A 288,358-nucleotide genomic window follows, 5' to 3' on the forward strand; every position below is an offset into this window, starting at 1 on the left:
CAATCTTTGATCTTAGCTCTGAATTAAAGTGCAATTGAAAAATATATACAAAAAATATATCATAGTGGCTTCACAACATCTAGTTTTAAAGTTTCATTATCACTGTAGACAGAACAACCTGGTTAGATAAACTGTTTTTCTTCTCTTTTTAGATTTCTAAGGTATTTCTGATGCTGAAGAAAAAATATTTTTCTCTGAAAATAAAATAGCCAGCTGTCAAGACTGCTTCTCTGAAGTCCACTGCGTGAACTCTACTAACTCCCTTCTTAATATTAACTAACCTACAATTTAATTGGATATCCTAGATCTTTAGAACTCAGGCTTGAGTTATCCCTAAAAGTGAGAAAAGGAAACATAAAAATTATAGAGACATTAAGTGAAATACTTTTCTAATTAATAAGATATCCAAGAAATGTTTCCAGTACTGTAAGTCAGTTTTATTTAAAAAATAGAGTCCAAACATTGTTTTTTATAAGGTGCAACAGATACACTGTTTTCTACAATTAAAAAAAACAAAACAAGAAACAGAACCAAAGCAAAACTATAGTCATAAATATAGTGTCGTTGAAACACGGAATCAGTGAGTCTTCTGTAATCCTTAAACATTCTTTTTCTGCTTCTTCAAAGCATAAGAATTAATAATTAGTGTCACTGGGACAGCCAAAGGGTCTTTCTAACATCATCCATTTCTGTACTTTATTATTAAACTTTCCAGTACAGATTGTTTCAAGTTCACAAGCTGAATGTAACTTAACACAGTTCATGCAAAACAAAGGTACAATACTGAATCTCCATTATTCAAAGATTTTTATTCCCCTATTTGGTTTAGTTGGGCATTTTTGAAGGCCAACTGATTGAAGGACTGAACTGAGGTTGCATAAAGTCAGCAGTATCTACTAAAATACTCACGTAACTCAGATTGATAACGCTACGTGACTATCTTGAGCTCTACAAATTCAAATAAATAGTTAGGGCTGAGATCTATGCCTCTTGAAGTCTATTCAGTACCTTCTGAAACAAATTTTGGAATACAGATGGAAAGCCTGACAACGGGCTTATTATGGGGAAATAAATAATTACATCATAGCTGCATTTTTTGAGATAAGCATGTTATTAATTTATATTAAGGGTGCTACCTTTCAGACACCAGTGTGAAGAGCAATAAAGGCTGTAGCATGGAGGAAGTTTCCTAATTAGCAAAGTCTGTCCTGTTTCAAAGACCTCCATGTCATTCTAGCATCAGCCTGAGCCTTGATGATAACACCAAGCAAATGAAATTAGCCATGAATGTGCCATTCCTGGAGAGCCAAATAGCAGCCCCTGCTCTGGTTTAACATCTTTTGAACAGACACTGGAACAAGGAGCAGCAGTACATGGTTACATGTCCAAAGGTTTTTAGGTTTTTCCCTTGACCCCTTAGGTATTTAAAGCTTTCCATCTAGAAAGGAATGTGTTTGATAGAAGAGAACTGTACACCCATTTACCTGCCTTTTACTTGGGTGATAGTTCAGGATCAAACTGCATTCAAAATAACCACATAAATCTCAATTCTTCTGCTGGTGCTTGCTACAAACTACCATGTTTGTTTTTTGGATCTTGTTTTTAAGCCCTGAGGACTCCTCCTAAGTAGTCTAATAAGGCAAGTCAACAAGCTATCACAAGGGTGACTTGGTTTCAGTAAATCAGGCCTCTGGGTATTAATGGGAATTAACCACACAACTCCATGCCTATGCATAACCACAGATTGATTTTAACCTGATAAAACAAGTCAATACATATGTGAATTTGTATTCATAGCCAGATTAACATCAGTTAGTCAAGTCCACATCTTTTTCTTATAAAATTATGTTTTTCAGTATTGATACACTATATTGGTTGCTGTTAGCAAGAAAGTAGAACATGGTCATACAGTTTTAATCCAAGAAGGAGATTGCTCTCAAAAGTCAGCCTTTTTGGTTTAGTCTACATCCCTTAGATTCTAGAAGTTATGGGTAGAGACTGACAATTGTATAAAGCTCCATTTGGATTCAGTTGTGGGAATGAACTGATTTTATGATGGCATCTCTGTTCAAATGAGGAAATCTAGTGTTTATGAGCATTGTTGTTGACTTGGTTTTTTATGAGTTTGGCTGTTGACAGCTTCACGGAAAAATGTAAAAAATAATCACATTATGTTCTATTTCCTATTTTCAGAAGAAAGGGGTTGCTCAGTCCTATAGTTTACATAGTGTTAATAATATCCCTTTAATAATACATTGTACTGCAGCTGTTCAGTTAACAAAAAGTATACACTGAAATATTTATGGGCTTTGGCCAGAGCTACATGTATTTATGTCAGTCTGTTGCAAACACCATTGTTAAGTGGAGTACTTAACAGATTAAAATTGTCCCTCTACTTCCGTTTCTTTTACTTCAGCAATTCGGGCCATACTCCGTGCAAATGCAGTGGGACACATGCCAGAAGGAAGCAGGGTCACTGGAGATAAAAGGAGGAATTTGTGACATAGAACTTCGGCATCTAACTCAGGGTGCACCTGAGCAGCTCACTCAGTTCAGGGACACAATAATCATGGACGTTGCCTACACGTTAGATCAACAGTCTGGGTTTGGGCTGGAGTAAGCAACAGGCTGTTCTGGCATGGGAGGTCATCTCTGTCCATGAGGACCATTCAAGCACCACCGGTTATCTGGGTGAATTTGAGCAAAAATACCAGAGGTCTTAGATGCCTAAATGAAAGGACCAGGAGGTCTGAAGAGGATTCAGAGCACAACCTTTCTCCAGTCTTTAAGTTTGCATCTATAAAGCAAGGGCAGTGTGAATTACGTGTTACGGAGAGTACAATTTAGTATTCTGTTACTGATAGCAGTATTGACTAAAGGGTTGACCCTCTTCATCTCACACAGGACCAGAACAAGGGTTTAGGAAAATTTAACATTTTTACCTGAGTGACTTAGAGGTCTCTACCAGGGTCTGGTAAATCATGTGTTCTTGGTGCAAACAGATAAATACTTAAAGCTTTCCTATGATCATTTGCATTCTCAGTCCTTCTGGTCTTAATCCAGCCACAGTGCTGTGGAGAGGAATTCCACAGTCCTATGACTGACGAGTGCATAAAAAGTAGATCTCTTACAGAATAATATGACTGTTAAATTAATTTCAGCAATCTCTTGGCAAGTACATAGAAATGCCAAGAAAGAGCAATGACAAAAAGGACCTAAGTGGACAATCAAGAATAATTGCAGAATGTCATTCATTTGTGAAAAATTGTGATGTACATAAGGGAAGACAGTGAGGGATTCAATCTCTTGTCACTAACACTGATGAGAGACAGATACCACTGTCCTTTTAGTGCTTTTGAAAACCATTTTATGGGCTTCTATGTTTTCTCCAGTTACCACAGCAAACCACAAAATACTAAATTTTACAGTACTTGTATGCAAAATTGCATAGAGAGTTAATAAATTCTTACAAATAAATCCCATTTCAACATTTATAAGGGAAAGCTGTTTGACAGAAATGCTAAGCAGTATAAAATTCAAAAGACTAAAGCAGGGAGCAAGGGACACTGCATTTTAAAGTGATTTGAGGCATAATCTTACTCTTTTCTTAAGACTTAACTCCAGTCTTGATTCATTAAACATTTACAAAATAAACAAAGATGACAAAGTCTTTCATTTAAAAATATGCCAATTTTTGTCTGTCATGAAATTGGTATAACTCAGTAGCAAACAAATAGCCATGATTCCATTACATAACAAAAGTAACTGACATTATCATCTACACCCTCTGGCTTGGAACACAAACCTTTCTATCTCTTAGCAGCTTGTACATAAACAGTGTCTGCTACTCTTCACACCTGCCTCAAGAGTTCCTGTGACCCTGATGCCTCCCACTGGTGCTCGTGGCTCTTTGTCTCCAAGCGCCACAACACTTACACCCACCAGCGCTCCAATTGAGCTGTCGGGAATCTCATTAAGGAACACATGCTTGATGTCTGCAGCTGCTCAGAGCTTCTAAACTGCCTTCCTCATTAAATAAGTGCTGTCCTGCATCCATTCCCTCTGTCAGAGGCATATCAGGCCATTCCTCATATATGTTACCTTTTTCTCTTTAAGCAAGATGAAACACCAAACACAGCCTTCATGTTAATCTAGAAGGGATTCCTGTGGGGTTACTTTCTTCTTCTTTACCAGTCTAGTTAAACATGATAGATTCAGGGTCCTGGTTTGCCATTTGAGCCATATGTCTTAATACATCCTTTTTAGTTATGATACCCAGCAGCCTCCTATAGGAGAAAAGGAAGTGAAAGGTCAACAATCTCATATATCATCCAGATTTTTTCCCTGTTCAGCTGCAGGGACATTTTGTGAGTGTTTCCATACAGTACTGTCCATCTCATGTATTCCCCAATTATATTTTTATAAAAGTATTCTCACCTCATGTATTTCTACTACCCCAGCCACGACAATTAAGTGAAATACTTTGGCTTATTACCTCTTGTTGTTGGGAACATGACTGAGTGAGGAGCTACAACAACTAATACTTCATACAACAAAATAATAAGTTTCTTTAGGCTCAGGCTGTGAGGACCAGCAATCAAACCCAAGGTATAAGTGCTTGGTAATACACAAAGTAAGCTAAAGCACAGGGTTTCTGAAACTCTCACTGCCTGACAGCAAAATTCCTTCAAATTTAAATGATAATTTCTCATTTATATGAACCTAAATGAATTATATCTGTCAAGAAAGATGAGGACTATGGGATGTCTGGCCCCAAGAGTCAAAAAATTTCATAACCTTCAGTATTCAAGGGCTTTTTACTTCCAGTCCTTGAAGACCATTAGGCACTGAATATTGAAACTATGTAATTGTTAATAATTTTTCCACCTTTCATTTCATGTAACTTCTAAAAGTCTAGATATAAATTTCTGAATCCAGGCACCAAAAATCAGAACCTTCATCTGTGTCCCAATCATGGTTCTTATTTTCTTAATGCTGAGGCTACTGCATTGACAGTAACGACTGATATTCAATATTCAATATTTTTGAATAACAAAAAGACTCTTAAACAGAAAAATAAATTTTAATCTTCCACATTTGGAAGTGATAGCTGTGGTTTGGCTATCCTGCTATCACTAGATCCTGGGATAAGCCATAATGCCCAATTATTTCAAATTCCATTGGAACTGTGGGATGTTATGTCTAGTCCACATGGTACAGCTTTTTATTCCCCTAATTTAATGTTTACTCACCTTCTTCAGCTGTTATTTGAGGGCCTTTGGTTTATACACCTTTCTATTATCCAATAAAGAAAGTTGAACAGAGTAATTTTCCTCCAGTGACACCTTTATCACAATTTTCACAAACATCTAATCTAGCTGGATGTCTCAAAACAGGATATTCTTTGCAAACAATACTGCTTGCCAGATCTGCCTCTGCTGAAAACTGAATGACAGTGGAAGTCAGAACAGTTTATTTTGTATTTATTTTTGCCTTATCTAAATGAGAATACACTATGTGTTTGGAAGAGCAGAATGAAATATAACACCCTGCAAGCACCATTTTGATTCTGAGTCTGACTTCTTTTGCTGCCCTGGAGAGACATGGGTGAGGTTCCCTTATTAATCCATTCACAAAATAAGACAAAATAAAAATATTCACTTGACTGTCAACCACTCACCCACTGCGAGTCACCAGACACTGCCGGAGTCCAAGTTTTCGGAAAATATCTACCACAGTTTCCATCGGTGTGTGGTCGGTGACGGTGAAGGGGCTCAGGTTGAGAATACGCCGCAGTTTCAGTGGATGGGGACTGTTGGGTGGCAGTTCTGGGGGGTCTTCGGTGAAGTACACGATGGAGTTGCTCACCACCCCATCCTGACGCTGTCTCGCATTCTCTGTACAACACAAAAATTGGTGTAGATAGTGAATTAAGTTTGATAATAAAAAAGAATTCCTCCTTTGGAAAGCAAGTTTTGGTTTTGTCTTTAGTGTACTGAAGTCCCAGAAATTTGGGTCACTGAGTATCCTTGAATTTCCTTGAGACATTGCTCCCTAAAAGCAAATGTGATATTTTTATAGGAGCTTATTTTTCCTTGGTTGGGATAATGCTTTTCTGAATAAACATGCAGCTCAATGCATTTCACAAACTTCACTAATCCAATTTCTGTCAAATTCAAATCACCGTATGTAATTTCCTCCATTGTGAGAATCACAACAGAAACTTTATTACATGCCTGAAGGAGTGGAGTCAACACCTCTGTAAGATCCCAGCTGGCTTGGCGAAAAACTTTTCAGTGGATTTGGGAAAATGTGGACACGGTGAAGAGATTTATGAACACAAAGCCAGGGAAAGACAAAGTCACATTCCAGGGATCCAGAGGCGGTGTGGCTGTTTTTCTACATCAACACACCTCACTGGCATGCAGGGTAAATTTTGTGGGTTTACACTTAGAGCCTTAAATAGTTTGCATATCTAGATTTTAAAAAGGAAAAATAAATTAACTTTCTACATAAAGGAAAATAGTAGAGGGAGGAAAAATGTAGTGGTAAACAGCACACGTGTGACCATTTTCAGAAGTTCAAAAGCTATCATCAATACTTGGATCAAACTACGAAGTGAACATCACACTACATCTGGAGATTGCATGATCAGTATAAGCCTTTTACTTAAAGCATGCCCCAAGACTTACCGTCAGAGGACTTTATTTTCTTTGTAGTGTTTACCTCATCTCTACTCAACACTACAGGGTATAAACATTATATGAGACAGATTTCCAAATGACAGACAACTTTTTACTCCCCAGAATAAGCATATCATGTGTTTGGCTCAGACGGTTTAACTTTTTTTTTTTTTTAATGAATTCTTGGAAATAGTTAAATTATTGCTTTTAATTAACATAGGTTGCTTCTGCCCTTGAACTCATAGTCCAAGCATATGTAAATATTCTTGGAACTCTCTGCCATCAATCAGAGTGAGAAACCTGCTCCTGTGACTTGTAATGTAGACGGTGATGGTTTCTAACATGTTTCAGCTGCAATTTTTTTTTTTTTTTTTTTGCATTTAACGATCATTCTCTTGTAATATTTCTGGAACTGGAGCAGTGCTGGCTCAAACCTAACATCAGTACAGTATATGATTCTCAACCTTCTCACCCCACAAGCCCTATTGCAATTTACAGGAATGATGTTAGTTTTGTCTCAGCTTGTTTCAATTCATACATCCAATTTCAAGTGTGAATATGCCTGCATAGTTCTTTGATACATGACCTGTGCTAAGAGGTAGCATTAATCAAACTGAAGGTAACTCCCACCCTTTGATAAAAACCTTTGACAGCTAGGTATTTCCTTCCCAATGCTGCACCCTAAGAAATAGGGCCAAGCATTTTGGTTACCACATTGCTGTTCCCAAGGCAGCAGTGACCCTGAACAACAGTGATTAGCCAAAGCCATGATTTCACTCTTCCATGTCAAACACCTCTCTAGAGAAATTTTAAGGATGTAGTGCTATGGAGTAAACTCAGTGGCATCAGAAAAATGGTGGATTTTGTATGCAGTCTGACTGGATGGGGGAGTGGGAGTAAAGGTAAAACAGAAGAGCAGATCATTTTAGCAGTCAGTGGGTAAGAAAAACAGATACAGATTAACAGAAAGAGCAAAGCAAATAGATGACAATGTCTGGTTTTACAGAACAGTCTATGCAGGCTCTTGTCATAGCTAGAGAGTGAATTAATTCTCCCAAATGTGAAACAGTCTCTCATATTCAGGGGTTCACATTTCACAGCCTATATCAACTATGTTGATGTCTCAACTCCACACTGGGAAAAGCATATTATACAGGCCACCTGGCTATTGTCCAAGGCCCTGCCTTTTGCATGGTAGAGCTGGAGCTGGCAAATTTAAGAAAAGCTTTACAGTGTCAAAAACTCCCCTCTGTAAGACTGTAAAGTAGGTGTCATCTGAAATGTAGACACCTCTTCCCAGAGGGTGACTGCCACCTCACCTGCCTACCTACTCAACAAGGAGCAATGGAAGGACACAATCCTCCTAAGGATGCTGCTGAGCAATTGGAAATGGCATTGCCATTCAGTTTGCAGGTATGTGATGCATTTATAGAGCATGCTCCACTTAGTAGGAAAGAAATTTTGTAGGGGTAAATCATGAGGCAGATAGGTTTGTGCAAATGGATATTTAATGCAAGACTCAGCAGTTATTGCCTTCATCCAAGAAGGCAGATGTGTGAGGGAATTGGAGTACTTCCCCAGAGTATTCCCTGGACCACCATACTACTGATGCACAATTAATTTGGTCTGAGAAAGAAGCTGAAATTCTTGATTGAAACCATGTCTCTGTGAAGTGCCAAGTGTTCTTATGTAGAGGTACAAGAGCTAGTTCAAACTGAGGAGGCATTCTGCAGGGCACAATGCCATGAAAAAAGAGATACTGGTGAAAGAAGAGATACTGGAGTGGGCCTGACTCTGCTTTTGGTAAGACCTCATTCCCTGGCTGAAGTGCTGCATGGATGGGGCTTATGCTTTTCTGAGATGCAACTCCAGTATGTCTGTCAGGCTGAGTAGGTGAACCTGAACAGGTGAATAAGAGATGCTTCACCATGTGTGATATTTCTCTCTTGGTAAGGAATTTTATGGCTCAAGGAGAATTGGTGTGATGGCTCCATGATCACAACCATGAAGCAAGCTGAGGTGGAAGTTCAGAACACATTAGCTACCCTTGTGGTAGTGATCAACAATACCAACTCTGAAATTCAGGCAGAGCAACTGCAGAGAAAGAGGATTAGCATTCAAAAGGTTGCTAGCCTGCTTTTCCCTGCTCTGTACTGGAACCATATACCGTGTCTTTTGAAACTAAATCCAGATTTTAAGTCACAAGAACACAAACCATACTGGAAAGATTAACCATTTATCATAGTGTCAGCACAGAATGACAGCACTCACACTCAGCCCAAGGTGAAAAGGGTTACCAAAGATCACTGGTGGCTGAGGATTTTATAAAAAACTTATCTATGCATGTAATATTTTAATTTTAAATCTAAGTTCTGTCTCATTTCCTATAAAATATGCTCTTAATTAGAACTGATCAGGAGACAGTACCTTTTCCTCTGAAAAATGCAGATGTCAAACAGTTTTTGAACAGGAAAGCATTTTGATCTAAATGTTTACTGAGTTTAATTTTAACTGATTTCTTTGTTCATAGCCTGACATTTTCTCACATCTTCTGTCAAGACCATTCAGCCACACTGCCATTTATGACCTGAAACAAAAGACTCAGTTCCTCAAAGTTATTTGACTCACTTCAAGCAGCCTCTGATCTTTCTGATTTTAAAGTGAGGGCTCTGCATCTTCAGTCCATGCAATTTTCCCACTGACATACCTTCCTGAAAAGGAGGTGCAAAAGACTATTAAATTAGGAAGGCACCAAGTGTTAAAGCCATGACATGGCATGGGCAGTATAAAAGACAGAGCCAGGGTAGGCTAAATACATCTAAAACATGTGCTTTAAAGACTTAATTTTTTTATTTTAGGTTTGTGGGAACTGAGCTGGAAAGCGACCTTCAAAAATAACCCAAATTTTCCATTTATTAATTTTCTTGTCTGAAAAATATGTTAATTTCCATCAGAGATAACAGCTTTTTTAAGGTGCCTGAACAACAGGGATGAAACAAAACCATGTGGAGAATAATTCCAAGTCAAGAAGGTTTGGATATACCAGATGTTTCACTCCCTTGCAAAGTACAAGGCAACCATGCCCAGATGGCATCTTGCCTGCCTGCTCAGCTGGCTCTCAACACCACAGCACTGCCAGAAATGGGAGCAGACAGTGGGCCAGCCTTGCAGACCTCTGCAGTTGTGAATGCCCTGGGTCCAGAAAAGGTGGGAAAACTTGTTTTCATCCAATACACTTGTTCTTCAATCCCCACTTATTCATCAGATCAACCAGGAAAGGACCTGACAGTCAAAATCTTTAATGACCTGGATTCGGGCTCTCAGGCAACCAGCCAGGTATCCACTGCATGCCAGACAAAATTCACCCATCTTTACCAAAAAATATTGTGCACTGAAAACTTTCCACCTGTAGCACTAAAAGCCTGCATGTGAGGAAAAACTGAGACAGAGCACCAGAAAGGAGCACAAGCTATTTTATCACTGAGTGACCAAAGTTCATGAATGCCCCAGCTGCTTCTGGAAGCCTATGGAGAGGGAAAGAAACATCACTACACTGGCTTTTGGTCTGGTTCTGACAAAAATTCTGGCATATGAGTTTACTTTCTCTCTGTTGTCTCTAGAAGAATTTTATTTGTTATTTGTCACTCTTTTGCATGACAGCAAAATTAAGCCCACAAGGGTGAAGCCCACAAAATTCTATCAGGTGGTATGATGCAATAGAAAAGCTTCCATGTCCTACTAACCAGTAAAAGTCAGATTTGAAGCAAAAGTTAGATTTGATGCTTGTTTATCCATTCTTCACGGTGAATAACACTGTTAACCTCCTATCTTGTCTAAACTCCTTTCAAAATCAATCTTTTGGACATTGATACTCTACTTACTTATTGCAAGGATCAGCTCTCGTCTCTGTGCAAATCCAATAAGTCTCTCTGAGTCTTTAGAAACCACCACTGGAAAGCCATTGTAATCGGTCTCTTTGATAAGTGTCTCAACATCCTCCACCGTCATGCTGTCCTGTGTCAGCACAGAGAGAGGAGCTTCGCCACGCCTCGGTCTCATCACGTCAGTTGCCAGGGTGCGGTGGGTGAACTCATCCTTCACATCCAGGAAGGGGTAGCCATTCAAATGAATGTGAGCTTCATAGATCCCTTCTTTCCCAAAGGCATCTGCCACCCACTTGCTTGTGACAGCTGCAGCCATAAGAGGTACAATGTACTCCAGGCCTCCAGTTAGCTCAAACATAATCACCACCAGAGAGACTGTCATTCGAGTAACACCACCTGCCAACAAGGAAAAGACTCAAGTTTCTCTCAGTGCTGGTATACATACTAAGCAACTCACTTATATTTTTGAGCCTTACACTCAAAAATGCATGCAATTATTTATTCTGAGTACTTTGCCCTTATATTCTTAGGCTTGCTTCTCTGAAGAAAGGTATTTTTCATCTACTGCAATTTTCATCATAAAGGTTGAGGGAACTTGCTCATGCCAAAGTTGCTAGCATTGAAAAGCAAAGGATGAATACTAAAAGACAGAACTTCAAAACCAGAAAGAATGCCAAAAAAATCAGCTTTAATGGATACTTGAGAAAGTAAAATTGAACCCTGCCATTAGCCCTCTAAATGACTCCAAGAACCAGTTAAGGTCCATGGCTGAGGCAGGTAGGAATGTGGAAAGGTGGCCTTCACACCAGCCTGTCTATTGCAGTCATACTGAAGAAAGAGCTGAGCATTATCTTTGGGCACAACATGGTTACAAAATCCTACCTTGGAACAGCTTAGGGCCACTGCAAGAGCTATGTTATTATAGCTTAAACCCTTGATTTGGATATCACTATAGTAATTCAGTTTGAACTGAGTACAACTTGGTTTGAGGCCATCCAGGCATGCAGCCATAGGCAGGGTTGTAGCTGTATTTTTCAATCGAGTCTTTCCATATTAATTTCATAAGTAAGCTCCTTGCTCCTTCAGTTTACATTAAAGGATAAAAATAATCACATAACTGAGGACAAGTGTGTATGTATCCCTGAATTATTAGGTAACATTTCTTTGCCTCTGTTCAAAAGGTAAATGTAATAAATCTGCTATTTTTAGGACTCAAAACACAGCCCCATTTTAGATGAGAAAAATCAGAAACAGGTCATTAAAAGATCTTTTTATCTAGCAGCATACAGAAATATTCGATTGATGATTACTTAACACTATGATCCAGATATGAATTTCATCTGAGGAATGCCTTAAACTTCTGACTGTGAAAAGCTGAGAGCAAATACCAGAGTAAGGATCATTTAATACTTACTCCATTTCTCTTACTTTAGGCAAGATAGTCTTTGGTACAGAACAGCTTACATACAAGCTGTGACATTCCACTGTATGTCTCACCATACTATTAAAAACCACTGCACCTTAATTTGAACCTTTTAAGAGAGGAAGAAATTGCAGCCTCACCTTGAGTCCTGTGTGTAGTTTTGGGCATCACAATATAAAAAAAGACATTAAGCTATTAGAAACCATCCAAAGGAGAGCCACAAGGATGATGAAGTGTCTGAAGGGGAAGCCTTTTGTGGAGTGGCTGAGGTTACTTTGTTCAACCTGGAGAGCACTAAGGGGAGACCTCATTCTGGTCTACAACATTCTCACAAGAGGAAGCAGAGGGGCAGACACTGATGTCTCTCTCTGGTGACCAGTGACAGGACCTGAGGGAATGGAATGAAGTTGTACTGGGGAGGTTTAGGTTGGCTATAAGGAAAAGATTCTTCACCCAGAGGGTGGTTGGGCACTGGAACAGGCTCCCCAGGGAAGGTGGTCAAAGCACCAAGCCTGACAGAGTTCAAGAGGTATTTGGACAATTCTCTCAGGCTCATGGTGTGATTTTTGGGGTGTTCTGTGCATGAGGAGGATTTGGGCTTGATGATCCTGATTGGTCCCTTCCAACTCAGCATATTCTATGCTTCTATAATCCTATGCTGACTAGCAGATCATCTGCAACATCAGAGCCAAATTTTTGTGCGTTATTTATTTAATGAATATTAAGATCATTTATCATAAAGAGGAAGTGCTTTACTTGTTTGGACAGTAAGATTCATCCCAGCTTTTTAAAATATGTCCACACTGCTGTGGGTGTTCACATCCAAAAGGATGATCCAGATTGCCTTTATGACCTCTAGATAAAAGCAAACCCTTTTGAGGCCAAATTCATCTGTTCATTTGCCTGGTTTTAGATGTGTATTGCCAGACAAGACTGATCTTTCACATAGTTCATTTTTCTGTTTTGACTGTGAGGGGTATCAAGACAGTTAAGCTCAGGAGTTGATATCTACATTACAGATATTAAATTTTCAAGCAAATCCCACCCTTCCTTCCTCTATATTGATCACACAAATGATCCCGCTTTTCCAATATGAGCATCCAAATCTGAAATTTTTCTAGCTCTTCCTTGAGTACATTTTTAATTTCAAACCTACCCAGTCACATTACTCATGTGTTATGCCTCTCCACTATTTTTTCATACGGTGATGATGATATCAATAACAGCAACAAAAGGAGACAGAATATGCAAGTACACAAGGGGAAAGATATGGTCAGGTAAAAACATGCTCAGATGGTATGCTTGTAACATTCTTGTTGCATCTATGGCTAGCAACTTGATACGTGAGATATTTTTCAATAGTCTTGCTATAATAGTTAACAGATCACTGCTGTTATAACCAATAAATCCTATTGATTGAGTGTAATCCAGTATTGGCTTATGATCAAAATGTAAACCAAAATACAGCTCAGTTGACCATAGCATGACACATAACCAATAAGACCCAGAATTCTTGCCTCTGTGTAGCTTAAAATTTAGCAAAAACTGGGATGTTTTCTTCCTGCACTGAGGGAGAGCACCGTCTAAACAAGCAAGTAGCTTTAGTCCAGTTAAAGTGAATTTCATTACATCAAATGGAAAAAATGCAAACAAAAGCACTCCTGCTTGGAAACCTGCAGCCTAACTTCAATTTGTTCTTTCCTTTTCTCTGCTTTTTGGCAGACTGGAAGGAGTAGATATTGATGACTGCAAGCCTTTCTGTTGCTGACTATCTGGCCAATCACTCGAGCAACCAGTAGAGGAAGCTGCCATATTTCAGCACATTGCGTCTTGATTTCAGCTTCTGTTGCACCCAGAAATGCCAACACAAACAGCTAACACCAACACAGGGCCCACCAGAGCATGTCCCCAGACATCAGGGCTGGTCACACACAAACCAATGACCAGCAGAGACCGTACCCAAGCAAGCTGCTGCTCCCACCATGGCATAAAGTCCTGGTGTGACACAGTCTGCCCCAGGTCTGCACCAGTTCCTGAAGATGATCCAGTCATGATGATGATATGCCAGCTGCTCCACTCCAATCCCAACCATCCTGCCAGCCATGGCTCCAACAGCCATGCTAGGAATAAAAAGGCCTGAAGGGATCTGGAATGAAATATAGACACATGAGCACCTTGACAAAAACCACCAGTATCAAACAATTTTAATTAACAGTAAGGGATCCAAGTTTCCACAGCCTCATGGCAGCCTACAGGGCTGATTCCCATGGTCTGACACAGTTTTCTGCAGTGACTGAGTTTATGTGGCTACATGTATATTAATAGCTTTATAAAATGTTAGTGCATTTTTTAAAGAAATTTTGAATCCTATCTGCTGCATCCCACTGAATTAGGGAGATAAATGCTGTTTCTGAATAATAGTTTGCTTTTGAAGTCAAGATGTTCCTGGCTTTGCCTTTATTGTTTTCACATTAGGAAGTCAGGAGCTGCTGATGGTTCTGTCATAGGCTTGAGAATAAGCTTAACTGAAAATAACATCTTGATTTCACCCTCTATCAGATGGAACACTTTATGGTTTTATTACTACATTTTCAAGCTAAATCAGACCAGATTTTAAATTAAATGTCAAATGAAGAATAAAAATTTAGAGAAAGGGTGCTGACTGTTCAGAGGCAACTAATTCTCCATCTCAGTTTACAATATATTTTCCAGGAAGCTCTGTGAATCATTACTTTGTTGTCTGCTATACAGACAAGTCACAAATCATTAAAAACAGTATTTAAATGAGAATGGAGGGGGAAAAAGGAGAATGAAAATGTACTTTGCCTTGGATAAGTGCATTTCCTCTTAGATGTCAAGTGTACCAGCAAGTTAGAGATGCGTTTCCTGCTGGAGAAGACAATTCAGGTCTGTGAAAAGGGCTTGCATGTGGCTTTTGCTGTTTTCAGAGAGGAAAGCCTAGTATATCTTTTTAAGTCCGAAAATACACCTTGAGCTTCCTAGAGAAATTAACTAATCACCTCATCAGCACAGCCCAGAGACATCTAGAGTTGGTAACAGCAGATACTACAGCCCCCACCACATTGTGTTAACTTTGCTAATGCAGTTCAATTGAGTCTTCTAGATTTAGTGGGTAAAATTATTTGGTCTGTTCTTTTACAGACTGGTTGAAACTGTCAATTGCTTCTAACAATTTTTATATAAATTTATAATTATATAATTTAAAATATATAATATATAATTTAAATATATAATATATAATTTAAATATATAATATATAATTATATAATTTTTAAATATATAGAATAACTAAAGAATCACATTTTGAATAAATTTAATGAACAAGCATAACAATGGGCTATCAGCCATAAATCAGCTTCTAGAGTGAAAGGCTACAAATGGATCCTCAGTTCAAGTGCAGTGTTTAAGAGAAAGATGAGATACTTTAGTTTTGAGCGCGGTATAAAATATAGTGTATAACTAAGAAAATCTTCTCATTGTCTGCAGCCATCAGATCCAGAAATAAATGCCCACATAATGGGAGCTGTAGACAGACAGAACCTGTTTTTTATGTGCTCTATTAATCAGATATATAGAGCTCACCACAAACAGTTTGGTATATATTGAAAGCTTGGATAAATTGTTCTTGGACCTTTCATCACTCTTTTATGGGGAGAAGGAGTTGCTGAAGGAAAAAGCTGCAAATCCAGAATATTCAAATGACACATCAGTTAGTCTTCTCATTCATTCCCCTTTTTATCCAAGCTACAGTGCTTAAAAAGATTAAAAAATAGACCTTTTCAGCCACTTTTATATTTCTGTGATGCTCTAAATGTGTAAAACGGTAAATTTAAAATTATGACTTCCTTGAGTATAGCTACCTTGAGGCACATTAAGACATTAATCCCACCAGACAAACAACAATGTAAATAGCCCATATCCATGAGAGAACTAAAAAACAGCTGCAGTGGGAATCATCTTGAAATTGCTTATTGGCAACAACGGGTTTAAATTTCCACATAGATTTCTTTTTCACTTAACAGAACCGCAGATGACTGGAAGGTGGAAAAGCAGGGCTCATCCCTGTGCTGCCACAGGGGCCCACAGGGCAAGGTGCTGGCAGACAGGTGAGCCAGCAGCATCTCAGTGACTGCCCCGTGGCCAGGGCAGGTCAGAGCCAGAGAGAGCACAGCTGCCCACGGCAGCCCATCTGTGCCCTGTGCTCCTGCGCCCACGCCCGATTTACCTTCATGCCGAAAGTGAATATCGTGATGACAATTTTGAACACCAAAGCCAAGGCGAGCTGCCACATGGCAGAGTAGACTCCAGGGCCAGCGGGCCTGTCGGGAATGTCATCCACAGGCCGGGTCATGTTTGGGTCATTGATGTAGTCGCAGAGCTGCGAGGACTCCAGGGCACCGCAGTCGTTGAAGAGCTCGGAGATCAGCTCGCTGGTGCTCCTGCGGGTGTAGGGGTTGGGGTAGGCGATGATGGCAGTGATAGCTGTTATCACGATGACCTCCAGCACCGGGTATTTCCCAAGTCTGGTGGTTTTCCGCCTCCTGCACCAGGCGATGTTGCATCGGATAAAGAGGGTCCCCCAGAGGCCCCCAAAGACGCCGAGCAGGATGAAGGGGAAGAGCTCGGCCATGTACCAGGGGGTGTGGTACTCCACGTAGAACAGCACCAGCCGGCTGTTTCCAAAAGGATTGATGGACCTCAGTGTGAAGGCAGCCACAAGAGCAGCAAAAAATGACCTCCAGAGGGTTTTCAGAGGAAAGTAGTAGCTGACCTAAAATCAAGCAAAGATCATAAATATTTCACTGAGTGTCACAGAGGGTACTTCCTTTAACTACCACCACCATCTGTTTCATTTGATTTTACCGCAAGCATTAGACCTTACTGCAGCCAGAATGTGTTCACAAAGGTATCAGAAAAGGCATTTTCAGATTTTATAAAAGGAGTAGCAACTAGTTTAAAATTGATAAATTTAAATCCAGAGTTGCTGTCTGGAAAGTATAAGAAATGCTTGACAGGTTGGTCCATGCATTAGCTAGCTGAAGGCTGGAGAAGCCTCAGCAGAGGGATATATTTCCATACTGAGTCATCTAATTTGTTTCCAGAAAGCCAGTGCCATTCTGCTACTCAAATTATGCTAAAATATCTGGTTATTTCTTATTACTGGAAATCATAGATTATTTTTGTTATAGGGGAAAAAATAAGCATATAAATATTTGAAAAATAATGAGTAATCTTGGAGAAAGGTATTAAATTAAAATATATTTATTGAAGCAAGTGAACTGCCAGGTCTCACCTCTTCCAGACTAAAAAGCACACCTCCAATTGGAGCCCCAAAAGCAACTGAAACTCCTGCAGCAGCTGCAGCTGAAAGTACCTATAAAGCAAATGTTTACATACAAGGCATGAGTTGTTTGAAACCCCGAGTATCCAGACAGGGAAATTAAAGATTTATGAGCCAACCTCACCTCTCTTCTCTTTCCTTCATTCTTGCTGTACTTAGAGAAAAGGCTGCTAAAGAAGTTTCCGCAGCAACAGGCCACATGGACTAATGGGCCCTCTTTCCCAAGGCTGAGGCCTGAAGACACCACCAGAACCAAGGTGACTGTTTTGATTAGAAGTGTCCATTTTCCCAGGTAGCCCCTAATAATGAACCCACTCAAGATGGTTTTTATCTGGAAAGCAGGAAGAACATGTTGAAAAGATGAAGAATTCTTTTCTACTCTGAACTTTAAATGGAGTTAAAACTCCTGCAGAGTTAAAAAAGTTGCAGACTGCTTGAAAAGAGACAGTGATGGAGAGAAAGAAACTATAGGTAGGGCAGCTTTCCCACAGCAATATCTGAGCAGGGATTAAGCAGACCACACTTTTAGTGCTGTTACGGGTGGTCCCCATAACAGGCAGTAAGAACTCTCACAGAGATCAATAGAAATATGAAACTCTTACATATCTCCTTGGTTTACAAGATCAGAGTTAAGCTGGATTTGAGTTTAACAAAGCAGAAAAAAACCAAATAAACAACAACAGACTTTTTCCAGATAAAACGCACAAAAAAAGTTCTACATATCTGGAATCACTGTGCCATAAAAGCATGCACATATTATGAAATGAGAAAGTCCAAAAGAACATATTTCTACACATTTTGTGTTAATTTTGCTGGTGAATGGCTCCAAAAGCACAATGCATGTGCATGACACAAAGGCTGCAGGGTGGGATTTGGGTTTGGACTCTAGGCCTGCAATTGGGCTGGAGCTGAGCCTCACCTCACAAGAGGGATTTACCACTTGGAAACTGGCTTTATAGTTAACTGTGAGAACTTTTTAAAACCACAAATATATCAAACACATAACAAAGACACACACGACTACTTTGAAACATGTAAATTATTCAAATATTCTAAATTATTTGTGGTGAATTTTTTTGAAACATTTGGATGCTTCTCTTAGAGATCAAAAACAAAAGTATGCCAAGATTTCTAAGCTTTGGGCTGTTAATTCTGTCTGCCAGATTCCTAAATAATAATTCCAGTAGTTCTATAGCACTTCTAACAAGAGACTGCCCTGATTTCAAAGACTTTTAATAACTCTGCTGGTTGAATTACAAAGTTCTTCATTTAACAGCTTAAATATGGACTGAGGCTCAATATGTAAAATATTGAAAACCAAGTAGATATTTTAGCTGTTATAATGTTGTCATGCTGGCACAATGTACATTACTCTGTCTTTAGGAAAACAATTTGCAAAAGACGTGCACCAGACACTTTTCAGGCATCCCAAATGATGGGCATCTTCAGCAGTTTAGGAAACCTTAGCTTTGTAGCCTACCCACTTCTTTTTATTTCACTTTTATTTAGAGTGTAGCCTAGAATATAACTGGTTTTGTAACTGGCCCAAGTAATTTCATCCTAGGAGAATTCTCTATAATCTTCTAGTGAGTATGTCTCTTAGAGATGTTGATTTTTAATTCACACTCTGGCAACGAACAAGTACATGCATTAACCTGTCACAGTGACATATGAACAATTTTACTATGAAAAATGTAGATGATCACCATAAAAGCATAAAAAAAGGAATGAAGGCAGATGAGATGGAAAGACAATTTTCTTTGTTGCTATGCTATCTCATAGTACAGTTCTGGAATGGGAAAAGGCAGTCATTTTTTTGTTGTGGTGGTTTGGGGTTTTTTTGGATATTCATGCACAAAGGGAAACTCACCTCTGGGATTCCAGAGCCACAGGCATAAGGAGCAAACACTCTGACCAGGGAGACTGCCAGGAAAGCAAAACATAGAGCCCACATAATGTACAGAAAATAGTTTAGAATGTAAGCACTTGCACCCTAGAAAAATAACAGTAACAGACATTGTTAGACAAATGCAGACTGGCAAATCTCACACTTCTACTACCGATCATGATGGAGCCTGATTTTTCCTTTACATGGTAAGTGCTGCTTTTCCTCAGGAAGGACAAATAACTTTAAATACTCCAGCAATTTTATTACTCATGGAAAGAAGCAGCATACTAATAAATACCTAACCCAGTATATACAGTCTGTTTGCAAGGGACCCAAATACCTTAAACTGAGCATCTTTCAAGCACTAAAAAATCTAACTAACCCGTATAAATTCCAAAACATCAAACAAATACGTCGTAAGGGCAAAAGCAACAGGTAATGAAAAGGCACCTAATGAAGGAATCTGCTGTTTTCATCCCATGGTGGGGGACAAGGAATGAGACCCTGATATGTATTTTTCTGAGGGCTGGTATTCAAAGGTCAGTTTTCCATGCAGATGCTGATTTTTCAAACAACATCCCTGTGTATATCAATAGCCACTTCAGTTCACAAACAGGAAGGGTAAAACCATACAAAAATAATTTCTTTCTTTATAGTGCTGTCCAGGATAGGGTTGAAAATAATTTGAAAACACCATAGCTTGGCAGAACCCACTCACACATCTCAGGCTTACTTCTGACTGGAACGATTTTAAAATATTAGGGCAAAAATTACTATCTTCAAACTTAATAGCTTTACTTTTCAAACAGAATGGGAATGCTAATGATCATTAGCAATGGTTGACTGAGCAGTGCCATAGTGAAAACACAGTCAATAGTAACTGTCAAGTTTCTTCCTTTTTCCAATGTCCAAGTCAAAATCTTTGTTAAAATCTGCCTTGGAATACCTCTGCCTCTTCACATGCGTACTTTTTTAGATTAATTTCAAAAACCCACCTACATGGACAAAAGAGAATCTACTCAGCAGCATCAAATTGATACAGGGAGCTTAAGCCTTCAAATAATATCCTGTAGCAACATGACACTACAGAATAAAAAACTGAGATGAATCTCAGTGCATGAATTGGTATGAATCCTTCACCTCTAAGTGAACTCTTCCTACCGGATGCAATCCCAGCTGCTCAAGAACATCAGGGCCCCTGCCTCTGCTCTGCAGGACAGCAGCCTGGATATCAACATTATGATAAATCAAGTAGGAAAACAGGCATTAATCAATTGTATCAGTTAACAGGCTGGCCAAGCCTCGTTCCCAGTCATAAAAAACTTAGAGATGAGAAGTCTCCCTGTTTTCAAATCTGCAAGGAATCAACTTTTAACAGCATGGATGTTTGCTGGCTTCATTTTCCAGGTCTGTCCAAATGAAAATGCAGTAAGGATAACCCTTATCTGGTTAGATCTGGAAGAAGGGCAGTTTATTAAGCTGGTGCTTGCTGAAGTGAGCAGCTGGCTTTGCTGACGATAGCAGAATGCTGAAGCAATACAGTGTTATCCCCCAATGCCCTGAGACTGAGCAGTCATGGATCCCACCCTTGCAGTGATTGACATCCGGCTGTAGTAACCAAGGGTCTTTGTTGCTACAGCTGAAGACAGTCTCATGAATGTCTTCTCCTAGTGCTTTCAATTACAAACAGCTATGACAATATTTACCCCTCCTCTAGAGAAAACTCTGGATATCTTGCCTCAGGGCAAAATCCTCTTGTCAGTGTGAACCTGGAATACCTCCAAAGAAGGCCAACACCGTTAAAAAATTTGGCCCTATTCGGTTGAGCAGAAGCTGTAGTTTTGCTTCTAAATTCACCGGAGGAAAATTAACTTTGTTTCTTTTCACGTCTTCTTCTTTTGTATCTCAGAAGTCATAAGAAAACTCTATCAGCTCATTACTGCAGTCACACATACACCTACAGTGCTGTGGCAGGACCCCACAAGAGTCCGTATGGCCAGTTCAATCTTATCCCTGGGGACATCTTTCATTGTTACATTTTCCAGATATCTGGCATTCTGCAGGTTCAACTGCAACAGCTTCTAGTGATTAATAATATGAAAACCTTTGGGAAGTGAAGTAGCAGTAACTCAGTATAGCAAATGGTTCATTTTGCATCCATTACATGCCATGGCTAAGGCTCTGAATCAGTGAAAGTCTTGAGCATGTACCCTGGAGTCAGAGACTGAAGCAGATCACCAGCAGAGCCGATCCTGCTATGACCTTTCCCATGATAGCTCAATGAAGCAAGAAGGAAAACTGAACAAAATTTTGTATTTTAGTTTGCAAGACCAAGCAATATTTCAGATCTGGTGCCAGTCCAGTTTAGATACAAATGGAACACAATTGAAAACAAGCCTCACAAACTCAGAACACTGAAATAAACCACATCCCTCTGGATGCCCTCCAATGTATGGTTACTCCAGAGGCCCAGAGCTCTACTCTGGCTCGACAGAGATCTCAGAGTTTGCAGACTCTCTCCTATGGATGTTACAGCAGTGTGTGTCCTCAAGACTGACAGGTTCAAGGCTCAAAATTGAGAAATGGATTCCAGCCCTTCTTTGTCCTGCAGGTCTCAACTTCATGACAGGAGATCCAGAAGCCCTAAGACAGGAATTCAGTCCATTGCTGGATCCAGCGTCATGATCCATGGAAGACATGAGGTCCTTTCCTCTACCCTGGACATGTGCAAAACATCAAAAATGGGGTCCTTGGCTCCAGTGAAGCTGGGGTTGGGACCAAACTGAATCTGCGGAACAGGGAAAGTCCAGATCACCAGTGACATCTGATGACCTTTTGATCTGCCAATGAATTTGAGGTTTTGAAATTTTCTCACACCAAAAAACTTTCTTCACCTCCTCTTTGGAAGTAGTTCAAGACCAGAAGGGTGAAGGATAATTGGCCTACAAAACAGTGATTAGGGAAGAAAACATAGCTTGGTAGGTGTCTAATGGGCTATTATGTTTTCCATAATAATTTATATCAAGCCTCTGCTTTGGGCTCATTTTATAGGAGCACTAGAATGGAAACATTTTTCAAGAGATGCCATAGAAAAAGTCACAATTCTCCATGCAAACTTATGTATAGGGTTTATCACAGCCATAAATTGGAAAAACCATAAGGAAGAACTGATCTAAATCTCAGTCCTCAAAATGTCAAATCTAGTTGGCTATGACGAGAAAGAATCACAGTCATACATAAAAAAAGAAGGCATGTCAGACCAGAGTACCTTTAGGGAAACTGCTCCAAGTACTTTTAGCCTAAATTGTGCTCTAATGCGCACTGTTGTTTTATAGGGCTCTTCTGTAAATGTCAGGCACAAAGTGAAACAGAAAAAAAACCAGCAAAATTATTTTGAAACTCAGACATGTTTACTGTATTTTGATACCTACTAAAATCCTCTACCTCTATAGGAACCATACAGCACAAAACTTGTCCTTGTCATAAGCCTTTTGAACAGAAGCTTTTTGAACAAAACTGAATTTTTCCTTTCCAAATTCACATTTTTATTGGGCTTTTCCTGGGATTTCATTGTAACAGTAACAGACAGATATATTACTAATATTTACAGCCTCCAGCAGACCCTCAGGAACCCACAGATCTTAGTGGCACTTTTGTTTTAGGAAAGTAACTAAAACTAAGCCAAGATGAACCTTTTCTTCTTTGTCCTACTGTGACAGTACACCAGGGCTGAGAAGCTCAATTTGAACACAAAGTGAGTGAAGTTTCACCGTGCTCACCTGGCTGATAACTTTTCTAAAGGCCACAGCCCACAACAGTCATGACTGCTGGTTTTGAGAAGCAAAAGAAAGGAATAAATTTTCTCAAGGATATGCATCTTTCCCATATTCCAGCCAAAGTAACAGAATGACAAACACATGCATGGGATTTCCAAATCCCCTAATAATTTTAACAGTTTCCTCTTTTTTCCCTTCCCATGTTTTGTTTGTTTGTTTGTTTTTTTTTGTTTTGTTTAGTTTTTGTTTTGTTTGTTTGTTTGGGGGTTTTGCTTTTGTTTTGGAGGTTTTTTTTCATTCTCTTACGTTACATCAGCCCCATCCTGTAGCTTTATATCAGGGTAATATTTCTTCATGTTCACAAAGACAGAGCCACCCCAAACATCTGTTAATGAACACCAGGGTGAACCTAGCAATCCTCTGGCAAAGGGAATCTTGACACTGTGACTGGCAACCTTGCTGAGAGATTTTTGTCTCTGATGTGCTGAGAATATGCAGGGACAGTGAGCATCCCAGTACTTCCACTAGGGTGAATTAGAACTATAGAAAATTGAGTTATACGTATGCACAGACATTCCCACCTAGAACTTCTTGTCCTGTAAACCTAAAGCAGCACTGAAGGGAGCATGAATGACACACTTGCCTGGCAATGAAGGTGTCCTCACATACTGTCTGCAGGACCAGACAACCTCCACACTGGGGGAAGATCTGACACAACCTCTCCAAATCACCCACCCACACATCATATTTAGTTTTTGTCAAATTCAAGTCAGACATAAGGAGGAAGGGGGGATTTGAGACAATAATTCTGCCAAATATTTGAGTTGTGAAGGGATCAATATTATTCAATACATTAAAGAACTTAAGTTGAAAATTAAATGTGGTTTTTGTAATTTTTTACAGGTATTACCTGCCAAATGGTGTACAGAAAGGCTTCTTTATATTGTTTTCAAAATGAAACTTTCACCTGCTTTGCTTTGAAATAGCATTCTTTGTATTTAAAATTACTACAATTATGAAAAAAGTGTAAGGGGAAAAAAAATCTAAAAATATAAGTTTCATGTCTGTCCAGATCAGCTTTTTCCCTTCCTGTCCAACACCCCTGCAAATTCTTCACTCTGGAGACCTCCAGGGAGCCCACTCTTATCCCAGTTTTTGGTGCTAGCTATATCTCTTGATGTGTCACAGAGAGACTGATTGAAAGGGATAAACAAGCAGTTCTTATGCAGCTCCCTGTATCAGAATACATAAAACCCCATCTGCAATCCCAAAAATATCCTCATAAATGTATTTGCCAGTGCTCATCTTTTTTCTGTCCCATAAAATTATGTTTAAAAGGAAAAAAAGAAAATGCAGCTCAGGTCCCCTGGTGATTATGCTATGGATGTTATAGAACACTTTTAGTTTAATACTGATAAAAAGAGAGTGCAATCTCACAGTTTTCCAGTTTCCATTGCACTGAAACCACAGGACTTCCTTCAAGTTAAGCAGATACTGCTTGTGGAAATGTCTTTTTATGCAGTGTGCTCAGTTCATTACTTTCTCCTTCAGAGAAACTCTCTGGAGGGAACAGCAGCAAGTATGAAAAAGGGCATTGCCTGGCCTGCTGTGACCCCAGGCTAATCAGGCCTCCCGTACCTCAGACTGGCTTACAAGCAGTTCAGACCATTTCTGCCACTGGGGACATTTGTCCCTGTCATCGAATGTCGTTTCATTAGACGTCCAGCAGCACTGCTCATGGCTGTACCAGAAGGCAGACAGGCAGACACCCTCTTTCAGGTCTGTCATCCAATCCACAGCTAAATCTATCACTCCGGCTAATGTACCTGGGAAAAGAAACACAGAAAAAGAAATGTTGGCATTAAAAACAATCAAGTTGCAAAGACAATCTATCTAATTTTAATAACACAATAAAAGCCGTGATTTGGGTAAGCAGGCACAAGGTAAGGCTGTGTTCTCAGCCTGGAGAAGAGAAGCAGCCTCCCAGCACCTGAAGGGGGCTTATAAGAAAGATGGGGACAGACTTTCTATCAGGGCCTGTTGCAGTAGGGCAAGGGCTAACAATTTTAAACTAAGAGAGGTTGATTTAGGCTAAGTATAAAGAAAAAAGATTTTCACAATGAGGGTGAAACACTGGAACAGGTTGCTCAGAGAGGTGGATGCCCCATCCTTGGGAACATTCAAGGTCGGGAAGGACAGGATGGCCTTTAAAGGCCCATTCCAACCCAATCTATTCTCTACATCAATAAATACAAACATGCCAAAGAACTGGGGACAATAACAAGTTTTTTTCTGACCTTCAATGCTCTCTCATAAGCTTTTATTTTAAACATTATCATTTTCATACTGGCTGATGGCCGAATAGGGCAGACATAACCAACGTCAGGCCTGCAGCCCGTGCCAGGCAGGTTCCCCGTCTGGCTGAGACGAGGAGGAGGACGTCATGCAGGGTCTCTGTACACACACTTGGCCATGGGTCTCAACCCTCACTGTGTATGTCAGGGGTAATGGAGGAGAAGGACATCTGTGTTTGTGTACAGCTTTGCTGGTCCCAGTACAGCAACCTTTTGGAAGAATTATTTCATTACAGATACAATGTAATGCCAAATTCTCACTAATGAACTTAACAGACTGGGGCTTTTGCTATGTGTGTACATTGATTAGCAATCCGGACGTGCAGAATAAAATTATTCTTCAAATCCTCCGTGCCCCACGACGCTCGTTTCAGTTTCTCCCCGGTAATTACACAGAGCTACAGTGACACCCGCTGGCCAGCAGACACAGACACAGGTAAACTTGCTGTGGCCAGACACAAAACCAGAAAATTTCTGTTTCTCTAGGTCATTTGCTCATCAGCAATAACAACCTGCCCCAGCAGCAGCACCCTCCGAGCAGGTGGATCCCCAGGAATGCAAGAGCAGCAGGAATGGGAGGCTGGGAGCAGCCAGAACACAGAGAGGCAGAGCTGCGTTCTCTCCCTAGATCCATACTTTCTGGAAAGAATTAAACCAACTAATAGCAGAGTCATTTAGCATTTTCCAGATCCCTCTCATATACAATGGAAAGAAGAAGTCATCATTACTTTTACAAATACTCGTTAATAAAATTCCAGGAGACTGCTAATTGATTTGAACAGAATTTATCGATGCTCATCAATGTACTGGGGAAAAATACTTTGTAAAATGCAAACTGGTTTGGTTTGGTTTTATGTTTCCAAAACTTATAGATTTGTGGCTCCTACTGAGAATGCAATTACGTGAAGCAGGGGTGGGGCCTGCTCCCTTTCCCCCAGCAGCTGGGGCACATAAGTGGGTCCAAGAGCTGGTTTATTTCCTCTGAAACTAAAGTTTTCTGATTTTCATTTCTGTAAAAGAGACAGGGGGAAAAACATATTTCAAATAATTCAAGAACCTTTTTTTTTTACTCTGAAGACCAGAAAAAACCCACGGGTTCTTCTCCCACCCTTAAAGAGGATACTTGCCCCCACACTGACAAGCAGTGGTGCTCAGGGTGGCAGTGAAGAATTTTCTGTTGTATTAAAATAATCTGAAGCACTATACAGATATACTAGACAAGATGACACATACACACAAAAAGAAAAGGCTGCAGAAGGGAGTGATGATGTCTTTAACAATTATTTTCTTTCATTAAGATCTTGCCTTAATTTGGTTATTCTTTTCCATTTTCCCCAAGTTTCTATGGAAACAATGACCCATATTGCTAGATGATGATGAATCATTGCATTGCTGGCAATATCAGCATGCACTGATTCCTGCTTTGCAGTGAGCTCTAAATTCTCCTCCAACTTTCTGAAAGTTTCAGAAACAAGGAATTTTCATCTCTTGGATTTGAGCACCAAATGCTCTGCCTCTTGCACCTCTTCATGGATCTTTAACATTCTCTGTAACCTTCAAAGTTTGCATTCCACTTAACCATATTAAGCTGCATATTAATGCTACCTAGCAAAAGGTGCAAAGGAAGACAGACTTTGAATGTTTCCCCAATAAAGTTAATAACCATACTGAAGAACAAACATTCAGTTCTCTAATATAATAGGCTCACAGGCACCTCAGCACCAGTAAGACAATGTGCTTAATTATGCAGCTGATCTAATCCCTTTTTCCAAATTCTTGGGATTAACACAAGGAGGAAAATGCTTTTTACTACATGCAATTTATTACACCAGCCTTCAAGAGAAGAAAATCATAAGGAGGCCCAGGATAATAATGCAATAGTGAATGCTTCACCACCTATGTGACCAGAGCTAGAAGTTTTTCAAGTTCTGCATTTTTGCAACTTTAAGTGAAATTAATGCAAATGCTAGACAGTTCAGTATCTCAAGGTCAAGCTTTTAAATTCTTGTGCTTATTTTGGCTGCCAAGACTGTAATAGAGCATAAATTTATCTCCCTGCTTCTCCCATCAAAGGAGCCGAGTTTTTTTCCCCTTTCATGTAACCTCCTGCCTGGAAGGAAAAATAATGAAGTACTCCAAAACCAGACAATGCTAAACTTCATTTTAGATATTAGCTTTTTACCTCTCTCCTTTTCCTTTTGTTGATGATGGCAAAATTCTTCCTTTACAGTGCCCTAATGAGAATGCTAAACATTTGCTTTGAAAAGACAGTTTTCTTCATGCACCTGTGTCAGAAAACAGCATCACTCAAGTGGTGCAGCACAGAATTACAAAGGGAATTCTTGCACATCCAGCCTCAGCATCAGAGCATTTCAGCATTGTTATGATGGCATTTTTTGTTACATAGCTTTAGAAAACACAGACACTCGCTGATCGATAAAGAGCATATGCTTTCAGTTGGCCAGTAGTAAGGGTTAGACTGAGGAACATCCACTGGTCTGCAGGTAGGATGGGCCCAGCAAAAATTCAGACTTCCTTAAAAACAAATGCCTAAAATTTTGGCATCCATGTGTAAATGTTTAGGCTCACTCTACATGCATCACTTTATAGGAGGAAAGCATGGAAACTCTGAGTGAGACAGGCCCAGGTAGTGTTCAGTATCTTTTTCTAGATAATTGTGTGAACAGTCTTCATTTGATCTCCTCACCAAATGACATTTTTGGGTTTTACTCTTCCTTCCCTTTTCTCTGCAATTAGCAGGCTTTGGCTATCAAAGCCTCCTCATTTCCGGGAGCTCCTTAGTGCCCCTCCTGCCATTTGACTGTGTCATACACCATGATCTCTCTCCAGCCTGATGTTCAAGGTCCTGTGGGTACTTGCCACAGACTGGAGGCAGTGAGGGGCTCTGCTCAGGCTAATTTATGTGTGCACCCTCACACAGGAAACTATGGCATGATCCCAATGGCTGCTGTTACATTCTCAATATACATTGGATCTGTAACCCTGAAGCTGGCTCTGCCATGAGCAGGAAGCCAGAGCAGAACCCCCTACAGACATCCCTTTCCCACCTACACTTTTCTGGGACTAACAAAGGACGCAGGTTCGATGACACTCCAAAAATGACAAGAGATAGATATGTATGACATGTTTATGACATGATACATGTCATATACATATACTGCCAAAAGGGATGGTCCTCTCCTTCCTGCCTCCATCAGCTATATTTTGTTTGCTTATGGCTCTGTGGTGACTAGCACTGCTGAGCCCACAAATCAACTGAAAATTAATCTGGCCAAATTCCATTTTTTCTAGCAAGTCAGAACCAATATTCACTTGTCCAGTGCAGCTACACATGCACAGAGCAACAGGGTCCAGTGGCAGATGCACTGGAGAACAAGGATTGCTCTTTTGGCCTTCTTGGCTCATGTTGGCAGTAAAGGTGCAGCCTTTGAGGCTTTCCAAAATCTGAAAGATAAAGTTTACCAAATCAATGGGATTTAGGCTTCTAGATCAGTTAAGCTCCATTTCAACTCCTGGGCCTGGTTAAATGACCCAAGTGCTTTTGGAAACTTGTGGAAGCCCCTGACAGCCTCATCCTAAGAGTCCCATCTTGCTATCCTCCATGCCCAGCACAGGGACAGCAGGGGCAAAAGGTTCCATGGCACCCTGATGTCCTGAGTACCGCTGCTGCCACTTTTCTCTTTCTCTCCCACTCCCTGCCATACTTTCTGCTTGCCTCCGGTAATGCCTGGACCCAGCTGCTCAAGGGTTCACCCAATGTCCATCCACTGAGCCAGGCTGCTCCCCTTGGAGCAGCAATAGCTTTTGCCTGTTCAGCAGAGGAGGGGCCATGGAGGAGCCAGGCTGGCCCATGCAATCCCATCCGATCATACAGATGCCTTTGCAGCACGCTTTCTTCTCTGAGCAGGCAATATTTTACAAAGAGAGGAAAACAACACAGAGTGCCTCTTGACTGCACCACCATCTCCTCCCTCCCCAAACCTGGTAAAGATACCTGGCTAATTTGGTTTGGCTCTCTGAGGTAAAACATGTTGGTCTACATCCTTGTCATTGAAAAGGTTGCAAAACCTATCAGATCTCAGCTGTAGCTTACCCTCAACCCCCACTCCCAAGCTGGGCATCAGTATTAGTGCTTAACAGAGGACAGTGACTCTGGCTTTTAACAGCCTTGAGGATTTCAGCAAGAGGGTTCATTGCAAATTAGAACTGAATAAAACCTTCTGGGTTGTTTTTACTACAAGAGGAATGTGTGCATGTTTACCACATTCTTTGTATGAGGAGAGGATTACTGAGGTCAACAGAGCCTTCAAAGGCTTGCCCTAACTTTATTTGTAGGCAGAATTCTTCATCCCAGATGAGACCAACCCTGGCCTTCAGGCAGGACTCAGCAGCCCTGGTAGTACACAGTCTATGAGACTCTCTTCCTGTCTCACCATCCCAACAAAGCTTTTGTGGAAACAATTACAAGTCTATGAAATTACATAATTTGCCAAACACGTCACTTCAGAAGTGTTTTCTCAAGAACTTTACCAGTACTTCTGAAGTTCCTAACAACTGTAATAAACATATTAACTTGACAGATGCTGAGCAGGAAATTCCCATCACCCCTTGGAAACTGGGAAACTTCACATGGTGCTTTCACCAAGCAGCATGACACAGGAAGCACCCTGACATCACTGAAAAGGCATAAAAAAATGGCAGCTATCTGAGCTGGCTCAGAGAAGTGCAGTTTTCTAAGCAGGAAGGTTAGCTAAACTGAGGAGAAGACAGGAACAACTGAGGAAATTAATGAATTTGCCATGTGAGTTTGAGCAGGCTGTTAAATATGTAATGTCTGTCTGGTCTGGAAGCAGATCTGAAACCAAGTCTGAAACTGTATTTTGTGTTCATGCATACATAAAGAAGATAACCCAGAGGAAACAGCAGTTTATAAAGCCCCCCTTTGAGTGTCCTCAACTATTATTTTCCCCACATCGTATTTTTTACTTGGAGAATTAAAGTGATGACAAGAAAACAATCCTAAAAATAAAATTGACTTCTGCAAAGCAAAGATTCAGAAAGTCAAAGCAGCCCATCGAGTATGAAGCACTCAAATGCAGATTTCCCAAAGCAATAGAAAAATCCCTCTACTGGTGAAAACATTTTTTCTAGGTCAGATCTCAAAAGGAGACTTCACAAGCAGGTATTTTTATTTAGAATCATAACTGCATGAATGCAAAGTTGTCTTTTCAGCTTAAAAACAAAAAACATCAATGGAGAGACAATGAAGCACAAAGAGAAGCAGATGGTACTGCAGCAGCTTGAGTGAGATGCTTCAGGCACAGCTGTAGCACTAACACATACGTACCTGCCAGTAGTCCTATAAGAAGCATTACAACCCATCCTGACCAGGCATCCAGCAAACTCTTGATGAACTCCCATATGGATTCTTTACTTTTACTTGTAATCTGAAATTAAACACACAGAGAGATGTGTTGCTGATTCAAGTTGACAGTTTAAGAGTACAAAGTTTAAAATAATTAAACTCCTCGATGGTGCATACGATTTCTCTATTCTCTACTTCCTTCAGTCCTAATAATTTATTCAGAGATGCTCAGCTGATTAAGTTGCAGCAGCCTTTCACACTAACAAACTCAGGACATCTCGTGTCCATATATTTAAAAGTTCTCCTCAAGTCATGCAAGAAGGTAGGACGCAATAACTTTGGAAAACCGCTTGTTTTTGTCACTGCCAGGATGGCTGTGGCCCAGGGATGTGACACATCAAAGCCTGACACCGTTACCTTGCGATGGCGGTCAGTGTCACGCGATTTCTCCCGCAGCCAGTCGATGGTATGGAAATCTTCATAAGTTCCAACATCAGGAAAAGGCTCATCCAGAAAATCCATCAGGTTGCCTGAACCATTCATGTCTCCTGCATTGACCATATTAGGATCTGTATGTAGAGGAAAAACAGGTTTGTCAATAAATTCAAGCAGCTTTGTCTTTGAGGCATTTCAGAACCAAGTTTTCTGAAATACCTCTGCAAGCCAGGAAGTCAAGACAGCATGAACAGTAATCCTGGAGGGCACACACAAACTCTTCATATTTCCTTTTAGGTAAGTAGGGGGAGAAATATCCACTACATATCCTACTAAGGCACAAGAGGAAATAAAAGATACCTGTCCCCAAACTAAAATAAGCAGTTAGTAGAGGCCTTTGATGGGAACTTGGATGGGGGCACTTCGGAGCATGGGAACGTCTATTCCAGCAAGATGGTCTGTTCAGGGACTTTGGAACAAGATGGGCAATGGAAGAGAAACCAGAATCAAAATATACAAGAGCACAAACCTGACAGAGCAAACATGAAGAACACGAGCAGAAACAAACCTCATCACTCACACTAATCGGAGAGCTACTGTGTGTGTGCCTCTTGGATACAGGCTCAGCTACTGGTTCAATCTGCACAAGAGAAAGCGGCAGCCGGGTCCAGGAGGGCTCCAGCAGCTGGGCAGAAGTCCTGGGCTGGGACTGGAGGAGGCAGCTGTGCAGTTCTACATCACTAAACAGTGTTGTTCTAAAGATCATTAATCCCATCCATCCTAAAAGAGATGCCTGGGAAATGGGGTTTTCCAGAGAATACCTAGGGTTTGTAATCTGAAATGATATGTCTAAAAAAATCTGTTATCATGGAGTTACAAGGAAAAAACATGAAAACACATAAGAATGGGGACATATACAGACTTTAGGGGCTGTACAGAACAGATCCTGCAGAGCCTGTAGCTCCTTGACTGCCACAAAGTAACTTTTGCTGGTCACTGATGCACAGCATCAATCACTGCCACCCACTTTGTTCCAGGTATAGAAATGGGAATTTCAAAATTGAGTCTTTGAAACTGTGAGGAAATTTCCCAACTCTGTAATTGGAACAGGCAAATATGTAGCAGATAAGCTTTTAGTGGAATGTCCATAAACCTTGATACTCTACTCAGCCCTCTTTACTTAGTGTCTTTTTCTTCCCCTCTCCGCATTTTCAACTGTTTTACTTGAGACCTCAACATGTAATGTTTGCCTTAGTGGGGACTTCAGCAATGTAATAAGTATGAATACTCAGCTTTGTCAGTCTCTGCTCTCCGCTGCGTAGGGTTTTTGGGTGACATAGACAATGTGCTGAGCACCAGCAGCTGAGAAAAGCATTATCTTACAGGCAACCAGCAGGTCACCATTATACCATTAAGAGAAGCCCTTTCAAATGAGGAAATCAAATAATCTCCAAGCACCACAGGCATGTTTGTCTGAAAGAGAATCAAGCAAGTGAATCACAGCCTGGGGAAGGAAACTCAATGCAGAGCAGGTGTCCCATGCAGCGCTGTAAAGCACAAATAAGCTGCCACAAAATTGGGGTGATTTAAAAAGCAGAAGTTAAGAAGAGCAAAAATTGAGAGCAGCGATGCTTCGCCAAGCAGGTGAGAGCACGCTCCCACGTTCGCTGAGTGAAATGGGAATCTGAAGGTGGGATTACGTGGCTGACTACACGAGCTGAAGCTGCAAGGGGACGCTGAGTTCAGTGTCTCCTATGAGGACTGGAAAGAGAAGCTGGAATGAGGTGAAAGGATTAGACCATGCTATTACTTTGTAACATTGTGATAATTTGCAGATCATTTGCTTCACCCAATTCTTCCCATACAGTAAAGCAGGACCTGTAAGGAATGTGCAGCTCAGACTGTCTGCCTGCACAAGGCAGCACCCTCTGCTAAATAAACAAACTTGTGGAAACTAAAAGTATTGGCAAGTTTTCCTTAATACCGCAAGAAAATTACCCAACATGCTAGTTATATCATGTAAAAAATAGCTTTTTAAGTATGTTGTCAATGCCCAGCACATGACAGTATTGTGATGGATAATACTAGGCCAGACCACAAGTATGTAGGATAATTACAATCTCAATCTGAATCAATCCCATAGATACGTGCTACACAACATATCCAAGGAGAGAAAAAATGTGCTAGAGACCACAGAGCCATGGAAGACTAAGAAAACAAACAAACTTTGAACTCAAGGTACTGTACAAGTACCTGGGAATTGCGGTGAAGTGGATGATTGCCAGCCTTAAAGTTCACTTCAGGTACTACGCTTTTGGAAGCAGAGATGTGATATCAGATTAAGCAAAACACAATTTTAGTCAATAAAACCTAGCTACAGCACTTTTGAACTGAGTACTACAGAGTTTCCATCTTATACCCTATCACCAAGAACTATAAGCATCCCTTTCTTTCTCTTTATTTTGCATTTATTTCTCTCACTTTGGCATCTGTAAAAATTTACAAGGTTTATTTCAGGATGAGCTAACTTGCCCTTCGAGTGAAGCTTGCAGAGATGCTTTCAGTTCTGCCAGCAGAACTGGAGCTTACACCAATCAATCAGTTACAGGTATTTTAATACACATAAATTAAGGGCAAATTAACCTCATCCAAACATGAATTATAGCCAGGTGTACTGCAGCAATACACCCCAATGATGGCAAAAGCATGAACAGCCATGGGGCTAGTTGTCTGATCTAGCGTGAGAAATCTGCACTATACCCAGGACACTAAAACCTAGACTCCTTTCACAGGTGATGACAGGAAACAAACTATTTACATTAGAATGAAAGAGATTACTTCCCAGAAGGGATAATTTCTGTTTATTGATCAGAAAGAGATGTCAGAGGTAGACATCTTCATCTGGTCTAATGAGTGCAATACTACCACTTCAAAAGAAAACATTGCAATACCATGACATGCAGAATTAGTTACAAATGCAGCTCCTCAGACCTGAGCATCTAAGAGACTTGGATGCTCTGACAGAGCTTATTGCATACAACGAAAGGTGTTGAGTCTTTCTGAGGAATTGTCTAACATTTGTATTTTGTCCATTTTTTGTTCCATGTCCTAGACGTCCTTGCTGTCCTTTCCACAACATTTGCAGATGCTGATGCAACATAATTTGTGCAAGGGCTGTTTCCTGCTTAGTCCCCATATTCTTTTCCTAATAATTTCTGGCACTCCACCAGCTTTTCCTAGGGCAGACATCCAACACTAGGCAGTCTGCTGTGACTCCTTGAGAGACAGTGGCCAGTTTGGAGCCCATCATTCTGTAATCTCTTAGGGACATTTTCCCTTTTATCCACTTTGAATTCCATCAGCCATTTTATTACCTACAATACAGTAGAGAGCTTTAACAGTGAGCACTCATTTTTACTAACGAGCTTACTGTATCTACAACTGAACACATGTCCATAGTCTGCTTTAATAATTGCAAACAGGTTCTTTCTAGAACTGAACAGGGTTCTGATTAGCAGACTTCCCTGGATTTAGACCCATGCCAGACTACTGTGATCCTGTAGACATAGCAGTCCTGGCAGGGACTGAGTCACAAATCAAAAAAAGGCCACAGTGCTGGACTGACAATTGTGCCTCCTGATGGAGACTTTCCTGGCTGCCACATAACCCTAAACATCTTCCAGAAATCTTGGGCCAGATCAATCAGATGGTCAGTCCCTGATCTCCCAGCCAGCCATACTTGGTGCACAGTATTCTGAAGCCAGAATGAGTTAGTTACCCTACAAATATCAGAGGAGCTGCATGAGAGCAAGTTGAAAGTAAGGGTCCAAATATCAGCCTGTGAAGCTTTATGACTGTAGGAAACCAGATAATTTTTAAACACATAGGGAAAGCAAAGAAGATATTCACACAAACAAACTAGAAAACCCAGGATGCAAACACAGGGAGCTGCTGATGGCCAGAACACACCAACAAGCACAGCTGGTACTACATAAACACAAGATCTCATTACATTTACTCACATTTTATTATTTTCTAAGGAGCCAAAAGGTAGTAGTATTATCATATTTAGAGTCACATTTTTTTCTGCAAGTCTCATAGTGAGTAAACTCATCACTTGACTTCAATCAGTTTGGAGCTAAGTTTTAGAGAAGAGCGATAAATCACATTTACAGTGAAAATGCTGACAAACTCAGCTTTACAGCACTGTTACAGCACATGGAAATGTAAAGCCACAGCTAGAAGAGCTCTATCAGTGAACTGACATTCTAGGTAGTATGCTGACTGACTGATTGGATATGAAATGTATCTGACATGGCAAGCACAGACCAAAACATCCCATGGTTCAAAGGGGCTGAAAAGTATACTGAAGGAAAACAACGAGTTGAACAGTCATCAAAGGAAAAGTCTTGGCCCTGGCCTATTGCTCCTAGACATGCTAGTTCCATACTACGGTCTCCTCATCCTGTTTTCTGTTTTAATTGGATGCATTGCACTGAGGCAGGCAGTAAGATTTTTAATGCAATTCCAACAAGTTTCGAGTTACTTTCAACAGATCACACTTACTGAATTACTTCAACACTTCAAATGTTTCTAGCAGACAAATGTTCACCTACATGCTTTGCTCTTTTCCTTGAAGTGGGGGGTTGCTATGTGATACATGACAGGATGCAGGCAGCAAAGGATACCTCTTTTCTGCTGTGGCATAAGGTATAAGTGAACCTTGCAAGAGGCTAGGAGAAGAAAGCAAAAGCCTGAATGCCAATTTCAAGTTTCTCAATTCACATTTGGAGTGCCTTTTTCAGGGTGTCCAAAGCATCACCTGTTCCATCTCTTAACAAATGTATCATGTGTTAGCCAACATGCCAAAGGAGATCACAGTGTGTCTCAGGACTTTTCTGTGCTCTAGTACCAACACATTCACTGTAATAAGACAGAGGAGATCCTACTCCAGACTTCAAAGCTTTTGAATCATGACTCCATCAGAGCTGAGCCCACCACTCACCTGAATTGTTGGTCAGATGAGCTGTGTTCATGTGGCGTGACATGACAGCAGTTACTGCAAAAATGAAGGAGCGTGGGGGCTGTGAAAATCCCTGGGATTGATTTTCTGTCGTGGTCAGTGATGAACAATGCAGTTTCATGGGCAATCCTCACACTGGCAATCCCTTTGCACACGCAGATGTTTTGCCACTCTGTGCCCCTAATACTTGTACTGACTGTTCCAAGGACCAAGAATAGTGACCCGCCTCACGGCCTTTATCTGCTCAAGGGGATCTGTCAAGCAAAGGCATCTTCTCCTAAAAGCTGGGTGCTCTGCCAGCATCCATCCATCCATCCCCACTCCCAAGGAATTCAGACCCAGTCACGGGGATGGACACAGAGCACTCTCCTCACAGGGCCTGAATCAAACAGGTCAGTGCTGCCAGCAGAGTAAGCTGAATCACAGAATCGTGGAATGGTTCGGGTTGGAAGGGTCAGCGCTCAGAAAGAGCCCTAAGAGGGTAAGGCTGAGGGAGAAAGTTCCTAGAGCCCAGCACAGTTACACCACAGGTCTTCAGCACCACCTGGCCAGAGAAAATGGGCCTGACAACTGAGGAGGCAGCGAGCAAGATTATTAACAGGGTCACCATGAAAGCCATAAATGAAAAGGACAGGGAGATGATTATGTCTTTTGTGGAGGGGTCAGAGACTGAGGTCTGCTTAGCCTAGAAGAGACCAAGGAAGGCCAAGGTGCTGTGGATGTAATTCCCCTTCCACCACCTGCCATGTAGAAGATGATTTAGAAATGGCAATGTGGGATATAGGAGACAGGTAAGCAGTTATTAAACATTCTTCTCAATAAGAAGATGCTGTTGGGAGGTGATTTTACAAGGAAGAAGTCTTCAGCAAAAGCAAGCAGGCTGAATCCCCAGCAAGTAAAATGGGTGATTTTCTACAGGTTGAAAAATATTTACAGGCAATTTAAGATTATTCAATTTAGAAGCTTCAGACTGAACAAGCCAAACAAGTTATTGACCTTCTGTCTTAATGATGAAGTTTATAAAAAGGTGTTAAAATGGTCTTAAACCGGAGTAATCAATTTCTGACTCCTGGAAAAAGCAGAAAATACTGAACACACTTACAGCCCCTTTTTTTTTTTAACATAATAGGGGAAAAAATTTCCCTATAAATTGAGAAAATACAGATGAAAGACAAGATATTAATATTGGCAAATGCCTTTTCTACATTCAAGGATTAACCACACAGCCTCCAAATACAAGTAAGTAGCTCTGCAAACGATCAGTTTCTCACCACACTAGCACAGGCAGGCTGCAGTATCAGAAACAGTACTGTAAATTATTGCAGCATTTTATTGTATGGCCCCACCACCACATATTATGGAGTTTCCAGCTATGATAGTGTGGTCAAGTTAAATACAGTCACATCTTTGATGTGCAGCTTTACCCTGAATAACCTCTATGGAAAAAATTACGAAGCCACAACAGAGCTCAAAAAACACAGGGCACCAGATCACAGGGGAGAGGGCCCTGGAAACAAGGGAAAGGCAGGAGGGAACATTTGGGATAAATGGCAGAAAACTGAGGCACTCCTCTGATCAAACCACAGCCTTCAGCTGTCCCCCCCAGCCACCACACATGCTCATGGGGTGAGCACAGAGAACAGAGCTGGCCAGGAGCACAGGCAAAGGGAGGCCCGGGTGACAGGGACGGGAGCTGACACCCAACCAACAGGGCTTCCCACCCTTCCATCACAGCCAGACTCCCTCTTCTCCTCCATTCTCTTCCTCTGAGGGGTAAACCACACCCCAACATCCCACTCCCTGCTCCTTCCCACAATGACTGTCCCTTTAGAAAACAATTTCTTTTGGTATGAAATATCATGTGCCTGCTCCCCCTTCAAGTTTTCTTGGAAAGTCTGAGCAAAATTAGTTCAGCTGCTCAGTTATGTTAGAAAAGGGAAAAAAAAATCCCAGCTCTTTCCCTGCAAGCTCTAAATGGAATTTTTGCCAAAATTGGCTCTATATAAAAAAAATGTTAAACTCACATCTCTGTTTCCAGTGAGTCTTAAAGGTCCCTCCAATAAATTTCCTTGTTAGTGCAGATGTTGAGGCTGTGGAAAAAGCAGGAGGGAAGCATCACTGCCTCTGGAATATTCATCTGCAGTTTTGAAACTGAGCTGAAACATCTCTATTAAAAGACGCTTCTCTGCTAACAGCCCAGAAGTTTGGGCAGATAAGCCTCATGACCTGTATCAACCTCACACCCCCTTACTTCTTGAAGAAAACAACATTTGATTAGGTAAAACACTGGAAGCCTTCAACTTCTGGGTAAGAAACTACATTTCAGGAGACAGGACACCCTGGAAACCAGCCCTAACTGTATAGGAGCATGCATGGTTTCTATTCTTGGTTTCCCTCAAGTCCTCTTCTTCACAAAATAGAGGGGGAATTTCCCTTCTGAACCCATGGTTTTTACTGCCACAGAGCTCTAATCCACATCTGAAGAGTCAGGGGTGATACAGGGTTTTCCTCCTCATGTCAGACACAGATGAGCTTTGCAGCATCAGATTTCCAGTGCTGCTCTTTGCCTCTTCGTCCAGAAAATTTTCAGATTAAGGGGGAAAACCAGGTTTGGAACTGCAAAAATAAAAAGTGAATGAGTTCAGAGAGAGCAGAGTTGCACTGTCAGAAGGGAAGTGCCCTGGTACACAGTTACTCCTAAAAAGCTCTTTCCTGAAATGGGATGTTCAACGGCATTCAATTCATCTCTCACTGAAAACCTTTTTGAGCTTGAAATAAAACTGATAAATCCACATTGGAAAAGCCATTAATCTGTTCTACCATGTAACTTCTCATGATTTGAGTGAGGCTGTGAGTCATTTTCACACAGGAGTGATGTTTTCCTGTCCACAGGGCACTGGCTTTCACTGCTGCCTTTGATGCCGATGGGCTGCACAACTACAGACAAGTTATTTCATTCCCCTGAGAGGAAGCTTCTGCAAGATGGGGAGACCCTTTCCCTGGGATGATGCTTAAGAGCAAAATGTTAAAAGTGCTTTAGGAACAGCAGCCTAGTAACTCTGCCAAGAGTCTCTCTTTTGACATTAATAATCATGTGAATTTTTAGTTCTGCCAGGCTAGAGATGAAGAAAGCTGAAAAAAATCCAACACCTGGTGTGCATGTATGCACACACAAAAAATGAATTACGACACTTTCTCTACAACCTCTCACTAAGAGGAAAAATTAACACACACACCCCCACACCCCTGTTGGAGACCCTGAAATCTGCAGCGTAATGACAAAAGCAACCAGGAAAAGGACTGGTACCTCTGAGCAGCACACCACTTTTGAGGGTTGAGCACCATGTTGAGCTAGGAGCTGTTCAGGCCTGAGAGAGGCTGAACATGACACAACACCAACCTCCAACACAATCAAGATGCCTCTGGACTGTGGAGGAGCCTGGGGGTTGGGAGCATCCCCTTTTCCCCTGCTATAGCACCTGGCTACAGTCACAATCCTGCTCATTTGCCCTCCAGGTCAGCAAACAGCTTCATGATGAAGCAGTTTCCAGCCCCAGGAGGTTACAGCACTCCAGAGGAGCCTGTTCTGTTCAGGCAGATAGGGAGTTCTCTAACACAGGGCTAACACTCTCCATCTCCTCCTCTGGTCCCTGTTTAAAAGCTACCAGCCACTACCCTTGAAAAGGTACAATGTGTCCCTATGGGCACAGGGGCTGAGCACTCTTGCGGCCATGTGCTGGAGCCCTGACATGGCATCCCAGTGCTGCCAGGGAGAGCCCCTTCCAGCTGGGGATGACCCTGGGATCCCCCTTTTATGCTAAGTAACTCTTAGGGCACTTAAGTCCTTAATTTCCAAGGGCCTCCAGCATACATAAGAGGCAGGTGCCCTGTCTTCCTGCACAGAAGATATCTGATTCAAATTGAGAGACCAGGAGAGCCCCTGCCTGGCACATATTTCCATAGGGCACTTCCATATGATCCAGAGGAGGGGGGGAACCCCTCACACCTGTAAAACCCAAGCATGGCAGCCCTGCTGTGCTCCTTGCACGGGCAAAGAGCCAAGTCTTGGTGAGCTTGGTGAGCAAGAGCACAGCTCGTCTCACAGCCAGTGCTGGAGAGAACTGAGCCAGCCTTGACTCCAGAGGGAACCAAGGAGAAGAAGCCCAGCATTGGCATTGACAGGATGCAATTTCCCCCCTGCCTCCATCACCTCATGCAGCAACAGGTTTGTATTTCTATCACTATAGAGGCTCAGTCTTGAAAAAACAGCAGAGGTTCTGTTGGAGAAAAGTAAAATTGAAATTTATTTTTCTTTTCAGTTTAGAACAACCATTGTCTTTTTGTACTTCAAAAATTCATTATCTATTTTCCCCACCCCGGCACACCTTATTTTCTGATCCTGACACAACTGCATATCTAATCACTGGAAACCAGAATTTACCCATCCCTACTTCAGCACTGGAGATCCAAAATATTCCCCCTTAATGTATGGGTGAGCACACAGAGATTCTAGGCATGCCAATTTTTCACATTTTTCCAAGAATGGCAAAAAATTATTTGAACAAAGAACAGGATTTGGAAGAATAAAAAAATACTTCCTGTAAACCAGGAGTAAAAAGTCACCTGACTCTCTGCCTGATGAAGCTGCAGCTTAGTCATCCTCTGTTCTCTGGCAAAGGCACAGAATTATTTATCACAAATGTTAAAAAAATATATAATTTTTTTTCTGACTAGTATAAGCTCAAAATTAATTTAGTTTCTCATACTATAATATTTGCATTAAAATTTGAAAAAAATGAAGAAATTTAAACCACTAAAATATATTTTAAAAGCTATACAGAAAAAAGCTCCACAGGAGAGTCACCATTTTTTTCCTTTACAGATATATATATTCATGTATTTGTACAGAGCACATAATTAAACATCCACACCAGGAAAACAGACTCTGGACTTTGCTTCCACAAACATTAAGTCCAAAAGCATGATTTGCCATGGATTTTTCAGCCTTTTGGTGATCAGCATTTTCCAAGGGAGCAAAAATCTGCTTGTTGTCACCTACGTTCCTTTTGGAAAAGGATTTTTCAAATTTATATAGGACAAGGAAAAACTGACCTTTTACTACAGCAAATTATGCAGGAAACCTGTCGGACTAGGTGCTTTGAAACCACATCAGCAAAAATTAACAATAAAGGAAAAGCCTCTTTCCCCAAATACACCTCTCAACCCCTCAGGCAAGTTAATCCTCATTCCTTTATAAGCTTAGTCACAACAGCAACTTCCTTTAAACATCCAGGGAAAAAAAAGGCAGGGGATGCAAGCAAAACACTATTGCTGCTCTCCGCACGACTGAATGATGATGGCTGCTCACGTAAAGGCAGAATTCCGCAGACACCCGAAGGAGCCATTGGAAAGTACAAGGAACAAAGGGCCTTCTTTAGCTGTAAAGCTCCATCTGGCAGCATTTCTACTGGAGATGCCAGCCGGGAGATCAGCACAGAGCCAGCAGGCAGCCTCTGCACCTGCAAACGCTCTGCTTGCAGAGAAAATGTGCCGCTTTATTTTCCAGCCTTATTTTCCAGAAACTCTGCCCGACGGAGCTGGAGCTCTACGACTGCAGCACAAGAGCAACTGGCAAATTATTTTTTTCAAAGAATTATGTTGCTTACCTGCAATGCAACATCATTTAGCCCAATCCCAATGATTTTAATAGCATCCTTCCTTGGGTGGTATGGCTGCACCAGCAGTGATGTCATGGGGAGGAAGCAGTAACAATCATGTGACTGCATCCTCTGTCTATAGGATATCTGACCGGGGGAGACGCACCAGCCTGCAATCCTGCGGGATTAAACTGCAAGCCTCTTTACCCTGCCTGTTCTGTCACCATTGGAACACACGCTGCTTTTTTCCCTCCCTAACCTGAGCTAATCAGTCGTTCTGTGCATTTTTTATGCAACAGAAAAACATTCACATTTTTCATGAGGAAAAAGCATAGGAAGCATGCTGTGTATTCCTGGTGGCTCCGCAGGCCAGGTTGCTGCTCTGTGAAACATGCAATCACGGCAGCTTGGAAATGAGACAAACTGCAATTTCACCATCCCTTGCATTTTTCTGGCACTGCATTTCAAGCTTATCCAAATTGACTTCCCTCCATGTTCTGTGTCATATTCATGGTCTGCAAGCCTCCCTCAAAGGTTTCATCCTTGTTATCTGTAAAGATAATTCTTCATTCTCCCCACCACCCATCCATCCATCTTCTGCCTTTTCTTCAATGCAACTGTCACTGCTTGAAAGATCCTCTACTATAAGCCAGGCTACTTTTCCTTTCCAAAACATCTGCTTAAGTTTTCCCAAATATTGAAAACCTAGAACTTCCTAAAATACTTTTTTGAAAAGGCAACAAAGCCTGACTTTCACATTTTGGTTAACTGTGTATAGTATCTCAATTGATCTTGGGGGTTTTTTAGTTGTTGTTTTGGGGGGGGGGGGGTTGTGTTTTGAGGGGCAAGGCGAGTGTTTAAGAATTTTATCCTACTCAGCCATGTATTTGATTTGTACAAGAAGGTAAGAATTGCCAAAGTTTTGACTTCACACATTTTGTACAAGCCACTAGGGCTGTATTCTGCAAGGCAGAGGTTGTAACTGTTTTTTCTGAAGACCCTGTACGTGTCTGTACGTGTGCAGTGTGTTGTATTTCAGGACATTCCCCTTACTGCTCACCTTTCTGTAGTTGAATATTGTGCAGACTGGTTTTACCCCTACAGGTAACCAGGCAGGGGCTTTGTATTTCCAAGCAGATACAACAGCTGAGTAAAGGTCGGTCTTGCACAAGCACCCATGAAAATACCCACAGGTGACTGAAGGCACATAAGAGACTTCCACTCCAAAGTCAAAGGAATTCAGTTCTGGAAGACCTTTTTGTCCCAGTGTGCTTGAGCAGTAATTTATGGATGTGCCATGTATTTCTGATAGGAACTCCCCATGCAAAGCCACACACTGGATTTTACTGAGAAATTTGAACACTTAGCTTGCTTCACCTGAAGTTCCCACACCTTTCTGGAGCAAGAATCATGCCTTTAGAGAAGAGGTTTGATTATGCCCTTCACACACAGCACTGCAGATCATAATCCTCTACCACTTATAGATCAGTAACAGCCCCAGGCCTTCATAACCACGTCAGTGAAATGTGGAAAATGTGGAAAATGATACAAGTGCCAGCTTCCTGCCAACGTCTATTCTTTGTGTCCATTAAAATCAGTATTAATAGGGCAATTGAATTTGTGAAGGAAGCTAAACACTGAGCACTTGATTTATTTTCTTGATAATACAATTGCAATTTCCTTCAATCAGTTTATGAGAGGAAAATAAGGAAAACAGGAAGTAGCATTTACTTGGTGAAACATCTACACCTGGGAACTTCTATGGCATAGATACACACTTGAACACAAACACTGTGCCCTAGACACAAAATAGTAATTTTGTGTGCTTAACAAGTGAATTTTAGGGTCTCAATCCTACATTTTTTTCCTGAACAGACTTTCCTAAATTAATTTCCTGGTTTTATCTTGTCTATTACCAGCTGATCTCATTAAATCTCCTAATGCATGTACATTTTTAGTTGGATGGTCAAACTGCAGACAAACTAAAGGGACAGAATATGTAATTCTCTACTGAAAATACAATAGATATCTATGCTCAAATATAAGAGATTTTCAGAAATTGTAAGCAATCAGAACCAGCTCCTAAGAAGCTTTGAAATCTAAGAATATGGAGATTTTCCAAGTACAAGCAAATTATTTAACTGACATTTACAGATTCCAAAACCAAATCAACTTTCTCCTTGGTATTTTCTTCTAATGCTGCTACTCAGTCAACTGAGTCATCTCAAAGAAAAAAATACATTCTTCACATGATGTTTTAGACAAGGCTCTTCTTGCTTTTGTTAGCCTGCAGTTTCTCAAGTCTCTCTGAAAATGCTTATTCTTCTCAAAGATGTACAACACTATAGTCATAAAGGAAGTTGGAGTCAAAACAAGCTGTGACAGACCCTCTTCCCCAAAAATTCAAACTTCAGTTTTACATCCACTGAAAGCCAAAGACATAGTTCATCTAACCCATTAAAAATAAATTATTATTTTTATACTGCACTTACCTTTAGGTCCTGCAAAGTGCTTAGAAGAACTGCAGTAAGAAATACAAATAAGACTTCATTCTTACAAGAGAAAACCCAACCCGACGTACCCATTATAGCTTCTGTTGTTGCTCCTGACGGCAGCGAGATGGACGGTTGCCGTTCCAAATGCCTATTTCGAGCAGACTGTTTAAAAATAACCTAAACTCTGTCATACCCTTGATGCCTTGCAAATACTGGAGAGACAGGAGTCACATGTCCTTGCTATGATTTTGCCTGTGCTCCTGCAGCTTGCAGGGTTGCAGAGGGAAACTGAGAAATGGCTGTTCTGTAATTATAAAGATTTAATATTTCCTTTGTGAAAGCAGCAGTTAGCACCAGCCTTAAAAAAAAAAAAAGTCAACCAGTATTCTTTGGAGTGGTTTCCACCTTGGAATTAGTCATAAGTAAGATATTACAGAACTAATGATGTCAACTTGCTTTCCATAGTAGTTTAGAAAGTGCAAATGTTTGTTATGAAAAAAAGGCAGTTCAACATGCTTTAAGTGGAGCTACCCAAGAATTCTGGGAATATTAAACTATGAACTTCTGATACAGCTGTCAACTTATCATGAGTGATAAGCACATAAAAGAACATATCTGCCATTCCTTACACTCTGCATCTCTTTCAGGTCTTAAGATCTCTAGATCTTTGGTTTCCCAGATTTTCTCTCCTACCTTTATTTGAAAACTCATAACATTAACCTAAATTACAGTGTTATTAAAAATACTATTTTTTTTTCATTAAATCATCAGGAATGTGGCAAATATAGAAGATTCAATAAATATCTTTGACATACAAGGAAATCCTTTTTCTGTTTATGGCAAATTATTTTATTTTATAGAAGAAATACTTTCAAATAATACAAAAATGACACAATCATACAGAACTGTGACAAAAACAAGAGAGATGAATACTGAATATGATAACTCATTACCACATCAAGACAGAACTCATTATAGCAGTCAGAATCACAGACCCACAAGATACACCGACAACATCTCACAGCGGTCACAATTTAAAACCCCCTGACAGAGAGACCACTGGACACTGCCCCTTGGTTATAGTCACAGAACAATTTAGGGTGGAAACAAGATCCCTACCCCAATCCCTGCTCAAAGCAGGCCTAATGTGACCAGGATGCTCTGGGTTATATCCAGTTACATCCTCATCTACACTATGGACAGAGTGCTCCACCTCTCTGGGCAACCCCTCCCAGTACCTGACCAGCCTCACAGGAACATGGTGGTGTCTGTTCTTAATACACAGCAAGCACTTCTGGTGTCACTGCATGGTAACTTTGGATAAACACTACTGTGTGACAGCCTCCCCTGGAAATGAGAAACAAAATTCTGACTAACTGGTCTTTTAAAGTAATGAGCACTGAAAAGCTTGCTGGCCCTAGACTTTTACCCAGACACTACAAATTTCTCACATGATTTGTTTTTATCTGCATAGTTTCTGAGTAAGTCTAGTTGTGCCCAAGGAACTCAATATACACCCATCAAAACTTACAGGCAAAACAGGCTTCAGGATGAAGAGCACAATAAATGCTAAATATACTTCAATTTCATATAAATTGCTATATGATCGCAACACTTGATGCCTGTAATGACTATAGGCCATATTAGGAAACAGGAAATACTACTTTAAATGTTTGTGTTTATTAACATTTATGCTTACAATCTTTTTTCCCTGTTACTTTTTGCCTCAGCGTGGATAAATAAAAGTAATTCAATTTCTTTTCCAGGTTTTCCTGACCTTTGACAAGGTAACAGAGTCTAAGTTCTTGAAATTCACGAAGAAAACTTACTTACAGAATATTTGAAAATATTCTGATAGGTCTGTTTGTTTTTTGGCCCTTGTTCTGATTTCCTGACATAGAAAAATCTGGAACAAATTTTATCTTTAATTAAAAGACAACATGATCTTCCTTTGGGGATATTCCAGTAATTTGCAAAGTCAGTCTTGTGTTGGGCACCTCTCTTTGCGGGTAATGTATAATTAGGAAAATATGAGAAACTCTATTATAGTAGCTTAGTAAAGAAGTATTTTTACATACTTGCAGGATGCAAGGACACAAAACTGGCATTCTCGGGAATTTAGGGTGACAGTCTTTCATTAAAATGGATGGTTACAAATAAAATTATTTCTTACCAGATTTTAGCTGGTCCAACTAGCAATCAAGTGAGCTGTACCTTCCAGAATTATACACCTTCCTCCTGGAAAGTGTCACTGCTCAACAGAACTGGCTTGCAGTAACTACAAAGGACATCCCTTAGGATGAACATGTGTTTAAGCACCCTTGCTTAAAGCAGCTGCTTTCTGAAATCAGAACATGTGTGCTTTCCTGAATCAGATGAGAATCTGTAGAACTGTAGAAATTACTGTAATAGTCCATTAGCAGGCTTTCCACACAGCTAGCTCAAACTGCTCCTTAAGTTCCCTTTTCATTAAACAGTAAAACAAAGACCTGTCACCCTTTTCCTTCCCCCGTTTAAACTGAGGATCTAGTTAAGAGTATAAAGATACTTTAGACACAACAGAAATGAAAACAATCTATTAGTGCACAGTAAGAACATGCAAATGAATTCTGCAATGTTTAGCATCACTTCTAATTAGTGTTAAACACATTGCAGGTGATAATATTTTGCTATAACACAGACAGTGCTAAAGAATACAATGTACATAATAAGCTACAGATAATAAAGCTGAAAAAGTGACAATTTTAGAACATAGTATTTTCATTTCAGGTATCAGAAACAAAACCAGCTCAATGGTTCCATTCTACTGCATGACAAATACTGAGGAACAAAATTTCAGTCTTAAAATACATCTTAAAGTAGGTATTTTCCTTCAAGGAAAAAAGGCACTATAAATAAATTACACTACAGTGAATTTGCCTGAACTCACTTTGTTTCTGTCTTCCAGCCTTTAAGTCAAATAAAACAGCATAAAAACTGTACACGCTCTTAACAGGATAGTCGATCTTTTATAAAATAAGTTGTCTTCAGAGATGTCAGTTTCACAACAAGGAAAAACCAAGCCTTGTTGCAGTCGCTATTATAAAATATATGTATATATATTTATATATATGTTTTTGTTTATGTTTACTTTTTTTAACTTTTTTTATTTTTTACAAAACGTGTATATTAGCTTTTGCACAATTTTTTTTAAAGAAACTTGTCTAATCTAAGAACTTCATTAAAATAAAAGCGATAAATACTTCATGTTTACAATGCAACATGTCATACATCATCAGCTGGCAGAGGAGGTATGTTAATCCTTGGTCTTGTAAAAAAAGCTATCTTCTCTCTGTGATCAAAACAAGAGAAAAAAGAAGTAAATAAAATTATGCCTACGTTCCCCCTTCTCCCCACAAGAACATGGTTTCTTTACTCTTCTTAATGGTTAGTATTTGTTATTTATGTACTGAACTGGCCTTTTATTTGAGTACAACAAACTTTCAAAAGCTAATAAACCTCACTATATACTTCTGGCAACATTCCACTGAAGACTATTACTATTTTTGAAAACCTGGGCGGAAGCCTTCTACAACTCACTGAACTTCAGTCATAGTTATTCATAAAAAGGTTTCATGGGACAAGTTTTGCAATGCGAAGTTCACCCTTGTATGTTTTGCAAATAATGTCTACAAAAAAGAAGGGGGGAAAAAAGATGGCAAGTCTCTAGGAAAAGGCTTATTGAAAGAAAATTCCAGTATTATTGAGTGATTTTTAGGGAGAGTGTTATTAGCAATTTATATGTATTACATTAAACAGATTATTTATGCCCACAGGCTTGTATTGAAGAACTGGACTTCATAGCAACTAGGCTAAGTTGGAAGAATCACTTAAGCTATGTTTATATTTGAAGCTTTTTTTTTTCTTAATGTCATGTATACTAGAATTGTAACACTGCAATTTTACCTTAGCTTTGGCTCTTTGCAGAACAAAGCATTCAGAATGATCTCGTGTCCAAATCCAGATACAGCTTTAAATTATTGGTTAATTACTTCTGATTAAAATCAAAAGAGACACAAATTTTAAGCTAAATGTTTCAGAAAGCTTTAACCTGACTAATGAACTGTTGCTACGCTATTTCAGTATGCATTACCGCTTACCTAAAAGTCTGCACCTGAATAGGTTCTTTCTGATTTTGCCCACGCAACTGGTATATTTCTTTTGATGCTTTCTTTAGCATCTTTTCAGCTGCTTGCTCTTGGTGATGTTCAAATTTGGTCTGTCTGGTCTGAAAACAAGAACATAATGCTTAAAATGGGCATGTGAATAAATAAAACACAAGAATATTCACAGTAAAAGAATGGATTTTTTTTCTCCACCTGCCACAGTGAAACCACGCTAGTACACTGTCTGAAATAGCTGATCGTCTAAGAACTATAAATGCAAAAGACTGAGTTGTTTCATTTATTAATGCTCTTCAGAAAGACATGTAATAAATTAACAAAATTTACTGCATAAGTCAAACAAGATCTTACTATAAATTTGGGTTCAGTTTTTGTCTCTGATAATCCAATGTAAATTTTGTCTGTTGAGCAGTTTTGCCACCTTTTTCTACAACTTCTTTCTCCAAAAACAGGGAAAAAAAACTACATACTTAGGGAACATTCCAAACACTTGTAAAAGAATAAATATCAAATCAGTAAAATTTCTTTTAAATACCAGAAGAAAGAAAATTATTAAAGTTACAATAAGAAATACCTAAACAAAAACAAGTGAGCAACAAATAAACAAATAATTTTTATTGTGCTAGCTTCAAGAATATAAAAGAAACATTCACTGTTTGAGATTCTGTACTAACAGTTCTTTAGACATCTTATCAAAATGAAGACATTTTGAAACAAGAAGTTTCTGAGCAAATTGAGTTCTTGTGTCATTTTACCATACCTGCCTTTCTGCTTCCTTCAACAAGTTTCGGAATCTCTCATCCCGAAGGACCCAGTGGGGTAAATCTGTCTGCCCTCGGAGCTGGGCATCTTCCAGACGCTGTCTCAACTCTCTTAAAACACATATCTCCTCATTCAGCTGTCTCTGTCGAGTTCTGGATGCCTGGAGATCCAGCTCCAGGTCTAAGGATGTCCTTGCCATAACTTCAGCCAAAGATGATCTGCAGGACTGTTGAGTTATTAGGATTCAAATAAAATGCACAATATATTACTCTCAACATATTTTACTGGTCTGTATTTAGCTCTATAGACCATACAGCTGCTGTACTTACTCCACACTCAAAGTCTTTTCCACATGAACTTTTGGAGATTATTTACATCCCCCAGAAAAGACTAGATAATATATGGTACAGAAAACCCCTACAGCTAAATTTTTCTATTAATACTTTCTACTACTTCCTTTTACAGTTTCCTTTCAACTTACACATGAACCTAATGAAGTTTATGGACTAAAATTCCAAGTTAGGATGATGATAATAAAAGAGAGGCAATAAGAAAATCTCAATGACATCATGACATCAGAAAAATACTGTACTGAACAAGACTCCTCTTAAAGGGCTTCATTCAGTATTGGCTTTAAGATACATTCTGAATCAAAATGGGAGGCATGGCTGTCTACCTGCCCACACCAGCAAAGCATTAACTTCTGCTGACCAGACTACATTTTATGTCATTTATACACACAACATTATTGCCTCATCTGCCCTTCTCTTCCCACTTGTTTGACAGCATGAGGAATGGCATGGGGGCAAAAAGAGAGCTTAACCTATTCATTCCTGAATACTTGGGTCTGAAATACTATATTTTATATATATTTTATTAGGCTTTATGGGAGGGGAGAGGTATGTCTTAATGCCACATTCACATACACATTTTTGAACCTGCACCCTGCATCATAAACTAGATTTGAAAGATTTTGAAACAAAGTTTACATCTAAATCAATCAATATAAATAATAATATAACATATATAATTTATATTATATTATATTATATTATATTATATTATATTATATTATATTATATTATATTATATTATATATTCTGTCCCCATTAAACTAATTTTTGTCTGCCACATTTTTCCCTCCTTTAAAATTGATCACAACTTTAACTTCTTTATGTCTACCTTTTAGCTTAGAAAGTCCAAACCAAACCCAAAACATGCACCCTGCCCCAATTACATTGCAGAAGTTTTGTACATTTCCTAAAAGTATCAGAATGTACCTGCAGACATCTAAAGCTCTGAAGTATAACAGTACCATTGTTTTAGAAACTTAATGAAAGCTAAAGATCATTTTCCTAGGCATACCTGCTTATAACGCAGAGTCCTCCTCTCCAAGGTGTTCCGGACAAAAGGGGACTTCCTTGGCAGGGTTGAACTGTCACTGTCACTGCGATACAGCTGATTAGAAACGACAATGAAAATAAAGGTTGCTTGCAAGATCATCTTCATTAAGAAATTTGGGTTGGTTTTTTTTTTCTGCCTTTTTTCTTTTTTAAATACACTGAGATTTCTTTTTTAAAATACACTGAAACTATCTTGTTTTAAGCAACCATTTTTTTCAGTTATTTATAAACATTTATATATAATAATGCTCATATGTTACAATAATTCAAGAAAACTTACAAACCATCAATGTTTTACAGGTAAGTTTCACCAACCATTCTACTAAATATCCGAGACAATCTAACCTAAAAAGAAGAGGGAGGGAGGACTCAAAAGCAATAATATTTCATCCTAAAACATTTACTGTCATGGGTACAAACAATACAGTCTCCCACTTTTTCCCTGCATCTGATTTTAAGTAACTGCAGATTAAGTGAGCACAGAATTTAAAAATAATTTCCTGAATTTTCAAACTCGAGGTCTTAGAAGCTTATGAAAGAGTACAATCAAAGCTATGATAATATTGCAAAACCAATACCCATGTATCAATCTTCAATCTGCAATACCATGAACCAACTGCTTATAAGTCTTCTGCCACTGAACGCAGCAAACAATAAATGTGACATTGAAAACTGCTGTGCTGGTCCTCAATTACTTGCACCAGTGCACCCAGGAATCCTATGTCCCACAATAACAGGCACCTTATGACTGATATTCATGACAGCAATCAGAGTCATACGAATATTTATGCAATGACCCTAAGATTAAGCATTCAGTGCCCTTTTTCAAACTTTTATGTATGTGAAAATTAAACACGGCTTCTAAGCTAACTGCTTATACACCTCATTAGATAGCATTGTAAAATCAACCACCCACAGCTAACATCTAAGGTTGCCAGGATAAACAGCTTAATGCCTAATTTATCATATATTCTTAAATTTCAAATTAAACCCATCCAAGTAAAAACTCTTAAAAAGAGTCAGGGAAGCTCTTCCCCACTGCACTGTTTAAGTTCAATTAAAGATTACTCCTTATTAAAAAGTTATTCCGTATTAAACAGTAATATATGTTTCTTATAAATGCAATGGAATCTTATAGTGAAATCATCAAAAATGTATAATATACTTGTGTGTGGAAACCCCTTCCCCCTCTTCCTTTTCAAGCTTTACTCACTCTGCAAACATATTGACTTCGTGCTCCAGGCGAAAAGGTCTGGGAACGAACAATTGTGCTACTGCGAACAAAAGCAGAACCCCGTGGCCTGCGGCTGGTTCTCTCTTTTGGAAGAATAGCAACTTCTTCAGGAAACAGATCCTCAGTGTTAGTTTCCTTATCCACCTAAAATTTCAACAAAGGACATTTTTTTTATTTCTTTCTTATTTTCTCTCTCCTAGCAAAGACAATCAGACATTTCAACAATATCAAAAGTAAACAACTTGACCTGCTAGCTAGATTCAAATTTTAATGAGCACTGAGAGGATGTATCACCTCACTTTTGTAAAAGTTTTAAAACTGGATCATTCAAAATTGTGAGATTGCCTTTCAGAAGCCTTTGCTGAAGCAGTAACAATTATGAGATGCAGTTATATCACAGCTGCAGAGCACAAGGACTGCATTCAGGATGGGCAATTGGGCATTACCCAAACTATCACCTGATATCCAGCCTCAACAGAAGAAAACTGAGTCACCTTTTAGTAAGCATAGTGACTCTGAAGCAACCACCTTAAAACTAGAGAAACTTAAATGAAGACAAGGAAGAAAAAAGGAACAGAAAGACTGTTCAAACAATTATGCAAGAACACTAAAATATTCAGAAAGACAGAAAACATAGGCTACTCTAACAAAGCTTCCAAACTTTCAGAAAACTCACTCCTCCATAAGAGGTGTGATCTTCTCTAAAGGCAACACAAACAGATAATGTTCCTCTACTTCAATGGAAGTCTGTTGATTTCAGCTTGTGAAGGATTATTTCCAGTGTCTCATATCTTGACTACAAAAGATTATAAATACATCAGTTTCAGCACAATTATTCCATGTTATTGTAAAACTGATATAGTAATGCAAGCCCTAAAATTTATTTCTTTACAATTCCTTTAAAAATTCTTATGGAAATAAGAGCACTGGAATTTGATCATGATCTTTTCTGCTAAAATTTCAGGTAAATGCAGAAATTGATACAAGTGCCTATTTATATATTAGATAAAGGCCAGAGTAAAACTAATTTGCCTTTTGATATAAGAACCAAATTCTGTTCAGAAGTAAGTAGTAAGAAAACAAAAAATCCCCAGCCCTAAAGAGTGAACTTCTACCAACTCAGTAGTCCAACAGCTGTCACAAAGTCAGTGCTCATACAGAGTTGCCAATGCCATTGCTGACTCTTTTCTCTCCTGCCCAACTCAGACTCAAACTGCAGGCACAGCAGTAGCTCACTGTGCCAGGCATGGTGGCAGTTTTCATGCTGCAGTATCTTCTCTCATTACCTTTAGTGGTGGAGGCTGCATTTTTCCAGAACCATACTGGCCTGCTGGAGCTGCAAACATGTGTCCAGCTAATGGATCCCCGCAAAACGGCTCTGGATAAGGAGGACTAGTCTGGGTGCAGTTACTGCAGCCACTGTCAACAGATTCTGCTTGCCAACTCCTAAAGTCAGAACATCACAGTAATTTTGCAGGTGTTAAAAAACCCCATGCAATTATGCACTACATTTATGTATTACATTATCTAAGCCAGTTGATAATTTTAGAGTATTATTTCTCCAATAAAAATACAGTCTTTTCAACAGGAGAACATAGCACACTTGCATTTCTGTAAATGCAAATAAGGAAATATATTTCATGGAAAAAAATTCATGTTGCCGAATTTTCTTAAGGCAGTGTTCTGGTCTTTATAACAATACTAAGAAAGCAATAACAAAAAGAACAAGAAAAGTCATGTAACAAACCAGGAGTATCATTAGGAATGAAATTGCAACCCTAACTCTAACAATGTCTCGCGTCACCACTAAATTTTATTTACTTTTTCTTAATACAGGGCTGTTACAAACTCAGTACAGTTGCCTCCCCAGCAAAGTTTATGTTTGATATAATGTTTTCCCACTCCCCAAATTCCCTAAATTCAACCAGCTATTCAAATAAGGTTGCCACCTCTTTGTGGATCATGACATAACAGAATTTTATACTTGTAGCACAAACAGGGAGCAAATCTCAGAATTTTTCCTACTTTATTTCAGACTATACCCATAGTGTAAATATCTTAGAGGAAGTATTAGTTATTATCTGTTTGATGAGGTATTTAAACAGTTTTTACCTTTCTGATATGGCTTCTGCCTGATCTTCCTTTCTTTCCATCTCCAAGATTTCCTCCTCTGTATACTCCAGTTTCACCCTCTCTTCTGCCAGCTCTCTCTCAACAGCTTCCAGCTGGGCAGTGGTCCTAGCTAATAGGGCTGTCACTGCATCCTGAAAGGTAAATTAGACTTTAATTAAATTTGTTTAACAAACCAATGTATTTAATGTGAATTATGCAAAGAAAAAAATTAAAACAAAGCCATCATACGTTCCTTAAAAAACAAAACAAAAAAACAAACGACAACTAAAAAAATCTGTCTTGAATCTTAACAATCAAAAGTATGTGGTGTTCAACTTGTCACAGAAACTGGGCAGAATTTACTTGACTGTGGAGCATCATCCACCAAGTTAGGTCAAAAGAGAACTCTGGAGGTCACCTAATCTGATATGTCTGCCCAAAGCAAGCAAGGCATCATGGCCAAGTCAGGCTGTCCAGAGCCCAGTCAAGGGCTGAAAACATCTTCAAGGATGAAAATTGCACAACTTTTCTTGGCAACCTCTTCCAGTGCAGTGGCAGAAATTTTTTATGTGTTTTAGCTGGACTGGAAACATGCATACAAGGTACTATTTCAAGCACCTGCCCAGACATGATCTAGTTTTCAATTAGTCTTCTAAAATCTAACTCTTGCCTCATGAGTTAAATTAAGTTATTACTTCCTGTGATAAATCAAAAACCTACACCCAAGGCAAGATCACAATCACCCTGCTGATCAAACAAAGTAAGCAAATCACTTTATTAGAGCCATACTGTTTTAACTGTAGTTACATTTCCAGAAGACTGAGGAATACTCTCTTCACATTGGTTTTTGGTCTTTGCTCTCTGGGGCTCTGAACCAGTGAAAATCTGAACAGGGTACCAGTGAAGCTGCATCTCACCAGAACTCTCTGCATCAGTCAGGTTTATCTGAGCAATGCCCTAGAAAAAAAAACAAAAAGCATTGACCACAATAAGATACCCTGCAGGATACACCTTCTCACTTAAAGAGTATGTTACTTACAGTGTAAAACTCCCACTTCACCAAATACTACTGTCTCTTGAAAAGAGACAGTTTTGTTCTGTTGTGTTATGATGTTTGAGATTCTGAATTTGTTGCCTCTTCTTTACTACTAGGAAGAATTGGAGTAGATAGTAATTTTTTTAACTTGAAAAATAAAATTTGTATGACTGATGTTGATATAACTGACATCTGATAGCTATTAATATTTTATTTTTAAAACCTTCCCAACTACAAATCTGATTTCTACATTTTCTTAAATTAACATCACTTTAATAATAATAATCACTTTTGAGGGGCTTTTGAGATAACTGTATTCTGATACCCTTCCATTCTCTGGCCCTCAGAGGTATCTTTCAAATGGAAATAAAAACGTTGTGTAAACCAATTTTTTCCCTGCCTATTTACGTCATAAGGTAGTCAAATGGTCTATAATGCTATTTTTCTACTTTCCAGGCCATCCTTGCATCTCTCAGATTCAGGCAAAAATAGTTTTAATGGAAGCTTCTCACTAAAAGTATTTCAAACTTTGAAGTAGCCCTACTCCATCAGAGAGAGCTCATGTAAGAAATTTCTCAGTGGTGTTCACCTAAATGAAAAACAGCTATGAACAAATCCATGCTGCCTATTTTATTTATTTGGTTTTTTTTAATCAGTTCACTAGCTGGACCCACCAATGGTTTTAAATCAGTCAGCCTTTAAGTACTGTTTTTTGTTTCCCTGGCTATCTCTGCAGCAATAGCATAAGCTATTTCCATGCTCATGAGCCACATGCTAAAAATGTCTTCTTTTGTATCACTGGAAAAGTCCTGTAAAAATGGCTTTCATCTCTCACAAATCAAGACACTGTATACAATGATTCTAACAACAAAGGCAGTAGGAAATGTAGACAGAATGTGCATTCAAGTTTTAGCAGCTAAAGAAACAGTTAAGTAGAAAACAATAATAAAAAAAAATAATTGAATTGTTTTTCCAAGACAACTGTTCCCTGGGGCTCTGTTTAAACAGGTGCATAGAGGACAATAGCCTAACAAAATAATGTGACATGGGGATATTGCATGTTACTGAGAAAGTAATTTCATGTCAATATATCACAGGCTACAGAGATACCTTTTCTTTTTTCTGTATGACATAGATGTCTTCTAATTATCTACTTGCTCTGATGCAGTGGAAGATATAAATATGTATCAAATACTCACACTTTTGCATCAGAGTTGGAAGATGTTTAAGACACACTGAGTTTAGTTTAGGAGGTAGAAAGTAAAGCTGTTTTCCTGCCAGCAATATTGGAAGAAACATAGGCTAACTCTTAAGACACCTGACACTGCCCTATACACTGCATTTATTAGGCAGCTAAACGAGTCTGCCAAAGAAGCTGCCTCTACAAAGGGAGTCAGTAATTCCTGACTGATTGAATGCTCGTAAGTAGTAAATCATCATCAAACTCAATTAAGAATTACTAGTACTGAAAGGACTAATTAATATTTCATGTCCACCTCAAGATTTGGAACTTATTCAAAAGGATGAAGAAACCAAGGCGGGTCTGCTAGAGCTGTATCGCATGCCTGTTCTGATGAATTTGTTAACAACTTGGATGGCAGAACAGTAAAAGTATTTATGAATATCTCTGTAATGTCTGACAGACATGTCTCTTTATGAGAAAACAATCAGGATTTAAAAATCGTGCTAAAAATTGGATAGATGTTCCAAAATTAAAACAAAAAATGCAAAACGCTGAAGAAGAAACCAAATAAATTAAGATACAGGGAATAATTGGTCAGGGCTGTAAAAGATGAGAAACTGGGAGTGAAGTAGCAATGCCAGGTGATTGCAAGAAAGGCATTCATACTTCTTTTATGTTTTAACATGAACTATATATGCTAATCATGAAAAATAACAATTCCCTTATCTCAACATTGACAAGGTCACCAGGGAAGAAATAAGCCAATTTAAGACAGAAAAGGATCTTTCAGCCACAGAAAGTATAAGAGAAAAAGGCTAAGGAAATGGAAAGACAATCCCAACAAGTGTAGTACATTTATTTCTTTATAACTGAACTATTTCCCAGAATTTTTTTCCCCTGTTAGGTACAAGTATTTATATATTAGGATAAACTCCAGTCTGGCTTTTGCACTTTGGAAAATATTATACTGGCATAACCTAACTGAAAAGAAAGCAATCATTAAGTATTTGAGAAATATATGCATTATTAAATAGATGGGAAAAACTGTAATCTCAGTGGGAGACATTTTGAAAGACAGAGGCCTTGTTGACAGACACCATCACAGCAGTTCCAAAGAGAGGTAGCAGGTAGCATATTATGTCTTGATGTGAGAAAATGCTCATTCTCAAATTACAGCTGAAGAGAACAAAGATCATAATGTTCAAATACTTCAATGCATCTATCTGAAGAAACTGGCATTGTTTCTCTATTTTTGAGTAGTATTGTTAAATTACCTTAAACTATGTCAGCAATTACATGGGTAACAATTGTATGTACCAATTTGTATGTAGCAATTACGTATACATAATATATAATATACATAACAACAAAGATACTTCTGACATAACCAATTTAAGACCATGAAAGATAAAAAAATCCCTACCTAGACAACCTGAAGATCTATTTTGTTTTGGCAACTCAATAACAGCAGTTAGTAAAAGCACCCTAAACTTAGATGCATTTGTTTCCACAGAAAGATACTTTACATTTAAATAGCTATTTAGCTTCCCAGAGGAACAGGATATACCAGTATAAAGCATTTTACACCAATATATCCAGCCTGCTCTTGAGATGCTTTCTCTTTAATTACATTGTAGACAAAACTTCCTACTGCAGACAAGATCTTGGGTCCATTTCTATCAACATTAAGACCTCTGTTTATATGAGATGCTACTTAGATTTAAAGGTGGATTAACAAACACACATTCTCGACCAGATTTGCTCAAATAAATACCTCTTATCCACAGCCCAGCATGACAGTGAGATGCCTATAGCTCTTCACGTCTTTGATAGGCTTAAAAGTTTTTTTTCACTAACCCATAAGCCCCCCACTGCAAAGACAGCCCACTCACTTCAAAATAGCCAGGACATCAGCCCCAAGGCAGATTTAGTTATGCATATCTGTATTTGACAATAGCTAAATGAAGCTAACATTTAACACACCTGAAGTTAGCACATGATATCTCAATGAGTTTAAAGTAAAAGGCTGAGGTAATAGAACAGAACTGTTCCAAGGCCACTATTATCCTGCAACAAAGTTAAGACTGATGTAATAGTAGTCCTCTTCACCCACTGTTATATAATAACAAGGTGTCTGTATTTGTTATTTTTTTACATGGAACCTGTTTGAATAGTACAGATTCTGAACACAGGCATAATAGTATCATGCAGAAACCTAAGTCTTGAGGAAACTGTAGTCTAAAAGCTGTCAGATTAAGTCTTTTTTAAAATCTCGCCTTTTTATTTCCAGAACTATACTTATATCTGCGAACAAATGGACACATTAACATGTAACTCTATCAGAACTTCTTATGGAAAAATTAGGTTCTCTTTTTAATCTTAAAAAATAATTCTCAGGTAACTTTAGTTTCTCCTATCAGATGGCTTTTAAGAAACAGAAGCACTTACCAATAGTTCTTCTTGTTGCTGATGATCAACTGAACAGATATACAGCTGCAGTGATTTTAATTTCAAAACACTTGAGTGCATGGGGATTTGGAACACTTCATTAAATATTAACGGAGTTTGGAATTCCAAAGCTCTCGAGCAGTAAGTGGTTGGTGTGCCTGACTCAAGTGGTGGCAAATAAACTCTCACATGACTGGGAACAGCAAAATAGACAAATAGCACAATTCAGACAAAGAAAGCCATTTTGCATTTCTCAAAATCAAACTAAGCAAAAACATCAGTGGAACTTCTACATTAAGAATCTGCCTTGAGATCTCCTCATCACCAGAATTTACTTTGCATTCTAACACAGAAGATCTGCAAAGCTGATCTCAAAATGCTGTACTTTTTAACAAACACTTTTTTTTTTAACTTGTTGCTTGAGCAGAGGCACCAAGTGGCACTTGAACTGCCCTGAGGTATCCAAGGCATCTAAAATGAGTTAGCAATTAGAAGAGGATCTATGGAAGAGCTACACAGAGCCTCCCTCTGAGCAGCAGCAGCTGGAGGCCAGGTGCTATGCTATGCTATTTCAAATGGAAACACATGCCTATGTTTAGGCAATTGAATTGTTCCGTAAGTGTCACCAAGCCATTTCTTCCTTCCACCCACTAAGCAACATTTTTCCCTCCTTAAGAAATTAAGAAATTCAGATGGCAAAAGAAATCTGCAGTCACTGCATCTATCTACAGTCTCAAAAGACAAATTTAAATATGCGGTACCATATCATTTAAGACTCCAAGCCAAAAACAAAACCAATAACCATTTTCATCTGACAGAATAAGCAGCAGAGCTACTTAGAGAATTGTTTCCATGTCCTCCCTGTCCTGACTGCTTTCCAAGCCCCTACAATATCTTATTCCTTTCCTCATGCCAGCAAACAGTTTCATGCAACTGTGTTGTGACCCAGATTAGAAAATTTATCTGGGTTAAAAAACTAACCTGGCTAAAAACCCACAAAGCCTTCAGGATTAAAAAAAACCCACTCCAGCTCAAAGGTTCACTCAAGTTGTCTACATGGCTGCAGGAACTGTTATGCCACCACCAAAGAGGGGCTGACACTGGCAGGCAAATAAATGGTTAGAGGACAACTGGAAGAGCTCCTTATGGTGTAACTGCAATGCACTGGACTGTGGAGCATCAGTTAAACAAATTCTTGTCCTGTGAAAAGGCAGAGATCCAGCTTCTCTGCTCCCTGGCTGCCACAGGCAAACTTCCCCCGGCTGCCACAGCACCTGATTCAATCAATGTACAGTTGCACAGAGGAGTTTGATAAAAGCTTCTTCTGCTTTTTGGTAATAGAAGCTTTCTTTTTGACTAGACTAATCAATTCAACCTGCAGCAATGCAACTTCTGGATTCCAGCAAAGGTAGGGTTGAGAAGGATGAAGAACAGAACTGCATTTTGAGTCATTTAGATGCCTTGACAACGATGTCCAACAAACCCTCTGGACTAATTTTTTTCTTTGGAGACTCTACTACCTTCTTCAGATGACACTTACTTATTTTTCTGACAACAAGGCATCATGGCTGAGTAATACACAATACTCATATTTTTTCCTATCATGTGCCCTTGCACTCACACCAAAACTGAGCAAAAACCCAACACTAATGTACTAACGTACAAGAAAAATTTCCACTGCAGTTTTGCAGAGATAGCATGGTGAAGTTCTCAACGAAGAACAATTCATTCAGGGAGATGTATTTCAATCTAACACCTCCCATCAAATGACTTATTTTACAATACAATAATGTTATCATACCTCCATTTTCCTGCTTTCAAACAACCTCTCCCAGAGATAAAGATCAACAATTTGTACATGCTGAATTTCTTTAAAATATGCTAAGATACATATCTCCAGATAAAACCATGCTTTCTGACAACACTGATTATTTAAGAAACATTTATTAGAATAAACTAAGCTATGTTCTATATGTGATACAAAATTTGAAAAAGTAGCACAAGCTGTCAGAGGTTAAAAAATTCAATCTTTTGTACTGATTCTCAGCTAGTAATTGTCTTCTCAGGAGGTCTTTCATGGATACTCAAGGAGAGCTGTACAGGCCACAAAAGCCTGCAGATCCTTTGTTGTTGTTAGCACGTTTTCTGGTGTGGTTTTCTTTCTTAAAGATAAAAGGCAATGTATACCGCTTAGTGATTAATATAGATGTTGCCACAGGTATTGAGAAAAATACACTAACCTTACTCTGGAATATCACAGATATTTTTGAACAAACTTTCCTCTGCATAATAAACATGAAAGAACACAGAGACTACACTTGTTACCTGAATATTGTGACATAAGCTGTATAAAAGGGATACTTTGTGGCCATAAAATTAACCCTTTCTGCACAGAAATTAAGACATACCATCTTCTCCAGAAATGGCTTATTTTGAATGAAGCCAAATAAATCTATGGTATTTATAACGGCAGCATAAAACAAGCAATGATCACTCTGGGTGAAATTTAAGCTTACATTTTGCAGTTTTCTTTAACAACTAGACTAGTAAAGTTCTTCAGCTGTAATACATGGACTAGCAGACATTCACTTCCACTGTCATGCCTGGAAAATAAATTTTCAGTGTTAGTCATCAATCACTGATACTTTGCTTAAGAAAAAAAGATGAAGACAAAACAGATTTAAAGAATGTAAAAGCAGATTTTGTTAAACAAATTTCTTGCACAAATCAGTTTCAATCAAGAGCATTAGCTACAGTAACAAAGTTAATAGAACTAAGTGAATTAAACATTATTCAGCTTGAAAATAACAAGTGGCCTTCCTATGCCTCTTGACAGCAAACAAGATTTATCAAATACATTCCTTACTTTAAACTGCTACACCATGTGCATTTGTCTGTGTCCATGTGTAACAACATATCAGTTACATTAGCCAAATCCATCTGCTTTATTTTCGTGGGCTATTGAAAACAAATTTTTAAAATTCTGCTCTTTCATATCAGCACAAATTTTGAAATGCCACTAACAAACTTGGTTGATATTTTAAAAACTTCCAATCTTAGGAATTAGCTTCCAAGGGGCAGAGAGGATTCTGCAGGGCTAAGATAAGATATCCTGTCTTGTATGACAATGATTTGCCCTTCCCCAGGCTATTCCCACTACCAACAACAGCATGCCATAGGCACAGGATTTCAAAGATGTATTGTACAGCTGGTACTGTACGGTAGTTGTGTCTCTTCACCTTTGATTTTCCTAAGGTAATCCTCCTTTATCTGGCATAAGAAGATCTCGCTTACAGAGACATATTCCTATACCCATACCCACATTAATGGCCCAGACAAAGAAAATAAATGCTACTGAAAGAAGTAATGAAGGCCCTTTTATCAGTCAGCATTGAAAGGACACTGAATGAACTTTGGTTAAGCCATATCCCCAACACAAAGTGGCACGTAACTGACTAAACTGTACATCCACTGAACTTTGGCTGTCAGTTCAGAAACTTCTTAAAAATCCCCACCATGATTTAGTTTATTAAAAAGGTAAAAATCATAAGCAAGAAAAGTAGTGAGCAATTCCTGTAGAGTTGATAGGGAGAAAGAGAAGTAATTACTCACAGAAATCCAACATGTATTTGTGGTTCTTCATTACTGGCAGCATCACCATAAACAGACTCTTCCAGATCTTCATTCCTGCAGGAAGAGAAAGTACTGTAAACTACATAGTGACCTAAGCTGCTAAATTATGAACTAACATTTATTCTGTGATTTGTGGATATAAGCAATTATTTGGCAATACAGAAGGGACTGGTAATGTAGAAGGATTTGAGACCTCTATATAACAACATATAGTAGTAGTAATTCACAATTGTAAAAATTGAGGTTTTAGAATTATTCTTTCAAGATATTTAGGTTATTTTAGTATTTCTTTTTTCTTCCATTTCTATTTAGCATCCTCCAAACCTTATCTTCTTCCCAGTCACTGCTTCCTGTGTTAAAACAGTTGTACTAAGTAACATGTCTTTCTACATCCTTCAATCACTCGGTCAACCTACATATTTTTAGGCTTTTGGCAGTTCGTATATTTTTTCCTTGAAGTTGTACTTTTATCACATGATACTCAGAATTGTAAGTCACACTCCGTATAATTTTATTTTGTTACAGATGGTTAAACTAAAATTATTGATTTATGACTAACAGGATGAGAAAACTATCTTTCAAGGGAGATACAATATTAAAATGTCAGAGAGAAAAAAGCAAAAGGGACCTGGCACTTGAAGATGACAGTGGACTGCATGTAAAAAGCTTCTTTCCTTTAAAACATGCAATCTAATAGTTTTATGTTACTAATAAGTAGCAATTTTGAAAGCTTACACATAAATTCACAACTAATTCTTTTGGGCCGTGTGGCAGAACAGGAATATTTCCAGCTTACTATGCATTTATACACCTGACCTTTTGCTTAAAGCTTCAAACACGCCACTGTCACTAGCCAGTGAATGATCTGAGAGACATGCTGAAACTCGCCTGGCTCTCCTCTCCGATCTTCTACCACTGTCTCCTCGCAGAGTTACAGCTGCCATGGAGAAAAAAAAAGTGAGAACAACATCACTCAAGGCAACTTCTTCAAAATTAAGCAAGAAACATGTATTGTATCAAAGCTAGCAGCAAAACAGCACAAACGCAGTTCACTGATTTTTCTTCTAACTTAAAAGCAGAGAATAGGATTGACCGGAGATTTTCTGTGGGAGAATTAAGGAAGGAAGTTTGTGGCTAATTGCTCTGTGACAAGACAAAGTATAAACCAATTGCATTGTTACTAAATGTTTTTCTGGTAGAGTAATTCCTTCCTAAAGGAAGACTTACATTAATTCACATATGTACACATGATATCCTAAGATTTTCAGATTTACCTACTGAATATACAATAGGTCGAAAACAAACACAGAGACTAATTCTTTTTTAAAGTTATCTGATAACACAATGTGAGGTTTTGTTCTCATTTGTTTCTTAATACAAAGTCTCAAAGCATACTGTTTATACCATCACATAATAGCAGCTTTTATTTACAGTCTGAGAGGCATTATCAAAAAGAACCAGTGTTTTCCAGCTCACTCAGACCACTGTTTTTTTTCAAATTCTTGGTGAATTACTTTGAAAACTGACTGGGGGAAGGAGGAAGCAATGTTCAACCTTCTCTGCCACCCTTCCCTGAATCACCAGCCACACAATAAATAGCAACTCAGCAATCACTTTCATGTTGTAAGTATACCAATAAAATTATGTTATGCACTGGGTTTTGCACAGGCAAGTAGGTATAGCAGCTACCAATCCTTTAATGTACGTGCACAAGCAGTAACGAAGAACTGCATAGAAAAGGCTTCAACACTTTAACAATACCTCCTAACTTGAGGTTGTTTTCCTTTGAGCCCTAGATAAAACCACTAAACAGACTTGTGAAGTGCAGTTTCTTCACTGTGCAGAGAAGAACTTTTACCCTCTTTTGCTTAAGGTTCAATGACTGTCCTCAAAGCAGGAAAGCAATGATAAAGAGATGGCACTTCAAAAGTGGGGAAAGCATTTTCTTTTCTTCTGCTCATGCTTACAAACTTAAAACAGCATGGAAGCATTGACAGTTTCAGCAGAGTAACAGTAGCCCAATGCATGGGAGACAAGCACCAGCTGACATTTACAGCTTACAGCCCCAACAAGGGATGAAGCATGTCTTACTCAAAGTAACAACTTGTTAAGTACCTCTGTTGCACATTATCATGAGCCACCCCCCTGCAGAGTACCCACCTCGCCTCCCACCCAAGCACCACCAGGACAGGACATCAAGACAGGAGAACTCGAAAAAAGTCTTCCAGATCAACACAACCACGCTGGTGCTATCAACAGAAGGCTCTGGCTAAGGTCAGCTTTAACCCACTGTGGAACTGGCAGAGAAGGTGAACCAAGCCCAGCAGGTTCTGGGCCAGCACAAAACATATTCCTGTTACCAGGCCACTAACAGCACAATGTTACTGAAAGTGTTACAAAAATCACCCAGTCCTGTTTGGAGCAAAAATTCCTAGATAGCAGCAGAGCCAGTTCTCTGTCCTCTGGATTCGGATGTAGCCCTATGGACCTCTCCTCCAAATTCAATGAAAGATTTAGTCAGCTTTAGGTATGCAGGATATTTATTTGCTGACTAGGAACAGCCCAACCTGCACTTGTCTCTGCACCCATTCCTGTCCATCTCCAGTTACAGCATCCCACCCTTCTTGTACATCATACATTGTGCAGCACTATTCATGACATCCTCACAACAAATGAGAGCCAAGTTCAAGTGAGCACACAGAAAGCAAAAAAACTGTATTTGAACCATGCTCTCCTCTGTATAACTTCTACAAAAGTGGTGGTTTTGTGGGTTGTTTTGATTGGGGTTTTTTGTTTGCTTGGTTGGTTTGGTTTTTTCCTTTTTTTTTTTTTTTTTTTTCCAAGGACTTTTCATTTGGTAATCCTACCTTACTGTCTGGTATGTTTGAGGAATATTCTGTCACTGGTATTTATGAAGAATCATAAGAATCATGAAGAACTAGCAATCTGTAGAGACATTTACATACTAAAGTTTCTCCAAAATTTTACATCACTGAAAAGAGGTTGAGCTTCACAAAAGTGTTTAATTTTTTAAGAAGTCCTTCTATAATTTCTGTACTAATTTCAACAAGTTACACTAGAACAACTTCTTTTTGCAAATAAACTCTTGGCTCACGCCCTACGTGAACACTACGTATTAACGTAGCAGAGGGAAGATCTTGTGGAATCTGTCCTTGGAAGGCTCATGTTCCCAGTTTGGCTGGAAGGAAAAGCTGGCTTCAAGCACCAATATAATCAAATGAAAAGCTGACACATTACAACAATGTTGTAACTTGACGATGATTTGCTCACTGTCTGCAGGCCAAGATCAAAGACACACCAAGTTTTCGTTTAAGAAAAAAGTTTAGCACAGGTTACAGACTTAGCAATGCTGGAAGCTAAGGAACTGTTTAAAAATTTGGTTTCTAAGGCAGATCATTACCTTCCATTTTCTTATTTAAATAAAAAATCAGTAAACAATATATATGATTTTCCAGAACTACTGGGTGCCAAAGCTTGATAAATATAAGACAGCCCTCAATGAAAGAACATTCTTGTTGTCATTAATTGAAAAATTGAACTTCAAAGGAAATTTTGCTGTCGAAACTTTCATTTGCTAAGAAATCACATAAATAAATCTAAAGCATGTTTCACAAGCTTAGGTGACTACAAATACTGCATGTCAGCTAAAAATGCACTAATGAAAGAGCAGAACACTCTCATAAAAACTGATCAGAGACAAAAACAGACCTTACTACCAGAAGGCTGTCAGGCATTACTATTATACAATAAAGCTGAAGGTCAAAGAACGCTTTCCCCAGGAATTTAACTACAGCTGTGAATGTGTTGTTTAGTTGACATAGCAAAAAAATTAAGTATGCCATAATGATTAAACAGGTACAGCAAAATATCAAACAAAACCAAATGTAGCAGAATCTCCTGTTCCTTCTCATGCAACTCCAAAAAAAAAACAACCAAAACAAAACAACCCACCCCAAAACAAAACAACCAACACATCACACAGAAAAACACACAATAAGAAATTTCAGGTTCACTTACAGTGAATTTTTCTGTTGTGCCGCATGAGAAACGAGACAAAAAGCATACAGTGATAAATCACCCTTTAGATCTCTGACAATATTTTATAAACAAGAGATTATTTAGGCATTAAAAGAAATTTAGCATTTGAAAGATTTGGTATATAAAAGAGATAGCAAAGATATTCAAGCCAAATATTTTATTAACATGTTTCCTCCCATTTTCAGCTTTATAAATATGACGGATTTAACTTTTCAAGCATATTCCCTCCATTCACACATGAAAACTTATTTCAAAATGTGACCCTGTGACAGATGCAGAACAATAAAACAGCAGATCAGCAACTGAACATCAAAATTGCAGTTCCTGAAGACCCCCTTGAACTTGCTCAAGTGCTGCATCAGTGCAAAGTTCATGCAGTTTATTCAGAGTTAACCCTCCCAGCCCCCATTATTTGCAAATTACCAAGATTACCTCATGCTTTGCCTAATGAAGGACCAGGCAAAGGTTTGTGGGAACCAGGACCTCCTGTTTTTGCAGTACAGCATTCTGCTGCCAGGCCATCGGGTGGCAGCAGCAGGGTACCTCGGAAAAACCCAAAACCCCAGCATCTGAGAGCTCCCAGCCCTGGCATACAAGCTGGATGCTCCATCCAATTCTTCCAGGAAAAGAGTACAAAACCAAAATACTTTCAAAACTTCCAAATGCTACTTGCAAACAACTGCATTACAATTCCAAACCACCAGCTAGTGTGTGGAACTCAAAGCAGGCAAAATCAGAAAGGTTAAATGTTTTTAAGCAACTGTTTCCAAATGCAAATATCAAAAATAATAAAGTCTCAAAAGAAGGCAGCCTGGCTACATTTTAATCATACATTCTTCTTCAAAAAACAACACAAAATACTCTGTTGTACATAGAGAAAAGCTGTAACCTCTAGACCAGGAGCTGGATATCGCAGCATTGACAGCAGGTTAAGCACAGATTTTTTCAGATAAATGTGAAATGTGTAGAAACACAGCAGAGAAGTGAGAAAAGGCAAATCAAAGCAGGAAGCTGCCCTCCATCCTGTATTGCTGCCTAGGCCCTCACACTAGGCCTTCACTTCTAGGAAACACATACAAGTTATAAATGAACTACTTAGATACTTTCACTTCCCACAATGAGTGAAGACATGCTGTGGTCTGATTTGAGGTTTAAAGAAAGCCTCAGGAAGCCTCTTCACAGCACTAATTCAAGCACAAGTTTTCATGCTGGTCTCTGGAATTCTGTTTATTTTGGTCTGAAAGCTACAATATGGGCACTAGAAATGTTTACAGCGAGTAAAATTAAATTCTGCTGCAGCATCTTCTGGCAGTGCTAGCTGCATTAAGGAAAGTAGGTAAATCTAGACTCAAATGCTTTTGAACAATACAGGCATTTTAGCACTGTGGCAATGTTTTCTTTTTTAAAATGAAAACCTGAAAGGTTTTCTGTAAATACCATCAATGTTCCTTTGTATTACCACTTGCCAAGTAAAATTTTGGTAGGATAATATGGTCCATGCTCTGGTTATAGTTCACATTATTCCTGACATCATGAGTCCCGAATGCAACATTCTACATAATGCTAACACAAAATTCTGGATATAGGAATGGGATGGGATTCACAAAATTTAATATTAAACTAAACTCTAAAAGCCTTTCTCTACTTGTATGGTTTTATTAAAAAAACAAGCAAGTCAACACACAAAAAAGTTATCATTATTATCTTTTTCATATTAAGAACAGTTCTTCATTTGGTTGGTCTAAACAGGAAAATAAATTTGTCATGTTCCTGTATGCTCAGGCTTTTAACTTTGTTTCATTTTTTCAAAAGTTTTCTGTTTCCTCTTTTGATTTCTCTAATTTAAGTTTCTCAACTGTAGTGTTTTCAGAAGCTTCTGCCAAGGCAAGCTAAAGTCCCTCAATTTGACAGTCCAGCAGGAAAGGAAAACTCAACAGCGCATGTGCTGTGCTAGCTGCACCCGTCACCCCTCTGCAAACAGAGCATACACAGGTGCTCAGAAGCAACCAGCCAAGCAGATGCACAACATCTCACACATCCCCTACAAAAGATGCTCCTTTGCTGATGAAGCACCTACTCATGAGTGCACTGTGCACTCATTGCAGCCATGCCACTGTGGCTTCTGCTCCATCACAGAACTTGGACAAGGGAACCTGGGCTGGAGTATGTACAAGTTCAGCATTCAGTCAGCCAGCCCTCAAGAGCAGTCAGAAGCATCACCTCATATTTTGTGTTTGGGTATTTTTGTAGGGTTGGTTATTTCCTATCTCTCCTGGGTTTGTGTTGCTTTCCATTATCAGAATAAAGGCAACATCAACACAACTGAGGGCCTCAGAAGTAACTAGCCCATACTTTTTCTTACTAATACTTTACTCATTCTTGCTAGGTCCTTGGTAGGCTACACTCCAATGAAAGTGTATATTCCATTCCCTTTCTTCCAGTCAATTCACCACTGTTTTAAGATCTATTGACAAGGATTTCTCTATTCTTGCACCTCTTAGCCCTAAAACTAGAGTTTGGTTTTGGGGAATTTTCCTGTGTTTTGGTTGGGCTTTTAACACCTACCATGCAATTTTTACCTGATGGTAGTACAATAAGCCTAACTCAGAACAGTCTCTACTGTGCCACCATGCTTAGGTCTGTGTGACATTTTCTAAGACAATGTAGCAAAATAAAAACATCCATAAACTCACCTCCACCAGTTTGGACAGCAGTCAGGTGTGGTCCCATTTCTCGCAGCCCTTCATTGTCCAGAGGGTAAGCAGACGTCTGAGATGAGCTCGTGCCTTGTGCATCATCATCACCCAAGGCTGTGGTCTGACCTCTGAGCATTTCCAGGGCTCCTATGCCTGCAATCTCCTCAAACCCTTCTGACATCTGAGCCAGTGGAGAATCTCGTGATGCAGAGAGAAACGGGGTGTCCAAAGGCGAGCTTGGAGGAGATAATGATGACAAAGAGGACCGCGATGACAGGGATGCCAGGGACTGCGGGGTGTCCAGAGACCTCCGCTGCTTATTGAAATTCGAGTGTGCAATGGGATCAGCATAGGGCACATCCTTTGTGAGAGACTCGAAGGGAATTATGTCAAAGCGCAAATGCTGCCCGTAGTCTGTAACGCTGTCTGATTTGTCGTACTGGGGAAGGCCGTAGATGTCCGTGAAGCTGACTGAGCTGAGGGAGCCTCTGCTGGAGGCCAAGGATCCCCGACTGGAGGCCAGGGATCCCCTGCTGCTGCCAGAGGACATGGTGAGGGTGCTAGCTGACAGACTATGACATACAAAGAAAGAGAAAACACAAAAATGCCCTTTCAAATATAATCAGAACTACCAATGCAGACATTAAAACACTAATCCAGATTACACAAGCAATTTTACATATATGGTGACAAGGAAAGATGATTTGGCATTTTAAAGTCTAGTTCATGTCTCTTGCCCTTGTTTCAAGCACAGCCATGACTGGAGTAGTACATGTGAGAACCAGATCAGGGCTAAGTGCCTGAAGACAACAGTCCAACAACATCCAAGAGCAGGATGAGCCTACTCTTTCGTCCAACATGTAAACAGCTGTGATTTGGCAGAAAAGAGGCCAGAGTAGTCTCTAGCTAAGCAAACTCAATGTAAAGCCAGGAGGGAAAGATTACCATGATCCAGCTCAAATTTACATTAATGATTGGTCATAAACAATCCAGGGAGAAGAAGTGCAAATGGATTTGCAAAGTCCTAACAAACTGCTGTGTAAGCCTCACTCTCACAGGTTTTTCCAATGTGAAACAAAAAGACCTTAGGATGAATCCTATTCCACTTCCTCTTACCATTCTCAGTTAAGGGGGACAAGAATATTAATGCCAGAGAGAGATGAAGTGAGACAGGAACTCAGCAGGAACTGAGCTTTTGATGATCCTGTGGTGCTAAACTGAGGAATCCTCAAGAGCTGCATCTCAAAAGGCAGCTGTGAGTGTGAATATGCAAAACATTCTGGACTTGTGTGAGTCTTAACACATTCTCGTATTTAAATAGCAAAACTACCAGGCACCAAAACCCCCTACCTTTGAAGGTATCAGAACATTAAGAAACCAGAGAACTTAAAAGAATGCTATCTGCCCATAGTGAAACTGTAACAATATTACAACAGATTTTAAGAACTTATCACCTTTTCAGAAAGTAAGGTAACATATAAAATTTCCAGTTACACTTAATAATGTACCCCAAATAGCCATCACTAATCCAATTTATAAAACTCCATCCAAATCATCACATTCCACATAGCAAAGTGTATAAATGTAGTGAAAAATTAATTAACTTGGCATACATACATAGAAGTATAAAAGATAAACTTCATACATTATTAATATTCTTCTCCACTGTAGTTACTTCAAAACCTGCTGGTTTTACATAACTTACCTTTTTAACTGGGAGTGTAAATATGAGGTTAAACGTGTAGCTTCTTCTAGTTGCATAAGCAAACAATTCCTCTTTTCCTGTAACAGTATCCTGTAATTAAACACATACTTATTACTATTTTCTTCATCACAGTAGTGTTCAAAAAGTGCTAGAAGCTTCCCAAGTGTGGTAAAACATCAATGCATTGAGGTTTGGAATACTGAAAAGTTGCACTGTTTAATGAAAAGTTTTGATTTATGCTGCTTATATGCAGCGACGGTAATTCCAGCAAGAACACAAGAACCAAGACTCCAGAAGAATTCCCAGACAAAAAAAGTAACTGAACCATAATGTAAGAGTCATGATACTGAAAATACATTAAAGCAATTAGCAGTCATAAGAAGTCCTAGGTAAAAGTATCAGACTCTACAAGATTATTTTTCTTCTCTTGCATCAACCTGATCCTGCTATTAAAATACTATGCCCTTCCACCTTGTCACAAAAAAAATATTCCAAGACAATTCGTGTAAAAATTCAAAGATAAAAAGAAAATTTTGAAGGACTTCTGTTAAGCATAACCACCAATATAAAAGCTTTTATTCCATGTGTTTTAGGTGCATTCATTTATCATTATATTTAAGCAGGCGATAAAGCATCTTGATGCTTTATCTATGTTAGGAGAAAAATTTCATGCTGCAACTTATTTTTTGCCCATTCTAGTAACAAGAAGCTGAATTAGTCAGTACCACTACCACAACACAAATGGAATGTAACTTTAATGCCATCAATCTCACACACCTATAAGATATCTTAAATTCAGTATTCTGACATTATTAGAATTTCAAATAAGAGATTTTATCTACCATCTACTCTTTTTCTGGATCCAGAATTATATTCCTGATGTTTTGTCTTTCCAAGCCCAACCACTGAACTTCAAGATAATATCAGGGTAGTAATGTCTGTTGTACATTTTTGTATGTCCGGGAAAGTTACAGCTCCAGCACTACATCACAAGGTGGCTGGAAATGAAGATTCTGACAAATAGTTTGGAAAAAGCAGATCAAAGTTATTAGGCTGCCTCAGACCTTCCTCAGCTGCAAACATGTTAATGAATTCAACATGTTAATGAACAGGATTTCAAAATCAACAGAAAGTATTTAAAAATCAACAGAAAACTGTTTTATCCAGTTCTCCCAGATAAAACAGCACCTCTCAATCTTTTCTCCTGCCTTTGTGCAGCCCAGGCCAGGTTAACTAATGGCACAAGGAAGGCTGCAGCTGAGCTATGCAAACTTACACCATACAGGCACTGCATGCAGGAACCAAAAGAAAAGAACAAATGGCCACAAGAAACTTAACTGATCCAAAAGCTTGCAGGTTAAAGCAGAGATATTCACACCATCTAATGTAAAAAACAAACTTAGGAACCTACACTCCACAGTGACGGATACTGCAGGGTAGGTACCTGTGCTAAAAGGTAAGAAATGCCTCCAACTAAGGCTGTCAGCCAATATTGGCAAAAACAACACTGTAACAAAATCAAAGAATAACAAAACCCTCTGTCATATAGATTTGAAGTTCATTTTGATCTGTGCATAACTCAGTGCCTTCAAAACTCAGTAACAGAAAAGAAGTGTTAATTATTTAAGAAAGAAATACCTTTGTATTTCACAATTAGAACAAAGTAGAAATACAAAAGAAGAATTAGAAATATTTCTGGTTATTTCTGAGTCTAAAACAAACACAAAAACATCAGGGCTACTAATAGTTAAGCTTTGCTCCAATTTGTCATTAAAAAAAAATAGAATGCCCATCAGTATTATTCTAACTTCTGCTCAACTTTCTGCTAGCATTTGAAATATCAAGTACCACAGTGGAATGCTGGTTTCCACAGCATGAACTCCATGGAAAAATAGCCTGGCCTTCTTGCCAACACAGTATGCACTACCTAACGTGAGAGCCCAAAAACAACAAATAAAACTTACTACACGACAGAGTAAAGTGAACTCCCTTTTCTGTCAGTTCAAGCTGGAAAATCAATGTAACAATATGGCAAAAATTGCAAAATATATTACACTGACCTGTAGGCTGGCTGTGAATTTTCTATTTATTGCCTTAATTTGCTGTCTGAAGTAAGCATTTTCAAAGAAACTGAAGTTGTCAAAATCTGCATATGGAAAGCACTTTCAAAGATTTTTTAAATGTCTTAATTGTGTAAATATTAACCTTTACACAGATCACATTAAAGCTGGTTCTTGTAGGTTTTCCTGAAGTGTCAAAGCTGAGGTTTTACCACTACTTATGAGAAGCAAGAACAAGTAGTTTCTTGCTTTCACTGGAAGCAGTCTATGGTAAAAAGAGAGTAAGAAGTTTTGTCCTTTTCTCTGGCTACAAGAAAAGCTAAGCAACTTTGAAATAAATACTGTGTTTCCACTAGTATGTTTTTGGATTGCTTATTTTATATATAATTTGATTTTTAAGTTTTCAAGAATAACTTTGCTTACTATGTTCTCTGAATGTCAGAATTGGGATGTGTTCCCACTGCTGAGATTGCAAATGAAAAGGAAATATTGTATATAAAAAGCAGCAAAAACATAATCATTTAACATTCCTGTTATAAGGCAGAAACTAAATATAGCAAAGGATCTTAGTTCTAATGCTTTTGGAGATGACTACTACTCCACTGCAAAGAACAGAAAAATCTTTCACTATCCAGGTACTATCATTCAGGTCTCCATTATCAGACAGTATCACCCAGACCTAATCCAAGCATCTTTCAAAATTCTATTCAGATTTCTTCTTCCTATTCAGAATTTTTAGATGAATGAAAGGAAGACTAACCAGTCAACATCCTGCAACTCTGCTTCAGAAAATTCAAGACGGATAGAATTAAATAATGACAGAAGTAGTCTTCTACTTTTTTGAAATTAAATTTCTCTAGCAACTTACTTTTTCCCTAAATACAAAGTAATTCCTTACTCTTCCCTTTGAAGCTACCTACATGGATCTCACAACAGAGGAGGAAAACAATTGAAATTCTCAAACCTTTCAGTGGCCCCATGAGCAGACGTTGCTCGAGCTCGCTGAATTTCATCCTCCAAGCGTCTTTTTTCTTCCTCCAAACGTGCAATGTCTTCTGGGGATCGCCTCTGCTGACTGATGAGCTGCAACTCCTGAAGAAGAGCCTCCTTCTCTTTGATGAGCTGAAGACGGTCCCTGTCTGCTTCAGCCATTCCTGGCCAGGATTCATTATCTAGCAAGGCCAGCTGCTGTTGTATATTTGAAACTCTTTAAAAGAGGATAAATATATTTCAAAATGCAGAAGAGAAAGACAAGAGGAAAAATATCAGAATATGAAGCCTGTTAATGCCTGTACCTTTTTTCTTCTAAATATCAAACTCAGAAAATTTAGAGGGGCTTGGGAGGATTGTTTCTGGGTGTTGAGGTGGGCTTGTTTTTGGAGGGTTTTGTTTGGTTGACTGGTTTTAGGAGTTTTTTAATTGTTCTGTGTATTTTTAAAACAGTAAACAACTGCAAGTGTTCCTACATGTATAGATGTGCAAGAACTACAGTGTTTTTATCTACTGTATAGACAATATCTGTCTTCACAGCTTTCTCATTTTGTAAAAAATCAATTACTATTTTAGCGCTCGAGTTTACTGCCTGTACAGCTGATGAAGCTGAACATTATCTCATTCCTCCTTCTTCTACAATCAGATCTTAAATAGGTATTTCAAAAGTGCAGTAAGAATTTGAAGAAGCTGAAGGTGAGACACTCAACTAGTGACAACAGGTCCATACCATCATGTCCCACCTCCCTAGAGGAATGGTTCAAGGGGCTGAAAATATTAGGCTACCCTAAATGACAAATTTTAAAACTTTTAAAGCTGCCATTAAAACACAAACTTCAGTCTGGAAAAGAGATTTACTGGTTACAAAACACAAGAAGCTTTAGATGAATCTATCATAAAATATGCAATTAAATAAGCTAACTTGTTTTTTTTTTCTGTAGTATGCTTTATAGTTAGAAGTAGTTTCTTATATCTCAACATGCTGTACCATTACATGAAAGAACAGTTTTAAGAATAATTCCACAGCTGACATTTTAAGAAATTGTTCTTTTAAAAATAAATTTTGAACTCTTATCAGTATTACCAAGAACACTAAAGGTAGACATTTCACAAATGTTTCTCTTGGCATAAAGGGGAGAACACTTATTGTTAGGTATTTACGTTTGTCTTGCAATGACAATTTAGACACCTTAGAATTTAACAGGTAAAATTAGAGGTAAGTAAGAGAAAATCTAGCTTCTTGATTTTTGAACATTTGAAACTCAAGGACTGTACAACATTTATGCAGTTCACACCTCAGTTTCATCTTCACTTTGAAATGGTAGCATTCAAGCAAAGATCAGTACCTGTAAAAGATTACTACCCTTTAAATAAATAAATAAATAAATAAATAAATAAAGGCACTTTTAAGCCAGCCATAAAAGTGGGATGTAGTTCATTGGTTTTGATTAAAATAATATTTTTCAAAAATATCTGGTAAGAAAGAAAATTAACAAAAAAGCAAGGTAAAGGCACAAAACACACAAACAGAAGATTCACAGTGTCATAACGTGATTATGAATAAAAGAAAAAGCATAGACATGACAAAGGCAACATTTCCCCCATCTGAAAACAAAACCTCATGCAATAAGGTTTATCTCCTACTGACATCTGGGAAGTATTTGGCCATCTTATTATCAGGTGAAGGAAATAAACTATCAATATAAGTGTAATTTTGCAGTGACTGCATCCATATATGAATAAGAATTTCACTGTAATTTCCCCCCCACACCTTAGATTTCATTTCAGCACGTAAAGAAATTGGGTATTATGTAACATTTTTGTCTAAAGCAGAAAATTTTTCAGCCCTTCAATACCATTTCCTCCTCCTTTCACTAATACCCAACTTCCTGCCAACAGCTACAGAAAGCACTATTGTGGATCGATACATACAGTCTACATATTTCACACTTCAGCTATTGTGCATGAATTCCAGATGCAGCTTCCTGAAGAACACCTCGCCCCATTGACCAAATGTCAGGGCCAGGAAGAGCAAGCAGTATCAGGATCCCTTCTCTCCCCTACCCAGGCTGCTCTGCTGTTTAAGATTCAGTAAACACTCCTGAAGCATATTTTCAGGTGTTCAGTGCCAAATGAAACAAATAAGGACTCAAGATCCTTTCAACAGAATCACAGAATTCTGGTACAATTGAGTTATCACAGCTTGGCAAGCAAGTGTGAATCATATGAGCCTGGACTATTTGATTGTGTTCATAAGCTTTTACACAGCTTGTGGACAAAAGATGAGATTCATCTGAAGTCTCTGTGTTTCTTTGTAAGACAGCTGAAGGATTGATCCTTTCCTTCATTTTAACACTCTCAATTGTTTTGCTAGTTATTTTTATATTGCAGGGTGAGCTAGTTAAGAAGCAGAACTCAGGTACAAATGAACATTAATGAAGGCAACAAGGAAGAGAGAAGTACTATCAGGGAAGAGATCCCTCTCTTTCAGTGCTAGTGAATCAGTGATTCCACTTGTCTGTGGAGTAAAACACCACCTTCACTAAATACAAGAGGTTTTAATTTAGACTCTTGAGCTTGCTGAGAGCACGGAACTCCCTTTGTGCATGACATTCCAGCTTAAAGTTTGTTTTTTCCCTTCAATTTCTGTTATGGTGATGCTTTGAAAGTAGGAAGTTCTCATACAATAACTTAATTATACTGTTATTAAAAAGGGGAAAGTACTGCTGTGGACAAGGTTTGTATCACTGACGAGTTCCAAAATCTGATTAGGTATTTACTTTGATTCCCTCGACACTCTTAGCTAGCTCTTTCAGCCAGTTCTTCTTGTTTCTACAGTTTCCCCTTTACACAAAGAAAAAGCAGGCACAAAACACTATATAATGCAGGAATCTGTTGAAGCACCAATAAGCCAGTTCTCTGCAACCTCTATTTCCTGCACATGAACTGAAGTTTTGGGGCAATTTTGTTCCTTGCTTTCCACTGGGGAATCCCTCTGTATGATAAGTTGTTCCAAGGAACTACCAGTGACAAACTTTTTCGTATTTATCTCCTCGGCTAGAAGACACCCCTAAGGCTTTTATGGTCTCATTCACCCAAAATTACAAAAAAAAATCGAAGTAGTCATGTTTAGTTATGCTCAGAACTTAATAAAAAAGTCCTCTTAAGTATGTTCCATAACTGCAATCTGTCTCCTCAAACACAAACTTTTCTTCCAATCACAATAAATACATGAATAAGCCATTTCACTGTGCTTGCCTATGCCAGACTTTATGCCCATACTACATCAGCCATTCTCACTGCTGCTGTGTTAGAAGAAAATGGCTGTTGTCAAACTCAGTGCAGATATTAACCTGCCTTAAAACATCCACTTAAAATCAATGTGTTGACATAGATTGCAACCTAAAGTGGAAAAAAAAATTAGGATCCTTTATGAAGTCTCTGTTTTTCAATCACATTTTTCTTTTCTAATGAGCATTTTAAATTTACTATTTTTTAACTGTAGTGACTGCAAAAGAGTGCTTTTATCTGGCCTAATGCCAGATACTGAGGTCCCTACTGATCCAGCCATTTAACATGTTCCTGTGGAAAAAACTGTTAATTTTGAGCCATCAACATTCCAGGCATTTTGCCCATTCCCATCCTTGCATAATAAGTGCTGGGGAGCTTGCATTCCTCACTGGAGTAGGTGGTATCAAATGACTGGTTCCCTAGGTAGGCAGGCCAACTTGCTGCTTAATTCAGTATTTAAAAATTTCGAATGGAGATGAACATAACAGTTCCTGTTAAGGGCGGGGCACAGATGGGATGACAAAGGTTTAACCTGGTGATGATCTTAAGCAAACACTGAATTGAAATGGCACACTAGCCCCGCAGTAGCCATACCTAGGTATCTAGAATGATGTCTCGCTCAAGATAATGCAGACACAGCATGAGGATGCAGATCAGTAGTCACTAGTTTACTATACAAACTACATCATGGGGGAAAAAAAGGCATGTATTTCCAAAATTTAATTAGACATAATTTAATTAAATTTAGTAGCATGTCTGAATCATTATAGCTCCCTCCTCCCCTGACACAATAGGGCAACACTTCTGTCACTGAAAATACCTGGGGAACCTTAAAGATTTTGTTAATGTCCAGAAAATCACTTTCAAGGGTGATATCTGAACCCAGCACTAATGAAGTTATGTTGCTGAGCTCAAGAGGATATTTATTAAATACAGCATAAGAAGCGAGTAAAAATCACTTATTGTGAGATGAGTGATCTACAATTACAATTTACCCCATGTTAGATTCTTACTCAGACTATGAACAAGACAGGTGTCTTGGGGAGGGAAATACTCTGAACCAATTCAGAGGTATTAACTCATGCTTGTAAAATGGACAAATTATGGGTATCCTACAGTTGGCACTTATTCTTCAAACTTAACATGGTTTGAATTTTACAAGGAGAAAAAGGAAACCAAACAATACACCTCTAAATTTAAAGGCCTAGGCTTTTGGCTGACATACCATACCACTCCAGAACTGAGACCTTTGTTACATGCGGTATGGGAAGACCAGTGGCAATAAAATAAAGAAAATATTCCGGTTCCTATTTGAAAGAAAACAGTGGCTAAGATCACATAAATCATCCAATCAGCCCTGCTTACTCTTTTCCCTAGGCTTATAACTGGACCCAGTTCTCTGACACTTCAGGAAACAGGGAATATCTCCCACATGCAACACCCAAAGGAGGTGGCTGTGGGACTGAAGACACATAATGAAGGGTGTAAGAACTGGGTAATTTCTAGTATTTACTGACCCTCCTGAGTGTGGATTATAATTTATATCCAAAGAGGGGAACACTAGAGAAAGATGAAGAAAGAAATAAATGGAAAGAACAAGAAGGTGGGGAACTCAGCCAAATGCTCACAAAATTTCTCCACTGTGTCTATTTTGGCTATTCCTGCAAGTATGTGCCACTGTAGCTTTGGCAGACAACACGAGTATGCTCTGTAGAATACCCAGCCTTCCTGACAACCCAATTCATTCAATAACAACGAGGTCTTAAACTGGCTTATGAAACTGATGAAACCATTAGAGTCCACTGGCATTTTGCAGATTTTAGGAAAGTTGCAAAAATCTGCTTAAAGCAAGTTTTCCCAAATGCACAGGTGAAACAGTACAAAACTTTAAAAAAGTTCAAAAGCATGTCTAAGCTTCCTTTATACCCCAAAGAAAAAGTTTTATGTATAAAAACCAACATTGGGAGATTAAGGTTTGGCTGAGCCAGATATTTCTGTGATACCAGAAAAATTACTTCATCCTTAAATCAGATTTTCAGATTAGTTCAGCAGAATAAAGCATACAAATCCACTGAATTTCACTAGAGATTAGGTAATTAAAACTTGAAACCTGCCTATACAAGACAAATTTTAAAAGGAAAATACTTGACAATGTTATTGTATTAGTACTGGAATGTTGCTATCAATATCCAATCAACATGTACTTTGTCACTATAAGCAAAAAATTGCACTGACACACTTCTGCTTATGCTAATGATTTTAAAGGACAAACTAAAATTTAATTTTGGAAATGAGACAAGTTTGCAGCAAACTATACTGAACAAAAAGAAATACATCCTTAAAGACAAATGTAGAAATATTAAGCATATTTGAGTAAGAGGTTTATTCAAGGCTAGAATAAATCTCTTGACATCCACTGCATGCCTCTATGAAATGAATGGAAAAATAACATCCTTGAATTCCAATTCACAGAAGATACAAATAAATACTACCAAAACTAGGTGAGCTGGTTGAAGATGTTTAAATGTATTATTAGTTCATTAAAGTTAGCTAATATCAGACTGGACTATTAAAAAAAAAAAAAAAACACCAAAAAAAACCTCACAGCTAAAACTTTTGTTGCTTCTTATTGGAGGGATTATTTTTCATTTTCTGATTAACACACTTCACTGAATATGAGGCACTGCAGCAATGACACTTCATGAACATTTGCTAATATACTTCATGTAGCATTCTACTGAACTGCACAACTTAAGAGTTATCAAAGAAAAACAATTTGCTTTTGAGTTCTCCTGCTATGAAGCAGTATATTCAGAAAAGTGCTTGAGGGGTACATTTTCCAGTGTGCAAATGCTTTCATGAGAGGTGGTCTCACTGAAATAGCAACTGAAACTAAGAACAGTATTTATCCAGGCAGCTTGGGGCTGTCTGTTCAAAAAGACCGCCCTCCCTCCCCCTCCTGCTTCTCTGGAGGGCCACACTGGCAGATCTGAGAGGAGAAATTTCATGGAAATAAGGTACAGTTTATTTAGAAATAATGGGAGAGGGGGAAGAGTACACAGCAGAAGAAAAGTGATTGAGCCTCCTTTCAGCATGATTGGTGAGTTAAAAAGCAGAATTTACAAAACTCCTTCAAGAGCCTGGATCAGAAACAGGGGAGAGGATCTCTTCCCCAGTGTGCTGGAAATGTCAGAACCCACAGTGTACAACATCTGAAATACCCATGGGAAAAATAAAATTGCAAATCATCCAACTTCCTTCCAGTGGGAAAGTGATGGAGGGGGAAAAATAGCTATGTGAATGTCTTAATTTATGCAAAGACCAAACCATTCAGCAGTCAGAGAGATTTTTGAAGGAGGAATTAAAATGAAACTATCCTTTATAAGGGAGGAAGAATATTTCGGGAGGGCAAGCCAATGCTTCTGCAATCACTGGGTCTCGTCTCCTGAATTCCTCAAGACAGTTAATTCAAAAATCCATGCATTTCCTTGCTTAGGCTCCATATACAGAGAATATTTTAATTTTTAAAGACTTTTTACTACATCTGGCAAACATTCTGCTCATATATGGCTAAATTCACAAGAGCAATTATAATGCAATAGTCTGTCCTTCAGTTTGTGGGGCTTTTTTCCTACTTTCCTTTCAGGGAAAAGACATACTTTTCTCCTACAGTGCATTTTAAGCCTCCCATTAAAAGTCTGTCAGTTGTACTTATTTGCTGTATGTTTCAACACCCGCTTGACAAGCAAGCAGTCACAATATACTGCCTTACAGATGTGACATACTGTAGCATTTTAATTTTCTACTTTGTAGATTTAATCCATCGCAGCACATTCCGTCACCCACACTGTGCAGTAACAGTAGATATTTCACCAGCCAAGGGAGAACGAACACAAAGATATTTAGTAGAGACAAAAGCCCTACAGAAATGCCAGCAAGCTAAGGGGAAGGAATGCATGATAAATGAAGAATGCAACCACAGAGATAACTGGTAGGGGCAATGAGCTTTGTGCAGTTCCACTGAAAAGCTGAAAGCTGATTACTTCCGTACAACATACTGGGCAGAATAAGGCTACTCTTTTAAAGCAACTAACATGCTTTTGCTAAATAACAGACCATTGTCAGAGCTGCTATCCTGGGAAAGCAAAACTACTCTTACTGCAGTCACCATTCTCTAGTTGGAAGGTTAGTTACTCAGATGTTCTACACTTAATTAAGATCAAACACCAGCTCACTTCTGATGTTCAGAAATACTGCATTCCATGCAGAAACAAATGTTCGGCATTTCCAGCTGAGAAATGCTTTGCTACAAAAAAAAATTTAACCCATAAATACCCAACACCGCTTTACCCCCTCTGAAAAAACACCACTCCATCTTTTCCCTGTCATAAATAAACAAGAAGAGAATTGTTTTGAAAAACACAGAAAAGCTATGTCAGAAAGCTGAACTAAAAACATTTTAATACAATCTTCACAGCATCAGTGGCTCTGTTAAACTGAACAGTATAAAACTAAATTCTATCATTCTTCTTTCAGCAACTCTTAAGTCGCTAAGTTATCACTGGACGATTAAGTGCTACGTTAGCCTGTGAGCAAACCCAGGACATGGACACATTTTTGTTTTATTCTTTTTCCCCCCAGTTCTTTAACCTTTATTAGGTAATAGTCACTGGTATTTACACGCAGTATGTATGACACAGACTTCCATTCAAGTTACAAATCCTGAAGATTTAGCTGTGTTTACCTAACTTGCTTGTACCAACTTAAGTTTTTGAAGACTGTATTGTGTCCAAATGTGGGTAAATTTTCCAAGAACAACAAAATGGTGTACTGCCCATAAACTTCCAATTCTTGCCAAGATAGGTGACAGCATTACAGATTCCCCCAAAGAAAAAGTCACTACGATATGAAAAAAAGGCAAAAGAATTGAACTTCTTTTTCTAATTCTTGTTCTGAAAAATGTAAAAAACTGGTAGAATAGAACACATTGAAAAGAAAAAGAAATCCTAATTTATACAAATTTTAAAACTATGGTTTTTGAAGTTAACTATATTGACTCTTTTAAGTGTAAGTCAACTTCAGTAAGAGAATATTCTACCAGCACAAGTCCAAATAATCATAAGTGCATTAATTTAATTAATTAATTTAATTAATTTTCAAGTAATCATCTGTACCCACACTACTGTCTTGAATATGTGGCAAATAGTTTGAAACAATGAGGTTCAATGAGGACCTGCTAAAATATTTAAGTAGATAGTACTTTAAAAACTTCAATAAGCTAAACGACAAAACACTGCAAGACTGGCCTCCACAAGAGTAATACTTACAATAAGCATTTAGACTGAAGGACTTAGTGAAGAATAAATCTATTTCAAGTAATACTTTTTATCACTTTTATCAGACTTTTTTTCCAACTTCAACATTTATTTTTATGTACCCTTTTGTTCAGCTCTGAACATCTCCATTTATTTCACAGGAAGTTCATCATTCTTTCTTCTTTGTGGCTTCAGTACACTGAACTTAAGACACAGGTATGCAAAGCTTTGGGTATCCTGACAGACTAGGCTGATAAGTGTAAGTTTAAAGACTGTTTATATTTAGGTTTGAGAAAGAAGGTGAAAAAATGTAAAACAGTTTAATTGAACCAATACAATTTTGTGTTTATACAAGTATAGAACAGGGCTGACGTTTAGTTTTATCTCTGCAAACAAATTAATCTGATGATAAAGTCTTATATTTACCTAAACATTCATTATCTGTGAACTACTCAATAGAGAGCAAATTAGTCTTCCCAAAGAAATTTCAGCTAGGAGGCTGGGTCCAGTTCTACTTTGAAAACTTAAATCATAAAAGTAAATATAAAACCCAATAGATTTATCTTTAATTACCTTTTCTTTGCCTCTTCATATTGCCAGTTCAGCCTTACTTTATCTACAAGTCTTGTTTTGTCATCAAACCCAAACTTGCAGAGTTGAAGAGCAAGGAGAGAAGGAAAAAGAAAAAAAGGAACAAGTTAAAAACACTCTAATAACAATAATGAAAGGGATATATTAGTCTTCCTTACTGGACTCACAAAAGAAACCTCTATGCTTTAAGTAGTAACATAATAAAAAATCAATTTTATGCCTTAGAAATGCAAAACTAATGTATTGCTAAAAGCAGAGAAGATAAATAAGGCCTTTCAATAAATTATTAACCTGGAAATCAAGGGTCAGAAAATTGAATCATTGATAAATGGTCAAAGCTTTTCAACTTTTCCAAGTCTACAAGACAAAGAGTGTTTTAATTAGAATATTCTGATATTTGATATGGCTATTTTATGAATACATTTGTTAGAAGAAATTCAGATTACATTCCCTGTACTGCGATGTGTTACACAGCACCTACAACATTAGTGCATTTTAAACATTAATACAAAAAAACACCACCTGATGCATGAAGTTGTAGAATGTGCATTTATGTTGCAACTCCTACTGCATAGTGTTTCTACAGTAATTTCTATTTTAGGGCATTAGCACTTCCCTCCTCAGAATTTTGTGTCTGGTCTAATGGTTAAAACCTAAGCTCCTACACAATTGCTGCATCTCCAGAGTTCTCCTGTAGCTGCTGCTTTTTCTGTCTCCATCATCTCATGGGTAAAAACTTGGGTTTTCTACTCACATGGCACTAACAATAGTTCTGTGAAAAGATTCAAGTAATTATGTATCTTTGTTTCCCTTAGAAAAAGCCTATATCTGATAAACTTAATTTCCACAGTGTACTTGTCTTGGATTGTGTACTGCGAATGGCAAAATGCTCCTGTGTTCCTTTTGGTAATTTGTTTCAGAATTCAATAATCCCATCCACCACCCATCAGAAAAATGACACCCTGAAGACACCATCTGCCTAACACCCTGAAAGACAGCTTAGCATTAGCTCAGTTTTCTCAGATTCTTGAAGAGTCTATCTTCTCAAAAATAAGATTTCCTCTTCTGTAGGGACCTTCTGGAGACACCCAATCTGACAACTAGCCAGCAGTGAAGGAGGATTATAATAGATGAGAAATGGGATGGTAAAGCCAATAATGAGATGATTTCTAACTAAATGTAAAGTAACATTTAAACTACCATACTAACAACAAACAAGTTGCCTTCTTGCTTTGGTGTCAGTCACCCACACAGAGGCATATGTTTTATTACTAACAACTGGGTTGCCATAGTAGTAGTGCAAGCTGAATTTTTAGTTACTAATATTTGGAGTACACAATTTCATTCACATAGAATGATTTCCAAGGAATCCCAGTATGTTCTCCTCAAATATAATATTTAAAGGCATATTTGAGCACAAAAGTATAATAGACTACATCGTAAGTTTTGTTGATTAAGAAAAATACTTTGAGAATAAAAAATACTTTCCTTGTCTTAGACAGAGGAAAGGAGCAGAGATCTACTACATATTTTCAATGTATATGAACAATGAATATGAGCATGATAAAAACAAGATATAAAAAATAAAATTTTAAAAAATACACAATTACTACTACCACAATTCTAACATCTTATGCAAAATCATGTCTCTACTGCAACTTCAAGCTGGCTAAAGAATTTTCTTATTCCTGCCTCATTACAAGGATCAGTAATTCAGAGCTGGGAATATGAAGAGAAGAGGTCCATGGACACCTAAGCAAGAGCTGTTACTCCAAGATGAACCTGCAGTCACCAAAGTGGTAACGCAGGAAGTGCTCTGCTGGGCTGGCAGAGTCCAGGAGCTGACTTTACCTGTCACTGCCTGCGAGCATGCCCCTGCATCCTTCTGCCATGCTCAAGCAGCAGAACCCCCAAGCCCATAGCTTGCACACAGTGAAAACAACAAGCAAATGCAACTCCCTCACCACCAGTAATGCTTTGGGTTTTTCCTTCTGCTCCAGCCAACACCTCTTCAATTAAAAGAGCAAATAACACTGTATCGCTGTAGTTCAAAAGCAGCTAATTTTGTACAGCAAATGTTTCACACAGGAACACTCACATACCTCTCCAGTGATGTCAGTCTGAGAACAAGCATCGCAGTGTTGTTGAGGTAAACAGGAGTCACTGAGTGAACTAGAATTGTGCTGCAGATCCTGCAGGGAATCTGTAATACAACAGCTATTCCTGAATCCATCTGTTAATTTGGCCAGGCTCTAAAGGAGAAGAAATATTTAAAATTATTAGAAAAAATTGTTTTTATAATACTTTTTAATAACAGAAAAATGTTTTTTAAATTGTTTAAAAATACTGGTAGCCTGCCTACCCAGAACTATTTACAGAAAGTAAAATTCATTGTTGTGTTACCAGCATGCAAAAGGTTTGCTTTGGAATAAACCTCTCCTTTTAAAAGATGCATGTAACAGTAAGCAGACTTTATATTATTTGTTTTAGAACTGTGAATATTTTATCTTCTGTATGGCTTGCAGCTCTTTAAATCTAGCAGCTGTCAACTTCACATTAGTTGATAGGGAAGACAAATGTGATTCACCTGCCCTTTTGCCATCTTCTGCACAGGTTACATTCCTTAGTCACTACTGTTATCTCATCCAACTTGATGAATACCTTGTATTGATTGCATTTTTATGACAGCTGATATCATCCCTGTGCTCTCTTACCCAGGGTTCACATAGTCAAGAGATATTTTACACTTTGGGTTAAGCAAGGGACATCACTAGACAATGACACAAACTGTCAGAGTAAAGCAGAAACATCAGTCTTACAGGGGAAAGGGAAATACGACAGAATCACACAACAAAAATAACTTTTTTGACAACATAAGCTTGGTTGACAGGCTCTTAAAAACCTTTAAAAGAACTAAATTGTTAGCATCTCTTTTACTTTCTCATTGTGCATTCTCTTTTGTTCAAAAATTACAGATAATGTAGTATTAGTAACAAAATCACCGGCTGTCATTTATGACAGAGATCTTAAGCATTATACATCAAACAAAAATTAAAAACATTCTGTCCTCTCACCTATCCTACACAGGATAAAGGACAATTTAAAAATGTGGGGGAAAAATATCAGAAATTTGAAGCTCTGTAGTAATTTTTAATTCATAACATAATCAAAAATTTGGTAAGAAAAATATACATTAAAAACTTACTAAAACTGCTTACTCTAGTGTCTGGACTACAGAATCAGGGACACTGCATTGGGAAAAGGCTGGTCTTCAGGAATTTCAGTGGCTCTGACTACCGATGATTCACAACAAGCCGAGGTTACTGTCCATAACCAATTATCAGATTTCTCAGTCCTCAAAGTGTAGTTTAAAAAGGGTAACGCAGCAATGCTGCTTTTACTTGTATCAAATTCAATTAGTAGAGTCCAGAAATGAACCTGTGTAACAGCAACTGTTTGCTACTGACAAGAAGAGCAAGGCCATGCTGAAGATGAAGGCATCTGGTTTCAGAGCCTAGGAAGCATCCAGGATTATGAAACTGTAGCAGGCCTGAAACTAGCCAGAAAAAGCAGCTTTTTCTGATGGCCTCCATTTCCATCATACATGGTCCATTCCCTTCGCTTTCATATTCCAGCCTCTCCCTCAGGCCAGCATCCACCAGAGATGAAAAAGAGGGAGAACACCCAGCCTGGTACAGGATGAGTGAAGAAGTGGGCTCCCCAGCCACAAGAGTGAGGCCCTGTGTTCCTCCCTGACAGCCCTTTAAATCACACACTCTGTTTCCTTCCTATTAGGGAATGGCACATGGTACATGCCACGTATGGGACAGCTTGTGCTGCTCCCTCTTCAGTCTCTGTCTGCTCTCTACAGGTCTGAGAGGGGCTGGGATTTCACAAGCAGCATTGGCAAGGAAAGAGGACAGCACAGAGCAATGCCAGATGTGCTGGCAGTAGGACAAGGCTACCATCACTTGCCTCCAGAAGCTTAATGTTTCTTGGGTCCACCAAATAAGCCAATTCTTCTGCCACCTCCCAACTGAACTGAGCCATTTTAATATGAAGGACAAACAACATATTTTCTTTTCAGCCCTGAAACTGCAAATTCAATTTCAAGTTACAATGCCAAGAGATTCCTAGCTAGTGTCCCTGTATCCTTGCAAAAAGAACTGCTCCACAACATGGGGGGGAAAAAAAAAATCACAATTTTTACTCTATGAAAACTGTAGACTCCTGTCTAACTCTCTTCTTCAAAACTCACTGGAAATCATCTAGTCCTGTCAAGACTCCTGCTGTATGGAGGATCAAGAGGGATCCCTAATGGGTTTGTAACATGGAAATAATAACTTCAGATCATGGCCTCTTCCCAGTAAAGCACAGCCAGTTGCATCAACAAAAACTCAGGATTCAGAAAGCGTGAGGTTTCCCCTAATAAGTTATGTTCCATCTGCCACCTTTGATTAACACATCTTATATTACAGGTATGTGCAATACCACGAATCCTGATGCCAGAACCTAAATCTAATTTTTTGCCTGTATTTCAGCTACTTTATGATGCCCTCTAGCATTCTCCCTTGGCAGGTAATGAAGGGCTACTTGGCTGCTGGCCAGGCTTCCTATCCAGGCACAGTTGCTGAATCCTGGCCCCTACTTAAAAATGAGAAAGCATTTGACAGGTGACAATCACCAAGCAGCATCACCTTAATTTACATCCACATGCCCAGATGACAATGCCCTAGGGCAAGCAAAAATGCATTAAGTCCTTCTAGTTGGATGAGTGAAAACAGGCACCAGCAACCCTAACATGGAAAATTACAACCCAAGTTAGCACATTTTTAGATAGAAACAATTTATAATTGTTATTATAAACAGTAGGAGTAATTTCCTCCCCAGCTACACAGAGGAATCCATCTTTCATCTCGAGTTTAAGGATTGTTTATGGCAATCCAATGGAAACTGCCGAATAAGCCTACTGCAAATGTGAAGTTCTAGGCACACCAGCCCAGACTTACCCAAAAAGAGAGAAATGAGCACTGTCATTTCACCATTTCTGTTGCCATCTGATTTGGGAGCACTCTGCACAATTTCAGTGCACTTCCTATCTAACCTATTCAGCCAATTTAACTGGTAACAAAGTGGAAAGAAAAAAGAAGAAATAAAAACCCCACAAAAACCAAAGTCCACTTCTCTCCAAGGATGACATTTTAAAAGTATAGGCACTCTGAACAGAAACAAAATTAAGAAAGAGATGGGGGAGGAGAGATAAGCACATTGTTTTCAGGAACCCAACCACACATCTATATTATTCAACCTTATATAAGAAGTCTGCCCACTTTTTTTGAGCAGTAGCACTGCATATTTTGCTTTATTTGTAATCACAGCATCCATTTTAAATCTGACCACCCTCACCCACACAACTAAAACAATTATCATCCCTCTACAACAGCTACAATTTTCCAAGCACCTACACAAGACTGAGTCACTTCTACTATGTTTAGTTCTGTTGCTTACACTGGCCAGATTTAAATTAAAAAGTAGTAAGAAATGGTCTGTTTCCTTTCTCTGAAATAAAACCCCATATTTTTTACACTATACTTCTAAATCATCTGTTAAGAAATTTCAAAATAAAAAAGATTTCCTAAGAAAGTTTTTTCTGAACAACAATAGCTTTAAAATGTAGTGTTTTCAAGGACAATACAACTCCAATATTAATAGGAAACTAAAAATTGAATTCTGAACTTATTAGGAAGACATTTAAAATAGACTTGTACTTACTTGACAAACCTAACTAAATCCATGACAATAATATTAAAATAGTTATTAAAAGGCATAGCACATATTACTTTGGTGACACCAAAAGTAATTTTTTTTTGGTCAAAATTTAAAAAGAGAGCTGGATATTTTTGCAGAGCACAGTAAGCTGGCAAAAATACACCATTTTTACAACTATAGACCTTTTAAACGATGGTGTTTACTTCTGTATAGCCATTGTAAAAGAACATGAAGAACACGAAGAAATGTTTTGCATGCTACACTTGTGTGGAACAACTGTGTTCTACATTCTCCTGGACTGCATCTGAAGTTGCATTATTGGATTCCATCACAAAAGATTGTCATTAATAAAAAGATACTTCCTAGACTCATATTTCCGGTATATCACATAGAGCCATGAAGAAGGATGAAACACTTCATTTTTGCTTCTGTCTTGTGCAACCTCTACATTCTGGTCCTGCCAGCACTGCCCAATCCTTGATCCTGGAGTTCTAACTCCCTCAACACTATTTAAAGAAACTACAAGCACATTTAAAGATGGTTTACCAAATATGATTTTCAAAGCATCTCAATGTTTACGCTGGATTTACTGCCACTGAGGAGTGAAAATGTAAGGAAAAGATGTAAAAAAATCTACTAGAGAAGTAAAAACAAGGCCAGTAGTTAAATTGCTCCAAGATCTCACACATAAGTCCTTACATTACCAGTTAGTTTCCTAAAATGTGCCTTACTGCATCCATGAAGAACTGCCTTTCTAATCACTTCTTGCTAGCTAGGCACATGGAAGACTGAGAATCACTTTAAAACTTGGCCAGCCCAAAATAACAAGTATGTTAAAAGTTGCCAAGGCACAACTTTTCATAGTGACTTCAGTGTTCTGTCTACTTGAACATGGATCTGTGGTCCATCAGATGATCTTTGTGCAATGCACTGGAGACTTAATAATTGCATATGGAAATTCATTATATGTAGATTATAAATTTCCCATGTCATTTTACAACTAAAAAGGAAAAAAAATCTGAAAAATACTACTGCAGAGAAAACTGAAAGAAAATGTTTGCATGGCAATGGTAATTTAGTATGGTCCCACTACTTTAGGTAACAAAGATGCCTTCTTCCAAACAAATGTTTGAAGACTGGGTGAAGAGAACTGTCCTTACCACCTCTCTGTATATGCAGCATATTTAGGCAAGTCTGTAGTGAAGTCCCTGTGGTGGCAGAGTCACTGTTCTTTGATCAAGCTCCTATCACATTAATAACACACATGCCACTGAGAGCTTAGGCAGGGCACAGAATCCATTCAAAAGTTAGACCACGACTCAGGTTTGTAGTTCCCCTCAATCCTCATGCTCTAATTCATCAATTTCATGTTTGTGTATATATTGTATTTATTCATACCATTTGAGGGTTTTGTGAGAACATTTTGAAGCTAACAAGAGCGTTGATATACTCTCAAACTTGAGATTTTGGGGCAAAAAGTGTGACAGTGACAGAGATCCAGTTTGGGGAGATACATATAAAGGGGATAATAACATGGTTAACACAAGGATAAACATTTTAGCACGTGAACTCTCAATCCTACTTCATTATAGGTAATACAAAGAGACATAAAATAAAATGATAAATAACTACTAGAAATCACAAAGGCTTTTTCTTAATACCGTGTAATTACTACATAGCAGCCATCAGCATAGCAACAATAGAAAGCTATATTCAATGAAACACTGAGCTAAATGAAACTTGAGACAAAAATATGAAATGCATAGGAAGCCTTCTGCTCGCAGTATAGACAATAACTATTTTGGTAAGACAATAACTACTTACTTATTGGTAATTATCAAACAGAAAAATCAGTTTAGGCCATCCTACTTTCTTATTTAAACTTGGCAAACCCAATGCAATCCCAAGCAAGAAAACAGAGGTAGGTTACTACTTTTTAGTAGTTCAGTAGCATATTTTTTACCTGCATAAGGTCCTGCCTTTCTTTTTCACCTGTGCATATAGCTTTCTTTATGGTTCGAAGTTCACTCATTATAGCTTGTGCTTCATCCAGTCTGTAATTTGTATGAGCATTTGACATCTTACGATCAATCCTGTTGAAAATATTAAGACACGTTTAGGAATTTTCATATAATTAGAAAGCACATGGACTTTTTAAGACCTCTTGTTTATTCATGTACCACTTCATTTCCAGGAATAAAATGATACTCTGCTTGGAATTAAGACAGCACTCAGTGCCAAGACCACTCTAAAGACAAAGCAAAGCAATTATCTACCCAAGTTCTGCAGAAGCAACAAATTTCCTGGGTTTAATATACTAATGGAGAGCTTACTTATGAGTAATGTTTGTGGGTGATTTCATGCACCAAAAGCAAAATGAACCTAAAACTAACCTAGATGGTTATAACTCAGAAGGTAACCATGGGCAGTCTAGCTGTCATATTTTTCATGCAGCATCACATATTGCAGTATCTCTTCCAGGGCTTCTACTTGATCCTGCTTTCTTAGAAGCTTCTAACAAAGGCATTTAATTTTCTCGGAAGAAATTTTTAATGCCTCAAATTTTATGGCAAATGCTATCCTGTCATTATAGGCCTCTTAGACTATCTTTTCCAGAAGATATCTATAAGACATTATCATTCTGCACTGAAAAACATGATATGGTAACATCCCAGAAGATTTTACACCTTTAAGCAAGAAGCAAGAGCACAAGTTATGACATAAGACTGAAGTAACACTAATGTTTCCATCTTGACATATTAAAATCACTCAAGTGGAACATCCACTGGCTGAGTTTTCAACCTTTTTCCCAACACTTCACAATAGTAAAGATCAACATATTGGGATGCAGACGACTAGTCCATTGTATCATCTTGATTAATTTGCTTTGCTTTCTAGATAAAGAGTAAGACAAGAGACTATAGTGAACTTATCAGAAGAATTATTTGGTCTTGGATTTACAACAAATGGCTATGGAGTTTTATCAGATTATTTACAGCAACCATTGAAAATCAGGTAAAGTTCCCATTAAAATATGGAAAACTAAATTTTCCTGTTAATTTAGCATGAAAAGAATGTAGACAGAGAAAATGTGGTAAGTATAAAGGTCTTTAGGCCAATGCTAAGAACAAATAGCTTCAGGAAAAGGTATGTCAGGTTAACAGAATTAAAGATAAAAACACACATCATTCATGACAAAGGACATCAATCTACAAAAAGATGCAGAAGGAGAGGGTATGCTATACATACAGAAGAAGAATACCCAAACTCTATTTAAAATATTGAGACTAACTAACAAGTTTCAAGATATCTCTTACATTAAACTAAGAGAGTCAACAAGAGTCTCTCAGCATGTTCTGCCATTTAAAATACAAACAGTGCAATTCCCCATACATCTGATTACTTGTTTTAAAATTAAAACTTTAAAATGAAAAATCAAAAGGGGTAAATGAAAATCCTGTGGTTTTATTGTGTAGCTCACAATATTTAGTGAAAAAACAGGTTGATTTCTAGAGTTTTAATTAGTTTGGGTTTTTTATGACAGTTACTGTTTTTGGAGACAACACAAAATAACTCAGAATCTCAATATTTTTCTTTGAACAAAAATTTCCCCAAGTTACATAAGAAAACATATCAAGAACAAGAAAGGACTTAAATGTCATGTGTATTAAATGGGGGTTTGTTTGCCTGTTTTTGTTTTCAAAATTTTTCCTTGAGTCTTCACTAATTTTTAGTTAGAATCCTGAGCAGATAAAACAAGGATAAAACAACTAATCCAATTCACTAAAAGTCATGTTAAAAAGATAACACATTTTTATCTGAAGATAACTGTAATGTTAAGAACTATATTCAAATATTAGACATGAAAATGCCTTCTACACAACTGCTCATTATACTGTTTGCCAGGACTAAGGTGGCATTTCAGGAAAAGGAAATTATTTAATTTCAACCAGATTTCTGTTCAGTTATCCACATATTCATGCTCCCGAACGCCACTTTGGAGCCCAGCTTATGAATTGATATTTGTTTAAGGAAAGAATCAGAGAAGTTCCTACTGCCAAAAATATTTAGGCTTAAATCAGCATTGCTGGCAACACAAACTGACTAAAGTAGCTTACAAAATTACCTGTTATTTATTGTCTATTAATTATTTTCCTTTTTTTCCTAAAGATCTATTTCTGAAAGCCATAGAGTTAACAGGAGTCTTCCATTTTATTAATGGAAAATAGCATGCTTAAAATATAGATCAGACCTTTGTATGGATAGCAAGAATATTCAACTAACATGCAAGACTGTTAAGGATATGAAGATGTTTCTAGGATACTTGGACTATTAATGTGCTTGTCATCGTTTCAGTCCTACAGGGCAGATTTTGTGTTCCTCCATTTTCGTCCACCAAAGCACAGGCCTGTACTTGAGCAAAAAATCTAATTTTAAAATTTTTGTTAGATCTCCTAACCTCTAAATTAGTCTGCAGTTTAGCCAGTTCTAATTCCTTGTCACTCCCAACTTCTCACAGCATTCACTCTGCTCTCCTGGCCAACCGGCCAAGTTTTCATTTCCTTTGTTGCTAAATGCCTTCTTCCTCCAAAATTCCTGCCGGGGAGCAGTAGGGTCACTGAAAACACAGGGGAGAAGGAACTGCTCCTCCTTCTCAGTCCCTGCTGCCAGGCCAGAGGAAGGAATCTGTTCTAGAAAAAGCTCATATTTAACCCTGTATGTTTGGACTGTGACAGGACCAGATGCACCTTGGGGCAAAGGTAGCAGAGGCAAAAGGTGGGGATCTTTGCATGCTTTGAACAGTGAGCTCTACTGTCTCTACTGGGCAAACACAAACCCATGTCCAAAGGGGGACACACAACAGTACCAAATTTAGATGAAACTGTAGAAAGTGTTGTCCTGATAAAAAGCTGCAGTTGTACGAATATTGGAATTCTAACAGTATTGCAGTTGTAGAGGTATCAAAATCCCCCTCAATCATTTCTCCACTCATAAAACCCCACTTCTATAGTAAATTTGTGGTTTTGCTTTCTTTTCATTCTCCTCAAGGATGGTTAAGCCATTTTACTAAAATTAAAAAGAACAGAAAACAAAACACAGTCCAAGGCAGACACTGTACATGGAAAATGTCAATGTAAGAGATTTGCATTTAACAAAGGCATTTGAATCAGACAGCAACATAAAATGATGGAAATACTGAGCAACCCAACTGCCCTCTCCATAAAAGCTGTCTCTTCTCTGAGAGCTATACCAAGCAAGGCTGCACAGAGAGTCACCTGGCATCAAGTTCCAATATCTGCACATGATACCATTTTGGTAACACTTTCAAAGCAAACATTCAGCCAGGCATAAAGCTCCAAGTTTGATGGCTCCTAATGTTGTTCTTGGCTTACACTTGAAATAAAGTGATGTACATGCCTTTAAAAACCTGAACAGGATGCATGCCATTTGCAGTTTGGCAGTTACTCGAAGATTTGACTTAGCACAAGAAGGAAGAAGAATGACGCAGACCAAAACTTCAGAAAACTTAACAGAAGTGGGAAATGTCTAAAATGCAATAAACTTTAAAGGGGAAGGGGAAGCAGGGTAGGGGGGAACCAGAGCAAAAAAACCCAGCATTTTTGTTTTTAAGAAGGAGCCATGAAATTCTTTTTAGACAATATACTTACTTTGAGGATATGGAAAAACTAAATTACTTCAGCCTTGGTACTTGACTTGAGTGACCCTTCTCTCCCAACAAATACAGGAGGTAGGGGAGAGGTTGCACAGGGACAGGCTAGAGCACAGTTAGGCTTTCAGGCTAATTTGTCTACTGACTACACAAGGTGGTGAGAGAAACTCCTCTCTTCAGCTGTTAGTTTAAGTACTCTCCAAATTGGCTCACTTCCTCCTAGAAGCAAAATACTCCCAAAAAACCTGCATGTATCTCACCAAAAGGGCAAATTAAAAAAAAAAAAAAAAAAAAAAAAAAAAAAAAAAAAAAAAAAAAAAACCACCACTTAAAAGCATGAAATAAAAACAAAACCACAAGTCTCTTTCACAAGTGAAGAAGTCACTGCAGAGAGCAGAGCACAGCTCCAGGTAACACAGGCAAAAGGTTCTCCCCAGCTCCAGCAAGCACAACAAGTGCCACCCAGTGCATCAACAGGACAGAGGGCAACCGTAGCAGCAATGAGCAGCACTGAAGCACTGAGTTGTCACGCCTGAACTTCTAAACTACATGATTGGAGTGACTGACTAATCAGATATGCTTTAAAATAATTCCTCTCTTGAATGTCTCTCATATAACCCCATCCTCGAACATGGGCAACTTGACTTGGGCTATAATCCAAGACTAACATTTGTATTCTTAATCATTTGCAGACTTTATTTTTCAAAAAGTAGCACTACTTTACTGGACTATCTTAAATGAATTATACTAATTAAAACAATCTTGAGTTTCAAATGGTCTTCAAATACTTTCATCATCCTAGTCAAGTGGTTAGTCCTTTTATAAAATAATTGAACCTATACCCTTAAAATAACCCAATAACCAAGAGAAGGAAAACAAATTAAAAAAGCAGAAATGGAATAGTAATTCTTACTCTAAGAAATTATGATTAAGAATCATAAGACAAAATTGTTTTTGTTCTGTTACTGTTTACATACCGATTTGTTGACTATATTTAAAATATTACTTAGTATATTGAAACTGCAAATACTTTGAGTACTTTGTTTTACTAATTTTCAGTTAATATCATACATTGCCAATTCCCCCAATTACCTCTAAATGCTTCAATGAAAATACATTTATGCCTGTAAATTATTACATTCTATCTGCCAATTAAGAATTCTGGTATTTTGGTTGAACAAGTTTTCTTCTATGAAATTTTCTAAACACATTATAAAGCAAAAGAACATTGTTTTAAAAAAACAGAAAATTTTGTTATTAAAAAACCAAACACACCAAAAATATTAAGTGCATGGGTTACTCCTTCTTTTTTAAAAGTTAAATCTGAGAATCTTCCTTTAATTTGTTTTGTTATTGTAGTACCAATCAAAATTGGAAAATAAGTACCCTAACTGCTCCAGGATCCCTGGAATTTCATCAGAATTCCTGAAGTAAAAGCCCGTGCTTTGTAGCACCAGCACAATAAATCCAAAGCTTCAAAATATTTCCGCAGCTGCTGCACTTATGTTGCAAAATGTATTAGACATGCAACAGTTACAACAACATTTTCAGGAAGCTCCTGCATTAGGCAGTTTGTTCACATGCATGCTGGAAAAAAGGCCAAGGTTTCTAATTGCACAGCCACATATCCAAGGCAGATCCAAGTGCTGTTCAAGCTCTTGGTCCAGCCACTGGCCTTGCTGAAGGAATCTGGAAGCCACAACAACCTGTGTTTACCTGCCATCTTTTTCATGGCCTGGCAACCTCTCTCCCTGTCCCACTGGGCATCCCGTGTATGCGCTATGTGTGTAGGTGACTAAGCAACACACAGATGGAAGTCACTCAGTTCCCTTCCCATCAGATGGTCCTCACGAAGAGTGGCAGGGAGAGGGTCACCACAACATTTCACGACCTTTGACACAACTGTGCATACAACATACAACAGAGCAGGGCTGCCTAATTGCCCTGGGAGCATTGGCAAATTGCCCTGAGCTTCCTTTCTTTACTGGGAGGAGACAAGGAGTCACATTTACATGCAGACATTTTGCACACGTGCAACACAATCCAAGGTCTCGCAGAACACCAGTTTTACTGTACAAGCACAAATCAGCCATACAGTGCAGAATAAGATGGCCTGACCATCAAGAAACAGGGAGAAGCAGCATTGTGGTGTACAGAATTCCCTCTAGGAAAAGTTCTGTGCCCAGCCAGAAAGCCTTGGTACTGCCATGGGGAAACTGCTCAACAGCATGGTGCTTTGGGCCGTGCTCCAGGCAGTAGGTATCTCCAAAAAGATACCAAATTAGATACCAAAGATACCAAAAATTCCCAATATTTGGGAAATATTTTTAAAAATCTAATTCCAGTTTATCTGGAATTATCTAATTCCAGTTTATCTGGCAATATCTTCAGGAAAATTTAAAGAACATAGCCTATAAAGCTATTCTTGCATGTGAACCTACAAAATCACAACTCCAACCAATTCTGTTTAACTCTTCTTCTATCCTTCCATGTTGTTCTCACCCTGCATTACTACCACAGCAGAAAGTCTGAAGCAAAGCCTTTAACGTTTTATTTTTGACCACACTTTTCTATGAAATTCAAAGGCAATAAAAAAATAAACCACAAAAAAAAAATCCTCCCACAAACTCTTTACTTACTCTTGCAGAGTTTCCACTCCTTTTTCTTTATATTGCAACTCCTGCTTCATCTGTGCCAATTCTCGTTTCAGCCTAGAAAGCTGAATAATACAAAATGATTAAAAGTAAAAATAAGTAACAGTAACTTCCACAATAAAAATAATTGGTTTTTAAATACAAAATCTTAAGCTACTTTAAAGAACTGGAAGTGATAATTTCTCTTCTCCTTTTTGCTTTAAAATTGTGCATTAAAATAACAGAAGACTTTCTTAAATATCATAAGGCCTAATCAAAAAGCAGTCAAAATATTCAGCTTTCAAAGTATCCATTTCCTCATCTATTCTATAAGGTTTCTTTCTCCAACAGTTCATGCTAACAGCTAGCAAGTTTCCACTCATATAAATTTTCTTCTCCCTTTGCAGCAAAGACACCTCTCAACTATCTTCGATTCTTCAGTGAACTTGAAAAAACACAAACATTCAATACTGTTTTTTTCAATCCAGGAAAACAAAATTACTGGCAGCAGAACTGGTCTCCCAGAAATGGCAGCCTGGCTTTCCACAGTTATTTTCATATTATCCTGCCCTCTCAACCCTCTTGTCAATTATCTTGATCCAACTAATGAGCATAAATCAAAAGTGACATAGCAAAGATGTCTCCAAAAACCTATTATTGTGGTTTTATGGAAACAGTTACCTGAGTATAATGTGCAGACCATGCAAGAGCCAAGCATGATCTGCAAAGAAAGAGCTTCTTGCCCTCCAAAGCTGACAGATAACTGAAGGCAACAGGGAGAGGAGAATGCAAGAGACAGTAGACAAATGAGGGGAATAGAGATGTTTCAGTATGTGGTAGTGAGGCTAAGACTGAACTGCGAGCCCAAAGAGGGGCAAGGATGGAAGAAAAAAGCCCTCTCTTCTGAAGCTACCAAACTCAGGATGTTTTCTAGAATTTACCCAGAGCGCTTTTGATTTTCACATGTACATCAGTAAATGACAAAATCATTACAAAAACAGATTTTTAAAAAACAGAGAGTAAAAAAATTTTTTTTTTTCTTCAGCTCTATTCCAAGAGCAAGGGACTTCACATCAGTACCAGGCTGCAAACCCGGACTGTCAGAGCCCCACCATCCTGCACAGCTCTCTCCCTTTCATCAAAATTCATAGCACGCGCCCCTGAGCACTATACCCTCCCCAGCTCCTTTAACACTCACCAAAAGTAAAATCAGAAAAAGCATCACTAATATCCTGCACACAAAAAGTTTAAAGTGCCTATTTCATTCTGTTTCCTGAAACAACTCAATGACTACGCACACAGTCACTTGAACATAATATCCTATGTATGTAGTAAGGTAATTTTGTTTAAGAGGAAGAGAGGAAAATAGTCATAAGTGAAAAACCTCATTTATTTTCTTCAAATATTACTTAAATAAATAAGGCTTATTTTCTTGTTTAGAATATGCTGACATTTAGAGTATGTAAAACAAGCAAACACTAGTCAGCATGTAATAAATATACACAGATAGAATAAATGCCTTTGAAGGGTGGCGAACAGGATTTATTTTCAGAGGCACTCGTGAAAAGTGGTCACTACAACAACAGTGGAACACTATCCTGCAAGGATAAGTATTTTTTAAATACTTATTCATCAAAACCATGACTTTAGTTTTTAAAAAAATACATAAATAAGGAACATTTTTGTTACAGAACTGCCTATCTTTGTCAGAATACTTGAACTTCCCTCTCCTCATAAAAAAGCTCTGGCCAATCAGCTGAAAAATTCTATTTGGCCAATAGGTCTACTGAATTGTGAAGAGATTTCCAAATAAGTGGCTAAACCTGCAGTCCAGCAGAACCTCACTGAAAATGGGTAAATGGTATGAAGATAGTGGGTTTCAACTGAAAGAATCTGGCTGCAGAGCATTTACTACTTGTGGCAGTGCGTAGAGAGAAAGCAATTTCTGAAAGTCTGGCTGAGCTTGCCTCTGACATTTGTGACAAAAATGTTTGCATTTGTAACATGGGAAAAGCATTACTTCTCAAGTCACTGAAATGCAGTTTATATAGAGCTATGGGTTAGAATAAAAAAGCACTTTTCAATACCATATTTCTTTTCATTTTATGCGTGCAACGTTCAGTGTAAATGCTAGTAAAAGAAAAACAGACCCTCCCTCCCTTCCCCACGCCTTATTCATATTTTTACAAAATGAAAAAAGATTACTCACTCTGTCACGACGGCTGGCTATTTCTGCTTTAATCTGATATGGGTCATACTTGGTATTAGCTGAAAATCCAGAGAATGCTAAACAGATGGAAAACAGTATTTTACTTTTTTTCCCCCCTTCTTTAATAAAATTGTTAAGATGTGTCACTATTTGATAAACCATTACATTAATTCTTTTTCTTACAAGTCACTAGGTTCTAAAATTATCCTCTGTGACAACTGAAGATTTCTATTTGGCCCACCTGAAACTTTTTTTTCATCCTGAAGAACACCAAAAATTGTATACAGCATCACTGCGTATTTCCTAAAAGCAATTAGCCTCTATGATAGGATGATGGCATCTACTGAAACAAGCAATTTGTGTAATATTAATAATTACTAGTTACTTCCTAGGTACACTGAATTAACACTATGATAGGGACTAAAGTTAAAAAGAATTATTATCAGAACAGAAGGCACAGCTAGGGAGAGAAGCTGCCTTCTAAAACAACAGTGTAGGAAACTGAAATACAAACCAACCCTGGCAAGTGAGCTCTTAACACAAGGTATCTACAGTCAGGCAATGATTTCAAGCTGTGGCATTACAAGCTAAAGCCTACACAGATGAAGCAAAGGTCCTAGAGAATAGATGGGGCTAGAGCAACCATGATTTATGGAGCGAGCCATTCAAGGCAGCACTGGCCCACTGAAAAATGCCTGGTATGTGAATGGATGGGGTTGTGCTGTCAGACCTTCCATCCTTTTGCAGAGCTGAAGGCTGCTGCACTGAAACCCATATCCGTGTCTGGGGTTGCACTGGGCCTTTCGACTCTTGAAAGTATACTGCAATGCCAAGGTCATGTCGAGCATGCAGGAACTTGCCAAAATGAGTAGTCATGCCTGGACTAATTCTCTAAATCCAGGATTTTCTATGGATATTTTTTTTAAACTGTGCTGATCGCAACTGAGTCACAAAACTGCTGCATGGGCACCTCCCTGCCAACCCACAACCGCTGAGCTCACCTCCCACTCATAAGCACACGACACTGAGTCAATGGCAGCACCCACAAGCAAAGTGGAGAAAACCAATTTGTGAAGTCTTTGTTCTTTAAATGCAACAGCTTGAAACAAGTGGAGGTGGAGGCAAAGATATTCACTATATAAGCATCCAACTCTGGTAATGTAATTGCACTCACATTAGAAGCCCAATATTTCTGTACAATAAAAGGAGAAACAAGCATCGCACAATGGAGTGGAGAAGTCAAATTAAGAAAAACAAGTGGAGGAGAAGCTTTTGGGAATCTTGAGTTGACAGCATGATTAATCCCCAAACGGATATTTTAAAAATCATCTCAGTAATCAGTCCATCCCATTTTCTCAAAACCGATACATATAACATTAAACCAATATAAAATATATTAACGCATCTGTAGAAAATTAAAATATTTTTCCCCCTCAAAACAAGCAGTTTTATGTAATTGCTCTTAAGATTCTCATTATCAACTCCAGATATACCTACAAAACCCCAAACTATCAGAAGACTAAAAAACATAAATAAATTGACTAGCATTTGCTTTCATTACAAATAACCCCCAATTTTCAGTCATTTTCAGTCATATTTTGTTGCTGTTTCTAATAACTTGTTTTTCTAAGAGCTTCAAAAATATGAAACAGGTTATCATGGTCAGAGGTACTCTAGACCACAACAGCTTGTCCCTAACTCTTTGAAAATTTGCTAAGCATTCTGTGGATCCACAAATGGTTTCCCCTAAGCTGATGGCTCCCTCCCATATGAAGTGGAAAATAATCTTTGCGTTTAGGAGTGCAGGTAGACGGCTGATCCAGCAACATTCAGCCCTTTGTTGCCTTCCAGGAAGCATCACCACACCTGGCTCCAAGATGGGTAGAAATACCAGCTGGGATATATGCTGTTTAAAGTTGCATCCTTTTTTAATGTTAACATTTATCCCTATTAAATCTCTGTTGTAATAGACATGACAGGAATTGGAAGACATTGAATTGCAGAGTCAAAGGATAGCACCTCACTGCTGCAGTCAGGACCTTCATTCAGAGAAGAATCAGGTGATGGAAATACACTATTTCTTACACCACAGGTGGTGAGGGCAGGTGGGTAATATCAAGAAAAGATAATAGATTATAAGATGAAAGAAGATAAAAGATAGTAAACTCACAGCTGGCATAGGAACGGCTGTCATCCTCACACATTTTGTGCAATTGTTGATACTCTTCTTGGGCTAGTTCAAAACGCTGCTGCTTTATTTGGTAAATCTCTTTCTTGGCATTTAGTGCCTCCTGGGCAACTATTAAATATTCCTTTAGCATGCGTTCTTGCTCCCTTCTCCATTGTTCCCTTGGATCCTCAATTTGGGTGAGCTCTGAGGAGAAAAAATAAAAGCATTAAAATAAAATTATATGACACTTTGTGCCACCAAGTCCAAGTTATTTTTGTTAATGTCCATTCTCGACCAGCACACCTGACACTACAGTGTCCAAAATCATTCCAGCCAGGATGAGAAGAAGGAAGAATGCAGAGTGAAAGAACAGGAATGGCTTTTCAAATAGAAAAGGCATTTGAATGTTATTCTTTTCATTACCAACCAGCGCAAACCCAAAGAAAACAGTAATTTGGCTCTAACCTTCCCTCATAGCCAACTTGAAAATTCCAGGAACTACCTAAAAACCCAGAACCACATGGAAAAATGAAAGGTATCTCAATGCTTAACCCATAAGTCTATAAATAGCTGGAATTATCTTATACTGCATACAACTTTACAAGCATAACATCTTAAATGGACAGAAGCGATCCCTGCATAGTTAAAAAGAATAAGGTAATTCAACAGACAAGTTAGCATCTTAGTCTCAAATCCATAAAGCTTTTAAATTGCTTCTCTTTTTTTTGTCTTAAGAAACAGTAGTCTGATGTTTTTCCTTGCCACGGTTTAGACCAGTTTTTATTTAAACACAAACCAAGAACAAGTTTCTACCAAAAAAAAAAAATCTTTCCCATATTTATTGATTTTCAAGGTTATTACTGCAAAACAATCTCTTTGCAGTTGCAAAGGCATTTGAGGATGACACATATTAAAATCCTAAAAAATTACTGGTTTATTTTGGGGGTTTTTGTGAGTCAAATAATATGTTTTACATGACGATGTCGATGTAAAGCCTTGTGTTTAAATGTAATGTTAATTTCTGACGATTGAAGCTCTACCAGCAAGAAGATGCTGCAGACCCTAGGTCAATGTTCAAAGTAGTGGCAAAACCTGCAGCACAGTCAGGAGCTAAGCACCTAGCAATTTTTCCAAACTTGGTTTCTTACAAGAGATGAAAGCCAGTTATGTTTTGCATTAATCCTGAGTATATAATTCAGTATATTGGTGCCAGTGATGAAATACAAAACTGTAGAAGATTGAGCACAACAGATTAAGAACTCAAATGGTGTCAAGGTCATGCTAGCAGCCCTACCATTTGAGAGCCATCTGAAAAGTATATAAACAAAAACAGAAAGCTCATCAAAGAGCAGTGCTTCCAACAGATTTGCAGATTAAGTTCCTAAATAACCTTTTCTCTTAACAGCTGTACCTTTCTCTCCCTGCAACTCCTCACATTGAAACAGTATAAAGGTAGTGCCTACAGTTCTGCAATTTCTCCCCACTTCCCAGGGACCCCTTCAATTCCCTTCTGACTCCGGTGTCCTGAAAGTATCTCCCGTGCCAAGGACAGGATGTGCTTTGGCTTGTTGAGTTACCGTAAATCCTCCTCTACATGGAGGGCAAGCAGAAGAAAACAGAGTTCTGATGCTGCCCACCCTTCACCGAGGGCATTTCAATTTCCACTGCTACCTCATCTGTCCGTAAGTACCTCCGAAATCTGTGCAGATTTTAATATCCCTAAGACTGCTAAACCCCCATGGAAACAATGAGAAATCAGTAAATATTTATAAAACAGATAGGCTCACTAGGATTCAGTTTTTGTCTTTGAATGGTAAATTATTAGTCCTAATCTCAATAAACAGCCCAGGCTAAGGTGTTACGTTATATTACACATTAAACTTCTGAGATCCTACACTTCAGGGCACTGCATCTCTCACAGAATTATTTCAGAAGCCTTCTGAAAAGCTAGCAGCATTCACTGGAGGTAGAAAACTTCTTTAGTGCATGGGAAGCTCTGCTTTTTTCTGGTTTATGAAACTTTGCCCTGGATTTCTAAACAAGTTTGCCACATAACAAGACTAAAGCTACATTTTATGATAAAATTAACTTCCTTCATTTCTTTACAACCAGTTAAAAAAAACCCACTATAGTAACTCAAGGACAGTCCCAGACAAATGCAGAGAATATATTATTCCCTCACTGGGGAATGCCCAACTGCTTAGAGGAGACTTCAAAGGCTCCCAAGACTCTGAGGAGGAGGGAAAGGAATTCTGTGGCTGGCAACCGCCAAGGTTTTTAAGCAATGGTTGGATAACAGCCAAGAGCAGCTTAGTAAGGGTGTCAACAAAGTACTGAATTTACAGAACAAGATGGAGATCAGGGTTGGAAGCACCATTGAGATTTACAGAAGATTCTTCTGTTCCTTGGTTTTTTTCCAGTTTAAATGGAAAACTATTGCCTAGAAATCTTTTTCTTGCTTCCTGGGTAAACAAACATAGCAAGAGACTTAGAAAAAAATCAGAAGTATTGCTGTTTTCTTTTAAAAGGTGCAAGGGCAAAAAGCTTGAGAGAGTGCACAAAACATGAGAGGTCCCTGGTAAGTGTAAGTGTAGAAAGACTCTCTTTGAATTATCCCTTGCATTTTCTCACAGTATTTCTTGACACTGAAGTACTTCTAACTGTTTTGTCAATTAACACAGAACTCCAATGCTGCATAAAGCATTTAACCCAGACAGCCACAAAAGGCAATCCAATGTTTTCTCCTGAAGCTGCCATTCCAAGTGGTTTAGACATACTCATTTCAGAAAAACGTTTCTTCAGCTCCTACACCATCTCTGCCACTTGTCTGACACCACCTCATGATACACATGATTGTCTACTCAGTAGTTTTCAGTTCTACAAAGGAAGTTTATGCAGTCTTGATTGGTACCTTTGTTGTTCACAGTTTAAAAATTGGATCAAGTGTCCTACTAATTTCTGAATAATAATTATCCAGCTATAATATCAACTCTGTCTTCCTGCTTATTATAAATCTTGCTGGTATTAGCCTAAGGGTGACAAACCCATTTTACTGTGACGGTTGAATTACCATTTAGGATAATATCTGTGGGCTGCAAGTAATTAGTTATCATGAAGGAGACCAATTTTGCAACCTTGTTAATTGTTGAATGATTCCTTTTACTCAGTTCAGCACTGCCTGCATGAAGCTTCTATCTCTCTGTTCGTACATTAACTTTATTTAATACCTAATATGATTAGCTTTACTTTTCCAGACCCATTAATATTAATCTTTTCTTTCTGGCTACCTACTGATCATTTGGGAACTCAAATGCTCTTTGCAAAGACTCTCTTGTACAATTTTTGCTCTCAGTTCCAAGAAAAAGAACACAAGCCAGATCTGACATGCCTACAATGATTAATATCCCTTCTGTAAGTTCAAACTTGAAGTATGTGGGAAAGCTGCTAATAACAAAATTCAAAAAGCAAAAGGAAGCTCTGTTTTTGCATGTGATGGTGATTGTTATTCCTATCACAGAGGCCTATTGGTAGCTTTTTTAAGGCACAACATTGTAATAGGAATTCGTGTTCTACTCATTTTCTGCAGGGACTCTAAACCCACCTGCAAATTAAAAAAAAAATTATAAAGAATTGGCAAGACTTTCATTTTTTAAAAAATATATGCATTCATGCACATACTTCAGTGTAAGTGCACTCCATTACTATACTCTAATGTAATCCTCACTTCTTATTAAATTTCAACATTACTAAAGTTAGCATGACAGCAATCCTTAAACTTTTTTTAAACAGAGAGTTATTGTAAGAATTACCTAACAGTCTGTATTTATTGCCTTTGAATTTTCTTGTCTATCTATCCCTTTGATTAATGTATTAACAGCTGTTTAAAGTTTATCATTTAGTTAATGATCTTTGTTAAATTTCACAACAAATAAGCACCTGTATAGGTCAAACAATACCATGGGAACTTTTATTATTCTGTTGTTTAGGATTTTTAAAGAAAGTAATTGTGAAACCACAATACACAAGTAATTCCAATGATGGCTGAAAGCCCAAAATTACTATTACACTTGCATTTTTTAATTGACTAGATTTCAAGTAGATAGTATTGAGGTTGGTTTTTCAGACTGTACTATTTACCACTGCTGTGACAGCCCATGTACTTTCTTCTCTTCTTAGTCCCCACCAACTGCCAATTCCCACAATACTGAAAGCATTCACTCAATGGCGACAAGAAGCTTAATGATAGCACAACAGTAACAGCAGCAGCAGTACAAAGCTATAAAGATAAGACTTTTTTTTAAAAGTAGAACTGGCAAATATGCCACAGTGATGATACAAAGCTCAGCAATAGTCCAAAAGGGAAAGCATTCACAATTAGTTTCCAAAAGGCACATCTGTTGTCTTTTTGATAGCATTTTGTACTGTATTAAAAGATAAAAAATATATACTGCTTAAGCAAGAATGAGATTACTGTATTTCACAGTACTTCTGATTAAAAATCAGCACACTTCTCTCAGAATATATTTTGGTTTTCAATCTAGAAGAGTGAACTATGGATGACAGGAAAAATAGGAGAAGTAAGAATATAACACAAAGATCTTTCTGACATATGACAAAAAGCAACAACAAAATTACTAATACTTCACAGTATGACCAAGCAAACCAAAATATTTTGATACACTATAGTTCAATCATAGGTTGTAAAATTCTTTACAAATGGAATTCTTTACAATTATGCCCCCATATGAAAGATAAGGAAACACATTCTGCAAGAAATTATGTGCATACATTTTCTCACTGTAGCACGAGTTGTATAAATGGTATAGGAAGCAAAGTTAGTGTCAAGAGTAAACACCAGCTTGCTAGCATTCCTCTAAACAATCACATATCTACTCACGATTTATGTGGTCCATATAATAAACTCCAATCTGTTGATCGTAAACAGTTTCCCATCCTAAAGGAAGCTCATCACCAACACAGTCAGCAAACGTCAATGGCTTTGTAATCCTGTAAAAATAAAAATAACACAAATAAATACAAAAAGGTGCAGAGTTTACAATTACATGTTTTGAAGATACCTTTGCCAGTTGATCAAAAACTAGTTATGCTACTTAGGAATGTGCTGATAATTACAAACATACAGTTTCAAAATAAATTTTCATTTAAATATGCTGACAGATACTCCTCAAACAGGTAAGACAAGCTTCTCCCCTCTAGTTTCTATGTATAACAATTTAATTATAATGGCATGCAGTCCTGCCAGTTCTTCTCCCATACTGCAAAGAACACAAATGTGCAGCTGGAGTTCACCGCTGCTGAAACTACTAGAAGCTTTATAGGTTTTAACTTCTTTCTGGTGACAATGTAGCATAATTGCTTGTCTTTATAAAAACCATAAAATTCAAGACAGCCCTATATAACAGTCTTCCTCTTTTCAATTATACATTTCCAACTATTAATGATATTCTCTAGGTCCAGACATACCCAAATTACTTCCTCTCCCTCAAAAAGAAGAGACAAACGTCTCTGAAAAATTCTGAAGCAATTAGACCAGAAATAGTAATTAATAAGTAACAGCATTACTATCTAGCAGCTTAAAATATCACAGCCCTTGCTAGACAAAGTCTTAATAGATCAGTGGGTAACGGAAAACTGAAACAGCCTTGTCAGTGTTGACAGGGACATTGAAAGTACTTGGTTCCATATTATACAGAACAACTCCAAACCAACACTGCTCTAGAACAGCAAGATATATAAAAAACTAGGAAGAATAAATGATATAAATATAAAAGCCTTTACCCTCAGTCCAATCATGTTTATTACCCAAAAATTTATTTTAATCTTTACTTAACCCCAAAAATAATGTTTTCCTCTAAAAGCTGTCACAAAATTCATTTACTGAAAAGCTACTAATAAAGTAATTTCAATTACACGTGGGATATAGATATAACACCTTCTTCACTCATTTGTTGAGGCACTTCTAATACAACAACAACTCTGCAAGCATTAAATACATGCATTAATTTAGGAACTGATTTAAGCTGAGCATAATCTATAGCATTATACTCTTGTATTTCCACTTGTATGTTGTAATACCCAATTAAGGTTTTCTGACACCAGATTTGGATTATGCTTACAAATACACTGTTGAATGGAGAGACCATTAGGACTCATAATTGCCCTTCATCTGGTAACACCTGTATAGCATAGTAACTTTGTCTGAACTAAAGTATGTCTGTCTTTGAACCTGAAGTCCTTTTCCATCTCAAAATAAAACCAACCAGAACAATCCAGTGGTAAAGACTTAAAATGATGGAAATACTACTACAGCTACATTCTAGCTAGTCCAATGGTGTGGTAAGTACACCATTTAATCACCAACAAACAACACAAAACTTTGCACACAGCAAAACTGCATTTACCTGCCCCTGAAACTATTTTACAGTGACTGAGATTACAGTGTTCAAAATTAACTGTAGTAGAATAATTTTAAAAATTTCCTTGCTTGTTTCAATGTCATGTTTCAACAGCTCTGCACAACAGTAGAAAGATCAAGCTATTCAGGCTATTCAGGTCAAATAATAGCTTGATCCTACTTGGTTGATTCTCCAACAGGTATAAACAGTTTAACAAGAAGATGTACATAAACTTGTGCACTACTATTTAAAGTAAAAATTTTCCATTACTGACAAATATGTAGTTTACACCATGTAATCATGCAAATCCAAAGATGCTCTATTCAAGAAAGAAAATGTTACTAGGTACTGACATAAGAACTTTCATTAATTCCTCTAGCAGTCAGGCAGACCAGATATTGCCAAAATACTCCTGCTCTCCCTGGAATTCAGTCAAATATTAAACATACAAAGTGCAGCATTTTTTCTTAAACTCCCATGGTCTTGTTCTGAAGACATAATGTTTACAATTTCTCAAAGTAGTCTAGACATCAGCTCCTAAATTACCGCACTATAGACAAGATTTTCTTTGGAATGAGTTATGAGACTTGCTTGCCTGTTACACAAACATACCCTCACCCTTTATTCATAAATAAAACCTGCACATGATACTCTAACCTTTCACACTAGAAAAACTTTAATTCAATCCTCTCTGTGATCCCGTCAGGACTCAGACTTGCAGAACAAGGACAATGTTCACTTTTTGGAAAAGGGCGACTGAAGAAAACCAATGCATCTGGTCTAACCAGTTTTCATTACAGTGTTATAAAAGCATGTGTGAACAGTATAATTAATAGTTTTGAAGCAAAACTTGTAGGGAAAAAAAAACCCAATACATTAAAAACTGTCTTCCAGATATTCAGACCATTATTAAGTTGATGTTGCTCATTTTAAATTATAATCAAAGTTGTTCCAAATTGGATTCCCTTCAGACAAAGCACAATGTCACATTGACTCAATCCAGTCACATTTATACCTATGTAGGTGAATCTTCAGCCAAAGACACAAAAATAAGAATTGGAAGCTTCTGCCTGTGTTTTGCACTGCTTTGATGAACTGAACTGAAAAAATACCTTCCTGGTTTAACCAGCACAACTCTGAGGACAATATTAGTTTCTTGCCAGTTAAGGAAACTAGTGTTTTTCAGAATAACAAAGACATAATGGAAGAGATGCAGATATCTACATTGGAGGTCAGCCACAAATTACAGCAGTTGACTGCTAAAATTAAGTATCTTCTGGAAATACTGCTTTACCCTTTGGGTTTCTTTTTAATTAGCTTAAATTCTATAAAATAGAACAGATCTTTTCTACTTTTTTATAAAGCATTGTACAAGGTACATCTGTTAAAACATTTCTAAGTATTGAAATAAAGACAAAAACTTTTCAAAGCACTATAAAGACAAAGACACAAGAAAAATGCTGCCATCTTTGGTGAAACAAAAAACAGGGTTATCCTGAATTGTGCTATTCGCAGTAAAGAAAAAGTAAGGCATTTATCTGATCGCGGTAGTAAACAATAACTAACACACTCACCTCCTGTTTCCCCTAAAACAACTGGCAGACACTAACAAGAAGGTTCTGAACTTTCAGCTGAAGATGAAAATCCTCTGGGACCAGTTTACAGCATTAAGTCTTTGCAGCCACTGGACAAGCCAAGTACAAGTAACAATTGTCCATGGGGGCCAATGCTGCACAGATCAAAAAACCAACTTTAACGTCAGATTAACTGACTTTATCCTTTCCAAAAGTAATTATGCTCTTCAGTCCTTAGGCACTCAATCTTTTGTGACTATGAAACCCTTCAGAAGCAAATACAGAATCACATAAGAAAGCTTCCAAAATCCAAATCCAGCATATCAAGCCCAGAGAAAAATCTTTGAGCAATGTCATGCACCTCAGATCTGTCACTTCTAACTCTGCACAAATTATATTCATTAAGAAGAAATAAAAGCCAGGCATTTGCATGCAATCCAACAGACACATCTTAAAACCCAGGTTTTATTCACATTTCTCTGCATCAATTAACAGTTAGAATACAGAAATTAAACTGTAAAAAAACCCCAAACAAATGACTAAGTTTTTTTTTCTCCTCCTGGCATACTTATTTCGTATCATTATCCACTACGACACAAAGAAGGATTCCACAACACATTATTACAGCTTTCTGAATATGTGGCAGCAAAACAAGTATTTCTTGAATGCATCAGTTCATGGCAGGGACTGGATGGGGAGAAGAAAAGACATTAAAAGATAATGGCTAAATACCATTTTAGATAATTTCCTTCAAAAGTGCTTTCAGCTTGAGATACATTGTTAATAGCATGTAATTTAGACCAACTCTTCTCCCCCCCCCCCCAAAAAAAAAAAGCTCACTGAAAACCTCAACCTTTAAATAATAAAGCAAAGCTTCTCAGTCCAAAGAAAAGACATACTTCACATCTCCAAAGCACAGTTTCACAGATAGAGTAGGGCAACTTCATTGTCATAGACCTTCAAAACCAGAACCAGATCACTAAAACCACAAGGCTTTGGAAAATATTAGACAAGATCCTCAGTCTTCCCAAAGCCCAGATGCCACATTAGAGGACCCTGGCTGCTTGAATTCCCTAGGTCTATCTGAGTAAAACTTCCCCTGGGAGGAACTACATAAAGACAAACACAGCCTGTTTTTCCAAGATCTTGAACAGGAAATCGAAAAGGTGTTCCAAAGTAGAAACACTGTTGTAAACTAGTTGCCCTCCTTTAAACAATGCCTAGACACCTAAATTACATACAGGGTCATCCCACCTTTCAAAGTAGGCCTGTATTAAGAGAAAAGCACTAACCATGAGGACTAATTATGAAAAAGAACCACCAAGTTCTGAACAAAAGTCACTGTCTGTAGGAGACAGAGAGAAGGATGCAAGAACAGCAGCTGTCAACAGTGTTTTTAATTTTGTTTCTGATTTTGGTCCGGTCCAACGGCAGCAAAAGATATCTAATAAAATTTGATACACCTCCACAAACAACTAGGAGAAAAATTTCCTTAAATCTGATCTCAGTCTGAATTGTCATCTAATGGGATAGAAGTTTTTGCCTGACAAATGCAGATACAGAAACTATATTACTAATTTACTAAGAAACTGCATTAATTCACATTAGAGATATGAAGAACGCCATGTAATTTGAAAATGAGTAATAGAATAATTAGAAATTAGCAATCTGATAAATCTAGCAATAATTTCTCCACGGAAAGTATTATGCCAAGTATGTTACTGAAGTGTCGCAAGGCAAGATAAAAGGCAAAATGTTTTTTTCTTACCTGTTTTCAAATGTGAATTCAAGTTACAGATATTGTTACAAAGTTCAACTAACCGTCTTGTCTTGTACCATGGTTCTTATTCCCTCCAACTGCACAGAGAGAGAAAAAAAATCCAAAAAATCCCAAACACACCAAATCAAGAAACTGAGAAGGAATGGAAGATTAGTTTTTTTGTTGTTTCACAGACACTGGTAAGAGCTGCTTACACTGAGGAGGAGAATGGGAGGATTGTTATTATGGTTTTTTTTTAAGTTAATCTGCAGTCACGAAGGCACTTCTTCGACATCTTCCACCACCATAGCTCTGGCCTGGGCAGCAAGACTGACTGTGCACGACAGAGAAGGTCACAGCTGTGCCATGCCTCTGAGCAGGCTGCCTTCCCCAGCAGGCACTGCCCGAGCAGGGCAGGGACACGGCAGGCACACGGTGCCCAAAGCCAGTGCCCTGAGCAGGGCAGGGACACGGCAGGCACACACTGCCCAAAGCCAGTGCCCTGAGCAGGGCAGGGACATGGCAGGCACACACTGCCCAAAGCCAGGGCCCCGAGCAGGGCAGGGACACGGCAGGCACACGGTGCCCAAAGCCAGTGCCCTGAGCAGGGCAGGGACACGGCAGGCACACACTGCCCAAAGCCAGTGCCCTGAGCAGGGCAGGGACACGGCAGGCACACAGTGCCCAAAGCCAGGGCCCCGAGCAGGGCAGGGACATGGCAGGCACACACTGCCCAGCGGCCGAGGGAAGGAGCTTCCTCCGCAGGGCAGGAACAGGCACAGTCAGACCCACGCGGCCTCACCCCGGGCAGCACACGCCAGTCGGGCACGGGCTGCTCACAGCAAAGGCCACCATGAACTCCAGATCCACTGGTACGGCACTCTGGATTACACCATGGTTTTCCTCCTCATCTGTCCTCCATCCCTTCAGCTCTCTGCAAGCAGCCAAGTCATAAAAATGAACTGGATTTTGAAATAAAGTTTGGCAAATTACATACCAACTGCTTAGTCAAAAGTACAACAAAGTTCACCAAACTATATGTGTCTTTTCAAGATACAAGTTTCTTTTAACTTTTTTCTTAACCCAATTTATATATCTTCATTTTACTACGTGATTTAATCACAGACTCTGAATAAAATAACTCAGTGAACATCTACTCAATTCTTGATTAAAATAAATCCACAATACAGATGGCCAGACTGAAACTTACATAAATGAAATTCTATGCTCAGGACAAAGATTTAAAGAAGGTAACATGTTTAGAGTCATTGCTGGGATACATTTCCCTTGGAAAAAAAATACGGTACCCTGCAGCAAGGAAATAACAACACTAACTCTTCTAAAGGTCACTTGAAATTCAGTCTTTTTAAGACTACACTGTATTTTGCATCTATTTATGTTGTTGTTGTTATTATTATATTTCATTATTTTCTTTTCTTTCTCAACAGCAAATAAACTCACAACAGAGTGCTAATACTGTTCAATCAGTGTATTTGTTTCAATTTACACTAACACAAGCCAACACAGCATAAATCAATGCGCAAAACACAAGGCACAGGATGGCACTAGCTAGCCATTTGTACAGTAATAAATCAACATCATGAAGTGTGATGAAAATGTGTGATCACTATCAGACCATTTTTTAAATTTAAACTCTGAACAATGAGATTGTGTGATGCAAAAGGTATGTAAAGCTACACAGCTAAGAGAGAACCTACACTATCTGTTGACTTACAAGAAGTAATAGCAGCCTGAATTGTCTATAAGCACCCTCTTACCTTTCACTATTCTAGAAAAAATAAACCTTTACAAACAAGCAACAATAGTCAAATAACATATTTTTGTTTTTACCCTTTCTCATAATCCCCAAAACCAAAACAGCTGAAAAAGACTAGCTTAGTATGTTGAAACATAAAATGTTATGTCCAATTGCAGCTCTCGCATAACTTGTCTGGCTGCTCAGGAACTGCTGCTGAAACACTTCCACAAAAGCAGCCAAGTCTTCCAGCAGCTATCCATTTCTTAACAGCAGCTATGATCCATCTCCAAAATCAGAACACAAATATTATGGGAAATACTTGCTGAAAATATTTCATGTACACAATGAAAATGCCTTTCTCAAAAATCATAGCCAGGTTAAAAGTCAATGCTTTTAAGAAAACTATTTTTGTATCTGCAATTTATTGTGGTTTTTACAGAGGATAAACAGTAAAAAAAATGGGCAGAAGGGTTAAGTAGGAGTATCTATGAATGCTTTAAAACTTATTTACTTTGTGTATACATAGATAGCCTGAAGTGACCAGCAACTGTACAAAGCCACCAGCCAAATCCTAAGATTAGCAGTGGGGCAAAGACAATTGCTGGAGGGTCTGGCTGAAGAAAAACAGACTGGACAGCAGATGACTTGACATCTAGATCAGAAAACAGACAAAAGTATATATGGCACCTGGCTATAAACCGTAAGAGGAAAACAGTAGGGATGTGTGGCAGATAAGACAGCTAAGGAGGGGAAATTAGGAAACTACAGTTTCTGATTTCAAATTGCACCTTCAAACTGATTCCAAAACTGATTTCAAATTCCACCTTCATATTGAATATGCTCTTTGCTAGAAAGAGTAACATGCAAAATATTTACAACTTTTCTTTTGCCAATGCTGCTCAAAAATCTCTTAATATTTACAAGACCTTCTCGAGGACTTCCGTAATGTGTGAAACTCCAAAAAAAACCCTAAAACCAAATTAATAAGAATCAAAAGCCTAAACTAAGCAATAAAGAAAACTTAACAGAGAATTTCAAAATTCGAGAAGCAATCTGAATTCTTCCACTAGTGTAAGAAGCCTAACATGACATTACATGTGTCCAGACATAGCACGGCTTTAGAGCAAACAAGTATGCAGTGCTCTAGTTTCACTGATTCTGAACCAACATTTATAACTTTTCTCCAAAATCTGTCCATAGTAGCATTTTCCAACTACATCTGATTGATAATCAAGGTCCCTGTTAGTAAAGGCCAGACAACATAGTTATCCATTTATTTCTTTCATCCTGCAAATCACAACTCTGCTACCTTCTCATGGAGACAAGCAAATCATCCAGCTGTCAGATTTCTATGTCCTCAGAATATACTAAAACCCATTTCTAAGTTCAGTTCTGTCTAACAAAGTGCTTGACAGTTGTAACCTTAGTTTTGCAAAGACTCCTTTGGTTTGAGAATATAAATTTCCAGCTAGCTTATTTGACCACGATCCGGCCCATCAGTTAGCTAAACCACTGTAGAAGAGTCAGTGGGAGAGGTTATAAGTGCTTCACCCTTACACAGAGGAGTATGTATGTGCTTGTGTATAAGTGTATGCCTATACACAGAAAATTGTTCACTTCCGATTGCCTGTCACAACTTCTGTACGCAACTATCAGCTGAGGAGGAAACACCTGCACTTTCCTAATGGAAGTCACCCAAGCAAAGGTGAAAAAGTGCATCTGGCAAGATCTTACCAGCAAGTTCTTAGTAATAAGCATTTTGCACATGAACAAGAATCATGGGAGGCACTCAAAGCAGGAAGAAAATGTAGCAGACAGGAAAACGGTCCCCAGCAGAAAAATGCAACATAAAACTCCAAATTCAAGTCTATGAATCTCCATGTGTTAGAACAAAAGGAGGCACCAAAAGAAGCTTTACATCTCAGTAAGAAGCAAAATGGTCTTAAACGCTGCAAGACACTATCATGCAGTCGAATACTTCCTGAGGACTCTTTCATGATCACTCAAAGTTTACAGCAAAACAGATTAGAATATCCTCACTATTACATTGCCTCTTTCACTACCAGTTTATTAAAATGTGTTGGCTATCACTAGTACTGCTTACTAGTGCAGTAGAGAAGTAAAAGTGCAAAGTTCTTCAAAACTGTCTGCCCATCTACTACTACTTTTTCTTGCTGACCTCAGGTGTCCTATATCCTGAAAGATTACACCAGCATTAACTATCTTGTTAGCTTTAAGTCTGACCTTGCTAGACTAAACTTTTCTTCAAAATTTTGATGTCTACATGATTATCACAAACATTATAGCAAAGATTTTTCTACAACTTTCTAACAGACAATGGTAATTCAAGTTTCTGTACATTTATAATGACTATCTCTTCAACACTGAAGGTGTTCCTCTCCCTTAAATTTATCATTTTTCTTTACCAATTATCCAGATTGGAAATAACGAAATATATATGTGTGAGTGCATATATGTATATGTACACACATACACACACACAGAGAAGTGATTTGTCCACACAATGTATTAATTTAATGGTCTAAACACCATTCAAGTGTTAAATGACTGAAGCATAGCTTAGACATTCTTCAATAAAGAAAGCACTGTGCAACATTTTTTTGAATGCCTTAAACCACTTTATACAAGTCTTAGCAACACAGAAAATCTTACATTAACTGGTAGCCTTTGGGCTGACTAGAAGGCAAGTAGTTGAAGAGGCATAGAGGTTACCTTTAGAATCTTGAAGTATATATGCAATTACAACCCAATGGATGCAGGACTGGAAGGGATACAATCAAGATCGCAGACAATACAAAACCGGGAGGAGCTGTTGACTCCCTCAAAGACAGGGAGGCCCTGCAGAGACACCTTGAAAAATTAGGAGAGATGAGAAATCACCAACTGTATGAAGTTCAACATGGGAAAGTGCCAGATACTGCACCTAGGATGGGGCAACCCTGGATCTATGGACAGACTGGGGAATGAGAAGCTGGAGCGGTGCTGTGGAAAGGGACCTGGGGCTCCTGGTCAATGGCAACTTGAATAGAAGTCAGCAGTGCCCGGGGTAGCCAACTCTGTCCTGGGGGCCATCAGGCACAGCATGGCCAGCTGGGCAAGGGAGGGGATTGTCCTGCTCTGCTCTGAGCTGGGGCAGCCTCACCTTGAGTGCTGGGGGCAGTTTTGTGTGCTGCAATGTAAGAAAGATACTAGCAAGCATCTAAAGGAGGGCAACAAAGATGGTGAAGGGCTTTGAGGAGAAGCCGTATAAGAAGCACGGAGGGCACTTGGTCTGTTCAGCCTGGAGGAGACGGAGGGGAGGCCTCACTGCAGTCTACAGCTTCATCGTAAGGGGAAGAGGATGGGCAGGCACTGATCTCTCCCCTGTGGTAACCAGTGACAGAACCCAAAGGAATGGTCTGAAGTTTCGTCAGGGGAGGTTTAGGTTGGGTATTAGGAAAAGGTTCTTTCCTCAGAGGGTGGTTGGGCACTGGAACAGACTCCCCAGGGAAGTGGTCACAGCATGAAGCCTGACACAAGAATATGCTTCAAGAAGCATTTGGAAAATACTCTTGGGCACATGGTGTGACTCTTGGAGATAGTTCTATGCAAGGCTGAGAGCTGGACTCTATAATCCTTGTGGGTCCCTTCCAACTCAGCATATTCCATGACTCTGTGAAAATCTCTCTCATACACTAAGAAGGTCCAATATTCTGAAAACATACTAACAAATATCAGCTCAAGAGATTTTTTTATTTCTGTAGTCTGAAAGAAACAATGTTTTAGAAAAGGCTATAGCTATATGTTCCCCTACAGGTAAACTGAAGTTTAATGACACCAGAAACAGACATCTGTATGCTTATATGCATAATCAAGCCTACTTGCACTACTCTTAATGAAAATTTAGTTAATCTGATGTTTTAAAATATTTTAAGCCTCAATCCTCAAAAAACTTACTATACTTGGAGTAGATTCAATTAAGTTTTACTAAAATTATTTTCATGAAACTATTTGTACCAAGTATTATTCCATTATATTAATAAAAAAGAAAATGTATGTTAAAAGTTACCAGAAACCATTTCTAGAGAAATTAAGCAGAAATTGACAAACAATGGGAGGAAAAAGTAAATGCAACTGGCCTGAGTATAAAAAAACAGTTGGAAAAATACATATTCAAGAGACCATTCTTTTCAAGTCTTGGAACAAAGTGATGTGTAGATAAGTGCCAAAAGAATATGCATACCATGACTTCACATACATCCTATTCAAAACAAATTGTGAGGTAGAATAGTAAACAAAGGCCTCACACCCAGAAAAGTCCACAATACCAGCTAATATTAGAAATTTAAGACAAGAGTTTCTCATTTAATCTTTCAAAACAGCTTTTCTCCTCCTTGTCTTCCAACATACTTGAAAATGTGTTATACGCATCCTGTATTTTTCCTAAAAGTACCACATATGGCATTTCTCAAACATGTTCAATTATCACATTCCTGGAAATTTTATGGACTCTCTTGTACCATCTCTGTTATGTCTTCTAACATGCTACTGAGCTGTCATGCATTGACTTTGCCTGTAAAGCAGAGAAATTTTGCCTTGTAAAAGGCCACAGCTCTGGCTTCAAGCCCCTCTCAGTGGAGTGGGTGTCCATGAGCATGGAGGGACACCTGCAACCAGGGAGGACAATACACTGCACTGCAGCAGCACCCTGCCCAAACTGCACTGCAGATCTGCAAGGAAGGCTTTCCAGACTGCTCCTCTTCTTAAGCTTCTGAACTACATTAATAAAGCAATACTTTACGTGAGAGTGAAAGAGTGCAACTAATGTGACACGCACACTGCATCCAAGGGCGCCGATTCAATCACTTGCCTGAACAGTTACTAAGCCTGACGTAGCACTAAGCAACTGAAGTGGAAATATGTTGACAGGATCTTTGATGCTTTTGGGTTTCAGAGTCCATTTCTTGCAAGCACTGATCTACAGCAGTCACCTCATTACATAAGGTTTTTCCACTTTTCCAGGAGTAACAGACCCTTAGTCAAGCATAAATGGATGCATGTTTCAGTTTCCTACAAGTGGTGATCGACAAGTCATTAGTGACAATTATATACATTAGCATCCATTTATTTCAAAGCTCCATATTTTAAGTGGAATTACAAAAACAGTTAATGACTGCCTATAAGATATTATAAGTGGTCTAAAAAAAAGAGAACTGTGCTTAAAGGCCTAACAGAAGAAATTTCATCTCCCTAAAATCTTTGCTGCTTTTATACCAATGGAGCAACCACCCCCTTGCAAAGTAAAATAACTTCTTTAAGCCAAATAACTGCCTACGGTAAAAAGCAACTGTTCTCCAATGATTTGCAGCCTTGCTACATTTCCTTCTCCACATCTCATTCTTTGCCTTTAAAATTACACATACAGCTGTCAAGTTATTAACACTTTATAACATGTTAGTTTATATAATTCCTAAACTTTTGATTCTCAACAGTCCCAATCTACCACTCACAAACAGAAATTCATGTTATCTACATATATATAGTGTTAACATAGATGTTGTGGAGAAGATTCTCTAAGACATGCATTTCAACTTAGAAGTGCTTCCATGGTCCAGGTTAACACTCTTGACAGGCAGTAATTTTCAAGCTTTTAGGAAAACTTAGCCCTGCCCCTGTTCTCCAAATAAACAATTATCCTACTATTATTATCACTCCCCAAATACACTAGCTTTCTACAGTCTTCCTTAATGCTGACCTTGCAAATTAATGCAGTATATTCCCAAATTATTATCAGTAATTCAGTAGTATATCCTAAAGTCAGTTTTACAGATTTATGTTCACCTGAACACAAGGTTCTGAACATTTTTAAGAGGTTGAACTTACAAATTTTGATGCTGTTACTTCTATGGTTGCCAGCAGTTATACAATGAATTATATCTGAGCTTTCAGTTAGAGTAATAAAGTAGTTCCCAATAAGTAATACGAGGAATTACTCATAACTTCATGCTTTTACATATATACAAGAATAAAAAATACTTTGTGAAAAAATCCAGAGAAATCCGGTCAACTAATATACTTCTAATGAATTATAAAAATGCAGTATGAAAAAAAAAAAAAAACTTAGAAGAATCTGTTCAAACCCAATTTAAAACAACACTTCGAACTCTCAGAAAAAAAATATTTTTTATATATGAAAATAAAGCAAACCACAAAACAACACAAGCAGAGTTGGGGGTTATTTTACAGTATAAAATTTCACATATATCAGAAAATGGGAAAGTTAAAACCAGTAAATAGGAGGAAAAGCACAACTATAGAAGACTGACCATGCCATCAAGTCTATAGTGATCTTAACTTGAACATAACTGAACATCAGTGAATACCTCTTCATTAAAACAGCAGTGGAAATCTGATTAAATTTATAGTAAGATATTGAAGAGACTTCAACAGTAGATGGCCTCCTCTTCTTCCGCCCCATCTCCCATGACGGAGAAGGTTAAAAATAGAGGCTTCCGTTTCCTTAGATTATTTCACTTTAAACTTTTCTAGAGCACTGAAATAGCTACTTTGCCAGCTTCCTACATTTGTGTTAGAAAAGGAGTGTTAAAAACACACATTTACAGCAACTCAGGAAACTGACTTCTGTGGTCTGCATTATTATTATCATTTGTAAATGACAAGTCTCTCTAGAAGTGGGAGGTATCTCTTCCAAAGTCTCCTTTTGGATGTTGCTCACCAAAGGTCCCTTGCACATAGTAACATATTTTGGGAATAGGCTGTACTGGCATATTTTTCTATATTTATGCATTCCTTTGCAGTTAGTAAATGCAGATATTTTCAGTGCACAGTGCTCAGTTCCCCATATCCAAAAGCAGCTCCACTACTAGGAAGCAAAGCTTAAGAGCTGTAGAAAGACAGCTTCAGCTCCCTCCCTGCCCTGAGCCTTTGAGGAACTCAGCCACAGGAAGCCCCTAACTTCCACCACGGCAGCACAGAGTGGCCTCAGCTGGTCCATATTTCAAGGTCAGCAAGTCACTGTCATCATCTAATTCAACTCCTGCACACTACAAACCACAAAACTTCAGCTGGTAATCCTTGCATCTAGCCCAACCTCAGGGGTGACCTAGAGCATACCTTGCATAGTGACAAGAGAAGTGTTTGTAAATATTGAAAAAATGTACATTGCGGAATAAGCATCTGCATTCTTCATCTGGAAGCACTGCGTATCAACAACCAAAAAGTAGCAGGAACCTAAAGTCTTCTGCAATATGATCTTGTACCATCTGCACATTACTATAAAGCAGTGCCACCCATTCATTAGGAAGTCTGGTATGCTTCGTTAGGCATTCCCTCATTAGGCAATTTTTTTATTGCTATTTATTCTGCTAGAGTAGAGTTGCCTTGGCTGAAGTTCTCCCTCCTGTGGGTGTGCCTCCTTCTCATCTCTTGCAAGAGTCAATTAAAACAGTTCTGCCTGTTGAAACAATGAAGCACAGGAAAAATGCTGTCCCGACCCTCCCCACCCCCCTGCTTCTATTCTTATATCAGTCTCCTGGATAATCTCAGCACTGCTAACCCTTGGACCTGAATTCGGTAGGTACCCTACTATTCCCAAGGAAAAACATTAAAGTCTGGTGAAGGTACAAGGGAGTTGAAGAGGGGAATATTGTTGCACATGCTCATCATAACTCTGTGAAGTACGGAAGCTCGGGTCTTTGCAGACTTAATCTCCACTGAACACATTCCAGCTTCTCAGGATCACTCTTGGTCACATAGCCACTCAACTCCAGTGTTCCAGGACACCCAAGAGGACTGTTCCACTTTTTTTTGCAAGGGGCAGCTCCAGAAATACAATTCCAGTACAACCCTGCTCCTTCCAGGGACAGACTAGGAAGTCAGTTTCTGCTTCCAGTCTCAATACAACACCTGCTAGCACCTGAACATCATGGAGGAAAAAAAGGAAGCAGACACAAAGGGATACAAAAGGATACAATTGCGACCAGGTGCTGGAAGAAGAGGCAGTGGCAATCAGAAAGCAATGAATGAGCCAAGGAAGCACAGACAGAGAAGCAGGATACACAAGGAAAAAGATTAACAGCAGAGCTCAAGCAGAAGGGACTGACCAGCAGCAGTGTGAATAGGCCACAGCCTATCTGGCTGGAGGGGGACCGAAAATAGCCTCTACACCCCTCAGCTCTGAGATGCACATGGCTCTGTTCTCTTCTGTGCTCTCCAATTATACCATAAATCCCACTTGCAGTTTTGTATGAAAGCTTGGTACCACTGAACTGGAGAGATCCCTGCTGCCCTAACCTGCACAATCCCATCACTCCATAGCACAGTTACTTCTAACACTCATCTGACCAGACAGTATACTAAGAGTAGGTATGCTTCAACTCATCAGAAATTCAAAAAAGTCATGGAGAAAGGGGAAAGAAGCAATTCATGGAGGGGTCCCATGGATACTAAACAGAGTTTATTTTGCTATCAGATGAGTAGAGAGGCAATGTAGAAAAGGCATGAGTTGAGAAAGATCTACTATTCATAACAAACTACCACTAAGCCTCACTCAGGTTGGGGGGTGGGGGGAAGAAAGAAGAACCAAAAAACTCACCCAGATAAAAATCAGAACAGACACATAAAGACAGTTTCACAACAATGACAATGCAGACATGAATTTTGGCATTTTACAATGCTTGGTCTATGCTTGGCTATGCAATTTTAATAACATGAAAAAAACACAGAGGTGCATCACAAAAACTTCTCAGGAAGAAAAGACTGAGGTACCAGGATCCATACGTTAAAGAGCCTTCTAAAGTTTAGAAGAAGAACACAGCCTATTTTTAAAGTTTCTGAGAAACTAAAGTACACAGCAAATGAAAAACTAAAACCTCAAAAGCACCTCTGGATATCCACTGCTAGGCAGTGGTACTGTAGCCCCCCAGAAGAGTAATCCCCAATATGAATACTTCCTTCAGTGCTCATGAAAGGTTAAGACCTAACAACATAAGATAATGACACAGATAACAAGCTTGGGAATCAACTCATTAATCCATTTATCCGTTAACATTGTTAAAAAAATACCAAATAAACCCAAACACCAGAGCTGTGCAGGAAATAACTAGATATTAATGAAGGAAATTAACTATTAAAATACATTAAATGGTTGACTGACCAAGCAATCATTAAAAAAAAGAGTGCAAATGAAACAAGCGACTGTGTTTTGAGTCATATCCTCGACTATATACTCACTAAACACTATTTTTCCATAGTAATTACAATTTAAATCTCTTTCCAGCTTCTCTTCTTTTACTCATATAAGATAAAGTCTGTCTTTACTACAGAAAGCACTTGCTCACATGCAACCACAGAAAAACCACAAAGACATCAGAAATGCAGATTAAATGAACAGCAGGAAAATCTGAATTAGGTAAAGAAAAGCATCTGCATTTCCATGAGGTTTGTCTGGTACTAAGTAACAAGCAGGTTGGACAGATGCATTCAGGAGAGAAACGGGGTTTATGTCTGACATATTAGAATTCTAAGTTCTAGCAGAAGGGACATATATTTCCTTTACTTAAAATACAGAAAATTATCTGCTCACAGAAATTACCCAAAATCTTGTCAGAGTAATTGTTCCCTGTGTTTCACAGCCTTCTGTGTTACTAGCAGAGGAAGCATATAAAGTTTCAGTTTCTTTAACTCCAGTGCACCTATTTTCTTCAAAACTATTTATATGCAAGAGCTAACCAGTCTCTGAAGTGAGGATGGTAGACAGGACTGTCTCCTAGACTTAGGAGCTCATCAGCAAAATTTTAGATAGGTAACAAACTTTTCCCGACAATACTAGCTATTTCCAGTTACTGAAAGATCTACTGACTCAATCTCTGAGTAGCCCAAAAGAGAAGAAAAATCCACCATTTTCAGAAGTGTTCTAAGCCTGCTTGCATAGCTGGGCTGATGAGCAATGCTTCAGGAGATTCAGTAAAAGGAGAGCATGAAGAAAACTGAACCACAACTGCTATTCCAGATGTGTGCTGAAAAATTTGTGACTCAAGTGTGTTTAACTGAGCAGGACTTCAAAACTTACCACCAACTTCTCAAATGCTATTAGGAAACCTGAGTGAACTGAAAGGGAAACTATGGCGCATGGGAAGGCAGCGTACAAGCCTGACAGGGAAATCCCAGAAAAACATGTTAATGACTCTTACATTCCCTTCTCCACACAATTTCGTGTTCTGTCATTTTCTAAAAACCTTTCACCATTATCTATTAAACAAGAAGAAAGCCTCTCCAAGACAGCTGTGGAAAAAGAAACAGGAGCAGTCCCTCTTTCCTCCCCCATCCTGTAGCTTATGCCACAACTGAACAAATAATTTGAAGAGATTTTCTCACCATTTCCTAGACTGCTGCTGCCAGGAAAGCCTCTCTTCTGCCATCACCCTTCCTCTAGCTTCCTTCTGCAGTCCTTACTTTCCCATAAGTGAACCCAGATGCTTACATACATAGCCACTCTCTGCTCTTCCCAGCATGAAATCCACAGGATTCTTATTCACAGGATTTGGTTTTCTGAATTCATACTGCTACAGCACAATAAGGAACTACTAAAGACAGAAGCTGTAAGACGAGCAAAAATGCATCCCTTCCCTACTCTTCATCATAGTTGAAAGACCTAAATTTTTAATGCCCTCAAGTTAACTTCCCTGACAATTTTGCCCTCAAATTCTAATTAGAATATAATGAAAATATCACCAGTTAAATAAATTATTATCATATTGCATTAAATCTATTCCTCCCGCATGCAACTGACAAGGTGTTTCTAACAAGCATTCAGCAGCAAGTCTTCTCAGCCTATCCGGTCGTCTTTATTGGCTTTTCACAACAGCCTTCTGAGGCAAGGAACATCACTGCACAGCCAGTTAAACCCTGTTGCTGTACTTCATGTTAGTGAAAGCCTGAATTTTACAGATATGACTGGTCTAGGCCCCCTCCTACCCTCTGGCCATGTATTGAGCAATGCATCTTACTCACAATGACTTAATGCTTCTAATTTCTTCAAAAATTAGTTTTACGGAGACAATTTTCTCTAACTTCTCTCAACAAAGAAGCATTAACAAATACACCAATTTAAGACACCAGTCAAGTCTCAAGTGGAATGCTGATTTGGGCAAAAATACCAATCCCACCCACTCTCCACAAACCAAAGCTCAAACTCTCTGAAGAGAGCACCGTGCAAGGCAATAGATCAACTACCTAAGACATCTCTGGATCACACTGCTTTCAGGGGTGGCACTAAACTGATGCTCAGGGCAGACACCCACACACAAATACACATTTCCCCTGATTGAGTAATCTGTATTTCTCAAAATTCCAGCAAACACATTAAAGGGACACTTTTCTTCCTTGTAGAAAATGAGTGCTGACAGAAGCAGCGGACGGGATAACATTGCTGTTGCCATAATACAAATTCAGAATACTTAAAAGGATAACACACAATTTATTGACAACTGAGCCAAAACAATTTCATAACTTATGCATTCCAAGAACAGCATAAAAGTAAACAAAAAAAAAAGTTTATGGACTCTAACTGGTATTAAAAAGGAAAACTAATCACACAAATGCCATTTTAAATAGTAGCTTGTTCTAACACATGGTTTAATTTAATAGGTATTAAATATATTGTAAGAATGGACAAGTTCTTCCGGCAATTTTTAGCATCCCTCAAAATCAATGTTGAGAAGAAAAAAAGAAATCATTGTCTTCAGAGATCCACCATAAAAATAAAATTAATTTCTTGCTTCTCTCAAAAGTGACCATGAAAATGAACTTGCCTTGCCCTCAGTAACAGTTCATCCTCATGTATTTTGTACAATTAAGCCCAGCACATTGCTCTGTTGTTTTGAACCTACATTGCTTTGATCTTCAATTTCCAAAACAAGAGAACTACAAAAGCATTCTAAAACACACCTTTTAGATCAGGCATGTGCTCTCCCATGCACACACATATTAATGGCATAGAGTACACTGTTCCCTTTACATTGCTGCCAACTGCAAGCTTTTTTAAGTGTAAATTTTGACTGTACACAACATACAACTATCCAAACAATGACAAAAACACATTCTTAGTACTGTCTCCATTTTCTTCTCTGGCATTTTTCTTTCCTGTAAGCACATAAATGCCTTCTCACAGTACTGGCAGCAGTCTAAGCCCTCCAGAGCCACAGTCAGCCTGTTCCACAGAAGGATGGTGAGCTCCAGCATCTCTGTGAGACCACAGCAGCGTCGCTGTGCTGCATCATGGCACGTGCTCCTGCAGCTCCTTTCAGGGTGCAAGAGTGGGAAGATTCAACTTAGCCTTCCAAGTGACTGGATCATATTAGAAATATTCATGAAGTCATGGCTTTATTTCAAAGATATTTGCTTAAGATAACTTTATTATATATAAGATGCTGTACTACTGCAAATCAAGAGGCAAGTACATTATCAATCAATTTAACACTGGGGTTACATCCTATGATAATATAGATTTTATGCATTATTTATAAATACAACCCCAGAAGAAATAAGTAGAGCTTACAGCTTGCACAAAATAATATTAACTGACTTCTGTAAAGAAAGCAACATTACAGTAAAGGTACTGTAAATTAATATCATAAATTATTTACCTTACACAAACACTTCTACATTTGTCTATGCAGGATGTTTCCAGCAGATTCAAAGTAGCTTTGCCATGGCTCCCATGAGTACAGCTTCCAGCTACTTCAGTGTGGCACAGAGCTCCATCTAATATAATCTAGCCTACACAGGGCTTGTTAGCTCAGGTCTGGTGATGAATTAACCACATCCACTGGCTCACAACCAGCTCAAAGCATGAGCCAAACCTGCAACATAGCATTTAGACACAACTGACAGCGTCTCATAATGAAATTGCTTACTCACCTTATTCACCTCACTTACTTCATCTAGTGGAATAAACTACTCACCTGTATTGCTACATAAAAAGCATTCATATGGAAGATTGAGGGCCCTGTTTACTCACATCTTAGCTTACTGAGCTTTTTAGGTAGAAAACCCGTGCTTCATGAAGGTCCAAACTAAAGCAAACAATTTTTGCTGACAGTGAAACCAATGGCACTCACTGCCCTTGATAGTATTTCACACAATACATCTCTGATACTTATGAACAAAAAAAAATGACTGCGAACAGCTCCAGGAGGTACATTAACAGCAGGAATCTCCATGATAGACCTTCAGCAGGACTCTGGCTCTCTAGTCAAGATAACACTTTTTGCTCATGCATTTAGGAAAACAAACCTAAAAGCACACACAACTCAGCCTAACAGCTACACTGGAAAATTAAATCTAATGCTTTGTTTCATTTGTGCATGAATAGTGCATCCACTGCACATACACACAGAATGATTAAAGTCCAAATCTGTACCACAAAATCTGGCACACTAATCTCACAATGTATTTCTACCATTTAATAGGTAAAAGCATCACTCGGTTTTTAGGAATTGGCTCAATTTTCAAACAAAACTGGCTACTAAAAATTAGCCAACAGGCTCATTAAAAAAAAAAAAAAAGAAATCAAGGGCTTATAGTCCAATCTCCTATAAAAATATGGATATGTGATTTTTATTAATAGCACAATTAATAGACTTAAGTCTATTTGGGGTTTTTACTATTGATGAGTTTTCAAATTTTAGGGAAACCCCCTACATAATTCAAATACCTATGAGAGTTTATGGAAGTAGGCGGTCTAATGGAATGTGAGAAACACATGTTCACACCTAACCAGGTATCAGAAAATCTGCTCAGGAGCAAGTGAATGCAAATAGCCCAAACAAAAGGCAAAAAGCATTCAACAGAACTTTCACCTTCCCAGACTCCAAAGTAAATCAGTTGTAAGACTCCAACCCACAGGAAACCAAGCTTCACCAGTTCCGGTACTCATGGAAATACCTGATTTCTATAAATGGTAACATTTTCCATATAACATCTACTGAGAGCTTCTTCAGCACATCAAACTCTGTACCCTGCAAGGCATCTCCCTGCCCTACCCTAAACAAGCTACCCAAATATTTTTCCTTCCAAATGTTATTTTCTTTAAAAATACATTAAATATTTCCTTTAAAAATCCACAGCTAGTCCTATTTATGTGACTGTTTGCTGGGTGGAACAAAGTTAGATGCTAAGCTGGAAATACCATAACAGCTGAGTATTTTAACTGGCAACACCCTTGTAATGACATGCCTGTATGTCATATCAGCTAGAGACTCCACAACCTTACAAATCTGACATCTCACATCTTGAAAAAGTGATTTAGCAGGTTTACCAGAATTTCACATGCACATGGTTACAGCCAATCTTGCATTAAAAATACCCAAGAGCAATGTATAAAGTGTATATTCATGAGCTTGACACTTGCCACTGATGACTTCAGCATGCAACTCAGGGAGGAATGCCATTCCTCCAAAACTGAATAAAATTTTTGTACCACACAATAATATCATTTATGATACAGTATTTTTCTGTAAAATAGAAGCCCAAAGTCAAGGTCATATATTGCTTTTAGCACAAATTTTATCTCTTTCCAGATAAAAATCGATAGCCTTATTACCTGTACTGTTCCATCATTATAGGTGAGCACTATTGATAGATTAGCAGTGTTATACAAGGAAGCTGCTCTAACTAAACATAAATTGTATAATAATGATATTGCAATTCATTGTACATCTAACACTGCTGGGCTTAGGAGATTTTTTCCCTCCAGAATCTGAAAGCAAACATATGGCAGTACATACAAAGACTATACTAAACTTTCCTTATCATAGGCATCCAATGTATTACCCAAAATTTGCTGCTTATTATCCTGTATTTTAAAACTTCCAACTGTATTTTGCTGCTTATTATGCTGTATTTTAAAACTTCAACTTTCCTGAGGCTTATTTTGTTGCACTTTAAAAATGTAACAAAGCAAAGGAGAGGAGAAAACTGAGCCATGGCTGGACTCAATAATCCAGTAGATATCAGTCTTGACTAAATAATACTTCTCCTGATTAAAAGCAACCCACCCATGAGAATCAAAGAGACAGAAATTTGGAGACCTGCCAGTTCATACAATAACTATGTTTATTTGTCTTAATAAATATTTAAGAAACATGACTTGTGGTATTTGATACAACTGAGACCATGGTTAAAAGGCCTCTCTCCATGACATAAGCAAATACAGCCTATCCTCTTTATTTGTCCAACTTCTTTTCCACATTCAAGGCTAATCTAGTTTTAGGTCAGGAAAGACTGCGGTCTATCATTTTAAACAAACCATTGTAGTAAAACGTGAACAGGAAATTCCTAACTACACTGTTCAAAGAACAATGATTAGAAAAACAACACAAGCTCACAAAGCACAAGAAGGGCAGTCTGGGTGGAAAATAATCAAAAAAGCATCACACACATACAGTCACTTTGCTCATTTTACTTTTCCCCTGCCAGCCCCCACTCCCCACAAAGGCCAGGGGTCCTTCAGACCTCGCCAAGGGAGAAACCTTCGGATCCAAAGGGGAAAAAGCGCATACCTTGGAAATATCCGGCCTGCGGGAGTTAGCGCAGGCATGCCATTCATTCCACAACATATAAATGCCCTCTTTAGAGCCTCATCCAAGCAGCAGTTTCATTTGGATTTTGAGGCACAGGTCTGCCTTGTTTTTCAATAAGCTGCGAGCTATTTTTGCCATGAAAAAAAAAACCCAAGATTTTAAAAGTGTGCCTGCCTAGCATACACAGAATACATAAAATGAGTATAACGTGGACTCAGGGAAAATCTCCTGTATTAGCTCTATTCATAGCACAGAGTTCCATCTTCTAAAAGAAACAAAACCCCAAAAACTTAAACCCCCAAAAGCACAACAAAGCACACATATTTTAAATTCTACCAAGTGTAGTACCTTAAAACAATCAAAAATTCTTTAACTGAAGTGCTCTCACAACTATTTTGAAATTATTCTTGTAAAATTCTGGACAACTGACCATCTTCACTAATGGGGAGAAAAAAATGTATTGCTAATTTGAGAAAGAAATCACAATAAAGGGGAATTAATTCACTTCTAACATCACATACTAATATTACATTAATATTAGAATTAATGCATATTAGTCTGTATAACTTCTGTTTTTTTTTTCTTTACAGAAAACCTAGAAATTTCTGGATATGGGTATTAGTATTAAAATCTTCATCCACTTTGAAAAATAAGCTTCTGAGCACATACATAAAAAGGCAAAAGACAGAAAAAAAATTAACACAGGATCTCAAAAGACTTGCATTTTAAAGAACCATATTCAATGACTGGAGGGGAGGAGAAAATTTCAAGAGTCAGGACGCTACCCGTATTTTCAGAGTGTTCCAAATGGAACCAGGGTTTTGGACACAGGGTAATTTGTATTTTAAAGAGAACAGAAAAGCCTTTTATAAATGCTCCACAGATTCCAAATGTAAAGAAAATAAACTTACAGTTGTGATTCAAGTAAAAAATGAACACGATTTTCTTTATCAAGTCACTTCAGGAAGAACAAAACAAATATCTTAAGGACCATGTGGGCAAACAGTCATATGTGCAAAACTTCAAAAACTCCAGATGTTCACATACCAAACATAATTACCCCAAAGGAGATATTCCAGAAATTTATTACAGTACGTTTTAATGATAAAATGAGGCAGCTGTATTTTAAAGCAACAATTTTTTTAAAAAATTCTGAACCCATTCCACATTAGAAGAAAAAAAATTACCAATATTCCCTTTCAGATACTTTTTCCAAAAGAAGACGGTAAGGGCCAAAAATTTTTGTACAAGTCAGAAAACAGAAAAAGAGAGGCTTTAACTCAAGAATCCAAACTGAGTCCCATCAATAGTAATGAAAGTGCATTATTGCCTATGGGCTGTTTGGCAGATTATGAGACAGAACAGAGGACACATCTCACTCCTAGCAGGCCAGAGAACAAGATCAGCTACATCATCTCTGTAACCGAACAGAAGCCCTCAACAGGCACAGACAAGATTGCTCCCTGAAATAATTTCCCTAACACAATATTACAAGAGAGCTCACTCTCTTGTACATACAGTACATACAATACCAGTATATACCAGTACCAGTATACCAATACCAGTACCAGTACAATACCAGTACATACAAGTACTGGTATTTCAGTGGGAGAGAAGTTTGCACAAATGAACTACTTTCCACAATCACAGGAGCTTTATTCGGCCTATTTCCTGAACATTGTGACAAATTTTATGAACACTAGTTTAAAAAAAAATACATATATCTCCATTCATATGAATCACCTGCTGTTTTGTCTTTTATTAAGTAATTTTAAAAAGCACCCTATAATCCAGCTTAGCATTAAAACAAGTTTACATCTAAATTCTATTAAATGTTCAAGATTTTTTTGTATTTTCTTCTGAGAAAACTTAAGACTTCTTTCTAAGCACATGATGCACTCCAAGAAGACAAAAAGTTGGGATATCAAAATCTATGCCAAAACTTCCAGAAGCCATTTCTGGAAATGTATTAAAAATTAAGGTAGCTGGTAATTTCCTAAAAGTTCTTAAATCCCTAAGAACAGATTTAGTACAAAGAGTAAGGATATTCTTCAAAGAGTAAGGAGTGACATTTACAGCCAATTACAGGAAACACTACTATGACTTTTCTTTAAAAACTGAAACCAACAAAAAAACCATCACAAAACTAATCATGGCTCAACAAACCTTCCATGGATCACTCCCCACAAACATTTCTCAACTCCAACTTTCCAGATGTAAAATCAGAATTATGTTTACTAAGAGAAGCACTGAGATTATAGCCATAAACAAATATTGTAGATGGTAAATTGCCTGAAATTTCAGATGATTGAATGACCACTCCTTCCTATACAATTGTGTTTGGATACTCGCTCATGGATTAAAAATGCTCTTTGTTCCAAAAACCTTCCATCATGTTCAAATTTGGTGAAGTTTGTAACACTTCACCAAAACTTCATGTAAGTGCATACAGAAAACTACTAAAGATGACAACCAGGAATTTACAAAGTAGCTTATTTTACAGTAAGAAATAGTTTCTGGGACTGGAAATACAGTATCTTCATTGCACCACCAATCCATCAGAATCCAAGAGTCAGCCTGATCATAAACCTCTTGACAGTTTACTCAAAAAATAGGCTAAAGGGAAAGATTTTATTTAGCAAAAATTAAAGAGTTTATTTCACAATTTCTTGGGGAAAAAGTTGTAGCTGTACTCTATTAAAAAAAACAAAACACAACACCCCAACCAAGCCATAGAAAACACACCAAAATATACCAACCTCCCACTTTAATTCTGCTTAAGACAAGTATGCAAGGTTCAGCACTTAATTTTTCCCTCAACAGCATCATCATCTTCCTGAATAGAAGACATTAAGTAACACATTTCAAGAACAGTAATCATACTTCACACTGCAGATCAGTTCCAAGGCACTTAGCTGAAACTAGCCATTCACTAAGATCAAAGAAAACACTTCTTAAATTCAATGTGCTACACAGTGTTGTGAGAAATCAAGAAGCTGTTTAGGTGAATCAGTACAAGAGACTCAATATACAAAGATTATTAAATACAAGCAATACAAAAGAAAGGATGAAGGCAAGTTCTAGGAACTCTCCTTCCATCTCACTACATGCTTCCCTTGACTAAGGCAAAAGGCTTAAGAAATCTCTTATTTCTTTAACTCCAATATGCGCTGTAGCCACCTTTTAGTAATGCAACTGCAGAGCTGCTTCTTTCTGCAGTCCTGGCTATAAACAAAGACATTCAAGTATTGGACCATGCTGCATAAAGCTGCATTTCTAAGGGCTGAGAACTGTGCGAAATCAAAAAGAAGTTTTCACAACAGATATTCCTCTTTATGACATGACATTTACTCCCAAAGTTCCCCTACAAGCAACACAAAATGATGGCTAACCAGTCCAGATACAAAATACAGCTGATAAAAAAAATACCTTACCATTTTTCATTAAAATGCTTTTGCTTTCCTTCTGGAGAAAATTATTTTTTAAAACCTTTGTGACATATGGAAATTTAGTTAAAACCATGTCTTTTGCCATACAGATGAGACATAAGCATCAAAATCAAATTGCAATTAAGAAACAGGTTACAATGTTTCTTTAAAATTTTAGAAGTACTTTTAATAGAAAAATTCAGCCTCTGAAGCATTATCAAATGAAGAACGTGGAAGCTCACAGGTGTATGTCTATTAAGGCATTGATTGCATTTGATTACTTGAGAGGAATCTCAAAAAGCAAGAAACAAGCCCATCATTTCAAAGTACAGCATTTTTAACCATCTTTCTGCAAGCTGGTATTAGTGAAATTTTTTTCTAAAAAACTAGTTCTATAATTTGTCCCAACTGAGCAGCTACATTAAGCACAGAAGTAGTATTCAAACGCCCGTGCAGAGTCTTGAGCACATGGTGCTTGTTTATCACAAATCTCAGTACACCCATAACCACAAGAGCACCACTAGGCTTTCCCTTGAATAAACTATGAGCTGGCAGAAAAGCAAAAAAAAGACAAGTCAAACCAACACAGAGTAGCATACTCTTTTTTTCAAATGTTGCCAATCAGTACACTGCATACAGTTGAAAACAAGCATGTACAAATATAAAATATGAATATATATGTTTTTTAACCAAATTTTGACAAATTACCTATTGCAGTTTCATCTCCAACCATTTACTCCAATTTTTTTTTAACTGTATGAAGTAGAGGTCAGTTATATTATCTCTAACAGATGATCATCAGGTTAATTTGTGTTAATCATCAATTATAGTGTTAAAGGCTATTTAGACGCTACTAAAACTGACCTTTGATCCAATAGGCATGATGGTCATTAAATCACTTATTTCTTGGGTTTTGTGGTTAACTTACTCTGAAGTTTGGGGTTCAAGAATTTTTACCTATGTGCCTTATCATATCTTTAATACTATGATTCTTAGTCTTATCCAAAAGATGTAATCTGGGGGAAGCAAAAGACACACAAGCATTCAGTTATTTCTAAACACATACACTTCCTTCTCGATCTCCTAACAGTCCCTACACTGCCCAAAAAAAAAAAAGGTAGTACAGTTTTTATTCTGTTATTCTCTTTTAAGCACTCATAGAATTGCTGTTCAAGTCAAGTAACTTTGGATTGTCTCCACCTTTGAGAAGTGGGTCACAATTTGTTTATGCTATAGAATTAGATAATTAAGCAGCTCTTCAACTGCTTTCCCAAACATGGATAGGTCCCGCTTTCTAAGAAAATGTTGTGCATTACGGCTTTTTAAAAGTCTTATTTTTAGCTGTTTAAACTCCAATCCAGCATTAAATAAATCAATTTTGAAATATACATTTTCAGCTTTGATACCAAACTTTGCATTTTGCCACAAAGAACCCTAATCACTCATTGTGCAAAGGAGTTTCAGCCTAAGTATAATATAAGTCAAAACAGTTTCAACAAGATTCTCCATAGATATTTCATCTTGAAAATAACTCTTTCAGAACGCTGTGAAAGATAGCCTTTGATTCTCTGTTGCTGGTTCAAGGGTGTTGATATCGCTGCACTTTATTTTTGTCCCACTGCCAATTAAATATACTGAAATAGAAAAGTCTTTGAAAACAAAAATAAAAAAAAGGTAGTTGCTTTAGGTTTTGATATTTACTAACTCAGCCCTTGATGGCAACCAGCTCCTTCAGCCAAAGAGTGAACAGTACAGCACAGAACTACCTTCATCCAGCAAACCACGGGGAGACCACCAAGCTCATCACTGGATGCAAAAGCCTTTCCCTACTCCAGCCAACACTCACAGAAAAGTAGAGAAAAACTGAGAAACATTACAGCTTATTTGATCATGCAACATGTACCTAGAGCAAGCCTCACCAGATGGGTAGCAGTATTAAATTGCTGACTCAAAGAATTCAATCAGCTATTAAAAGTCACAGAACATGTCTTGCCAACCTTTTAGCACACGCTCATTGTATTAAGCCCACATTAATTTTCCTATTTGGTTCAGAATAAGAAATGATCAAGACCCTGTGCCATGGCAGAACAAAGCCAACACCCCCTTTCCTTGCTACTAATGACTAGCTAAGAACTGAAGGATTTTTTTTCTCACGAAATGGGCTAGATTGGTATCAAGGAAAAAGAATACATCATCAGACTCCCTGCTCCTCTCCACAAACAAAGACAAAAATCTTGTTCATCTAATCCTAATATTACAACCTCCTCCTCTATGACCTGGCAATTTCTACCTGTACACATTCACCTCCCTTAAAAAAATCCACAGATGCATTGTAATGATCTTTTGACAAGTTCTCACTTCAAACACTGGTGACAAAACCACCTTTTAAGTCACCCAAATAGCTACTTTGTGGTTTTTGTTGTTACCTTGACATGCCTTTTCATGCTCCATCCCTTCCTCAGTCACACCCTATGCTTCTACACCCAACTGAGATCTTCCTTGGAGGTGCTCCACTATCAAGATCCTTCCCACATCTACCTGAACTTATACTCAGTTCCCTAACACACACCTCCCAGACACACATCTGGTCCAATTCCCTCACACATCAACTTTGTTCCCTGTCAGCAACAGCAACACTCACCACTGACTTCACCAAGTCTTTAGTGTTTCCAAGCTGGTGATGATAGCACAAGCTCAGTCCCCAAATCAGTTCTGCTACTTGCAGCTCTATCGCCTCCTAATAGCCACTTCAGTGCTACTACTCTAAAAAACTGACTCTGACACCTATTTTCCTTCTGTTTGTCTTTAAACATCCACCTTATGGCTGAAAACCTATTCCCTCCTTTTAAAACATAACTTGAAGCTTGTTTAGAGATGTGTTGTTTTACTATGGGAATATTTTAAAAATCAATAGTCAAGGCTGCCATTCACCAAGAGGATTTACTCAAAGAAGGTTTTAAACTGACTCATCACTTTTGCCTAATCCAATTCCTTACTGAATCCAACTTAATTGACATAAACCACTTAAATACCCATCTGCCCCAAAGGTTAAGTCAGTTTAGGGAAACTAAGCCAGCTGAACATTACCCTTCCCCCAAAAAAGAGACATGGAATACTGCTTAGAGTTGGGGTTTTTTCTCATTTTTCTTACTGCAAGGTCAGATAAGCAAGGGTACCGGTGCAAGAGAGGGGTGAGACCATGTGGTTTGGCAGGGAGGACATTACTGGTTTTGGCGGCAGTGCATTATTAGCTCAAGAGCACTGTATTGCCAAACCTTGCTGAGTGTGCTCCCTGCCCTGCCACAGCAGGCAATGAGGTAGGAAAAATACCTAGAGCGTGTTTTCTCTAGCGTTCTTCTTTCAACTAGAAACAAGCTGAAGATTACTTAAAAGCTGCAATACTGGCTGACTTTGCTGGTGAATGTGAACTGTCACATCTGCAGCAGATAAGATATTCAGGAAGTTCTATTTTTAACTGTAGGCAGAAAAGTATTAGTTTTACTTTTTTCAATAATGTATCAACAAAATATTCCTGTTTGGCCTCACCTACAACTTTACAAAGCTCTACCTTCCAAACAACACAAAATTCTAAACCAACATTATATTTAACAGGCACCTCTGTGAAGCTTGTTAACAGGGCTCTACTATAGATAATTTCTAAGTTTTTTTCATTACTGCCTACAAGTCATTTGTTCTTATGTTTACACAGTGATGTCACTATATTTATATTTGCTAAAAACATGAAGTTGTTATCACTCAAACTAATCACTAGCATCCAAGCCTAAATAGGATTCTTTTCTCCAGATAATAGAACTTAAACCCTAGCCCTAGCCTTCTGACATTTCAAATCTTTCATTCTCAAATGTGCAGATCCTGAAAAGCCGGGACTTCCCTCCCCATTCCCTTTAGAAGATATGCTAATGCAAATGCCCAATTTTCTTTTTACAGTGCCTGGTGCAGTTTAATTATAATAAATACAACAACTGTGTCTTTACCAACTTAGACACACACTAATTTATATAAAAATAGCAAAGTACCTTTTCTGATAGTTTCAAGCACGGACAAGTTCCAACAGAGCAGGGTTTCTCAGTTTGCAAGAACCAGCGCAGATGTGAGTCAATACCATGTCACAGAACCCTTCAAGAAACAGCCCTCATAACACGTGCCACCACACTGCTGTAAGACACTCAAGGCACAACTGCTAATTTAGTCCTTTCTAGCATGCTCACAAATACAATAAGGCAGGTGTCTACATTACATATCTAATTGCTGAAAATACTTCCATTTAGAGGTAAAAACTCCACACACAAAAAAAACCTTCAAACCTTCAACTTTATCAAAATGTTAAGAAGCTTAACAGTGGTGGCTGTTTTTGTTAATGAGATTTCTGTGACTCAATAGATGTTTTGATGCTTTAGTACACATGCATTAGGTCTTGAAATTTTATGCTGCCTAAGCCAGATTTTCAAAGGATATGTATTTTAACTAGCAAAAACCAATTAAATAAACCATAAATCACTATTATTGTTCTATAAGGAAAAGCTTTCATCTTAGAAAGAATCAGTGGATGCCTTCTACCTCTACTTTTCAAGACACTGAAAAACTACTAAAAACATTTATAATACTCAGTGACTGGAGATTCAGCACTCATTTATAACAATGCTAAATCGCAAGAAAATGTCAATGTTCACTTCATACAGGCACTACTTTTCCAGAGCAATATAAATCTGAAATCAAGTTACTTTTTGAATCATTTAAATCAGAGAGGTAAGATCAGGGGAGGAGAAGGGGGGAACAGCAGTAATTTAGAAGTATTTACCATGTATCAGCTAATTAACATTGTAACATCTTTACACCCAATCAGAATCTACCAATCAAACAAAAAATTCAGCTTGAAGAGCAGACTTAATACCAAGTAACATTAATTCTAGGGTGCTTGTGTCTTCATTCATTCTCAATCAGAAACATTTTCATAGGATTCATGCACAATATGAAGTTAAATACCTGTGTGAAGACCTACGAGATTGGATGAAAAAATATGAACGTATCTCCCTCATGAAAGGCAGAGAAGTAGATCTATCATATATATGTGTGAAGCTTTCAAAACAAATAACAAATGTCAGCTACAGCATGCCCTTAAAAATATTAATGACTTAGTCCGAGCAAGAGCTAAAGTACAAATATGTGCACATTGCCCAGAGAGGCTCAGGGCACTGCAGCCCTTCCTCAACACCATTTGCTGCAGCATGTATTCCCAGTCATATGCCAGGAGAGCAGCCTACACAGCTGCACAGCTTTCTCATACACACTGTGACTGCATCCAGGCTTGACATTTACAAAGAAAATTCAAAACATCTGGATCTCAAATACTGTTTCATATGCAATGCTTTTTATATAAATTCTATCAAGTCCACTGTGTTGCCAACTTGAGGTAATCAAATGGTGCAACTGCAGTGACCTAGATGACTGAAGTAATGACAATAAATAGGATTTCTTCCTGGGTGTATAAAGTGAAACAACCAAACAGAGCACCTCTCCACTTTCTAATGAACGGATGGCTGTTCTGCCAATCCTTATGAGATATATACTTAGCTATATGTATTTTAAATGCAGGTCAAATGATATAACATGCAATGGAGGCAGTAAAAATTGATGGTCATGAACAATGAGACTTCAAATGATAACTGATAATTTTTGGGGGGAAAAAAATAGATGATTTCGGCTATGGAGTAAAGGAGTGGAAAAAACTACTCTGACATCTAATATCTACCATGATTAAAATCATAGCATATTTCTGGTTTTAACTTCTGACTATCAGATGCTATTACAAATCTACCAAAGAAAAGAGTTCTGAAGTCTCTGGTATCATCTCTTTTTATGAGCAGTACTCAAATCACTTCTTAAACACCTCTTCAACTGAATAAATTCCACTCTTCCTCTCATGGGAGAGCCTATTTTCCAGATTTTTACTCATTCAACAATTTTTTTTTTCCCTTTCCAAGCTTCTTCATCTCTTGCAAGCTTGGTAACAACAGCCTAGAAGGTAAATTTATAAAATCACAACCAAATTACTATTTCAACAGCTCTGCTCCAATTTAAACACTTTCAAAGAATCACCTCCAGAAATACATTTCTGTACCTTACAGGTTTCATTTTATGTCTTATATTAACCACCTGCATCATAGTCAAATACAGCATATGATTTAAATTTGTCCAGTCATTGAAATATTTTCTGAGGGGAGACTAAAAGTAATGATCAACAATCACTTTGTTTTGTTCCCATTCCACAAATGGTATTAGCTCAAAACAAAACTATGAGTTGACAGAGTTGAACATCAAAATACAACAAACAGGAAGTAGGCAAGAAAAGTCTGAAAACATATACAAACCTGAACGTGACATTCAAAAATGCAGTGGTACTAAGGATACTGCTGCCTTCATCTGTCTGATGTTCTGGAATGTATTTGAATCCTAATAATGAACATCACTAATTGCAACTCTCAGTATAGGGGTTTAGGCAGACCCAAAAAAATGCTATTTTTGAAAAAAAAATTAATGCTTCTTATGATTGTCTTTGGATTGCTCAATATTGCCAACTGTACAGATAAATTCCAATACACTACGAAATATTCTCTTGCCTTGACAAAGAGGCCACTGACTTTCTAACCTTATTGCATGGTGGCATGTCAAAAGATCCTTTGCCTCACTAAAGGCCCGTCTTCCAATCTGGGCAAAAAACTTCAGAAGCCATTCTCATCACTTCACAGCTCTCCCATCTGCCCTCAGAGTTGCTCCTTTAATGTATCAAATAAGGCAAGAAAATTTATGAGAAAATAATTTCTCAATAAAAATATTCTTTTAATACAAAATAAGCAGTAGCTAAGGGACTCAAAGTCTGGAAATTTCTAGATTTTAATATCTGACATGAATATGCTTTTTATTTAGGTTTCTTACTTACAATTTCTTACTCCTTTATGAAGCCATTCTGGGGAAAGGGAAATCACAATATGCAGCATCACACCAGCACGTGTTTGGACACTTTGTTGTGCCACTTGCCATAACTGAGGAAACAACAGTAGTAGCAGACTTGTCTCACCAACAGGAGAAGTCAACTAACTGGGTAATACAGACACTTGCTAAAATCAAATAAATGATAAGAATAAGGAGTCCTGAAATAGTTCAGCAAAAAGTAGTAAGCACTTCTGTATTTTCCTGCCCAGTACTTACTCAAACATTTCTACTCTGCACTCCTAACAACAGATAACTGCCCCTAGTGACTCTGCCAAGCTGACTCTTTGTTTTAAACCCATTAGCCTTTCCTGCTTATTTCCAGTCTCTACAATTCTGACTTTTCAATAATCTCTTTGTCCAGCCCATCTTACATTTCTTGAGCCCCATACTCACACCTCACACATAGTTGTTGTATTTCACCTTCCAGTCATCTTCCCTTCTTCACCTAGACTTTGCATGCTGCCCCTCGTGGTATTTTCTCACCCTGAAATTCCTCATTCAAACCCAGTGTTTCTTCTTTTCCCTCAGGGTTCCCTGTACAGAAAAGAGCTGACAGCCTCACACCCTGAACCCTCACCAGACCAGTTTCTCCTTACTTGTTTTTCCCCGCTCTACTGGTTTTCAGTCCTGTTCCCCTACTTTTTTCTTCCCAGACTTCAGGTGCCTTCCACCTTCTCCCTACCCCTAGCTCCTGATTGCTTCGTTTTCAAAACCCACCAATTTTCTCCCTTCTCTGTCAAATTCCAGGGCCAACTCCATTTGATCCAATACTCCTTTTTCCAACCCACCTCTTCTACAAGGCCAGGGTTTTCCTCTTGTGCTCACATAATTCAGCTAATGAGGACATAGGACAGAAAAACTCCCCAGTACCAGTACCCCCAATCCATGTTGCAGGAAGTTACATGCAACTGCTAAAACCTAGGTCTTTACCAAGCCCAGACTGATTTTGTAATTCCTTTCCAACTGGTCCAAATAGGTGATTTCTCCACGCAAAAACACTCCTACACCTTTTAAGTCTAAAATCCTCACTCCAAAACAACATGATTCAAATCTTTAAACCACCAGGACAAGTCACATTAAGAAGCTGAAAGACTCCCTCTTCCCTAGTTATTAAAAAAAACCAACACTGTATTTTAGGTGAAGTTTCCACATACAGCAAATCTAGCAAGACTCATGAGCTCAGAAAGTTTTTGCAAAACTCCAAGAATTTTGTCTAAGCTCTAATCACTTGAAAACAGTCTTGTAACAAACAGCAACAGTAGTAAGATCTCTGGTGCCACAAGGGTCATCAATATCAACCACAAACACAGTCAGTCTTTTATAAATTCATTTACAATCCCATTATCGAACAGAATCTCAATGTAGCAAGTACTGTGCAAACACAAGATAAAAAGGCAGTTCCCTGCCTTGAAGAATTTACAATCTATTAAGATAAAAGACGACTACTACCACGAGATGAAAACATGCACTGAATGGCTCCCTTCTGAGATCTACAAGATCTACTAAACAACCATCCACAATCTATTCATGACACACAATTCATGCAGAGCAACACAGTACCTTTCCGAACCTAACCACTGATTTGATACTGAATATAACATCCTTCTCAAATCTGCTCACTTTATCACTCTTTCAACTCGTTCTTCTTACCACAGAAAATCATAAGGTATCCACTTGTGAGTCCTTTTTCCCTTCTCAGTCTTTATTATTCTGACTTGCCTCCCTTACCCTCATCATCTTCTCTTTCCCAGACTCCAAAATCCTTTATGGAGCACTTCTCCAATTAGCATTTCTTTGTCTTTTTGGATTCAATGGGGAAAAACACTGGGGGAGGGGAGGGAAATGTGTTTTGTTTTGTGGTGGGATTTTTAATTGAATAATTATTTCAAATCAAATTCACTAACCAAACTATACAAAAGGCTCAGAAATCTCAGGGGGAGTACTGAAAAGAAAAACAAAATACAAACTACTGAGTACCAGCTAAATGGAAAGAGGAGCCTATGGGGGTGCTTAGAGACTACTAGCTATAGGAAAGCTTGGAGGTGCTGATTCTCAGAGCCCTTGATCAAGTGCAGCACGGCCAGCGGTTTCACAGCTTTGTCCAATTCCTCCTGGGTAGAAATAAAACCACCCAAACACAGAAATGGGGGGCTGAACTCTGTCACTCTATGCCTAACTCATAATGCTGAGGTACATACAACACAAGTAGGTTATTCTACCCTCCACTTAAAACCACTTCTTGCAAAAATAGAGCTTCAATACCACTTCACTGCTGCTCTTACCTCTCTTTCCCAAACTTCCTCAGAGAACAACTACCTTGATCCTTTCCTACTTTGCTGCTGCCCATGGGAATCTGAATAGCTGCAATGAAACCCACAAAGACTGGTCACTTTCTGCCATGCAAAACCCAGACATCTCACTAAAATAACAATAGTAGTCTATTCTCAGAGATTAACTCTGCAGTCATAGAACCAGCTCCTGCTACTTGAATTCTCTATAAACTACTGACAACATGTTCATGAAAACACCATCTCTTCTCTATCTGCCCCAACGCAAATGTTTCAATCTCTGCTCTGCAGCCTGTTCTTAACCATTGTGAAAAATAGATCTAAGTTTAAACCTTGGAGTGAGGTATTTAGACAAAATTTCAAGCAACGTGTGGCATTTCAATTATTTCTTCCAAACATGGAGCCATAATTTTAGCAATACTACATAAGTTGAACAGTAGCTCAGTTTTAACACTGTAGTAAGTGGTTAGGTCATTTCTGTTATTGTCTGAATAGAAGATACTGCAGAAGACAAAACTACATACTCTCTGAAATATAATGGAAAGGATGAGATGCAGACAAGCAACAGATATCGATTACCTTTACAACACGGTATTAAAAGCAACCTAACGACGTGTACATGCATTTTGACTTAGAAAAATTGTGCTATCTAAAGCGTATTAACAAATACTTAACATCTCAGCAAAAAAATACATGCATGCATAAATACGTCCACATAATGAGATAAAACATTATCTGGTAGGTAAATATTTAGGCCATTTAAACAATTATGCATTGTCGTGCAAAACGACAGGAATTTCTCAAATTACTACAGTCTTTAACCCAGACTGTGCTTAATGTTTCTGTGGCCTGCTTAACATTCCAGGCATACTTCTGGCAAGGTAGCTCTCTCTGGCTGAGGTTCAAACTGTCCTTGTCCAACTTTCACTTACTATAAAAACATTGTTTAATATAGAAAAGCATACACAGAGACATATGTTTCTTATTTCGCAGACACCTAAAATACTGACACTTGTGTTCACTAACTCCGCGTGGAAATTTTTAGGCGACCGCTTTGAAGCGAGGTCGTCTTTTACTGGGCAGCACGCGCAGCAGAGCCCACGCTTCCACCAGACTTCAGCTAGGACGCTTAAATGCTGCTTATAACGCATTTCTGCTAAAGCCGAAAGACCTGCCCGTATTTATTCACCCTAAGTGAGATGAAAAGGCCTAACTTGGTCTCCCCACGCACCGCCGGGCCGTGCAGACGCTGCCCCGGACACCACGCAGCTGCAGAATTTTGCTGCTAATTTGCAGCAGACCGCGTATTTGTCAAATTAAGTGCAGGAATTTCCCGGTTTGCTTACCTCCACGCAGCGTTATCTTTTATGAGGAGGTAATCTACCAAATTACTCCAGCATGCCTCCAGCCTGCTGCTGCCAATTAGTTCAGCCCGGCTAATAAATCAGGATGGCCAAGCCGCTCGGTTACAGCGGGGCTGGTCCGGTACGCGAGGAGTATAAACACAGGCGGTGTCAGCGCTCCTGCCTTCCCATCTTCCCCCCCACACCGAAATAACGCTTAGTCCGAGCACCCACCACGGGGAGGTGGGGGGCAGAAAGCCTCATTTTTAATTTTTTTTTTCCTGGATCAGATTTAACATTTAACACTTCCGACAAACCCATCAGCAGCAAGGCTAGAGGCTCTGCCCCCACGATGCAGAGGGCCGTTGTGACAGAGCACCCTCCCCGGGCCGGGGACCCGGAGCCTCCGACGGCACCGCCGGCCCCGCCGCCCACACCCTCCCGGCGTCCGCGGACGGGGGAAGGAAAATGTCGCCGATGGGCCCGGCCACGGGTGAACGGGGCTCAGGCCCTCTTTCCCCCCCGATCTCACACGTACCTGTCCCGGGGGTCGATCCACGAGGTCTGCCGGGTGTTGTGGTCGATGTAAAAGACTCGCCCGTCGAAGTCCCTCGCTTCCTCCCAGCCGGCGGGCAGCGGCAGCTCCGAGCTCTCCCGGCCCCGCTGTCCGCCCGCCGCCGGCCCGCCGCCCTGTCCCGCCGCCGCTTGCTGCTGCCGCCGCCGCCGCCCGCCGCTCAACCACGGCATGGCCGCTCCGCCGCCGGGCCGCCGCCGCCCTGCTCCGGCCGAAAGCCGCTCCCCGCCCGCCGCCGGGGCAGCTCCAGTCCCGCCCGGGCCGCGGCCGCCCGCCGCCTCCTCCTCGTCTTCCTCCTCCAGCACTAACAGGCGGCCCCGCAGGGAGCGGGACTCGGGCGGCTCCGGCTGCGCCGCGCCGAGATCATCCTCCCCCGCGCCAGCCCCGCTCCAAGCCGGGACCAGCCCCGCCGCGCTTCCTAACTCCGCCCGGGACCTGCCCCGCGCCGCCCCGGCTCCCAGCCCCCGATCCCGGCCCGAGCGCCCCCGCCCGCCGGTCAGCAGCGCCCCGCCGCCGCCTGCCGCCCGGCGCCTGCCCCGGCCATCTTCCCTCCCTCCGCCCCGCCCGGCTGTTCCCACGCCGCGGAACCCTCCCGCCCCGGCCCGCTCTGTGGGGCACGGGGGAAGCAGCGGGGCCCGGCCCGGCCGCACCCCGCGCCGCGGAAGCCGGGCCCAGACCCAGACACGTCGGCTCTAGGAGAGGGCGGCTGCCTTCCGCCCCGGGCCCGGGCCGGGGGAAGGAGGCTGAGGCCCTGCCGGGGCCCGTCCTGTCCTGCCTCGGGGCCTGTGCACTGCCACGGCCCGTGGGGGACCGGGGAGAATGAAGGAAAAGGAGAGCCATGCCCGGCCTTCGCTGGGTTATCTTTTTTCCGATGCCCGCCAGAAATGCCTCGGAGGTGCCGAGCAATCACGATGTGCACGGGGACATGGGAAAGGCATGGGAGTCCACTGCAGAGGCTCAGCATATGTTGACGGAGAGGTCCTGGAGACCACACGAGTCACGGAGATCATGCTGTATCCACGGTTGGATAATGGAGGGTGGAAAATTATACATCTGGTTTGCTTGACATCTCAACTTGGTCCCTTAACCCCATTCCCATACAGCAGAAACCAGCTGTATCTGATTTGACCTGAGCCTGCTGGAGACCACAATGCAGAGTTCCGGCTATCATCTATCATCAGAAGTAAATTTCATGAAACTTTGTTAAAACAGGGTTAAAAATTGGCATATGGGACTCTGTGCCTTGGCAGGATGCTGCCTTCAGCTAAACCTTTAACAATCTGAACATAAAGAGTTAAGGTAATGCAAGCTAAGCTTCTGAAAACTAGGGGGTTAACAATATATTCTCAAACAATCTTAACTCAGCCCCTTGAAATTGGCAATACTCTGCCAGGGATTATATTGCAATTCCAATTATGTTTCACTTGCATTTGCCGTTTTAAATTACATCTCTATGAACATTAATTGCTGCAGTATGGTTATAAGTGCAGGAAATTAGAGGACTTTTGCTCCTGACTTCTTAGAACTTTCTCTTCCACCCCCCCCCAAAAAAAACCACTGGTTATCCAAAAGCAGTGCATGAGAGAGGCAGCATAGATAATAGAATAGATCTGACTTTCTACCTATGCCTTGTAGGTTATTTCAATAGCAGTAGACTGTTGTTTTCTTACTGGGGTTACTGTCAGCCATGAGGTGAAATAGAGTAATAGGGGGGTTTAGTGATGAATGCAAAGCAGTGTAGGAAGCTCTGAGAACAAAGGTGAAGTAGATTAAAAATGTGGTAAAGGTGTAAAATTTAGCAAATGCAAGGCTGTAGATCTGATCTTCATAAGCACAACAGCTTATGTTTGCATTAGGTCATCTCAACAGAGTTTACTTCAGCAAACACTTTTCAGGCCGTCTCATGTGGTCCCGAGAGTTCAGCAGCATCTCCAGAAGCAAGGTGCTGTGTCTGTGCTACAGATGTTTTTGAAGAGTATTTCAAAGCGGGCAGAGTTAAGGCACAGTACAGACTCTTTTTTGGTGGTTGCAGCTTCTATTATTTTAAGTATGTCTCCCAGATTTTCAGAAGTTTTGTTTAGCAGAGGTAGGCATTCTAAATGGCCCATGTCTGTATTAACCTTTTGGGACATTGGATTTTTTTTTTTGTTGTTGTTTCAGAAAACCTCAAACGGCTGTCCACTGTGCACCACAGCTCAACTTTCCTTTCACTGCTTTGAATGCCTTTGCAGCAATTACCTTAGCACAGTAGCTGCACAGCTCTGCACCATTCTGAGACACTGTACTAGTTCATAATACCTGGAAGCAGTACAACCAGGTTGCTATAATGATCCACCAAGACTAATGAGCCCTGCTGAGGATACGTGCAGCACTGCCCTCCAGCATGGGCTGGTTCTTCCTCATCACTCCCCAGAGTCCCAATAGAGGATCAAGCTTCAGCAAAAAACCTGTAGATGGAAGTTGCAGAAACAGTGTGGGACTGACCATGGAAGCAGCAAAAAAGGAGGCAGGGAGCTCAACACAGCAGTGAACAAGAGGGAAACTGGCAGGATTAAGTGTGGAACATTTCCTTCAGGTCATAGCCCTTCAACTAAATTCTTGTCTTAACTTTGGCAAATTGCTCCAGGTTAGAGCCAGAAAAGGATTTGGCTGGGCTGTGGTTTCTCAGGCAGAATTAGCATGCACATGTTCCATGTAAAACATGATCTGTATATCCAGTGTGTCCTGGATCTCATGGATTCATTATAAAAGTTGCTGAAGATGCATATGCTACTATGTAAAGCACACATCCAAGATTTTCAGGTGTATTGTAGCTGCTTCTGCAACACGTTGCATCTTCCTAAATCTTGAACAAGATTCTGCCTCAGCAAAGTTTTCAGGCTAAATATGAGGACATGTCCTAAAAAAACCTTGGATTTAAAATGATCCAAGACTTCAGGTCTTTTAGGTTGTCTGCATCTAGAAAAATCATTAGCTTCAGTTAGGAGCTGAAGCTTCTTAAAAGACTCATGAATAAAAGTGTTTAAAAACCTGACTCCAAGAGTCCAGCCAAGTGTGTACAGAGCTGCCTACAGGAACCAGTAAGGTATGATAGGGCTAGCACTTGCCTCACCAAAATTGAAACTCCTTCCATCTGCAGCACATCCATGCCAAGGTGCTAGGCAGGAACTCTCAATTATTTTCCAGGCCAAACAGTATGCTTCCTCAGATGTTACCTCATCTTTCTGCCCATTTCTTGTGAGGAAATGAAAAAAATATTCAGGAGCAAAGGATTATTTTGGAGTAACATTTTAAGTCAAGAAGAGAAGAACCTGAAAAGGTCACTATGGTTTTCATGCCAAAGTAATAATTTGCAATGCATTTTGTGCTGTCCAATGAGCCCCTCCCAGGCCTGCATGGCTGCTCCCTCCCTTTTATTTTCCTTCCTCTTTAATGTCTGTCCTACATCCAGAGACTAATAGGAAAAAGAGGGACAGAGAACCTGGTGCAACACAGCTTATCTCTGGTTTGGGTTGTAGAAAGAAACAGTCTACCAGAGAAAGATGACCTAGTATGGAACATGTAATAACACAGAAGATTTTGACTTAAAATAGATAAACATCCACCACAAGAAATTAAATGCTTGCAATGCATATTTTAATTAATCTGAACAAATGGCAATAAATCATATTTCATATAAAGTGATAACAACATGAATTTACACAGTTCCTTGTCTTACATCTTCTCCAAATAAACATAATGCACATCTCAGTTCTCAGGTATTTCACACACCTTCATTCCATACCTGTTTTCCTTTCCTTCCACTTTTTTTCCACCCACAAACATTGCTCACACATTCACTCATTCCTTATGCACATCTATACCCATTAACTCAAAATTACATAAGCAGCTTTTCTTCATGTGCCCTCCCTTGCCATCTTCAGTGTTTATATATAATCACAGGTTCTACCTACACATCTCTGTTATACATGCTCTTATACCCAGGTCTTGAATGATATCACAACATTTTCCACAGAAAATGTAAATATTTCCCACTGTAAGTTGTAGATAATAAATTATAGTTTTATTGCTGTCCACAGCAGAAGCCATTAACTCTGCATAAAAATCCCAATGTCATTTTGGCTCTCCACTTCTTTCTCACAGTTGCTGGAAAATGGCAGCCAGTCAGAACTGATATCTCATTGTGTACAATAACAACTCCATCCCCATCTTCTAATTGTGAATACTTATTTGCAATTTATTTCCCATTTCCCAGATATTCCAACCTCTGTGGGACCTTTGTACTGTCTTGACATCTAACTAAAAATTGTCACTTCTCTGGGATCATAGATGTCATCTGGAAGAGGAAAGCAAGTCTTCCTCATCATCATCCTTATAGACATCTATCACACTCATCCTGCAAGCTGGGGCTTGCTGCTCTTCCCATATTCAACAGATTAAAATCGTAAGAGACAGGGACATAATTTCTCATTAGCTCTGTCCCTTTGGGTCATTTATATTTCCCACACATACCCGTGTATGCAAAAATAGAAATATAAATGCAAAGATAAATTAGAGATAGAGAAGACATAGAAATATGTACACACATATACATATACACAAATACACAGAAAGATATCTTGTAAGGCCCGTTTCTCCAAAGCAAACAGATCTGCACTCTATCTATGACAATTTATTAGCTGATTGAATGGCTTTGCTGCTGAGAAATCTATCTCAGGTGGAGGCTTTTCTTGAGCTGCCTTACAGATATTTAAGCATCCTCCAGCATGGTGGACACTATAGTGGCTGCCCTGCTTTTGCAGCCTCAAGCTGGTGTGGTGCCTAAAGTTCTTTTCAGGTTGCTGGGCAAAGCAGAGTTTTGATACTTGGGTTTAAGTACGTGGAACAAGGTGGGACATTGTCCGTTCCTGAGGGGTACTGATTGAAATGGTAGGGGAACTGGACAAGAACCAATCCCCAGGGATTACATAGGGTTCAGGGATGGTGAAATAGATGACAGATATGGTGTGTAGTAGGAAGGGTGATCAGCAGTCATCCATTTCAGAGGAACCAAAAAGTAGCAAACCCTCAACTCTCACTTGCTGTCAGCAGCCAAGAGCAGGGCTCCAGGAATAGAGGGCCTGCTGATGATCATTCTCTGGCTCAGCTGTAGGTGTGAAGGGTGCCAGGAAGCAACACAGGAATGTAAAATCTCTGAGGGCTTTCATGATGGGTTACACAGAAAGGAGCTGTGTCTGTGTACATGTGAAGGAAGCAAGTTTCTCCTTCTATACATCGAGCAAATCTGACACTTTTCATGAGGTATTTCCGCATGAAAAGTAGACTGAAAATTCCAGATCAATGTGAGGGAAAAAACCACAGAGGATGTCTGAATCTAACATGAAGTATTACTGAACAACTTCACAAACAAGACTGTGTTATCAGGAGGCATTTATTCTGTAGCAAAAAGTCATCTGAGAAAAGGGCAAATAATCCTACGAGCCTTTTGTAATCCTTAATATTTTTCCCCTGTTTCTTTTCTCTATAGTAATTCTACTTAACTGGAGTATGGAAGGTCTGTAGTTAGAGTCAGTAGTCCACATCCAACTGAAGAAATAAATAATAACAAGTTATTATTTGGTGCTTCACTTCCTGGTAGGGAAATAACAAAGTGTTGCATTGCAATAGTGCATAGTGTGCATAGATGACACATGAGGTAGATGACAAAGAGGACAGTACATCTGGGCAGGTTAAGAAAATACTCTCTTACAGTATTTTCACTTCAAGCATTAAGGCTGTGGTTTTCCTTAGAATAAATGCAATTCAAATGCTTACATACTCACTGCAATGAAATGTATACACTACTATTTTTTCCTCCTATCATTATGCCTATGAACCACAGAAATATGTATGTAATATGCCTTTATAATGCTCTTTCAAAATTCTGTGGCATGCCAAAATGCTTATTTTATGACATTGATTTAATACCCCAGATACTGGACAAATTATTGAACAACGAATTTTAAATAAACCAAATTATGTAGAAATAGTAAGATATGATACTTAAGAAATAGTAAGATATTATAATAGTAAGATTGTATTAGCTACAAACAGAAAATTTATTAAATGTACAGAAGTTAGATATTAAAACAACTATAGCAATAGATTTAAATATAGATCAGTTCCCTAAGTATGCAGGCCTGCTAACATTCAGCTTGCATATCCCTTTCACCTATTTATTTGTCTCTGAAAGGCCTGGGATAAAGACAATGTGAATTTCTCTTTATCATTTCTAATACAATATTTCACTTGATTTATTTATCAGCTGTGAGTATTTTCTTCAAACAGCATAAGTGCTCTCCTCAGGAGATCCCACTGCCCCATCACAAATCCCATTCTTTACGCCACACCTCTTCTTGCCAACTATTTAAATTCCTAGATTCAGCATTTTATCTCTTAAAACATTTCAGATTGTTATAGCTATTAAAAATTGTTGTTTTTTTCTCAAAGACACAAGAAGATTTTCATGTGCCTTCCTGTGGTACAATCTGTCCCAGCCAATGTTCAAATCTGAAGCTTATCATGAAGTGCTGTGTATAAATTGCACAATATTTTAAATTTCAGATTTTTAAAATTCTCTTAGAAATCTGATGCGTTGCCAAGGTAGTTGAGTGAATATGAAATTCCTACTCCAGCATGCCACCACAGAGTGAGAGGGTAGGGGTAGTAGGAGATAGGGGGTAGTTACCCCACAGTGCCTCTCTCACAACTATCTTAACCCTGAATACTCACACACTTATTCTATTTGCAAACTTAAGCCTATTTCACTTAAGTGCTTTCCCAGACAACTATAAATAGTCTCTTGGAAGTGGTAATTAAGTCAGGACCACATTCACTCACAGGAATTTAACAGCTTCTCCTGGCTGAATGCAATTGCTTTTTCCTCCTCCATCCAGGTCTTTGCATTTGGCCACAGGGGACCTGGAATGCTTTAATGGTTCAAACCATTTGCAATATGATTGTATGCTGGCACATTATTATTTGTTTTGCTTCATTATTCATGCTGCTATTAATTATTATTTTAAAAATAATATGAAGGGACATATTAAGTCTGAGCTCAGACTTGTCATGTGCCCAAAATAAAGTGGGATGGTGGACTAGAGTGTGGAGCTACCCTAGAGGATACAAATGGCTGGAGAACAAGATGGTGGGTGCTACGGAGGACCTGTGGAGATGTTAGCAGAGACAACTCCAGCACAGAAACTCCAGACAACTCCAGACAACTCTAGCATAGAAAAATATATTTCAAATGAGATTACAGTTTAAGGCTTATTGTACTGTATACTAACTTCAGTGACTGCAATGACAATTTTGTGTTAATTGTATAATCATAAGTTGCTAGAAGCAACTTCTCTACAAAAATGTGTTGAAGTTAGCTTGTTTTTTTTTTCAAATGATAGATTAAACTTGAAGGAAAAAAACTTATTTTACGAATTTCATTTCACTTTATACTCAAAGTAAGGGAGAGTTATTTGTCCCGTTAGATTTAACAAAGAAACCTCTCATGTCAGCATTTTATACACCTGGCGGCCACAACCCACTGCATTCTAGCTCTAACAGGAGATGTTGCTTTGCCCCCTGACCTTGCAGCCAGCGTGGTGCTGTGCCACCCCATGGGAAGGAGGCCCCTTCCCTGCTGCTGGTGTCGCCCACCCCTTGGGCAGGGTGCTCGAGGGAAGGCCTGAGGACTGGTGTGTGTCTTGTGTCAATTTGAAAGACAATAAATGTAGTCACTGTCCCGCATAAAGCTTTTACAAAACAGAAATAGAGAAAATTCTAGATAAATTACCATATATAGGCTTTATGCAGGATTCCCCAGCACATTCACTCAGCGACTCCCAATTACTTCAACACTGGAGTGCTTGTTCTCACATTGACTTCACCAGAGAGACATTTATTCCAACACAAGATGTTTGCTGTGCAGAATATGTCCAATTTTGTTTTACATAAGCACATTATTACAGTTCATTTTTCATTTTCATCGGAAGATGTCTGTGGCATTGCCTACTCTTAGGAGCAAAAAACAAGGCAAAACAACCTTCCAGTAACACCCTTCTTTTTTTCTCTCCCATCTAAAAGAAACATGCCAGCTCCCATGTGTTTCAGTAAGTACACATTCCAGTTCAGCAAGACAAGTATCATTGGCCATTCGTGTTGTGATTTGGATACTGGAAACATAAATATATATACACACATATATAATACCTCTGAAACATGAGGATGATTTTAGCAAGTCAAATCAAAGGCCATCCAGCCCAGCACTGTGTTTCTAACAGTGGCCACTCCCATCTGCCCAAAGAAGTTTAAGGACAAATCAGACATACAGTGATTTTTTCAAGAACCATCTTTCAATCTTCAGCAAATTCCAGCTCAGGATATTCTTGCCCAGAGCCAGTACCCCTGTATTCAACAGTTTCCAAGGGACTTTCCTTATTACATTCATCAAATTGTTTTAGCATCTACAATATATATGGCAGTTATCTTTCTCTATACCCTTGGAGAAGTACTATCTTTTGAACCTTTGTGCTGTTACCAGTTTGATGCCTCCTACCTGTTGTACTAAAGGAAACTGTGATAATTTTCTGTCTTCTTCATGGAGATGCATCATATCTGCCATCCATCCTCACTGTGATGTGGTTCTGTGATATTCCCAGCTTTACAGAGGAAGAAATCTCATCTTTATTTCTTGCAAACTGGAGTGAAGTGATCACTGCCCATCATTCACCATGACAGCTGACCAACAAATTAGAAAACAGGGTTGGATAATAGTCCCCACTAGTCTGTCCTATCTGGAATACGGGCAAAAATGCAATTTAATGGTTTATTTTGGCCTTCAGTCCATTTTTCATGTGCTGTGGATACGTACAGAAGTGCTGATTATCAGAACCTCCAAAGGCTATAAGTTCGGAAAAGCAGAATTCCTTACAGAATTCCACAGTAAGCCCAGATCAGAAAAACACAACTATAATACTACTATAGGAGTATTACATTTGTAACTAGAAAGCTCCTCCTCTTATGTAGCAGTCATCAATAATTTTTCAGGGATTCTTTTTTTTAGTTTAGTTTCTTTGTTTTCATTTAAATTTTTTCTAGGCAGCACTGCCAACCCATTTGGATGTATATTTTTCTTTTAAGCCATCAGCCTTTGCAAAAATCAAGGTGATATTTTGTAATCATGTAACAGATCATTGCTAGATGTAGGATATATGTGCAAAGAAGTTCTAATTTTTTTTTATTTCATGGAATCATTAATGTTGGAAAAGACCTCCAGATCATCAAGTCCAATCTTTGACCAAAGGTTAAAACCAGCAAAATAAAAATAAACAAAACTAGTTGGATGATTGTCCTTTGAAATTTTTGTCCTATATCATCACCTAGTATCTCCTCACCAAAACTACCTAGACAAATTACCTAGGCAGACTTCAGTGTGGTCTGAGAGACCTTAAAGTTCACATATCCTCAAGTTCTTGTCAAATTTACATTAATGCTTAAATTTAAACTGATCCCCAGATATTACATTTTAAATATAAGTGCATTAATATTTTCACTGGACACAAATAATATTAAGTTTAAATGATCATATAGGCTGCTTAGATGTTTTTTCCCAGTGTTTGAAAACCTGTAATTAGTTTCCAAAATCTAAGATTTCTCAGCCCTTTGAAAGCCTTGTAAAACAAAGGCTCTTTTCTTTATTTTACCTTTATTATAGGAAAAGCAGCAAGCTTCTGTAATGCCTAGTATTGTAAAAACCATATTGCTACACTTGGTATAGAAATAATACAGCCTAAGAAAAGCATCTGCTGAGCTCATAATATTGAATTAAGACCAGTGTCCAGAAAAGTGCTTTTGTCACTAAACAGAGCAATCTGGCACAAAGTTAAAAATCTATTATTTTATTCAATGCCTCATTAGGACAGAAAAATCTTTATGTCAAAGTCAGCATCTTCGGAACAGTTTGATGCTGGAGAGATCTGTTACTCCTTGTGTCATGCAAATATTACTCTGCAGATTTGGTGATTTGGTCTGACTCCAAATAGAACTTATTTTCTGTGCTCCTCTAACAAAGTTAATGTATTTTCCTCTCTATTGACTCTACTCTTGCTTTGGAAGCTCTGGATTTTTATAACTGAGTTACACACCATGTATTGCCTAAGTAGATAATGAAGATACTACGCTTTGGTTTTCTCTGTTATAAATGACCGTTGTCATATATCTGTTATAAATGTGTCCATCATCACAAAGAATTAAGAATATTGTGGCAAAGACAGGGCTGCAGTCCAGTTCTCTGGGAGAGGAAGCAGCTTATTTAATCACCAGACTTTCTGTTAGCACAGTGTCTTGCTCATTCACTAAACACTTCCAGGTTTTGGGATACAGAAGGGAAAAATGCAAAGTCCTATGAAAATCAAAGCTTAAAGATTTAAAATGACACTGAGTATGCAGGTGAAGAGACCTTCCTGTATGACCAGCACTGAGCAATGCCACTGACAACAGACTACAGGTCTAAGAGTTGCATGTGTTTCCTTCACAAATGCTGACACTGAGATTGCCAGAGGGAAATTTCCATGGGGTAAAGTCGAGGGACTGCTTCTTTTTCTTTTTAACAGTTGCCAGCATCCTGCAGACATCCAAAGGAATGATGGAAGGGAGGCTGCCATGCCCAGCTTCCAGGCCTGGCTGTCCTAAATATGCCTACTAAATGATTCCTTGGCTTGTAGGTCTCAGAAACCACTTCTGCCAATAACTGACACAACTGGGAGAGAACAAATCTGTAGGCCATTAAATGTTTCCTGGAATTAAATCAACACAAAAACCAAACCAAATCATAAAAAACTCAAAATGGAATAGTATATGATGTGCTTGAAGTATGGTGAGACATAATTTTAATCTATGCCTGAATTGAAGATTATAGATAATTCTGTTTTAATTTTATCATCAGACCTGATAAGACAATAGAGAGGTCACACGGCGGGGGGAGGGGGGGAAAGGCAAACAAAAGCAAAAAAGAAAGCATTAATTGACGAGGCTATTCAGAACACTGTAATTGTGTGCATGAAAGCTTTGGTAGTCCATTGGATCTTCCTGTTGCCATCCACCTGACACACATTATTAGTATGTACTTTTCTATAACCACTAGCTCTGCAGAAGTTTTGGCCAGCATGTTTAGGATGTCCTATTAAAGGAAAATCTAGAAAATGAGCATTGACTACTTCAGGTATTGTTCTCTTTTCTGCTGTGAGTTTCTGTTTCTTTCTTCGCTGTGGTTCTCAACATTATCACGAAGTCACAGGACTGCACTGTACAAAAGATGTCCCGTGAAGCAGAGGTCAGTGGTATGCTTTAGGACTGAAATAAAATAATGTTTTTCTTTTGGCTGGAAAAACTTATAAATGGCATTTTACTTTCCACAGTGGTTATTCCAACATGTCGGGTTTTTTTTCCCCCTATGAGACAGTCTGTAGATGAACTAGATTAACAGCAGCTAATTTTCCTAATATCATGACCCTTTGGGAGTACCATTTTACTAGAAGTAAAATGAGATATAATCCTCCCCCATAGCAACATCATTATTTATTATTACTCTATTAATAGATTCTGTAACTTGTTTTTATTAACAAGATATGACTGCATATTTGGCAGTGACTCTCTTGATATCAAGGCAAAAAGTCACAAGATTAGAATCATATTTTCTCAATAACACTTTCTAACAATAGACAGAATTCACACTAAAGAGCATCTTGCTAAGAATAGATGGAATTATTGTGTAAAAGTGCTTCATGTACAATGGAAAAAATTCCAATAATTTTGGCTGGAAGGCTACAACAATTTGTGACAAAAAGAAAATGATGCTGTCACAAGTGCAGAAAAATGCTTTAGCTCTGCTAGGGTGCTGCTTCTCTGCTCATCCCCACTGTTTCACACTCTTTTGGAAGAACTTAACTTTTTAAAACTTTGCAATTCTTTGGCACTTGTCTGCCTCCTATATTTAAAAAATGTAGTTGTGAACATCATACCTGAAGGAAAATTGAGATTACTTTGCATTGGCATAATTGTTTTTTCTGAATGTGTATCATCCCAGTGTAACTTGTCTTGAAGTGGAGGAGTGCTTCAGTAACATCTTCAAAGCTACCCCACTAATCTTTGAAACAGTATTTGATAATACCTGCCCAAAGTCAGACTGCAGTTAGACTGACAGTGTGTTGACTGTGTGTAATACTGGCTAATACTGTATCACACTTTATACATTGGCTTTTCAAGTTCCTTCTTCAGCAGAACAGGCTCCTACCATTCTTAAATACTAGAACATAATTGGTATAATTAACAATCACAGTTTCTTCACTCTCATTTTTAGCATCCCCTTTTTACATTGGAGAATAAAAGTCCAGTGTCTTCAGTTTAGAGCTATACTGTATTTTTCAATGGTGCCATAAATTACATAATCCCATTGAAATTAATATGAGACAGGACAGTCCTTTTTTAGGTGTAGTCAACATATGTGGAAGGTCCATATCTCATATCATGTGAAGATGTGACTTGAACCAATCACTCCTTTGTCACAGTGGTTAAATCATAACCAAAGGGAACAGGATCAGCTCCAGCTGCAGTGATGCCATCCTGAATAAAGCACCCTCTGGCTAGAGCCTCTTACCCATACCATGCAGAAAGGCCACGCTCCCTGCTGACACATTCCCTCCCCCTTCCCTTTACCTCGTGTCCCACTGCTGAGGTGGGGAACCAAAATCTGGGCAGTGCCATTGGGGGTGTGAGGCCTGCAAGATGTGGGTCAGCACTGGATGGTGAATCTCATTCTCAGTGGGTCAATGAACTGAAAGCACAGAGGCCTGACTTTTCTCTAGTAAGTCTTTGATCTGCCAAAGCAGCAAAATGTTAAAATCACTGTGACTTTAGAAAAATGTTAAGTCTACCATAGATGAATGGATATCTTATTAATACATTAATATTTAGATGTATTTTATTTAAATGCCTTCTTAATTTAATTTTGGACTTCTCTACCCCTACGTTTGAAGTGATCTAATGAAATCTGTTCCTGTCAGGTCAACCTAAACGTGTAGATCTGTGTGTAGACGGGGCCTTAGCATCAGAAGTTATGCTATGTTTTACAGCTTATAGGAAGGTTAAGTTTAAAAGCTGATAGGAAGGTTAAATTTAAAATTGTTCCAGAAGGTACAACTTCAGATGACAGTTTAATTCCCTTTTTCCACAATCACAGTGGTTTTTTTCATGCAAATTTCTCAGTCTTCAGTATCTTCTCTCATCATGTGGGAAAAGCACTCTTGCATTTCAAAATCCATACAGATAATAGTTTGCAGCATCAATCTTCAATTCCCATACTGGCCATAAAATGTAGAACTGCCTCTTTAAAAACAACAGCATTAAAAAAAATTCATAGCTTGCAATGATTTCTATGTTCTTTCACATTTTCCTGCCACACTTCCTTTATTTTTGTCTGTCATTAGTTTAATTGTAATTTCATCTGGTGTAAGCATCTGTCATTTTGTTTATCTTTTCTGTACTATGCATACCAATGGCACTTCTTGAGTAACAGTACAAGTGTGTTTATGTTAATAACAACAGGCATACAAGGAATTGTTCTATGTCAGGTGCTATCTTACAGCATCCCTTTGAAAGAACAGATTGCCAATGAACACTAACACCTGTTTTTTGCATTCTTTAATAAATGACTAATGTTTATATACAAAGAGAAGGTGACCTCAGTCGCGAGCTGTAGCAGCTGGCAATCACACTGCCAAATCCCTGCAAATGCTGGCTGGTTAGCAAAAACAAGTTTTGTTTTTGTGACTTCCAACCATCTGTTTTATTTGTTCTCAGCTAACTCAAATATTACCTATCCACACAAGATCACAGGCCAAAGTACTTCCTGCAACCAGCTGCTGGCACCGAGCATGCCCCACTGATCAATAACGAAGGTGCTGTGAGCACAGGATTTATCTCCACAGAAGACTTGGCTGGTTATTGAAGAAAGATCCCCTATGTAAGCCGCACAAAGCTTACAGCGTCCCTAGAGGAGGAGCAAACCCGATTTCCTGCCTGGCTGGGATAGAGGGCAGGCAGAAAGGAGGAGGAAAGGAGATACTTTCATTGTTTACAACAGAATAGAAATTCCAACTCGAAGAGACCAGAAGCAGAGGCCTGAGAAGGCATAATGACATTCCTCCTTCCTCACGTGTTCAAATCCACCTGGTTTTGAGAAACAGCTTCATAAATACCTTCCAGGAGGAGACGCTGAAAAGTCTTCCTAATCTTCCCACAAAACATGCACAGAACATGAATGCTTTTCTAGAGGGAAGAATATTTCATTGACATGAAAATCAAGGCAACACACTACATTAGATTCCACAGGCACCTCTAGTTCTTAGGGAAACAGATTTTCCATATTCTTATTCAAGCAATGCTGGAGGCAAAGATAGAGGTATGATTCACAAACCACAGCCTCCAGTTTGGCTGCTCCTGGTACTCCAGGTTAAGAGCCAGCACAGTAAGTAGCTATCTGTCCAAAGGAAATAGCCTGTACTGCAAGGAAACATTCAGAAATCTTTATGAAAACTAAGCATCCAAAGGGATACTGATGATAGCACTGAAGTAAAAACCAGCACAATAATTATTATCATTAATTGGCATACACATGCCATTTAAAAATAAACCAGTTTAATTACTAATACTGATTATGGGCATTTATTTTTTGGTTGCAAGAAAATAATTTTTTAAATGTATTTGCAGTATCACTCACAGTCCTAAAAGTTGTTCAATAGGCACTTTACTTGCCCACTCACAGGGCTTATGCATTTTGGTAACCAACTCATATTTGAAAATTATGAGCAAAGAATATAAATTTTATCTCTTTTATGGTTCTGTTTGTTGTTTTAATTCTGTTTTTCATATTATGTGTTTTGTCATCTTTCATATATTTACTGAAATCTGCCTATGTATAAATCTAAAATCTTTTCCCAGAATTCACATTACTTTAAGTTTCTTCTTTCCATTTCCATCTATTTTTTTTGGAACCCAAATCAAGCATGGAAATTTTCAGCCAGAAAAAAATGTTATGCTACTAGTCAGGGCACAACACGTATCTGTGTAAATGCTAACACTCCCTCTTGCTGCACAGGATTGCAATTTTTTTACGGCTTTGTACTTATTTATGAGAAAGCATATTTATGGGTAGTGCTGATTCAAGTGAGAGCTGTCATGGCATTTAAAGTAGATGTAGCACCATTCATTCTGAGGGCAGAATAAATTTTGCATATCTATTTTTTGCCTTCTGTCCTAAGGATTACCTGTTAATGTTACCTGCTAAGGAGTTTTTCTTTTCCATCCCAATTGAATTTTAATTTTTTCATTTAGATGTAATCCTGAAAGCTGGAGCGGAAAGCAACTTACATATTTAGGTGCCCAATACTCCCTTGCAGTCCAAGAAAAAGGAAAGCTTCTGGTCAAAAGCAACTGAGGATCAATTACCCATGAATGTTTTGAAAAATCCCATCCCAAACTGTGAGCACTGTGTACTGTGCAGCTAGCCCCCTCTCCCAGCTTCCTTAAATCAGTGTGGAATGACACCAGCTCAAATAGTATGTGTTTAAATGGCAGAGCAAAAGGCAACTTATTAGCTGTCTTTGATAGCTGTGAGATTTTTGCACCATTGTGTTATCTTAGTTCTGTAATATCTAATTATATAAATCCTTCTGAATGTTTATTGTAGAGCTTAAAGTGAATTTTATACACTGCTAGCCACATACTTTAATGATAGATTTAAAATTAGAGAGGATATTAAAAATCAGGTGTTTCCTACCTGGTCAAGGCTGTTTTTAGTTGTGTCTCTGAGAGAACCACAAGTTATTTTTAAATAAAAGGCTAGGTTTATTTTGTTTCCTTTCTATAAATTCTCCAAAGGAAGGAAATCTTTACCAGAAGGCTGCTCAGGTTGGTTTCCTTTTACTGGCATAAAAGATGTCATTCGATAGTTTGTGTTGAAACTGAATCCAAACATATCATCACTGCCTGTCCAGGCCCTCCTCCAAATTAACTTCATCAGACAGATTAAAGTGTGAACAAGCTGCAACATTCACAAGAGATGGGCATGTGATACACACTGTTTCTCAGGACACAGTTTTTGTAATATCTGATCTCCTGAACTGTTGGAGGTGTGAGAGGGCTGTTGAAGGGAAATTACCAAACAATGTCAAACACCAGGAAAATTAAAGAGAGAAAGGAGAAAAACCTCTCTGGCATTAGGGAAATGAGGTATTCAGAAGACAAAGAGTGTCTGCCATAAAAACTGAAAAAGAAAAAAGTCTTTCACAATAATCATAAGTATTTTGCTACAGTAGTATCATTTAGTCATTAAAAAATAGTAAAATAAGTAAACAAGCATATCCTTCATAGCTACATCAATACATTATCATGCCAGTCGCTGTCCCAGCTCAGGCAGCAGCAGACAGTGGTCTATCATGTTGCCAGACTCAAATGCAGTTTTCACAAGAACTAAACCTGCATTAGGGTACAGTGCTGTTCCTGTGTTAGGCCCACGCCTCTAAGCTTCATTCTCAGTGTAACAGAGTAGAAGCCTGAAGTGTTATGTGTAATTCTGCCCTGTGATACACACATAGCAATACCATCTCATGAAATAAGGGAACATTGGTTTTTCGAGTGACACTAACATCCTTTTAAATAGCAGTGCGGGAACAGAGCAAGCACCCTAGGAGGCCTCCAGCTTGTGCAGCATGTCAGTACTACATGGTTCAAATCCTGCATAGTCTCAGCCTGGTATAAATGAAGTCAGACGAATTTCTGAAATTGACTTTCTAGAAGTGCTAGAACTTCAAAGTGAGTGGAATAGGACAAAATATGTCAGAAAAAAAAATCAACAAATAGGGTATTATTTAAATTATTGTAACTTTGAGTAAAAGGGCTGAAGGGATATAGGCAGTAAAGCCAGTTTTCCAGCACCTTGGTCATGTCTTACGAGAAATGAATCCAGGTCTGGGGTCCCCAGCACAGGAAGGATATTGACCTGTTAGGGCAAGTCCAGAGAAGGACCACCGACCTGATTACAGAGATTTTCCTCCTACAAGGAAAGCCTGAAGGAACTGGGGTTGCTCACTCTGTAGAAGAGAAGGGATCTTCCAGGAGCCTCTTCTGAAGGAAGCCCACAAGAAAGATGGAGAGTCAATTTACAAGATCGTGTAGTGACAGAACAAGGCGGAATGGCTTCAGACTGAAAGTAGGTTTAGGTTAGATATTAGGAGGAAATTCTTTACTGTGAGGCTGGTGAGGCACTGCCCAGAAGAGCTGAGGATTCCCTATTCCTGCCAGTGTTCAAGGCCAGGTTGGATGGTGCTCCAAGGAACCTGGTCTAGTGAAAGGTGTTTCTGTCTGCGGCAGGGTGATTGAACTAGAGAATCTTCAAGGTCCCTTCCAACCCAAACCCATTGTATGATTTCCGAAAGCCTCCTCCTGGACACCTCAGGTGATGCACCCTCACGTGCTGCCCGGCCTGGTCTCCTCATGGGTTTGTGGGGGTGTGGTGAAAATAAATCACTTTAAAACCTCTGTCCGGAGGGTCTCTGGTCTCCCCGCGTCTTTGTGGGCAGCGGCGAGCGGCAGGCCCTCAAGCACAGCGGCTGGAGCTCGGACCCTGTGCAGGAGGCAGCTCGCACCCTCTCTGCAGGCGCAGCTCTGCCTCCCGCTGCCCGAGGGCCGTGTGCCTGCCTGGCCAGCCTCCCTCCGGCACTCCCAGCTGGCCCGAGGAAAGGTTTTTTCCATCCCACAGGGGCCGTACTGCTCCGTGGGGCCTGAGCGGGGCACACACGGCCGTGGATACGGGCGTTCCTTTGCCCACGGCGGGGACTTTCCTTCGCCCTGCCCGCTGCTCCCTCAGGGCGCGGCGCGCACGCACACGGCCGCGGGCTCCGCCGGGCGCGGCGGGGCGAGGCGGCGCTGCCCCCGCGCGCCCTCTGCCGGCCGCCGGCAGCAGCGCTGTCCCCGCGCCCGCCGGGGCCGCTGTGCCGGAGCCGCTGTGCCGGGGCCGGCTGTGCCGGAGCCGCTGTGCCGGGGCCGCTGTGCCGGGGCCGGCTGTGCCGGGGCCGCTGTGCCGGGGCCGGCTGTGCCGGGGCCGGCTGTGCCGGGGCCGCTGTGCCGGGGCCGGCTGTGCCGGGGCCGGCTGTGCCGGGGCCGCTGTGCCGGGGCCGGCTGTGCCGGGGCCGGCTGTGTAGGAGCCGCTGTGCCGGGGCCGCTGTGCCGGGGCCGGCTGTGCCGGGGCCGCTGTGCCGGGGCCGCTGTGCCGGGGCCGGCTGTGTAGGAGCCGCTGTGCCGGGGCCGCTGTGCCGGGGCCGCGGCCCCGCAGCTCCCGGTGCCTCTCTGTGGGGAGGAGCGGGGGAGAGGCCCTGTACCTCCGCCAGAGCGCTCTGCGGCGTCGCAGCGCCACAGCCGCTAAGCGAATCACGGCGCTCGGCCCGAGACAGCAGCCGGCTGACGCTGCGGGTGCTGCAGACCACCGGAGCCCCCGGCTTTCACACTGCTCCCTTTCCACAGGCTTTTCTCGCAGAGATAGCTGCTTTTTTCCTGGGCTGAACATCCCGATTACTAGCCTTACCCATGGTGTGAAGCTATTCGCAGAAAAGCTTTGTTTTCTCACTGCAGGCCCCACAGGTGCCCCGTGAGCCTGTCTCTCGTCGGGTTCCTTGTACGCTCTTCTGCAGCCCCCTTCCCCATGCCATCGGGGCAGCCCCAAAGAAACTGCAGAATCTTACTAGCAGTGCACAAACCACACACTTTGTCTGTCAGGGCAATCCCAGACAGACAAAGGTTAATTTTTTTTTTCCCCCCTCATACATTCTGAAAGGTGTAAACAAAGTTGTGGTGTATACAGTGGACATATACATGAGTTAAGCCATGGAAATCACAGCTAACCTAAAAAACCTGCAAATATTTGATATGGCTGCAAAATTTATGCACCAAGTTTTGCTTTCCAAACTGTGGGACATTAGGAGGTAGAAACAGCATCCCCAGCTGCCGGAGAAGGAACCCTTCCCCTGGGCTGGAGGAGTATTTGAATTCAAAAGAAGAAGAAATGCCTTGATTTTTAAATACTAATGGAACTCAAGATTACTGGCATTGAAACAGTTGATAGGAAAGGTAGTTAGGATTCCACCTACCAGGTAAAATAAGATAATTTTGAAACTCTCTGCTGGAGATAGCCCACAGAGCAAAGTGGTCCAGCTGTATCCTTGCTGTCTCCATGGCAGCAGCTATCATAGAGCAGTCTTGGTGGGCAATAACTTCTGTAGAGACAGGAGGATTATAGAACAAATGAGAAAAACTTTTAGAAAATTTCTTTGAAATAATGTGGGGCTTTCCAGAGTCTGAACCATGAAACATCCACCAACGAGCTGAAAGTAGTGACCTCAGTATACAACAGTTTCCATTCTATAGGAAGCATTAATACTATATACAAACACCACCCTAATACCTGGAAAGCAGTTCCAATTAGGCAAGATAAAATGATGGACAGGAAATTGCTAATTGAAGGTGATCAGCTGTTGTCGCATCTTTGTTGGGTGCAATGCTGGCCATGAAGAAAAACTAAACATTCACTGCAAACCGAATGCTTGGCATCAATATGAATTTACAGAAAGGAAAGCCTGAGTTCTGGGGTGACCTGAAGTCTGTGTTGTATCCTGCAAAGCTTTAATGGATTCAGCCCCTCACAACATGCAGTGACAGCCATTAAAAATGCCTGTGAGGGTGTTAATCACTATTTTCTATCAGGAGAGCACATTTCTTTAAAAACAGAAGGATCAGAGGAACAGGGTGTCCCCAGAGTTTACAGACGTTTAACCCTGTGTGGTATTTTGCTCTTTCCATGGGGTCTGCAGGTAAGTTTTATTTTAATATCTGATTGAAGAAAAATACTGAATTTAATTCTCATACTGTGCTGGGGAAAAAAAGCTATAAAATGTTTCTGGGCTTCTAAAATTCACATAATAGAGAATGTTAGCGTAGAATCATTCAATTAATAGTGTTGGAAAAGATATGTTTTCCAAGGTCTTTGAGTCCAATGTGTGAGCATCCAGATTTTAGTCTGAAATTGACCTCATCTCATTCCTCAGCCCAGGCCAGGCCTCCAGCAGGAAAGCCAAAGGAATAAGTTCAGAACCTTGTAGCAGTGGCATATTATTGCTTGCTTTACTCCAGTGGGCTGAATCTCTACAAAAATCCTCAAATTACTATCCTAAGGTTTTAATCAAGATATTTAACTGGAAAATTTAACTTCATCAACATTGAGAATTTAGGAGGTAGATTTAGTAGGGCCTGTTGTGACAGGACAAGGGGTAACGGTTTTAAACTAAAGGAAGATCAATTTAGATTAGAGATAAGGAAGAAAATTTTTACATTGAGGGTAGTGAAACACAGTAGTTGGTTGCCTAGAGAGGTGGTGGATGCCCATCCTTGGAAACATTCAAGAGCAGGTTGGATGGGTCTGTGAGCAACCTGATCTCATTGAAGATGTCCCTGCTCCTTGCAGGGGGGTTGGACTAGACAAGCTTTAAAGATCCCTTCCAAGCCAAACTATTTTATGATGATTTCCCTTAAGGAAATCTATCATGGATGGTCATTGCAAGTGTTAAGTCCTGCAATTGCATCTGTGGTCTAAAACAATTGACCAAATTATTTTAAGAGGTATCTTCCTTTTTAAACAATTTTGCTTAAATTGCAAGAAAAATATTTTCTTTCATGCCTTTCATGTGAGTAGAAAATTTCTCAGTCAAAATAATTTCCTTTAAGTTTTACAATTCAAATGTCTAGCACAGAAATCACAAACAACATGCTAAGGTCTTTTTTTTATAATCTCATGGCCAGATTGTTGCTCCAAGAAGGCTGAACTAAGGTTAATAGAGTTAATATTTAATTTCTATGTTTATCTATTACAGGACAAGACTCAGTTTCCCAACTAATGTTAATTGGTTTCATTTTGTGATGTCAGTTGATAATTTTTTTCCCAGTGATGATTTTGCAAAAAGGCAGTGTGTCCTAAAACCAAGCTGGTATCTGTAGCTACTTGCTTACTTTTAATGGTAATTAAATCACTGATCCATGGTTCAGCCTTCCAGGTGTTGTCTGAGCAATGCAAACAATTTTCTGAGTGCTACAGACATGAATGCATCTCCCAACAGTTGTGTGTCTAGCATTGCACAGAGATTAATCACTTACCACAGGAGCTGGGTAACAGCATTTTTGTGGTTCCTAAACCAGACTTTGGTCACCAATACCAATCTGCCATAGTGGACTGATACAAAAAAGTTTGTGATTAGTAAAAGCTTGAAAGCAGAAACTCCTCCTATCTGGTCTGTCCACTGTACTGTAAATTATTCTTGCTTTAAAAGACAAGGAGCTCTTTCTCATTGGGACTTTTTGCTATTTGTGTTAGCACTGAATTAATCAGAGAGAGCATTTGTTAATGTGGACTTCCTCTGCTGGCTTTCCAGCAACTGAGCATGATTTCTAAGACTTTATGTAAACAAAGGATTAAACTGGATTTGGGGCTAAATCTTCCTATTGCAGCATAATTCATCAGCAGTGAATGGCCAGAGAAAGCTATTAGTTGGGAGTACGTGGATATACTTTCTCAGGATGATGATGCTGGTCATCTAAAATAAGATCTTTGCCATCAGTTTACAAATCCCTGTAATTCCAAAAGTTAACTCCTGAGAAAGGCTTAGGCAGATGAATTCTAATAAGAGGACAGGAACTGCCAAAGCTCCTGTGTACTAAAAAATATGTTTTGTACATGTTATATAAATCTGCAGTTGCTTGCATTCTTCACTGTCAGATGTACCTGCCCTATGCTCTCCAGGCTGGAGCGCTAGGTGCTCTGTCAGCCATGAAATTACAGGCCAGCCACCTTCTCTCTCTGTGTTACTTACTCTTTTTGTCTTCCTTCTAAATTACTCTCTCCCCATTTTGTCCTCAGTGACTCACTCAAGTTTCTTCTTCTTTACCCCTCATGACTTTTTTTTTATTATTCCTCTGTCCAGTATTGCTCTTCTACTATGCCTCTAGTGGCTTGTCCTTCCCTGCTGATATGCTAGTGTGATCTCCAGATTGCACTGGTTATTTAAACAACAAAATGTCTTATATCTCTTGGGGTATCAGAGTGGACATTAAAATAAGGATAATTTTAAAAGAATTGGAGTTCCTTGTCAGATTTTCTAGAAACATGATTTACAAATAAAATAATGGAAAATTCAGGTGATATGGACTTCTGATAGTTTTCTTCAAAGTGCCTAGTTTTTTGTTTAGTTTAAACCAAGAAGTTTTCACGTATATCCTTAGGCAGTTTTGCACATCAGCGCTCAGCCTTTTTAGACTAAAATTAAAAAGCAATCCTGCAAGGTGCTGAGTACTTTTGTAAATTCCCTCTGACTTCCATAATCAGATTCCTGTAAGATTCACTTTTCAGGCTAAAAGCCTGAATTGTCTTTTCAAACTCAGGTTATTTTTGTTTATGTCTACTCCAGAGTACTTTGTATTTGCTGCCACAAATACAAAGTTTCAGCTACAGAACAGATTTTCTGAAGCACTTCTGGTCCTCTGAAAAGCAAGAAATGCTTTTTTTCAGAAGCAACTTTTTCTGACCATTAGTAATGATCTTTATGAGACAGTTGCTTAAATGTTCACATCAAAGCTTGTGAGATTTATGGACCAAACTCCTCCTGACATAGCATATGGGTAGTGTTAATTCATTCTTCAAGTGGACTGATAATCAGTATTTCAAAAGAAAGAGCAGCACGTGACAGCAGGTTCTGAGGCCTGGGCTGAGCATGACAGCTAGAAGGGCCCTGGAAGCACTGAAGATGCCACCAATTTTTGTGAATGTCAGTATTGATTTTGAACATTACTGGGATAATTTGGGAATTCTGGGCTATTAGCACACCAAGCAATGTTCACTATTTACAGCTGCAAAATATAAGTCTCAGAATTTGTGGGTTATCACTGGAAATGTAGCTATTTATAGAGAGATGTTCTGGTGGATACAAACATTTCTGAGAAATAGTAGAAAGAAGATAAATTATTAAGGCTCTTGTGACTAATCCCATTGATAGGCTCATGGGATATGCTTTCATGGTGTGGGCTCACGGAAAGATAGGATGAACTGGCACATGCTCAGTGCATTCCTGCTGGAGGGATATCATACCAGTTAGTTTGAAACCCTTACATTAAAAAGTATAGTGACTTCCACAGTACCATTGTATTCCTAGCATATGTTAAAATATTTAAATCTATACTTAACCATCTGTAATGCAGGCCATGATCTCTGTGCTAAATAGTGTGGTTTAGTTCTAAAACAATGTTATTTAAAAAGCATCATTTAGGTGCCTTTTTGGTAAAGGAATCATCGATGCAGCATTGTATTGTACCGGGCAAAACCCAATTAAATAAACACTGAATTTAGATATCACTGAAAAACAAAAGTCCAACCTATGCCAAAGGTCACTTCAGAAATAACATTCGTCAGCAACACTGAACTCAGGTACCCATATGAAACACAGCAGTTTCAAAGTTAGCTAATAAAAAATAATTCTTCAGCTGAAAATAATTAGTCACATAGTGTATTTCCATTCCCTTGAATGAAACAACAGCAATGGATGAATGTCACTGAAGAGTCACAGTGGAACCCAGAGAGCTCCTTGGGCAGATGAAGTCACTGGTTTGCTATGTTTATGCTGTAGCCCTGCCTCACATTTCTCACAGGCATCTGAGGCCTGTTTTATCAGAAGGAGCCTTGGCATCCAGCACAATGGCATGTTTATGTTAAAAGGAAAGGTCCCACTGTGAGTGGCAGGACAAGGGATGCCGGTAGGAGCGGCAGCAGTGGCTTCCTGCGCCCCAGGCTGGCGTGGGCAGAGGGGGAAATGAGACACCGCAGCTTATGCTGCAGACCAGAAACTGTAGCTCTCAGGAATTAACACACATAGGCCAGTGATAATTTTCCACATCCCCCCAGCTAGGAAAAAGCTGATAAGTGGATTTTGAGCACAGGCCTTATAACTATTTCTTAGAAGAAAGCTTGTAGGTCATTCCTAGTGTTCCCAGAATTGTAGCAGCCAGTGAAATCTTCTGAACAACCACGGTTTCCAGGGGGTAAAATCTTCACTGATCTTAACTCTGTGGTAGACCTTTGTTGAAAAGTCCCTGGAGACTCTGCAGTGGCCATTCAACTTTCCCAGTTCCCACCTGAGCAATGCTGGAGGAGATGACAGAGGTGTCTCTGGTAAGCCGTGCTCGGCGCTGCATGAGAGGTGACACCCAGCATCCAGCCCAGCTTACCTCATGCAGACCAGCTGAGGGTGGTACCAAACAGGGCATGGTGCAGACACCTCTGACAACTGCCACAGGCATGGCATAGGCAAGCACATCCAGGATGGATATATGGTGGGGTAGAGGGAAGTACAGCAAATTATTTTACTTCCTGGCCTGGGCAGCAGAGTGGAGTTCAGCATACATGGTTGCTGCTGGCACTCCGTCAGTGGAGTCCCTAATGTCCACAGTGCTGCAGAGGATGTGGTTCCCATCTAAGTAATTTCCCTCAAGGAACACTCTGCCAAAGCTGCTGTGGTTAGATGTGGGCATGGTGGGCCACTCTGCTGTTTTGCAGTGTTGCCTTCTGTATCATCTACCTCCCTTTTCATGTGACATTTTTGTTGTTCATTTTGGCTTCTCTTTGAAACATGATTCCTTCTTTTTTGTTTATCCTTTTTTCCAGATTTGACAAAATCACTTGTTAGTCAAATATTTATTATCATGATGTCAATCAACACTAATATTTTTTTTATTTTTATAGCATCCTACAATCTGCCTCTTTTTCCCTTTCATTCCCTCTCTTTCTTCCTTCTTTTCCCATGTTGTCCCAGTTTTTCTCCCTTTGCCTTGCATGACAGCATTCCCCTTCTGTCTCTGCTCGGTTTGTAACAGCAAGGCAGCATCACACACCCAGGGAACCCCTGCATCCCTGAGTCTGGCTTCAGAGTATGAACACAAACCAGTGGTTCAGCACATCTATTGTAATACTTTCTGTGGCTTCCATCACACTAATCATTACACTTAAATGTATTCATTATTGTACCTTTTTGTGAGTTGCTACTATCTTTATTTTACAAATGGGTAACTGTCATAAGAAAAAATTATGTGTCAGGTCTTACACATATTTGGAATACTAAAGCTCGGATGTGAGGTCCACTGAAATCAGTTATTCTCAAAGTTGCATGCAGACCGATGAAGCTTTTCAGTAGGACTTTCAAAAGTCAAGTTAGTGGATGGCCACAGTATTATATCGATAAATAACGAGGGATGTGCCTTTAAGTGATTTCAAATTCCCCCAAGACCTTTTTTTTGCCAGGCATAGCTACTGGGTATTATGTAGTTCTTATGGAGATAGATATTGACAAGTTTTATTCCCTACCTTCAAACTGTTCAGCAATAACACCAATATTTCAAATCTCTTCCCCAACCACTGATTGTTTAATTTCTAGTTCTGTATTCTTCAGGGTTTTTTAAGCACTCCTGGTGTTCAAGGGATTCCCCCCCTCCCCTTCAATTTCAGTCATTTGGCAGTTGCAATGCACTTATGTAGTTGTGGGTACCATGAATGCCTCTCGTTCTGTTTCTCACATGCTATCTCACCCACTCTGATTTTTTATCTTTCCCTATTTGTATTATAATGGGGCCACATATTCAGCTGCTGAAAATCAGCCTGCACATGAAGTAACCTTGGGCAGTCAGAATGTATGTGCTTCTTCAAAATAGCATCCTGGGAATTAACCTCATACTTGGTCTTTCCTGCATATAATCCAAGAGGAAGGCAGTGATGTGACATTCTGTGAACTGGATATTAACACTGCGTGCTGTACTTCATTCGCAGTTTTAAGCCAGTATTTATTTGGTTTATAATTCTGAGATGAGATTCACTTATATTTTCTTGTTTGGCATGCAGGTGATTTTGACACAGTAATTAAGAGTTAGCACACTCCAAAGCACCCGGCTAATTATTGAACCCTCTCAAGCAAGGGAAACAGTAAATTATCTGAGCAGTAGAACGGGAAATAGGTCAGTTGAAAAATATGGTTTTTATGAGCTGATACTGGATTTGACAATACAGATGCTGGCAAGAATGAAAGGAATCCCAGTTCAGTTTTGAAAAAGGTATATTTTTCACAGAGAACGTCTCTTCTGGGAACCCTTAATTTAATGTACATTGGTTTCCTATTTTAAGAAAACAATTTGCCATTAACACTATGCCAGCCAGACTGACATTTTTTAAAGCAAAATCTCTTTGTCCTAAACTGTTTCATGGCCCAAAGAGGAGGAAATTGGCTGTGATATTTCAGTTTTTCCATTCTAAGAGGAAAATGGTCAAAGGTCTAAAAATATCCATGAAAACACCCTCCTTCTCATCACTATAATATACCATAAGCCATGTGACAACAAAAACATTTCTTTCTGAGCCTAACATTGTTTTCAATCAGCTAAATCTGCAACTGAGTCTGTCTTCACTGTAGAACTGCTGACTGAAATAAAAATTTTGTTTACCTGACTAATTTGATGACCTACTCTGCACTACAGTGTCTCCAGTTCATCCTGCTTCCTTTGCCTGAACACAAATGACAGTTGTCCTGAATTGCACATTCATCTGGGGGGAAAAACTCAGCAGGCTTTGTGCTTGGGGCTGCTTATGTTAGGCACTGTTCAGCTCCATTCTCTATTTGATCATCCATCCTACAGGAATATTGAAAGTATATCCATATATTTTTTGGTCTGTGGCCATGATTGGACAAGTGAGGTAGACGGTACATTAAGTAAGATTAAGAAAATGCATCCTGCGGTGGATTAATGCCAAGGAGTATGTTATGGAGGTCAAAGATGGGGGCCTCATCATTATCACCCAGCAGAACTCAAAGGGGGTCTTGGTATTCAGATTATTCCCCCAGCAGTGAATTCAGACATGTGAGTGAATCACAAGGTACTTGTTTATTGTCAACTCAGAAAAAATAAAGCAAGACTCGTTTATGTGTAGACTGAGGCCAGTGTGGAGACATTCCTAGACAGGGTGGAGCCCACAAGGCGAGCGGTGCTGCCACTGGGGAGGGAGCAGGTCCCAGTTTGCGCTGAAGCTGGAGACAGAGCTTCATGATATGATCTATTCTCTAGTGAAATTTGCTTAGGAGGTTTTTGCCCCTTATCTCCCTACCTCACAGCCCTGGCCACTCAGTCCTGCATGATAGCTTCCTGCCTGTCCTCAGTTGTGCTGCTACAAATAAGTGTGGGGCCAGGCTATTGAGTTGGTCTCTAAAGCAATCTAGGTTAAAAATAGCCTTCCAAAATAATTTTGCATTTTTGAGTTTTAAACCAAAACCATTTCAGCTGCCTGATTTTACAGACAACCTCTAAAAGTGCCTATATAAGCACAACTGACATGGTAACAAACAGACCTACTGAAAGGGAACTTAGCTTCTCAAATCTGAAACAAATGTGTCATGGAAATATACAGAAAGAAACTTTGCCACCTTGCTGGTGAAGGAAAAGCACAGGGGCTCTGCTTTCCTCCAATATCGAAATTGTAATGAATACAAACATTCACTAATTTTAATGAATCACACTGCCCTGGTGGATCAAGGTCAAACAGGTCAATGCATTGAAATAAATGGAAGTTTTGCCTCTCCTTTGTTATGAACTAAGATTAGCCTAGAGAAATGAGGCTCATGGGTGACCTAATCACTCTCTGTAACTCCCTTAAAAGACAATGTAACCAGCTGGGTCTCACAGGCAACCAGTAACAGGACAAGAGGAAACGGCCTCAAGCTGTGCCAGGGGAGGTTCGGGGTGGACATCAGGAGGAAATTCTTCACTGAAAGGGTTGACAGGCATTGGAATGTGCGGCTTTTTCCCACTATGGCCTCAAGCAGCTGGAAAGCCTGGCTAGAGCTGCCCTTGCAGAGACCGTAGCTGCCGCGTGGACGGGCACTCCAGGGTTGCGGAGTGTCCCGGCGTGGGTTCGCAGCTTTGGTAGCTTCACGCTGAGAGGAAACGAAGGGACGAGAGAGGCTCACTTTGCCGGCGAACCAGAGAACTTTTATTTCCCGCGTGGTCGCAGCAGTGGTCGGAGCGGCGTTCCCAGCCCAGTGCAAGGCAAAAATGGCACCGGGACAAAGAAAGCATTGGGTTAAATAGGGGACGGGCGGACAGGGGTGGAAAATCCCCTTGCCGAAAAGGGACAGACAACAGGGGAGTGACACAGAACATAACAACCTATGGGAACATAACAGAGGTGGGTACAGCGTTCTGGGAAAAATAGCATTGCAAAGGTGAGGTGATTGACACAGAACTTTCAAGAAGAATTGGGGAGTGGCTACAAGATTGACATGTAAGAGCTCCCATGGTAGACAGCTTGGAGCAAACCATTGTGAGGGAAAATAGGGGTACAGAGAACCAACCTAACTAAGATTTATTAAAATCCCCAACTAAACCAACCCAAACTACAACAGGAATGGGCTGCTCAGGGAGATGGTGGAGTCACCATACTTGGAGGTGTTCAGGGAACAGCTGGACATAGCATTCAGTGCCATGGTCTAGTTGACAAAGTGATGACCAAAGGTTGGACTCGACTATCTCAGAGGTCTCTTCCAACCTAAATGATTCCATGATTCTGTAAAATTTTTTTCCCTTTTCTATAGAGAAGGAAAAGACTCTATAGAGTTTTAATATAGACTAGTGTTTGAACATAGATTATATTTTACCATATATCCACATCAAATCTGGATCATGTGACTATTGAGAGACTGGGAAAGAATGCCAAGAGTCCCATCTAGATAAGCCCTCTGTCCTGAGGTGGGCTCACTCATACCTTCTGTCTTCCTGGCACTATTTGCCTAAACTATTTTTTGACAAAACTTTATTTTAAAATCCATAGATCTCCTTAGGTAATCTATTCCAGTGTTTAGCTGAGGAATTTCCTCACCACCTAGTCGTGTTTGACACACAACCAATGTTTCCTATCCACACATCTGTACAGATGAATGTAATTCCCAGTGGAAACAGCAATGACAGCAACACAGAAACTTGGCATGTCTCTGATGATGTTTGTTCCTTTTACTTTAGACAAATGAACCCAATGATTTAGTGAATATAGTTAACAAATACAGTTGGGATTGCTGACATTTCTGTGCATACATTAACTCAAAAAGAATTGAAGACTCAGTAATTTTCTCTTAAAGTTGTAATTTCCTGCCAGGGAATATTGGTAGTTTACTACTGTAATAAGTTTACTAGTGGCATAAACACATAGATAGATCTCTTTTTTTCCTTACAACTATAATATGATATAATCTAATATTATGTAGGCCCTGAGGGAAGAGATGACAGTATTACTGACAGTACTATTGATTTGTACATCTAAAACTGAAACCCACCGATATTGTAAAGAATGTACTTTAGAAACCATACTGGAAACAATATATAAGAAACAAGCTATTAAACTGCCTTCATTGAAACACCACTTGAAAGTGCTTTACAGAATCATAAACAGTCAAAAAATAGATTCTTGCAGCAATGAAAAAATTACTAATGATGAGATAAACTGCTGTTTCAGAAGTGACTGGAGAGGGAATGAAGGTGCTGTGGAGTTTCTATATTGTCAGACAGTACAGCAAAGTCAAGCCCAGGGGAAGATGTATAGGAAAATTGGACTGCTAGAACACGCTGGGCTAATAAGCGCCACCAGCAAGATGTCCTGGTTTGTCGGCATTTTGCCTTGTCTTGCAATGTCCAAAAAACATTACATTTTTTAAAAAATTATTTTCTTTCCATGAGTATTTTTAAAAAATGGAGGACAATTAAAAGAGTAAAACTAAATTACTTAGATTTCTGTAGCATTCTTTAAAAATGTAACAACATTATGAGGACATCTTTCAAGAGATCATCTATTTGTCAACACTGTTGGTTCATTCCTCCTCAATCCCTAAACTTTTTTTTTTTTTTTAATTGTCTTTATTGCATTATCTGGGACATTTCTCTTTCTTTTTTCCTTAGGTGAAGTTTGCTTATATGTGCCACAGTTAGCGACTGTGGTTACTATGGCCATTACAGTGGGTTAAGAGAAAAAGGTTTTCAGGGAGCATGTAATCTCCCAGCCATTCTAGGCACCTTGGAAAAAGTCAGTCTTAGTCTCTACATTGATTATAAACAGAACCTGAAGTGACCGGTTTGGATATAGATTTCTACATCAGATGAATCATACCCTGAAAGGTGCACTGAGTACTCCTGGTTACCGAGAGCACTGATTTTGACATTAGTTTTGTAATAACTTGTACAAGTTATTTCCGTCTTTTGCAATACATTTGGATTCAGTGAAGTGCCAGATGAAGAAGCAAACACTTGCAGACTTTTTGGCTCTGCCTCAGTTAGGAACTAAAGAGCGCACCTTCCCCGCAGGCAAACATGTTGCAACATAAAATGCAAATAGCTTGAAAGAAAAACAGAAGCAATAAAGGAATGGCTCTTTATGTGCCCTAGAGGAAAAGGAGAAATTGGCAAGACATATATAAGCCAATTCAGGGAAGAGTCATTTGACACAACCATGATGACAATCATATTATTGGTTTTAAAAGTCTTGACTTGTCACGAAACATACTTTGCTACAGATGTAACTAAATAAACAACAAAAGAACTTAGTACTGACAAGGAAATAAATTCACATTTAATACATGTTACTTCACATTTTTCTTACAGGACAGTTCATTCAAAGTCAGCTCTTTGAGCATGGTAAATATTTTACACAAAAAAAAATTATCAATAGTATTTGTATATACAAAAGAGGACAACTGGTAAAATTTAATCACATTTGCTGCTCAACAGCAGTTATCTCCAAGACAAACCTCTGCTAATAGGTGAGTACTAAGATGGTGATTCAAGTGGTTCATATAAGAAAATAGTGTGGCTACTATAAAATAAAATTAAATTCTGCAGTTCCTTAACTTTACAACCACTCATGCTGTTGTCCTTTTCTCTTAACTATGCTCTTGTTCTGAAATAGCATGGAAGGATTTGTCCTGTCAGGATTTTGTGATAGTGTTTGCGGTCATGGGAAATCTGTATGAGAGAGAAAATGTCCCACTTAGCAGCAGGAGGATAACAGCCACAATCCCAACAGGAATGGCAGCACCAGCTTCCTGTGCCGCTGGACTGGAGGGCATGTAGTAAGAAGGAGGAAAAGCTATGCTCTGGTTGTGAGTTACAGAATAGAAATTCCAGCTCACAGGAATCAGGACACACAGACCAGCAAATATGTAGAAGAAGCCACCCACCAGGAAGAACGGGGCAATGAGAAGTTTGTGAGTGACTCCCATATACACATTTCTCAGAGCAAATATTGTAGCAGCCAGTCCCAGCAAGCCCATGAACATGGCAATCAACAGGAGGCCCTGAGCAGCATAAATTTCATGGGGGATGAAGGAGTCATAGCCACTGAATTTATGGCAAAACTGTTCTCTATAGCCAGGTGAGACGTAAAGGTAACTGATGAAGCAGACTTTCCAAATCCCAACCCAGGCAATGCCAGAGGAGATGACAGTGGTGTTGTCCACATACCACACTCTCCATTCCACAATTCCCATTGAAACGGTGCACAGGATCCAGCCTATTGTGCCCAGAACAAAGGCAGCAAGCTGAAGGTGTGAGGTGCTGACCAGAGAGTTCATCCTTTGGAGATCTCCTGCTCTGTCAGAGACACAGTTGCCATGTAAAGAGAGAGAGGCACTGCAAAGAAACAAAAAATAAAATGACAAAGGCAATAATTATTTGGATGAATAGGTGAACCTGTGAGTGAAAAAGAGAATGTGTGTGTAGAGGGAAGATGGCAGTCATCTTCCCCCAACTTTAATGAACTGTTGAAATTTAATATCCATGGACAAGTAATATACAGGTTTTAATGCTGTATATGTCATGGTATCACAGAGGAGAAAGAGTCTCTGATTAGCTCCCCTAAAGATCTCCTTTTTACATTCACAAAAGGAAAATTTATGGGTTTTTTCCAAGTTATTGTCTACTTTGTTAACCACTCATTACGTTCAAAGATTGTTTAACACATTACACATAATCAGGAGCCCTAGAGTTACTGGCTAGCAGGAACAAAATCTGAGAAAATCCTCAGGTTCCTGACTGTTGCAAGAGATCCTACAGAGCAGAATGTGTGCTTCTTTCTCCCAGCAGCTGTGACTTTGATGCTGGAGCCCAGTCTGTACAGACTTCAGCTTTTGTGCTGTCTTTACTGAGAGCTGCTGGGACCAGTGTCAGACAGAAAACACCATAGTTCAGAGGCATGAGCAAATGCAGGCCACAAAGTCTAATAACAACCACTGAACTTTGACCATTTTCAGATTAATTAGCCATGAATGCATTAGTGGAAATATTTTAATTAATCAGAAATGTAACACTGTGCAGGGGCTGGCACCTGGATATGCTGCCATTGCTTTCCCACCCTCAAACTTTACCCAAGTTTTTTTTTTCTGCTTTACCTTTGCAAATCCCACTTGTTTATAAATTGCCCAGTTTCCCCAGTTTGAATAATCCTAAAACTGTGCTGGAAAGTATTTTAGTCATTTAGATTTAAGATTTGTTTGCTGACTGTACATTCAGTCAGCATGAGTGCAAATTATGGTTCTATTGTATTAAAAAAAAACAGAAAAAAGAAGAAAAAATATAAACAAATCAACACTTAATTTCCCATGCCTTTTGTACCATTTTTTTGAATACTTATAGGAATGATCTGTGACCAGTGAAGATGTGGCCTCAAATTTACTTGAGGCCACATCTTTCAGGTGAATCTGAAAGGTTCTAGAGATCTGTATATTTCATAAGGTTTCTAAAATACTTTTTCTACTGCTCCTATTTAATTCAAGACTGGAGAAATACCGTACCAAGTTGACTCTAATAAGATATGTCTGCCACCATGTTTTGTGTACTAAACATTAAACATAAAGACTAAAGCAACAATTTTTCTATTTACTGATCTTAAGGTAACCAGATTCAGTTTGCAATACAATCTAGTTGCAAAAATCCACCTGTGGAAGTCTTAAAAAGAAATATCTTCATAACAATATGGCCTTAAGCAGACAGTGTCCCTCTTCTCATGCCAGTGCCCAATACTTACTTCAGTCCTGAAGGTGGTGCCAGCCATGAGAGAATGGGACAGAGTGATTTTTGATGCCAGACAAACACAGCAAGATCTGCAATTTTATCATTTTGGCCTCCCAGTTCATCTATGTATCTCCAATAGATTCCCTGTGGGATATATTAATCTCCATTATTGCAAGTGTACATTTAATCCTCTCCAGCATGGAGAAAATTTCTCCAGAAGAGTCTCTTGTATGTTTATCTACTTAAACTGAAACCAATTTATAAATACTTTCTCAGTTTGCTGCATTATTTACAAAGTGATTATAACCCCTCTTTCTAATTAACTGTTTTTACCAGGCATGGAGCACAGTAGCCCCTCTTTCTGTCCTGGTTCCTCAAAACAGCATCATTTCTGTTCCTATCCAGCGGTGGGAAGGTGCTGGACAGGAATGAGGGTGAGCAGAGGAGTCCTGTGCTCCATTCTGTTTCTCTTGGAATCAGTGGAGCACAGAGCAGCCAAACCTGAACCACATGAAGATACCATTTTGTGTAGAGCCCATATCTCTGTAACACTTCTTGTGTACATCATAAACATTCATTTAGACAACTTGCTGATACCAAGGTCATAAAAGATATGTCAGCAGGTGAATCCTTATCATCAACAGCTTTTCCAAGTATATTATCAGCATATAACTTCATTGACTGAATGTACCCAACTGTCTGCTCACAGAAGTAAGTGAGAGTAAATGTGATTCCGAGCCTACTATCAAACCTGCATGTGCTGAGATACTTAGAATCGTGCCCATTTTAATTATAAAATTTAAAAATTAGGGAAAGGTCTTTTTCCCTTTAAAATTCTCAAGAAAACACGAAACAAGCAAACACACAGGATGAAAGATTTTATAGCTTATACAAAAGTTCTGAGAGAACTGGAGAATAACCAGCTAACAAAGATGGGCTTTAGATGAGTTATCAGGTGTCTAGACACATAAAAAATTGTTTATGTAAGAAATGATTCATTTTGGCTCATTTCTCCACACCCTGCCCACTGAAACATATTTGATCTAGCCTAGTATCACTGACTTAGGTTCAAAAGAAGTACTTTTGAAATCGATGATTAAATTAAATTACAGTTCTCCTACTTTTCTATTTTGGAAAATCAAACAGAACCTATACTTAATGACCTCCTGGTACTGAGATTCAGCATGAAAATAAGGAACAAACTATCAAGGTAAAATAGTTACAGGATTTTTCTTGACATAAGAAAACATGTCAAAATTTTAAAAAAGTTCTAGTTCCCAATTCCAGTCTCTATCACTGTGAATATTAATAAACACACTACAGGTTTTGCTGACATCATGAAAAGCAACATGCCAGAAGCATTGATTTTAAAGGAAGCCTTTGGGAAAAGAGGATCAGGGAAACTCCTTTTCTCCCAAGTGTAGAAAGATACATTGATTTTTCAGAACTACGGTGGCAAGTATTTAAAAAAAAATTTCTCTTGCAGATGCCAAATAAAACTGGGAGCGAGCTGCAGAGGGCGTCGTCCTCCAGGATTTCAGCCATTCCAGCGACTCCCTTGCTGTGAGGCCTCAAGAGGGAAGAAAGGAGGGAGGGAGGGAAGGTCATAGCAGGCTGGGGTTTACAGCAGCGCCTGGGTCAGCGCTTTGTCAGCTTTTCCCTCAGCTGGACCTTAGGGCTGACCCTGCACAAGTCTCTATCCACAGGAGGTGGGTGATGCAGGTGCTGAACTTGGCTCAAACACCAGCAGTGCCATTCCTGTAGATTTCAAGAACAGAGGCATCCCTTTCAGAAAGGAAGAATTTGATCTGACACCAACTTGTATTCCACAGGGAAAAAACCCAACAAACCCAAACAAACAAACAAACAATTTATTTTTTTTTATTTTTTAAATTATATTAAAACTTCTGGTCCCTGTGCAAATGCCCTTTTCAGCCTTCTGGGAGAAAAATGTGAAAGCTCAGTCCCTGCATGTTTGAGCTATATTGGATAAAATACAGTTCAAAGCTCAGTTCATATAGCAGGCTGTGCTAACACAAACAGCACTGGCCGGTTTCATGCTTTATTAATTACATAAATATTTTGAATTCATTTAGTTGGTGTAGTAAGGTTACCTGTATGGTCTGAATAATACAATGATGTAACACAGTCACTAGGTGAAATGTCCTAAGGCAAATGAACTCATATTCAGTCAGCTACAGGAGATCTTCTGAGTAATTAGGTGGTGTCACTGGCATGTGGTTCTTGATTCAGGAGCTCTCTCAGAGCTGCAAATTTCAGCATTCCATCTTTGCAGACCAGCTACTTCATGGGATGGAGTCAGCCTACAAAGGTAATCTGGCCAGCAGAAGCAAGCTAGGTCTATGTGGTATCTGTGTCAGTGAATGAAAAGCGTGACTGAAAACCCTTTTCACCAAAAGAAGTGAGAAGTGGTTTTGAGAGGTGGCCACAGTACCATCTTTCAGTATCCCATTATTTCATCTACATTTTCATTTAAAATCTACTCAGTTCATTCCAACAAGAACCCCAGAAACTTCTGGGGATAGTCTTTGGAAAGTCTAGAAACAGTAACTAAAAACCGGAGACCTGCTTCTACAGGCTTCTCACCTGACAGCCATTTTCTCTCTAAATATATCTTTTATTTCCTTCATTTGGAAGGGCTTTCCTTCACAGGTATGTTTTTAACTAAATACCCTAGTAAAGTAAAAGAAAGACAGAATCATAGAATCATAGGATGGTTTGGGCTGGAAGGAATCTTAAAGATATCTTGTTCCAATCCCTTGGCCATGGGCAATGGCACCTCTCACCAGACCAGGTTGATCAGAGCTCACTCCAACCTGGCCCTGAATGCTTCAAGGTCTGGGGAGTCTGCAGCTTCTCTGGGCAACCTGTTCCAGTGCCTCACCTCCCTCACAGTAAAGAATTTATTCCCAGTATCTAATATAAGCCTACTGTCTTTCAGTGGAAGCCATTCCTCCTAGTCCCATCACATCTCCTGATGAAGAGTCCTCTCCAGCTTTCCTGTGGGCCCCTTTCAGGTTCTGGAAGGCTGCTAGGAGGTCCTCACACAACTTTCTCTTCTCCATGTTGAACAGCCCCAACTTTTCCAGCCTGTCTTCATGGGGGGGGGGGGGGGGGGGGGGTGCATATTAAATGTAAATTTGCATTCAATGCAAATTTGCACAGAGAAGACAGAAGTTACTAGTAAAAGGTGATACATGTCAGTGTATTAATCCAAAAGTAGAAGCTTGGAGGATCCTTTTATATTTATTGCTGATTTTACTTAAATTAAGCATTGCACAGTAAGTAGCTCTTTTTCTTTATGGAAAGTATGTTGAGCCATTGCACGTGGACTTGAGGGACAGAATGAGGCATGAGTTTCCAACTCTTAGTTTCAAGAAATGGAGAGGATGCCCGAGAGAGCCATGTTGACGTTCCTACAGCTGCAAACTTGCTTCTAGGAGAAAAAAAAAAAGCAAGCAAGCTGCTCTCACAACTGCTAAGTGGTTTCATAGAGGCAGGTTTGGGTCATCTGTGCATCAGGCTTACCTTTAAAATTACTAAAATGAAATGTTGCAGTTGAATAGCTCAGTTCTTTGTGGCCACATCCCCACCTCCTGATATTCTCAGCAGCAGGAAAAAAGAGAAATTGAGCTATCTTGTAATTTTGTCAACACTTCTTTTTCTTCCAGTAATTGTTAGTAGCAAAAGGCTGGGGCTATGATATTGCTTCTGAGGGTGTAGAAACCTAATTTACACCAAATGCATTTCACTTCTGCAATTAATAGTGTGTCTTCCAAGATGTTTTAATTACATTCAGTATTCTATATGCATTGGTTGGGCTTCAGATCTGCTTTCTAAAACTCGCCCTGCTTAATGTTCCTGAAACAGAGACTTAAAAAGCCCTGCAGGTAAATGTAAGAGAGAAAAAAGCTATCAAACTCTCTTAATTCATGCATTTAAATATAATTGGGCCTTTCAGGTTACTGGGTCTCAGGCTCCCTCCTGGGGGATGAAGGCCTGTGCCAGGGACAGTTGTCCAGACTGTAGGGTGGCATAAGGAAGTGTCCCCAACCACACAATCACCTGCAAGACTTGTCTTTAAATTCATCATTGAGAGCAACAGGGCTGCAGCTTTCAGAGGCATTGAAGGGAGTTTGCTATTTAGGAGAGATCCTTTGGTTGGTGTGTGCTGGGTAATACATTCCTCAGCAGCAGCATCCCCTCTGCAGTATCTCTTACCCCTCTGGGACCTCAGGCAGAGCTGGACAGGCCAGTCATCAACACCTGGCACATAAGATCTCAAACACTGAAACTGCAGGGAAATGTGAGATGGAGTTGGGTCTTGTCATGGAAATTTGTGGAAGTCTTACACAAATTGCATGATCCTTGACATGATATTAAAGACATGCAGATGACATGACATAAAGATTGTATTAATGCCTTAGGATCCTTGAGTTTGGATGTGTCTAGAAGAGAGCTTCAGAAATGTTTTTACCCTTCTGCCATCACTGTTTCAGCATAGCTCTGGCTGAAGGACAGCTTTGTCTGAGGCCATCTTGCTGTGGTCCAGGCCACAAGAGTTGCCACCACTGGCTGATAAATGAGTCTATTCCTACCTTCTTCAACAGACATTTCAAACAGTCAGTGTGGCAGTTCTTTTGTTCCTATTTTCCTAGGAAAAAAAATTAGCTGCTTTTATGACCCATTCCTTGAATACATCTCCCTGACACTCATGAAGTTTTGAGCTCTGATATCTCGTGTTCAGATTTGAGCTGTCACTAACATACAGTTTAAAAAGACAAACTAGTGGGGCCTAGAGTCTTAGAAGTCATTGTAGAGTATGTCCAGATTTGTAGGGTATGCCCAGATTTAACATGCCTTATGTCCCCTGTCCCTCCAAATGTCAATGTCCAATGTTATAAACTCTGCTGCTTCCATTTATTCACTATGTTTCAAAACAAGCAAACCAAAGCAATGTTCATTTCTCTTCCATCAAGTAAGAATACATTGAAACTTAGCCGTGTAAAAGTCTTTGCTTATTTCAGGAAAATGTTTAGATTTGCTTTGATAATAGGACAAAATGAAACTGATAATTTCTACATATTCTCACTGCTTTTTCACATTCTAATTTACTTTTCTGTGTCTGAGCCCATTTTACCTCTTGTTACATAAGGAAACAGGCTGATAGGCAGTGAGAAGGCTGTGGGATTGACCCAGGACCCAGATGACCCCATGTTATCAGAGTTGTTACAGATTGTTTTGCCTCTGTCTTGAAGGGAGCTCCATTTAGAGCCAGAGTGGAACAGTTTAGAGACATTCCAGGAATGACAGCCCCTGAAAAACTAAGGCAGATAACCTGGCTGTGTTGAGATGGGATCCTCTCAGGAAGCTTCAGAAAGCAGAGGGAGGCCAAAAGCTTGTCTACTCTGGGTGTCTGGCACAGAGAAAAGAGCACTAAGGGTTGGTGTAAATAAGGCAAGCACATCTAGGTCCCAGAGAACTCACACACAACTGGGAAGATGAGGTACTGAACACACACTTGGGGCATGGGAAGATGTCATCCAAGGACAGACATCTCTCAGCCAAAAGAACAGGAACAAATGCTTCCTGGAGCTGCAGGAGAAATTAAGAACTCCTGAAGCAACTTGCATATCAGCCTAGAAGTGCTGCACAGCACCGGATTGGGAGGCAGGAGCATTTCCTGCGCCAAGAGCACGCAAGGAAGCACCTGCTAAAGGCGCAGTGGGAGAGCACAAAAGCTGCACACAGCAACCTGCACACAGCAACCTGCACACAGCAACCTGCTGGCCAGGTTTCCTTCTTAGATTGGGGTAGTGGGTGCAAGGAGAGCCTTCCAAAAGGATAGCAGACTATACTTTCTTCCTAGTAAATGATAGCAGAGCTAAAATAAAATAAGCTAAAAAATGTTCCAACAGAAGAGCAATGTCTGAGTCTCCCTGTCTGAACCTACTTGCCTGCCAAAAACCTAGGAATTCTACTGCAGCTTATAACCAGCTTAAAGAGAGAGCTCACGATAAACTCTTCTTATTTAAAATAAGCATATAATTATTTTTTTGCAGCCCATGTAAGCAGAAATTCACTTATTTCCACTTATTTCACATTTTAAATAAATATTTTTGCTTTAGATGATGCCAGGCATCACATGCATTTCTAAATTACCGTTCAAATCCTGCTTTTGAAAAGTATTATAGCTTAGATGCAGCTGTATTGGACCATACTGAACATGGTATAGTCTAACTAACCATATCTTTTGTTTAATGTTAGTCTTGCAGCAGAAAGGGAATTTCAAAAAACCCAACAGTACAGTAATTACAAAGGTCTCTTCTTATCAATATCTCTATAATTTAATACTTGAAAACTTAATTCTTCAATTCCCTGTTGGGAAAGCATTCTTTATAGAAAACAAATAAATACTTAAATCTCTCCCCATCTGTTCTCTATCAGCACGTCATAAAATAAGTAATATTTTAAAAAAAGGGGACTTACTTCTCTGATTCTGAGAGTTGCCTAAGGCTTTGAAGCAGTGTCAGCTGGGTGAAGCAAGTTCCAAAAGGGAGGTGGAAAAAAATGCCCATGCGAATTGTCCAACTTGTTATGCTACCAAATAGGTACCTCACAGTTCCTTGTCACTCTCCCACTAAGTCAACAAAGATGTAGGAAGTCAGTTAATCATTAACATATTATAAAAATATGAAAGCTTTACCATAGGCTATTTATTCTAATTGCTTTAAAACACCAAAGTATATAGATAACTCCCATGGAAATTACAGTTTTCTGTAAGATACCGTTTCAGAACATCTACCTTTTTGATTACATGATTTTTCAGCTTGAGACCACCATGATGCCCCAGTCTGACAGCCTGAAAGACACAGAATGCTCATCTGAAAGAGAACAAAGTGATTTCATATTCCTTTCTTTGTTAGATCTTTCTTCTTGTATTTATGCAACTTAAATTAGTGCAGCTCTGCAGTGGGAAGAAATATAGGGGAGAAAGAGGAGTTTTCCAAAGGAGTAAATTCAAGCTGAACTGCTCTCTTGATGGACTCTGGTTAGCAGCACCCACACTTTAGTACAAATTGTACTATGCTTGATATCTCAGATGCTTAAAAAAACACACACATTTTTTTAAATTATGTTATGTTTGCTTTGCTTCATGGTTTTCCGATGAATGTAAACAATGGCTCTTACAAATTGGAAGAATGCTCTTAACTCCATTCTGGTTTCTCTTTGAACCCTATTCTAAACCCTGATAAATTCCAAACGAGGCACTGGCTCAGCTGGTTACAGAACAGTGCTAACAACACCAAGATTGTGTGTTCAATCTCTGTATGGGCCATTCCCTTAAGAGTTGGACTTGATGATCCTTGTGGGTTCCTTCTAACTCAGAATATTCTGTGATTCTGTGACGTTTCAAAGCTTGGTCTCAAAAGACAAGTAAGTTTATTTCATAGACATACCCTGAAATAGCGAGGCCTCATTGAAAAATTCTTCTCATTGTAACATGCACAATGGCTGGTCATTGCTATCATACAGAAGGCTGAAAAATGTCATTAATTCATATCCTCCTGTTTTCTGCATCACCTTTAATCCTCTCCTGATGTATTTTCCAGCTGATGCCAGTTCACTGGTTCTTTGTGCAGGTAATGCAGCCTGGCCATGACAACAAAGTCTTGTCCTCTCCTGCAGCTCACCAGCCTGGGATCTCCTCTCTGGCTGCTCACAGTTGGATGGGGTTGGTTTGGTGCACAGGCAAACTGAGCTGCTCAGGCTCTGCTCTCACGTGACAAGAAGCCCAACACACGCCCCCACCCCCGGTGGGCTGCTGACATCTGCCAGACTCCAGGATGGCCTTCTGACATCCTGACAGGGCTGCTGATTCACAAGGACAGCATCCTTGGGCAGTAGGCAGCTGGCAGATAGATTCCTTTTCTTGCATTTAATAACTGTCTGGGACAAAATTTGCAGGCAAAACCATTGCTGATTTTACACATGAAGCTGCTGCATACCCCTATTTGTCTCACCCTGCAATAGGAGGGGCATACACTATTCCTAGAAGAACAATACTCACCAAAAACTGTCTCTGACCTATTTCTTCTCAGTCCCAAAAAAACAAGGCAAACAAAAAACAACATGACAACAAAACCAAATTCACTATGATGTTTAAGAGATCAAATTGTACTGAAAAATAATGAGGTCAATATATTTGTCAGCCACCATCACTACAGTGAAGTTTAATTCCACTGGAAATCTACAGTTCTCAATCTGCAATAACAACCAGCAGCATAAGCATCATTACATTGGTGAGAAATACAATACACAAAAAACAGAATGGAAGAAGATAGGAAGCAAATGACAGTATTAAGTGTTTTTTCTTCTCAGTGTATGATTATGAGTTCCATAAACATATTCCTTTTTAGTGTAAGAGTGACAAATTATTAGGAAGCAGATAGAAATTAACTAAGTTTCTGACTACCTTATTTAAAGGAACACATTTTAAACCTAAGACTTTACTGTTCCTTGAATGCCAGTGGTTAATACTTTTTGAGGCAGAAAACATTTGCTTTCTTCCTCCATGGCCTGCACCCAAAGCACATTGAAATCAGTGGAAATAGTTCTGCTGACTTCAAAGACCTTTAGATCAAGCCCAGTCCCTTCTGTGGTTTACAATTTCATTGTTAAATACCACAGAACAGGAAATATTTGTTTCAAGTTATTTTTCCTTTTATTTGCTACACATTGAAAAACCAGCCTGAAAGCAGAACGCTGTGCAAGGTACACTGCCCAGCAAGTGGCACCCCGCAGGCAGCTGAGAGAGCCCCTGAACAGCTCGGAGGCTCAGGTACAAGTACTTTCTCACTTTTTGTTTCTGAGACAAGGCTGCTTCTTCCAGGAAGCACAGCAGCCTCCCTGCAGTGCTTGCCACTCTGTGATCAGTGAATTGGGCATTAGAATTGTTGCATCCTCACTCTTGGTCACTCCCTGCTTGTCTTCAACAGATCATCAGACCAGCAACTCTCCAAATCCAACACTGAACCTAAATGTGGGCCTATAAAACCACTGTTTGAGTCTAAGAAAAGTATTTCCATAAAGACCTCTCCTAACTGTTTACCTTTATGGCTAAACTAAGTTGTCCTTTAAAACTTGGGAAATTCAGAGATGAGACAAACACTTCTACAAACTCAACACATCTCTCATCATTAAGTGCTTCACAGCCCAGCAGCAGCTGACCTTCTGCCTGTTTTGCCCAGGCCTCTTCAAACATGGATTGCAAATACATTGTCAACAGCTGCCTCTGAAGAGGCAACTCACTGCCAGCCTCAAGGGACTCCACAGGGAAGCACTACACATTATCAGATACTCAGCTCAATCCCAAATGATACCAACCTTGTTTCTAGCTGCCAGCAGGTGCTGCTTATTTTTATAGTTAATCCCATAGGCTGGAAAGTATTCTGGCTCCATAGAACTTGCTAATAGGTTTGTTGTGATTATGTCATTATATTTTGTGTGGCCTTGATTTCTCTTCTCTTTTGTGAAGTTCCAAATGAACATCCACAATGTTCAGTCCCTACTATCCTCTGTGTTAGTTCCACTTGTCCAGTGCAGGTGGGATTTAAACACGTTTCAGTCTAAAATTACAGTGCACTTTGACACTACATGAGAGGGATTACATGTTATCCCTCCCAGCAAGAGAAACACTGTTCAATATCCAATTTAGGTAGTACAAGCTAGGGAGACTGTACCTCACTCATGTCTGAACTTGCTTCCTTTCAATCTTGCACAGCACTAATATCCCTAACAATGGTCACATACTTTTTAGTGCTTCTTCTATCCAAAATATGTCAGAGACCTTTTGTCCAGCATCTACACTGCTAGTAGTATCCTCAGAGCCCCTGCTGACACACTAGCATCCCTTTATTTTCGTCCTTAATTTTCCCTAGATTCCCTTATAACTGAGCCAGAAGACTCACAGAAACTTCCTATAAAGAATCTGACCCTTTTAATATTGATCAATTAAAAAACAGGGGGAAGGAGGAACACACAAAACACAGCTGCCCAGGCTACCTCCCGCTTGGGCTGTTTAGACCTTTTCTTCAGAGACCAGCAACGGTAGATCCATTGGAATGGGCTCACGATTAGTTTTTGAAGCAAAATTGAGATTACTATTACAGGCTTAAAAAATTTAAGAGGAATCGTTTCACTGTGATTGTATCTCACAAGGGGCTGATTTAAAAGCAATAAAATTTGTCTTTGGCTCAGAAAGAAATTGATGTTTTTTCCCAGAGATGCAGAACACAAAACCGGGCATGCATGAAATGAAGGGCTGCTAAAATTAGATGCACTCTTGTGGTTTGGGTAGGCTCCTGGTTATTCCCAGATACCCAAAAGTAGGTCATTCAAAGCTTAACAAAGACATTTCCCTCAGACTTGACATTTTAGAGCCAGTTGAAAAGACCACCTGACGGGAGAATGTTATCAACACGTCACACTGGGGTTTCACTCTGCCTTGGCAATGTTTCTGAGAGAGCTGCAGTGCTACACCACCAGGCTTTTCTCACTTCACTGCAGCTGTTTTAGCAGCTTATTCTTATCAGCTGTTAGAAGTGACAAGGAAATCAAATACCAATGAATTTTCATTAAAGGAAATGAAAGTAAAAGATCAATAGAAACCTTTAGCTGCTAACAGAGCATGGGGTTTTAACAGCTTTACAAAGCAAATCCCCGCATAAATGATGGGGAAGTATTATAGTAATAGTTTAGGAGAACCATATAAATAACTGGTTGATCATGGCCATGATCTGACAAAGGAAATCTTTAGGATCTTTACTGACACCCTAAAAGGGTTTCTCTACTTTTGCCCCAATTCCTGGCTACTGTAATAGCTAAACAATGACTGTGATCTTTCATCTGACCAGTACCCTATTTAGATTAATGCAGTAGGAAGTAGATAGAAATATTCTGGTGACCCAGAACACAAGTAAAAGAGGATACTGCAGAAAGCAAAACAGATTTCTTAGGAAAACCTGAACAGCCACAAGCTGTATGCCAGTGGAGAGCAGGATGCAGCTCTTTAAAGAGCTCCAGACAGGGCAAATTCCTTAAACATGTGAAGGGAAGTTGCTTTTCAAAAGCATTTTATTCCATCATCTCCAGTGCAAAGGCAGGACAGCTCTACTATTTATCCTTGTGCTGGTCTGTCATTTACTTGGGCAGGGGGGAAAAGAAGTGTCACACTGCCCCTGCTTTCCCTCAAAGCCCTACCATAGCCACCATACAAATTACAAGGCAGAGATGAAAGGTCATCAGAGCTTGGGACAGTTTCAAAATGTGGGGACAACCACCTGGAAGGTTCTGATAAGAGGGTTATGCTTTTATGGATAACTAAATTGGTCAGTATCACGGCCTGGGGCCCCGGGGGTCCGTCTGGGCCCCCGGGCAGCTGCCGCTGTAGGTGTCCTGGACAGCGTTGTGCTGATGAGGCACAACCTCTCTGGGTCCCTCGGGCTAGCTCCCAGCTGCAGGCAACCTTAGTGAGCACTCTTGAGTGATTTCAGCTCTGTGGGTTCAGCTCTTAGTGATTCCAGCTCTGAGCTCGCAAAGGTGCCTCGGCAGACGCAGGGATTGAGAGAGGAGAAGCCTGTGTAGAGTTCCGCAGCGGTGTCTTTATTATCAGGGTCCTGTGAAGGGTTCCAGTGACAGCTCTTCCGCTGAACTGGGCAGAGATGGGGGTTTAAATAGGCTACTGGGGTGTTGGAAATTGTCCAGTGGCCAGGGTTGAGGAGAATACGATCTATAGCCTTACAGAGAGATAACAAGGGTCCGAGGACGGAAGAGGGGCTGCTTTGGTCCACTCACCACGACTCTGCATTTCTTGTCTTAGGCGGGTAACTGCCAGGGAGGCCTTGCAGGGCCTCTGACGGCTACAGGTCAGCACAGGAGCACTGCTAGGGAACCCCACATGTAGGAGACCAAACAAAAGCAAACTTAGTAACTAATTGAACCAGTAAAAGGAGAAGGGTTTGTGGCAGTTCCCATAGGTGCATGTGTAGAGGGGGTCTATAATGGAAGAAAAAAAAATTGTCTGAGCCATGCTGCCTGGAGTGTTCAAGCCAAGGTCTTGCAAACTCCTGCCTGTTTTCCTGACCTGTCAGCTCCAAAAACCATGTTATAATTACTGCTGCTCTTTAAAGACCCCTGTTATAAAACTGTAGGCAATCTAAATATTTACCAAAGTAGTCACACCTCAGTATGTGACTGTGTAATGTAAGAACAGCAAACACAAAAGGTGGATTTATAGTGACCATAAAATTTTCATTCCCAGTTTCCTGACTTCCAGGGACTTTACGGCCAACCTTCACACTGCACTTTTCCTGACAACAGTACTGCACTCCTGACACCCTTGAACATTTGCATCTGACTTTTATTTTCATGAATCTGTCTTGTACTTGCTGGGTCCTGACAGGGAACTTTCTCTGCTCAAATGAGTCTCATGCTGTATGTGATGCTCAATAGCACACACAGAACAACTTTTAAATCCCAGTTTTGATCAGTGAGTGCTCTTTGTTATGTTATGACATACTCTCTCTACTGTCTAATAATTTACATGAGTCTCTTCTCTCATTTTCCTGTCCTTTGCATAGGATATAGACTGTGGGGTTAGACACAATATTTTAGAAAGTTTATGGAGTTTTCAGCAACACTGCATCACAAATTACTACTTTTCCTGTGTTTCAGCCTTTTTCCTAGAGCACAGAGCTCATGTGAACTGATCATTCACTGTGATCCCACACACATTTAGAGTCTGGTCTATGTCATTGCACTGTCCATGTGATCGCCATAATTTTCTCCTTGATTAATTGCTTTTCATGTCACCATATGAAATGATAATTTGTTTGAACACACCCAGACTACCAATTTTTCTCTGTGCAACTTTCCTCTTCTCTGTTTGCCATACGTGTTGCAAACAGTGACCATTATCACTGGGCTTCTGTTGTAATAATCACTTACTGGTTTGGTGGAACTGCCCATTGCAAAAAATGCTGGTCTGAGTAACTCCACCTTTGCAAAACCAGTGTGACAATGAAGTTTACTCACCTTGGTTTTTTTCTTCCCTGTTGTGTAAAAATAGGAAGTGGTGGGTTTTTAAAAATTCTTTAATGGGGCACATTCTGGTCATTCTTCTCCATGGCGTATTGCTGCTTTCAAATTCACTGATGGCCTACCATGAACTATGTAAGAATGTCCTGGGAACAGAAACCCAAGATCCTCTACTCCCTATTGATGGAAAGGCTGAATATTTAGATCTTCAGCTTCTTGTTCTCTAAATTGTGCTGTCCTGGCAGAACAGAATGATCCAGCTTCAACAGGAACTGGGTATTGGTATTATTGGTAATTGGTATATAATATTCTATTGGATGTAGAATTGGTAGTCTGCCCTCAACCAGAAGCTTGGTATTAAATTGAGCTCCAAAGAGGTGGCAATTAGGTAAGCAAAATCCCAGAGAACAAGCCAGGTCACCCATTCTGTAAATGTGTGTTGTGCTGCAAACACCCTCATCTCCCATCTTGTGTGACTTCAGCATCTCAGCATGTCCAGCTAGGTGGGCTGTTTAGTGAATTTAGGATGACCTCAGAGAAAGGATGACTTCTTCCTCAAAGGGAGGCTTCCTTCTTTGAGGGTCCTTAGTGCCAGAGAGCTGTTCCAGTGTCTCCTGAGCCTATAAAGGGTTGTCACCAAATGCACAGAACATGATGGTCTTATACAGTGAGATCTGAGATTCTGAAATTCCGAGTTATTCCCTGTAACTTTAATTTTGAAGATGCTTTAAGGTATTTTTACGTTATAGTAACTAAAAAGCCTGCCCTAGCACATGGAGACAGAAAACTTCTGCCGTGTCACATATGGAGAAAGAAAAACAGGAAATTCAGAGTCCTGAAGCACTTTACCACTGGTTTAGTTTTATTTCCTTCAGGGCACTGATCCTTCCAGGCTTTCTTGGTTTTCACTTCCTTATGATATGTATCACCACATTAGTAAGAGAATGACTGCTCCACCCCTTTCTAGTCAGTGTTGGCCACTTTCGATCATCACAGATTGTTTTCCCATTTTATCTCTGTGTGAAAAAGCTGCTGAAGCTGCAAATCCCGGGAGTGTCAATGAATAGTTTTCACAGGACTCACGCCTTTCATGTTTAGATACTGAGATAAAAAAATCTTATCTTCCTTCTATTGCTTATTATTTAGCCTGCTACTGCTCATTGTATTTATATTTCTCTGAGGCATTTAGCAAAGACACAAATGTCATTTATCAGTAACAAACACTATGAAGAGCAGACAGCTGGGAAGTGAAACAGATGTTGAAACGAAATTCTTCTCATCAGGAAGATTTTGTTAATTCCTCTCAGACTTTTGGACTTCACAGCTCCACCAAAACAATGTTTTGGTACAACTCTTACAAGCAGACATCCATCACCCCGTTTCCAGAACATGTTCTCCATAAGGAGCCCAACAAATGCTGCTGTCACAAGGAACAGCAGCAAATCAACAACTCGGTAACATCGGCCCACAGCTTCCTCAGAGCCAGTACTGGCTCCTCTTACAGAAGTTGCTGGGAATGAACAGTTTTAGTTAATACAGCTGCAGCTTGGTATGCACTTAAGGCTTTCTTTCACTAATTCCATTAAAATATAGGAACACAGACCTAAAATTCTTGACAGTTCTCACCTGGGACATGTAGCATGCAGGCTTTAAATGCCATTTTGCTGGAGATTTTATGTTACTAAGTAAGTAAGTTTGATTATTTTTCTGTACCTTCCACTACAGCTTCACAGTCACAAATCCATTTACTTTAATTAAAATATCTCCTGTGTTAAGACAATCATGAACAGCAAATTAAAGTATTCCAGAAAAAGATTAAATGCATTGGGAATCTGGGTTGTTCTCTAGTGGCACTGTTGCAGGTTAACAAATGACACCTGGAGAGGAGGAGTTACACAGAATTCCTCCTTCTGCTTCACCCCAGAAGGGATGCCAGAAATCACCAGATATTCTTGGTATCCCACCCCTGGCAGCAGCCAGCACAAGTTAAGTCAGCAGCAGGAGGCAACAGGTAATGGCATTTTGAGGATGCATTTCTTGTTAACTTTACCAGGAAGCAGTTTGTTGCGTGGAGGGGACTTGAGAGGAAGGGAGGACACAGACTCCACTAACACTGATGTGTTTGGCAGTAGTGGAAGGCACATCTTAGCAACAAGGACATCTCCTCCCTGCAAAACTCAGACTGCCTCCAAGACAGATATCAAAGCATCTAAAAATGAAGCCATTGTGTTAAAATGAAGGATTTTTAAGACATGAGAAAAAAATTTGCATTTTTACTAGCCTTGCGCTCAGGAAAGGCTCAACTGCTGTGACTAAAATAAAACTCAGTCTAAAATACACAACAGCCCACTGGCCCACATGGTTACAACCAAGAAAAAGGTGTTTACTGTAGGCTGAACTGAAGTGATACTTCCTCTGCTTGTAGGTGTGCACCTGTAGCCTGAGTGAGAATTACCTCTGACCCAATTTATCGCAATTCAAATTTTCCTCTGGAATGCAATAAGTTAACCTACCTCAAATGGAACAACTTTATTCATAGAAACATTATAAAAGCAGCAGGTAGAAAGAATGAAACCCAAGATTTCACAGGTCAGTTGCTAATTCACATGGATTACCCATCTTACAGTTTATGGACCATTATAATTAGTTTCATGGATCATTATAATTAGTTAAGTTGCAGACTGGAACTGTGGTAAGCAAATGTGATGACCAATTTCCCACAGCTGACAACTGACAATATATAATCCAGTTTAAAGATGTAATTGTTAATTTTCATAACATTCTGTGGGCATTATCTGCTCAAGTATACAGAAAAAAACCAATATATCCTCTAAAAAAATCTGCACAACTGAGAAGCCCTTAATTAGAATAGGCCTTTAAACTTCTGCAATGAATGACCAGACACCACTAAAACAGGAGTTGCTTTCTACTGCATATCATAAGGGCTTGCTAGAGCTACTGGACTGCCAACAGGTTACTTCAGCTGTAGAAACTGAGACAATTAAGTACCCTAAAATTAGTCCCTAGACCTTAGGAAAGAACATTGTGAAATGGTGACTCCTTTGAAATCTGAGGGCCCCAAGTACCCCATGAGAGCAAATAAAGAGCTGAATTTCTGTTTAAAGAAAGGCAATTTTAAAAAATGCAAATGGTACACAAAAACTAGACTGTTATTCCTCTGGAGCTGCCATCCTGGATTATACCCAATGCTCAAAAAAAAAAAAAAGGCACAAACAGGTGGGTCCATCCATGTATAAAGAGAGAGGGAAAAGAAGGGTGAAAAGAAGTTTAGAAAAATCCTGCAAATACCCAAGTATTTTTCTTTCCCTAACTCTCTTTTCCCAGATTTTATAAAGACCTTCACAGACAATCACAGACAATTAATTTCCAGGATCAAGCTATGGTTCTGTGATCACCTCTACTATAAATTTCTGCATACATGCCAGTGTTTCCCAGTGAGGCAGAAGATTCTGCAGTTAATCTGAGAACCCCCATTAAACTGAAGTTTCTGTGAAAGTCTGGTAGAGTTAGAGAATTCACAAGTGATCTGCTCTTGCAAGAAATCTCACGCACCACTGACTTTGGATATTTCCGTATGAAGTATCCATTCTAAACATGGGATGAAGCTGAAATAGTGGAATTGCCCAAGCAGGAAAATCTGAACTGTTCCCCTGGCATGTGCTCTCTAAGTGGGGAGAGACCCATTTATTTTATCACCTCGTAACACATGTTACCTTTCTGCCATCTCATATTCACACTCTTAAAATACTAAATAGACACAAAACACATTTCTGGTACTTACACTGGGAACTTGAGAATGATTAATTACTCAACACATTAAATAAGCTGTACAATGACAACAAACTACTTCAGACCACATGACAACTGGCCTGGCCTTGAAAAGCACTATTGATGGGCACCACGAGATGGCCAACACTGCAAAGCAGCAAAGCAAAGCAGAAGCTTTTGACATTAACACTGCACACAAAAACTAACTCTACATTGAAATATACAGTTTATTTTCTCGAAGTCAAGCAATACCATTTATCAGTAGGTACATGTTAAGTGTCAGGCAGGAAAACTGTACATTTTCGCTCTGGGCTGCAGGATCCAAACAGATGGAGAAGCATTGTGGAAATCTTTCACTATACAAAGAGATCTAGAATTGAGAACACAAAGGATGAAGAAACAGCCATCCCCAGGACGCCAAAGGCAAAACATTAGCACCAGATTTTTTTCAAAAAGCAACAGTAGAGCTATTTACAGATTTACATATAACATTGGGAGGCCATCTTCACGTTTCCAGGGTGAGTGATTTTCAAAAGTTTTGAAAAAGGAAAGGATATATTAGTGTCTACGCAACTGTTCTGTGAAAAGGATAATGGATATAGCTTTCACAATATTGCTACCTTTTATCAGAGATCTAAATCAAAGTACTGTATACAAACACATTGTAATTATATTATTCTTCACATTTCACATACACATTTCAGAGTAACCACAATATGTAAAATTTTTAAAATGCCACAGATAAAACAATGCACACTTTTCTCCAAGCTAAGACAAGCATAATTTATGTTTAGTTTTGGGTTTGTTACAGTTAAGGGATAGGTTTAAGGACAAAGGGACCAGTTGTCCTAGGAACATAGCAGCAAATAACTGAGATGCCAGAAGACTCCATTTCTGAACTAGGAGGGAGAAACTAAGGTCAGCTGTAGGTCTTGTAAAATGGTAGCTCCATTTGACCTCAACTGATGCACATCAACATAACTTCAATTAAAATTTGGTCCAGGTATACAAAGTAGTGCACGATAAGGGTGTGTGCAGGGGCAACAGTCCTTTTAATGTTTGCACCTGTTTGTAAAGGACTGGTTCCAGAGGATTTCTGTTCCCCAGTTCCCCAACTCACAAGGCACTGATCTGTGCCTTTCCAGTTCTCTCCCCACAAAAGAGAGGATTCAGGTAAGAAGGACAGAAAAACTCTTGTGAATGCTGCCATACTGCAGGAGTAGTGGGAAGAATCGTTTGCTCTCTTTTCAACAGATGACTGTACTTTCAACCTGCTTAGCTACAGACTGGCATTCACATCAGCCTTGAAAATGGCTTGTGGTTGGGGAACCTATTTGTCTGAGGAGAGATAAATCTTTTCCTTACGACAATGGAAATGGCATATACACAAAGTCTTCCCAGACTTTCTCTGCCTGCAAAACTTTATCTTAACATAGAACTTGACACTTAAGACACTACAGAATTTTACTGCAGGTATCTATGCAAGTCAGCATAACCCATTACTGTGCTGCAAACATGAGTTAGCACCTCTTTTTAGAGCTACTGGAAATTATCTAAGTCAATGGCAGTATTAGGAGATCAGATTAGTGATCTGATACTGTGAACTAACATCCTCTCCTTTATCACTGTTCAATGGAAAAAACAAGCAAACAGCCCCACTTATGTTCACAGTTACAACACAGTTGCTCCAAGTAATGCACAGTATTTACACAGCAGAATTGTTTCTATTGCATTTGGTAGTCTGAGAAAGAGGAACAAATAGCATTATGTAGGTCAACTTCAGTATAACTTAATTGCCTATATAAAACCATCACAATGTTGAGCAACCAGAAGAAAAACACAAACAGTGTCCTTAAAACCTACATTTATTTCCACGAAGTGTAGTGGGTTTGGGACAAGAAGAATAAAAACATGCATAAAAAGCACAAAAAGGCAAACGAGCCTTCTAAATAATTTAGATTAAAAATGTTTTGAATAAAATCAGCACAGTACTTCCAGCCCATTTCTTAAATCAAGTACAACTTGGTAAAGAAAATCACTTGCATTGCATTAAGAGGGTGTACAAATATGTCTTGCAAAATAATTAAAAAAAAAATCTTCAGCAAGGTAGGCATTAGGTAATTTGCAAGCCGCTTAAGAAGCATTGAACTGGACTGATTTTAAAGTAGTTTTCGGCAAGGGGAAAGTGCCATCCTATATACAATATTACAAAAAAGTGTCTGATGCCACAGGATCAGAGTGACACTGTATTTCAGCAATCTGAATATATTAGCTATAAGATGCATGCTTCCCCTATTTAATGTGTCTTTAAAAAACCATAAAAACCCACTAAATTTAGAGCTTCTAAATGTGTGTGCATTTGTGAATTGCTGTAGGGTTTCCCAGCAGACTGTGCAGCATCTGAACATAAAGGAAGTATACAACCTATTCTAAAAACCATTGTTTGCATGCACAGACTTTGAACATACTGAGCAGAAAGGTTAAGAGTCTCTCCCCTTTTGTGGAGCTTTCTGGAAGTTAAGCAATGAAGAACAGCTGTAGAGTCCAGCAATAAAAATGTGTTCTAAAAAATTAAATACATCATTCAAAAAAATGAAAGAGAGCATTATTGCTGTTGTGAGAGCTATTTTTCTCTTGTGCACTTGTTTCTCTACCAGACACTCAAGCAAGCCAAGAGACTCATTTGTATACTTGGAAACTGCCCTATCCCTTCCTTCTTTTCCATTTTTCCCATTGTTGGTTGCACTCAGTGCCCTTATTTGAGCCGCTCAGGTTGGAGGCTGTCAGTCAGACACTTCAGCTGCTCCTCCCCCAACTTGATCTTGTCCTCAAGCTCTCGCTGCTCAATGATGAGGGCTGACTTCATTTTCACAAAGTGCTCATAGTCTGCTAAGTTCTCCTCGCTCAAGTAGTTCGCCAAAATGTCAAAGACAATGCGCTCTCGACGATCCAGGTTTTCCTTCAGTTCCTTTGCATCCTCATGTTGCTGGGTCAGCAGCTTTTGCTTATCTACCAATGTCCGCTTAGGAGAAAAGAAAAACAGTTAAAAATTCTCTGGGTTCACTAGGTTGGGACAACAGCTTCAAAGCTCAATTCTCAAGTCTGTTTTATCTACAGAGATGTTCCTGAATATTTAGAAAGGTGGAAAAAGAACATGCCTTAAAATTTAGACTAATAAAATGCATTAACAAACTGATAAAAAAACATAGTAAATCAATGAAAGGTGCACAATTACTTTCTGTTGGCCTCAAAAGCATTATTTCAAAGATTCCTTTACTATTTAATAGTTATAAATAGCGGTATACAATATAGTTGCCTTTGAAGAATAGTTTGTACAGACCAGTTAATGGAGCCATTTGTTCTTATACAGCTCCTGACACTGTATTTTGCAATTCTGCTGCATCCACAAGCCTCCCTGACGACATGTGAAGTTCTGTGGTCTTCAGACATGAGCAAGAGTGAAAGCTGAGGCAAGACAAGAGAAGGGCAAAAGGGAAGCAAAAGAAAGAGGACAGCAGAAGACAGCAGCCTCTCCGCCAGCATCACCTGTCTGTACAGCCAACAGTCCCACCTGAATCACCCAGCTGCACTCCTTTGGCAGTACGTGGAGAGAAACAGGAGCACCATCAATCCAGCCTATTTCAGATGTCTGCCGACAAGCGATTGCTTTTTTCCAGTGACAGAGTATGGCTGGCTTACTCTGACATCAAGAATCCTATACAGATGTCTGAACTTAATTAAAAAGCGTCCCTAAGAGGTACCAATCCATAACTTCTAGCTTGGCTTCAGAGATGAATTTTCTTTGAGAAGCTTTCTTCAAATAAACCTCAGTCTGTTCTAATAAACGTGTCCATCTTTTTAATTTGCACCTTCTGTTAAATCACATATGCTGTTTAATAAGCCTGAAGGATTTACAGAGAAGTGTTTTTGTAGGATGTAAAACAGTCTTTTCAAGATGGAAGTATGAGACAAAGGGGGCTACAGATGAGTGAGCTTTAATAAACCTACCTGTCAGAGTTGCACATGCATCCTGTGCTGACTCTTTCTACAGACAGACCAAAGCTCAAAAGTGAAATGTTTTCAGATTTGTGCTCTCAATGTACTTAAAATACACAGCCTAGATAAACTCAGGATCCAAGACAGCTATGGAAGACAAGTCAGAAAAATCACACACTATTAGAAAAAACAGTTGAATCTTCCCCTGAGCTTATGCCAGGGGAAAAAAATCCTACTGCAAGTTGCAAGCAGAATTATCTGCTGCAAAGAGATGGAACTAAAAGTTCTCCTGAACTCACCAGGACAAGTAGCAGACAGCCTCAAACCTAGAAGTGTGACTAGACTGCTCCCAGGGCAGCCTTGCAGGCCTGTGCATGCTGAGCAGCAGTTAACTAGCCAGAATCTGATGAATGCAAGAGGGTGTGGACACAAAGCACCAGCAATAAGAAGACACTGGCCTTGCTGTGTAAGAGGAAGGGTGCTGGTATCTCTTCAGATGAAGCCCTTTTCGGAAGCTGAATTTGAAATACCTGATACTGTTCCCTGTGGCAAAAAAAAAAAAAAAAAAAAAAAAAAAAACCACCACCACCCACCTATAGCAGAGTATCTGACTGTCAAAGTATTAACTCAGCAGTCATTATTTGACTGCCTTTTATTGAGGGAGTCTGGTAAGCCGTTGCTGGCTCCTAGAAAGTGGAAAGCTATCAGAGCAATGTTTATTAGACAACATCATATTGGAGAGAAAAATCAGTGGTCACTGGGAATATGCTCCCCAACAATGGAAGTAAAATCCTCTGTTTTGTTTATATGGTACAATCGTGGTTCACCATATATTATCATCTGACCTACTAAATTACTAAAGGACAACCAAAAAAGCCACAACACCAGTCTAAATTCAACACTTCAAGATACATTTCACAGAATCATGAAATGGTTTGGGTTGCAAGGCACCTTAAAGATCACGTAGTTCCAAGCCCTGCTCTTATCAGACCAGGTTGCTCAAAGCCCCATCCAACCTGATCTTGAATATTTCCAGGGAGGAGGGCACGTACCTCCTGAGGCCTGTTCCAGGGCCTCATCACCCTCAGGAAAGAACCTCTTCCTAACATGTTATCTAAACCTGTCCTCCTTCACCCGCAGGCCATTCTCTCTTGCCCTATCACTACATGCCCTTGTAAAAACTCCCTCTGGTAAGCCCCCTTTAGGTACTGGCAGGCTGCTCTAAGACCTCTCTGGTGTTCTCTTCTCCAGGCTGAGCAGCCCCAACTCTCTGCTTGAGCAGTGCTCAGACCTCTGATTAACAGAGTGGCATTACTCTGGAAGGGCTCCAACAGGTCTATGTCTTTCTTGTGTTTTGTGCCCTAGAGCTGGATGCAGCACTGCATCCACTTACAGGAGCAGAATCCCCTCCCTTGACCTGCTGGCCACTCTGCTCTTGATACAGCCCAGGACATGTTTGGCTCTCTGGGCTGCAAGTGCACATTGCTGGGTCATGTTGAACTTTTCATCCACCAATACCCCCAAGTCTTCCTCTCCAGGGCTCATCTCAGTCCTGATGGATGTCTCCTGATGTTACTATGGCAAGATTGGTGTCAGTGCATGTGAAGATGAATGGGGATTGAAATATGTTAGGGATTTGGAGTTCTGTCAGTATAAATTTGACATCAGAACACACAGACAATTTCTGACTGTCCTTTCTACACCACCTCCTCACCATCTTCCTTTTCCACATCCAGCCAGTAAGCTATTTTTATCACAGCTCTCAAACTGGGTTTCCTGTGAGCACAAATCTTGGTAGCTCCTTCGCCATCACACAACTGCAACCACACTTAGAAAAAAAGTCTAATGAGGGATTAAATTTCTCCAAGTGTCAGAAGCTTTGATCTGCCCTTTAATAAGCTGTCAAATACTTTCCTTTCCACCTCAGTCAGAGAGAAGTCTGAACAGCCATTAATCAAGTATGTTGGGGCCAAGCAGCAAAAGCACAGCTTCAGATCAGTCCCAGCACTTACTGGTTCTTATGTGTGAAATAATGCAACAGGCTGAAGAAACAACATGAAGCCACAGCCTGTGGAAAAAATTCTGTTAGAACACTTAGGTGGACTGTTGGCATTTCAGTCCACAGCTACAAGCCAAAAATCCTACTTCACATTCATTTAACCGTAGAAGCTAAACTCACTCGAAACACACACCCCCTCCACACTCTCTATTTATTTTAGCCTAAGTTTCACACTATCTACATCTCTCCTTTGGTGCATATCTGTATAGCTATCTATCTCCTTCCTAGGTTAGGCCTGATGGGATCTGAAGTTAAAAAAATTGCTGCAGGCAGAGGTGGGATTCAACAGGTTAAGAGCACCTTGAATACTCCTGCTCCTGAAATTTTCAGTTCTGTTGGGAGTCCTCCACATTACTACCAGGCTATTCTGCCTGGGTGAAACATGTTTTCTACTGAAAAATTCTTTTTGCCATGCCTCCCCCTGTTCCCCCCCCTTTCCCCCCATTTTTTTAAAAGGCTTGTCCTGTTGCTTCTTGCTCCTGCTCCTCACTAGGCATTGTGGAAGGAAGCTGTAGTAGATGAGAAGCATTTTTTTTAACAACCTTATAGATTTGCATCAAGATCCGCACTGAGTATAAAGAAGTCTGCGAGCTTTCTGCATTACAGCACACACACTCATTTCACATCTTGAATTGTTACCATATTTTTGTTTGCCTCCTTTTTATGCTCTTATCAGTAGATTCCCTTTTTCTTTAAACTTTTGCCAAGAAGTCTGTTTTCTAGTATGTTGCACCCCAAACCCACTTTTTCTCAGCAAGCCACTTGTAGTTTCAGTATTCCAAGAAAAGAAGGCAAAGAGGAATGTTTTAAGAAATCTTAAAAAAAAAAAAAATCTCTCTTATGAGATTTATCTACACACTATCCCTCATGTTGAGCGCTGCGACTTAGATAAACAAAACCAGGCAAACTCCCCTCTCCCATGAGCTTCCCTAAATGTAGGAATATTGTTGTTGGCCCTTCTCACCCGTTCTTCTGGAGAGGTGCTGTCATCCAGGTTATTGAGGGCATTTTCCACCCGGGCCAGACGACCAGACAGGGACAGCAGGAGGTTGACCACTTTGTCAAGGTCGCCAATAAACATCTTGAATTTGTCAAACTCATTTGGTTTGCAGACTTCTTTCACAATGGCCTCTACCTCCTCTCCCAGGATATTGTTTGCTTGGATGTCTTCCAGAAGTGTCTCCCGTGCTTCTCTCAGCACCTGCAGCTTCCTACTAATGCTGTCAATAAGTTCTTGCTGTGGAAAATAAAGGAGATAAGACTTTATTAGCACTACTGCATTTTCCCCTACTTCTGAAAGTAATGTCAGCTAGCACTCTAATACATTTCCAACTTCCATGAGGCATTGATAATGAGTGCATTACAAATAAATTGCCTGTGTCAAAGGTCTACACCTCTGCATTCAAAGGTTCAGAACACAGTTGCACAATGCTCAGCTAAAGACCTGTGCTAAAGCAAATTACCTTTGTGGAAATGGATGAAGGTTTTTCACCCTACTAAGAAGCCTTCCTGCTTTTTCTTTGAGCAGCTTTAAAGCCGCTATGAACAGCAGAAAGTACAGCATGTGTCTATGTCTCTAAATATCAGGTCATGTCCATAACACCTTGCTGAAGAGCTACACTTAGGAAGATACACAGTACTAGAAAAACAATCCTGTATTTTCCACATGATGCAGTTAAAACTAGGGCACTGTCAAGCTTTCTTTTCCTTTCTGCATAATATTAGCATTCCTCCAATAGCAGTCCTTCCACTCGCAGAAAATCTTAGCATTAACAGTGCTTTACAACATTTCTGCAGGGTATTCATAATCCCTAGAGCACAGGGAATAAAATCTACTGTGTTGTACAAAGCAGCTCTGCGCAAAGCTGTGCAAAGTGGCTCTGCCAAAGGACCAAAGAAGCATCACTGTCCCAGGCCAGGCAAATACACAGCCTCACTTCAAGTCTGGGGGGCTTCTGTACTATAGTCCCCACTGCCTGAGGTACACTTGCACTGCCTTAGAAAAGCATGTCAGGTGCAGAACCAGCAGAAACCAGACCAAGAATCCAGATCTCCTTTGATCACCTGTGGTCCCTCTGTGCTACTTCCCTGCATTTGGGAAAGAGGTCCTGCTTCTTACATGCCCATTAGCTTTTGCCAGTGCACAAGTGGTGTAAGTTAGTTCAGTCAGCTGTCAACTCTGAGATCACTCACATCCTAAAAATGCCTTGGTCATTTAAATGTAGGTGCCTATATGATATTCAGCTAATTTCAGGTAAGAAAAATTTCCAAAGCGTTCTCTAAACACACACCTCAGTATTCCACTTCAGTGCAAATTCTGAATGAAAATGACATCCTTTAAAATAGTCATTATTTCACAGTACTCCTAGCTTTCTTTTTAATTACTCATGACATTCTTTAGGAACTCTACTTTCTAAATGCAAATCTGATTACAAGCCTTCATGATTACTGAGAAACATACTGATAGCAGCTGCTGCTCACAGAGGCCACTGAACAGTCATTGCCAATTTATTTTGGGAACAAAAATCAGCACAAAACAAAGTCTGTCATCTTAACAGAAAGCAACTACACCATGAAAATATAACAGCCTTTTTGAAAGTAGAAATTCAACCCATGGATTATCAATACTGGTCTTTTCCTTTTTGATTTAATGTACTCAGTCCAGGTTAATCTGGATCTGGGTTATCTGTTAGCCTTGGTGCCCAAAAGATTAAGGTAGTAAGCAGTTCTACACATGCCTGTTTTACTGACTGATTAATCTGCAGGATTTGATTTTTTTCCCCCCTTCTCTCAATGCAAATGCAGTTTGATTTGGATTATGTAGGTCACAGTGCTACACTCTCATTTCCCTCAGATGACATGCACTATGCTGCTGTTCCACCATTTGAAACACAGCAAGACACTGTGGTGCTCTATGTTATTATCTCAAAGTTTTTTCACTTCTGCAACTATGCTGCAATTTTCTTTAATTAAAAAAAAAAAAAAAAAAAGCCACATGGCTGCTCAGCATTTACTGATCTGGTCTGCCAGTCCAGACCAGGTCTCTCAGTTTCTTTATTTAAAAAAGAAAGAAGCCATTTTCCCAGTAACATCCTATTTAGTAACATCCCAAGCAGCTGAAGCTAACCTCTAAAGCAACAAGACTGTCATATCTATTAAGAATTGGATTATGATTACTGACTGCTTCATACCCATAAAGCAGCCTCTGCATGTAGCAACTGTGAACCCACTACATCCTTTTGCTAAACAGCAGAAAACCTGTATTATGTTCCATATCTACTGAGCCAGAAGATCTGCAGTCTACATCTTCAGACTGGCAGATGAATAATTTATAGCTGTGAATTCTGTACCAGTACACAAGAAAACAATAAAGTCATTCTTGCTGATCTGACTGGCAACACAGAAGGTGGCTCAGCAGAGAACTGCTCAGGTGGCTTGCTGCTTGGCATGCTTTTATGTAAATTATACTCTGCTTTCAGCTCACCACCCCATTCCTAAGGAATTCAAGCCTCAAACCAGATAAAAATTGGTATACATTAATTATTTTTATACTCTTCAGCAGCTGCTGAAATTTTCCTAAGGGCAAAGGGGAAACTTCTACACAGCCATACATGGATTTTCCTTACTACCAAAAACACTCTTATAGCATCTTAAAAATCTAATCAGTATTTTTAATTGTGGTAAACCTACATTAAACTCAGTACACAAGACCCACCCATTCCATTCCTGCTAGCTGGGAATACAGGGATTGGCTCAAAAAATCAAAATAAAAAAAGAATTAACAACCCTATATGAAATTCCAATACTTATTTCAAAAGTAAAAAATATCACCACACATTTCTGGTTTGCAGAGCAGAGAATGATAAATACAGGAATTGTTCCACAGTGGACTGCAATTAAGATATCTCATAACAGAACTACCAGTTTCCAGGAACCAAGAAACAGGTTCTGGGCATATGGCCCATCTAAAACTACTGAAGTCACAAAAGTGTGCCATCAAAATGTTCAGGTCCCTAAGAATCCCTTGTTAAACTGTTGCCAAATATGAGAAGCTGGACCAAGCTGTATCTTCTGTCCATTTAATAGAGATACCCTGACCCACTTACAAAGAGTTTTCTATGTTTTCTGACAAGATCCATGATGAAAGCCCATTGAACTGAGTGCTCCATCTCCATGTGGAAGAGCAGGGAGAGAAGCAAGCAGCAGGGTGTGTGTGCTGCAACATGTACACTCAGAGGAGAAGATGGGAGAGTTCTGCTAAAATCCTTTTGTGAAAACCTTCCTGTATCATATGATTAGTGGTATATTCTGAAGCTGGGGGAGGGATGGAGAAGTATGAAAAGGGTAAACATGATTTGCCTGTTACCAACAAAAGTAAATGGCACTCTTGCTCATATAAAGTTTTAGTATTTAGTTTGTTGAGCAAACAAGAAGGGTTTAATTTTACCTCCCTCCTATTCTGTAATTAATGAGAATGAAACTAATTGTAGCAAAATCATGAATGTGACAATCATGTGTAGCACCAGATAAAACCAAATTACTTAAAATGAAATGAAATCCCTAATTTGTCTAAGTAGTACAGCTGTTGGATTCAGCAGCTGTCTAGCAAGAGGGTGAGGGAAGGGCTCCTGCTGCAGCCACACCATGCCCCTGACAGTGCACAGCACATTGAACTGTGCAGTGCAGAGGCAGCAGAGGGAGGCTGAAACAACACAGAGCTAATAGAAAACACAACAGCTCACTCAAATGCAGTGCCAGCCATGCCTGCTCTGAACCACGGGTGGAAATCTCTCATTCTTAGCGACTAAGTTCAGTCCAAATAATTAAAAATAATTTCTTTGGGACTGGATTATCAAGTACACCCTGGTAGCTGATTTTTAAGCAGAGAGCTGACTTGGACAGAAAAGGTTTGCACACCACTGCATTACTGGCTTAGGTAAACAGAGTTAAACTACATCCCTTTACTTGATCAAACAGAACATTTCCTCCAGCTTATCCATACTGGAAACAATGATTAAAATATTTTGTACCAAGTTACTAATGAGATGAATGCAATGACTTTACTGTAGGACAACACTTTCTCCAACCACACAAATGTCAGATCATCGTTGTATTATCTAGGGAAATATGGTGACCTTTGATCAGAAATAAAACACCAAAGGAAGGGGATGAATAAGAAGACTGCTTCCCTCCCTTGTGACAAGCAACTTCCACTGAATCCACCGGGCTAATTAATTATCTCCCCCAATCATTATTAATTTGGGAGGCAGGAGAAATAGTTTGCTGCTCATGAAAACAAAGGGGGAGAAAAAGAAAAAAGAAGGTGTGTGTATGTTCCTTCTCTCTTGAGACAAACCCAAATTCTGGACCTAAATTTCAAAAATTTGGAACAACTAAAACCACCACCAGCTTCAGTGGGATACATAAGCACTGCTGGCTTTTTTTACATAGTGAGAACTAGAGAAGGACCTCAAATGGAAAACGGTATTTTAAAAAACCTCCTCAAGACTTTTCCCTTTGAGACTTTCCAAAACATACAAGTTGCAAGAAGGACCTAATATGAAGTTCCTAAATTCACAGGTGTACACTTAACTCATCCCCAAAAACAAACAAAATAAAACCACCAGAACCAAAATAGGCTGGTTTTTTCCCAAGAGGCTGTTTTTTAGATCCTGCACATCTAGAAGGCCTTTTATTGAAGACTGTTTAATCAACAAATTCATATTTAATGTAATGAACACAACTCAGAGCCTCCCATTACACTTTTAGTGATGTTTTTTACCTTCTTCTCTGACAAGTCATGATCCAGCTCATCTTCAGAATCATCCTCACTCTGCTGCTGTTGCTGCTGCTCCTGCATGTCCTTCATTTTAATCAGCAGCTCTGCCTTTGGTGCAGATGTGCTGTAGTAAGTAGAATTGGTTGTCAGGGAGATGGCAGATGGTGCACTCTGCTCCTCTTTCCTGGGAAAAAGTCAAAACTTTCATTAACTGCCTTGACACCCTAATCAATGAAAAGAAAGAAGAATGTTTTAGAACTATCATTTCCCCAAGCAAGCAGGGGGTTCAAGAGAAAACCATTACCTATATAAATAAGATAAATAAACACTGTGTGAGAATAAAATCTGTATGAATTTAGTACATGCTCAGCAAAAGTTAAAACTGAAATCACGCAGATGATCATACATCATTACAAGAATTGAAATGAATCAAAGATATTGCATCTGGAAACAAAATGGAAAGTTACATTTTACAAAGTAGTGCAAAAAAATCTCAGTGTCATAGACAGCATCCTCTTGAACTGGGATAGTACAATATCAGTATTTAACTTTTTGATTAGGGAATCATAAACAAACTTCTTGACAAAGATATAACTTCCCAGATAATTTGTATCAAGAAAACAAGAAACCAGAACATCAATGTGGATGGAATTCAAATTTTTTCCTTCTTTGATCTCATTCACTTCTGGGAAATGCCTCATGCCCGCTTCAAGGTGTCATCATAAATTTTCATCACACAAAAAAGGCAAGAATATTGTTCCTTCTCTATCCAATTACTAGACTGGATGATCTTGGTAAAATATGTAATCACAATGAAATGGCAAATGTTAATTATTTCTTAAGTTGCCAAAAACTGGCTTTCAACAATGTCTTGGAAATCTTTCCTATTGTACAACACTTGTTTCTGTCATGAATGGTATCATTAGTAGTATATGCTTGACTACTATTTTATCACAGAAGTCTCAGAAAAGACCCTCAACAGAAGGCTCACCTCCAGCCCCCATGGAATACTGACACACTCTGGATGAAAGCTTACAAAGACATACTAGCTTACAGAAGGTAATACTCACTTCTCTTCTGAAATTTTTGGAGAGGGAACTTTTGGCAGAAGCTTCCTGCGCTGCTGAGCTTCTTCTAGGAGATGTTCATCTTTAGGGAATATACCAACCATCAGATCCATTGTTGTTTTTATTTTCACATTAGGATCTAGTATGTCTGCTAGAGATTTATCTCTTCCCACAATCTCTCTGGCGAGTTCCTCTGACTTCCAGTCTTCAAAGGTCTTTTCTTTGGCCTTTATATAGCTGGATGCTTGTGTGGCACCACTGCTGTCCTTCAAGTTGCTCCCAGGTTCTTCAGCTGGTTGAGGGTCAACTGGTTTGGTTCTGGCTTCTGGCTCTGGCTCTACACCTTGCCTGGTGTAAGCACAGAATCGTGAATAGGATTGCTCAGAAGTGCTGAGTGTTTTAATCTGGTCCTTTTCCAAACCACTGGGTAAAGCAGGAGGCTCCATGGTACTGACAAGGCTCTGCCGACTCTCCTTCTCTGCACTGCTCTCAGAATGAACTATCTTGATGGGAACCATTTTCACTGTAGTATTGTTGTCTATAACCCTTTCAATTCTGGAAAATAAACAAAATTAATCCTGAGGTATGGAAGAACCTTAAATCTCAATTTGTATCTGCAAATCAGAGGGGAAGCCCAAAAAGACAGGTGAGAGTGAGGTATGGACTACTATTCCCAGCAATGTATCTCAAATCCTAAATCTACATGTTCTTTTCTGCCCACAAGTTTTAAATGGTATTATTAGTTCATTTGTAAGGTACGCTAACATCAGCCTTGTACAATACTCGTGATACAGGACTTCTGTTTGTTTCCATGAACACAAGGGTCCAATCTCAGCAGCCAGGCCCCAGATTTCAGACAGGGCTGCTGAATCACCTTTTACCCCTTTGCTGCCACAGGCACAGAGAAAAATGCGCCCTCAGCCCACCCTCACTGCCTCACACAGATCCAACAGTGGCCTCGCCTTTTGGCCTGACAGGCTGCTGAGCTGCCTGGGGAGTCTGTGATGCCCTCACATCAATCCTCAGCTCTTCCAAGGCAAGAGACAACAGACCAGATGGGAGCATCCCACAGGCTAGGTTTTTGCAGAGCTACAAGAATAACAAAGAATCACACACGGGAAATCTGGAAATCATTCAAAACTTAATTACATGGTTTAAAAAAAATCTTCATGTATAAAATTTCACATATTACATAAAAGCTTAATAAATAGAGCCTACCATAGTGTCCTAGTTTTCCACTTAAAGAGGAGAAACCAGTCATTGAAGAGGATAACACACAATTCTGGATATTCTTTTTAAGAGAAGCTTGTAGCAGAAGTTCTATACTGCACAGCACAAAGGGCCACCTTAGCCATTCCGTAAAGAAAGGTATTTAAAGCAGAGGCTAACGTCAATTTTTAAACTGGACAATAACATGTTAAATAACATTACAGAAACATGTGTAGTGTATGTAAACCATATAAGAAACTGAAATCTAGTTTAGTGGTTCTGAGTTTGCAAAAAGTTTAAAATTATTGTCATAATGTGGGTTTGGAACCTCTACAGCAAGGAAAGGAACATTGCCTACTAGGCCTGCTAGCTAAAATCTGGTTTCATCTGGCTGGGTAGTTTGCCACCTTTCAGATAAGTGACCAAGACGTACTACAGCTCCTTTCTGTAGTACGGGTGTGTCAGCTTCCCTAAAATAAGCTTAGACTTTTATACTGTTGGTAACAGCAGAATCTGTTTGACTTAACATTTTTTGTGTCTTGTATTTTAAATGTGTATTTGCCTCTGAATGAATGTGCAGCCCCCCCAGTAGGTATTTACTTTCCACAAGTGCTTTGTGGATATGTTTTGACATACTGATCCAACTCCTGGGGCATGTTTTCCAGCCCATGCTGAACCTCCCCACTCCTATTTCATCAGGTTGTTTTCATAAAAGGGGATTGTAATTTTAAAGAGCTCATTTCTGTGCAACTACTTAGACCCAGCTCCCCACCTGCAGACTGGGACTCTCCTCCTGACTGCAGCAGAGCCGGGCAGTGCCCAGCCACCACCCCAACCCTTTATTTTGTTTATTTTAGTTAAATCTCACACATTTGAAGCCCCATTAGAATATGAAGAGGAACATATTTTGGAATTTGGGGGAAATATAAGATGAATGCATAAATGTATGGGGGGCAACTGGTAAAGAAGTAAGCTGAGTGCAATTCTTCACCTAAAATGCCCAGCATCTGTTTTGAGGCTTTGAGTACATTCCTCTCAGCCTAGTCAAAGATTTTCCAGAAACTTAAAGCATCATTAAATCAATTGCTTTCAGTAAAAGTAAAGACAGTTCAACATCAGGTGCTTCAAAAATTTTGTTTCTGCAATCACTACCCTCCTGATTTCTGAAGGTTTTCCATTTGTGGAAAGGCAGAATGAAATTTTTGACTTGCAGCAACTCTTGTGGACATTCCAAAGCTTAACCCAACCACAAACAGTCCCTCCTTGACTTGAGTTTAGGTTTAGTGGAAATTTATTGATGCACTCTTTTCAGCTTTGCTGTTGCTAAATGGCCATCTTTGGCAATAACTGAGTTGTGGACACCATCAGTGTACAGTACACCATCAGTACACCACACAGTAATGGGTGTGTGTTTGCCCCACACACTGCGGGAAACCCTGCACACACACTCACTTTGGTCTGCTGGTGAACAAGACTTCTCTTAAAAGAGTATTAAAGCTATAAGCTAAGATCATCAAACATTAGCTGCCCCCAGCATGCAAAGTGGCACGTCCAAATGCTCATACACAAGGAGCCAATAGAAATAAGAAGCCAAATCTGATTAACTATGTATTAAGATAAATCTACTTAACATATTTTATTCATATAAAAAGTTCTGAGGTATGGCTGCCACACTTGTCCTTTTTGGCCAAACCTGTTTTAGTGAGTAATTTAATTATTAACTGGGGACAGTATGTTGTGTGCAAACAAGAGCTGTCTGGGCCTAAGAATTTTAAATGTTAGCAAAAGATTCGCAGGGTAAGTATTTCATCATTCACATATGGGCATATAATTAGGCATACCTCAGTGCTCATTTCAATATTAAACCTTAGCAAAAAGGAAGGACAAATACAGTTGCCTTTCTACACATCCTTCCTATCTGTTCGTAAAGTAATACATTAAGGAAGTCAAAGCAAAATATTATGCAAGTCATTATTGTCATCTACCTTACATGGATTCTAGGGCTCATAAGACATATTGCACTTTTCATTGTAAATTATGTTATTACTTCATGTTAAAAACACAGCAGAATGAAACCTCATTTTTTCCTCCAGTTGTAAGAGGAAAAACATCAAGGCCTATTTAGGAAAAAAAAGTGATTCATGTTTTCATGTCATGAGGCAAAATGGAAAGCAGCCTGAGTTTGTTCAACCATTTACATTAGAGTAGAGAAAAGCCATGTCAACTGCTTTTTGCTCAGAGAAGCAACCTCTGCATGAATTCAGCTCAGAGGTTTTGTTTTCATTCTTTAACCATGAATTATAGTGCTGAAGGATTTATGAAAACCAAGATTCCTGAGCTTCCTGGAAGAGTCTGTTATCTTGTGGGAGAATAACCTTTTATGATGTTAGCAGCATATGACAGATGCAGCAATCCATTAATTTCAGTCAGTTGTCTAATTCTGAGTATATCTACCCTGGGAAATGACTGACAATCTCCTACTGAGTGTTCAGTCCTTGTCAACATAAAGTGTTGAGGACCCCTCCACAGACAACCTGAAGTGCCACATTTCACTGTAAAACCAACATATAACCAGTCATGATTTGGCCAAGTGTATATTAATTACTCTGTGTGTTTTCAGAACAGATGTTCTCACAAAGGATCCAGCTTCCCTTCCCACATCTGCTTTGCCCCTCCCTATACTGATTCATGTTTATATACAGACTCAGGTAGGGGAAATGATGACAGGGACTTTTCTGACTTTGCCTGTACTTTCAGAGGAAAATCCCTGCCCTTTCATTTTCTACTAACTACCAGGCGTAACACCTGGGCAGCACAAGTCAACTAAAAGAAACCACAGACCAGCTGAAGGACATTAATGGTACCAAAAGGAATTTCACACAAGTCTGTGGTCTCTAAAATATACTGCAATGGCTCAACGCTTAATGAACTTGAAGGATGTGTGAAGAAAATGAAGAAACAATCAATAATAAGGTCTAACTGGGCAAAAAGTGTTAATGAAATAGTAAAATAGTTACATCTAGTACCTGGCTGGGTTCTCATCCTGTAGGGACACAGGAGGTTTATCAGTGAGCTTCTGTGGTGCAAACTGGGGAGAAGGGGACCTTGATGACTCCATGCCAGGTTTTTGAAGATACCGATACTTGGAAGACTCAGACTTAAGGTGTGTTTTTTCTTCTAAGTGCTGACAAACATTCTCTGTGGATGACACTTGCTGGAGATGCTGTGGATCAGCACTCTTCAGTTTTCCATTGAAAGCTGCAGGACTCTGACAGAGAGAGAACTGACTGGCAAAGACTTGGGCGGAGCTGGGGGATGAGGACAGAAAGGGACGGCTGGCTGCTACCAGCAGAGACTCAGAAGAGGTGCCGAGCGATGGTGCAGAAATATCTGGTCGCCTGTATTTATCTCTTTTAGGTGGTGGTGGCCTCTGAGGAGCAGGTCCACGCTTCTTGTTCAGCGGCACTGGCTCTATTCTATGGTTTTCCTCTCCTTTGTCCCAGGACTGACAGGAATGATTCTCGTTCAAGGTCTGTGGCTCAGAGTAGGGCAGGTGAGGCAGGCTACAATCCTTGCTCTTTTCATTCACATTTTCCTGAGAGTATCGGTAGTCACTAGGCAATGTCCCAGACCTGCCCCGACTCTCGTGAGGCAGAACTGTAGGTTCTTGCACGTGCAAAGGTCTGACAGAAGACTTCCACTTGTGACCTGAATTCTGGTCCAGTTGACCACTCTTCTCTTGTGGCTTTTCCCTCAGGGCCCCTGTGTCATCTTGCCTAGAGAAAATAACATGCTTTTAGTATGATGTATGAATTTATTTCCTTTGGTGCAAGGCCAATGCACCAACCCAGGAAACTTGAACCGAGATCACATCCAACACTGAACACCAACTCCTCCAATCTATGGTAATTGTACAGCACAAAAACATCCTCTCATGTATGGGCACACATGGTGTACCTAATCTAATGTGATGAGTCAAAACAATGTCAGGCTAAATTAGGGTATGGAGCACCACAGGACATGACACAACCTCTGGGTAACCGGAGGCGCTGCAGTGTGCACAGCTTAGTTAAATGCACAGCCAATGGCCAAACATTGGCAGAAAACAAAACTGTCTCCAGAAGAGGAATTCTAATACTAAAATTTAATTATCTTCTTGTTCCAAAGTCAGTAACAAAGTGTGTGAAACATGTTTCTTATCAAGGTGCAATAATACTTCAATAACATTTTAAAATGTGAACTGAATACCAGGAACTTTATTATGAATCTGGAGGTTGAATTTTTGTGTATCTGCTGAAAAATGAAATGAGAGCAAACAAAACGTTTGCTGAAGCTAAAAAACTGGGAAAGGGAAAATTGCTATCGCCTGAATTAAGGCAGAAAAGAAAATTTAGAGGTTTATTTTCCAGTCAGACTTATTTTAAGGTTGAACTTCTTTTGCCCTGTCAGCACAAATGACAAACAATGACCAAAAAGGCCTTATCTTATCCTAAATGTTTTTGGGCTTATTCCAGTTTCACACTCTGTCCCTCTAGTCAGGAAACATGCTTGTCCTTTCGAAGTTCCATGCTTGTCCTTTGCCATGAGACACGTAGTACATTTGTGCTCACCAGATAAAGACAAACTGGGGAAGGAGTAGAAGGCAGGAGAAAAGTACCTCTGGAGCCCTGAGAGGAGACTGGTTTGCCCTCTGCTTTAAAGGAAGCTGATGAGACATTATGAGCTCAGAAAACAAGCTGCAACAAAGTCAAAGGCTTTAGAGAGTGACTAATGTAAATAATGCTACTGACAGTGCTGGTCTCTGTATTTTTAAATAGCAATCCTCTAGTGATGCACCTCTCAAGCCTTCTTTTGAGGTGACTGTGAAAGAGGCATCTTTCCCAGCCTATTTGTAAAATAAAGTTTACTTGAATTTTTTAATGTAAACATGTTATTAACATCACTGTACCAGTTTTGAGATTATCTATAGGCAGGTAACACCGCTGTGTAGGAAAACAAAATTTGAGATAAAAGCACATAAAATAACTATTAGCTTAAAGTCTGATGTAAATTCAAGAAGAAAAAAATTGGAGCAAGTATACACCGCATTTCTAATTTAATTAAATTAATACAAATATTTAAAATGAAGTACTGTGGAAAGATGACTGATTAGATTTGGATTCCTGACAAGTCACATACACAATCTCTCCCTCTCTCATGTGAAGTGTTAAACCTTAAAATTTGACTTTAACTGGTAAATTTTAAATTTAACATGAATGAGATTAGTGTTGTTGACATTCAGGTTTCTTTACCTAAGAGTAGTTGATTCAGACAACTTCAAGTTTCTGACAAATTCAGAGTCAATTCTGATTTACAAAACAGTATTTATTGATTCCTCTTTTAACAGTAGATGAAGGACAGTTTTGTGAAGTAAAAAATTATGCAAAAGACCAGAAAGACCAACACTATTCAGATTTGGTTACATGGCACCTTGGCATCTCAAGAGTCAGCTCATTGTCCCTCGTGAGTTCAATGTAAGCAGAACCAGGCCTGTAAATACATCCACTAATTTTAATGGAAATATTTACCCAAAGAAGACTTGATTGAAGGCCTTACATATGAAATACTGTGTTTAAGCCAGCATTTTTTCATTGTCTAGATAACCCACGAACAGCACAATTTTCTCCTTGTTAACCTGTGCAAAAGCTCTTCTGGCCTCCCAATTCACCTTCACATCCATAAGCCACAACAAAAACCAGTGTAACAGATGCTCTCAGGTGCACAGAAAAATCAAGGGTATGACACAAAATGTTGCAAAGACATCAATTACATGCATTACCTCAGCCAGTCTGCAAAGTAAATAATGAACTTCGCATGCACATTTGGATTGGGAGTGCTGGTGGAAGCAAACAGGACAGAGAACACCACCAATCTGACACATCTGCATATCCAAAACATGTAACCAATATACTGGTGTATATATATATATATTTATCTGGCTCAAAAGTAATGAATGCTCTAGCAGTCCTGTCACTTTCCAAAACTGAGCAAAAGGACATAAAGAATTACAGCAGAGAGAAATTTAGAGATGCCATATTTGCAAACATGGAGATAAAATTCAGAGATTACACACAAGACTTCATACAGCTTCCACAAAATTAATAAAAAATTTTGCAGCCCCACACAGAATGGGTCTGAGGAGAGGTGGTGGCTACATTCAACACTGAAGCTAAATTGCATTCAGTGTGAGCGCGTCTTCATGCAAAACATGCTCATCACATTATTTTGGAGAGATGTAAGCTTACTGTTCAGAAAGGAGGAAAAGAAAACAAGCTTCAAGCCCCAGGAGAACACAGTGGCAAGAACCTGCAAAGGTGTTACATTATTATCAATACTGAGAAGTCCACCAAGCTGCTTGCTATTTGTCAGTGCATCATGTAATAATATGCCCAGAACACAGCTGGTTTGGAAATGAGGCCCACAGGATTATGCAAAGATAACATACCACTGAAAGGAACTCATAATTTATAACCAAACATCACAAAGTGAGAGACAGAACAGTTTTAAATCATCTGAAAACATGACAATTGACTTAATTACTATTTTCATTCTAGATAACAAACCAGCCAACATCAAAAACATTAAACTCTTAGCTATCTTCAAACCCAAAGCTCCCCCACCCCCATAATACAATGCCACAATTACCCACGTTGCAGGAGCCAGGAGCCTTTCTGGGACAACAGAACCAGGAAAGCTCACACATTCCCCACCCCAGCAAGGCACATTACAGCTTTCACTGTCAGACAACTTACACCAGTCACTTAACCCGAGCTGCAAAGGAAGTGTAATTAAGAGTCTTATGCTATAGCTACAAAGCAGTAATCAGTAAAGGTGAATCTAGTACAGGACTCTAACATGAACCTTTTCTACTGCATTTGTTTTTAGAATTTTGCTGTAAGAGTTTTCATATCTAAATGGCAGGAAGCAGAAAACCAATGTAGGCTTCTAACTGAAAAGAAGGAATTGCTTCATTACATAAACCAGTCCTTCACATTTTTGAGAAGCTCTCAATTAAGCAGAGGGCTCAGCATTCCCAGAGGGGATCTGTGTGGAGAGACAAGAGGCTGAGCACTCATCAGTGAATGCAGGAAGAGCTCTGCTCTGTGTCTTGCACTTTCCCAGTGGCCATAGCCACACCAGCATCACTTACTGCAGTGGGGGTGGGAATGTGGATCTCCATACTGGCACAAAGTACTTTCTACCTAAATGGACAAGTACATCTCTCAGTTTCCTTCTGGGTCCCTTAGCTTGGAGAATACACACTCAAGACTGAAATGTAAAGGCCATGTAAAGACTAAGCTGGGCAAAAACCTCCCAAATCTCATCCCTAGCCTGGACACCCCCAGTCCCCTGAGCAGTAATACAACAGGCTATTCCAACAAGCCAAAGAGAGGTAACAGTAATGTGAGCTCTTGCATGAAGGTTAAACCATAGACACATACACACACATGAACCTGGAGCCTGCCAGTGGAGTCAGTGAGCATTTACAAAAATTAATCATTATGTACAGATGCCTATCAGAAGAATAACATTTTAGGTTGCCATAAAAAACAACTCCAAATCACTTTCTTCATTTGCCCCATACTCAAGACTTGACTAAATCTCGATAGAGAGATAGAATGATCTGATCCAATGTTGTATCGCAATAAATTAAAGTGATTTCAATAAACTCAATGTGTTTGATTTTTATCTGTCTGATTTACAGTTTCTTGAGAACACTTCAGGCCAACCCAAACAGTGCCACGAGACGCTCCAACTTCAAAATCCCAGACTAGATAAGCTTTGCAAAAATGCATTAGCCAACATCTGAAAAATGTATCATTCGTTAAAGACCTGACCTCTGTGCAAAAGTTTCACCATAAAACAAAAGCACAGTTATGTAACTAGTGCTATGTCCTGCACTAACTCACTGGCAAAGGAGAGCAAATGGAATGGCTGTTTCTGATTTAATTTAAATTCCTTCTCAACAACTACAAGCTACACTGGAAAAAGGCCTTCATACCTGAGCACGACTCGTCCGTAAAAGTCCTCACCCTACAAAAACAAACACTCTCAAAATCAAGGCCACAGTTTTGCAGTCCCTTCAGGTTGACCATATGAAGATACTCTGCCAGAAGAGGCAGTCTCCTTCTTAGACACTTTGAGCTTTGCCTTCCTGCTCTTTCCAGCATACTAGCAGTAGGAATTGTACAGCCTCACAGAAAACTGCATCAAGGACCCGACCTGGCTTGAAACAGATAATTATGTGGCTTAAAGCAATTGGGAAATACTGTCTTTGCATATGACAAAATTCCGTTTATAGGCACAGCTCTTGCCAATACTTTTTAAGCTATGAACTTCATGCACTGAAACTATGTTTTCATTGTGTATTTGTCTGGCACTTGGCACACTGGGATCCAAAAGCACTTCTGCAATAATGCACAAATAAAGGGCAGTTTCTTCTATCCAGTATAGTTCTGCTTGAGACAGCACAATGCTATGAAGTTAGAAGGGGGTGCATAGGGCAAGACTGTTGTAAATTCAGGAAAAAAAATGCCATCTAATGCCACATTTTAATCCATATTGATAAGCACTAACTAATGCATGATGGGTGTCTTCTATGATTTCATAAACTTTAAAGGTTCAAAGGCATCAGCTCCCCTAAGAGGAGGCAGGTGGAAGCCGAGTAGGATATGCTAGGCTATCTTGGGTCTCACAAGACACCTGTGTTTAGACAACAATTTAGCCAACCAAGTTTAGCCAACTTAGAATTAAACCTGAGCTCTCTGCGGACTGTAACTTGACTCAGGACTTCACTTGCACATAGATGTCTCCCTTCTATTATTTATCTGAATCCTCATCTGAGTCCCATATCCTTTTTTTTTTTTTTTTTCAGAGGGTCCAGGACCACTTAAGCCCTTAAATTGGTTTTACTATTGCAATACTCAGGAGACACTGACAACACAACACCAGAATTTGGACATGCAATACCAGGGCAATTATTTCACCAGTGGTTCATTTTTCTGATGAACTCTCTATCTGCTTTCACTACTGAATCAGTACAGCACACACTACCCATCAGATAGCAACACCGGAAGCATATTCCAAAGATGCTATATGAGAGCTTTATGAAAGTACTTAGAAATCTTAAAAGATAAATGCAGAGAATAAAGAGCCCTCTAAAGAACCATGATGGCTGTACCCTACAGTCATGCCATGAAGAGGCACAGCATATAAGCCACTACAAAGCAGTAGAGCTATCCACTGCCTTGGTCTGAAGAGACAGAGGATGGCAACTAGCATCCAAGAAGCACTACTGAAGCAAACGGTCCTGAAACCAAAACACGTGTTAAGATGAAAAGAATAATGAATGATGAGAGAATGGTTTCTCTCTCTCAAGGGGGGGTGGGGGGGAAAGGCCTGTCAGAAGACAACTGAAGGTACAAAACTAGCAAGATATTTCACAAAGTATATCCCACAGCGCATCACTGGTACACTACAAACCGTTTATCATGGTGCAAGTCTTGGTTTTTCAATTGTCTCTGAAAGCCTGTTAACGTTATCTGTGCCTCAATGGCAGCTATCTGTTTAGTCAGTCACACTAAATACAACTTAGTTGTTGCACCCAATGTGATAAAGCAAAATGTCACTCTACCTTAACAACCCCTGCATTATCACCTGGCTTTATCACAGAATAAAATACATTAACAGGCACTGCTTGCCAGTCCATCAATCCCACCAGAATTTCTCTCCTGACCTGCCTGCATGGCAACATACACACTGCATTGAGTTTTCATATCTCATTCTGCCTCTCTAAAAATGTCACCTCTTTCCCCATGAAAATCAGAAATAAATAAATAACAAAGAACATGTCCACTCCAATTCTGCAGTAAATAAACAAAGTTATGTTGATTGATGTAGGCCAGTCATGGGTAACAGCAAAAGACATAGGCCCATAACAAAAATAAAATCTGATTAAAATTATATTTCTTACAGCAGCACAAGGGCCTTTAGGCAGAAGGGAATAATCTTGTGGGAAAGGGCAGGGGGAGCGATGCTTTCCTTTCCTTAGTTCAGAAAACAAAAGCCCCTCCTCCATTCTGCTGCACATCAAAAATAAACAATAAAAGGTAATTTTTATGGCTGTATTCTTATTGCTTTATCTATTTCATGCTTCTCCCAGCACACAGGGGATTACCTGCATGGAATTAAAATTACTTCTACTCAAGTCAGCCAGTTAATGTGTTCAGTACTTACACACTGAATTCAATCATCAGAATATCCCAACAGTATAACGAGAACCATCATATTACACAAATGGCAACCACTGCAGAGACAAAAGACAATATTTTCCAACACTGCTAACAAGGAAATCACAGTCACATTTAAAAAAAGCTCAAAGAAGAATGAATATTTTGTCAATTTACTAAAAAAAAAACCCACATTCCAGTTGCCACTCCTTTGGTTTTTTTTTTTCATTTAGACTTTTTTGTCCTGATAATGCTGTTGCTATTTTCCTGTTGCTATTACTACTAAAAACAGCTGCTTGCAGCTGAACAAGAATTAGGTAACAGAAGACAAGCTATAAAATGAAACACTTTGTGAATAACAACTAGGTCACCTGGGATTCTCAGGCATTCTCTCACCAAAAAGAACACATAGCTAGCTCATCTCTACAGGAAAAAAAAATCCTAAACCAGTTGTTTAAATTAATTAGCATGCACACATTTCAATAGAAATCTTTTCACTCTGAGCCACACTCACCGCTTGCTTCTAATAGTCACATCCAATTCTCTTACACTCCCAGCTAACAGCTCCTGCTGCTGTGGAAAAGGTCTTCGTACAAGCCTGTACTCCCAGTAACAGGCTTGCCAGGCAAATAACAAAATGAAAAGCTCTCGCACCACCCCTAGCCGAGAGGAACCCTGAGCCTGGCACCCTGAGCCACAACAACGGCACTGCAGCCCTCAGTCCAGAAAACAAGTATTTTCGAAAGGCACTGCCTTCTAATTCCAGTGTGCATGATGCCAACTGTGAAAACAAAAGCTGCTAAAAACGGCGCGTGTGTGCGAGCATATGCACACAGAGCATCTTAGCTGGAATTAACTCACGTTTTCCCCCTATTCTCCCAACCCATCAGCAAACAGAGTAATCAACTGCACTAAGCAAAATAAAATTCTGTACCAAGCATTGCATCATTGCTAATTTGCTACTGTAGCTTCTGCTGATAGAGGCAGAAGATGCAGCCTGTGCTCAAAGACCCGAAGAACAAAAGAAATACTGTATGAATTAACACTGCAAATTTCTGTTCACAAGTGACAAAAAATGGTAAATTAGGCATACATCTCTAGCCATTTCTTTCATGCTTTAACGCTAAAGACAAGACAATCTTACCAGGATTTACAGCTTTTTACCCATATTCACTGGATATGTGAGCTTTGCATCCCTGCAAATGTGCCAGCCAGTTTGAAAGCCTTGCAGAACTGAATCTGTCTCAACCTCTGCGTCTCATTTACTGTAACACAGAGGATTTTCAAAGCCATGCCTCACAACAGCTGGCTTGTTTTTGCCTGCTTCCTATGATTGACAAGTTCATACAAGCTCTGTCAACTTTAACCTTGATAAGTGAAGGCTTAGCCTGTATTGTATGTTACATCACCAGAAACTTCTGACCTTAGGGAAAAGATCTCAGAGACTTCAAAGCTTTTCCTTTCTCCCTCCCCCACCTCCTGGATTTGCTTATTAAAAAAAAAAAAAAACCAAAAAAAAACAAACCAAAAAAAAAATAAAAAAACAACAAAAAAAACCCAACAAAACTTAGAAGTCCTTTAATTTTTTAAGAGTTTTCATTTGTGAAAATCATGATCTGCATTTCCACAACTACAGCTCTGCAAGTTTTAACTATTCACAGTGATTTTAAAAGACCAGTGTGTCACTAGGTTCCTTTCTGAACAACAGTCAAATAAGCAAGTCTTTAATTCCAGAGGAGAGTCTTCATCAACAGCCCTCCAGCCTGAATTTTTTTGCATGTGTTGAGTGCACAGGCGCCCTCTCTTGCAGGAGATTCTGCAGGGAAAGAACTGAATGCTTTCATGCTGCATGAGCACATTGCCACCCCCACGCTCCATCTTTAGAAGGCATCATGGCTTTCATCAGAGCAAAGCTCAAGCTCCTTTCAATTTATCTATGAGAACACATTAAAGACTTAATAGAAAAGTTATGGATAAGGCTTTAATATGTATGAAAAGATCATTTTAAAGATGACCACTTTAAGAGGAAAATGTTATTTAAACTGCACACAAAACCACATAGAGCAGCTAGATATCTAGTTAATAACCTCCCATAAAATTTTTCTGCCTCCAAAAGCTGCCTATTTGATTTCAATAGAGAGTGAGAAGGACTTCAAGAAAAAACTCCAGTTTACATAATACAACTGGTTAACAGACTGCAGCAAGTCTGGCTGGCCCATGCAGAGAAATGGAAGCTATAGCTGCCACATTACTTTTTAGCACACAACTTCACTCACATTTACTGATATAAACAGTCTCCTGCATGACAGCAAACCATAACCATGTTGCCTAAGGGCTTATAGCAGAAAGTGAACATTTCACAGGCTAGCTTTTAGTACCAGAACACCATAAAGCCATTCCATATGTCAGAAATGCATGAATTGCTACACTGAGGAGACAAATCAGTCACCTATTTCCAATTATGCTTTTCATCAAGTCTCTTAACAAAAAATAAAATCTACAATGCATCAACACTTGATGCTTTTATGACTTCAGCCACTGGAGACTACATCTTACATTAGCTCTAAATCTCCAAACTCAACTGTTATCATCAACAGGGCTACACGCAGATAGCTGAATTTTAAACAATGCCACAAAAATGCACGTCTTTAGATGGTTTTCATTCTATCCTATTTCCAGGAAAAGCAGTAAGATCAAACTGGAATATAAAAATTAACTAATGTGTATAAATTTATCTCTGTTTCTCTCTCCACAAACACTTTTGTGTGTTATTCTCTCACTCACACCCAATTTCAGAATAATGTTTAAGACATCTTCCAGCTACTCATGCTTGGTAACACTTACCTTTAGGGGCAGGGGAGGAAACTTTCCTTAAGAAGAAACCACCCTCCAACACTTCCTTTTATCAGCCCATGATGGCCTCACATACCCCTAAGCTGTCACTGCATGCACAGGGGAGGAGAACAGATGTGCCAGGAGCAATTAAAGCAAAAATAACTTTACTTGGTGGCAAAAAGCTGCAAGTAGAAAAAAGGGGAAATAAGAGATAGGATGGCCAATCTCAAGTTTAGAAACAGGGATTCAAAGTTCACCTAATAAACTAGAAGGAGGGGGAGAGTCCACATTTTCAAGGGTGTGGAGAACACACAAATTGGATGGGGGAGAAACAGGGCTTTATTACTGTAGTACTGTAAACCAAGCACAGGTCTTGGAGGCAGTCCAGCACCCATTTAATGAGCTGCTGGTGAGCCCGAGTGGAGCACCTCGCTCATCTGCAGTACACACACCTGACAGCCTCCGGCTGCCAGGACAGTGAGGAATGGGGAGGCAGTGGCAGGAGCCTGCAAGTTTTAACAATTTGTTTAGCTACAACCAACCCCCAAATCCCAAAATAATGCCTTTGTGATGCTTATGAAGATGCCCACACATCTCTCAGCTCAACTAGTTTTAAAATGGACAACAAGAGGAGAAAAATTTATCATGCAACTTCTGCCTTGATCTTAAGGCATGAGAAGAATCTGGTTCAAAACTTTGCTATTTGAAGAGCTACCCTTTGCCAGTGGCCATATGCATTTAGAAAAATCTTTTTTGAAAGATTAAGAATCCACACAGTGGTATTTAATTTTGAAAAGGACATTTCCATACATGAGATGAGTATTTTTTAAGAGAACAAGCCAGATGGTATAATGCAACTGAAATCATAATATATGAAACTCAGAGGAAATGTGTAACACCTACCAAAACACCCAACCACCGTTCTTCCTTCCCTCTCTCTGCCCCCTCCAAAGGCTGAATTAAATAGCAATTGAAAGGAACATCCACCAGAGAACTTAGGTCCTACTCAAATGAGGAAAATCCAGAACTAACCTAGCAAAGTAGATGTATAAGGAAAATATGGTAAATAAAGAAATTTTAAAAGAAAAGCTGAGGTACAAATCCTTAGGGGTGTTAGGATTAAAAAAAAACAAAAGGAGGGAAAAAAAGGCACTTCTTTAAGCACAATTTCTGCCAAACAGATTATAGGGATGAAAGTACAATGGTAACAATATAAAGAAAATAAGGCTGCAGAAAAAAACTGACAGTGTCCCCTTCACAACTCCACAAGCAAAGAACAACCTTTGCAGGAACTATTCTCAGATGCTGCACACCATTAAGCATGGGTAGTCATAAGCTACCTGGGCCATATGACAATCACCTGAAACTTCCACAGGAAATTGCTGAACTGGGATCTGTGATGCACAGCTACCCACTCCTCTGTCAGCTGTCCTTGGACAGCTGCTTGAGCACAGTGACACACAGTGTTGGGGGAGGGAAGGTGTGAGGGTGCTGAAGAGAAAGAATGAGGGAAAAAGACCAAGAATAAAAAAAACCCCATGTCATTATGAATCTGGATAACTTCAGAATCATAAACTTAACATCTGGAATAAGCAAGAAAGTAGAAATTTTTTTAAGAGATTCAGCAGCTGCACTAATGAGTAAAACTGACAAAGAATAATTTGGGCATGTGTAGAAAAGATAAGTCTTGCATGCACTAACAATCTTAGAAAGAGTCACTTCACATAGGGACAAGAGTGATCTGGATGACAGACTTTGGATTTTCAGATGACTTAGAAAATTAAATTTTATCTCACCTGAGGCTCTTAAAAATTTGACTCCCATGAGACAGAGTCCTCACTTGTCTCATCACATCATTCACATCAGAACTCAGTAGATATAGATGATTCACAAAAGGGGTGAAAAACTAGGTGGCAGCAGTTGCTGCTATGAGGACATTATTCAGATTTAATAAATGCAAAGTAACCTACAGGAGAGATTTTCCTGTATTTCACCAACAATGATGTACAACAGAAATTACTGCTACACAAGTAGGAAAAGCTGAATTTCACAGATTGTTCTATGAACATACAATCTTTGTACTTCACAGCAGTAAAAAAACTAAACAAAACCCCCAAAATAAAACAAAGCTCAAAGATAGGCAAACCAGCAGAGGCTTGACAAGATACCCAGCTGCATGGCTCCTGGTTTGCCCTGGTCTTCTGTTCCCCGCTCCAAGCATCTGCTACTGGCTCACATAAAGAAAAAAACCTGTCTAGGTAGACCTTTGGCCTGCTTTCAAGCATCAACATCCATCAGCTGCCATCATGTACCAGTGATTCAAGGTTCCACTGTCTCAGAGTGTGATATTTATAAATCTGTTATTAGTCAGTCACATACACTAGCACACTGAAAGGACATAATGGTTCATGGCAATGAAATTTATACTAATTACAAGTATTCACAAACCTAAGGAGGATGAAAGGTTACAGGAGGTTTCTCATATATGAATCAATGCTGTTAGACTCACTCTCCTCTATATGCACAGCAAGAGCTACAGTAGGTTTTTCCCATTTTCAAACAAAATACAAACTATTTAACAACCCAGACTGTACTGTATCATCGCTGTATGTCACACACAATGACATCACTGGTAAAAAAATTGTCTGAGAAATGCCTTAATAATCTGTATCTCATGATAAAGAGATGCTAAGGACATGGACCTGTTGGAGCAAGTCCAGAGGAGTGCCAGGGAGGGGATGAGAGGGATGGAACACCTCTCCTGTGAAGGCAGGGCGATAGAGTTGGAATTGTTCAGCCTGGAGAAGAGAAAGCTCTGTGGAGCTTGTTAACACATGCATGAAATGTTTGCCAAAGCAATTTTTCCACTGATTTCTAAGGAAGCAATTGGACAAGATCATAAGATTTCTTCCTCATACAGAAAAGGGGGAAAACATTTTGCTTACATAGCTCTGGTAATAGTCTTGCTAAGTCCTTCAATGCCTGAGACATACTTGTCCTGCAATGTTCAGTCAGGAAAAGTAACTCACAGTTTGACTGTTAACTGCAATAATAAAAGAGTAACCTCAGGAAAGTCAACAAGGCCAGGTTCTGCCCCTGGGTCAGAGAAATCCCAAGCAGAAGTTCAGGCTAAGAATGGACCAAAATCAGCCTTGGGAAGGAAAACTCGGGGGTGCTTGTGGACAAAATTTCAATAATGACTTGGCTGTGTGCACTCCGAGCTCAGAAAGCCAAATGGCTAAATCAAAAGCAGTCTGGCCAGCAGGTCAAGGGAGGGGATTCTTCCCCTCTACTTTGCTTTTGTGAAACCCCACCTTGATTACTGCATTCAGCTCTAGGCTTCCCAAAAGAAGAAAAATGTGGCCCTGTTGAAATGTGTTCAGAGGAGGACCACTGCTATGACCACAGGACTGAAACATCTCATTGAGGACAAGCTGAGAGAGTTGGGGCTGTTCAGCCTGGAGAAGAAAAGGCTCCAGGGAGACCTTACAGCACCTAAAGGGGGCTACAGAAAAACTGGAAAGGGACTTTTCACAAAGGCATGTAGAGATGGGACAAGGGGGAATGGCCTTAAGATGGAAGAAGGCAGGTTTAGATTAGTTATTAGAAAGAAATTCTTTACTTTGAGGGTGGTGAGGTACTGGAACAGGTTATCCAGAGAAGCTGTGGACTTCCCACGCCTGGAGGTGTCAATGACCAGGCTGGATGGGTCTCTGAGTAACCTGGTCTAGTGGAAAGTTCCCTGGCCATGGCAGGAGGGTTGGAACTAGATGATTTTTTAAGATCCCTTCCGAACTGAACTATTCTAGTTCAGTTAATAAAGAAGTTTAAAATAGATATGCAACACAATGCTGACAAAAGTTCTCGTTAACTATTTTAGGAAATGGCCCTTTTGCTACATATAAAAACTCCCAAGCCTTCAAGTCTTGTATTTCAGTAGCTCATTTCCTAGTTAAGCTGATCCTAACACTGTATATTGGTACCTTATTAATTGTTTTAGCATCACAGTAAAAGAAACCCAAAGAAAATGTAGAATTTAAAATTTTTGGAGTTATAAAAATTGTGTAGTTTCTAAGAATATTTCCAATGACTAATTTACACCATCTACCATTGTAAATGTGAAGAAATTAATTTGTCCAAATGTGTATTGTGGATTGTTGGTTTTTTTTCCCCCACTGTTAATTACTCCTCATAGATATGTAAACCCCAACACCTATAATGCTCACAAATCAGAAAAAGCTAAGTGAAGTAACTGTCAATATACACATGTATATTTTATATGTCTGTACATATATACACACAAACATCCATATAGGCATGATACAAATAAACACATACACAAATGGACGACTGGTAATTTTTAAATTCTTTTCCATCTCACTCAGTTCAGAAGACACAAGGTCAGGCATATTCCTGTGTTGCTGAAAGTCCTCCTCCTTCTTTGCACAGTAATTTGCTGCTCCTCTTCGTGAGCATGGAGCCTAGATATTCACCAGGTGTTGAAAAAATCTTCCTTGTAAAGAGCCTAATAAAAAACTTGGGAACATATCTATAGGCTCCTGTTTCTGGATTATCAAAGATTTTTCTAGAACATTTTACTTGGGCATTTAGGACAACTTAAGCATTAAGAAAATATTTTTATTTTGGTTTTGTATCATAAAGGCTGTTCCTCTGTCTTCAAGAGCTCAACTCAAATAGGAGTAACTACTAAGGTATGAAAACACTGAAAAATATTTTACAGTATTTAATTAGAGTCGAGTCACACTGTGGTCCTACACTTGACACGCATATGCTCTTGGGCTTGACACCTATTAAATGTCAAAGTATTTTCTGCAGCCTGTGATCTCAGATATCCTTTTTCTCTTTCTGAAGTTATGTAACTTTAATAGACATCACAAGAACAAATTAATAGAGCTAGGAGCCAAATGTTCTTAGAAAGTAAATAAAGGTAGTGGCTGTAAACATCTCTAGTAGATGGCAATCTTAAGAATTAGATCATAAAGCGTGATTCTTTTGATACAGAATGACTTATGTGTGCATGTCATACTACAGGAATCCAGAGACTACTGGTCAGAGCATCCATTTCCCTCTAACTTTTTGGAAGTCTATTTCAGCTTAGAAATTGTGGAGAGTTCTATAAGGAAGGTAATCATATAATCAGTTTAAGTCATTTTACAAATGCAGAAAGAGAGACATGCTTAAAGAAGCACAGATTTCACATCCATAAAAAGGTAAGCTTTTGTAACTAATTTGAAATAGAAAGAGTGGCACAACAAAAATAAAGAAGAATTTTTTTTTTTTGTTTTACAGATCAGCTGAATTGTAAAATGCTTTTAAGCTGTCCTAAAGTTAAGAACATACATAGAATCACATCAACCTCTAGGTATAAAAATACTCATCTCATATTAGATGACTGCATCCCTGTGAGTTCGTAACAAGAGCGGTTTGGTTCTTCCATAAGAGATGACAGTGGCTGCTATGGACCACTGTTTTCTCTTCCTACAAAAGTAATACCCTAAACAATTAAATACTGCAGTTCAGAAGAACATGGTACAGCTCTTCTAAAAACGGAGATGAAACAACCTGAATTCATTGGAAGCACTCAGTAATCTCAGAGGGGGAAAACAGAGCTCCAAGATGAAAGAGGTTCACAAACTATCTTAATCAATTCAACATTCACACACCACCCCTCCCCCCCAATTTTTCAAAGTACTGTTAATTTACGGTTTACAATTGTGCGCTAATGAAGAGCAGCCAAGAAAATACTGTAGAAAACGCTCAGGAAAAAGCAAAAATTATTAAACATCTTTATTTTTGTTTGTTTGTTTTTAAAAAGCCATTTGCTATTACAATATTCTAACCCTTTTTGATTCTAGAGTCAGTGCATTAAAAAAACCTTGAATTTCTGAGGCAAATAATCAGGGAAGCTGTAAATGGTAGCTATTTAAAGTTTATTTCATGGTAATTTTTTTTTCGTTTCTCAAAACAACTGAAGGGGAGGGAGGCCAGAGGCACCCTGTAGTGTAGGACAGTCTCTAACCGGGAGAAAGCACCTGAGGACTCCACAGCTGTCTCTCAGTTTGGGCTCCTGCAAATCTCACGCCCACAAATGCAGAAGGGCCACTCCTGTGTTCAGCCCCATCACACTGACTTTGGTAGCACAAAAGCCACCACAGCACACAGGTCTGAGCAGCACAAAAGAACAGCTGCCAGTTATTTAATCCAAACATAAATTTAAAAATAGAGGACCATAAGGAAGACCTCAGATTTGGTTACTATTCGTGTTCTAGAATATACCCTGAATTAGGAAGATTTGCTAGCCATTTGCAGATTGCTAGATTTCAAAAATAGAAAGCTAAATGCCTTTAGGGCAGCTAAAAAATCATAAAATCAATCCATGCCATGAGGCCAAGTCCTTTTGAGCACAAGAATGCCTTGTAAAAAAAGAGCACACAGAAATATATATTCTTTCCCATAAGGCAGCCATTCATTATCACACAGTGGTAGTTCACAACACAGGAGTTAAATGCCCAAATGAGGGGTTTTAATCAGTTAGTTTTTTGAATACAGAAGGCATATCAAGTGCCTCTGCATATCAATGTTGAGAGAAAGACTATGAAAGAGACCATTTGACAAAACCTGCTGTAATGCACTAGAACAGCCAAATGCCACATCTGAAATAGTGTGTCAGAATAGGCTCCAGCTGAAAAAAGAGCTACTGCAGCTGGTGCCCAGCCACGTGATCCTCATGGAGTCCATGATTATAAAGCAAGAACTGTGCCGCACAAACACTGCTAAAATGCTGGCGTGGGAGTATTATTCACATGCTTTTGTGACTCGGCTTCGGCGCTGGTAGATGGAAATCATTTCACTTGTCCAGAGGTGCTGCCCGCCCACAGCAGCGCGGCCGCTCCCGGCTGCCGGTGCCCGCCTCCCGCTGCCTCCCTCCTCCGGCCCACGCCTGCGCGCACACTCGCACCCTTGTGGGCTGCTCGGTCTGGAATCGCTACCGTAAGTACAAAGGGCTGCCAAAAACTAGAAAAATTGGGGTGATCTCTTCAGCTAAGCCATAAGCAATGCATATGAACCCACAAATAAATACTAACTTTTTACAAGGTTTTATGGTCACAGCTAGGGAGTGTATGCTAGAGTTCCTAATTTCCTCTCCCTTGAGAGATTAATACCACTTACAGAACTGAGGAAAGCCTACGGAGGTTCTATTTTGCTATGCATGGGTTCCCTCTGTTATGAAACCCAGAGCTGTCAGACCTGGCAACAGAAGCGTGTGCACAACCTCAGCTCGGCTTCGGCAGCTGCAGAACCAGCGATGGCTGAAATCACGGCTTACACCACATCGCGCCAGGACGAGGACAACCCTCAGCACGCTAGACATTAAAGCATTTTAACTGCACTGTGCATACAGTCACACCTTTGAAAAGGGTTTGAAAACACTGTCTATTAATTAAAACATGAATTTACAGGGAAAATCAGAGTTCTTCAAACAGTAAAACAGATTTTAGTGTCTTCTATTCATGTACTGTATTCTGTAAAGCCAGAAGAAAAGCCAAGTCCAGTTTACAGCACTACTATGTTTCAGCAGCATGCTGTCTTTGTCTTTCTTTACTGGAAATCTCTTCTGGAAACCCCAGGAGTCCTATCTACCCCTGAAAAAACCTGTAACTATCACACAAATAATTCATGCACACAAATAAGAATCAACTGCCTTTGAACAAACTATAATATTCTCAACACTCAACAGTTTCTTTAAGCTCACACTAGAGTCCCCAAAAATGTCAGTCCCAACATTAATTCTAATATGCACATTGAAGTATTTGGGGAGAAGGAGAGAAAAAAGGAAAGAAGGCACTGCAGAAACTCTGAAATCATCACAGCAGAACTTGCAGTTTGAGTCAGGAAAAGATCAGATCAGAGAAGTTTGTCAAAAAGACTGGTCAAAATTAAATCTTTTAGAGCGAGAAATTAAGAAACACTATACTTACCTCAGAGTGCAGTTCCCTTCATCCAGTTTGTTAATGTTAGAGAAAATACACTCCCCATCTTCCTTCAAATCCTCTGCTTGCCTCCTTACTTCAACTGATACTTCCTAAAAGAGGTTTGTAGTACAAGTAAGAAACCAAGTCATCATGTTTCAAACTCCCAAAAAATCTGTGATTATGGAACCTCTTATTTGTGGGTTTGCTCTGTTCAAATATACATGAAGTCAACAGCATAGCATGTTTTAAGCTTGTTTGGTTTTAAGCAGTACAGCGTGCTCTGTGACCTCATGTGCTGCACCTCCCGACCTGGCTGTGCTTGTGTTGCTGTTCTGCTTTGCTGATCTACAGAAGAGCTTAACGTTTATATAAACGTTTGCAACTTCCATTTGGCAAAAACAAACAAAAAAAAAAGAGGCACAGAAGTTGCAGAAGAGTTGCTCACATTTTAGTAGATGCAGGTACGCACCAGGTTGTGAATCCCTGTGCAAGTACTTCAGTTTCTCAGTAAAACACCAACAGTGCTATTCCAGAATGTTATTATCTCCATATCTTCAAACTACCCCACCCAAAGCATAGCTTTGCATTACAAACACTAAACCTACAGGAAATTTAATTGCGCATTAGCACTGGAATAATCTGAATCATATATGCAAAACAACATCTTTATTTACTTCAGTCTGTTGCGAGCATCTTCAATGCACTTATCACCATATTTTCCAGGTGCCTAAACAGGTGTCTGCTTTTTGCCCCAGGAGGCCTATACTGAACTTAAGAGCACTGACTAATAAACCAGAAATGCATACAGGGAATAGATTATATGATTTTTTTTTCTGCTAGGTAGGCAATTATTTAATAATTCAGTGAATTTAATTTTCAAAGTATCTTCCAGGTGAATATTTTCAGTGCTTCGAATGTCTACCCTAGTAAATTATCTGCACAGTGAAGTCTGCACATAGAGTTCAAAAATAACTTTTGCCAAACAAAAACACAAAAACCTTATGGAAAGACAGTCCACAACTTTAGAGATCAACATTTTTGTTTATCTTTAAGCTGTTCTCATTCTACTCCATGTCTACACACACACACAGAGGTGACCTGTGTATGTATGTATGTAATGTTTTTATCAAGAGAGGAAAAATAAAGAAAAAGTAATATACAACTGCTTTGCTTCAATTCTATTCTTGCAGAAGGTGAAGTTCAACACAGGTTGAACACACTGCGACTCCTTATACATATCAGGCAATCTCGTAGTAGCTTGAACAACATCTTTTAACAGAGAACTAAAGAGACTTGGTTCCTCTGTTTACTTTCAGTGCCACCTGCCAACCATTGCCTGGCCTGCTTGGTTAAAAATTAATGTAATATTTACTTGTAAGTTGAACAGACTCTTGGCATCTCTCTAAGGAATAAATGTATACATCTTAAATCAAGCAAACTGACATAAAACAAAACATTAAGCAGTTTCATTGTTGCTATGGCTGTAACATTAACAGGTGTATTTGTAATCTCTAAACTTTATTAGGCAGAACTTTTGTCCCTATATAATTTTGCATTATGCAAGTTTACAAGAAAAGAGGAAATCCATGGAAATTATTAGACCATTAAAAAATTAGACAAAAGTATGTATTATTTACATGTGGAACACTTTTCTTCATAGGTTCAGAGAATTCAAACAGGGAATACAGCCACACCAATGAAAAAATAAGTCTGGGTGAAAATTTGAACCCTCAAAATCTCTATTGTAAAAAAGAGGATATTAGCAAATCAATCATGGCTTTTTTCCATCTGACTTCAACACACAAGAAATTCCTTTAATCCAATTGCTCTTGTGCAGCACAAACTTTGATCTTCCTCGTTTTACTTAAGATAGCTACCTATAACATTTACTCCTTTACTGACAAAAGGCAAACATCATATTAGTGTTACTAAATTGGAAATTTTCATAAAAATTCTCTTTTCTCCTCCACCACACTGGGCAACTTAAAGCATAATGCAAAAGACACTTGTACCTGTTTGTAGAAATCAGTGGAAGGGGATGATCTAGATCTCTCATGGGTGTATTGGGATTTCCCATGCTGTTCATGGCCTGTATCGAGGATATTATCAGCTGAATGATACCTTCCTGAGCCCCTTGGCTCTATTGGCTTCCACGGCTCCTTCCACGATGCCTCATACTCTGCAAAGGTTCCCAGGCGCAGTGGCTGTGCAGATTTCCCAATCCTCTCAGCAGCCCTATTGCTGCTGCTATGGTGGACACTATCTTTTGAAGCATGAGCAGTTTCAAGTCCGACAGAGGATACCCGACCTCTTCTCTCATACCACAGCTCCTCCCCCTCTTGTGCTTTTCTATCTGGCCTCTCAGCTTGTCCCTCTGCTAGACCATGGGGACCTGGTTTCTGTGATGATTTTCTAAATGCAGGCTTACTTGTTTCTTCAAAAAATTTCCACCTGTCTGCAAATGAGCCCAGGGCTTCTGATATGTTTGGACGGCAATGAGCATGGCATTCATCCTCTGACATGCCCACCTCATTCATCTTCTCTGGTTCTGAGTATGACTTCAGTTTTTGCTCTGTTGTGAACCTCTTCCTGGCTCCAATCCGAGAAACGTGATGAGTGCCACTCCCTGTAGGATTTGGCTTGGCTTGTGTAGCCTCAAGGAATCCAGAGACATCTTCAGAAACCAAAGCCAATAATGAAGCGTTGTGACTACCAGTTTTCCGCTCAGGGGACCTGGGCAGATATTCAGCGGGGCTGGGCTCCAAGTCCCGACGTTTGAAGGACGTCGCGCTCAGAACCCTGGCCTGGGCTTCCTTGAGGTGATCTTTGTAGGTGCTGGTAAAGTTTGTGTCGGGGGAGGTGGTGACATTCTCTGTTAAATCTGGTTTCCAGGTCTCACTGCACTCCTCTGTTTCAGATGACCCTACTAGTGTAGCAGTACTTCTACTTTTCTGCAGCTTTGCTCTTCTCATTTGGATCTCATTTCTGAGGGTTGTTGCAAAACGATCACTTCTTCGTGCCTGTTTAGACAGGTGAGTGTCAAATGAGGTCTGTTGTTCTGATACCACTTCTGGGTTGTTGTCAGACTGTTTTTTCCCTTCCTGAGCTAAAGAGTGCAACATGGGCGTCTTCTGAGGAGAAATTTTGCTACTCTCATCTTTCCCCCACCTAAAATCTTTCTGAGTAGATCTGTTTTCAGTGGTAAGGACACAGCCCTTTACATACTCCTGCTGAACATGCCTAGTTTCACTTGCCTCAGAGCTGTTCTCACAGCTTTTCTTTTGTCCAGATTTTTCAGTATGATTAGGTTTTTTAGATTCTTCTGCTACAGGACACCTAGCATCTCCCTCTCTGTCCAATGGGTAATGACTACTGTTCTCACACCTTGTCAGTGAAGATTCAATAGATTGTTGAGGTAGGTAGTATTTTGGGTTTGGGGCCATTGTAAAAACTGCAGAATTTTCATGAGGTCCAAGTGACAAATCAGTTCCCACTGCAGGTTTCCAGCTGTCATCCTTGAGCTGTAGTGGCTTTGAGCTTCCCTGAGCAGGCTGTTTTGCTGTCACACAATAATATCGACTTTGTCCAGTGTTGTTCACCTTCTGTTCAGCAGTACTGTTCAAAGAGGAAGTGTTGAGCAGACTGGCTTGGTTTGGACTGTAGCCATGAAAATGATCTGTAGTTAACTCCGGAATGCCACTGTAGGACAGATAATGTTGCTGATCTTTAGGTGCAGCTAAGATTCTTGCACTGTGATAAAAGGTGCTTTCATCACTGTACTGGTGCTGGTGGTGGTAAGAGTAAGCAGACTGTGCGAACCTAACGTCGGTGCTGGACAAGGATGGCTGCAGTTTGTTCACAGTTCCTGCATTACTACTGTACCTTTCACCAGCTGAAGAAAGAGCATGTTCTGAACTGAGATCGGATTTGTAATTTGAGCTGCTGATCCTCCTGTCACATGCTCTGGAGGGCCGTCGGTGCTGCTCTGCAGTTTCCAAACTCCAGTCGCTCCTGGGCTGAGATCGGTTCAGGGCTGTAAAGTGCTGTGTGCTGGCACCCTCTGAGAACACAGGGCCATGGGCTTTCTCGTGGCCCTTGGTGGCAGCAAAACTGTCACTACGAAGAGGTGGAGGTGGGGGGGGAGGAGATGAAGACTTCTTCTTATCAGGAATGTACCAGACAGGTCCGAAACTGGATCTTCCTGAGCTAGTGAGCTTGCCATCTGAGTTTTCCTCTGTTCTAGGAGCTTTGTTGTTCTCGTATTGGATGGGAGCTGGCAAATACCCAGGTTTGTCCTCTGTTCCACTGCTGTCATTCAGAAACTGGCCAGACTTGCTTCCATGCTTAGCAGTCTCCCAGGGCCCCATTTTGTAAAGCATGTTCTCTGTTGAAGAAGTGTCTGCGTTGGACAGAGTGTGGTCAGGGGTGCTAGAACTCGTGGAGAAAGACCCATAGGCTGAATCCCGCTTACTTTGGCTCCCTAGATGATCAATGCTACTATTAGACCTTGCAGAAGAAAGTCTTCCATACTGGGCTACTTGGGGAGTGTGGTCCCAGCTGTCCATACTTCCCAAAGAGCTGAATTGGTCAGAAGTACGATATAGACTTGACTGATCCCATGAGTTTGACAGGTCATGAGAAGAACAACTACTGATGGAAACAAAAAAAAAACATGTCAGAATAAATATCAAAAATGTCAAAAAATGCCACAACATAATTATATATATATAACCACCCATTTTAATAATATTGGTTAAAATCCATCTGCACAGCAGTTAAAGACAAGCAATATAACAAAATTGAAAGTTTGAACACTATGTCAGGGCTCCAACTTTATACTCCACCACTGATTCAAAGCTTGAAACCTTAGTGGCTAACTCAGCTTCCCTATGTAAGTTTGCCAGTAAGTAATATGCATTTATCTCCTTGAAGGATCCCTTCTCCCCCTGCAAATTGCTGACTTTGCGTATAGAAGAATTTAGTTTGAGCTCCATTAGCTCCCACTTTCCCAGGACAAACACCAACTTACTTTTCAGCTTATTTTGCAGGCACCTCGATTCTTCCAGCTGTTAAACTCACATACTTCCTCTCTTCATCTCTGAAATATGACTCTAAACTTCTTCAGCCCATAATGTTATTCCCTTGTCAATAAGTTACTCCAATAAAGTTATATCCCCCATCTGCCTATTTGTTTGATATTTTAACTTTTAAGCAGAGATGCACTAAATGCATTTGTCTCAAATACCACCTGCACATGCACCTTAGCAGTGTGGTTTCAAACCACTCTCAAGTTGATACTCTTAAAACAACATTCCATTTCACCCAGTTCCACAACATTGGCAGGAAAACTTCAGGAGGAGATGCCAAAACAACATAAGCTCTGCACGGCCAAACAAACTTCTAACTTTCCTTCAAGAATCCTTACTGCCACCAGTTTCTCCCTACCACTTTTTCCTCTATAAAAACATCATCTTTGACACTGTACTTTCTTCAGGTCTTTTGCTAAGGACATTATTCCAAAATCCTGCTGCTTCTGTTACCTTCCTACCCCATGAGTTTTGTTTCACTTCCTTTCATTTATTTTCTGTCTCACAGTACTCACCTCCTGTCAATCCAACACACTGATGCTGAGATGACAGTCTTGCCAATTATTCTCATCACATCTCCCTGTTTGAACTTCACTGGCAGCTCCTCCTGCTTTTACATACCAAATTCAAATTCTTGCCTTTGCATGCAAAGCCCCTTGGTAGAAATGCCAGAATTATTCCACTTCCCTGTAGCTATAATTATATGAAGCATCTATCAAATCTTGTGTTGTAAAGAGAGAAGTGAAAGCTAGCAATGAAATTAGATTAGTCCACATAAAAAATACAAAGAGTGATACAGGTCTTCTGTCAAAAATATTGCAAAGGTCAACTCAACAGTTCTTTGGAATTCAGTACTAACAGAATTGGTTTTTTTCCCCTCTACTACTACAGCCTTTTAAACTTCTTATACAACATGGTCAAAAGCAATTTATAATAAATAAGAGAAGATATACTTTATGCTTATTTTCTAAAAGCATTTTATTAACAAGATACACTAACAATGGCCTCATCTTGTGGGGTTTTATGTTCTTTCATTCATTTATTTTTAGCACTTAAAATATCTTGCTGAATCCTTAAAAAGATCTTAATTGTCATCTTAAGCTGATACTGTGTTGCATGCGAAAAGTATTGTGGTCATTACTAGGATTTTTTTGTCAAAGAATAATGTAAGCCAGATATTACTAAGAATTGCTGATATTCCCACTCCCCTGAGCACTACAGAGATCACAGAACCATTAAGGTTGGAAAAGACTAAGTTCATAAAATCCAAACAGATACTTGGTGTTAATTAAAAGAAAGATGCCACTTGTGCAGGAAAGCCTTGGTTTACAGGTCTCATGTATATCTGCTGGTATCAAATATGAAGCAGAGATCTCATCAAAGGAAGTCAAACCCTGCTAGAAAATACCTAATGGAAGCCCAGCAGAAGCAGCAAGCACTTTAAAGGAGGACAGGAAGGCACGTTCCTGCAAAGCATGGCCTCCTGTGGTCCTAAACTGTAGGGCAATCCTCCTGTGAACCCTGACATGGAAGAGAGTGCAGAAGCCAGTTCTGCCTGAGCCTAGCTGGCATCCCAGGATATCCTTCTCTCAATGGCTGTTATAGAGCAGACTCATAGAAGCACCAACACTGCTGGTCAAAGTCTGGTAGGTGAAGTCCAGGAATAATCTACAAACACCATCCCTTGGCCACACTGGCCAGTAAACACCCTTCCCAACCCTGGGGGCATCAGCTTCTGCTCCTGGACCCTTACAGAAATGGTTTCTTCTCAGCAACTGCATGGGATTACAAATCAGATGCACCTGACCCTAACTGCCCCAAAAGCTCAGTTTAGGTAGCCTTCTCAAAACACACTTGTCCCACAGCCACACCTGTAATACCAGAATGAAGCAGAAGAGGTGGTTGAGTTCATCTGTACAACCAGGGCACAGAAAAAAATCCCAAAGGCTCCTCTGTTACAGTATACACTACTGCAAGAAAATACAGGGTTTAAACTTTCAACAACTTAAGATAGTTCAGTTACACTCCTCCGAGAAAGTGCACTCAGCCTTATTTTAGGATAGGCCAGGAAAAACATCTGCACCATGTTATTAAGGTTCAACTTCTGTGAAAAAGACAGAAGACTCACAGAGGGAAAGGAAGGCACCAAAAGCTTTACAAGTTCCAGCTCTCTAGCCTTGCATGAGAGGCATCTAGACCTAGCCTAGTGCTCCCAAAGATAACTTACAATTTTTGCATTAAAGTCACATGATAAAAACCCCATACATATCGTGCTGGATGTGGAGGGCTGGACTCCAGGACCACCCTCTCTCCTATATACTGGTACAGCCTCTTCTGATCCATCTTCCTCTAGCTTCACCCACCTTTTCAAATGTTCACATTCATCAGCTGGCAAAAAGAAAGCCCCAGCAAAACCAACCAAGCAAAAAAACCTAAAGCAAATCAAACTGCCTATACCTTAACCTAGCAGTAGAGGGTATGGGCAGTCTTCACGGGGCTGTTTAGGCCAGCTGTGCCCCAGTCCACCAATACAAAAATATGCCTCCCCTCTCCAAAGCACTCTCCATGTTTTTAAAGTGATTTAGTGAATTTTCACACTCACGGAGAGAATGCAGGTAGGCACATTCAGAAGAGATTTTAGGCTTTGAATACCAATCTCAGATGCTTAGCTCAAGGAAGGACATGAAATTCCAGAAATAGCCCAGGGCTGGGATGCCTGGACTAGAAATATCCCCTCCTTGGGCTATTTCTATTATCTCCTTGCATACTGCTGCTTTCAGCTACTGATCGGTGTGCTTTCCAATCAGCTGAGCCTTTTGTGAAATGTACTTGTAAAGTGGGGAATCTGAGGCTGCTCACCTCTTTTTGCAGATCAGCAAGCCCAAAGAACCCCACTTTGCAACTGAGATCCCCAAAGTATCAAAATCTTGGGCTGCCACTATGGGAATCCTGGTTATCCTCCAGCAGCAGCATGGTAAAAGCACCTCTGCCACTGAAACCGTCTTGGACAACAGACACCAGGGCTGACAAATCTCCCAAATATATTGTCTTTTAAGTGGGCAGCACAGGTAGCCAAGGGGTTCAGGATGGCAGTGACCTGGGAACTGTGGTATGAGACTGTGCTAAGGCCACTATATCTTTCAGCAGCATGTGAGAAATAATCTCTTGGTTTTATTAGTATTAGGGTCTGCCAGCAGTTGTGGCTATTTCTGTTATGTGAGGGGAGAGGACTGCTCTATTCCCATCCCCCTCTTCCTTTACACCCACAATTTCTTGACCAAACCTCATTTTGAACTGGCACAGAACCATTTTTTTCTCTTTTCGAAGTATTGGGGACACACCCAGCTCCTATCAAAACACGCCTTGAGACACATCTTGTAGTATTTTACTTTCACAAGGTAAAAGGACAACCACCAGGAAGAGCAGGAAGCATATAATGATTTACAGCTTAGTATAGAAGACTCATTAATAGCAGAAATACTCTTTAGCTATAGTATTGCAATGAGGAATCCTACAGAGGATTTTCTGAATTCCTGAATTTTGTTTCTATGTACAAGGACTTTTACTGTCTTAAAAATCTGTAAATCTAAATCAATCCATCTACATGATATTTAAATACAAACTTGAAATCAGTGTAAACCAGCAGAAACTGTAATCAAAGTTTCTAAAACTTCTACTAATAAAGTATTACAAAAAACATTTTTAAAAAACCATTTCTGTCGATTTTATTCGAAGGCAGACAGCAACTTAGGCTTAAAAACAGCTGGGAGCTCCCTAAGAAAACAATGTAAAAACATTGTAAATGTTCATCTAAATGTAAAAATTAGATGAAAAAAAAATACTGACGTATTAATGTTCTTTTGCTTTGACTGCCACAAAACATTAACCTCAAGAAGTAATGACTCAGCAGAGAATGTACAGCACTAAGTACAGAAAACCAAAGTCTACTTCCCAAACCGGGACTGCAAACCACACTAATTTTTTTTAATGCTCAGTGTAACTATGGCCCCAATGGGAATTAAGAAGGAAAATGTAACAAAAGACAAAAAAAATGACACCCCCTGCCTCCCCAAAACCAAGAAATTCGTTCATGACAATGATTAGTAATGTCACCTAGGAGCTGGAAACAAACAATAACCTGCAACCAGACACAAACAGGCATTACCTAAAGGTTTAGAGTTTCACAGCTAAAACTGCCTGGGTGTCAGCCTTTCTCCATTAGTGTTAAATGTGACCTAACAAATATTAAAGTGCTTTAAACAGTGACTGAAGATCGTTGGTCTTATTACCTCTCTCGACAAGCAGGATCACAGATGTAGGGAAGGATTACAGAAAGACAGTTTAACTAATTAAACCAGTAATACCTTAAAAGACAACACTAAAGCATTCTGCACCCTCTCTTAGGAAAAAAACCTTTTTAATTTTTTGAAACAGTATTTTTATTTTCTTCTCCCTTTCTTATTTCACTTTATGAATGTTAATTTTGATGGTTACTTTGCCTTAGGATTTTACCAGCAGGCATTGAAAGGAAAAGCAGAGCAAGAAGCATAACCTTGTGACTGCCTTTAAAGCTAGTTTCTTACCTTTCAATCACATGCACATATCACAAACTGTTTCAGAAATCCACTCATCCACACGTCAAACTTCCCCAACTCCCCCTTCATGCACTGCAAGGACAGGCAACTCTAAAGAAGTGTAACACCACGATTCTGCGTTGGTTGTTTTTTAAGGAAATAACCCTCGGCAACATGACCTGCATTATTGTAGCCTCGCTGTTAGGAGCTGAATGTGTGTAACTTAAGCAGAGACTCACCTTGCATGATAGCTGGAGTGCCAGGAGGCGCAGGCAGTAGAGGGAAGGTGTGACGTGGCTGCCTCAGGTTGACTTTCGGTAAATTTGGTTGCATGCCAGGAGTGCGGCCTGCAGGCTAGGTCATTCCTTCTGAAAACAGAGGCAGAGGGTGCTCCTTTAATGCAAACAGTTCAATAAGGTGATACGCAGCAAAAAATCTACCAGGGCAGCAGTAAAACGTTTCACAGATAGGACAGAGGCATAATGACTTTAAATAACACCAAAACTTCCTACATGCATGCATGCTAGTTTTGAAAAGACATCACCATTTCTTTAAAATGCTTGAGATGCAGTGAAATGCCATTTTTTTTTTTTTAATGGGTGGTGAGGGGTGAGGTGGGTGTTTTTTACAAGGAACAGAGACTGATAAATTTTAAAGTGCCTGACACATATCCAGAGATTTAATAGTTAAAGCTAATATTAGACTTAGAACTCTTTTACAACTTGACAACAGTAAGGCTTTGGTAAGATTTTACTGTAGGTAGGTGCATATGGGAGGAGCTAGGAAGAAATGAGTTAATGACAGGAAGGATTAAAGCCATGTACATTGTTTCATACAAGGTAGTGATACAAACAATCATACTAATTCCAGGCAAGTTCTGCTTTAGCTTTTGAAATGTTTGGCATCCCAGATATGCAGGGAGGTTTTGTTTGTTTTGGTGTTTTCTGGGATTGTTTTTTAAAGAATACAGCTCAGTATCAGTTCAGTGAATCATGTAAGTCCCCAGATATCAACTTGGATATCGCCTCCAAATGTGCCTGCTCACCTAACAGAAGAGATACCTTCTAAGAAGTACCAACAGTAGGTTGTTGTTAGAGCTTTGCACCTTAAAAACTGTTTTGAAAAGTTGCTCCATACTCGTCTACCCCCTTCCTTCTGCTCAGGAATCAGTAACTACAGCTTGCACTACCTTCCAAGGACTTGCTGTTTGTTACACCTCTCAGCACTCATGGATTAAGTGCATTCTTTTTTCCGTAAGGTTAAATAATCCTTCTGGGTGGAATCCAGCTACTTCTGTTTCAGTGAGCAGATGCCAATTACAGGCCATTTATCTAGACCCTCTCACTTGGGAATGAAGCAGGGCCTTCCTTGAAAGTAATTCTCCTGCCCTTCTTCTTGGCTTGTCCTGGAGGAAATGTAATTTAAAATTTAGGTGCAGTATGAGGTTTGACAAATCCCATCTCTTGGAAGTTCGAGTCTGAAATAAAAGCTTATAGGACCACAGTTGTTAAGATTTTTTAATGCACTTCTGTACTTAAGAAATCTATTACTCCAAGATTAAGTAATTTGTCTGAGTTACAGAAGCAATTTGCTACACTGAAGAAGGGTTCCCTATTTTCAGTTTGAACTGTAAAAAGGTACTTCTACATTTTTTTTTTACTCATTCCTCTTTTTTATAAATTTGTCTGTTATCAATCTGCCACTGCATTTAGAGACCAAAACTAAAGCCAGTCTCTTCAAAACAGGTCAGCTCTGAGTACATGGCTTTTCACAGTACATTCAGGAAGGTCTGAAGAAATCAGTGATGAATTGCCTTTCCAAACTCTGCATGCAGGATTACAAAAGGAGAATAACAATTCTACAGGGAAACTGTAATTTCACTACAAAGTGTAGCATAATTTCTGTCACTAAAAAAATAAGTAATTGTTTCCATAAACAAAAACCTACTAATCTCAGCATGACAAAAGAGAAAATGGTTAAGCAGAGCATCTCTAGTTGCTCATTCTTGGTAGGACATAACATTCAGAGAGTGGAGGACCCCCAGTACTCTCCGTGCAAACAAGTGCAAAAGATTCCACACAGCCCTGACATGATGGGCTCCAGACAATCCTTGCTTGCTCCAAGTATGTGTGCAGGTATGGAAAAAGTTATGATTCCACTGTTCAGCTGCACAGAACATCACATGCCCTTTTCCCCCCACTGCTCACCTTTAAAGGTACTGACAACAACTCAGCAAACCACAAATACTTGGTAAGGCAAATTCAGCAGATCTCGAGGCATCGATTCAGCTGAAAAGGTTTATCTTTTATGAGACAATTACTTTCCTACGATGTACTGCTAAGGAAACACAAGTCTAGGAAACTAGCACAATACAAGCAGTGTTTGGAGCACAAGGAAAAGAAGGTTGGGAAGAGGGCTTCTGAGACAGTTTGGGCTTGACACATGGCAGGAGGAATCCAATCACTGGGAAGAAACAGAAGGGATGCACATGTAAAGTCAGTACTGTACCTCATGGAACTTGTCAAGATCTTGATAAGATAGTTCCTTGCTACATGAATGTCATTTTCAGAAGGCATTTTCTGTGCTACAATATCCACCACCACTTTCATCTTCCTGAGCAGCCAAGCAAGGGGAGGAACAGACTGGACTGAGTTGTGGCATAAGGCAAGTAATGTGGACAAGAATTTACAAGTTCTGTTGAATTTTCTGTATTTGTGACCACACAGGATTTTTGAGAGGGTCTTTTTTTTTTTTTTGGACATAATGGTCTGAACACCCTAAAAATACTGGTGGGATACGTAGAAGGTGGAATCTCATAGACATCACAGACACCTGCTGTTGTTGGGAAGTTCACAACATGACTAAAAATTAATTCACCATGCATAGTCAACAGTACTTTCTGATAGTAAATTCTAATTAAGTGGGAAGAATCTATCCTGCACTTCAAGAAACAAATTTTTTTTCTAAAAAGTGGACTGCAACACAAATATGGATTCCAAAACTCAGCAAATGGATAGAAGGACTAGAAAGAAAAAACTTAAAATTCTAAACAGGAATATTTTGCAGGCAACTGAAGAAGCTGGAAGCTGAGCATTTACATTCTAATATAATACCTCTCTATTACTTCTGAGTGACAGAATGAGATCATCTGAACCTACAAAAACCTCCAGCATTAATGGAAGCATTATTAAAAGCATTTCACTGAAAGTATCTTTCTACCGCTGCTTTTACAGAAGCTGCTGGAAGGAAAATGTTGATAAGCATAGAAAATAGGTTACCAAGAAAAAAAAGATTAAAAACCAGCAGATACAACAACAGAAGCATGTACTTCCACAGCACCACCTTCTCCAACAGAAATTGTATCATTCTTATCTACCAAAAAGCATCTCTGTTGTAACCCTGCCATACAGGCTTTTGCATTTGGAGTAACCAAAGCAAGAATGTGACAGGCAGTTCCAGGGGCCTGCATCCAGATGAAAATCAATTGCTAGAATTTATTTCATAGAACCATAAAATAGTTTGGGTTGGAGGATCAGTTAAAGATCACTCAGTTAAAACACCCCTGCCATGGACAGGGGCACCTTCCACTAGAGCAGGTTGCTCACAGCCTCGTCCAGGCTGGCTTTGAACATTCCCACGGCTGGGGTATCCACAACTTCTTTGGCAACCTGTTCCAGTGCCTCACCACCCTCACGGTAAAGAATTTCTTCCTTATACCTTTTGCCCGTTCTTGTTTCATTGCAGCCCCCTGCTTTAGGAGCAAACGCCTGACTGCTGGCACACCCCTGGAGGCTGAGGCTGCGCAGCTGTCCCTGCGGGCAGCGGCGGGCGCAGCGGTGTCCGCGCCGTTCTTCCGAAGCCACACCGGCCCTCAATCCCTCTCCCAGGCATCTCTTCCCTTCTTCCCCGGCCCTGTTTCCCTGCCGCGCCCGGCGAGCCGCGCGCGCCCCCTGCCGGCTGCCTTGCGCTGCGCCCCGGGAGGCAGCGGCTCCGGCGCCGCCGTCACTCCCGAACTGCCGGCTCCTGCCGCCGTCGTGGGATTGATTATTCCTCATCCCAGCCGAGCGGCACACTCTGCCATGACCACACGGCAGTGGTTTTCCTCCTAGCGGCTGCAGCCCTGGCACTGCAGAATTGCGCTCCACATCCACAGCAATCACTGACAGCCAGGGCTCCCCACAGCACATCTAAGCAGAAGAGAGCATTAGAGGCCAGTCCTTGCAAATGCAGTGTCATCCACTGTTCATCTGTATCTGCTGTGACAAGAAAGAAATCATGGAATCAATCAAAGCATGGTTTGGAACGAGATAATCTTTAAGATCTCTTCCAACCCTTCTGATGAAGGCAGGCCATTAGCTCAGAGCCCCCTCCAACCTGGCTTGAATGTTTTTAAGGTATGGGCTATCCATATCTTCTCCGGACAACCCATTCCAGCGCCTCACCACCCTCAGAGCAAAGAAGTTTTTCCTAACATCTAATCTAGACCTACTCTCTTTCAATTTGAAGCCATTCCCCCTTGTCTTGTCACTATATGCCCTTGAACTAAGTCTCTCTCCCATTTCATATAGGCTCCCTTTGGGTTCTGGAAGACTGCTATTATGTCACCCCAAAGCTTTCTCTTCTCCAGACAGAGCATTCCCGGTTCTCTTAACATTTTCACATAGGAGAGGTGCTCCAATCCTCTAATCATCTTGGTGGCCTCCTTTGGACTCACTCCAACAGGTTGATCATCCTTCTGTGCTGGGGATGCCAGAGCTGGATGCAGTACTCAAGTTGGGGTCTTCATCCTAATAAAACCTGGGTTTAGACAAGAAATCCCAATTTTTCAAAAGTAAAAGGATGGACAAATCAGTGGCTTCAGTCAGAACTGAGCTGAATCTACAAAGACAGAAAAAAATCCCAAAGCAGAAGCATCTGTTCTTTTTAACTCTTACTGTTACATGTTGTCAGCCCTAAATCTTTGAGTGAAAACTGTCGTAGTGATCATTTATATTTAAGATTCTTTAAAAATAGATCTATTCCCCTTTCAGTCACATTTCTACAGAAAGCTGTAGACCATATTTCAAGGTACAAACACAAGAATTTGGGAACCAATCAGTGTAGTGATGCTGAATAGCAGCTATCAAAATAAAACTCTTCTCCTAATATTCACCACAGTGCAACTTAAAAGCTTTTCAGCAGCGCAGCAAAGCCTTTCTGTGTTGTTAAAAACTTGGTTTTTAAAATAGCCCAAGTTCACTTTTCCAAAGTTGCAGCAGGAGGTCCAAACTACTGGCGGTCATTTTAACCCTTGTCTAGAACCAGAAATTTGGCCTAATCCCAGTGTAACTGGCTACAAGACATGCCAAAGATGCAAGGCTAAGGAAATGCAGAAAGGCTGCAGCCCTGAGATAAAATGCAAACCTGCACAAGCTTAAAGGTCAAGTGCACAAATCACTGGCATTCTCAAACAAGCAGCATGCCCGAGGCACTGCACTGCGAGGTACAGCTCACAAGGTGCCCTTAGCTTGTGTCAAAGCCAAATAAACCAAACCACGCTGCTCTTGTTTGTCCTACAGAAACAGAACCAGTTACAAGCACCGCTGCCCCTTGCCAGCCACACAAATTACCTGGGAAGGGTTCAGTTTTTGCAACGGCCTCAGCAAGCCACTCACACTTTTTTTTTTACTCCGTGTAGAGAAAATGTCAAGAATTTGTAGTGACAGCACAGGTGCTCTTGTTTGTCTGCTTAAAATTCCCAAACAGCTTCAAAGTTCTCAGCTTTCTCACCTCCCCTCCCTTACAATAACAGTAGGCTAGACAAACCAATACTTCATTAACAGATTTTTTTTTAGTAAATCTGTATATGCTGGAGGAACAAAATTCTTCCCAATCCATGAGGGTTTTTTGCAATTCTCTAATCTTTTGTTCAGTAAATTAAAACACACTAGAAGACCAACATATAATGTAATTCAAAAAAAAAAGCCGCCGCAAAGGAACTGCTAAGTCATTTATTCAATGTATTAAAAACATGTTTGGATTTTGTTAAGTCTTTTGAATCCTTGGCAGGAAAAAAAAAAAAGGAGGCTGAATACCACCATGAGTCTGCAGTTACCCACAGGGGCCTCAAATAAAAAGAAATTGGCAATGTAACTGTTTCTCATTCCAGAAGCTGTTATATGTATTTGTCACTGCAGATTTGAAGAATTCATCCGACTGCCTAACATGGGAGGTCATGATTAGAACTGGATGATTTTTCTAAAATGAAGATTTTTTTTTTTTAATGAGCACTTAATTTGATATTTCTTCTTGCCCTCCCTTTAAAACAGACAAACAACATTACTTTCTATAGAATACCAAAGGAGTCATCATCCTACACAAAGATATTTGGTATTATCTATCTCAGACAACTATATTCATAGAATTCAAATCACTTCATGCTATGTTAGTCACCACTGGCAGATCTAGCTACCAGGGAAATATGGAAATGAAGTATCTAAAATTTGGCAAAAAGCTATCTCCCAGCAGCAAAACTCTATAAGGAATGTGAATGGTTTCTCGTGTCATTCTCAGTAATTAAAGAGTTATCCTAATTTAGGCTAAACCAGTTGTTATCAATTCCATAAAAAAGCTCTTGATTAAGTCCAATACAATCCTGTCTCCTGACATAAAGGTACATCTGTATCTTTGGATGCAACAGCAAACCAAGCGAGAACAAAGCATCCAAAAATTGAGGTGGAACACTTTTTCTGAACAGTCTCCTGCTTTATTTTTTCTTCATTTATTTAAAAATAAAGGAAGGAGGGTGGTATGCATGTCAGAAAGAATGTGCAAAGGAAGAAAAATTCAGAAAGCCCTCCTGAAAATTTCCATGCAGAAATTGTGTATTAAAGGATTTCCCAAATTAAAAAAAACTTCCAGAATATATTTTGAAGTAAACCTTCACTGTCACTCATATCCAATAGAGATGACATATATATATACATATATATATACATATATATATATACCCACACACATACATACTTCTCTATATAGATACATGCATAGATATATACATATATGCAAAGTGACTTTTTAGGCTTTTCTAGTTCCAAAATATCCACAATTTCTCTAACCAGGCTGATGGTTTTGTACTCCAGCCACTGCTTTTTTGGTCTTCCCAATGTACTGAGGTACTGCTAAAACCTGTCCCACTATCCAGTTATGAACTCGCCTCTATGCTGCTTTCTAGAGCAATACAGCCCCTGCAACTTCCTTCCCTTTCTCTTAAGTCTGTCCTACTGCCTTTCCCTCTGATTCAGTCTTAGATGCCCCAAGTTCCTACTGTCCTGGGGCTAGACAGCAGCAACTTAAATGCTTTTTCTAAAGTACACTCTGTGCCAGCATACAGACTGTCCATCCAGGAGAGCCTTAAACGACCTTTCAAGTAAGGACAGAAGATACAATAACTGCATTAGCCCCTCCAAAAAGCCAAAAACCAGAGCTTTTCCAGGTGAGGCAGAAACATCAGGACTTGAAATCTTAACTGTAGAGGTTTCACAACCTCACTTTATATTCTAGAGATTAAACTTAATGTCTTTTCACAGTGAGCAATAAACCCAAAACTCTTGGTAAATATCATCATGGCAAGTACTTTAGGGCCATGTCTTTTACCTTTGCAGATCTGTAGTGAGCTTTATAAAAACAACACATACCATCTCCTCCTTTCTTTCAGGGTCACTCCCTGAATAAAAAAAAACATCTGAATGGAACTCTGTTTCAGATGAAGCCAAAACCTGTCTGGATTTACATCTGGCTTGTTCATAAAAGGAATGGTTAAATCAGATGCACTGCAGGAACAGTTAATGAAATATTCAATTACGAACATATTTAGAACAATGCTGCCGATTCCCCATTAGAAACAATGTGTTATTTTCATCCAAAAAACCCCACTGGAGTAAGAAGTAGAACCAACTCAACAGGCCCACATAAAGTCTTATTGCTCATCTATTTACGAGCTTGCACTTGTTAAGTACTCTAATACTGCTTCTCAGCCTATTCACACAACACTTGGAATTCTCAAGTAATCTTCCAAATAAATAATGGTCACATCACACAGCATCCAGGACCCATTTACTCCAGCTTAGCCATAACTGAGACAAAAACGAGTGTAATACTGTAAAACACTACAGTACTTTACACATTAATAAAGAACTGAATAAACTTTTCATGTAGAAATTTTCCCTTGAGGCATCTTGCTCTCAGAAGGACAATAGAGATTTGAAAGATAAATCTCCACAAAAAAAACCCCAAACCAAACCAACAAAAAAGCCACACAAAACAAACAAACAAACAAACAACCCCCCCCCCAAAAAAACCACCCCCAAACAAACCCACAAAAACAACAACAACAAAAAAAACCTACACAAACAAAAAAATACCACCAAACAAAACCAAACTCCCCAAAAAACTCCTCTTCTGAGGAGCCCCTTCTGGATTACATATACAAGTGCATGTAAAAATTTCTACTTCTTCCACTGAATTGAGGTAGCCATGTAATTGTAAATCACTCTTTGATATATAACATAGTTTGTAAAATGGATTTTTATTGTAATAAAAAACTATTTTCAGATTAAAACAGACATCAGAGTTTTGGCACATTACAGAGCTCATAATTTGGGCAGGAAATCTCAGCTGCCCTAACATGCTGGAAGCCTAAGGGATAAAGTGGTTACAGTTGCACAATCATCCCAGTAACCTCTCCCTCCTTACCTCCCACGGCAGCTCAAATTTCAGGTGAAATTAATTGTTAGTTCCAAATTAAATCCAGTTCTTAATCTCCAACTGATGACTGCAGCCATAACAGGATTATAACACACCGCAGTACAATTTGAAACACACAACCATCTACCATTTTTCCACTGGCAAAGGGCAGATATTTTCCTGCAACTTCTTGAAGCATGAGCTACTCTTCCTATGCCTGTACTAACTCAGGCCAAATATTTCCAACATTTTGTGTAGACTCTTAATGGAAGTAGAAGGAATCTGCATGGGCAGGTATAATGTTGTCTCTGAGAGCTCCTACCACCCTGTGGGTAGGAGCCTGACCCTAAGAAATACAATCCATGCCCTCCATCCCTAGGGGGAGATGGGGACTGCAGTAAAGGCAAATGCAAGAAGCTGGATCCTCTGCTGGGGCTGGTTCTATGTCCTGCTTCATCTTCTGGCATTTCATTCTGTGAGAAACAGAGCTGTTTCCCTTGATCTGGATACACTGGGAATAAGTATAAACCCTCATTTTGAGCAGATATATGGCAGCCCTAAAACACAATCACCTGGAGCTAGAACGTTAATAATGACCAGACTACCCTCATTTCTGAGATTCCTGGAACAGCACTGATTTTGCTTGGAGAACTAGGTTTTTAGGATTATTTTACAGAAACAGAATGTGCCAAGATATGCACCCAATTTAACATCGTTAGACTTGAATGCTGGGTTCAGTCACTTCACAGCAAAATAAAAGCCGTTTTCCAAGCAAAATGGAAAACAGAATCACTTCACAGCAATAACAACACAAATCTTCAAGAGATGTTTTTCTTCCAGCCCAGCTCACACTACCCCTTCAGATCTCAATCTTTAACTGCCCTAATTATCACTAAGTGTAAGTTTTACAAGAGAGTAAATCTGGCAAAAGTAGAGTAATAAATGCCCACAGGTTGAAACATGTGCTTCGATACACAGAAATCAAATCAGAAACTATCTACATTTTCCAAGCCCAGATCAGTTACAACTGATGACAAAATACAGGAAAAAATGCTCTCATTAATATTCATAAATAGTTACTCCTGCTGCCAAAGCTTGTTTGTTAAAAAGCTGCAGGAACTATCAGCATCCCTCTAAAATGTTTAATAACTGAATTCATCCATGCATTCTTCCTGCATAAACCAAGGTATCTATGGACAATCTCAGAACAGACCACACAGATACTATGACTACATTCATATGCAAATTGTACCTACATCACTATTACTAAACTTGGAGCAGTGAATATGCCTCTTACAGTGAGTACTTAGCTACTCTGCATTATACGTGCTACATTTAGTCATCTTCAGATGGGAAACAAAACTGGCTTTTAACACTCCTTCTAGGGTGGTACAGAGCTCTGCACAAAGGTGTCTAAACAACCTCGAAGAACAGAAAAGGTATCTTCATATAGAAAAAAATCACTGAAACATACTGAATACCACATATGAGCTCCAAGTGACTAATGGGAGTCTTCTATTTTATAGCTTTACTCAAAGTTCAGTGAAGTCAGCAGAAATGCGTGATGGGTTGTATGTGCCAGTGTTCTGTTATGTATTACTTTGTGTTATTATAAACCAACAGTAACCTGCAGATGTTGATCCTATCTCTTCTGGGATCCTTCCCCACAAATACAGTGAGCAGATCCCACCTCAGCAGCTCTGTTGTGTGAGAAGGTCCATTAGCCTCACTAGATTAAGGATTTCTCTAATGGAGCTGACTGGCCTGTCTGGTCACCACTAAGAAGATAGAGACAGAAACACATCCTGAGTCCACGTTGCTCCAGCAGCCCACCTTCACAGCATGTATGTTCTTGAGAAGTGGGAAGCAGTGACTGCCTCGCAGTGACAAAAAAAAAAATTAATCATTCAACTCCCTCCCCCAAACTATGTAAAACAAGTGTATTTAAATGACTAGGCTGTTTTTTGCTCAGTACTTCATATTCCTCTACTTCCCAAGCAGAAATCCCACAACCCTTTCTTCAGATTCATCATGAAGAACAAACTGTTTTGGTCTCACATTTATCAACATACTCATTTCCTCTTGCACTGTTCCCTAAAAATCCCCTTCCACCCTCGTGTAAGCTCTGCACATGCTGGCAAACAACTCACAGCCTGGGAAACTTTTTCCACTGAATTTTCTTTCCACACCACTAAAAGGCTTAAAAACTCTCAGGCCTTGAGACGTTGAGTTCTACCAAGAGCGACTCTGCCACTCCATTTGTCTCCGTCCCATACTGGGATGAAGAGGCCACCCAAGAAAACTGGCTGCAGACCTCTTAGAAAGTAGCAATGCAAACTGCTCCAGCGCCTGGCCCAGCTGGGAGATGAGTGGTTTTGCTCAGCAAGACAAAGCACACTGAAGCCATGTCTGCCTGAGAAATGGGAGGCAAATTTGAAAGCAAACAACAAAATACTCTTTTCAAAGTCACCTCCCCTCTTCTACACCTGGGACTCCACTTCAACAATCCTATAATGAAATTTTAATCAGATGCATTTGAGACAACAATGCATAGCTTTTTTATCCCCCTCATCCAACAAGTTACAAAATACACAAAAAAGCCAAGAGAAAGGCACCCTGAGCACTGGCTTATCCCAACACTGGAAAGAAGGGCTGAGGAGCTGCTGGAGCTCATGAGTGTCCCACGTCCTGTCCAGCCTGGCAGGAGCCTCCTGAGCCCTGGCACAGCTTTAGGTACCTACCCAAGCTCCGTGCTGGGCGGTGCCTCCTCCCTCCGGGCCGCGGCAGAGCTCCCGGCTGGCGGAGCAGCCTCCCGGCCATGGAGCGGGACCGGCCCAAGAGCGAAGCGCTGGCGCCGAGGCGGCACCGGGGGGTGTTGGTGGCAGCCTCCCGGGCTCTGTCCCCGGCAGACACGGACGATGCCGGCGGAGCAGAGCATGGGACTCGTCAGCCCTCCGCCACCGGCTGTCCTGTGCTAATCTGCGGCCGCCAGCTTAGGGATATAATTAGACTCACAAAGGAGCCTTGTCAGCGCTCCCCGCTAAGCGGCCGCAGCACTTCAGATTAGTCAGACCCGCGACTCTGCCGCTGAACGCCGCTGCGGAGCTCGGCGGGGAAAAGCTGAGCAAAGCCCAAAAAATGAAACCAGAGGACTCCTCCTGACGGAGGAGTTAGGAGGGGGATTTTTAGTTTTCATCTGAAGTGGTGTTTGACATGTCGCATGTAAAATGCACTGACATTATGCTGCTGAAACTGTTCGTTTGATCTGTTCTATCCTATCCTTTTCCAATATTCTAAACAAATACATCGGCAGGTAAATAGATGGGTCTGGGCCACTGCATTGTAAAGAAGTTAATGTCCCCCATGAGATGAAAAAGCTAAAAGAAAATTTCTTAAGAGCTGATGAATCATCAGTGGTAGTGCAGAGTTACAGATGTTTTTGCTACACATTAAAAATAACCAGACAGTCTTCTCAGGGAGCAGCACTTTCCCTAAAAGAGAGGCATCCTGTTACATCCCTAGAAATAAACCACCTCAGTATGCAGGCACTGGAAATCATCACCTACAGAAAGAAGTAGCAGGTACATCCATCCCCCAGGGAGAATGATGTTACAAATTCTGAGGAGTTCTCTCAAAGGATGATTTATTTTTAAAGTCTTCTGAAAAAATAAGCTTTACTCCATGGTCACACAACTAATCCCCTTCTGCTAGCCAGATTTGCACATGTAAGCTTGCTTGATGGCTGCTGACCATCATTATACCTGAGGATATAAAGGATACAGTAACAGAGTTTCTTGGGGGGAAAATGAAGAAGATTAATTACACTGTATCATTAAGGATTGGCACAGCAGAAAAAAGATAAACTTTCTTCTTACAGACTGGCCTATGTGCCACAATCATGTTTTCCTTAGGTTCACTGACCCATCACACTCAACAGCAGCTATACATTTTTTTGGTTCTGTTCCATAACAGAGCAGACTGATTGTACCACAGCATCCTTACCAACAGACTGACCCCCATCCTGCATGTGTAAAATGAACAGCTTCTCACAGGTCAAAGCAGGATGCATTTATAGTTGTAAATGAAAAGCTGGAAGTTCTATGGATTCACAGAAATACTCAAACTTCTACTACTCAAACAGGAAGGAGGTTGGCTAAAGGGCAAAAAGTGGTTTCATTTTATGCAAGCATACATATTTGGATTTTAGTAAGAAATACAGTTAAGACAGCATATGACAGAATTAAAAATTACAAAGAAGTCCAATAGCTCAACTGTGTGAACCTGCTGGAAAGTTAGATGGCATCTGCTAAAACTTTCTCAGCCAGATTGATATATTCTATTAAAAAACAACTGCAATTCATATAAAGGTGAGAGTATAGATTACTCACAGATGATAAACCTAATGTAATGAGGTTTTTTTGGAAATAGCCTTTAATAAAGGTAATTTAAACCTAGCATGACGTCTTGCTTATTAAGATTAACACACATGCCTGTGTGTGCATGTGCATACTCAGTCCACAGAAAGGCAGACTCTGACTTAATGGCTGCCTTTTCCAACAATGTTTCAGAAAGAGTCTAACAACCATGGAGTTATTGCTGTGTTAATGTGGATGCAGACCTGAAAAATATTATTCTTGCTGACTTATTTGGAAAAACAGAGAAGTAAAATTCAAGTGGGAGAAAATAACTTTTTTTCCTGAATTTCCAGAAGCCAGTCCATCCTCTCTCTACATAACAGAAGAATAAATTACACAGGGTAGATACTACTGAAACTGCTGTCTAAAAAAAACAATGAGAATTACATTGATACAGTGGTAAGAGATGAGGAAAACTAAGTATTTCCTTAATTTTAAAGAAAAAAAAAACCTGAGCCTCAAAATACAGTTGACTAATAGGATTTTAATTTGCTTTAAAAAGCCTCTTTTCATTCTTAATCTGCTATCAGATACTGCTAAGTTGTCCTGCTAGACTGCAGCCAAAACAGCATACAAGCTCGTCTTACCTTCACTTCAAAGACTGCTGGGCACAGCAGTACATTTGCTGTGAAACACCTATAAACAGTCACATAATTGCTATGAAAGCTTTCCCAGAAGACTAGTTGAAATTTCAAAAATATCCCTGAAAGAGTGCTTATGTGACATATAGGATCCAAAGATGAATGAAGGTGGGTGATCAGACAAATGCCATGCACAAGAGTTCAGCCTACAGAAGAAGAGAGACTTTTCAGCTAAGGGCCACAATCCCTCTCATTCAAAGCCTTATCTCAAGTGTAAACCTGCCTAAGAGAGTACAAATAAGTAAACAACCTGGAATCATTACTCCAGTTGCTGCTGGGTTACAGCATGCAAGGAAAAGGAGCCTACAGCCAACATCGCACACAGGGTATTCATAATGCAGACATGCTTATAAAGCTATGATACTGGATGCACAATCCCAATAGTATCGAGTCTATGTAGTAGCAAACAACTCCTCATTAGTAACTGTTCTTGAAAGAGGAAACTCTGTCCCTAGTTCAAAGGAGACTCCTGCACATCACAATCTAAGCTTCCAGGTTTTGCCTTCTTACTGAAAATTAAAACATCGGCTAAAACCTTTGTATTAAAAAACAGAATAGGTCAAGAGTTAACCCCCCCACTTTCTTCTCCTTTCCCAGCCCCAAAATGAGAAAACACAGATTCAGGGTGAAAAGTTTCCAAGCTTTCACTAAGAATACACATACCAGTTTCACTTGAAAAGTTTCCCAAATAATTTTTTTTATTCCTTTTAATAGCCAAAGTTGTAGGAAGTAACTTGCTCATCACCAAGAGCAGCACTACAGGAACAGCAGCATCTGCAATCAAGCCAGTTAATGAAGGTGCCCATCCCTGTCTCTCCTCCACCTGACTGGCTCCCAAGGCAGATTTCATTCCCCTCCAAGCCTCCCCCATCTGTCCACCATCCAAAGGCATATGGCTTTTCACCAAAAATATACTAAAAAAAGAGGTTAAAAACCTGAAGGCTCAATATGCTTGTCCCTTTGAGATCTTCTAGGAAATATGCTTGGGATACTTTTGCCTAGACTGACCTTCCTGCATTATTAAAATATATATTACCACATTTAATTTAGGAACATGCAAAACCACCACAGTATGCTTATTCAACACAGACTGTTGTGTCCCAAGGCAAAAATTTCTAAATATACATGTTTTTGAAATCCCTTAAGTCATTTAAATGAAAGTAACAGCCACAAGAGAGCGCTACCAGCAAAGGATTCAGTCACAGGGAGAAATCAGATTTTAAGCTATTCAGTGTAATAAAAAAATAAAGACTGTGGTTAGGCAGTCTTATTTGCACATCTAAAATGTGACCTCAGAAATTAAATTGCTATAGCTGTGATCTTCAGAAGTCAGGAAATATTCTGGCTGTCTCCAGTTTTGAAGGTGGAATTTGAGATAGAGCAATGACTCTTTGCTTCAAAGGGAGATTAGTCAGCAGTTTCTGTATTTTTTGCACCTTTAAAATGACCCACTCCAACACCTGAAATTAACAGCTTTTCTAATATTACCAGGTTTTTTTCTGAATGTTTGCAGCTGACTAAAACTCAATGCAATGAGTTAAAACAACAAAACTGAGGCCTTGTTGTTGTTTATGATCTCTATGTACTGAGTATCTGAATAACCTGTACTCCCTTCTTATCTTTTCAAGAAAAGTGCCAACAAATTATAACAACAAAATCGATCTATTTTTCTGGAAGCAGCAAATAGAACTGCAGCACTTTTGTCTATGCAAAACAGGAGTTCCTGTTTTTGCAATTTCAGTTTCTAGTATCTTATCATAAAAGGAAACGACTTCCAAAGAGTATCCCCAAAAAAAGAAGTGACCTAGAACTTAAAAACAATAAAATAAAAATATAAACACATGCTTAACTTATGGACTTCAAGGGGGAAGGAGAGGCTCTAAAAGAGAAAGCAGTAATGAAAGCAACCTATTAATATTCAGATATTCTTACAATGGCAAATTGAACGAGTATTTTGACAGACAAGTTATTGACAGAATTCTATTATATGAGTATCTGCAGAAATCCTTAAAATTTCAGCAAAGCAGCATATTCTACCTTAAATGCCATTCTCACATGCCAAAATTCACACAAGCATCTACATAATCCCCTTTTGCCTTGCTGTCAACCATGGCAAGACCTATAGGGGCTGTAGCACTGCTCTTTGTTTTCTCCTCCCATGTATCAGGTAACCAGCTGGTCTGACCTCCCATTTGACAGTCATCCTGCACCTGAAAAATGGAGCAAACAGCAACACCACACTACAGCCAACAGAGCCTCTTTTAATGGAAGCCATGCTGGAAGGAATATGACTTTGTCATAGCACAGCAGCTCCTTTCTTATCCCATGCTCTAATAAATTGCATTTTACACAAAAAGAAACTAAGGATACCTGCAAAATGCTCTGCTTCTGTGAAAATAAATAAATGCAAATAAATTATCAACCCTAGTGCCCTCAAAGACTTCAGTCATTAACTTGAAGAAATCAGGATTTCACCCTCACAGTTTGCTCAGGTTTTCCTTGTTCCTCAGCCCAACTGTACAGGCTTGAGCAGGATGGAACAGCAATTTCATTTATAAATAAGATATGCACTGTCAACAAAGAGGTATTAATTTGTATGAGGTATAACATCATAAATCTTCCTGCCTTCTGAATTCACAATAGCCTACCATGATAAAGCTCTCATATTCTGGAACTGTTTTTCCTTGCTCTGCCTTGGGGAACTAGAGAGACACATGTGGATGTCTGAGATAAAAGTACTGCTCTTGGGATTTATGGTATATTATATAAGCTACATAAATATTTTTCCCTCATCCTTATTTTTTGCACATTCTACTACCTTTTGATGGCTAGATAGCATTAAGCTTCTGATGTCACCTTCTTACCTCAGTTTTTACCATGATTTATCAGAATTCCTCAGAAGGATAATAAAACATTTTTAATGAGTATTTATCACTGGGAAACATCTCAAGTGCTTCACACATTAAATAAATTGGTTCTGGAAGGATTTATTTTCAAGTATCTTGGAAATTATCATGCCATGTAAAGTGCTAAAGAAATTAACCTCTAAGGTAAATACAAAAGAAGTGTTATTCACCAGTAACACTGAAGAAAAACACAGCCTCTGACAGCGCCAATGCTAACAGCAGCAGCAGGAGTCAAAACGAGGGATTTTAGGTTGTCTTACCATGGCTGAGGTGAAGGAGCAGGAAGCAGGGCAGCCTTCAGACACATTCCCCCCTGCCATCTTTGCTCAGGATGGGCAGAGTGAATGCCAGAGCAGCACATGGCTGCCTGTGCCAGCCTGAAATGCAATCTTCAGCAAGAAAGAACTTGCCACATCCTGGGGGCACATAGGCACAGAAAACCTGGTGCTGCCTGTGGCCAGAAACAACAAGTGTGTTTTGCCTCCCAGCCACTCACCACAATAAGCCTACCCTTCAATAGCCATCCCAAATGACTTGAGGTTCCTCAAAACCACATTCCAAATACTGGTCTTTCTACACAGGTGTGGTGTTTTCCCACACCGATTTCAGCTGTAATTTACCTCACCACGTCCAAGGTGACCCAAAAACAGGAATAGGGAAAGGGAATTCCTCTTGTCCCAGGGCATTTCAGGAGACAGCCCAGCCCTACTTTGTCTCCATCCTGGCTAAAATACTATAGTCACATGATGCAAATTAGCAAGTCTCCACAAAGAACTGTGCCACCAGCTGGTTCAGGTTTTACCTGAGGAAGCTATTTTGCTCTGACATGACCTATGCCAAACCAGTTACCATCCCCCAGAGTGCTTTCTTCCCCATCAAATGCCAGCCCTGGTTCAGCTGCCCACCTGGTGCCCAGGCTGCTCCATGAGCCAGATCAAAGAACTGAATCTGGTTTAGACTGCAAACCATCAAAAATTTCCCCAAACTTGAGCTTTTGTCATTCTGTCCTTTCTCTGCACTCAGCGTGAAGCTGGACTAAAAGCACAAGGGATGTATAACTCAGCAGTGTGGTAGCTGTGACTCTGTGCCACACTTTGTTTTGCCAGGTGATCCAATATTATGCAGATGCAGTAGAATCGACCATAAAATACCTTGGGTTTCTTGTGCAACAGACAAGATGCAAATTTCTTCAGTTATTCAGTTACTAAATCTGCAACACACTTGCATTCCTGCCCTGCTTTGAAGTGGTCCCATTTCTGAAGTTAAGGGTTGGATTCAGAAATTATTTTAAAACTTCTTTATAATCTTTTCAAACTGGAAGGTGTTACATGTAGTTATTTGAGCAAGTAGAGCATAAACTCCCTACACTCAATATGGTAGATACTTGATGCTGAAACATTAAGTATCAAACTCTCTACACTCAATATGGTAGATACTTGATGCTGAAGTGCCAAGTTGTCCAACTTGTCAATCACTTAACCCTCAGGATAGGAAATATGTAACCTAAAATAAAATTTCCACAAGGAGAAAACTGCAACACACTGAAATAGGAGTATTATTTCTTCTCTCTTGAAATTGGACATGTGCATCTCAACATCCTTGACTAGTGTTAAAAACCCAACACTCTTCAGTGCTTAAAAGCAGTCCCAAACAATTATTTCAAAACATATAGAACATACATACACAGAAGCATGCCTTCAACATGCAAAGATCATCTCTGACATAAAAAGATTATTCATTTGGTCTTTAATGGATCAGTTTATAATTCTGTTTCAGTCAGGAGTCTGAAGATATCTACAGTACTATTGAACACATTAAAAAAAATATCTGTTTGTGCATGCAAAAGTATTATGTGAAACGAGTAAGTCCAGATCCCCAAAGTTTAGTTTCCTCTCTCTCATCCAAGGGGCTACATATTAGAGTTTCCTACACCTACACTGAAATTCACAAGTGGAAGGCAGTTTTCAGAATAACTCCAATTTATCACCTTGTAAAAAACTATGGTTAGATCCTGTAAGCACTTGTATACTTTTTTTATCTTCAGTCATGTGAGTGCTCTTACTAAAGTGGATGAGACTACTCATGCTCAAAATTAACCACTCTGACAAGTGCATGCATGATTGAAGGACCCACTACTAAAATCCAGTCATGACTCACAGGTTGTTACCGTTTGATGGATATCCCATTCCACAAAAAAGCCATATTGCCCAATTTTGGTAATTACTTAAAAACACTGAATAGCATTGCCACAAGTAACCTTTTGAATAAGCATATTCAAATTACAGAATATATCTTTTACCTACAAGGAAATGTCTGTGCCCTTCCTAGTAGCCTAAACATTGTCCTAACAGAGTTGCCTTGGTAAAATATAGTGACATCTGTTGTCATTTTGGCTGTTATTTAAGCTTTACGGTGCAGATTTTTTAGATTTGCAAAGAAATAAATTATGGAAGTTGCCACAAAATAAAAACATGTCAGTCATGACATAAGTATTTGAAAGAACCCTGACAGCTGTATAAGTCAAACATCCAGAATCACAAGACAACAACTTGCTCTTTGAAACCAGGAACACTACACCATGAACTGGAGAACTAAAGCTTACTACCACCTCAAGCATCGGTCAGTGTGTCATTAATAGCATGATATTAATGCAGCTAAGAAGCAGGTGAGGTGGGCAGAAAATTGGAAAACAAAAGCGCTTTTTAGATGTAGAACACCACCAAAAAGGCAGTTGGCATGGGAAACATCCTGGGTAGTATTGCTAGGGTTACAGCAAAGGGAATGTGGATTCACACTGTTAATGTGTAGGGTTAAGTGACTGTGATGCAACCAGGAAAAATGGTCCTCATCAGGGCTTTTCTAAGGTATAATTTGCTGAAAATACAAGATGGAAGCGTGAGTTCCTCCTTTTGTCATGTCCATTCACCTTCCATCAGTTTTGCAGGATCACACAGCTGAAGGATGAGGAGTACAGTGGAAGCCCAGCCAGCCTTGTGTTTGCCCATGAAGAATTTGGAAGGCAAACCTGGGCAGGAGGGTCTTGGTGTCCACATGGGCTGGCCTACTCTGTGTGCCCGCTCTGAGCATGTGTGTACAGGGTGATTTATTTGGCAGATACTCCATTAAACATTCCTTCATAGAAAGATCCTGCTGGGATTATCAGGCACTCCTTAAAGCATAGGACACCCACCCCAAGGTTCTCCTGAGCTGGGCCAGGAGGTGCTGTGCAGTTTGCATGATGCACCATGATTGTGCCTATCTGCTTCCTGCCACCCCACTGTGAGACATGGTAGCTCATTGGGGTCATAGCATGACCCTAGCCTGGCCATGTGATGTCACATATCCTGAAATATGTGGCTTACTCCCCACTCCATCACCAGACCTGGCTGGGAGCAGTGTATGTGTCCATACCTATTACACATTTACACCTGCCCATCCTGCTGAGAGCAAAAGAGGGGACCCACAGCAATATACTAATCCACTTCTCAAGTGAATTTGCGAAGTGGAGTTTAAAAGTGCCCAGCTCTTCCACCAACTGTAGTCCCACAGACATGTTCATGCCTTGCACTTGAAAGCTGTGTGCATCTGTTACAAATACCCACTCCCAAAGATCTGCAGCAGCACATCCTGTTACACAGCTGTCAGTTCCAAGAAACAAAGGTGGCAAGGGGCTACCACACCTGCCCACTTCTTACAGCAGTGGTACATATAAGCAGATACAGCCCTGGAAAGCCCTATTATAGTTTCTTATATGTTTCCAAAGTCTGGTTGAAAATACAGGAATTAAAAAAAAAAAAAAAAAAACCAAAAACCATTCTTGGTCAGTTAAGGCCAAGGTCAGTCTTTAAAAAGGAAGAATTATGGCTACTGGGCAACAAGAGATAAACCATTGCTATTTGTTTTGCCATAACAAACCCTGGTTCCAGAAGAAATGAAATCTAATTGAAAGACAAATTAGATTCCACTTGTAATCAACAGTGGTTCTCCACAAGTGCAATGCTTAACCATAACCATGGACAAAATAGTGTACTAAATGTTTAAAAGTACAAAAACACATGTAATTTTGCAGATTGTATCCTATACCATTTCGGTATCTATGAAACTAGAGGTATCAAGGCCAAACACAGGTAAGAGACAGAATTCATAGTCCTCCATCTGTATCTCATAACTATACAGAAAAAAAAAATCCCTCAACTTTCCAAATCATCTCACAAACTGATATCCTTAAGTTTCACAGAGTATTTCTGCAGCCACAAGGAGCCATGAAGTACAGTGTTAGCTACTCCACAGGTCATAAATAGGTAAGACAACATCTCCTTGCTAAGTTACACAAAATCCATTACAGAAGAGTCACTGGTGGTGTTCAGGAAGTTTCTGCTCAGACTAACAAATTTCACTGATCTCCCATCTGAACCTTGTAAATGACTGTCAAGACTTTTATTCACAGATTTCTGCTCAGGTCTCAGGTGTCTGAAACAGTACTGTACAATCTTGGAGCCCTCAAGACATTCATTAAAAAATCCTTCTTCTGTGCTTTAATTAAGAGTTGACTGTCTTCATAAAGTGCCATGCAAATAAAGATAACTCTAACTTTCCATGTCTAGGTGTTTATAGCACAAGTATCTTGAAAGTCATTTCCCTTGGTAGGATTTTGCACAGTAATGTCAGCATTCATACTACACTTCCAATGACAAGTGTTTGCTCCCACTCTCTTTCCCTCTCCTTTAACAAGGGACTTCCTCAGCATTGCAAAGAGAGCTTGCACTTCAACAACATGAAGGCACAACACTGAAACGCTACAGTAAAGAAAAAAACCCAACAAGTCTTCATATGTACACAATGTGGCCAAATTCCAGAACTTTAGAGCTTGTTCTCAGGCACTGGCAGAGCTGCAGTACCTGCAGAGCAGGCCAACTTAAATTCCAGCTTCTCATCACTAGCAGACCCTGTGGAAAAAAGGCTGCTCCCTCCCTCACCCATCCAATTTGACTGCTGCTAAGAGAGGACTCAAGCATCCAAGAGGACAACCCATGTAACTTCTTAGGGTGACTCCCAGAGGTGAAAAATCTCACCCTGTCTTTAATAAATAACACATAAAAGCCTCATCTGTGTGCTAATTTTTAAAGTTTAATGTGTCTCATGAATGCATAGTGAAAAATTACTCTTAGTATGGATTTGTAATATATTCTTATGTCTAGCAAGAGTGAAGATGGTATGTAATGAAAGGTATTTAAGTTAGAAATATATGCAAAATAATGTACATAGATTATGGCAATCACCTCAACATCAACATTCGGTATCAACACTCAGACCAATTTCATTTTTATGCAGATATACACATAATTCTCATGTAATTCCTATAAGAAATGTCCTAAACACAGTCTGCTTGCCATTTTCCTAGGAAAGGAAGCTACCCAAGAAATTACTCAGTACTACATTGAAGAACTAGCACACAATTAAGATCTATTGTTTCTACAAATTCCCTTGAGAAAATAACATGAAGCCTCCTGAGTCCTCTTTTAATCCAGGACCAAAAGTACACTGCACTTGTTCTACCATCAATATATGTATGCCACCTAAATGTCACATTTATTGTTGAGCCAGTTGCACAGTTCTGATTTGCTTTAGACCACAACTATGCAATGTTTCTAGAAAATACAGCAAAGTATATATGCTGATAGCCAACACATTTATGCTGAGTATTTGGCACTTCAGACAGTTTTATAAGAAACCAGTGCTATTTTCCTTAAATGAGTCAAGAATCATATTCTTTAAAAATAGTAGGCAAATATAATTTTTTTTGGAAGCCAGCTACCACTGCAGAAAACATGAGACCCTTAAGAAACCTTTGTCATAGACACAAAGTAATTGTTGTGAATGAAACACATTACTCTTGCTAAAACATTTTCCCTTGGTCTTCCCTCTAAGTATATTAGACTTCTAAACAGACAATAGCATGTCCTACTGTTTCCTACAAACAGTTAGATCAACATAGGATCAGGCTGTAGCTCTACTGCTTTGAGAAGAAATTTCACAGGGATACACTTCTCGGCAGTGACAAATAAAATGTGATTTTCCTCAATTAACTATACTCACATCACAGCAAGGAAAGTTCTCTACTATCCAGAATAATTTTGTTAAGAAGTAATTTTTTCATAACATAATATTTTAATTTTTATAAGTTTGCTTTTCACTTCTGGATCAGTATACAAATACGTAAGACAAATGACCCCAAAGAAAAAATGCTTTCCACATAAAATCTAGATCTTGGCTATGCACATTAACTCTCACAGATAGCAAGAACAACACGATTAAAACAAAGATTCCCTTAAGCTTCAGGATTAAGTTGAACTTCAAACCTTCCGTCTATTTTGTGCTTCACATTATCACACTCACACCCATAGAGAATAAAATGTTAAACCAATGCTACAGAGAGCCATCACAGTGCTAGACAAAGGACACAGAGCAAGCAGACAAAAAGATGCTACGAAGACTTGCAGATCAATACTTCATCTTCTATTTCTACAATGAAAGGAAATTGTAGGACTATTCCCAATGTCCCCAGGGAATAGTAAGTGTGGATCTAAAAACGTAACAGTAAATGTGATCTAAAAATGTTAAAACAGCCATTTGAAGATTGCTGCAATTGCTTAAAATGCAGACTACCTCTGAAAAGTGGTGGTCCTACCCAGCTGAAAACCTACTTACTCAAGTAATTTTGTAGTCAGATCAGTTCCCCAATCCAATTCAATCCAGACCTGCAGGAGTGATCACACAAAGACTAAACAACTGGTTTACTTAAAGACATGGCTGTTTAAAGTACTCATAAAAATTCAGCCTAAGATTTAGGGCAAGCAAAACAAAAATAATACTTGTTGTTCAAACCATAACTTCTGAAAGAAAGCATGCAACAAGACTTTTACAAAAACCTGCATAATTTCAACTTCCAACAGGAAAAGTTATTTCAGCACAGTGACAAAAGTGCATGAGAACAAGCTGGCCAAGAATAAATGAGACTGGAAGTTAAAAGGATTCTGACCGTCAAAGGACTGATGTCCTAAGGCAACTTTCCAAAAGAAGGAGCAAAGTTGAAAAACCAAGACAAAAGCCCCAGCTAGTTTCATTCAGTAAGTTTTTATGAAATTTTATCTAATATTATGCAGGCTTGTCAATGACCCAAAGGGCTATTGCCTCATTTGGAAGCTATGGAAGTTCTTAATGAAATTCAGACAATAATGTTTTCTCTAACAACAGCCACTGTTTCAGCCTCTTGGCTAGACCAGCTAGCTTGTTTTTGACCATTGCACACATACTAAGGAAGGAAAAAGGGGAGGGATGATAAAGGACTGATGAAAATCCATCCGTTTTGCACTGAAGTGCTCAAGCGTACACCAATGGGACTCTGCTGCCTGCAGAGAATGGCCACAAATCCCCAGCAGCAAATCAGCACTTGATGAGCTGTAGCAAAGGTCTCCAAAATCACATGCATGAAGTGAATCATAGGATCATCAGTGTTGAAAGAGCCAGTCCAACGGTCCATGCAGCACTACCATGGTAACCCCTAACCCACTAAAACCTAACACCCAGCACCAGATCCAGGTGCCTGCAACACCAGGGAGTGACTCCACCACCTCTCTGGGCAACCTATTCCAATACATAACCACCCTATCAGTGAATTTTTTTTTCTACTATCTAATCTGATTTTCCCATCTTAAGGCCATTTCCTCTTGTCCTCTCACTGCTGTCACAGTAGAAGAAAATGGCCCTCACCTCACTGCAACCTCCTTTCAGATGGGAGTAGAGAGCCATGTGGTATGAGTAACAAGAATGACACAGCTGTGCTTCTCATGAGGGTATTTCTGCACCAAACCTGCTGCCATTTCCAAAGATAGGTCACAATTCACAGATTCTAAGCAAATTACTGTCATAAAATTGAAAAGCACCAAGAGAATCTTTCTACTTGGTCTAAAGCTTTTCTTGGTAATTAAGACTTGCTGTCTTGGCAGATTCTTCAGTGTCTATAAAACTTCTCAACCCTGAAGTTCTCCCTTTCTCTGACAGGAATAACTTATGTAACCTCTGCCAACAAGTGCTTTTACTGGAATAGGCAGTGCAAGTTGGAACTGCTGAACAACAACATGATTTATAGTAGTTGTGAATATATTTTATTTTGCATTTATTAGCTCCAATGCTACAAAAATTTGGTGAGAGCTTCTGGAAATAGCTATTGTTGAGGATATAAACTATCAGCTGTGAAAGAGCTCCAGGTTCCCATAATTCCTTCTATCAAAATACTTCCTAAAACCAAAGGTGAAAAGCACACTTTTGTACGTCTCTTACCTATCAGTGCTATTTCACAAAAGACTGTCCTCATTTGAGACAGCCTTAAACAGTAATTTATGGACTGGATGATCATACCTGTCAAGTTCAAGTTCCTAGCATTTTCAGTGTTGCATCAAGATTCCTTTTTGATTCCAACAAATTCTCACACGAAAGACTGGCTAGTATAATTTGAAAAAAGTAATTAACTAGAAAGTTCTGATACACCAGAGTAGGAAATTACCAACAAAGATAATTCAGATTTCTTGGAAGGAATTTTTTCAACAATTACAAGATTTAGCCTACTTTAATATTGGTTCACTTCTGTCAAAAATAATTATAAAAATTATTTTAAACTCAAGTTAGTAAAAGTCGTGTGAACTTAAAAGTGACAAGTTAAAATGTCAAAAAGTTTTCATACCATAAATGAGTTCTGTTTTGATAAATCGCTTCACTTTTTCCCTTCACTAATAACCAACTGAAAGTACTCTTTATGCAAACCACTTATGAAATGCTTGAGACCTCAAATACTTTCAGAGTGGGCAAATGCTTTTCCAAAAGCTTCCCATGTAACCCGCTCCTCACAGTACAACTGGCCCGCATGGCAGATGCACTAAAGAGTATTGCCAGTGTCTGCACACCAAAGGCAGGGAAGCAGGGCTGACAGCCCTGCAGTGCTTTGGGCACTGCACCTCAGGAGGACAGAGGCAGCGTCCTGACTCATCACATCACAACAGCACTCACAGAATATATGCCTTGGGTTTTGCTCTGATCAATAGGCTGCCACTCTCCACATCTCCTTCCATAAAGGGTCTGTGTTTAAGGACGAGTTGAACACCACATAATACGCACATTAATAACACTGAATGAAAGTCATTAACTTGCCAAATCTTGGCAAATTTAGTTGCTCAGTAGCTCATGGGCTGAAAGGCATTTGGTGCTCCAGCTAATGACACAAGCTTACCTTTTCACTACGAGCTTCAGCGTCTTGTGTGAGCCTTTCACCAGACAGATTGCTTCTTGTCGGAAGCCAGACAGGCCCACATCATTGATGCCAACAATTTCATCCCCAGCCAGTAACTTGTCCACAGCTGCAGCTTTGCTCCCATCTTCTATCTGGGGGGGAAAAAAAAGTGTGTAATAAATGGTAGAATTATATAGGTTGCATAGTGCCACCTTTAAAATAAACTAATAAGCTTTCAATACTGGCTTTAACAAAAATTAACACAATAATTAAGTGCTTAACATAATTAAGAAGGCACATTAAAAATCACTATAAAGAAATAGTAATTATACAGAGACATTTAGAATAGGAAAAAAATAAAAGAGAGGAAATCTCCTGAGAAAGCTAGAAAGCTTGAGGGAAATTTGGGAATTTAAGGAAGAACTTCTTTGCTGTGCACGCACTAGAACAGGTTGCCCAGAGAGGTTGTGGAGTCTCCCTTAACTGGAGATTTCAAGAACTGTCTGGATGCAAATCTGTGCTCTTGGATAACCCTGCTTGACCAGGGAGTTTGGACCAGGGAGTTTGATCCACTGTGGTCCCTTCCAACTTGTTCCATTCCGTGATTCTGTGAAAAGCATCTGCCATCTTGACCTCTGCTCAATATCGCACGTGTAATCACGTGCAAATAGAGCTTTGGCAGGCATCTACAAATCTGGTTCTCTAGAGGAGGCAGCCAATAATATTAACCATTTTGTCAATAACAACACACAGCCAACTCCAAAGAACTGGCATGCAATGAAATCCCAAAATACTGCTTAACAGCTGGTCCAGAAAACTAATGTTTCTGGACCATCAGGAACATAACATTTAGGAAAATACCTGAAAATTTACCATTCATACAGCTAATTAACAGCCCTGGCTTCAAAACACAGTGATACTAAGGGAAATTCACTGGAAGATTATTTTGCTGCCACAGGCATCTCTTGAATGTATTAAAATTTTATACAACTGTTCATAACATGTGGCAAAAACACAAGATAAATTAAAGATTCAGGCTTTTTTAATTCCCACCCCTACTAAGTTAAAAAATTAAAAGTTACCCATTTTCAAAATTTAAAACAAATCTCACAAGCTTGATCAGACAGATTAACAAATACCAACAGTTTGAACTGATTTCAAACAATGATTACAAGGATGTTATGAGGTTATGCAAGGAGAAAATTAGAAGGCCCAAAGCCCAGCTAGAACTTAATCTGGATACTGCTGTAAAAGACAATAAAAATATTTTCATTAATACATAAGTAAGCATTGAAGGGCTAAGGAAAATCTTTATCCTTCACTGGATGTGTGGGGACCATCCCTCTAAAAGATGGAGCACTTTGGTACATGGTTTAGTGGTGGACTGGGCAGTACTAGATCAACAGTTGGATTCTATGATCCTAAAGCTATTTTCCAAATGAAACAAGTCTATGATTCTAAGTATAGCTGTAGGTATTGAACACTTTGCAATTCAATCCCTTGGCTTTCTAGTTTCTTCCTATCTCCTTTGCTTTCAACACAGCCTCTGGCTTCTAAGTTGCTTGGTTTCATGATCTATGTATTTTATTGCTCCCTCACTTGCTCATAATCCATATCACATACCTTCCCATACATTTGACACTTTATCTCCAAAGACTTTCATTTATGTCTTCATTATATTTTACATTGACTACAGTATCTCTGAGTCCCACATTATTAAATGCCAGCAAATTTACAAAGAGTAATTCCTTGTAATCACCCCAACTGCAGACAGCTTCATAAAGAACTGCCATCTTCTGAGTCCCCAAAGTCAGTCAGCAACGAGATAAATCCAGAGGAAAGTAACTTCATGAATTCTGAAGCTCCCAGTACAGGTTTTAGAAAGAGTCCAGGAACAAAAATATAAATTAAATAACCTAATAAAAAAGCAATATCTCTTGATGAAAGTACTTTAGGATGATCTCATAGAGCACTCAATCTCATTGCAGGCTCTCTTTGTGTAAGCTCTCTTTATGCAAGTTCATGATAGATGTTCTTAAAAATCTTCAGGCCTGTAAACCTAAACCAAAAGAACACTACGAAAAATGCTTAGTCTTATATCCCATTCTAAAACACTCATTATTAATAGTAATCAATCAACTTTATTTACAGAACTTCTTATCTTTAAAAAAACCCAGATAATTAAAGACAGCAAGTTTCTACATCGCCATACATCTCCTTTTCAAGTTATGACCCGTCCTCCAACCTGCTCACATATCCACCGAGCACCAAGAACTTACAAGAATACCAAATTATCACAGCAAATATTCATTTAGGTTGGAAACAAGGGAATAGCAGTGGAAATTGCTTAGATGTAAGTAAAGATTTCAGTTCAGAGACATCAAGTGTAGAGCATCTGCTGTATAAGGGACACTGAAATCAGGCAGAGCAGAACAAGAGAACAGGCAGCCTGGGACACATATCTGAAGCCCAAGTAGGTTAGAAAAGTGACACAAAAAACATTAAGGAAGTGTCAGAGCTAAATCACTAGAATTGCTGCAGAAAGGTCAAGGCGGAGGGTGGGTGTTGGGATGGGACACACATGGCAGGGGCAGAGAGGGAAAGTATCTTGGAGGACACTTTAAATTCCAAATGTAGATGACAAACCATTTGTAGCTCTTATGCCCCAAGCAAGGTACCCAAACATAATGACAAGGCTGAGATGCCCCTGGGCCCCAAAACACTTTGACAGGACCTTTTTTAATCTGTTAAAAAAAAATAAAAGGGGGGGGGATAGGGGGCAAAAATCTGTCTCCTAGGATTGGAAGGAATGTTCATTGTTCTCAGTAAGCATGTTTGTTTTTTCTTCAGGCTGGTAATGCACTGACAGCAGGGAGTATTCAGTTGCCCCCTCTGAGTTTTAATTTCATCAGGGAAACTACACATTCCACACAAAGCAAGCTTTCCAAAGAGACTCTGGCTGTCCAAAACAACATTAATTAAAAAAAAAAAAAACAACTCCAGAAGTATTTAAAAAATCAAAACCTAAACACAAAGCTGAAGCCATCCTCATGAAAACTTCAAGTGGCTTTAAGATCACCTACAGATAATGAGAATAAAAACTACACATCCATTCACAGTAGAAGTCTTTTCAATCTGAATAAATTTAAACATAAACCTTTCATACTCAGATCCCCACATGGCTGTACAGATATTATTCTACTTGACAATACACTTTTAAGTGGAAATGGGAAAGTTAGACAGGAAAAATGCAGTTTCTTCTGTTACACTAGAAGTCCTTCCTTTAGTCATAACAACTAAAAACATTAGGCTTTGCACACATATAAGGAAACACAGCCAAAAATATCCACCAGGAAAAGGCCCCTTCAAATATACTGCTATATTAACATGCCTTCTTTCTGCAAAACTGGACAATGCCATTCCAGCTTTTACTTCAGGTTTTCTTCTGTTTTATTAGTTTTAATACTTACTGTCTTTATTCACCATTGAATAACTTTCCATCTTATCAGGCCTTAACTAGAAGCGTAGATACCAACCAAAATAAACATTTTAGAACTAGCAAATACACTCAAAAATGTCATTATTTGTCAAACATCAACCACAAATGTTTTTCACTCACCATCTTCAGAGTCAGCTGTGCTATGCTGTGTTTAGGATTAAGCCCAACTTTTAAGACTGAAGCCTGTATTACTTATCTACCTAGCATCAGTTTATTTTAAGATTTCAGGTGTCCAGAAAAGCTAGGTCAATAGCTGGAAATAAAGCCTTGAAAATGCAGAGGGAGATTTTAAGATGTCTTTCAAGAGCAGTCAAGAAGAAGAGATCTGCCTCAGTCACTGACAGCTGGCAGACATGAGTGGATGTAACCTAGCAGGAACTGAACTCCCATAAGCACACACATCTTAGCATTTTTATATCAACAGTAAGAAACAAAAGACATAGAAGAAAAACAATCAACACCTTATTTTCTTATAAAGAACAGGCATAAGCCTTCAACAAACATATAGTTACACATCTTATCTTGAATGAGCAAGGGTTCTAGAAATGCCCTCAAACCGTGCTTTTGTTATGTACTAAAAAATCATACCCTCATACTGTGTTAAATTAACAAGTGTAACCATGTTGACTTCCTATCCTTAGCAGTGATGTTGGTATGCTACCAAAGAAAGTGTTTCCAAAAGGAGATGAAAAGGATGTTTGTTGACCAAACGCATCTGCTTAGACAGTCTCCATTTCTCACCCTGCTGTCCCTGATGACCTCCCTACAGCCAAGAGCAAAAGCAAACTTAGGGATCTGTGCACCAGGAAGGATTGTGAGTGCAGACTTTGCCATCATAACAGTATCTACATTAATTGTCACATCTTCCCAAATTTATTTTTGCTTATATCACATCCACAAAACAGGAAGAAACACTGATTCAAAATGTAGGTATGAGGATTTCAAAAAAATTGTTGAAAAAACAACAGACGTAAATCTAGTATGTGAAATTCTTCTTGTATAAAGAAGATAGAGACTTGAAACATGGAGAAAATATCTAACAGCTAGATACACAAACATATTCAAAGGATACTTACAAGTCTGTATTCCCCCTGTTGATAATAAACAGAAAGGGAAAAATAATGGCCTATCTTTCCAGCTTTGAATTGCTGCAGTGTTGATGGGGAGCCCCAATTCTAGCATGTGACCCCTTCACTTCTGTGTTTATCACGTCCAATGCTTTACTTAAAATACCCACATTCCTCTATAGGCACCTGTATAAACAAGCAGGAGACAAGTTGGGGAAATGCAGTGTCATATGAGAGATCTAGTTTTGTTTACAAAGCCAACAGTTTCTTGTCCAAGCTCTCTTTGGACAGGGTGGGAGACGGGATGGAAACCCGAACTCACAGACAAACACAGGAAAAAACAGCACCACTTATCAGCATTCTGCTATCAGCTGTGATAAACTATTTTATCATAATTCATTTCTTGTACAGCCAAGAAATGTTTCCATGGTTGTTTGTATTATGAGTATCTAACAGAGTTTTTCCACAAACCTAACAATCTTTGTAGAAGATCTTCAGAACAAATAAAATGTGGAAAGTGTCAATTATTTTGATTTACAAGGAGTTAAAGGAGAAAAATCTCTACAGTTCAAGCCTGGCATTTGTGTAACTAAGGAATGAACAGAAAAGTAACAGATCTGACCTAACTCCAGCTATACATTCTGCAAATGTATTCTTGAGTGGCAAAGGCAGCATTCACCAGCAACACTCATGGCTCAAACTGAGGCAGGATAAAAGAGGGGTGCAAACTCCAGCAGGACCTAACTGATCCAAAGACAATGGGGGTGTGTGTGTGTATATGTAAGGCATCACACACAGGCATGCATACACTAGAAGCTGAGCAAGGCTAATGCATTTGGCTTTACATTCCTATACATCCTTCCCACTTTACATGGACTTTGAAAGAGACTGTTGGAAGGACACCTGGCAGGGAAGAAATTCCAGCTCCATTTTACAGATAGGCTCAGAAGCATATATGGAAACAAGGCCCAAAAAAATGCAGCATGGCTGCAACAAAGCAAGGAATTCCACACAAACCTTCACATTAATGGAGGGCACCTGTAACCCTGAACCACCTCTTCCCACACACTGCAGGTTAAATAATCAGCATTAACTACTCAACATGAACTTTAAACACCACCAATATTAAAAAAAACAACTTAATGATGAGCTACCAACTTGCAAACTCTGTGCCTGTGCAATACTATCCAATATGATTAACTTGGCAATTGCTGCACTTTGATCGGGCAGGTGGGTGTCTGCTGCATTTGGTGATACCATTCTTAGCACAGAAGCCAGAACTTCCTTTTTGCCTGGTATCATAAATTCACACCCACAGCCATTGTCCATATGTGCTCTTCCTGAGATTATCTTTAAACATTACAGCAAACAACATTAAATTTTAGGAATGCTTAGTCCAGGGCAATGTATTTCCCTAACAGCAATTTTTTTCTTCCCTAGACCTGAGGGAAACAGTTCATGGTCACTATCACAAAACAGAGAAATCCCCCTCGCCCAGCTGCTCTTTCAAAGTTTCCCCCATTGTGCTGTACAGATCCTGAGCTGGCAGAAGTCCTCCCTTCTGTCAACAAGTGATTCTTAAAAATCAAAATGGAAACATTTTTTAAAGGGCAGAGTCCAGTAACAGGACACGGTCTATCACAGCCTTTTCTAATTGCTTGTTATTAAGTGTATTTAAATATTTGCATATATACCCAGTAATCTTTTCCTTTCTTTGTTGTTTTTTGCTTGAAAAAAAGCATAATATTTCGAAAGTTGGTATAGTTCTTTAAGTATTTATTCAGTTTTCACAACGGTGTCCATGCCACTGTTTTGACAAAGGGCTGCCATCACTTCCACTAGAACAGGCCATTTTTGTGGGGGATTTATTACAGCTGTAAAAACTGACTCCAGGCTGAAACCTAACTTCAGAGTTCCTCATGCCAGAAATGTTTAAGAAGTATGGTAACACATCCACCACTTCCCTTTTCAACAATTCATACATAAACTCATTAATATTTTAGTTCAACCTACATTCAAAACAATACCTACTACCATAAGCCTGTGAGAAAATATTTCCAATTACAAATCATCAGTTACTATTTCTAAAGAGGTTCCTGTTATTATATCAGTTTCTTTAAATCACAGGACTGTTATGGACTATAGGCCAATTAAAGTACTTGAAGTTAAAAATTTAATGAAACTTCCCTCCCAGAAACTAATGATAACAATTTCCAGATGAAAAGTATCAGGAAGAGAAACTTCACGTAGATTTGTAGGTTTTAAAAAACTGAACAACAGCTGTTTATTTTTAAAGGTTTTTTTTCAAAGTGATTCCATTGTTTCAGCAACAGAAGTTGGAAACTTTTCATCGCTGCTGAACAATTCTGCTAGAAATAAATTAATAATAATTAAAAAAAACCCAACAAAAACCCAGAACCCACAAACCCCCAGAAACCCTTGATGTTTGAAAAGCATAGAACTAATGTATTAAAAAAAAAAAAAAAAGGGGGGGGGGGGTTGCTGAGTGTCAAGTACTTAGCTGGGCTTTTGCCATTAGTACCCAAGCTTTACTAGTTACATTTTATAGCCTCTAAACAATATTTGCACATATGCCAGAGCAGCACACCTGCATATATTCCACATCTACAAAGCAACTAAATACAGACAAACTGTAGTCTTTGGAAATCTTTGTATGCAAGAGCTCCTCTAGGGCACCACAAAGCTCTCAGGGAAGCTTCCTAGCTCTTACAGTCCCTACAACCCTAAACTGGCGCCCAGGCCAGAGGAAAGCCAAAACAGACCCAGCTTACCTGGAGTAAGAATAAGACCAAGACAAGAGTGGAAAAAATTGGAGTGAGTGAAGATTCTGGAAGCACGGGTGATGGCAGAAGCCTGTTTGTAGTGTTGACACTTGCAAAGCATAGCTTAAATTTAGATTTTTTTTTTCGTAGCACATCAACATCTAAACACTTTCCTACAGCTGTTTGGTACAGCATTCATTCAGACAATCTCTACACAACTTATACAAAAATTACTGAGAAATATCTTCCACTTACTTTTAGCCATGAATTTGGTTTTACATTTTACAGAAGCTAATGGCACATCCAGCCCAGAGGGACCCATCTGTAATCACAGATGCCTTACACTGTTTTTAGATATATTTTGCTATTTTTTTTTCCCTTCCAAATGACAGAATAATCTGTATAAGAATGGAGTGAATAATTGTGCTATGAAAAGAAACAGCCAGCTGGCCAAAAGAGATCTGCTTTCTCTATATGTAGCTTATTTATTCTAAAAACCTCCTAGCAGAGAAGGTTGATAGGGTTGGATTATCCATATTTATTTGCCCAAGTTTACTTATGTATGACTATATATACAGGCTGTTTATGTATGCAATCTGTGCAATTAACATAAAGCATTTTTATAGGTCTACATTTTTGTACTTTCAGCTATTACAAAGAACTATAAGAATGGTTTACAAAGAGGTTATGCCTAGAAACAACTTGTATTTTATCTATTCAAAGTGATAACAGGAACAGACTTCCAAGAGGAAAACTATGACCTGACAAAGTAATCTTTCTGATCATAAGGTTCAAAGTTTTTTACCTTGCAACTATCATACGCTTTCAAAAACACTGGTTTAGCTTTCTGCCTTCCTGTCCATCCCAGGAAAATAATGTCATCACTTGCCAATGTGCCCTTGACAAAAACAGACCAAATACAATCCAACAGCCTACAAAATCACCACATAATTAGGGAAAGGGTAGGAGTTACAGAAAAACCAAATTTAAAAAAACCCTGAATGTCTCTGTATGATCATGTAGATAGGACTGTGCATTAATTTAAAAAGGAAAAGACCAGTTTCATCAACTTGCAGTTTGTTTGTGAAAGACTTCAACAGGTCTGAGAGACAGACATCAAAAGACCTAGTGGATGGCAACAGTATACTCACCAAAACTAAATTTAAACTATTTCATTCAGTCTATCAGTCTAAATGTGACCTTTTACAAAAATTTAACTTGCATCTATGCCTACGTCTACAGATTGCTGTGGTTTAAAAAAAAAAAAAGAAAAAGCTACACTTTTAGACACAGGTAGCACTGATTAAGACCCAGCAACAGAAAAAAAACTGCTTCACCGTGTGTTAGTTTCAAAAAGTACTATGATGGGTCTGCCAAAACCCACAGGAATTTTACAGAGTGTTAGGTTTTCATTTTAAATACTTTCTCTTAAACAGCCCATTTTTAACAGAATGCTTATCTTGACTAACGCATACCATTATTTGGTTTTAATCACAGCTGCTGTTTGGGATCCTCCATTTTTGTCATAGCACAAATGCTCACTTCTTAGACAGTTAGAAAGTATATAACATTTCCCAATAATTCTTGTAATCACATTCCTGGAAACGTGATGTTATCCCAAAAGTAAAAGTTATTTGTAATAGTTACTGCAGAAGTATTTAAGAACCCAGTATATAGTGAACAGAACGTAACACTACACATCTAAACAAAAATCTAGCAAACAATGAGAATGACCTGCTCTCATAATAACTGACAGCAATTTCTTCAATAAGATTTCTCCGTTTTGCAAAATTATTCAACTTTAAAGAAAGAAGAAGCTCAGTAAGGTGCTGAATTTTAAAGTATGTCTTTGTTGATTCCCTCAACTCCTCTGCAAAGAAAACAAACAAAAGACTTCAAAAGAAGGGTCAGGCTCCTCCTAAAATCTGAGTGCTTTAAACTTCAACAACAGATTTTGTTCTTTACATTAACTTTTGATCTCAGTTCAGAATTGACAAATATATTCACAGAGTATCCCAATTACAGACTGAAGCCGTCCCTTGCCACCGTCTTCCTCAGTAATTCAAATATTTAAAGCCAAGTTCAAAGAAGAAGACACATTTATCCCTTCCTCCCCCACCCCAGTGCTAAAAGTCAATAAAACCTGAAGTTGTCTTGATTCATCTTTACATAATTTACACAACCCCGTTTACTCTAAGTATGTAGTACTTCAAACCGAATAGATGCAGATATCTGCTCCCACTGTAAGAAAGCCATGTTTCTGCTGTGCACTCTGCACAGCATTTCAGTTCTTCATTCTTAGAGCAGCAAAAATTCGGAAGCAAGTGGGATGACCTCAAGAAAAAAAAAGCCTATTTTAGAAACAAAAAAGGTCTGGGTAACCTTGTCCTTAGTTTGTCTTCTGTTCTTGTTTATTACTGTCTCAGTAAAGGAAGAGAGCTTCCCTCACTCCACTTTGACCCAGAAGTCAAACTTGAAAACATGAAGAAGCAAACACTAAATACAGCATTAAATATATTTTTCTAGGGCAGGAACTGCAATGTAATTGCTCCTAAAATTACCAAACACAGTTCACAAAGCAAGTTGCAAAGGACTGTATGGCAGTTTCTACTTGCTGAGGTCCACTTTTGCCAGCTTGCAGTATCTGAGCTGCCTGGTACGGTCAGATAGGGGCTGCTTCTCTGGAGACAGACTGCTAACGCAACCAATGCAATCTCTCATGATGCTCCAGTAATAAAAAGAGCATGTCAATAAAAAACCACCAGGGTTTTATGCAGTTTATTGACAAGATGGAATAGTACTCATCTGCCTTCCTAAGGCACATACTTGACCACATGAAACAATCATGTAGTCAGAGTTAAGCACCAATATCTTAAGTCTGTTCTGAGTTGGGAACTTGAAAAAAAGCAAAATTCAGTTCTGTGGAGAGGATCTAATCCATAGCAATTTACACCCCAGGCACCAATCTCATTCTGTTATCCCTGCCCTTTTTCCCCTAGCCATCAGTACTCTGCTACCATATATTTCAGATCTAACAAAAAACCCCAAACCAACCAAGCAAAGCCAACAACAAAAAAAAAAAAAGCTAAACAAAACCCCCTCCCCCCAGCAAACCCAAAATTTTCTTTAAAATAAATCTTTTTTCTAAACAAGCCTAGATGTTCATGATTTCAAATTCTTCCTTTTGTGTAGTTTATTCTATAGGCCATTCCTTAAAACCTCATTACCGTACATCATCACAGAACACTAGAAGAAATTCCTTCCTCATGAAAAATGTACCATAGGAATTAGACATGCCACCATTTTTGGCATCTCTGTGAGTATTCTGCCACCTTTTCTCTATGTCAGAGGCTTAATTCTTCCTAGGATTAATGAGAGATAATTAACAAATTAAAATAATTATACTGGGTCAATGACAAAGGTTATTTTTTCTTCAGAAATTACAGGATTGTGCTGTGAATTATCAATTAATGCTCTAAATTCATCATGGATTCTAAATTTACACAAATAGAAGCTTCAAAAAGCTGCATGGATTTAAAAGTAAATTGTAAAGTAGTGCTCAAGAATTCTTATATTTAGAAGTTTGATTATGCTTACTACTCTAAATGGACATTTTCCAAATTTGCTTTACTTTGCAAGCCTTTTTTCAAAAGCTTTATTGTATTACACGTTATTGGCCTAATTTAGCCCTAGGAGAAGGCACATAACTTCAAACACTTTAAAAAATGAAGACATATCCAAACATTATTCACATAATTAACTGCTTTTCCCAATTAAAAAAAGTGTATTTAACTACGACAAAACTACTCAGTTTGACAAACATCTGTATTTCTGTTTGGCAAAATATCTGTCATCTGTGCAGATGCACTTATTAAAAGTCACACTCTGCTCAGGCAGCACAATCCATAACTTCACTGTGCAGCACTCACTCAAGTATGAGTGGAATTTTGGGAAAAACATCTGTACGATAATTCTTGCGACACAGGAGAAAATTTCTAATTACACTTTATTTTCTGACATTGGTGGTGGGACCACTGTGTGTGCACACAAGCTTCATACACAGAGCTTCTTGTCTCCCACTGCTGCTCATGCCAGTGAACATGACCGCTTCTTAGGAGCCTGTATTGCAGCAGCATGCAACCGCACTCATGAAAAATTCATGTCTGAGCACACCAGTTTAGGATGTCAGTGTTGGCAGGGGGCTGAATGTTCAAATACCGCATTGCACAGGAGTTTTTGTACTTGCTCATCTTGATAACTGACAGATGATTAAAGACTGCCTTTAAGTCACTAAAAACGCCAGAGAAACAATCTATTCCTCTGAATGATAAAAATTTAAATCACATACTGTATTACATAGTATGCAACAACAGTGGCATACTGAAAAATTTTGTTTGCACTGTATTTAAATTATCTCCAAATTCAGTCATTTTTGCACTCTAAATTGTAGGAAAACCTTTTAATAGAATTTTATTTATCATAATAAAAGAAATTTGAAGGTCTGACTAAAGCAGCAACTGGAGATCCTTCTGCTTTCCAGGGCCCTCTGAATTAACCTGGGAGAATCTGGACTGTTTCTCTGTACAGATGCTCATACTGGAATACTCCTTGCTTAACAGGGAGGTTTCTGGATTACCTTTTTCAAGCACTTAATTACTATAAGACTGCATATCCACTCTATGAGCTAAACACCAGACACTGTAATGACCAATTTGTAAACCTCTGGAGTTTTTTGTTTAGCTAGCTATGGACCTGAAGACCAGTTAATTAGGTGTTTTGAAGTACATGTCTGATCTCAGCTCCTGAAGATGAACCTTACTATCTTTACTAATAACTCTAATGCTCCTTTTAACATGTAAAAGAAATTGTATCCTAAAAGTAGACTCTGAGCTTTTGCTTTTATGTGCTTGCTTTTAATATTAAGAGTCTATTATTACTAAATATCATCATTAAGGACTGTTGAGATTAAGAATGTACTGCAAGTCTTTTACTAAGCAGCTCAGTCAGTACAAGTCCACTGTGTTTTTATTAGACAGCTACTCCCATGCTTCCTGTGTTGCTGTTAGTCTCTTCACCTCAACAACAGCTAAGCACTATGAGAAGCCTGGATTCCCATGTCTCAGTTCCTCCTGCTTATGTTCATCTTGTGCTTCAGAAACAAGGGTCTGTACCTTCTCAAGCACTTGAAAAGTACTACACAGATACACCAGAAAGACATGAAGCTGACAGGAATTTGGAGGAAAGTTGCACTAGTGTTCTCGAATTTTTCTTGTCTGATAGAGGTGCAGATGTACCTTTTGGGAGCCCATCCCAAAACTCTCAGCTTCCTCCCACTAAGCTGAACAGCACTCAGAACAACACATTCATTCTTGCCAAGATACAGGAAGGCAGACATGGGCTAGCAATAGCCTATTTAAGTTGGTCTGGGTCCACATCACACAGCAAGATATTAGCAGCTGTGATATTGTGCTGATGTGGGCTGAGGTTGATACCTCTTGAGCCACTCAGGAGAGGGAAGAACCACAGATTTTACATTAGGGAGTTTCCAGAGCATGAGTAAGACTGAAGTGCAGGAAGTTAGATAATTCCACAGTAAAAGACCTAAAATTCCCATTTCATTATTTGAGGAAAGCTGCAGAGACTCCTGCTGTGTTCACATGTTTTCTGAGCTGCAAGAAGTAACTTTAAGTAAAAACATTTCACGAAGATCTCTCAAGTGCCTTTAACTACCAGTTAAAGCAAGCATGGGGTATCTGCTAGACAGTACCTCTTCCTTCCTTCCTTCTCTAAACCACTGGTTTATGCTCCTGCTGTACAGAATATGCAGGAATTTTCTTACTTTGAAATATTAGCAAGTTACTTGGAGAGACAGGTTGGCTACATACAGGGTTTTAGAGCTACAACACACCCATAACTGTTATCAGTCATAGGTTTTTTCCTTGTTTGGGCATTATCCAATTTAAGTTTACAGATAAAATTTCACTTCATTTTCCATATGGTTATCCAAACCACAAGTTTCTGTCTTGCATTCATAGCTCTCATTTCAAATGCAAATCCCTTTCTCTTCCCTCCTTTATCAGTTATCTACTAAAATTATTATTTTTATTTCAAGATTATTTCAAAATTTGAATTAATTTTCTGAAAATACTATATTTTTAGTACATAATCTTTGAATTCTTCAGTTTTATCATTCCTATTTTAGAACTTTTTTGGTATGGTGTGGTGATTCTTCCATGAAGTTTAAAGGCTATGATCCAAAGAAATATCCACACACTAATTCTAGAATACTGTTGTACTACATTTCATATTGGAACTGTGATATTTCCTATTTATCAGCAAGGCCCAAAGTGCAATAAAAAGATCTTTTAGATAGGAGAGTTTTGTTATTGACAAAAGTGAATGAAGCACTTTTGTTGTTGTTTAGCAACTTTGTGGGACTAAAACAGGAACTCTGTATGAAGAGTATTCACTCTGCTTTGGAAGTTCACCCTCTCAGTGCTACCTGACAGAGCCACTAGAGTGGCATTAAATGCTACTAATTTTCCCAATTCATTACTTCCTGTAAGCAAATCTCCAGAGGAATACACACAGCATAAACTCTGTTGGACATGGTAAGTTCTCTACAGCGATCTTCTAAAGATACAGGACCAGACAGTGTGCTGCCACAGAGCCAGCTCTGTCATCTGGTGTCACAACAACAGCTGAGTTGGAAAAATTGGCTGAGTTTTACAAATTGTGCAATTCTAAAAATGGTCTTGTGATAAGGAACACAATACTGCTTCTCCTGATAGAGTTATTAATTGGTAATGCTCTGCCCCATGTTGGTATTATGTTACACCTCTGCCTTTCACAATTCCTTTTGCAAAAGGAACACATATTTTTCTTCAGGGTGATAATCTAGATTAGGAGGCAATATAATCAGCCTCTTAATTATACATATGCAGAAGGAGCACAACAGTTGCTCTGCTTGTCAAGAGGATTTAATGATGTAAGCAGCACAGGGCCAGAAAAAAATCCCATTCATTTAGAAAATTAGTCTTCTACCAGAATAGAGAAGTAAAAAAAGGCTTCTCATGTGCTAATATAAAAATTATACTTAAGATTTATCAGCACAAACTCTATGCAAAATGAAATTAATAGGAAAAGTCACTTTTTAGTCAATTTCAACATTACAGATATTTTCAATACAGTAAATGATACATTTAAAAAGCACCTTTAAGGCAACTTCATTTTGCAACATGTCAATTTTCTGAAGAACACAGTGAAGAAGTTACTTTAACTCCAAAACCCTAACAAGTCAGCTTCCTTTCATAGAGTAGCATCACCTGTACCCTACAACACTATGAGCTGTTCCAGAAGTTAGTTTTTCAATTTAATAAGAATTATAAACAACAAAAAAGGTAAATAGAATGCTAAATTAAAATATTTCTTTACCTGACAGTTGTCTTTTGCTTTTATGTTGCCCTGTTACCAAAGACAGAAGAATGAAGTGCAATTCCATCAGTCAGTGTACGACTCAAAGCAGTCTCCTGGCACTGGAGCAGAAAGCAGAGCTGCACTGGCCCCAGGGAGAGGCCATGGTGAGCTTTGGTGGCCTGGCCACAGCCACCTCCCTCGCAGAGCTCCTGCCCACCCCCGGGAGCCACAGGGGAGGCTGCTCCGAGGTCCCTCGGGACCTGGCCGAGCGGGGCTCCTGCCCGAGGGCACGGCGCTGGGCAGGTGGGGCAAACCTGGTACCACCGCAGGGCTCTCACAGCCAGCCCAGCCCAGCCCAGCCACTGCCCTGGTGAAACACTCAGCTCTGGCGTCAGGAAACTGCAGTGTGGAAAAACTAAAGAACTTCTAAGGTCACAGTTTTTCTCTTTCACCTTAAAATAAAGGTCCTTCCCTTTGCTTTCAAGCAGAGGGTTTTCACACTGGACTGTTACTCTGCACAGTACTGAATATTACCTTCAGCTAAAGTATCTCAAGTATAAATTGCACTGAAATACTTACAGCATTGCAATGCTAATAGTGCTGAAATGTTTTTTGCCTAAGCTTATAAAATATGTAGCTTGTCTGGGAGGGAGTGGGGGAAGTTACAACGTATAAAATTTGACTTGGGTAATCTCTTAGTTTGTACTGGCTGTGCATTGTTTGCCAACAATCACATCCCAGAGGCTAAACAAACTGATAGATGAAGGGACAAAATACAGAATCCAGCCTTCAAAATCTACCTGTCTGCTTGGTCAATGGCAGGAAGGTGCAAAAGAGCATTTTAAAGAGCTTTGCAGGGGAAAATAGCCATCTTTTTGTGGCAAAAAAGTTAAAAAAAAAAAAAAAATCCAAATCGATGAATCAACTGGGGAAAATGGAAGAAAGCAAAATAACCAAGCCAGGCAAGGTGTACTCGTCAGCAGCTGTCCTGTGGCTGAAGAGACAAAACACCTCTCTGTTAAATGAACACACTGGCAACATTTGAGAGCATTAAGGAATTATTTTAGGGCAATGCCTAAACATGCTGACATTTAGCAGGTTTTCTTTCAGACTCAGGGCAGCTGCTACACAACACCAAAATATTTTTTAAAATTATTTTTAGAAGTTGTTCAAATTGTACAGTGTGGATAAACAAACAACACTGCTGCAGACTATCACATCCAGCTATGTCCCATAGTATGATATAACCAAAAATACTAAATAGTTATTGCTTTAATTGGCATGAAAGCAATAGTGTGATATATTTACTATTTCTTTGTTGCATTGAGCAACACAAAAGTAGGATCATTGCCAAAATATTTATTGTTAAAGCACATTTCTATTAAATTCAGCATTTGCCAAGATGCAGAGCAGGCAGAGTTGAGACACAGCAAGACTTTACCAGTTCATTTCTCTGGACTCAAGGAGAGTTTTAAGGGAATGCTTGCAGAATGACAAGGCTAGATAAGAAACTCCTCAGCTAATTTTGGCCAGCTTCCAAAATGAAATATTGGAATTGAATTTGGAAATGGTAAAAAACAGAAGAAAAGCTATCTGGATCATGACATTTAACATCTGACATGTGTAAAAACTGAAAAAAAAAAAAAAGTCATTTTACTAAATATTTTCACTTTTAAGACAGAATATATTAACTGAGGAAAGTAGAGGACAAATAAATGTGCTTGAACTCTCTAGCAGCATGCCTAATGCTCAAGGTTGAAGTACAACTGACCCCACACAGAGCCATTTGAACATGTGCCAAATGCATGAAGCTCAGAAGTTTCATGCTCTGCTAAGGCAACTTTCACATCACTCACTGGCTTCATCTCAGATCAAAAGCACTAAAGGAAAAACTGTGCAGAGAATCTGATTACAGATGGCTTTTACTGATGCTTTCTACTTAATCTCCTCTGGAATGCGAGGTCATAGCCCTCCCATATTTTAAAAGCGATCTATATACTATTTGCACACTCAACTATTGTCACTGTACTGTATTTTGCTTTCTCATCTGAGCAGCATGATTTAAGGAGTTTATTGCAGCCCAGATTCCTACCCACAAAACACGCACATGGGCCGTACAGTTTCAGAGGAGACTGCACTTTCCACAGTGCTCATTGCCTTGTAAATACAAAAGTATTTTATATGTTGCAGTTACCTGTATTACAGACTGTAAAAGATGCAAGGGCTGGAGTGGTACTCAGTGCTGAAAAGAACACCTTAAACCCCTCAGGACTTGCCTGCCCAGAACAAATGCACCTACATGCTGCGGGTGACACGGTTCACTCTACTTTCTGTTTTGCCCATGGACCAAAATCTATCTTCACGCATCTTATGTGCCATAGGGCAGGCTTCAACCAACAAAACCCGCAAAATTCAAGGCCTAGCCACACTGGACAGAAGCCTCATTCTTCTCTTAAGCCTAAATCTCCAAACTTTTAACAAGAAATAAGACTTCCTTGCTTTAACCTTGGTTTTCTCACAGAGATATTCTCCTTATTAAAAGCTTATTAAAACACTAATGATGTCAAATCTGGTTTTACTGTCTTTAAAATTCTCAACAACTGTGAAAGCATAAAACTGAAGTGGTTCAAAATATTCTACTTGAAAAACATACTGAAAAGCAAACATTCTTTGAAAATAAAAAGTATTTAAGAACTAATTCAAAAACCTTTCCTTGCTGTTCACTGAAGCATTGACCCCCCTCTTTCTTTTCCAGCAGTCAAATGAAAAAGTGAAAAGAGAGGAAAAGGTTTTTTCTTTCCTGTTCTCAACCTCTGCCTAAGTTTAACTTCCAGTTTCAGCACCTTGTGTCATACAACCAGCACTTCTAAAAATCACACCCAACTAAATTGTGCCATACAAAATACATGAAATTTCTTCTTAGTGCAAGGTACAGTTGTAATACAGGATGTAATGCTGATGCTCCAAACAGAATTTAAACTGTAGTCAATGTAAAGTCTTTCAAATTCTCATGTGACAAATTACATTGGATGAAAGTAGATCAACAATCCTAGAAAGGTCAGCTACATAGTTCTTTTCTTCTTTAGTTTTTGTAGTGGTCAGGCTCCTGGACTTTGAGACCTCATGTTTTTCTATTCTTTGTTTACTTGGCCAAAATTCCCTCCTCTAAGTAATTGTTTCACAATTTGAAATGCAAAGGGGTAATGGAGATTACCTTTATGTGAATATCTTCACCTGGGGGGCCCTTCTCCCCCATTTCAAACTATGTGCATGTGCTTGTAGATGCCTCAAGTGTAGCAAACTGAAACAGCAGAATTATCTTCAGGCTCAAAAGCCAGTTCCACCAAAGATAAGAAATGCAGACCCACACTGAACTATACAAACAATGAAAAGCTTGCACCAGGGTCTTTCAGACACTCAAAACCAAAACCTGCTATGCACAACATGGCTGAATGTGACTTTCTCCAGCCAGAGAAATTAGAATTGAAGGACACAAAAAAGTGCACTGATTCATTTGAACTCTAAGCACTGGTCCAGTCCTTTACAGGAAGCATCTACTACAAGCTAAGTACAATACAAGCAAACATTTTTGCTAAACCCTAGAATAAGCATGAAACTGAAATTACAACTGCAGGTGAAGAACAAATAACCAGTAACAGGTTAGAGAAGGTATGCTCCCTACCTTTCATACAAGAGCAATGTACAAATAGAAATATAGAGAGGGATTCTCACCCCAAGTAATAGTGATTTCAGCTGCTTTACACCCATCTTGACTTACACTACACAAATCAGTCAAGAGACTGAACTGTCAGATCTTCTGCAAAGCTTCCCCTGCTACCCCCTTCAGCTGTGAAAGAGCTCCCAAGTATGGATGCACATACAGATCAGGGACTCATGACCTGGAAACATTTTCAGGCATCTCTGCAGTTTTTTGGGGTCTTCAAGGGATGCCCCACAATCCCACTTCACAGGAGGTGTCAAAGGAACTTGTGGCCAATTTCAATTCAACTGAATAATAGATGTTAGCCTGAATCATTTCCTCTAGTCTTATCCCAACCTCATTGTGGCTTGAGTTTCTATCTTACAGTCTCCCTCAAACAAATGTGGCCATAGAGGAAACAGGCAGAATAATCAGAGAGCTTTCCTGAAGGGGATTTTTTTTTCAACACCTCAGCTTCCACTGCCTTGCTTACCTGTTTCATGGGAAGTAAATCTAGCAACATTGTTTGCATATATTAGGTCACCTCTAAAATGTCTCCAAAACTAGAGCAATATAAACAAATGCTTTCTTAAAATTATAAAAGAGCATCTCTACCACTACAATAGTGCCACCCTCAAGCCCGGAGAGATGCTGCACCATTCCCACTAAACAAAAAAACACAAGCAAAACAATCTAAATGCAGGGAAAGACACATGTTCTGATAATCAATTCATTTCCAACAACAAGAAAGTTCAGGAGGGCTTCTCAAGTATTTAACTTAGCAGTAAATATAAATAACAATGTACAAGCAATGCATACTAGCTTTTAAGAAATAAATCCAAGCAATCCGAGCTTTTAAAAATGCATAGTCTCTTCTTATCTTGATGCTTACATGTACAGGTGGACAATAGGAAATTAAAGCTCCTTGATTCTCAACTGCTTTGAGTCAATTAGTCCTCAGTAATCAGATTAACATTAGAAGGAAGATGTTCTTCCTTATCACTAGTAAGTGCTTCCTTTGCAAGAAATGTTATTTGCAACCTCTTTCAGGCACCTGAAAACAGAGGCCAGGAACTCAACATGTATGAAAGCAGAAGTCCAGCAGTTGCTCACCCTTGGGAACAAGGATCTCCAGGGCAGGTTTAAGACAGCATTCCATGAGAAAATTGACAGCTCTCATCATGGTATTTTTCTTCTACAGATAGTGAACCAACCACCAAGGATGTCAAAATAGAAAATTTTTCATTAATCCTGATTTCAAACATGAATGGGTACAGGGAGATGGAGATGTGTAGGTAAGCTAAGCAGCTCCTAAAGCTTGTTTCTTCAACAAGCAGGCCAGAGTGCCTATTACAGGTTAGGGGGCTTGGGGGGCAGCAGGGTGTGTTCAACACAAGCCTGCAGCACAGCTGTTAAGACACAGCAGGAGGGATCTGGATATTGTACTTAGGGAATTAGCTAAAGAGGTCTAAGCAAACTGATGTTCGTAGTAGGAACTGTAGAATTCCATTCATACAATGGCTGGCAGTGGGCCAAGGAACACTTGCTAAAAATAAGAGACCTAGAAAGATAAAAAAGCAAAAACATTTCTTGCAATATAGGACTAGAAAAGGGCCAGATAATACTGCACATATAACTAATAAAATACTCCCTCTTCCTGAAGGGCCTTCGAAGAATATAACATTTCCAGTGATTAAAAACAGGAAAAAATGGGGTAATCCTTCATAGCTGGATGAAAAAGATAAAACTTGACCATTTGGGAGTATTAAGAGTATGGTAGAAGACTTGTTTTAAATTAACACATGACCATTATCACTAGTCAACTTGATAAAACTCGATGTAAGAATGAAAAGGCCAATTTGAATGAGTCTTAGTTCATCTAACCTAGATGCTAAATAAAGGTACTATTTCTGTGCATTTGTTTTCCCTTGATTTTTTTTCCCTACATTTTAAAGATCAAAGTCATAAAACTTCAAAAATGAAGATAACTAGCATTCAGAATAACAAAAGTGTGTTTTTTAATTACAATTGCATGAGTAGGACTTTAAATCAATTTTTTTCCACATCCTTCATCCACATAGGTAAGCTGCTGTTGAAGATGCAATTTGAAACAACAGGTAATTAAAACAACAGGTTCCCATGAGCGCAAGATGGTTTGCTTACCCATGAAAAGCAGCTCCTCACTATTCTCTGCATTAAGAACAACTGGCTAACAGCAAAGAACGCATTCTGCTCCTACTCCCTTCCCCACACAAAGCTAAAATCCCATTGATATAGAGTTTTTGGGTGGAGTAACCAAACTTTTAAAAAGCAGCTTGACTTTCTCCCAGACAAATGACTTGGCTGAACTTAAGAAACTCCTTTCGCTATTAAAAAATTCCACAATAACTGCAGTTCTAAGAAAAATCCCAGAATCTAGAGTGGAAAACCCCTACTGAATAAGGCTTCCAAGAGTCAGCAAGTCTTAAGAGTTTATTTAAACAGAATTGTCACTCAAATATCAGCAAACTGCATGGACCACACTGAAAGGGAACTAAACAACATAAATCAGGTGACTATTGCAGCTTCCCCAACAAAATCTTAGCTCTTTACAAAATGTCAAGACAGCTGAATCTTAGCTGAGTTCTTAAAGTCGGCTGCATGCATTTAATTAAGTCAAAATCGAAGCCAGATGGCACATGATGCTTTTCCAATAGACTGGATGCTGTCACAAGAGGCACTACTTAAGCATTCCTTGATGATTCCTGGCACCAGTGGCTACAAAAATCTCTTTTTACAATCTACCATACACCCCTCCCTCTTTTTCCAGTCACCAAGCCTTTAAAGAGGGTGGGAAGGAGGAAAAAGAGAGCCCCTGAGATAAATTGACTCAGTGTGTGGAATGCAAGGCAAACATTCCTGTACAAATTCAGATTTGATTTATTCTCTTTAGAAAACTTCAGTGCAGGAAAAACCCCCAATTGTTGGTCCTTGCCTTATACTCACTAAGGTTATCACCAGTCTTAAAGGGAGAAAATGAAAATAGGTAACTATAGTTCAAAGTACTGCACAGCAGAGGATGATGTTAACATTTTAGCCAGTAATAAATGAAAGTGAGCTGGCTACAAAAGTCCTCAAGAATTTGGAAGTATATGACTGAAACATTAACATTTCATCTCTGGACTGCATAATCTCTCAGTGAAAAATGACAGTGGATGCTTCTGTGGTCAGAACACATGCAGTGAACTCCTACTCAACAGGAAGGCTAGCAAGTTATTGCCTGATGTAGTCAGCCAAAGTTATTCAGGGTTGAGCCAGAACAGACTGGCAATACCATATTTTACTTCCAGTATTGTACACTGTACAAGGAATTAGAGAGGGCATGAGCAGTGCTGCTGGTCATGCTTCTCAAGGCTTGTAGAAGTCAACGGAATGCCCACCAAGGTGTGTCTCCAAGGTGATGGGGAATGAAAAGCATCAGAAGTTAATATAAATGAAAAATATGCTGCTGACAAAACACCTCTACTTGATTTTTACTTTGAGATTTTTCTGTTCCAGAATTACTTAAGCAGCTGCCATATTGCTCCCAAAAGGATTTGTGAAGATGTTTAGAGCAGAAGGTGGGAACTATTATGTCTTCTTAATAGACAAGGATGACTCAGAGGCCCTTCCTTGCATTCTCTCTCCATGCTTCCATCAAATCATACTGACTGTGGTTCACTTTTTCAAGTATCTAATTGTTAGAGCAATCAGACAAAGCATACACATGGACAAAGGCACAGGACTATAATTTTAGGTTATTTCTAACTGAATGATCTCCTACTGAGCACTACTAGGGACAAGGGTTTACTTAAGTTTTAATTGTGATTGCCACATTTACACATATTCAGTCTCAGCTTTCATTTAAAAATTGAATTACACACTTGCACTGAGTATCCTACTGCTCATGCAATCTGTTAAAAACTTATTTCCAGCACTGCTGAGGACAAAAACTTGTCTGCTGAAAAGGGTGGATGTGTTTAATAATTTCAGCAGAACAATTCCTCTCTCCTAGTTAGTTTAAAGCTCCATTAATCTTAATGCAAAACAAAACAGTTTCCTTTAACAGCCAAATTCTTGACCTTGAGCCGTTTCAGTGTCAGAGTTGGGGGCTGGGGTAGAAAGAACATGGATTGACTACAACTAAGAGCTGAAGAATAAAAACACTTGGATAGAAAAAAACAGAGGAAAAAAGAAAAAAACGACTAAACTAAAATAATCTCTGTGAAAGATTAACACCTCCATTCCTGCCATTGAAACCTGGACATCATCTCCATTTTTGTTACCCATTTTCAGACAGATTTTTAAATATAAGGAGTGATGAAAATGATGAAAAGACAACCAGGAATGCACAAGCTAATGGCTTTTAAATCACCCATCCTAGCACTGACCCACATCATTAGCCACTGGAGTATTTTCTGACTAATGCTGCAAAAGAAATCCAGTCTAACTAGGCAGCATTATTTTCAGTGTGAAAAAATATGACCTACAGAAGCTTTATTTGTGGAAACTGAAGATGCCTCTTATTTAGATCTGTTTTGTTGGGGTTTTTTTTTTATTCAAGATGGATTTACTCAAACCACTTATTATATATAAAACCAGCTCAGAGATGGACAAAATAAGACCTTTAAACCTGTAAGTATTCTTAACAGTCAACATCCACAGGGCCTCTAACAAACGGGTTTTATGCTCACTTTACCCACTGCTTTTCTATTACTGACTAAGTGCTCAGCACAGTGCTTTTGTTACCGTGACCTTACAATGTAAGTGCCAGACCCAGGTGGCAGAACACATTTGAGCTGCCTCTAAAATGGCATTCAATTGCCTGTGATTTATCTCAGTACTTCCAGTTGTATTAAAGCATGAGTTCCTCACTACATCTTGCAAGGGACAAATTTCATCAATTGATAGTATATGCCCAGCATTAACTGTGGCTAAGGGGGCACACAGCAGTTCCCATAGGATGATTTCTGCATCTCCCACACTGGCACCACCTTAGCTGGAGAACAGCTCCTCGAGGCTGCTTTTGTTTGAAATGCTGCTAAAGGAAGCTTTTTAAATGGCTCGGACATCAAAGAGTCATCCTGTATCAGCACTTAGAAAGCTTTGAGGGGCCTTCTGTTACAGAGAAAGACTGGACAAAGGGTAGACCTAATTTTGCTTATGAACTCCGGAGGTTCTCATTTGACTACACCTTTGGTCTAGTTGACAGATGCAGACACATTAAAGTACAGAGAAAACACAATAATTTGGATTACGACAAATCTGATTTTTTTCCACAGGTACATACACGAGGCTGTTTGTGAAACTAGAGGTACGCTGAGCAGTACTGTTCTCTCAGTACAAGAAAAGTCCTTTGAACAAAAGTTTCTCACTCAACACAAAGGAATTTTTCCAGTCATCTCCCTCAGATGCTTTTTGGCTATCATCATTACCATTTACCATACAGTTCTGCATGTTTTACCTGAAGTCCCAAAACAAAGTGCCCACTATTCCTGTAAGAATCCTTACATAAAGATACTTACAAAGCCTGAAGAATTTACTGTTCTTAACAATTTCCATTAACCAGCTATGACTAGAGTGGCAGAGCTAGCCTCACACACAGCCTCAACA

The 288,358-nt window shown here is 39.4% G+C and overlaps 4 protein-coding genes and 2 long non-coding RNA genes across 12 annotated transcripts in view; 1 reads left to right on the forward strand and 5 right to left on the reverse strand.

Moving 5' to 3' along the window:
• Window positions 1-415: 415 nt before the first annotated feature.
• On the reverse strand, window positions 416-42,039 carry CLCN4 (chloride voltage-gated channel 4). 2 transcript variants are annotated; one of them, XM_068180088.1, is made up of 12 exons: window positions 41,881-42,039; window positions 31,174-31,325; window positions 30,739-30,838; window positions 24,655-24,842; window positions 19,223-19,345; window positions 17,477-17,683; window positions 17,305-17,385; window positions 16,237-16,782; window positions 13,950-14,136; window positions 10,565-10,963; window positions 5,681-5,897; window positions 416-4,286 (listed from the first exon to the last, which is right to left on the reverse strand). In XM_068180088.1, exons 2-12 carry the CDS (start codon window positions 31,315-31,317, stop codon window positions 4,196-4,198), a joined length of 2,283 nt encoding a protein of 760 aa, XP_068036189.1. In that variant the 5' UTR covers window positions 31,318-31,325; window positions 41,881-42,039; the 3' UTR covers window positions 416-4,195. The 2 variants fall into 2 exon arrangements, with proteins under 2 accessions (XP_068036189.1, XP_068036188.1); XM_068180087.1 differs by lacking the exon at window positions 41,881-42,039 and adding an exon at window positions 36,197-36,220.
• A 3,152-nt stretch (window positions 42,040-45,191) lies between these two features.
• WWC3 (WWC family member 3) lies at window positions 45,192-143,820 on the reverse strand. 4 transcript variants are annotated; one of them, XM_068180092.1, is made up of 23 exons: window positions 143,218-143,820; window positions 106,397-106,506; window positions 101,500-101,703; window positions 99,330-99,406; window positions 97,127-97,206; window positions 90,780-90,909; window positions 85,150-85,299; window positions 83,030-83,103; window positions 73,825-74,067; window positions 70,801-70,890; window positions 69,093-69,667; window positions 63,157-63,277; window positions 62,320-62,394; window positions 61,224-61,310; window positions 58,708-58,900; window positions 54,830-54,997; window positions 54,041-54,192; window positions 53,215-53,374; window positions 51,908-52,072; window positions 50,657-50,749; window positions 49,290-49,517; window positions 48,506-48,633; window positions 45,192-47,697 (listed from the first exon to the last, which is right to left on the reverse strand). In XM_068180092.1, the coding sequence occupies exons 1-23, from the start codon at window positions 143,424-143,426 to the stop codon at window positions 47,631-47,633; spliced, it is 3,579 nt and encodes a 1,192-aa protein (XP_068036193.1). In that variant the 5' UTR covers window positions 143,427-143,820; the 3' UTR covers window positions 45,192-47,630. The 4 variants fall into 4 exon arrangements, with proteins under 4 accessions (XP_068036193.1, XP_068036191.1, XP_068036190.1 ...); XM_068180090.1 differs by having other exon boundaries at window positions 63,229-63,277; window positions 143,218-143,566; XM_068180089.1 differs by having other exon boundaries at window positions 54,848-54,997; window positions 143,218-143,566.
• A 9,349-nt stretch (window positions 143,821-153,169) lies between these two features.
• On the reverse strand, window positions 153,170-155,813 carry LOC137468393 (uncharacterized). Its single transcript, XR_010995910.1, has 2 exons — window positions 155,307-155,813; window positions 153,170-153,688 (listed from the first exon to the last, which is right to left on the reverse strand). It is a non-coding gene; the product is annotated as an uncharacterized lncRNA (long non-coding RNA).
• A 6,464-nt stretch (window positions 155,814-162,277) lies between these two features.
• Window positions 162,278-194,094, forward strand: LOC137468396 (uncharacterized). The gene is made up of 2 exons (XR_010995911.1): window positions 162,278-163,205; window positions 192,062-194,094. It is a non-coding gene; the product is annotated as an uncharacterized lncRNA (long non-coding RNA).
• On the reverse strand, window positions 173,506-183,158 carry CLDN34 (claudin 34). The gene is made up of 3 exons (XM_068180097.1): window positions 183,028-183,158; window positions 176,531-176,661; window positions 173,506-175,137 (listed from the first exon to the last, which is right to left on the reverse strand). Exon 3 carries the CDS (start codon window positions 175,077-175,079, stop codon window positions 174,435-174,437), a length of 645 nt encoding a protein of 214 aa, XP_068036198.1. The 5' UTR covers window positions 175,080-175,137; window positions 176,531-176,661; window positions 183,028-183,158; the 3' UTR covers window positions 173,506-174,434.
• Window positions 193,635-288,358, reverse strand: part of SHROOM2 (shroom family member 2) — a 117,998-nt gene continuing 23,274 nt past the window's right edge. For 2 of the 3 annotated variants that reach the window (XM_068180094.1, XM_068180095.1), the window contains exons 2-10: window positions 264,263-264,414; window positions 238,533-238,661; window positions 230,645-233,282; window positions 228,639-228,742; window positions 210,562-211,311; window positions 206,330-206,881; window positions 205,263-205,443; window positions 200,445-200,717; window positions 193,635-196,447 (exon numbers count right to left, since the gene is read on the reverse strand). In XM_068180094.1, the coding sequence (XP_068036195.1) occupies window positions 196,181-196,447; window positions 200,445-200,717; window positions 205,263-205,443; window positions 206,330-206,881; window positions 210,562-211,311; window positions 228,639-228,742; window positions 230,645-233,197 (4,680 nt within the window). In that variant the 5' untranslated portion in view covers window positions 233,198-233,282; window positions 238,533-238,661; window positions 264,263-264,414 and the 3' untranslated portion in view covers window positions 193,635-196,180. The remainder of the gene's footprint in view (window positions 196,448-200,444; window positions 200,718-205,262; window positions 205,444-206,329; window positions 206,882-210,561; window positions 211,312-228,638; window positions 228,743-230,644; window positions 233,283-238,532; window positions 238,662-264,262; window positions 264,415-288,358) is intronic. The other variant, XM_068180096.1, reaches the window with a different exon arrangement.

The sequence above is a fragment of the Anomalospiza imberbis genome, chromosome 2, assembly GCF_031753505.1.
Source record: "Anomalospiza imberbis isolate Cuckoo-Finch-1a 21T00152 chromosome 2, ASM3175350v1, whole genome shotgun sequence".
Taxonomy (NCBI): Eukaryota; Metazoa; Chordata; class Aves; order Passeriformes; family Viduidae; genus Anomalospiza; species Anomalospiza imberbis.

Bases quoted from the DNA above. Each gene is read 5' to 3' on its own strand.
- CLDN34 (XM_068180097.1), bottom strand. From the start codon at position 175,079: ATGAACTCTCTGGTCAGCACCTCACACCTTCAGCTTGCTGCCTTTGTT.
- CLCN4 (XM_068180088.1), bottom strand. From the start codon at position 31,317: ATGGTCAATGCAGGAGACATGAATGGTTCAGGCAACCTGATGGATTTT. The intron at 19,346-24,654 runs GTACGGGAGGCC...TTATTTTTCTAG, and splicing joins TGCTTGTAAGCCAGTCTGAG to GGTGCAAGTGCTTACATTCT. The intron at 17,684-19,222 runs GTGAGTTTCCCT...CCTGCTTTCCAG, and splicing joins GTGGCTCTGGAATCCCAGAG to ATAAAAACCATCTTGAGTGG.
- WWC3 (XM_068180092.1), bottom strand. From the start codon at position 143,426: ATGCCGTGGTTGAGCGGCGGGCGGCGGCGGCGGCAGCAGCAAGCGGCG. The intron at 99,407-101,499 runs GTGAGTTTACTA...CCATCTGTTTAG, and splicing joins CAGCCGTTCCTATGCCAGCT to CATTCTCTGGATTTTCAGCT. The intron at 63,278-69,092 runs GTGAGTTTATGG...TCTCCATGGCAG, and splicing joins TGCTGTCCAAACTGGTGGAG to CTGTAACTCTGCGAGGAGAC.